At 41.3% G+C, this 288,358-nt stretch overlaps 2 protein-coding genes across 8 annotated transcripts in view; both read right to left on the reverse strand.

The window, feature by feature from the left end:
• Positions 1–26,603: 26,603 nt before the first annotated feature.
• On the reverse strand, positions 26,604–236,012 carry znf407 (zinc finger protein 407). Of its 7 annotated transcripts, none has more exons than XM_061776963.1 (11): positions 235,888–236,012; positions 235,670–235,763; positions 234,371–234,608; positions 231,599–233,731; positions 211,196–211,310; positions 145,031–145,105; positions 117,681–117,847; positions 101,192–101,275; positions 100,519–100,639; positions 95,331–95,509; positions 26,604–31,728 (listed from the first exon to the last, which is right to left on the reverse strand). In XM_061776963.1, the coding sequence occupies exons 4-11, from the start codon at positions 233,712–233,714 to the stop codon at positions 30,926–30,928; spliced, it is 3,660 nt and encodes a 1,219-aa protein (XP_061632947.1). In that variant the 5' UTR covers positions 233,715–233,731; positions 234,371–234,608; positions 235,670–235,763; positions 235,888–236,012; the 3' UTR covers positions 26,604–30,925. The 7 variants fall into 7 exon arrangements, with proteins under 7 accessions (XP_061632947.1, XP_061632940.1, XP_061632946.1 ...); XM_061776956.1 differs by having other exon boundaries at positions 233,929–234,608; XM_061776962.1 differs by lacking the exon at positions 145,031–145,105 and having other exon boundaries at positions 233,929–234,608.
• Positions 236,013–272,582: 36,570 nt separating this feature from the next.
• has2 (hyaluronan synthase 2) overlaps positions 272,583–288,358 on the reverse strand; it is a 19,219-nt gene continuing 3,443 nt past the window's right edge. The window contains exons 2-4 of the mRNA XM_061776769.1: positions 279,837–280,463; positions 276,182–276,283; positions 272,583–275,716 (exon numbers count right to left, since the gene is read on the reverse strand). Coding sequence (XP_061632753.1) covers positions 274,787–275,716; positions 276,182–276,283; positions 279,837–280,463 — 1,659 coding nt within the window. The 3' untranslated portion in view covers positions 272,583–274,786. The remainder of the gene's footprint in view (positions 275,717–276,181; positions 276,284–279,836; positions 280,464–288,358) is intronic.

Genomic DNA, 288,358 nt, shown 5'->3' on the forward strand with positions numbered 1-288,358 from the left:
ATTCCTGTGTTATTATGTACGTTAATTGTGGCACGCAAACCTGTTGGAGTGAGCCTGGAGATGGAAGTCGAAGTTGATAAGCAGTCAGTAAAATAAGACTGCACAAAAACAGGGCTCCTGCAGCGGAAATAAAACAGCTTTAATCCACCAAAGTGTTGTTTTGAAGCATTGTTAGAGCATCATCTCCATCAAGCGACAAACATAATTAGCCAGGTTGCTCGGCGATAACGCCTACTGTCACTCCTCATTTACAGGACCGGCTGGAACTCTACTCAATTAAGTAATAAAACATGTTCTTCGCTATTACCCCCTATCACACTGACGCCAACGGCTTCTAGTTAAATTACTAAGAAAGTTTTGCATGGAAGAAATTGACAGGCAAAAGTAACATCGTTTCCTCATTTATACTGTGAACTCATTTGAACTTCATCCCAATATAGTTCTGCAAAACTCACCTGTGAGTGAATATGCTATAGTTTATGGAAATACATGAATGGACTCCATGCTGTCTTAAAAATATGCCATTGGGGCTTCACCAATCTTTTGATAAAATACAGAATCTCACTTAAAAATGAATTCCTCTACAAAAAAAAAGATCCAAGAAAACAGACGGACTGGGAATAGATGTACTAATTAGAATAGCTGTAAAAACGATGGACGACAAAGTGTTATGGAACTTATTCTAATGTAAATATAAATATGAATACTTTCCATAAACTTCCCCAGCTGTCATTTTACTCCCTAAAATATGTTGGATTTGGAATCATATGAAAAGAGAGAACTGTGCAGCATTACGGGGAGTAATGAAAGTGTCCCCCCAGTATTTATGTGCTCACCTACTTGTCACGGTAATGTTCCTTCTCAGGAGTGTCAGCAAGCTGGGATGTCTGTTTGCGCCCTACACCACAGAAGGATAAAAACAGCTCTATTAGCACTGCGGATTTGTGCTCTCAAGCAAATATTGCCAGCTCCCCAAATGCAGGCCGGTTGTAGCGACCACTGGAGACCTTACTACTGGAAAAGAAATGTGGTCTGATGCAAATGTTGGCCTGCAGTCAGAGCCCTAAAGTCGACTCTGAGGCAGTTATCCCCGTCCTACACTGCCATGTACACTACTGTGGATGCATAGTCGTCATTCTAAAATTGCACTGTAGCGACTCACCTCACTGCTTTTTTTCACTAGGTGCTCTCCAGGGCCCCTCCTCAGCAACACCCACCCATCTCTGCACTGAAGTCTGAGACCCTCACCACGCCTCTCAAAAGGGATAAGGCTCCTCTGCAAACTGAGATATGTCAGTATTAAAAATGCCAGAGATAAAATATGTACATATACAGTTTGGTGGAAGGAAGTCAGCATAGGTGTCATAAAGAAACACAGTCTTATATGACTCCTGATCATCTGGGAAGAGTCATTTTCATAACCCAACAGTGTATAATATAGTGAACAATCCTCATCTATGACCACGGGCAAAGTTTTTTTTTTTTTTCAACTAAACCTTAGAATATCCTCACAAATTCTGGTGTGTTTGATGCAATTTATCTAACTTACAAAACAACTTCCCTTAACCCTTTTAAGATATTCAACTAGTGTAAATTCCAGATTTTATTTTCAGAAAGTTATTAGCATTACTCATACATTACAAGACTTTTTTTCCATTTTGCTTTAAACTAGTCATCCATCCATCCATCCATTTTCTGAGCCGCTTCTCCTCACTAGGGTCGCGGGCGTGCTGGAGCCTATCCCAGCTGTCATCGGGCAGGAGGCGGGGTACACCCTGAACTGGTTGCCAGCCAATCGCAGGTTAAACTAGTCAGAATATGTTTATTTTATTTAATTATTTTTCAAAATGATTACTGTTTAATTTCTTCACTGGTTGGCTTTCATTCCCTGGCCTGAATCAGTTGATGGTTCGTAAACTATGTTCCTCTTCCTACTGGTTCGATTTGTGTTCACACAAATTGCATCACCACCAGGGGCAGGTCGAGTAGCCAAAAATGGTCATCATATAAGAGTACTGTTAATTTAGAAAAATATGACTCAAGTAAAAGTAAAAAGTAGTCCTCCGAATAATTACTTCAGTAAGAGTAAATAAGTACTCAGTGAGTACTGAGTAACTGGTGAGTAACTTCTGATTTATTTTTTAGGTTTGTTAAATCGGAGCATGAATGTCAAATAAAAGAAATATGAAATAGGAATGTGCAACTTTTGCATCACCACCAGGGGCAGGTCGAGTAGCCAAAAATGGTCATCATATAAGAGTACTGTTAATTTAGAAAAATATGACTCAAGTAAAAGTAAAAAGTAGTCCTCCGAATAATTACTTCAGTAAGAGTAAATAAGTACTCAGTGAGTACTGAGTAACTGGTGAGTAACTTCTGATTTATTTTTTAGGTTTGTTAAATCGGAGCATGAATGTCAAATAAAAGAAATATGAAATAGGAATGTGCAACTTTAGGTGTTGCCCAGCATTCACTCTAAAACAATAATAAATTAACTTTATTAAATAACATAAATTAAGACAGATTTATCCACAGTAAATGGTCTTAAATTAACGTTCTTTGTTTACAGTGGTGAAATAGACTAGCCAGGCAGAGATGGCATGGCATACAGTAGTTGTTCTTTTTCATTGTGTGCAAAATAAACATAGATTGAATGTGGGGTCGGTGCCTCTTCTCACTGCAAGTTGCACACTATTGTTTCTGCCATGTTTCACATAAATCATTCTGATAAGTGGGGGTGGATCTTATGTCTCTTAATTTCAACATTTCTTGTCCCTCGCTCCTTGATGCGTCCACCTAGTAATTGTTCTCGTGCCTCCTTATTAAGGAGCATCTCAATTGTCTTAAATGTGCATCAAGGTGCGAGGATTGAGCATCGAGGAGTTTCCACCGACTAGCTAAACTCAAGGATCCACTTGGTGCGGTAAGGTCTTGCTGGCTGGGACCGCTACCCCATTTTTGTGGCAGCATTTTTGTGTAGCTAGCTAGCTGGCATACACTTCCCGTATATAAAACATCCATCCATCCATCCATTTTCTGTACCGCTTCTCCTCACTAGGGTCGTGGGCGTGCTGCTGGAGCCTATCCCAGCTATCTTCGGGCGAGAGGCGGGGTAAACCCTGCACTGGTCGCCAGCCAATCGCAACATATAAACAAACAACCATTTGCACTCACATTCACACCTACGGGCAATTTAGAGTCTTCAATCAACCTACCAGGTATGTTTTTGGGATGTGGGAGGAAACCGGAGTACCGGGAAAAAACCGACAGAGGCACTGGGAGAACATGCAAACTCCACACAGTCGAGGCAGGGACTTGAACCCCAGTACTCAGAACTGTGAGACAGATGCTCTAATACCTGGCATGAGGGTGCTTAAGTGACAGATTTTAATGGACGGGAAAATGCCCGAAGCCAAAAATGCATGCAGCTGTGCGCCTTTTCTGACTTAGCGCACGGGAGACTATAGCCCTACTGTATATGAATGTGAGTATTGTTAAATTGTCTGGTGAGGCCATGGAGAACGACTTCCGGACGGCTTTGAGGAAATTCTGGTCCACCATCCGGCGTCTCAGGAGGGGGAAGCAGTGCACCATCAACACCTTGTATAGTGGGGATGGGGCGCTGCTGACCTCGACTCGGGACGTTGTGAGTCGGTGGGGAGAATACTTCGAAGACCTCCTCATTTCCACCGACACGCCTCCCACGAGGAAGCAGTGTCTGGGGTCTCTGAGGTGGGCTCTCCTATCTCTGGGGTTGAGGTCACCGAGGTGGTTAAAAAGCTCCTCGGTGGTAAGGCCCCATGGGTGGATGAGATTCGCCTGGAGTTCCTAAAGGCTCTGGATGTTGTAGCCCTGTCCTGGTTGACACGCCTCTGCAACATTGCGTGGACATCGGGGACAGTGCCTCTGGATTGGCAGACTGGGGTGGTGGTTCCCCTTTTTAAGAACAACAACAAACAAAACAAAACAAAAATAATCAAGGAATGACAAAAGCAAAAGATTAACTATTTAAGTCCTGCTCCGTTTCACGATTGAGATGGCGCACGTCCATTTTTATAGGTTCACTGACGAGCTAAAAGATAGGTACATCGGTGAAAGCCTGCCTGGGTTCTCCCTTCGGCCATGGTACAACAATTAATATAATGTGACTGCCAACTGGTTGACCAACTACAAACAGAATATATTGATTTACAAGACTCACTGTCATTTCCCACGTGAGCATTGAAGTCCCCCAGCAGAACGATGGAGTCCCCAGCGGAAGCACTCTCCAGCACCCCTTCCAAGGACTCCAAAAAGGGTGGGTACTGGGTGCTTAAAAGGAGGTGTGCTGTCGAGGATGACACCACATCCCCGGCCCCGCCTCCTGCTCGATGATAGCTGGGATAGGCTCCAGCACGCCCGCGACCCTCGTGAGGAGAAGCGGCTCAGAAAATGGATGGATGGATGAAGGTCTCCTATAGTTTTCAAATGGATTCTGTGAGATTCACAAGTCTCAGGAATTTAGCCAGCCTCAGATTTCAATGAGTCACATCTCTGAGGTGGTTGCACGCAAATTTCCAGGTTATGCATGGTGGGTGTCGTAAGTCTGGATGAGAGAATGTGCATAGGTAAAAGGCGCAGAAGCTTACTGCTGTACTGAAAAACCAAGAGAGGAGCTGATTCTCCAGTACAGTATGTCTGTCTTATACTGTCCCAACTGTGGCCAAGGCGCACACACCAGAGTAAGCAGCATTGCAAAACTGTTGAATTCTATTTAATTATGTCATCACTTCATGTTTCTATTATGTATAAAATTATAGAGTGCGATTTTTCCTATTAAAAACCAGTAAAAATGTGTTTCTTTCAGGAGGCTGGAACGGATTAATGGCATTTTAATTCATTTCAATGGGAAAGGATGATTTGAGATATGTGTTTTGAGTTACGAGTGTGGTCATGGAATTAATTACAATCACAAAGCACCACTTTTTAGAAACAGACAAATATGATTTCACTTTAAAGGAACTTGATCAAAACAATACCTTTCACTCTTGGGCTTTGACTTCTGATTTGACTATGTTTATCACAATACGCTGTCAGTGGCAAGTCTCAAACTCTCCCTCGCTCATTAGTATTATTTTATGCATATTTCTAATATCATAAATGTTAGGATGACTTTCCTGAAAATAAGGGCACATTTTTAACTTGAAATTCCCCTCCCGAGTGTGTACCCACTGATGACTGAGGGTGGGTCTCCTCTGTGGGAACAAAGTGGAGGACTGGCTAAGCTCTCTGCCATGTCAGCAACATTTAGCAGAGACCAAAAAGCCTCACAGCTGTCGCTCACTGAGTTGCACTGTGACTGTTGTGTGTTTGTGTTAGCATCAGCTCACAACCCTTGATGCTGAGCAGAACTCAGAGCGGGGCCAACACAGACAAAGGAGGAACATGCAGAAGAACCACGGGTATTTTGAGTAAGGAGATCCAGCAAGATCATGGCAACCTGCCACAGTTTATGGATTTGAAGTTCAGAGACTGTTTATTTTTTTTAAAACATAATTGCAATGCTGTTTTTGTTCCATCCTGAAGTAGCAAAGACATATGGACAGATGAGAACTTTTACGTTTACCGCAGAAGGGCATGGTGTTTTTGATCATGGTTCTTATATTATAAGCGCTCTTGATAAATTCAATAACACTAATTCCATTAGTACACCTCAATAGTCCTCAAAATGTCTCTTTTTAATGCAAATATAAAACTGTCCCCATTCACTAATTTACTGCAGCCCTTCATGTGTTTTCAATCTACTAAGCTACTGTTAATGAAAGCATTCAGTTCCTCCAGAGATGTGAGCTGACATTTGAAAGGGCATACTTTTCCTCTTTCCTGCAAAGCACATTTTACATTGTACTTCTTACCTAAATGCATGCAGCGCTGGCTACAATGCATTTCTATCATTTCTATCAATGAAATGTTTTTAAACTACATTTTGAAATTAAATGTATTATTTGACATTTGAATGTAGTGAAAGGGTTCTATGATTAGCTTATTTTTCACTAAACAGCATGTCAACTAATGTCCATTTCCCACTATTAACTATTGAACTTGACACGGCTCTACTTACTTGTACTATTGGCACTTTTCCATTGTCAAAACCAGGTTTTTCGAGGTACTACAAGGCACTATTTCTAGTTCCTGGTGATTATATGGGTAGTGTAAACCATGTCTGATCATGTTTGTTGTACCTCCATAATCTACACTTTTACATCCTCGTTTTACATACTTGCTGCCCCGAATCTCCTCTCAAATGAATTATCTCCTTAGAGTCGCCAACAGCCTTATGTTGCGGTTTAATACTGGAGACCCATTTGTTGGAGCAAATCTCATTGCAACCGATGTGTTTAGTGCAGTGTGTTTCTGCAGTTTCTCACTGAACAGTTTTGAAGTGGGCCAAATTGAGGTGAGTTGAGTAGAGCTGATCTGAGCTGCAAAAGGACTGTGCAATGGAAAAGCCACACAAGAGTCCATTCATATAAAATAAATGTAATCAAAGAGTAAAAAATATATATACATATACTGTTTTGACATGACAGTGTTTTTTAACTTCCCCTCCTGGAAGCCGTCACCTTATTGTGGTGGAGGGGTTTGTGTGTCTCAATGATCCTTGGAGCTAAGTTGTCTGGGGCTTCACGCCCTGGTAGGTTCACCCATGGCAACTAGTTGAGGGACCAGACAAAGCATGGCTAAAATACCCCTATGATGAAAAACAATGGATTGAGGTTTCCCTTGCCCAGACGCGGGTCACCGGGGCCCTCCTCTGGAGCCAGGCCTGGAGGTGGGGCTCGAAGGCGAACACCTGGTGACCGGGCCTGCACCCATGGGGCCGAAAGGGTAACGTGGGTCTCCCTTCCCATGGGCTCACCACTTGTGGGAGGGGCCATAGGGGTCGGATGCAATGTGAGCTGGGCGGTGGCCGAAGGCAGGGACGTTGGCGACCAGATCCCAGGCTACAGAAGCTGGCTCAAGGGACGTGAAATGTCACCTCTCTGGCAGGGAAGGAGCCTGAGCTGGGGTGTGAGGTCGAGAGGTTCTGACAAGATATAGTCAGGCTCGCCTCCACACACGGTTTGGGCTCTGGTACCAGTCCTCTTGAGAGGGGTTGGACTCTCTTCCACTCTGGAGTTGCCCACGGTGAGAGGCGCGTAGCAGGTGCAGGTATACTTATTGCCCCCCAACTCGGCGCCTGTACGTTGGGGTTCACCCCAATGGACAAGAGGGTAGCCTCCCTCCGCCTTCGGGTGGGGGGATGGGTCCTGACTGTTGTTTGTGCCTCTGCACCAAACAGCAGTTCAGAGTACCCACTTTTTTGGAGTCCTTAGAGGGGTGCTGGAGAGCGCTCCTGCTGGGGATTCCATCGTTCTGCTGAGGGACTTCAATGCTCACGTGGGCGTGACAGTGAGACCTGGAAGAACGTGAACGGGAGGAACAGCCACCCCGATCAGAACCCGAGCGGTGTTCTGTGATTGGACTTCTGTGCTCATCACGGATTGTCCATAACAAACACCATGTTCAAGCATAAGGGTGTCCACACATGCACTTGGCACCAGGAACCCCTAGGTCGCAGTTCGATAATTGACTTTGTGGTCGTGTCATCGCCCGCATGTCTTGGACACTCGGGCGAAGAGAGGGGCGGAGCTGTCAATTGACCACCACCTGGTGGTGAGTTGGCTTCGATGGTGGGGGAAGATGCCGGTCCGACGTGGCAGACCCAAACGTATTGTGAGGGTCTGCTGGGAACTGGCAGACTCTCTGTCAGAAGAGTTTCAACTCCCACCGCCGACAGAACTTTGTTCATGTTCCAGGGGAGGCAGGGGACATTGAATCCGAGTGGACCATGTTCCACGCCTCCATTGCTAAGGTGGTCGGTACATTTTGTGGCGGAAATCCCCGAACCCGTTTGTGGACACCAATGGTGAGGGATGCCGTCAAGCTGAAGAAGGAGTCCTTTCGAGCCTTTTTGGCCTGTGGGACTCCTGAGGCAGCTGATGAGTACCAGCTGGCCAAGTGGAATGCAGCTTTGGTGGTCGCTGAAGCAAAGACTCGGGCGTAGGAGGAGTTCGGTGAGGCCATGGAGAAAGACTTCCGGACGGCTTCGAGGAACTTCTGGTCCACCATCCGGCGTCTCAGGAGGGGCAAGCAGTGCACCATCAACACTGTATAGTGGGGATGGGGCGCTGCTGAACTCGACTCGGGATGTTGTGAGTTGGTGGGGAGAATACTTCGAAGACCTCCTCAATTCCACCGACACGCCTTCCCATGAGGAAGTAGAGTCTGGGGTCTCTGAGGTGGGCTCTCCTATCTCTGGGGTTGAGGTCACCGAGGTGGTTAAAAAGCTCCTCGGTGGCAAGGCCCTGTAGGTGGATGAGATTCGCCTGGAGTTCCTAAAGGCTCTGGATGTTGTGGGGCTGTCCTGGTTGACACGCCTCTGCAAGATCCCGTGGACATCGGGGAGCTGGATTGGCAGACCGGAGGGTGTGTTCCAACTACAGGGGGATCACACTCCTCAGCCTCCCTGGTAAGGTCTATTCAGGGGTGCTGGAGAGGAGGGTTCGTCGGGAAGTTGAGTCTCAGATTCAGGAGGAGCAGTGTGGTTTTCGTCCTGGCCGTGGAACAATGGACCAGCTCTTCACCCTCGGCAGTGTCCTTGAGGGTACATGGGAGTTCACCCAACCAGACTACATGTGTTTTGTGGACTTGGAGAAGGCGTTCGACCATGTCTCTCGGGGAGTCCTGTGGGGGGTGCTTCGGGAGTATGGGGTACCGAACCCCCTGATACGGTTGCTGTTCGGTCCCTGTACGACCAGTGTCAGAGTTTGGTCCGCATTGCATGCAGTAAGTCTGACTCGTTTCCAATGATGGTTGGATTCCGCCAAGGCTGCCCTTTGTCACCGATTCTGTTCATAACTTTTATGGACAGAATTTCTTGGCGCAGCCGAGGCGTAAAGGGGGTCCCATTTGGTGGCCTCAGTATTGCATCTCTACTTTTTGCATATGATGTGGTTCTGTTGGATTCATCAAACCGTGATCTCCAACTCTCACTAAAGCGGTTCGCAGCCATGTGTGAAACAGCTTGGATGAAAATCAGCACCTCCAACCCTTTCCAGGTCGGGGATGAGATACTGCCCAAAGTGGAGGAGTTCAAGTATCTTGGGGTCTTGTTCACAAGTGAGGGAAAAATGGAATGGGAGATCCACAGGTGGATCGGTGCAGCGTCTGCAGAAGAAGGAGCTAAGCCAAAAGGCGAAGCTCTCAATTTACCGGTCGATCTACGTTCCTACCCTCACCTATGCTCACGAGCTGTGGGCCATGACCGAAAGAACAAGATCCCAGATACAAGCGGCTGAAATAAGTTTCCTCCACAGGGTGTCCGGGCTCTCCCTTAGAGATTGGGTGAGAAGCTCGGTCATCCGGGATGAGTGCAGAGCGGAGCCGCTGCTCCTCCACATTGAGAGGAGCCAGATGAGGTGGCTTGGGCATCTGATTTGGATGCCTCCTGGATGCCTCCCTGGTGAGTGTTCTGGGCATGTCTCACCGGGGGGAGACCCCGGGGACGACCCAGGACACGGTGGAGAGACTATGTCTCCCAGCTGGCCTCGGAGCGCCTTGGGATCCCCCCGGAAGAGCTGGATGAAGTGGCTGGGGAAAGGGAAGACTGGGCATCCCTGCTAAAGCTGCTGACCCCGCGACCTGACCTTGGATAAGCGGAAGAAAACGGATGGATAAATGGATGTTTTTTAACCTGAACATTTTTTCAAATTGCGTCCTTGGCTTGATTTTCACTGCATTTCCAAGTGATCAATTCTGATTCATTGTCAACAGACTTTCAATGCTGAGTTTGTGGATCTTCGTTCACACCCCCAGTACATTGAAGATTTTTAAATGAACGTTTATTTTGGGTTTTTTAAAGTATACAGGCAAGACCGAATTTAGAGTTGCACGCAGTCAATGTAGTACCACGTTGTACTCCAACATGCCTGGCAGAATTTTTTTTATAATATATATATGACGAGGCAACACGGTGGACTACTGCTTAGCATGGTGGCCGACTGCTTAGCACATTTGCCTCACAGTTCTGAGGACTGGGGTTCAAATCCTGGCCCCGCCTGTGTGGAGTTTGAATGTTCTCCCCGTGCCTCCGTGGGTTCTCTCCAGGCACTCCGGTTTCTTCCCACATCCCCAAAACATGCATGGTAGGTTGACTGAGAACTATAAATTGCCCATAGGTGTGAATGTGTGCGTGAATGGTTGTTTGTTTGTGTGTGCCCTGTGATTGGCTGGCGACCAGTTCGGGGTGTGCCTCGCCTCTCGACCGAAGATTGCTGGGATAGGCTCCAGCACGCCCACGACCCTTGTGAGGATGAAGCGGTACAGAAAATGGATGGTTGGATATATATGATGACCCGGGCTCAAATCCGGCCTCGCCTGTGTGGAGTTTGCCTGTTCTCCCCATGCCTGCGTGGGTTTTCTCCGGGTACTCCGGTTTCCTCCCACATCCCCCAAAAAACATGAATGGTAGGTTAATTGAAGACTCTAAATTGCCCGTAGGTGTGAATGTGAGTGTGAATGGTTGTTTGTATAAGTAAGCAAGTAAGGGTTATGCCACCAAATATTAAGTTATTCATCCATCCATCCATCCATTTTCACAGGGTGCTGGGGCCTATCCCAGCCGGCTTCAGGTGAAAGGCGGACTACACCCTGAATTGTTCGCCACTCAGTCGCAGGGTATAAATGCTATTCACTTTAAGTTAATTTAATAATGTCTGTTCCAATACTTTTCCTCACTTGAAAAGTGGGTGACTTCAAACAAAAGGTGCTCTGGCCTGAGTTTTTTAACAGATCTAGATGTAAATACCATGAAAGAAAAGCTGTAATTCTGAACTGCTGTCTCATATTATATCTTTTGATCTGAAACCGAAATGTCTTCAGTATATAACAAAAACAAAGGAATTGACCTTGCCGTTCCAATATTTTTGGAGGGATCTGTGTGTGTGTGTGTGTTTGTGTGTGTGTGTGTGTGTGTGTGTACAGTGGGTACAGAAAGTATTCAGATCCCCTTAAACCTTTCACTCTTTGTTATATTGCAACCATTTGCTAAAATCAATTAAGTTCTTTTTTTTTTCTCATGAATGTACACACAGCACCCCATATTGACAGGAAAAAACGAAATTGTTGAAATTGTTGTAGATTTGTTAAAAAAGAAACACAATAAGTACTCAGACCATTTGCTCAGTATTTAGTAGAATCGCCCTTTTGAGCTAATACAGCCATGAGTCTTTTTGAGAATGATGACCAGTGACAAGTTTTTCACCTGGATTTGGGGATCCTCTGCCATTCCTCCTTGCAGATCCTCTCCAGTTCTGTCAGGTTGGATGGTGAACGTTGGCGGATAGCCATTTTCAGGTCTCTCCAAAGCTGCTCAATTGGGTTTAAGTCAGGGCTCTGGCTGGGCCATTCAAGAACAGTCACAGAGTTGTTCTGAAGCCACTCCTTATTATTATTATTTTACCTGTGTGCATAGGGTCATTATCTTGTTGGAAGGTGAACCTTCGCCCCAGTGTGAGGTCCTGAGCACTCTGGAGAAGGTTTTTGTCCAAGATATCCCTGCACTTCGCATTCATCTTTTCCTTCAATTGCAAGCAGTCGTCCTGTCCCTGCAGCAGAAAAACACCCCCACAGCATGATGCTGCCAGCACCATGCTTCACTGTTGGGACTGTATTGGACAGGTGATGAGCAGTGCCTGGTTTTCTCCACACATAGCACTTACAATTAATTAAGTTCTATCTTGGTCTCATCAGACCAGAGAATCTTATTTCTCACCATCTTGGAGTCCTTCAGGTTTTTTTTTTTTTTTTTTTTTAGCAAACTCCATGTGGGCTTTCGTGTGTTTTACACTAAGGAGAGCTTTCCGTCGGGCCACTGTGCCATAAAGCCCTGACTGGTGGAGGGCTGCAGTGATGGTTGACTTTCTAGAACTTTCTCCGATTTCCCAACTGCATCTCCAGAGTTCAGCCACAGTCATCTTGGGTTCTTCTTTACCTCTCTCACCAAGTCTCTTCTCCCCCAATTGGTCAGTTTGGCCGGACGGCCAGCTCTAGGAAAGGTTCTGGTCGTCTTCCATTTAAGGATTATGGAGGCCACTGTGCTCTTAAGAACCTTAAGTGCAGCAGAAACCTTTTTGTAACCTTGGCCAGATCTGTGCCTTGCCACAATTCTATCTCTGAGCTCTTCAGGAAGTTCCTTTGACCTCATGATTTTCATAAATTTGCCTTGATCAGGTGCTCCTCGCATGATTTCTGGTAGAGGAGTGCAAAGAATTAGCAGAAGAGTTGTCCAAAAGCCAAGGATCACCTGTGGAGAGCTTCAAAAAGGCCTAGAATTAGCAGGTACTGTTGTCACAAGGAAAACACTGAGTAATGTAGGCAGTTCTTTTGACTTCATGATTCTCATTTGCTCTGATATGCACTGTGAGCTGAAAGGTCTTATATAGACAGGTGTGTGGCTTTCCTAATCAAGTACAATCACTATAATCAAACACAGCTGGACTACAATGAAGATGTAGAACCATATCAAGGATGATCAGAAGAAATGGACAGCACCCGAGTTAAATATAAGAGTGTCACAGCAAAGGGTCTGAATAATTACGGCTGTGTGATATTTCAGTTTTTCGTTTTTAATAAATCTGCAAAAACTTCAACAATTCCATTTTTTCTGTCAATATGGGGTGTTGTGTGTACATTAATGAAAAAAAAGAACTTAAATTATTTTAGCAAATGGCTGCAATATAACAAAGAGTAAAAAATGTAAGGATGTCTGAATACTTTTCGTACCCACTGTATATAATTAAATGTGAGTTTAAAGAATCTGCCACTCATCCATGAAAATGATGACTCCAGTTGACACAGTTCAGGTGATGAGATCATGTACATATACTGTATAGCATTTGTGTCGCACAAACACACACACATCTGCATGTACACATACTTGCATCAGGAGGCTAATTACTGGAGCTCATGCATTACTGATACAATCTCTTCTTTTGCTCCCCTCCCATGTCTAATGGCTGTGACAGTAAATGAAGAATGCCTGGGGGGGCATTTTCATTGTGACACATTTAAGAACGCTAGCAAACATGATGTGCATGTGTGCATCTGTGTGCGTGCTCGTGAGCCTCTTTACAACACTTCAAAGTGCTGTCACAAATCACAAACACACACACTGAAAGCTTGATACGATCTGTTCAAATTCTCCATCAAAGATCCGCCATTAGTTGTCATCTGTCACCGCTGTGATGAGGCTAGGATGAAGCGGTTACATTTCGATCTTGATGCATATTTAAAAAAACAAAAACAAAAGGGGGGAGGGGTGTGGCTGTATTGTTATGGGACCAAGGTAGTCCTGGCATCTCACAATAAAACCTTCATTGTTGATGAAGGAGCTCACAGGTGACCACAATTGTGTTCTCTGTATCATCTGCTCTAAGTGCTAGAGGACTCTGCATCTTTTTGCACAATTGTTTTTTGTCAATGTCTCTGTCTCCAAAGTGTTCTGTAAATTGACTGTCTGTTGTACTAGAGCGGCTCCAACTACCGGAGACAAATTCCTTGTGTGTTTTGGACATACTTGGCAAATAAAGATGATTCTGATTCTGATTCTGATCTGGTAGAGAATGTGTATAATATAAAATGCCTTTTACATGTTTCATTTATTCCTATTGCTTTGCTGTTAGAGAACAAGGGTGATAATTCTCTGTTGATCAATCAATAGACTGCAGTAGATCCACTGCGAAAAGTAGCTAAATAGATCGTCTTTTTGACAACCCATTCAAATGTCATGGGTGTGTGTTCCAGTTGTTGTTTCCCCCCTGTCTCATACACACCTGCTCCTGAGAGCATCTTCCCCACCTGTGCCTCGTTTCCCCTAATTACCCCATGCGTTTAACCTCCTGTCTCAGTCTTTCTGGTTGCCATTTTGTTGTACCTTGTTGTCGCGTTCCAGCATTCCTTGTTTCCACATCACAGACTCACAGTAAGGCTAGACCCTGTTCCGATTGTCAACCTCTCCTTTTTGCCTCACGTTTTTGGATACTGTTGCCCTTTTTGGATTGCCTGCCTGTGTACCGACCTCTACCCGTATATTAAACCTCTCTTTTTGAAACTGTCCATTTGTTTTGGAGTCGTGCATTTTTGGGTCCTATCCTCTGTTCCGTTCATGACATAAAATTGTTAAAAATTGAACCAAACTTTGTGGAAACATGGCTATATTTTCTACTTTTGTACTTCTATAATTACTATACTACTACTATAATAACTTTCTTCCCCCTGGAAGTAGCAATTGTAAAAGTAAATTGCTACTTTTGAGTAATAATAATGATGTCCATGGCATACGTTAGTGTAGCTTGTATATCTTTGAGTCAAGCATTCAGTGTCCTAATTCAAATTCATGCTGTACAAGTTAATTGCTTACGGCAATGAGTCAAATTTAACAATTTAGGCGCTTAACACTGTACCAACAGACTCAAATTAAAAAATTGACTGCTCACACTGTGCGTTCGGGTCAGTCATGCAAGTGTTGCCAACTGTGAAATAAAGAAGATAATTGTTGCTGGCAATCAAATTTCAAACATATCAGAAATCCATCTGATTGTCATAGGATCGAATAAGTGCTGCCAATGGCTCCCGGACTAACAAAAGTGGTTAGAATCGGACTTGATTGAACAAAGCGTTGTTTGGAAACCTAAACAAGATGGCGTTTATTTGTTTTATTAATTTATTATTTTTTTATTTCCTGAAAAGTTGTAATTTTGGAGATGCGATGATTCCACCCAACAGCGATGATATATAAAATATAAGAAAATGCTGCCACTTTATAGTATAGTACATTCCTTTGTCCACACCGGCTACACCACAAATTTGGTCTCCAGTTCTGTCCAAGACGTCAAATCAACAAATGGCAGCCAATTGACTTTTTGGTGATGTAAAAGGGGCCTTACAAGGGCAATTAGTTATTCATCAATTGCTCCAAAATAGATTGAGATGATTGAAAATGACTGCCAGTTTCATTTTCTTGAACAAAAAATACTTTAAAGGCCATCTAGACGCTCAAGGTTCTTTGACAAACGCACATATCTATTTCTCAACACCAGTTTTAGCAACAGCTTCTTCTTCTAGTTATTTACTTTTTATGCATATGTCCTTTTTGAATCCATCTTACCTTGTTTCTCTTTACTATGATTCCTTTACCCCCATTTCTCGCTATCCACTGTATCTACTGTATTGTCCGACAGATGCTGTCCCATTTGTACTCTCCCCCGTGACATTCTTACGAGGAAATGCTTGAGGATGCAGGAGGCTCAGAACACATGGATCACACTGACACTTCGTCAGCATCAGCACATTATGAACTATAGTTGCCTGACACCTCACCATTGTTCCTCCATCTAAATATGAACAATAAGGCTCATCTGACGGCCACGTTGACAGCACAATTGCTCTTATCACTCCTGTGGAGTCGCCCGGCTTGATATGGGCACTTCCGTCCTTTCTATCGGGCTCCCCAATTTTAACCCACTAAGATCCCCTAACAGCACCCAAGCCCGCATCCTTCCTGAATGTTTCAGCCGCTTGTTCGCCAGACCACAGGGAAAGGGTAGAAGAGCATAAGGCAAAGGGCAAGAGGAGCTACTGAGTGAACGATGATCTTATCTTGAAGGCGTCTTAGGGTTTTGTTGGAGGCACTTAGGGGCAGTTGTGTTTAGCCCCATAGTTTCAGTCCAAGTGTACATGGCTGGATGGTCCTATAATTGCAGGGCCATCAGGTTGATTCCAGCTCAAGACCTTTGTCTCGTAGTCATTACTGCCTCGGTCCTCAACTGCTTGTCACTGAAAACTGTGAGTTGAGTGCAACATTCTTTAGATCTAGAAGAGGTCAGAAACTGTTGAACTTCTGAGCGTTGTTAGAAACATGAGCTCAACTTTCCATTGACCTATAGATTACATACACGTGGCTTTTCGTCTACTGGAACACATCTGTTTGATTTGATTCGTTATGAAGAATAAAAATGTAGATGTAAGTTGCGGGTCAGTGATGGATGATGAACTCCTACGTGAATATCCAATTCACCTTCTGCCTTGCTATTTTTAGAACACATTACCTCCTGCTTTGGTGTTGAAGGTAGAAGTGAGTGCTTAGTACTGGGCAAGACAATAGAGCAGGGTTTGGTTAATGCACTGTTTCTCCAACCATGACACTGATCTGCACATTTACAGTATGTCACCGTTAAGATTTCACACCCTCCACCAGCTTCTAATGAGACTGCTGAGGTCCCCATTGACAGCATACCTTACATAAAGAGCAGGAAGAGAGGGACGACGATGGCTGGATGAAGTAGTGGAGGAGAGCAGAGTGGGGAAAAGGAGGAAGTGAAGAGAGGAGGAGCACTGAGGCTTTGTGAAAGGAGAAGAAATTAACAGGACCCCAGGGATGGTCAGATCACAGCTACAGTCCCTGGAGAACACTTACTGCAGGCCCCCCCCCCTTCCCCACCCTTGTTACGCAAGGCAGGGGCCACTTGGGGACTCCTAGGGTTACACTTCACAAATGCGGGGCTCAACTCAGTTCACCATGCAAGCTGGTTAAAAGTCAGGTTGTAGGGGAAGGAAGCTCACCACAATTATGGCCTGCTTTAAAGCACTCAGAAGCCGGGAAATTATAACAAGCTCAGATGTGTTTAAGATCAATTTGGGAATAAATCCTCACAATGACGTATTCTTATTCTCTGAGAACATTACACTCAAAAGGCTAACTCCCATGGAGGGAGTTTTAAGGGACTGAAATGTCAAGCAGATCAGTAGGAATGAGGGAATTGGCCAATAATATGCATTCAGCTCAATGACACTGACACCTCCCATTGGCAGCACCATAAATTTGGGACTGCACTTTTCCAAAGGACACCGTAACAATCACATTCAATAGGAGTGAAGAGAAAAACTCAATACAGCAAATGAGATCACGCTGAGAGTGGAGGCCTCACTTCCTCACTTTAGAAGGGAAAGTAGCAGAGAAAGAGCAAATTCACATTATTTTGTTTGTACTCATTTATACACATTACACACTGTGATGAGGGCGGACAGCGGCAGTGTAGTGCTATGAATGAAAACCAAGATATGTTTATTCATCTTCACTAAGCGTCTTTGTAGTGCTTGCATTACTGCCACTCGTTCAAGATTTGTGCACAACAGAAATGAATATGAAATCGATGAAATCAATCCTTGTGATAAATACTGGAATCTAACAGCAACACTGGTCACCAGGCAATCACAGGGCACATACAGTATAGACAAACAAACATTAGACACACATTCACACCTATGGACAATTTAAAGTCTTCAGTTAACCTAATATTCATCTATCTGGAATGTACAAGGAAGCCTATAGAATACCTGGAGAACTCCCATGCAATGCACTGAACTGGAGCTGAAATTCAAACCCTGGACTTCTTGACAGTGAGGCAGCTGTGCTGACCACTATAACACCATGCTGCCCTAGATCTTGAATAATAATTCATTCATTCATCTTGGGTTCTGCTTATCCTCACTAGGGTTACGGGCGTGCTGGAGCCTATCCCAGCTATCTTTGGGCGAGAGACGGGATATACCTCATCAGAACTGTGATAATAATAATAATAATAATAATAATAATAATAATTATTATTATTATTATTATTATTATTATTATTATTATTATACCTTTCTTCAAATGTGAGTGACTGGTGAGTGTAAATAAAATAAGCAAACTATATACAGCAAAATATATGCTGCGTTATCAACTTTCCACTGCATTTGACTGCATAACTGCACGCTGCACCGCTTGATCCATTTTTGCTATGGAAAATAACACCATGTCATTAAATATTATTCCAAGGTGTGATTAAAAAAAATCAACAACACAAATTCAAACATTTTCTTTGACTTCCTCTGTCACACTGTTTATTTTCCCAAGATGAAAACACGAACAGAATCAAGCCCTATGTGGCAGTGCTGACATGAAGCAGATGGTTGCAGCAGCCGTGTAGAAAGGTGTTATCGCAGGCTGACAGTGAAGATCTGCTATTGAAACAAGAGGGGCGGCGTGTTGGCATAAGGTAAAGTGCCACCTTCCCTCAGTCTATATGCAGTATTGCGACTGTGAGATAAAACCCAGGCTTGTCTCATGGCAGGAGTTAGATTTAAACTTGAAACTCCATCCATTCATTTTCTGTGTCGTTTATCCTGTTAAGGGTTGCAGGCAGCTAGAACCATTACACGATCAGTGATAGACTGAAACGGAAGTCTTTAGAGTGCCAAACAATGAGTGTCTGAATACAGAAGCGGAATTGCTTTTAGGGCATTCCCTTTCCAATTTACATTACACAATATACCATCATACGTTTGGGTGGCAGGTTTTTACCTTTTAGGTGTAAAAATAGTTTGCCAAACCTAAGTGTAAAGTTTGGCAATAATATGCATGGTTTTGAAGTACAGACCGTCCGCTAGTGATTTTGCTTTAGAGGCAAGCAAACAACTCTCCACCAGATCAACAACAGTAGATGCAAACATGATATTAACATAAAAAAAATCTGTTGATTTTCATCACTATGCTTACTTACATTTGTTTTATATTGAATCAAAGAGACTGTTTGTTATGTCCATTACTGGAAATTGGAAGTAAAGAATATCTGGCAGAGCCTACCTGAAGCGACTTTTCTCACAGGTCACTACTGTCTTTGTTCAGCTCAGCTCTATTGGCCTCGGTTTAAAGTGGTTGGTTTTCCATTTCTAAATAATATATTTCGGGAAACTGCAGAAAACATACCAAATTGAATGCATCAGTCAAAAGATTTTATTGAGAGCAACAAGAAATCGAAAGTGGAGACTTTGGGATACAAGACAGTGCAAGCTAAAAATGAAGTTAAATTATACAGGAAAGCAAAAGGAAAGGAAAAGGAGCAGGAAGACATAAAACTATATAGTACTATAATAGTATGATAATATAATAAATCGTAAATATTTATATACACGTCCTTATTCCTATATACGCTAATACATATATAATATATAGATAATAATAACTATTATTATGTATAGTATATAAAAATAAAAAATACATAATTATACATTTATTAATTGTCCCATATAATAATAATAATAATAATAATAATAATAATCCATCCATTTTCAGTACCGCTTCTCCTCACTAGGGACGGGGGCGAGCTGGAGCCTATCCCAGCTAACTCTGGGTGAGAGACGGGGTACACCCTGAACTGGTTGCCAGCCAATCGCAGAACACATATAGACAAACAACCATTCGCACTCACATTCACACCTACGGGCAACTTAAAGTCTTCAATTAACCTACAATGCGTGTTTTTGAGATGGGGGAGGAAAGCGGAGTATCCAGAGAAAACCCACGCAGGCACGGGGAGAACATGCAAACTCCACACAGGTGAGGTCGGATTTGAACCCGGGCCTTCAGAGCTGTGAGGCAGATGTGTAAAACCAGTTGTTCACTGTACCGAATAATAATACTACTAATAATAATAATAAATGACAACGCAGTGCTTTGCCATGTCTCTTCACTATTGTGTGTGAGAATGTGCACGGGGGTGTGTTCGTGTGGGTGTATTTTGCGTTTATGTGGGGATGCAATGGATGGGTTCTTGGATATCTTTTCTGATTTTAATTGTCAGTTTTTTTTAAAATCTCTGTAAATCACTGTGTGTTTTAATGTATGAAAAGTGCTATATAAATAAATTTGATTTGACATATATTTATATTGTTACTACTTCTGCCTCATATTTTGTAAAGGTCATTTGTTTGTACTTGTTTTTTAAAGTGGTTGATGCTTGGATATTGTTTCAGCTTCATACTCTATACTCTATTCCACAGTTTCACCCAATTATTTGATATGCATAATTTTTTTATTTGCATTTTTGGATCATATCATTTGCCAAATCTCTTAATTTTAATTTAGACTTCCGTTCTCTTTCCTGAAAAACTTTCAGCGAATTGCATGGTAATACATTATTCCTTGCTTTGTAAAGAAGTTGTGCTGTTCTAAATTCCACAATATTATTATTATTATGTATTATTATTATTTTAGACTTTACAAATAATTGATTAGTGTGTTCAAGATAGCCTACCTTATGGATTATTCTGATGGCTCTTTTTTGCAGTATGAAGAGTGAATGAAGTAAACGCTTACACGTATTGCCCCAAACCTCATCCTAGTGCAGTAATTTAGGTATATCTATTAGTGGTAATTTTTTACTGTGTGTGTGTTTTCTGTTTTTGTTGTTGTAATTTCTATATGTATATTATCAAATGCTGCAATGACAAGGTGATGACAAACATGCTTGACCAATGAGCAGTCAATAGTGGTTTATGCCATCAATAGAGTATCGACTCGGTTCAATAACTATTTATATACTGTAATTATTTTGAATACCCTGCCCCAACTTACAAGTTTTTCAATAGTCTTTACGTTCTCTTTTATTACAAACCCCAATTCCAATGAAGTTGGGACGTGGTGTAAAACATAAATATATAATACAATGATTTGCAAATTTGTTTTAAACTATATTCAATTGAATACACTACAAAAACAAGATATTTAATGTTCACAGCACACTTTTCTCCTTTGTGTCAGTCCACCTCAGATGAGCTCGGGCCCAAAGAAGCTGGTCGTGTTTCTGGGTGTTGTTGATATATTGCATTTGCTTTGCATGGGAAAGTTGTAACTTGCATTTTTAGATGTAGCAACGAACACTGTTACCTGTCATTGGTTTTCTGAAGTGTTCCTCGGCCCACGTGGCAATATCCTTTACACAAGGATTCCGTTTTTTAATGCAGGAATGAGAGAATAGTTGCAAAAAAAAACAATAACGGTCATTAAATATATTGTTTATGTAGTGTATTCAATTGAATATAGGTTGAAAAGGGTTTCCAAATTATTGTATTCTGTTTTCATCTACGTATTACAACAATGTCTCATCTTCAGTGGAATTGGAGATTGTACGTTTTTATATTTATATTTTACAATACAGCTCTATTTTTGTAACATGTAACAAAATAATTGTGTTATTTGGAGGGGCTGCAAATGATTAATGGCATTTCAATGTATTTGATATACACGTTAATTTAGTTACGGCATGGTCCACTAACAAATTAAAACTCCTAAAACGAGAAAAAAAGAAGAAGGAAATACTCGCTAAGCATAAGATCGGTGTTCCCGTTTGTGATGTCGCTACACAGATAGTTCATGGGAAAAATTGCTTCAGTTTGCGAACATTTCAGTTTGCGAACAGTCTCACAATGAATTAAGTTCATGAACGGAGTTTCCACTGTACTTGGTTTTGACAATGAAGATGTGTTAGTGATGAATTACTCTCTCTTTTCTTTATCATTTACGTTCCCTTCAGGTGACACTCAATGTTTCTTATTCATTTTTTTAAGCACTGTTCCACCTTATTGTGGGCCTAATTAAAACTTACATGTTTTTTAAAAATTCAAGTTTTAAACATGTTGAACTAATCAGGTCCCTTTTCAATCAGAGCTTGTCCTTCTATAGTGCTGCAGACTTTTTGGGAGACACAAGCAGCCTTCTCGGTGCGTTTGATTCTTTTTCGTGGGTTAGGGTAAGCTTCTCTATGAAGGAATGGAGAATGGCTGGCATTTTGGGAGGTGGTGGGTAGTGGCGGGTGGTAGAGTGGGCTGTCAATTTGTGTCAGTTGTTGAGGTGTGTGTGGCAGGGAGTGTATGCCGTGCAGACCAGCGAAGGGGGGTGGGCGTTAGGCAGGGATTAACGTGATCAAAGACACAAATGCAGAGCCACACGGAAAGGTAAGCGAGAGCAAGAACAGCCATGCAGGGCCCATACAACATCATTCCCTTCCTCCCTCCTTTCGTATAATAACTTCCAGGGAGGCGATGAACTAGAACTGAACCGTGGCTTCAAATGCCCTCCACCTCTCAAACAAATAAAGCATTTTTAAAAACCTTACTGTACCTAGCATTAGTTTGTACACATCACATTGAAGTGACGTGCTGGGATGTGCAGTATCAGACAGGAAATAAACAAGAAAATGGAGCTTAATAGAGTTGTACCTGTAGCCTCGAGGACACGCACACACACGCACGCACGCACGCACACACACCTAGAACACAAATGCACACACACACACACACAGCAGAGCATATCATAGCTGGCATGCTAATACTGCCAAAGGGAAGCCAAAAACTAATAGCGGAGACATTAAGGAAATGATCCCCAGGCTGATGTGTTTTTTATTGATGGCGACGAAACACAATTGCTATATTTATCATACTCAGAGAAACAGAGCGAAAGAGAACCCCCCCCCCCCCCATCCTCACTGCCGTCCCTCGCACTTGTCCCCGGGAGAGTGATGAGAGTTGCCTGCGGGAGGGAGAGCAACTTAGTGTTTCTTTGTGTGCATTCAAATGTATGTGTGTGTGTGTGTGTGTGTGTGTGTGTGTGTGTGAGAGAGACTGTCACCCATCCTTGTGCTGCATGCAATCTTGTCAGTTTCAAGGAATTCATATGGTCTCACGACACTAGTTGTACAGGGAATATGCATATTCCTAGTATTAATCTAATAAAAGTACACTCTTTTTGTACAATTCCATTGTACTGTATATTCAATCTTTCTATAATACATTTTAACTTTATTTAAAGTCATTAAAGGTCCCATATTTTGGATATTTTGACCTCTGTAGAGTGACTCTCTAACATGCACTTAGTATAAAAGTGTAAATTTCATTTAAAAAAAACCACCTTGGTTTTGCCATACAAGTGTCCAGAAAAGGCCCCTCTGACAGCTACTGTCTGATCCAGCTTTGTATCTGCTTTGGCTAAGACCTCCCCCTTTCCTCTGATTGGTTGCCTCAGTGTAGAAGGAACGCGTGGATGATTTTAATCCATATTTCACGTTTACTGAGGTGGCACCTGTGGCCACAACACGCGATCGCCGGCCAGGCCCCCCTCTCGGGCAACACTCCCCACCCCCCCCTACCCGTCGTAGGCCCAAATGGTTGGTCAGGGGTTATGTCACACTACAAGAGGTCTGTATGTCGGGCCCGATCCGGGAAATCGCCTGCGGTAGCGAATCGGGTCAATATTGGGGCTAAAATTCTGCAGTCATATCTAGGCATAAGGACAAGTATTCGAGGGGGCCATGATTGACAGGGGGGGCCCGCAGAGGCCCTTAATATAATTACAATACTGACAAATTAATATGACATCATTATGATATCACAGCGTAAATGATGTCAATCCTGTTCGCTACAAGTCAAGTTCAAATTAAACAAGCAACTTTAAGGTCTGTTTTTGAATAAGATACGGACAGAAATAATTCTCTAGTTTCATCAAGCTCCGCATCCCTCCTCAACTCCTCCGGGCCATTTCGCCGACACTCCTCGCTCAGCTCAGCTCCTCCCGCCATCCGTCCAGTTGTAGGGTCCCATCATGGGCAGTGACATTTCCTCAGCTGTCGCAAGAGTGCTGCGCAAAAGCAAAAAGCGGCGACAGTCAAACAGCGCCAACATTCCCCTCATCAGAAACAGCGCTGCTGCAAGCCTGCTGCCGACAGGGCGCAACTGTCAAGCACCGACATTCTCCTCCAATGAATGGCCTGCTGTCGCTGTAAACTGTCCACCACGAGTCCACACAAGGGACAACAAACACTAAATGACAACAAATATAAACAACAAACAAACAGCGAAGCTCTTAAAGACGGATGCCTATTTCATGGCACCATCTTGGAAAAAATGAAAGGCTTTAAGCAGCTCCAACATGTCGTTATAAGAAAGATGCTCGAAAAGTAGCATCCGTTTTCCAGGTCGTCGTCATGTTATTTGATTGACAGTTGACAGTCGAGCGGGGCATGGTTTCAGCACATTCAGCGAACCTTTAAGAGCTGAAAGAATGGCTTGACTTCACCCACAATTTTGAAGTTTAATTTCATATATTGGTGATATTATTAATCAGGGTCGTTAACAACACTCTTCTCTGCGGATTAAATTCAGACGACAACCCACAGAAAGAATGGGGAATAGAAGAAAATGCCACACAGGAGGGATTTAAACCCAGAATGTCTCGATTATTCGGCAGATGTGCTAAACACTGCTCCACCATGCTGCTCAGCTCAAAATCTTGGGGCTGAATTAGACCTGGAACTATGAATGAAAAATGTTCAATGCATTGCTTTGATGACACTGTGATGCTTTGTAAAATTGACTTAGTTGTGGTTCTGCTCCTCCTGAAGTCCACAACTAGCTCGTTGGTTTTCCTTGTGTTGAGGTGCAAATTCCTGCTCCATCAGTCCATCCAGTTGTCCATATGTACCAATCGCCTGTCCATCCTTAATACTAATGCAGGTGACACAAGACAGTGCCTTGAGATGCTCTGATGTTACTGATCACAAAATCATAGGTTAGAAAATATTAACGAACAATGTATATTGAGAAACCTCAGGTTCATAATTGCACTGCGTTTTATAGGTATATTTTTTTTTATAAGTATATGTTGTATTAGCCAAATTATAGCGTACAAAAGATTTCGAACAGTAGATTGACTGTGATACACAGCATAATGTGATTACTATGCACCACCAATAAGTTAATGATTTGTATTACTGTAATCATATTATGTACAAATGAGATTCAATGGGCCTAATTCACTAACTTCAACGGACGCACGTTTGATGCACAAATCTGTAATTCATCAATTTGTTCGTACTTGGTGTTGTTTGTACTCTGCGAATAAATTTAAAACCTCCTCAGACCATGTGTACAGACAAATAAGGCTCCAGTAGGCACCAATAGGGCATCCAGCTAGATGTTTGATGCTGTATATACAGTGTATTGTACTTGATCACATTTTCTCAATCCAAAAAAAGATAGAATTCAAGGAAGAAGCGGGTTGCTAAAGAGAAAGAAAGAACCTATGTGAGAATAAAAGCAAAAGTGTGGATATTTGAAAGGCATCTCACTGACGTACCCAGCGTGTACATACCATTCGCATACATTTTGGTCACAAGCTTTGCTTTTTCATCCACAGGCACATTATACATTATGAATATAGCTAAGTATTGATGACATCTGCCTCACAGTTCTGAGAACCCGGGTTGAAATCCGGGCTTGCCTGTGTGCATGTTCTTCCCGTGCCTGCATGGGTTTTATCCAAATATCCGGGTACTCCGGTTTGGTCCCACATCCCAAAAGAAATGATGTTAATTGTTGTTAAATGATGACTCTAAATTGGCCATAGGTGTGCATGTCAGTCTGAATGATGGTTTGTCAACATGTGCCCTGCAATTGCCTGGTGACCAGCTCAGGTTGTGCCATAAGATTCGGTGTGCATTACCGTAGCCTTCGTGCTGATTACTTGCATTCACCCAACCAAAACGCCGACCGGCTTCAAAAACGGAAGTTGTATGATGTCATATTAGCTTCATCATCTTTCCTGAAATAAGATCTAATCCCTTAACTTCCCAAAGACTTGTTTGTCACTGTTAAGACGTATTTGTGGTTGCAATGGGAAAACTCCAGTCATCCAGTATGGCGCCAATGGTGAGCCTTACCCAGATGTGGTCACGTGACAGTAAACATATATACGCATGTTTTGTGCACCATTCTCTAGTTTAACTTCAGAATTAATTAAAACTGATAATTATATGTTGTCAATTTCTGTGTTTAGCAAGCTTTCCAATGAGACCAACTTTTTGAAAATAGGATGAAGATTAAGAAAGTTTATTAAAGTTTTGAATCAGCCATCTCTTGTGACTTAAACCTCTGCGCATTGGCTGAGATGTATCAGACGGATGTTCTTTTTTCCCTTCCTAGGCGTGCGGTTTAGATTTTAGGTCACGGGCATGAGCCCGTCATTGAGAATGAATTATATTATTATCATTCATTAACATATGCACGGTGGTGTGAAGAAAATTGTCCGGCACGCACGTGTCATGAATCTGACGTGATTTTGTGTACATGCTCAACTTGTGTCCAGAGTGAGAACATTTCCATGCATTTATTAGTGAATGAGGCCCAGTGTTGTAGTTGTGACTTTCAGATTGTCCCATCAGGGGTTGCCACAGCGAGTTACTCGGGTGATTTGTTTGGTGCAGTTCTTTCACCAGATGGTTTTCCTGATGCAAATCACCCATTTTTTATCCGACTTTGACACCAAGAGTGTATTGGGGCATTGGCAGGGAATCGACCTTGCGCCCTCTGCATGAAAAGAAACAGAATGCACACCCACACCACCAGTTCAAATTAGATTCAATGTATGTGGTTCTGCTTTTACACACATTCACACTCAGCTTTATGACACTGTCAGAGATGTATTGATGACAATTCATCAGGTTTATGGAGAAACAACACAATTGATTTCTGTGAAACTCTTGAAGGAGTGGCCCATGTGTCGGGCAAGAATACAAACGCAACAATTTATTTTCTCTTGTTGCTGCCTGAGGACCCGATTACAAAACCATGTTTATATCAAAACAGACTTTTTTCAAAATGGTGTCATTTTGGGCCCTTGTATATACATGGTTATGAGTAAGAAGGCAAACGTTTAACAATGTGTCTCAAAGTGTACATTTTTACACGTTACATTTTACTTTTTTAAAAACATCAGTAATACTGTTTGTCCTGTGGGAACACGAAAAACCTCAAATTCTACAACGGAGGATGCGCGGATGCATGAACGTTCATGAATGGTGAAACATGGGTCTGTTGTGTTTGCGTTGCTCAAGATAAGATCAATAAATCTTCTCCAAAGAAATGTCCATCACATTCTCAACCCAAATATACACAGATGATTAAATATACAATTTTGGATAAGACCAAGTGGATCAAAGAGGTGACAGACAGGGTGTGACAGTGACAGTGTTTTTAGTAGGCTTTACACGATCAGGATTTTTGGGGCCGATCAGCGAGTTTAAAAAAACGATAACCGATCACGGATCCGATCACAAGATGGAGGAATGTGTTTATTTAAATGACTTGTTCATTTAGTGTATATACTTGTGTACTTAATTTCTCAAAAAATTACATTTACAATAAAAATGGTGTCTTTGTTCCTCTATTTATGCCAGTGAGGCATAGTGACAGACAACAAATGAATGGTCTTCTATTAGACGCCACAAAGTAAATACAGTAATTTATGTATCCACTTTTTGTGACATTTTACTTTGTTGGTGTGCCGTGAGAGATTTTTCAATTGTAAAATATGTGCCTTGGCTCCATAAAGGTTGGAAATCACTGCTCAAGTCAGATCGTGTATTCTAATCAGTCAGGTCAAACCAACATTACATGACAGAAATAACTTATTGTAATTCAATTACTTTATTTTTAATTAAATTACTTCACCCACACCAAAACTTTAGAGCATGATTCGACAGAACGGCGGAATGTTTACGTACAACCGTTCGTGGTACCACTAGCTTGCTAGGCTATTTTATTGCAGTAGTCTGACATAGGGCAATCGTGAAAGAGCAAATTTGTCTTGTTTTTTAATCCGGCCATTACGTGTTGTCTGTCTCAGACGTGTTGTCTGTTCCACACCGCCGACATGTTTTTAAAAAAAAAAAACTTTATTGGCCGTCAGCTATTTCCAATACTACGTCAAAAGACACGCGACAAGGCTAAAAATAAACTAGCTTTTGGATTCAAATATACTGTGCATGCGGCGACGCGGAGTAAATGTATTTTGCGGAGCATTGATCGGATCGGCGAATTATGACATTAAAGCCGATCAGCATGAAATGCTAAATATCGGCCGATACCGATCAGCCCGCTAAAATCGGTGTAAAGTCTAGTTTTTAAACATTGTTGCAACAGTGTAACTGGGTCTGATAATGTCATCTGGGTGTGGAACACAATGAGACAAAAACTTCTTACATTTTAACATTTTTACTCGATTGTTGTACAGACTGTCCAAATGAATGGGTTTCTTGTGCATACATTTACAGAGAACAGCAAAGATCATTCCAACAAAGCAGCCTCTTCCTGATTAGTCAACCATGAATATAATGTAATACTTTTACTGTGCATCATTTGCAGCCTGGTCTGTACTTTGTCCTCCTCGTGTCTCGCCTCTCAATCCCCGATTCCCCTTCTCCCCCACTGCCCTTTCCTGCTCTCCAATTAAACTTCAGCGGCAGGTTTCCATCAGCCGTCTGGTCATCTGCAGCAGAAAGCCTGTCAGGAAATTAACTCATCACTGGGTGACAGCTGCTAATTTCTCCCTCCTCCATGTCACACAAGTGGTCTGCTGCAGTTAATAACGAGACATCCTGCACTGATTAGGGAGATACACACAGTGAGGGAGGGTCGGAAACGCATACAATACAGCGCACGATCACTCAGTCAGAGGTGGAGAATAATAACTGTGCATATGAATTGACAGGCGTCCATATTTAGAACAGAGTCCTCAACAGTTTGTCGGTGATGCTAGTGGAGGTCACGGACCCTGTTTCACTCAATCTCACTTTGATTGACACACAGTAAAATGCTTCAGACAGACTAAACTGAAGTCAATGTCAAAAGAATGCTTGCATGCTATCAATATACACACAGAAGTTACAATATTAGGTACCTTTGCACAATGTAATGAGCAAAAGAGCTGTATCAGAAATTCTTCCCTTACAGACGATAATGTTGCTCAGACACTGTCAGAGGTACTTCATTCATAAATTATTTATTTGAATATGAATGAATTTCATTAATAATTTTTAAAAGTTTTTTCAAACCTGACATTACGGATTACAATGCAGTAATTTGATGGATACAATCATACTAAATGCATACTAAAAAAGGATTTTTGTGTGCGTGAATCAAATCCTTGTTACAATTTTATGTTTTTCAAACAGCACGGCGTAGTGGGTCTCACGTCTGCCTCACATTTCTGACAGGGTTCCAATCTGCAGCTGCAGAATTAAACAAAAGTTAACTGTATTCCGTTTACAGTTCCAGAAAAAAACAACAACAACAACATAGAATCAGATTACAGGTACATTACATTTATTTAAATTTGGGATTATTTCGCAGGATTACAATTGAGGCCGGTTGTTAATTTCAGCCCTAGGCGTCTTTCAAACTAGCGGCCGGAGCAACATTTTCCAGAGTTAGCAGCACAACGTGTATAAATTGTCATAATATAGCTCAATGCCTCCACCATGACTCCACTTGCACGGTCATAGCCGCGATATTGTGGGCAAAGGGGTAATCCTGACTGCCATTTGGGCCGTGGGAGTTTACGTTGGCGTTAAAGTTGTGCTGGCGAGGAAGAATTTGCTTGTCGCAAATGAAATAAGATGTACAGTACAAAGAAAAGTGTGAGCTCGTTAGTCATGCTGGTGAGAGCATATATAGATAGATTTTATTCATATTGATTTTCTTTTCTCATATTTGGTGTTGGATTCATCCAAAAGTAATTGAAAGTAAAAAGTTACATTACTTTAATATTGTGGTACTTTACATTACTGACGCCACGAAAAGGTTTATATACGCTCAGGCCTTTTCTGTAAAGGGAGAGGGAAAAAAGGATGAAAAGTTTGACTTTATAAATGCTGTATGAATGTGAGAAGAGGTGACCAAGACAGGTTTAAAAAGCAGACTGGTGTTTTGTGAAATTGCTGGCTCTGTATGTTTGTGGGCTTTACTGCTCTTCCACTTCTGTGGCCTCACCTCGCTCAACATCCATCTGCAATCCTCTCATTTCTGCTGCCCACTCGTCCAGCACTTTCTCTCTCAGCCCACCTTCTCGCTCGCTGAGTGTGTATGTGTGTGCGTATTTGTGTTCAAGGGATGATCTTTTGATGCCCTCGTAGTGTGTGAGTGCTTTCTCCCTCTACTTTTAGCGGTCAGCCATTGTGCTCACAGCCGTCATACTGCTCTCCCACTCACTCCATCAGAAACTACAGGCCTGTGTAGCGGCGTAAATGAATATTGATTCTCCCTCCAGTGCCAAATACTGCAGAGGGGGGGAAACGATGAGTGTGTTACATGCAATGAAGGGAATTGGCCTGATGGGGGAAAGGAAGAGAGGACGGCGATTAGGGTGATGGTGATCATTGTGGTGATAATGATAATGGTGATGATAATGACTGTGTTAGTGTTCAGAAAGCATGATGGGAGCTATCACTTAATGCATGTATGTGCATGGAGGTTTCTCACTGGACAGCACAGTGCTGTGAACGTAATTGCCGTATTGGTGCTGAAATTACATGACAATCACTGCAAACACGACAATAAAGTGTCAGGACAACAATGAAAACCTATGGATGCACTTGTTATAATTGGCTTCAATCTTTATTGTTAGAAATGAAAATGAATTTAGAATACACCGAGCTCACAAATAAGCAAATGGCCTTCAACCCGTATGCATAATGTAGCCATAATACAGCCTCAGCGATGCATAATCCAACTAACTATAAGATGTGCTTTCAAACTATGCAAAACAGTGTTTTGTAGCTAATCATATGCTAATAACTTCAAAGGACAGAAGACAAAAATTGGAGAGCTTCAAGTAATGTTAAACAAAGCCTTATGGCGGGGAAAAAAACAATACATCCACTGCAACACTTCAAAGCAGATTACATAGGGACACCTTATTGATGAGCATTTACAGTTTGTGATATTAAATGTAAAACAAGCTCCCAGGAACGTGGCTTGGCATTAATTTAGCTTCGTCTGGGTGGTCCCAAAATAGTCATCTGTTTATTTTTTAAAACAGTCCTCTTCCTTCATTGTATACTAGCTGTCTATGTGGAGTTACGTTGAGGGGTGAGGATGAAAAAAAAATTCCTGGCCAAGACAAACAGCACTCGTCGAATTAAGGGGCGTCATCGTGATGGCCCTCAGCCTCTTGCTCTCCGGCTGCGGCCACTTCATACACGCCTCCCTCTACCTGTAGGGTGCAGTTGTCCAGCTCGGTAACGATGTAGTGAGTGCCCTCGTCGTTGACGATGACCTGGGTGAGACCTTCCTTAATCATCCGAGAGGCTGCCAGCTGCAGCAGGTTCTGCATGTCCTCCTGACCGGTCTGGTTAATGACCTGCACCTCCTCCTCCTGTTTGACCAGCGGCCGCGCTTCACTCTGCACGGTCTCGGCCGTCTCGGGGGGCGCGACCTCGTCAGTGGCAGATGCCTCTCCGAGCATTTTCTCCTGGTGGTCCATCTTGCTCACAGCGCTGAGGAGGGCATCCAGAGCCGTGGACGACTCTGACACGATGTGACTTCTTCCCGTGGCTTCAGAGGCGCCTCGGGCTGTGGCCTGTAGCTCATTGGCAGCCTCCCCTGTTGACAGCACCACATACCGGGTGCTCCCTCTGGCGAGCTGGGCCCCTGCAGACGCCACCTCCCTACCTGAGGCGATAACTTGTCCGTCTTCTGTGATGTGGAGGACCTCTGCCATCTGGCCCGCCATGGCCAGAGTCTGCAGTGTGGCAGCGGCAGACTCCTCCAGGGTCTGGTCGACGGCCACCTCTTCATCACTGTAGCCTTGGATGATGATGACCTGCTGGACATCTCCTTCATTGCTGAGCTTCCTGTCCACAGAGGAGTCCACAACCTCTGTCTCCACAAAAGAAGCCCCCTGGCCTTTAAGACGGCACTCAAAAGACTTGGACACGATACCTGAGGAGAAAGGAGGAATAGCACATTAGCACACCTTTTAATACTTATTTTGACGCCAGGATCTAGCCCAAAAGCACTCACACAAGCAAACGCTCAATATCTTTGGATCTTCTAAGCCACAACTCTCCAACGCAAGGCCCGGGGGACAGATCCGGCCCGCCACATCATTTTATGTGGCCCGCAAAAGCAAATCATATGCGTCAACTTGATGTTATTGCTTAAAAGCCAATATTGCAAATTGTCTACACTTCTAGTGAAGTTACTGCAAGCATTTTTTTTGTCAACAATCCCTCTTTTCAAATAAATTGACTAAGAGTTGAGCAAATTTTTTTTAGCGGCTTCTGATTTCTGATAACTAGTTATTCATCAATTTTTTGTGTATATGTAATAATATGAGGTGATCATACATTTATAGGGTTCAAAGTCATAACAGCCTTCTGAGGGAAACCATAGCTATGGTGGGGCCCGTGACAAAAACGAGTTCGACACCCCATTTAAGCAGTTAACCCTCTGACTATGTCAGGTTTGACTACCATTTCAGCTAGTGTGTGGCCATTATTGGCCATGTACAGACAACTTTGTCACAAATTTTTAAGATGTCTGATGTTTTATTTTCTTCTTTTACTCCATTAAGTTTATTAAACAACATTAGTTATCATCAGTATGAAATATCCCTACATTTTCATATTTTAAGCCTTCAAGTTGCAGTTTGTTTGCACAATGTGCAGGTTGTAAAACAACCTCAAAAATGAGATTTTTATTTATTCCCTTATACCGTATTGCGAGTCATACAGTCTTTCTACTGTCTGCAGAGCGAGCTTCCTCTTCTTAAAATAAAAAGTAATTCTTTTCCATGGTTAAAAGAGGGTATCTCCAAATCTAAAATTCTAAATTGTATCATTTTCTCCACTGGAGTGCATTAAGTCATTAAACTAAGAGAATTACATGAAATTGCTCCCTTTTCCCAAACTTCATGACTAACCTGAACATCTTGAAGCGTTGATTCTTGAATTTAACTCCATTTTACCCAAGTTAATGATTCTTTGCTAAAAACAATAAAGTTTATCCATCCATCCATCCATTTCAACACCGCTTATCCTGGTTAGGGTCGCAGGACGCTGGAGCCTATCCCAGCTGACTTCAGGCGAAAGGCGGACTACACCCTGAACTGGTCGCCAGTCAGTCGCAGGGCACATATAGACACGGACAACCATTCGCACTCACATTCACACCGTCACTGAGTGGGAACTGAACCCACGCTGCCCGCACCAAAGTCAGGCGAGTGTACCACTACACCATAAGTGACTCACAATAAAGTTTATCAGTTTAAAAATTTTATATCTTGTCTTTGTAGTGTATTCAAATATAGGTTGAACATGATTTGCAAATCATTGTATTCTGTTTTTATTTATATTTAACACAATGTCCCAACGACGGCACGGTGGACGACTGGTTAGAGCGTCTGCCTCACAGTTCTGAGGACTGGTGTTCAATCCCCGGCCCCGCCTGTGTGGAGTTTGCATGTTCTCCCCGTGCCTGCGTGGGTTTTCTCTGGGCACTCCGGTTTCCTCCCACATCCCAAAAACATGCGTGGTAGGTTAATTGACAACTCTAAATTGCTCATAGGTGTGAATGTGAGTGTGAAGGGTTGTTTGTTTGTATGTGCCCTGCGATTGGCTGGCGACCAGTTCAGGGTGTACCCCGCCTCCTGCCTGGAGATAGCTGGGATGCTCCAGCACGCCCGCGCCCCAAGTGAGGAGAAGCGGAATGGAAGATGAATGAATTAATTTAAACTGTATATAAATTGGTATATTTCAAAAACTGAAGTCACAAATGACAAAATCATACAAAAATGCCCACCTTTAAGAAATATGACATTTGCATAAATGAATTTAAAAAATGTAGCAAGGTGGACACGGACGGCCAGCATCGAGCCCAGAGAGTTGTGTTTCAAAAAGCGAGATCATGCTTTATATAATTGTGTGACTTAATGCCTGATATGAGACAGTATAGCAAGATATAAGGCTGCCAAAAAAATGTAGCAAGACACAGCTGGGACTAATTGAGCCATGTGGCGCCCTCTTGGATCACAGGTTGCCATGGCGTTACCAAGGTGGTAGGAACAGTGCTAAGATGCCATTGTTTGAGCAGTGCCTGGCTCTAACATGAATAGACTCATCTATTCAGAAAAAAATGCAATATATAGTAGTAGCAATAGCCGTAGTAGTGAAGATGGGATGCTGTTCAAGGCTACTAAAGCTTTAGAGAATGCACAAACTTTTTAAAGGAAAAAGTTAAAAAGCTTTTATGTTTTTTATGTATGGCTCTGGTGACGTTGACATTTTAGAGGTCCAGGATTTAATGCTCAGACGACATCGAAAAGATCTTTGAGTGTATGGAGGGACAAAATCATCCATCACTGATATATTTATCTCTCCCAGACATTTCATGTCCAGCACCAAAGGTGACAATGTGATCAGAAAGTCAGATTTGTTTTTACAAATGTGCCTTTGCTTTGGAATGCAATGACTAAAATGCTGTATCATGACATAAAAACAAACAAAGAAACAAAACAAAAAAACTAATTTGGCGTAATCTTATTATAATGGACAGATAATCTAAATTCAATGAACACATAATACTGACTATGCAACAATGACTAAGTTAGCTGTTGGTGTTCTGTTTTCATGTTTGTTATCATCAAAACTTTTGTTTACATTGCATACATTACATTGAAGGCATTTTTGTCTGTATGAATAATACAACCATCTTGATGATAAAATTCAGCCATATGTAGTGCATTGGTAAAAATGTATTGAGTATTAATGTGCACATTTTCGTACTGATTTAAATTAGGACGGTTTGTCTATTGTGGAGGTATGTGCTGTGCTCTAGAGAATTGCATTCTATTTCAGTTGTATACCTTGTAGGCTAAGTACCTTCTTCTGTACTAAATATATGTTAAATACAATGCTGAATGTATACCTGTCACACACTATAGTTCAGGCCATCAAGAGAGTAAGCCAGTAACTACATACTTTAGAGACAGTAACTACATACTTTAGAGACTGAATGATTTGGTTGTCATTTCAATCATTATTTGTATTGTAAATATCACCTGAAATTACTATTTGTATCTCAAGTCATAAGAACAGATAGTGGTGTGTATCTGGAGGAGGTTAACGCTAACAGAGACAGCCTCGGATGTTGAAAGTTTTCACAGAAAAGCAAAGAGGGAGGATTCTTTTTTAAAACAACAGTGTTACCATTTATGTCTGACAACTACAAACCACAGTCTGTAAAAATGGATGACATGCTTGTAGTGTTTCTTTATCGCTAGCAACCAGCACGGCCTCGCGTTGCAGTGTTTTCTGTTGTTTTAACAGGTTAAATGTGATCAGGGATCATTTTAAGAACTTCATAGTATGTATGGTACGTAGGGTCAGATGGCGGCTGCACAGCGTGGACGTCAGGACTGAGCGGCAAAGACGGCCGTGCCAGTCCGAGTGCCCACCAGACTGGCCCCAATGGGCGGACCCTCGACCCACCTCCAGGCCCCCTTCCAAATCACCACATACCCTGACAGAAAGATCCGACACAAACTGAACAAACCCAGGGAACTAAATACAAATAAATTGATGAGACAACGAGGCACACTTGGATTAGACACGAGTGGCTGGAGGGAGCTGACTGCTTGACACAAGAAAACAGGCCTGATGAGAACAGGTGGAGATGAAAACCACGCAAGCTGACAAAAGATGAAACAAACTAAATACAATCAACAAAAACACAGACCATGGCACGTGAATCTTAATTCTTCAGCTTAGAAGAAGAAATTTTAGACAATTCCATGCTTTTCTACAGACTTTTTTTCTTTTCCAGCAGTGCACACAGCAAGGTCCATAGAGGCATAATTGAATGGTTTTATTTGGGGTGAACCAGAACACTCAGAAATATCGTACAAAGTTTTTGTTGTTATGAGTATAAAGGGTGGCCAAGGTATATACGGTGAGGCAAAGAAGTATTTAGTGAGCCATCGATTGTGTAAGTTCTCCCACTTAAAAAGATGAGAGAGGCCTGTCATTTTCATATTAGGTATACCTCACCTATGAGAGACAAAATGAAGAAAAAAAATCCAGAAAATCACATTGTCTGTTTTTTAAAGAATTTATTCGCAAATCATGGTAGAAAATAAGTATTTGGTCGGAATCAGAATCATCTTTATTTGCCAAGTATGTCCAAAAAAAAACACACAAGGAATTTGTCTCCGGTAGTTGGAGCCGCTCTAGTACGACAACAGACAGTCAATTGACAGAGAACATTTTGGAGACATAAAGACATTGACAAAAAAAACAGAAGTCGTGTAATGTCTCCAAAGACGAAAGAAAAACACAAAAACAGAACAATACTAGAGAGCGCGTAACCGAGGCGACCACACCTACAAACAAGCAAGATTTATGGCTCTCACAGACCTGTAACTTCTTCTTTAAGAGGCTCCTCTGTCCTCCACTCGTTACCTCTATTAATGCCACCTGTTTTAACTTATCATCAGTATAAAAGGCAACTGTCCACAACCTCAAACCGTCACACTCCTAACTCCACTATGGCCAAGACCAAAGATCTGTCTAAGGACACCAGAAACAAAATTGTAGACCTGCACCAGGCTGGGAAGGCTGAATCTGCAATAAGTAAGCAGCTTGGTGTCAACAAAATCAACTGTGGGAGCAATTATTAGAAAATGGAAGACATACAAGACCACTGATAATCTCCCTCGATCTGGGGCTCCACACAAGATCTCACCCCGTGGGGTCAAAATGATCACAGGAACGGTGAGCAAAAATCCCAGAACCACACGGGGGGACCTAGTGAATGACCTGCAGAGAGCTGGGACCAAAGTAACAAAGGCTATCAGTAACACACAAAGGCTATCAGTAACACACTATGCCGCCAGGGAGTCAAATCCTGCAGTGCCAGACATGCCCCCTGCAAACACGACTCAACTTGTCGTGTTTGGAGGAGAAAGAATGCTGAGTTGCATCCATAGAAGACCATATCTACTGTGAAGCATGGGGGTGGAAACATCATGATTTGGGGCTGTTTTTCTGCAAAGGGACCAGGACGACTGTAAAGGAAAGAATGAATGGGGCTATGTATCGTGAGTGAAAACCTCCTTCCATCAGCAAGGGCATTGAAGATGAAACGTGGCTGGGTCTTTCAGCATGACATGAAATCCAGGTGTAAAAAACTCAAAAAGACTCATGGCTCAAAAAGAATCATTCTCAAAAAGACTCATGGCTGTAGTAGCTCAAAAGGGTGCTTCTACTAAATACTGAGTAAAGGGTATGAGTACTTATTGCGGTGTGATATTTCAGTTTTTCCTTTTTAATAAATCTGCAAAAATTTAAACAATTCCATTTTTTTCTGTCAATATGGGGTGCTGTGTGTACATTAATGAGGAAAAAAATTAACTTAAATGATTTTAGCAAATGGCTGCAATATAACAGTGAAAAATTTAAGGGGGTCTGAATACTTTCCGTACCCACTGTGTGTGTGTGTGTGTGTGTGTATATATATATATATATATATATAGTGCGTCTGTGTAGTTTCAGCATCCGTATGTGTATACTTTGATCTATACAGTATATTGTATTGACTGAATGCCAATGCCAATATGCTAGAAGCTTGCAGAGGCTGCGCGATTACCATAGGACAAGGACCTCTCAATATATAGTCATGCTCAATAAATGGGTTTTTCTTCAGAACTTCATTTGTTTCTGAATATGAATCTCACATTAATCTATGTAGGCTAAATGTCTGTAAAATGGTCTGAGTCAGATGGATATTACTGTAGTTCATGTTTCTATTAGTACAAGAAATCCCTGTATGTGGTTGTGGGCGTACTTATGTTGTGCCTTGGGGGTGGTGAGGCTATGCATTGCTAGTGTGTGTCACATTAGCCATGGGGTGCTGTTGGCAGGTCCCAGTGGCGGCCCGCTGAGGTTTATGGAGTGTCACTCAGTCGCCGCAGCCGTGAATCAAGTTAATGTTGCACATCCCATCTCTCGTGCTGTCCTGTGCTCCCCGGTGGAAGAACAACATTTGAACAGCGTGATTTGGCCCTGGCAAGAGGTTGATGCCTGTTTAATATGTGTTCTGAGTGTTGTAAGCGACTGATTCCTTTAAAAGGAAGTACTAGAGAGGATGAGAGAGAAAGGGGAGAAGGCTTTTTCATTGACTGAAATGTGAAATAAGATGGAGGCTTGCTGAGAGGAGTGAATCAACAAAAGCAGAAAAGCAGAGGCAGAAACAGTTGGGTCTTGGGAAACTGTTACCGGGGCACTGGGAAAAAATAATCAGAATCATAATGACAACGTTAAGATTTCTGGCTCAGTGGCAATACACATTGAAGATGCAGTTTTGGTTTTTTTTTCTTTACAAAAGCGGCATCTATAGGGAAAATTAAGTGCTTGTGAAATGAATGCTGACTTTGTATATGATGCTTCTGGTACCCTTTAAGGAACTCCTTAAATGTTCAATGCATGGAATTATTCCCATGTGTGAGGTAGGACGCCTTGCCTAACAGCAGTTGGTATGTTAGCATCCTTGTTCAGTGTATGTTATAGATGCAATTATTGATCATCGGATCAATGGGTTGGCCAGAAGCAGGGGCCTGGGGCCTGTAACTGGCATTACTTAAGCTCGGAGAGACCACCAAGGGAGTGGTCAGACAGCACTTACCAACAGTAACAGAAATTAACCTTAACACTTAAGACACCAGTGCGCGTGCACACACACACTTGCTGTAACACACATCAGCTCAGAGCAACATTTAGGTTGACCTACACTTGGTCATGTGTAAACCACACACACACACCTACAGACACACACACACACACAAAGTAAGGTTGAATTGACACCACTGCTAGTCAACAATCAAACCATAACACAAGAGTGGGCAACAAAACATGCTCACAATCCGTTACAAGGTCAATGGTAGCACCATGAAAGGCCAGACTGGCATGGCACAGAGCCCTGCCCAATCCGTTTATCAAGCGATTACCTTCAATTATAGATATGAAGGCAGTGTGATTAAAAAGAGCTAGATGGAGACCTCTGAACCTGACACGAATAGGGCTGTTATTTGTGGGGGACTTTTACAGAGCATGGGTGTAAATCTGTGACACTGATCCAGGTCTTTTGAAGGTGACACTGTGTCAGTTCAGGGTGTGTCCAGGTCACTTAAGAACAACAGCAATCTTCAGTTATTATTAATTTCATTTATTTGTCTATATTGATTTATATTAGCCGGCACGGTGACCGACTTGTTAGCACATTTGCCTCACAGTTCTGGGGACCGGGGTTCACATCCCGGCCTCGCCTGTGTGGAGTTTGCATGTTCTCCCCATGCCTGGGTGGGTTTTCTCCAGGCACTGCGGTTTCCTCCCACATCCCAAAAACATGCGTGGTAGGTTGAATGAAGACTCTAAATTGACCGTAGGTGTGAGTGGGACTGGTTTGTTTGTTTCTATGTGCCCTGCGATTGGCTGGCGACCGTTTCAGGGTGTACCCCGCCACATAGCTGAAGATAGCTGGCATAGGCTCCAGCAGCCCGCGACCCTAGTGAGGATAAGAGGCAAAGAAAATGGATAGGTGATTTATTTTAGTAATTGTGTTACTTAGTTAAATATAGTATTTTTTTCTCCTTTATTTTCTTGTAACTTTTATTTGTTCATTGGAGGAAACTATGATTGCACTAGATTTAGCTATGGAAATAACCACTGCTATAAAGACATTTATTCATAAAACACGTGAATGTTTAGGCTAAAGCACCATGTGTAGGCAATAAATGTTTGCATCGAGGTTTGCATGCAAGCTTCTGTTAGAAAACAAAATATTACTAAAACGTTTATTTGCAAAGGGATTAATGCTGAATTTGGGCAGACACTGTCATGGAGGTATTATTTAACAATATGTTTATTGTTGTTGTCTATGTACAGTATTCATTCATCTCTGACGGTGCAAATCAAAATTTAATATTATTATCCTTATAAAGGTAGAATATTTGATACAACTTGTCTCTGTATACACTACTTAGTTTAGCGTGTGTGTTGACTGTATCTGCATACAGAGAACACATCACCCAATACATGCACTTATTATTCCTTTTAATAGAGTGCATTTGTGGTTGTTTGGTCAAGCTGTGTATTTGGTGACCTTAACTGACTTCTCTCTATACACTGATGAAGCCTCAGACAAACCTTCACGTGTTTCCTGTGTATGGGTTGTGTGCGCATGCATGTATGTGTGTAAAATATAGAGGGTCAGCTGAGGTTAAGCTAGTGATGGCTGTACTTTGTCTGGTAGGGACAACCGCTACTGTCACCTTTACAAACGCCATGAATCAACACGACGGAGGACAGTCGGTCGACCCAAAAACAACCAATTATACAGCAGCCAGATTGACACCAGGTGGACAGGGCAGAGAGCTAGAGACTCACTCAACCCACCCCAAGGACGAAGAAAGAAGAAGACAATGAGGGCACAGACTGACAGAAGGCCTTGTGTCATGCTACATCCACACAGTTAAAGTCAATATAGTGGTATCACCGAATTCGATCCAATCTTCTATATGCGGACTGTCATGTGACCAAACTCAGAAAACGGGATAGCTGACTTCCTGTGTATGCTACGCTAGCGTACATGACTACGGTTTGATTACATGACTGTTTGAAGCTGCTAAAATATGTCAATATAAAATCTTTATGGCTGGTGTCTTCGGCCAAAAGTTAAATACATGTATATCATTTATTTATACAACCCCAATTCCAATGAAGTTGGGACATTGTGTTAAAAAACAGAATACAATCATTTGCAAATCATGTTCAACCTATATTTAATTGAATACACTACAAAGACAAGATATTTAATGTTCAAACTGATAAACTTTATTGTTTTTAGCAAACAATCATTAACTTAGAATTTTATGGCTGCAACACGTTCCAAAAAAGCTGGGACAGGGTCATGTTTACCATGGTGTTACATCACCTTTTCTTTTAACAACATTCAATAAACGTTTGGGAACTGAGGACACTAATTGTTGAAGCTTTGTAAGTGGAATTCTCTCCCATTCTTGCTCGATGTACAGCTTCAGCTGTTCAATAGCTCTTTTGGAACGTGTTGCAGCCATACAATTCTAAGTTAATGATTATATGCTAAAAACAATCAAGTTTATCAGTTTGAACATTAAATATCTTGTCTTTGTAGTGTATTCAATTAAATATAGGTTGAACATGATTTGCAAATCCTTGTATTCTGTTTTTATTTATGTTTAACACAACGTCCCAACTTCATTGGAATTGGGGTTGTGCAAATATGATACGATATATGTAAAGACTAATGAAACCTAAAGATCAAATATTTTAATATTTGGTGACTCTGTGGTGACATCTTGTAAAAAAAAAGACTGTGGACATTTAAAGTTCCTATGGTTGCTTTGGTCCGGTCTTCTTTACCATTCACCGAACTGCGAGGAGGTGCTTAAACCCGTTTTGCCAAATGCAGAAGTAAGTTTTCTGGATCCAACGACTAGAACATGTTTAAAAAGTGCTTCATGGTTTCAATGTCTAAATATTGATTTGATTGCTATTGATGTTGCTTTAGTCACATGTGTATGAATTCAGGTATTTTCTTCAATGGTAAATTGCAAGACATTGATTAATTTTTGACAGTGTCTCACCAATAAATCCAAGGAATAAAATTGTCTATTTATGTCACATTTTCTACTGCTTTTGGTGCTCAGGGTCATGTGTGAGCGGGAGCATATCCTAGCTGACATTGGGCAGGAGGAGGGGTACAGCCTGGACCTGTCGCCAGTCAATCACAGGGCATACACTGTATAGACAAACAACCAAATCACATTTACATAGTAATCCCTAACTCAAATAGATAATATATGGTGGAAATATAAGTTAGATCAAGTTTACTCCCCCACCTCTACTGTGCTGAGCCAAACCCAACTTTAGTACATAGAAACCTATGGCAAAAAAAAAAAAAAAAAAAAGGTAAGGACAAATAAATATTACAGTCTACCGATTGAGGTGCAAAGGGGTTAGAAGCACACAAACACACAGTAAGAGTGGTCAGGGGGTCAGTGTCCTGCTCTCAGCTCTTTTTCTGCTGACAGTGGATGACCCAGTATAATCTAGTCCACAATAACTCTAACTCTATCCCCTCAGGGTCAGGTCAGCGGTGTAGAAGAAAGGAAACACAACTACAAATAAATACGACAACTTAGGATGAATTTTCTACATCAACCGAGTAATGTGGTATGAAATAGATCTGCAGAGTGGTACATTACCACCCTAGAAAGTCTTCATTTTTTTATCGGGTGAGTCACCTGGACAACTTATTTGAGCGCGTCATCAAAAATCCTCACCTAGGTATTTTTAAAAACATTAAATGAGAATGTAACATGGAATGGCAGGAGGGCTTGGAAAGGTAACTCAAGATACAGCTATGACCTTGAGCCATGGCAGGGTGTTAGGAGGAAGACGTTCTCACATTTAGTATGAAAGGTTGTAACAACACGATACAGTATGGCCAGTTTTGGAAGGACAATTCATTTTGATAAAGCATTATAAATATATTTAATATGTAACTCCCAAAATGTCTAATTTACTAATTACTAGTACTAAATTACCCTAAAAAGAGACTGCTGCATGATATGATATCTGTTCTGGATGATGAAAGGCGTTTGTGTTTGTCTCAGAGTAGTGAGAAAAACATTGTGTATTTCTTTGGCAGCAGATGAAGAGCAACCAACAGTGTTTCAGTGAGAGGACAAATGATGACTGGTGGTTATATCACTAATATTGGCCATTGATATTGGCCTTGATACCCATCAGAAGAAGCATCTTTTCAGCGAATCAGATATGAGTAATGTAATACTATTGGCTGACATGCTGGTTATTTCCTTGATGCTGTAAATCTTTGCGATTTGCTCTTTACAGAAGAAGGTCACAAATGATCAGTGTGATAGGCCAAATACAAGATCGGAAGAGAAAAAAAAACAGATTGAATATAAAAACCTCATCTAGGAAAGAATAAGACGTTTGACATATGAAATGATAACAAGGATCACTTTCTCTCTCTTCCCTAATAAGCATTATTTCTATTTCTCAGGCCTGTATCCTCCTTCTCTTTTTTTCCCTCAAAATCTCGGGAGGTGGACCTTTGATTGCTCCTTTAATTAGCCATGTCAGGCGGCTCAGTGGATTTACTAGGGATGTTGAACTTGTGCAGATAATTATGTCATTTCCCTTTCTCTCTATTGCTACATTCAACACTCCACCATCCATCCCTCCATCTTCCTTTCACTCGGCCCCCCTATCTAGCCCAGTCACTCACTCTCCCATGATTTAATGATTAATTATGGATGTGAGTTTGAGAATAAAAGGTTTTTCGCTAATCAAAATGAAATGTCCCTCATTCTTGTAATTACAGTGTGAACAGTCTCTTTGTTGCCAAGGCCTGGCCCTCACTGTGATCTGCAGTCCATCAAGGCAAATGAAATGAATAATCGTAACATAATGACTTCAGAATGCAAACGAATTTCAAAATAAAAAGGGGCCTGAGTTGTGAGAGAAAGAATAAACAAAGAGTAACTACAGACGAAAGAACGTCAAATGTAGAAAGAAGGCTTCAGTAAGCACAGAAGCCTGGAACGCCTAAACTAAGCTACCACAGTTGGTGATACTCTTTTGAAACCAAAGACTTATATCTCTTCATTTTTCAAAATCTTTAAAACATTGAATAACTTACTAATTGGATCCCGTAACTGAGAATATAGCGTGGCGACTCCAGCATTGCCATCCTATTAACAGTTTTTCAATTCTTTTTACACTTGTGACACAGTGTGACACATCTTTAAAAAGTCAGCTATGTAGGGTGCATCTTCAATGTGATTCACATGCATTACACTTTTGTCAGAGTTTTTAAAAGTGTAAGAGTTTTTACTTTTAAAAGTGGTGTTGGTCTCTGTACTAGATTGAATGTAGATATTGTTATGAGTAATACTTATTATAAAATGGCCTGCACCGTTTATAAAGGTTTGATGTTGTCATGCATTGGACTATATTTTTCTTCCTTTTCCTTAATTTCTCGTAAGAAAAAAAAATTCCAAATGGACTCGTGTCCGAGAACTGGTTGAAAAAGTTAAAAGCTTTAAGCCTAAAGGCTCCATTGTACTTCAGAGAAATATGTATCAAACCCAGAGAGCTGTAAGGTCATACTGATGTTGGAAAAACAATGTTTAACACAGTGTACTTTTATGAAATTAGAGCTGAAAGTAGTTCGTGGTCAATAAAATTTTGTTCAGGATAAGAAGAAATGGACAGCACCCGAGTTAAACATAAGTGTGTCACAGCAAAGGGTCTGAATACTTATGGCTGTGTGATATTTCAGTTTTTCTTTTTTAATAAATCTGAAAAATTCATCAATATAAAAATGAGTGAAAAATTTAAGGAGGTCTGAATACTTTCCATACTCACTGTACATTTTGAGAGTACCACTGTTACATAGCGGCTTTCCAGACATGCACTCCCACTTGAATTATTTCTGTAAATGTATGCATCGGCATATCTTCTTCAAGGCAGTCAAATTGATTGTTGTTGCATACAATATGTACAGAACAGCGGAAATCAGGGGCAAAGACAGCAAGAAACGTTGAACGCGAAAACAGAATGTTTCTGAAAGAACAGATGGACAAATGTGCATCCATTCAGAAGACAGCAAAGAGCCATTGAGTTTCATTAGCATTAAAACCATTGCACTAATAAAAAAAAAGTACATTTTGAATGGTACTGTGGAATTAGGCATCTGTATTTTTGGTACTTTGTTTGAAAAAAACTAAATAAATAAACAGTTCATTTTATTTAATAAACATTTTTATGGACATTGGTCACAGCAATTCTTTTTAATATGAACCCCACCGATCTACAGTGTATTGTATACACTCCCCACCAAAAGTTTTCCTTTTTTTTTTCTGTAGACTGAAAACATTTGGGTTTCACATAAACAGACGAATGAGACAAGCGATCAACATTTCAGCATTTATTTACAGCTATTCAAATCTGGATCTAATACACAACTAAAAATAGCACCTTTTTTTTTTTTTTTTAACCCAATCAGTTTTCATGTGAGCAAAAGCATTGGAACGTGTCATTGATAGGGGTGTTTTGTTGCCCAGGTGTGTCTTATTGATATTGATTATTGAAACAATAAAAATTCCTGAATGTCGGTCAGTTTCAGATTTGGCTTTTGTCAACAAAAACAAATGAAGCCCTGAGAGTTTTCTAAGGGTGAAAAACAATCAATTGTGAAGCTGAGAGAAGACAAAAAAACAATCGGCGCCATTGCACAAGTATTGGCTTTAGCCAATACAACTATTTTGAATATCCTGAAGAAGAAATAAACCACTGGTTTTAGCCGTTGAACAGGTAGATCAAGGAAAACACACAGAAACAAGCCCAAAAGCAACCGTTATTGACATCAGCAACAACCTCCAGAGAGCAGAAGTCAAACTACAAACTACAAACTACTGTTTGCAGAACACGCGAAGAACGAAAGTAAAGAGGTGACACCAGAAAATGACGACAACTCATTATCAAGATTACCGGTAATAGGAAGGTGACACTAGAATCTATCAAAACCTACCAACAAGTACAGGGACAAGGGAAAAAAACAAACAAAACAAAAAATTTCAAAAGAACAATGCAGAAATTTGGTGATGCTGGTGGGTCAATGACTTGAGGCATTTAATGCAAGCAAATGATTTTCAATTAAAAATGTGGTGCTTTGTCGTAAATAATGCTCTTCTACTGTAAGTTGGGTATCAATATAGATGCAAATATCTGGAAATGAAAGCCGATCTGTTGCCCTCGTCTTATATTCATCTTTCGATGTCACACCCAAATGTTTTCAGTCTATAGCAACAATAAAGGAACTCACTGTTCCCATAATTTTAAGAAGGACTGTCCAATGGCCAAGACATTTTTCTTCGATCCACCGTGCCATATTTACTATATACTTAGCAGAGACATATTCAAAATCTGTATCGTCCTGATGGCTCCATACTGTATATAGGGCCGAGGAGCTTGTGAGAGGAGAGGCAGGCGCGGTGGGAGGTTGCTCCTCTAATCTCCATCTCCAGGCTGACAGGCTTGAAAAGGCCCTAATGAATGGATCTTTTCATCTGCACGCCTCTGTGTATGTGACAGTATAAATATTTAGCAATATTGGAGTCAGCTCATGATTTTACACAGATGGAGTGATTGATGCCTCAACCCCTGACGCATGCCAATGAACATGCTGGAGATGTTATATAAACTACAGCCTATCTCTCTCTCCAACAGCATCACATCCACCACACTTTCTCTGAATGTTTCACACTGCATCCTCTGCTCTCCGCCTCCTTCCCAGCTTGGCTTCTCACTGTCAACCCGCCCACTGTGGCGCTGCCACTTTGCTTCATTGTTGAATTTCTATCATTTAGTGTGGTGAAGATATGGTTAAAACAGAGCAAACAACCTGACAAGGAAAGTCTGAGCAGACGAGTGTCCTAGTCATTACGGTAGAGTAAATTTTAAATTTAAAAATTGTATTCAGGATTAAGCGTTCCAATGCTCCATGTCACCCTAATAAGGACAAATGGTAGAAAATGAATCAATGAGTCAGTCACTGTTTTATAAGCTTGCATTATTTTTAACATGCTATGTCTATAGGATAGTGACTTTTGAAGTCTTTGAAGGTCAACTTTTCTCAGTAAACATTTACATTGACACAAGGTCAAGATTGTTATGAGGACATAAAACTCAGCATTTTCAGTTTGACTGTGGTTCGTATGCTTTTCCTCACTTAGTATATCAACACTGAACACTGGGTCAGTTCATGTACACACCACTCGTAGAAGATGACTACGCCCACACAGAAGGAGAAACCGATTCACACAGCACTCAGTTAAAGCAATATATTTACCTTCTCTTTTGCCAAAACAAAACCAGACTACTCTCTTCTTTCATATACTATAGCTGACTTGAGGGTCGCTACTTAAAATTTAGTCTATCAGAGACCCAGTGAGGAAAAATCCAAATACTGTAAGTGTGTGTTGATTCTGGGTAACGAAGCTGCTAACCTTTGAACAATGAATGTAAAGTAAATACATTATGCGCACACATTGTATTTTACTGGAGCTGTAACAGATATTTGTACAGCCAATTAAAATGAAGAATTATACAAGGATTTAAAGGAAAATGCTGAAGATGTATTAACAACATAATTATCCTCAGTATATTTTCCCGATAATGAACATTTGTCGCTTTATCTGGAATTATTTTTAAATTTTCACTTTGTTTTTGTTCTCATTTTCATTTGCTACATCAGTCTGAATGGAACTGTCCTTATTGGGAATATAATTCAAATGTGATCAGCCCCACTTAATTTTGCGACTGCTTGTAATTCCAACAAAATCTACTCTCATGCAATAACTACAGTGCACTTCAAGTGCACTGCTGCCACCCTCTTATGATTGGTATTTGTTCTGTAATGAGAACAATTAGTCTTTTGTCTGGCCTCCATCTATCACCTACATGTTATTGTGCCACCCAACCATAGTCCTTGTCTTTAAAACCCAGCTAGAGGTCCCTTCTCTTGGCAGAGAGCACAAGAGGAGACAAGCACAAAGATTATAAGATCGAAGAGCAGTAACATATAACAAAAAGTGTGATTCAAATATTTAAAAAAAACTAAACAAAACAAAAACAATGCAACAAGCATGTCAAATATCTTTTGTGTGCTTCTGGATTAGTTTGTTATGCTAATATTCAAACACAAATCTAAGCGATAGCTGTGCCACTTTTCAAAATAATTAGCAAAATCATTACAATTGAATCTTGTATCATACTCCCCAACCTTATCCTCTAATGCCCTAACTGCACTACAGCATTATACAACCCCAATTCCAATGAAGTTGGGACGTTGTGTTAAATGAAAACAGAATACAATGATTTGCAAATCTTGTTCAACCTATATTTAATTGAATACACTACAAAGGCAATATATTTAAAGTTCAAACTGATTAACTTTATTGTTTTTAGCAAATAATCATTAACTTAGAATTTTATGGCTGCAACACGTTCCAAAAAAGCTGGGACAGGGTCATGTTTACCACTGTGTTACATCACCTTTTCTTTTAACAACATTCAATAAACATTTGGGAACTGAGGACACTAATTGTTGAAGCTTTGTAGGTGGAATTCTTTGCCATTCTTGCTTGATGTACAGCTTCAGCTGTTCAAAAGTCCGGGGTCTCCATTGTCGTATTTTACGCTTCATAATGCGGCACAAGTGGAACAGTGGGAGACTGGTAAGCACATCTGCCTCACAGTTCTGAGGCCTGTGTAGAGTTTTCATGTTCTCCCTGTGCCTGCGTGGGTTTTCTCCGGGTATTCCGCCTTCCTCCCACATCCCAAAAACATGCATGGTAGTGTGAATGGTTGTTTGTTTATATATGCCCTGCGATTGGCTGGCGACCAGTTCAGGGTGTACCCCGCCTCTCGCCCGAAGATAGCTGGGATAGGCTCCAGCACGCCCGCGACCCTAGTGAGGATAAGCGGAACGGAAGATGAATAAATGAATGAATAATGCGCCACACATTTTCAATGGGAGACAGGTCTGGACTGCAGGCAGGCCAGTCTAGGACCCGCACTCTTACTACGAAGCCACACTGTTGTAACACGTGCAGAATGTGGTTTGGCATTGTCTTGCTGAAATAAGCAGGGGCGTCCATGAAAAAGATGTTGCTTGGATGGCAGCATATATTTCTCCAAAACCTGTATGTACCTTTCAGCATTAATGGTGCCTTCACTGATGTGTAAGTTACCCATGCCATTGGCACTAACACAGACTCATACCGTCACAGAGGCTGGGTTTTGAACTTTGCATCCATAACAGTCAGGATGGTTGTTTTCCTTTTTGGCCTGGAGGACGCGACGTCCACAATTTCCAAAAACAATTTGAAATGTGGACTCGTCGGACCACAGAACACTTTTTCACTTTGCATCAGTCTATTTTTGATGAGCTCGGGCCCAGAGAAGCCGGCGGCGTTTCTGGGTCTTGTTGATAAATGGCTTTTGCTTTGCATAGTTGAGTTTCAAGTTGCACTCACGGATGTAGCGCCAAACTGTATTTACTGTCATTGGTTTTCTGAAGTGTTCCTGAGCCCATGTGGTGATATCCTTTACACATTGATGTCGGTTTTTAATGCAGTGCCACCTGAGGGATCGAATTAAATATCTTGTCTTTGTAGTGTATTCAATTAAATATAGGTTGAACATGATTTGCAAATCATTGTACTCTGTTTTTATTTATATTTAACACAACGTCCCAACTTCATTGGAATTGGGGTTGTAATTAAGTGGACTTTTTTTCAAGATAGGTTCAGTGGCCTGTTGGTCAGCCACATGGGTTGGAGGTTCCGGGAGTGGGGGGGGGGGGGGGGCGTTGGTTGGTTGTTACTTGTGTTTGACTATCTAAACTGTGTCACTATTGTTCTGCTGTGGTTTTCACCCCTTGTCCCCTTGTCCACCCTGTCCCACTGTCTGTCCCGTAAGACCCTTTTCTGTCCGGCTGCATTTTCAATAAACATCAGAATGACTAAAAAATTTAAAAATAAGCAGAGGGAGTATACCAAACTCCGCTTTTGCACAGCAAAACTGTTCCAGCACAAAAGCATACAGATTCACCATTCTGCAAGGCCATGCAGCTGAACAGGACAGGTTTAAAAAAAAAAATCGACCACATGAAGGGAAATATAATTTAAGTATTATATTATCTTAGAAGATGTTGATCGCTGTGATCTTTATGAGCTGCATCATATAAATGTCTATATTTACGAACCTCTGCCAGTAGTAGCTCCTGCTCGTCCACCATGTTTTTCTGCACAAGACCGTCCGCGTGAGTCTAAATTTTTTAAGGTGCGCAGTGTGTAAAATTTGGGCTATATGGACGCCGCGCGGATGGGCGTGGTTGCTGAATTGACATAATTTCCCCGCTCGGAGGCGTGCGGACCTCACGTACGCTTCAAGTATAGACTAAGCTTTAGGTTATTGGGGAAAAACTCTCAGGGGTCAGTCAAGGGTTAAAAAAGGCAACCTACTACTTTACTGTAGTTGTGAATGTAGTTTTATAGTTTATATTTTCTTTTCTTCAAATAAAAGAAATATCAGTCCATTCGAAAGCTACACTGCTTATTCTGTTCAGGGTGAAACGGTGGTGGGGTTTATCCCGTCAGGCTGAGGGTAAGAATAGGGGCGGCACAACCTAGAATGATCACGAGTCCACCACAGGGCTACATAGAGACAAACAACCAATCACAAATATATGCCCACCCATCTTCAGTCTTCAGAACTTAAAATAGATGTTGTCGGATACTGGGATGTCCAAATGTATAAAGTCAACCTTCTCAGGTACATACAAAACACGTCCTTTTCACATAAAGGCTGTAGCCCATGTTTGAACTTTAAGTTCTACAGTCATTGCAACTATAAAACATATTTGTTTTTATATTGTGAATAATTTTAATGTTGTTATGTCAGTACCACATATTTTATTTTTGATCCATTACACTGGACCTGTCTTTTATATCCATAATTTGTACCATCCGGACTGTGTGCAAGCTTGCCTCTGATGAATATCATTAGAAACAGTGACCACTTTCTAAATGTCCGATGTTAACATGTTTCATAAAATGTGAAAACACAATAAAGTATTTATATCCAGACATTAGGAGCAATTTAATTTCTGCTATGGCAGAAGAGTGGCAGCTGGGGCTGACTAGCAGCGATCAGGAGACGTTAGCCCCAATAAACCACCTGACTGACACGATGATTTGTGACTGACTGACGTGATAAGTGGCTGGCTCCTTCAGTGGATCGGTTCGTGTGTGCAAGTGTGTGTAACGTAAGGCCTTCTTTCTGCCATGGCCAGTGAGGAATGAAGCATGTGAAGTAATTCATTTCTCTTAAGCCTTACTTACCCTAATGATGGATAATAGCCTGCAACAACATTTAACCTGACCATTACTGTAGTAAAGACAAAGCGAGACATACAGGCAACCACACATATACTCATAAAGAACCTGTTTTCTGGAGCCTGTTTACCAAAGGCTGTGAGGGCAGGAAATAACTTGGCATGTTGAGAAATGGTGGAGCCACAAACCACACCAACAAATCCAATCCGATTGTAAAATGTGTATTAACATCGACAGCTGTATCCTGGTTTTCTCTCTCAGCCGTCTCTCGCACTTCACTTTGTTGCAATAAGCTAAATGATACAAACAGTTTACATTTCATTCAGTTGTCTCATAATGAAAGTCTTCCTCAGTGTATGTTTAAACATGCAGTGTGTAATCTAGCTCTTTAACCCCCGATGCATTCATTAGTGTAAATGAGATGAAGCTCATCACTAACATGCATGCTCCTTATTTGGCGTGATGAATGTATGTGCATGCAAGACAGGTCAGAGACAGTGAAGAGACAGTAAATGACAGTGTCACGTGAGGCGGCTACTGTATGAAACCTCAGATCTAATCAATAGCAGTGAGGAGGACGCCAGGCGCCAGCCGGAGGGTCACCACTCATCACTCAGGTCAACAGTGAACACACTCACATGCGCACATACACACACATTCACGAGGAGGCCATTGTGTAGGGCATGTTAGTAGACAGGGCTATGAGGAAGTAGAGTATGGGTCAGAGAGAGGGTGAAGCGCAAAGCAATAGATGGGGTGCTGGATCGATAAGAGAGATTGAAGGACCTCTGATACCAGTCATGGTTGTGCAGAATACAGCTAAACAGAGTGAGGAGACAGTTTGCGGGAATTCATGAAAGAAAGAAGAATTCATGCAATGTTTCAAACGAGATGCAAAAATAAGCTATAACAGGTCAGCAAAAGTCCAATGGAATGTATGTATCTATGTATGTTTGTTTTGTTGTCATGTTTGCCATTGCTCACTTAAAGAGAGATGAACCACGCCTGGTGACATTTAGCCCTCTTCTATAACGACACTGAGCGCTGGGAAGAAAACACAACCACCATTATTGAATGATTGAAGGTGCACATCCATCCATCCATTTTCTTTACCGCTTATCCTCACTAGGGTCGCGGGCTGCTGGGGCCTATCTCAGCTATCTTCGGGTGGGAGGCGGGGTACACCCTGAACCGGTCGCCAGCCAATCGCAGGGCACATCGAAACAAACAACCATTCGCAGTCCCATTCACACCTACGGGCAATTTAGGGTCTTCAATCAACCTACCACGCATGTTTTCGGGATGTGGGAGGAAACCGGAGTGCCCGGAGAAAACCCACGCAGGCACGGGGAGAACATGAAAACTCCACACAGGCGAGGGCCGGGTTTTGAACCCCGGTCCCCAGAACTGTGAGGCATATGTGCTAACCGGTCGTCCACCGTGCCGGCTGAAGGTGCACAGTGAGTTATAAATCTGCCATCACTATGCACACACACACACACACACAGAATGTGCAAATACAAACTCACACACAGAGGCCACTGACAGGGCTAGCGTGACGACTGCAGGCGTCGAGTTGCTGACCTTGAGGATGTTAAAACAAGCTCTCCGTCAGCTTTTTTGCAAATGTTTACATCTTGAGAGAGACGCACATAGAGGAAGGATAACTGCAGGCACTCTGTGCCGACAGAACTCTGTGCTTGTCAAAACCAACAAGAGACAACAGTTTAACAGTTTACCGATAAACCGTGATGAAATTCCAGACAATTGATATGACCACTTGAAATTATAATTATGGTGACTACCATACTTCGTGTTTCTTAGCGTAGTTGTTGTTTTTGTACAGCGCCCATCCGTTGCGGACCACAAAAGCGAACAAACAGAGAAAGCACAGAGAAAGCAGAAGACGCGAACTATCAAATAACAGAGAAGATAGAAGACAACAGATGCAGATGTACAGTATGTTATGCTACCAAACATGGTCGTACTCTATGAGTTGCTGCGAGGCGGCAACACGAGAAATATTCGAGTTGTCTCCGTGATCAACACCCCAAAAAGTTTCTTGTTAGTTAACTATATCACTGTTGTCTTAGTTTTATGGGGTCAAATTCATTTTGGTTGTACAATTTGTGCAAATTATTCTTAGGGTTGCTGATTAGTTCGGTGCACGTTTACAATTGTTGTCACATAATTATGAAATAACATTTTCATATTGTTTCATTTTTACAGCAAATAAAGTGGAAAGAGAAATAAGGTAAACATCCCGTACAGCCAACCTAAACAAAAGTGGAACATTGGGACTGAGAGGCCAGATTAAGCATTTAGGCTGCTAACATACAGATTCCTGTGAAGCCAAAATGCTCAGATTAAACAGAATGGCCGCATATAGTGGTATATGGCAAGTACAATGTTTGCACCTGTACCAAAACTCATACATCAACCACCAATTACTGATTTTTATCTGTTAAATAAAAAGAGAGCGAATATTGCTACATGCACGAAGACCTTGCGATACCGCACGTGGTAATTCCCCCTTTCTCCCTTCCAGCAGATATATTTTCACTGCATGCACAATTGCATTTGTACTTCCATTATTATTTCTGTATCTTAGTACAGATCAGGATGTCCTTTCTCATTTCAGCTGCCTTCTCTTTTTTAACAAATGAAAAGGCTTAAGTGCAATACTGTCAGCAAACCATGTGATAACAAAATGTTGCAAAGCACTCATTTGTACACCTTCTTTTGTATGCATATTTGTGCGTGCACATCTGTGTATGAGGACAAGCGTGTATATGTCCTGTAGCCAATGGGAGGGGGGCTTATCTTATTAACATCAGTCTGCATCATTACTGGGCTGCTAGCAGGTACGTATAACAGTGCCTTGGCTACAATAGCCCGTAAAATCTTACTTGGAAAACACACACACACACACACACACGCACAACCACACGCACACACGCACGCACGCATGCACACGCAGACAAACGCACAAAGACAGACTCACACACACACGCACGCACGCACGCACACGCAGACAAACGCACAAAGACAGACTCAAAGCCACGTTTTTAAATCCCCAAAAGGGTATGCGGGGTGTCTGTATCTACTGTTACCCAGCGGGTTACCATTGGATGCCTGGCCATGTTTTCACTGGGTGGGACAGACTCCATCCATCCAGTTGACAACAAGACTGTGATACGCAGCAGAGGGTGGAATAAACTCTAGTCAGAACATGGGAGGGTCCCAAAGTCAACCATCCCCAAAGAAACAAACATGCGCTACATGGACAAACGATTTGGAAAACCTAGGTGTTACCCCTACAGATATATAATAGTAGAAAGTATGGAGTTGGCCCCCTTGTTGCATAAATTCTTCCACTCAAGGTTTTAGAGGGTGTCACTTGGACTTTTGGGCCATTAGTTCAGAAGTATACTGGTAAAGTCACAAGTCCCTGATGTTGGACAAGAAGGCCCGTTTTTGTTCATCATACTGGTGTTTGACGGTAAGGGTTTTAGAAACTCAACCAATACTTTATGGATCTGCAAGAGCCTTCCCAAACAACCATTCATTCTTCAAAGCAAACTTTAACCTGTATTGTTCACCTGTCAACTGAAGGTTACACAGAGAAAGAACCATTCACACTCAAACCATATCTATGGTCACAGGAGTGGGACTCAATCCCTAGCTAGCGTGAAGGTTTCGAAAACTTGTGACCCACTACACTATCAGTGTCCCAAACTGTTCCCAGAAAGTTCATTGCAAAGAGCTGTCCAAACTGTCTTCCCATGTTGGAGGACTAAGATTTAGTGAAAAAGGTCTAGCCTAACCCCTGACTGAAACCTGTGTCCGAATACTTTGGTCCATAGTGTGTATTAAATACTGTAACACTTAATACATGACCATTCCAACATACCATAATCAGAGTCATTAGACAGCATTTGCATATTGACAGATCGATATCTGCAGCAGTGAACTTAATGCTAATAAAATACACTGTATTATGGTACTGTATGTAACTGTAGAATCAGAATCAGAATCATCTTTATTCTGATTCTGATTCTACTGGGCTGCCAGCAAGTTTGAGATGGAGTTAAATATTGAGGATTGGTTTGGATTTGACGTGATTCTATGGTAATAAAAGCTCTGCTGTAGGAATGGCAACCAGCCTTATTCTAAGGCGCCTGTAGGGCACCACCCGTGACACCATAGATGTGTCAAAGGCATCAGACACTCAATATAGTCGTACTCCACCAACTGTTATGGATTATGTAGCTGGTAAGCGTTCATGTAAGATACACATTGATCTGGCATTGACAAACCTGTTCATATTAGCCAGGCTTTGCTCTTCATATCATCAAGGACAATCAGAGCCACAATACCAGATCAAGCTAAATTTAACCTCCTATCAATACAAATGTGATTTAAGTCATCCTACTTAAACTACTCACGGGTTTGGTAAATTCATCTTTACACACAACCTATGAAAAAAAATATTTAATGATTGACAATTGATGACTGCTATTTAATGAGAGCAAGAGAGAGAGAGAGAAAGAGAGGCAAGGCCATACAGAACACTAAATGAAGAGATGCAAATAATGTATTTGCTGTCATATACTAAAGCAGCAGAGATGAATGTTGCTGGTTAATTAGTGCTGTTAATTTGGCATATAAAATTAACGTTACACTCACAGCAGAAGGGCCCTCTAGATGTGTTTGACCTAACAGCGCGTGTTTCTTCTTATTCTGTTTCTCTCTGCTATGTGTCTCATAAACTAATAAAAAAAAGATGCACAAATCCCCCATGAAACTCTCCATATCAAGTGTCACATTAATAACACTGCACTCATATTCAAATTTTCTGTCGAAAAGCTAAAGAAAGATTGAATGCCCTGCCGTCGCACAGCCAAAGATTGAAGACATGTCTCATTGACATTGTTAAAAGTTTATGAAAATATATGAATTCTCAAATGTGGTGGGCCACCGTGCAGCTCCACTCTCAACACTTCTGTTATAGACCGCGGCTTTTAATCAAAATGATTGAATACCACAAGTTCAGATTCAGGGATTTTAATAGCGGACGGATAAAGTGTCACGGTCCAGAACCAGAAAACCCACAAAGGACACGCATGCATACAGAAAAACATTTCTACATTTTTCTTGTTTTCTAGACGTTACCTAGCAATGACAAATACATGTTTGTCCTGTTATAGAATGCTTGAGTAAATGACATTTAAGGTGACTGTCCTGACTTTGGGTGAGTCCTCAGATTTAGTTCAATTTTGTTTTGTTTAACATTAGTCACCCCTAAGTGGATCCAAGGAGATACTGTTGTGCAGCAGTTGGGGGTTTGATGACATGTTTAACACCATGCTCAAGAAATAAACTAGTTCTCATAAATGTATGTTTTTTGTCCACAATGCGTAAACAGATCCAAAGTCAAATGCTTTCACTGATATGAAATGCAGTCAGCGCCCTAGCACTGTTTCAAAATTCTGCTTTTACAAAGAAAATAATGGTGCCCTTGTTGAATTATGTCAGTGGTGTGTTCATTATATAATACGGTGATGACATTGTAATTTTCAGCGGGTTAGAACTGCCCTATAGTTTACTGAGAGGTATTTTAAATATTTCGGTTAACTTACTAACACGCACGGACACACACACACACACACACACACACGCACACACACACACACAGCCAGTCTCTTGTTGTCACCGCTCAAGTACCCTTTTCAATCCACAGTTAGGCCTGTACTATATTGAGAACATGACTGTACCAATAAGCAGACAAGTTTGAGATGGAGTTAAATATTGAGGATTGGTTTGGATTTGACGTGACTTGCCCTGTGCAAATTGCTAACAGTTGCCTGTGCCGGTTCAGTGGGTGACATGAGTGTGGTTGATACCATTTACATATACTGTATACTGTATGTGTGTCTTCTCATTTTGCTGTGGCAAGTAGGTGGTATTTTTCTCTCACTCCAGAAGGCTACCCAAACAAAGAGGCTTTTTCACCAACACGTTGTATCACTCTCTACTTTGACATCCAAAACTGTTGCGTGGGGGGACAGGCTGTGAGGTGAGAACAAGTACAGAAAACACACTTATGGAAGATGCTTTGGTACACAATGTATGTATGGGCTGCCTGCATGGTGCTGTGGGAGGTGACTCCTACCCGTTTACTCAAATTGGGCATAGTGTACTGTAGATGAAAAATGGTTCTACAGGCACGGCAACACTATTTGAGAAATCGTAAAAAGCTAATGGCACATAATTGATGATTTTAAATTCTCATATGTAGAGTCATACTACATCAAGATATTCTACGTAACAGTATACATACAGAGAGACAATTTCTTTCTTGTTAACTCACCTAAACTAAGGGATGAAAAAATACCACTAAATATACAGAAAAATCATCATTTTGTAGTCTAAACCCGACAGTTTTAAATAAATCTCACCAAAGTCGACGTTTAAGCCCACCCAGTGAATGTTGTGGTGAGTTGCAAGTCCTTCTACAAATAAGCGTAAAGGCCTCATCTTCCTCACAGTTTGGCTTTTCAAAAAAAGCTCAGGAGACACAGCTATCACTCTGTATCTTCTGCAGCTCCCACCTCCGCTCATCATCCACCTTCTTGATTCCCCTTTTCATTATCTCTACAGCAAGTGTGGGGGGCTCGAGGAAGAGTGGAGAGGTCTGAAGAGGTTTTCAAATCCACTGAAGCCTGTCACATTACAAAAACATGTCGCTTTAAACTAAATGTGAAATATCAGTAATTGAAGCCATAAATCCACTTTTGTGTTTCCCCCCTCACCTCCGCCTCACTCCCCATCCTATCTTTCTCTAAGCTCTTTCTCTCTCTTTTTTTGTACGAGTGCTTTTGATGAGCGGTAAATTGGAAATTATTTTGTGTTGTACTGCTGCTCTGAAACGTCTTCCCATTACCATGTGTCAATCAGCACTGACAGTGGAATTACTCATCTGTCAATCTGGCTATCAAAAGAGGTGGGTGGGGGTTGTTTGTGGAGGAAGGTGGGACAGCAGGGAGGGGTATAAAAGGAGGAAGAGAATGATCAATAAAGATAGGGTGACAGGGGAGGGGCTACAGAGGGAAGACGTGGGCGGGTTTGGGGGTGTTCAGTCCTTCATATTTCTTCTGTTTGTCTGTCTGATTGAATAAATTGAAGCTCTTGTGCCATTTATTGTCACCGTGCTGGAGAATGTCCTCATTATGGGGCGTGTGTTTGTACATGGTGTTGATGCCATAGGCTGGTAAACACACCATCTTGTGAGGGCATCGGCAAATTAAACATAATTGCAGAAAGGGGAAAAGGGAGAAATGTACACAGTTAAAGAAATAATGCCTTTGTATGGCAGTATTTACTGTTGGTGTGACCTGGACTAATTTCCCTTCCTGCTTCCTCTCAGACGGCACAGCTGTGTTTTTGTGTGTTACATTTTTTAATGTAAGAGGCTATACTGTATATACAGCTCCTCATGATCAGATGAAACCATACACTAGAATTTAATAGTAAAGCTGAGCAAAATCGCACTGTACCACTGAATCATGTTCAAGATGGATTATTATCATTTTTTTACTTTTGAAACTCCACCCGGGTGCACAAACCCTGCAGTGATACACACCACAAAAAAGTCTGTATTCTCCAATTCGTAGGTTAGGACAAAGGTATATTTCCATAAACGTGATCAATAAATGTAAAATCTGTTTTGTAAAATTAACAGTACATAACTTTCCATATAAAATCCCACTGCATTCTCAAGAAAAAAGACTTCCATTTGCATAAAAACCTTCACCTTCACCTGCTTGTTCAAGGATAGTTCATGATCATGTTCTTGTGACACCAATACAACACTGTGTTTTTGCCATGTGTCTGTAATGACTGCTGGGGTTGAGAGGTTTTCCATTAAATTTGGAGAGAGAAATAGAAAGACAGAGGAGAGTGAGAACTACTCTATTGCTCAATGCTAAATTAATTGCACCAATTATTCACAGAAAGAGTTGTTGAGTGGCGGCCTTTGGGGGGAAAGGCCCTGACCGCTCTCCCTCTTTTTTAATTGGATGTCCTGTTGAATAATTGATTGGAGCAAATGTGAAATGGATGGGAAGGTCCAAGTGTCTTTCATCAAAACTGGCTGGACGCTCTGACAGTCGGCCACAAACAAACTCTGCTGCTGCGCGCAATAAACAAAACACCCCCCGCACACATAAACAAATTCAGGCTGCGGGTGGGGTTAAAATAATAGATAGGACTCCTACAAAGGACCTCCAGAACCCCAAAAAACATCCTGGCAGGGAAGCTCACACCTATGTAATTAAGCACAGTGTTGATTTGCATCATTGAGGAAAAAAGGGATGTTAAACACAGCATATTGAACCATCAAGCATACCTTGTCAAATCAGAACCTGATGGAAAGAAAGAGTTTAAGAGTTTCATACAAGACGCTTACTCTCAGTCAGTATCGGCTCAACATATAGCCATCCATCCATTTTCTGTACTGCTTCTCCTCACTAGGGTCGCGGGCGTGCTGAAGCCTATCCCAGCTATCTTCAGGCAAGAGGCGGGGTACACCCTGAACTGGTCGCCAGCCACTCGCAGGGCACATATAAACAAACAACCATTTGCACTCACATTTACACCTGCAAGCAAGTCATTTAAAAATCTTGTGACCACATTATCATTATGATATATATGATAATATTGTAACAGGAATGTCTACACAGAAAAATTAAATGTCAGACTAATGCATTACACCATCTATAAATGGGAATGTTTAGAGACCATAGTGTTTTGTGGGGGATTCAGAGCTGAAACAGCAACTGAAATTAAGCTAAAACTGAGCAGACTATGTAACGGAAGTCTCTGCCAACAACCACTCAGGAGGCAACTACATGAAAGTAAAATTTGTCCAGTGAGTCTAATTCATTGTTTCATAAAATATTATATAAAGTACGTATGCACACATACACTCTCTCCCTCTCTCTCACACACACACACACACACACACACACACACACACACACACACACACACACACCTTGGTAATGAAAGGCTATTAACTCCTGATGCTTTCCCAACAAAACAGATGTAAGATTCATGACTTCCTGCCCATGACTGTTGTCTTTGTCACAGGCTAGTAAAGAAACAATTAGTGCAGTGCTAGCTTCACTGTCCACTCTAATCGATAGTCCCTGATGGTCTTCTAAGCCTATTGACTGAGAACCGTTCCTCTCGCTGACCCCCATCTGTAGCAGCCGACAGCAGTTTAAGTCCACCTTTCTAGATCATGAAAGGGGTTTACAAGGTTAACCAAGACCCAATCCATACAAAAAAAAATAAAGCATTTCTCAAGACCTCCTGCCTGAATCTGCATTGGTATGCTAACATGCAATACATTAAATCAAGAGTGAATACACTGTAAAACAGTCAGGGACATAGAGTACACACTGTTGACTGTTACTGTGTCAATAATGATGTGATTGTCTTGAAAACCTCCTCTCATATGTTTATCCTACCCTATAAGTGCTTTATTCAAAATCATTCCTTCCGAGCGACATGATTGAATGCAACTCAACTATTCAATCATGTCGCACAGCGTGCCTGGTTCTAAACTAGTTATTATTACTTGCTGACCGTCTCTGACTAGATTGGCTGCGAATCCACGTCGAATCGCAAGCAGTGTTCGCATGGTTCTACGACACACTGCACCAGCACTGATGTTGACGGCCAATTAAAATTCCAGGTTAGATTACATAACCTTTCACAACCAAAATGGTGAAATGGAGGGAAGAAAGAGAGGACGAGTCGATCGAATTATGACGTGCGGGGCCTTGTTTGTATTAGTGTAGGAGAAACGGTTACTCAAACAGAGTAATGAAAAGCCATTAATGTCAAATTTTTTTTTGCTGCAGTGAATTTGGGATCACTTGGTAGGTGTGAAAGGTTCAGTTGCCAACTATAATTTGTTTGCGATTGTCCAGTTCTGTGTAGTTCAGTCGTGCTGTTGGGTGTTTGGGTGGCTTAAGTTGTAGCTTTGCAGTATGATAGAGTGCCCTAATAAAACACTGTAAACTGCAATTACAAATATTAATTGATGAATAATGGGTCAGGTCAAACTGAGTTTTGAAAATAATCCTTTAAACAGCTCTTCTATTGTGCACATGTACAAACCCAATTCCAATGAAGTTGGGACATTGTGTTAAACATAAATAAAAACAGAATGCAATGATTTGCGAATCACGTTCAACCTATATTTAATTGAATACACTACAAAGACAAGATATTTAAGTTTAAAACTGATAAACTTTATTCTTTTTAGCAAATAATCATTAACTTAGAATTTAATGGATGCAACACCTTCCAAAAAAAGCTGGGACAGGGTCATGTTTACCACAGTGTTACATCACCTTTTCTTTTAACAACATTCAACAAATGTTTGGGAAATGGGGACACTAATTGTTGAAGCTTTGTAGGTGGAATTCTTTCCCATTCTTTCTTGATGTACAGCTTCATCTGTTCAACAGTCCAGGGTCTCCAATGTCATAGTTTACGCTTCATAATGCGCCACACATTTTCAATGGGAGATAGGTCTGGACTGCAGGCAGGCCAGTCTAGTACCCACACTCTTTTACTACAAAGCCACGCTGTTGTGACACGTGCAGAATGTGGTTTGGCATTGTCTTGCTGAAATAAGCAGGGGCGTCCATGAAAAAGACGTTGCTTGGATGGCAGCATATGTTTCTCAGAAACTTGTATGTACCTTTCAGCATTAATGGTGCCTTCACAGATGTGTAAGTTACCCATTCCATTGGCACTAACACAGCCCAATACCATCAGAGATGCTGGCTTTTGAACTTTGCGTCCACAGCAGTCCGGATGGTTCTTTTCCTCTTTGGCTCGGAGGACACGACACAATTTGAAATGTGGACTCGTCGGACCACAGAACACTTTTCCACTTTGCATCAGTCCATCTTAGATGAGCTCGGGCTCAGAGAAGCCGGCGGGTGTGGTTGATAAATGGCTTTTGCTTTGCATAGTAGAGTTTCAAGTTGCACTTACGGATGTAGCTCTGAACTGTACATTTACTGACATTGGTTTTCTGAAGTGTTCCTGAGCCCATGTGGTGATATCCTTTCCACATTGATGTCGGTTTTTGATGCAGTGCCACCTGAGGGATCAAAGGTCACGGGCATTCAATGTTGGTTTTCGGCCTTGCCGCTTACATGCAGTGATTTCTCCAGATTCTCTGAACCTTTTGATGATATTATGGACCGTAGATGATGACATCCCTAAATTCCTTGCAATTGTACATTGAGGAACATTGTCCTTAAACTGTTCGACTATCTTCTCACGCACTTGTTAACAAAGAGGTGAACCTCACCCCATCTTTGCTTGTGCATGACTGAGCAATTCAGGGAAGCTCCTTTTATACCCAATCATGGCACCCACCTGTTCCCAATTAGCCTGTTCACCTGTGGGATGTTCCAAATAGGTGTTTGATGAGCATTCCTCAACTTTCTGTCTTTTTTGCTACCTGTCCCAGCTTTTTTGGAACGCGTTGCAGCCATACAATTCAAAGTTAATGATTATTTGCTAAAAACAATAAAGTTGATCAGTTTGAACATTAAATATCTTGTCTTTGTAGTGTATTCAATTAAATATAGGTTGAACATGATTTGCAAATCATTGTATTCTGTTTTTATTTATGTTTAACACAACGTGCCAACTTCATTGGAATTGAATTACTGACTCTTTAACTCAATGTAATTTTAGTGTAAAACACTAGGTTTATTCTTACCTGCACCAATTTAAGATTGTGAGTGTGAATTGCTTATATGGGCTGTATTACACAAACCATCTTGTACCAGTCACCTCACCTAACAGCAGCCTTAGTGTCACAGAGGCAATTTGTTGATGTTAGTTTTAGTTTATCAGTTTATTTTTGAAAGGGGACAATGCAATTTCATAAAACACATGAAGTACACATGGTTAAAAAAGCCAGAATTAGCCAGAAGGCTAGTTTTCATCTGTAGTCCCCTGGCCATGATGTAAAAAAGCAGTAAAATACATCTACAAGACAATATAATACAGGATACATAATCAAACTATACTATTAAGAGAGAATAAAACCATAATTTTTTTGATCATAACAAAAAGACAACATAACATACTTGTCTTTTAGTGTTGGCAGCTATAGGTGTTAACTAGCCACATTTTCAGTTTTTTTGTGAAGGCCTTGTATGTTGTAAGCAGTTTAACCTCCTCAGGTACTGAGTTCCACTCACCAGCGCTCCTCACTGACCAGGCTGACTTACTGAAAGTGCTCCTGCGCAGAGGAATGAGACAGTCACCTCTGACAGAGCCTCGAGTGACACGCTCAGAGCTGTTTCTTTGGCTGATGAACTCAGCCAGAGGAGCTGGGGCCAAATCATGCAGTACTTTATAAATCAAATTTAAATCTGCAAATATGTGAAGACGGTCCCAGTTTAAAAGACTGTATTTTTTTTAAATTGCACAGTGATGATAGTGCCTTGGTTTTTTATCCATCACTTTAATTACTTGTTTGTACAAAACTTCCAATGGTTTTTTTGCATTCTGACCAGCCTGGGACCAACTGGTTATGCAATAGTTAAAGTGACTAAGAATCATCGAATGCAGGTAAATTTTTGCAGCTTCAGTTGACATTTCATTCCGAATTGCACGAAAATTTGTGAGGTTTAATTTGATATTTTTACACAATTTGTCAATATGGGCTTTAAAGGAAAGCTGTGAATCTATTATTAACCCAAGATATTTGTATTGGCTGACAATTTGCATTTTTTCTCCATTAACAAGTATGTCGGGGTCAGGTGATACTCTATTTGTTTTAGTGAAATACATGCCTACAGTTTTAGAAACGTTTAGCTGTAGACAGCACTCCTGCAACCAAGTTGTGACACAGGACATTGTATTAGTGAGTTTAGCAGCAACAGTATCTTTGGAGCGACCATGAGCAAAGAAAACTGTGTCGTCTGCATACATTACGCACTCTGCTTCAGAGCAAACAGTGGGCAAATCGTTGATATAAAGACTAAATAAAAGGGGGCCCAATATTGATCCCTGAGGGACTCCAGAGGTTAGCCTAAGAGACTCTGATCTGCAGTTGTTAACTGATACAGATTGTGTTCGGTCATGCAGATATGATTCAATCCAGCTCACAGCTTTGCGAGAGAAGTTAAATTTTGAGAGCTTGGTAAGAAGAACAGAGTGATTTACTGTATCGAAAGCTTTCCTGAGGTCCAAGAACACCGCCCCTACAACTCCACCCTTGTCGAGAGAAGATTTTATTTTCTCAATGAAGAGGCATGTAGCCATTTCAGTGGAATGCTTGGATCTGAAACCAAACTGCATGGCATGGAGAGAGGGGGAGCTGCTGATTAAATAATGGACAATCTGCTCTGACACCCATTTTTCTGCAACTTTGGAAATGGCCGGAAGAATGCTTATAGGTCGGTAGTTATTCAGAGAAGTTGAGTCACCGGATTTAAAGACAGGGGTAACAATAGCAGATTTCCAGGCCTTTGGAAAGTGACCAGATGAAATTGAAAGATTAATGATTGAGGCAATAGGAGGAGCAAGAGTTGAACCTAGATCTTTGAGCATGCTCGTGTCCATTCCAAAAACATCCTTTGCCTTAGATGGTTTGAGTGAATGAATTAAATCGATAACTTTGGTCTCAGTAATATTTGTAATAGTAAAGAACTGCGTTGCAGACAATGCAGGGTATTCCTTCCTTTGTTTTACTGCAAACTTAGAAGAGATTTCTGACACAGATTCAATGAAGTAGTTGTTAAAAGCATCAGCCATCACTTGAGGTTCCGTCAGGATGTTTCCATTTAATTGAATTTGCATTAGTTTTGTTTTGTTATTTTGTGTATCACCCAATAGTTTTTTAATATAATTCCAGGTTATTTTTGAATTTCCCTTCGCACTATTCAGAGCAGTAATGAAAAAGTCAGCTTTAGATTTTCTTATTTCTTTCACTACCCTATTTCTCAGTGAGATAAAGTGCTGTCTATTGTATCCTGATTTGACCGACAACTTCAAGGAATGATCGCGTTCTTTCATCAGTTTCAGAATAAATGTGTTTAACCAAGGCAGGCCATTCTTTCTAGCTTTTAGTTTAATTATCCGTGTAAATTGTATAATAATTTCTTGTATTTTGTTGGCAAATTTAGAACAATCCTCATCTAAATTTTTACCAGCGAGTAATACATCCCAGTTTACTTCTTGGTTAGTTGTCAGTGTTTGTGTCTTGACAAGAATCCTCCTTCTTTCTCGCATGAAATAACATCTGGACCGCTAACACACCTGACGAGCTTCGCCTCTGCATTGCATTAGTGGGAGGAGGGGGAGGAGTGCAGTGAACAAGGAAGAGAGAAAAAGGCTGAGGCGGCGGGACGAGAGCAGCTGTAAAGATAAAGTGGTGAGCATTGGTGAACAGGTGTCACTCCCACTGACGGGCTGCTACTGTGGCCCCATCATGACCCAGGCTGCCGCTTGCACACCCACACAGGGTAGGTGTGTAGCAGTTACTAGAGAACATATTCCTTACCCAACGCCTACCCTTCCTTATCCTCAGATGGCACCCTAGGCCCCTCAATCTGGCTGTTTAGCTCACAGATTGACACACAAACATGCACATATGCCCTAATTAGCAAACATAAATGCCTGTAAATATTTATAAATATGTGCACAGGCATAAACCTATGAATGCATGCAAACTAAATTGAGACCATTGTTCTGATTTAGTTCTCTACATGGAAACTATCCTCACAAAGTGATAGTTCCAGTCAATCATCACAGCTTTCCTTTTGACATGAACCAAATGGTTGCATAAAAGTGGAGGTGGCTGGTGTTGTTGGCAAATCGGGAACAATTAATTTAGAAAAAAATGGGCACCATATAAGTCACTATGATGGTCCTCTTGAATGAACATTTGATACTGTTGACACTGCCCCTGGGTTGTGTGTAACATTTGTATACAAGTTGACCAAAGTACCTTTCCAAAGGTACTGGAAGAGTGACAACAATCATCGTTATTTTTGCTGTAGACTGAAAACATTTGAGCTTGACATCAAATGATAAATATGAGACAAGAGATTAACATTTTAGTTCAGTAAAATTATTTTTAAAGATTGCTAATCCTTCGCATCAAACCAGTGACCTATTGTCGCTACCATCCAATTGTTGCTTCCAATCAACTTTTTTGTTTTAGGAATGTGTATCTTGCTGCAGTTTGGTTAGAACTTTCTTTAAATTGGCAGATAAAGGGCCTAATTTACTTAAAGTTTGCAGGTGCAAGAACTAGTGCAAACTTGATTGCTCACGCAAGCTGAGCGACTAACCGGCACACCCAGGATTGCTTCTGCCAAATACACAAAATTGCAATGGAGTTCACTTTGCGTGTTATGGGGAGGAGGAGATTAAATTAGCACGCAGAATGTGACTAATCAAAACTGAGACGAATTGCAATGGCTGATTTTGTGTCTTTAAATACATTGTTTGAAAGGCAGGTGCAAACCAGGATTGACGAGGCAAATGAGAGGTGCATTTTTGATATCCAAGAAACACAAATTATTGTGACATATCATCTATTCACCGGCACGGTGAGCGACTGGTTAGCACATCTGCCTCACAGTTCTGGGGACCGGGGTTCAAATCCCGGCCCCGCCTGTGTGGAGTTTGCATGTTCTCCCCGTGCCTGGGTGGGTTTTCTCCGGGTACTCCGGTTTCCTCCCATATCTCAAAAACATGCATGGTAGGTTAATTGAAGACTCTAAATTGCCCGTATGTGTGAATGTGAGTGCGAATAGTTGTTTGTTGCTATGTGCTCGGCGATTGGCTGGCGACCGGTTCAAATAGTCTCCCCTAACTTTTTTCCTTTGTTCGTCTCTACGGTGGCCCTCAAGTGCAAAACACAACAGCAAATAACGAAACACAACGGCAAGTTAAAAAACACAACAGCAAATAACTAAACACAATGGCAAATTAAAAACACAACAGAAAATAACTACACACAACGGCAAGTTAAAAAACACAACTATACACAACAGCAAGTTAAAAAACACAGCAAATAACTAAACACAAAGTCATATTAAAAAAAACAACAGTGAATAACTGCTAAATGCTTTGACCAGGAAGTTATTCTGCATCTGGCATGGTTTTTTAAATGAGCGTTACCGGTGATTCAAACATAGTTAGCTATGAAATAATATTTTGACTAGGGACATATGTAACCCCTCTGATTTTGTGGCTCTGCAGTACATAAATACCACAACGCTTCACCAGAAGTGTTACTGAGCTACTCTGTCAATATCCAAATTTGACTCTGTCTTTCTCTCTGTCGATTTCTCTCTCTCTATTTCTATCTCTCTCTTTCATCATTGGAGTGAGTGGAACATTTTACATCCCCCCCCCACCCCCCTCCCGAAGTCTGGGGGTTAAATGCCTTGCTCAAGGACAACTCACTGGATCCGCACCATGGCTGGAGAGTCAGATTAAGAAATGGGGATATTAATTATGTTAAGTCTGATGTTTTAAATGATGCAAAATCAAAATATTGTTTATGGCCACCCATTGCAATTGGTACATAGTGTAACTGCCTTTGTAGCCTTGGCTTCATGCATGGGCTGTTGCAGGAAATTGAGGAGTGGTAGAGGTGGGTGCGTAGTTAGAGAAGGTGTTTGAGGTGTTTGTATAAAACTGTTATCCCGCCCAATAAATGCACCTAAACACAGACCACGATACCCTCAGCCCTCTTCGACTCCCTCCTCTTAGTGTTGCGGTGGTGAGGAGGTAAGTAATTACTCTGGTGTCAGTGTTGCTAGGTACAACTCCTCCCCCAGTAAGGGGCGGCGGGCATCCATAACCCATCGTCCTGCCACAGGGTAAACGCGGGGCCATCCATCACGCACACACTTGACAAATACCTTCCATAATAGAAGTTTATTTTTATGGGAGGCTGAATCAAGGACTTTCCCATGCATACAAAAACGTGTCAGAATTATTTATGGCTTGTGCTGAGACGCACAATATGTCATATCAAAGCCCCATCCCGCTTGCTGGCATTGCTAGAAGCTGCCGGTGCATGGCCTGTCGATATCTTTGCTCGCTATCAATAATGTGGAACACTGCCACGATAAGCCTCGGGATTCAGAGGTCATACACACACAATCGCTTAGACATGGGAGCTGATAGACATAAACAAGCAATACACGGATACACAGGAAAGGACGTTTCAAAAACCACACACAATATGACACACAGATTTGTTTTGAAATGCATATCAAATAAAGGTGCAAACATTGACGTTTGACTCACTTAGGAAGGAAAAAGCTACACAGATAAAATGAGAATATACAGTGGGGCTAAAATGTATTCAGTCAGCCACCAATTGTGCAGGATAAAAATATGAGAGAGGCCTGTAATTTTTATCATAGGTATACTTATGAGAGACAAAATGAGAAAAGAAAAATCCAGAAAATCACATTGTCTGATTTTTAAAGAATTTATTAGCAAATTATGGTGGAAAATAAGTATTTGGTCACCTACAAACAAGCAAGATTTCTGGCTCTCACAGACCTGTAACTTCTTTAAGAGGCTCCTCTGTCCTCCACTCGTTACCTGTATTAATGGCACCTGTTTGAAGTCGTTATCAGTATAAAAGACACCTTTCCACAACCTCAAACAGTCACACTCCAAACTCCACTATGACCAAGACCAAAGAGCTGCCAAAGGACAACAGAAACAAAATTGTAGACCTGCACCATGCTGGAAAGACTGAATCTGCAATAGGTAAGCAGCTTGCTGTGAAGAAATCAACTGTGGGAGCAATTATTAGAAAATGGAAGACATACAAGACCACTGATAATCGCCCTCGATCTTGGGCTCCACACAAGATCTCAGTCTGTGGGGTCAAAATGATCACAAGAACGGTGAGAAAAAAATCCCAGAACTACACGGGGGGACCTAGTGAATGACCTGCAGAGAGCTGGGACCAAAGAAACAAAGGCTAACATCAGTAATACACTACGCCGCCAGGGACTCATATCCTGCAGTGCCAGACGTGTCCCCCTGCTTAAGCCAGTACATGTCCAGGCCCGTCTGAAGTTTGCTAGAGAGCATGTGGATGATCCAGAAGAGGATTGGGAGAATTTCATATGGTCAAATGAAACCAAAATAGAACTTTTTGGTAAAAACTCAACTTGTGTTTGGAGGAGAAAGAATGCTGAATTGCATCCAAAGAACACCATACTTACTGTGAAGCGTGGGGGTGGAAACATGCTTTGGGGCTGTTTTTCTGCAAAGAGACCAGGACGACTGATCCGTGTAAAGGAAAGAATGAATGGGTCCATGTATCGTGAGATTTTGAGTGAAAATCTCCTTCCATCAGCAAGGGCATTGAAAATAAAATGTGGCTGGGTCTTTCAGCATGACAATGATCCCAAACACACCGCCCGGGCAACGAAGAAGTGGCTTCGGAAGAAGCATTTCTCTTCTCCCCCAATTGCTCAGTTTGGCCCGACGGCCAGCTCTAGGAAGGGTTCTGGTTGTCCCAAACGTCTTCCAATTAAGGATTATGGAGGCCACTGTGCACTTAGGCACCTTAAGTGCAGCAGAATTTTTTTGTAACCTTGGCCAGATCTGTGCCTTGCCACAATTCTGTCTCTGATTTCTTCAGGCAGTTCCTTTGAGCTCATGATTCTCATTTGCTCTGACATGCACTGTGAGGTGTAAGGTCTTATATAGAATGGCCAGCACCCGAGTTAAATGATTGTCACAGCAAAGGGTCTGAATACTTATGGCTGTGTGATATCCTCATATATCTTTATCTTTTTTTAATAAATCTGCAAAAATGTCAACAATAAAAAAAAATTGTCAATATGGGGTGCTGTGTGTACATTAATGAAGAAAAAAATGAACTTAAATGATTTTAGCAAATGGCTGCACTATAACAAAGAGTGAAATATTTAAGGGGGTCTGTATACTTTCAGTACCCACTGTATGTGGAAAGCCAATCATACCACTATAAATTTGCCTCAATCAGGTGCTCCTCGCACGATTTCTGACAGAGGAGTGCAAAGAATAATCAGAAGAGTTGTCCAAGCTTCAAAAAGACCTGGAATTAGCAGGTACTGTTGTCACAAGGAAAACACAGAGTAATGTACTCCGCCGCCATGGTCTGTATGCACGCTCACCACACAAAACTGAAATTGCTGGAAAAAAAAAAGGATGTCAAAGCTCGTTTAAAGTTTGCTGAACAACATTTGGACAAGCCAGTTAAATACTGGGATATCTGGTCTGATGAGAGCAAAATGTAATTATTTGTAGGCCATAATGCACACCATGTTTGGAGGAGAAATGGCACTGCACATCACCCTAAAAACACCATACCAACAGTGAAGTTCAGAGGTGGGAACATGATGGTGTGGGGCTGCTTTTCAGCAAATGCTACTTGTAAACTTCACATTATTGAAGGAAGGATGAATGGGCAAATGTACCGAGACATTCTTGACAAAAATCTGCTGCCATCTACGAGGATGATAAAAATGAAATGTGGGTGGAAATTTCCATCCATCCATTTTCTGAGCCGCTTCTCCTAACTACGGTCGCGGGCGTGCTGGAGCCTATCCCAGCTGTCATCGGGCATGAGGCAGGGTACACCCTGAACTGGTTGCCAGCCAATCGCAGGGCACATACAAACAAATAACCATCCGCACTCACAGTCACACCTACGGGCAATTTAGAGTCTCCAATTAATGCATGTTTTTGGGATGTGGGAGGAAACCGGAGTGCCGGGAGAAAACCCACACAGGCACGGGGAGAACATGCAAACTCCACACTGGCGGGGCCGGGGATTGAACCTGGATCCTCAGAACTGTGAGGCTGATGCTCTAACCAGTCGGCCACCGTGCCGCCGGGTGGAAATTTCAGCAAGATAATAATCCAAAAAATACTGCCAAGGATACTCTCAATTGGTTTCAAAGGGGAAAAAAAATAACCTGCTAAAATGGCCTAGCCAATCACTTGACTTGAATCCAATCGAAAATCTATGGACAGAACTGAAACTCAAGGTCCATAAAAGAAGCCCATGGAACCTTTAAAGACTGAGATTTAAAAGATTTAAAGACTGTTTGTGTGGAGGAATGGGCCAAAATCACACCAGAGCAATGCATGTGACTAGTTTCTCCATACACGAAGCGTCTTGAAACTGTCATTGAAACAAAGGCTTTTGTACAAAGTAATAAATAAATTACTTTTGGCGTGTTCAATACTTTTTCCCTGTGTCATTTCACATTATTACTTAACTTCTGAGCTAATTTGTTCTCCTTTCTTTGTATGTATGGATTACTTGGGTTGTCCCAAACATCTGGTGAAATTTTCAGGTCAATTGCACCTTTGGAAATATATGCAGTGAGAAAAATGGTGACATGTTAAATACTTATTTCAGCCGCTAAATATCCTTGTGAGCCCACACCAAATTTAATACATTCCTATACCACTGATTCTAAAGATAAAAATGCATGCCCAAACAAAGATCTTTACAAGGCTAATTTTAACCTGGTACGTGCTGAGAAGACTAGATTGCCATCTGTCAGTTGAAATCACCGCCAAGGTCACTGTGTATTTTCAGTTTGTGTGTGTGACATAGGATGCTTAATAATAAAAGCACACATGCAACTTAAATAAAATAAAATATCAACAAAGCAACTTCAAGGAAATCCCAGCGCTACAGGCTGCAAATCTGAGATCTGTCAATCATTTTGAGTGGCAGGCAGCTTTTTCTCGAAGAAAAAAAAATAGTAATAATAATTTGGGTTTCCTGATAAGACTCCAGTACAGCGTCTGCCCAAGAAGACAAAATGAAGAAAAAATGAGACACGTTACTGGGGGGCGGGGGGGGGGGGGGCACTTGAGTGCTGTCAATCAACATGACTGGCAGTGGAGAGAGCAATGGTGGGAAATAAATTGATAAATGTACAGAAGAAGGATCTGAGAGAGAGAGAGCAAATGTGAGAGACACCATAAAGTAGGACAGAATGAATAAATATGATAAATATGATAATTGAAATTGGGGCCTGGTTTTGAATTCTGCTATACGCCCAAAGGGATTAGCCCTTCATTCACTGTCATTTTTAGCCCTTATGTCCAACAGACACACACACACACACACACACACACACAGGCACACACGTGTACACACCCGCACACAAGTGCATACACCCGCACACACACACACACGTCTACACACACACACACACACACGTGTACACGCCCGCAAACAAGTGCATACACCCTCACGCACACATGGACACACACAGTGTGATCATGTATAGATACAAAAACATGAATCTACTAAGAAGCTTCAGTTATTGGTGCTTGCTATGAGGATAAAGCAGTAGGTGAAAACTCATAAAGTACAGGTGTTATTTTGTAAATGTACTGCCAAGTAAAACACAGTTTAAGAAAAGTGAGAAGAAGCGGGAGAACTTTGTCCTGTGACGACAGAAGATGTATGGCTTAGGGTAGATAGTAGCAACAGTAAATGATTACCTTTTTACAAACTTGGCCTTTGTAATAAAATGCATACGGGTGAGTATTATCAATTCAGCAGCCTGGTGAAGATTACATTTCTGAAGCCACAGAAAGGCTGATCACTATCTACAGAGGGACCTGAATCTGTATTCCTCACTGTGAGTCCAGGAGGGTGAGTCTCAGACTTGCTTGTATGTGTGTGGGTAAGGGAAAGGGTGTGCTTGTGTGTTTCACTGAGAGAGACATCCGTTAAGGCCTCTTATGCCTGCAGGCCCAGGATTGGCAGAACTAAGATCTATTTTCCAGGAACCAATGCAATAGAGTGACATGTGAGACTCAATGTGCACATAAAATCTCCAATATGCACAAACACACTTAGTCCTTGGGCAATATCCTGTAAGATTGGAAATGAAATCCTGTGCGTGCTTTTGTATCGCTACAATATATTTGTATTGCAGACCAAGAATCTCTATTAGGTGTCTCACTCTGGGGAAACACACAGACATCTTCGCACATTCCAACATCACACTTCATAGCAGTCAAACAGAGCAGATAAAACACAGAGGCAACAGAGACATTGGAGGACATAAGACAGACATAAGGATGTACCGGCAAGTTAGCTGCCACTGCCCAATAGATAAACAGGAAATTATGAAGCTGTAGTATATACCATGAAACCTTTAAGGTCTTTTAGGACGCCATTGTACCACAGATATTTTTTTGTATTTCAAACCATGAAATAACAAGGAATATCAGATATAATCATCAAAACACCTTTAAGTATATGTTTAAGTAAACTTTTGAAATATTCTCAGTGGGCCATACATCTGGAAAAAAAAGTTAGCCACTGTAACATGTACAGTATTTCTCAAAGTGCGGTATTCAGGCTCCCTCTAGGGGTATGTGAAAGAATCACTAAATTAAATGTTCTAATATTTTTATCCATCCATCCATTTTCTGTACCGCTTATCCTAGGTCGCGGGCGTGCCTATCCCAGCTATCTCTGGGCGAGAGGCGGCGTACACCCTGAACTGGTCTCCAGCCAATCGCAGGGCAATTATAAACAAACATTCACACTCACATTCACACCTACAGGCAATTTAGAGTCTTCAATTTTATTATTATATTAATTGCTCTGTTGGCCAATTCGCTGCACATTTCTTCTGATCATTTTTATCATTTTTTGATTGCCTCGGAGTCACTGATGGTGTAGTGGTACACTCGCCTGACTTTGGTGCAGGCAGCGTGGGTTCAGTTCCCAGTCATTGACGTTGTGAATGTGAGTGCAAATGGTTGTCCGTGTCTATATGTGCCCTGCAACTGACTGGCGACCAGTTCAGGGTGTAGTCCGCCTTTCGCCCGAAGTCAGCTGGGATAGGCTCCAGCGTCCCGCGACCCTAACTAGGATAAGCGGTGTTGAAAATGGATGGATGGATGGATGGATGATTGCCTCGCTCAAGCTATCACCAGAGAGCACTTTCTTATTTTTTTGGTTAGTCTAATAAAGAGCAAAAAACCCAACAACAACAACAAAGCCTACGTTCGCACTTTAGCTAAATTTTTTGTCATTTTTTTTTCTCTTGATGTGATGATGAATATAGATAGTGATTTCCGACTATCATGGGCATTGTGCGGGGTTAGTTCACTTCTGGGCTACACCCAGGATAGATTCCTCGTCACACATCCACATGGGCTCACTATGTAGACCTAGCAAACTGTGGGGTGTCATTTTATACGAGCCTATTCATCCCATATCACAGAAAAAATAAATAAAAAATACGCACTGAGGTCTCATTAAGATGTTACCCGTTTCTTCATCCTCCTTGTTCATCCCCCCCCGCCCTTTTTTATTTTTTTTTCCCAAAGGTGTCAAAAGAGATTTCATGGCCTGTGTGAAAATGTGAATTTGCCACACCCCTTTTGAGTGCTAATTTACCCTTTTAGATTTAAACTCTGTGAGTGGCTTCCCTTGCCCTTTAATTAGGCTGTGGGGAGTCGACACGAACACTAAACACACAGACTTGGAGATGTGCACACTTTCTCTTTGTAACACATGGACACACTAATACATGCGGATGCTCGCTCTCTCTCTCTCACACACACACACACACATACATACAAACACTTTGTACAGTATTAATTCACATACAAATTCAAAAGCTGATCTCTGCGGGCCTCTTTCACACTCTGGCTCCCCTCAACTTCAGCTGTCATCATGACACGACCAAGAGAACTGTAGCAAAAAATTATATAACCCAGAGAGGACAGAAACAGGTCCTGTTGGTCAAGGCATTCAGTTCTGAACTTTTTTTCTTCTCAAATTTAAAATCTGCAATAAGACGCATCCAATTTTGCCAGAGAGGCCCAAGAGGCAGCAGGAGATAGATGTTTGCATTTGTAGTTTAGGAACTTCGGTGCCTATCTATTTGCTAATGAGAGGTTTGCGATATGTGCCCTCATAAAACCTAAATAAAAGTGGTTGAAAAAACATTTGCAATAGATTAGGTTGAGCGCTCCCTGATGTTACAGAGGCACTTGAATTACATCCATCAGTTTCATCATGAAATCAATGTTTCAGGCACAGCACAGATTTATGTTGACATTAAACTTACTCTACAGATGGAAGCAGACCATAAAATCTAATCTCTAAAGAAATTGACTAAACTCTTTTGATACCGCTTATACTGTAAAAGACTATTTTCTGTATAAAACAGGAATAAACAAACCAGAGAGCCACATCAATTAGACAATTGAATTTTATATCTAGATCACCGCTCATTTCAGTAATTCCTCATCACATATATGTATATATGTTAAAGAAAACACGCAACACTGTTAACACTGAAATTAACCTTTGCCCTTTTATTTTTCACTCCAAACAGAAACTGGCCACTAAAAAGGGAACTACAATAACAGCAGTGGCAGTAGCGACTTGTTATGTTGGAAATAAGAGGGCACTTAATTGGGATCTGATAGTCTAATAGGCAGGACCTCTGATTACAAACTGCACATTGCCTTAAAATAGCCCACTGATGAGCAGCCAGGGGATTCAATTATGGTGGGGGAGAAAAAAGGGTCCTTAATAGCCCACTGTATCAGAAAACATGGGACTCGGCTTTAGCAAAAACGCTGATAATTGGTTGTTTAGTTGGGAAAGTAGAGCCTTTTGGTAATTAGTGAGGCTTCCGCTGTGTCTGGAGAGTCACCAAACAAACAACGAAAGGCAAATGAAGAAGACAAGGGTGCTTGGTACAGTAAAAGGGGGCAAAGGTCAAATCAGAGTTCACAAAAAGAGCACTCGAGCCAAAGACGCTGTAGATAAGGGAAGACATTGATATAAGGGGTTGTGTTGGCTCAGTATTGATCAAGATTTGGCAAAGGAGGCTGAAACTGAATAGCAGCAGTCTTGACTTGTTTCAATCGTCTGCTCCCCAATAGTTTTAAGTCAATTTTTTTCTTATTTGCTCAATATCCCCCCGCCAACCCGTCTGCACATCCCTCTTGTCTTAGAAAACTTAGCTGTACCTGTGTAAGTAGTGTGTGTCTGAATTGAGGGAGAAGGTGGGTTGAATAATGGATTAGGAGTCACAGGAGAAGGCGGCCTGTCTGTCTGGTCCTATTCACGATCCCATACCGGAGGAACAGTGCTGCCTTCAAGTATTCCCTCCATACATCACTCACAGGAGAGGACCCGCTGTATGTGTTTGACTGTTTCAGCTTATGTACAATAGACAAATATTAAATCGCACACACTGGTCCTTATAGTATTCCTTCAGGCAAAAAAGTGACACAGTCAGTGGGCTGAAAAAGCTGTGATGCTGTATGTTGCCAAATCCAAGTATGGAGGCCAGATAATATTAAGTTTGGTTTCGTTCATTAGATAGATGTGGGTATTACATGCACATGAATGATTTAAGCATGAGGACTCTCTAGAGCGGTCTGAAAAAGTATGTGAACCCTTTGTCTTGATGTTCATCAGTGCACGGTTAGACAAATTCTAAAAAATATCTAGAAAGTTTAGCACTGTTGCTTCTTTTCCATAGGAGTGGCCGTCCTGTAAAGATGACTGCAAGAACACTGCAAAATGCTCAAAAAGGTAAAAAAAAAGAACCCAAGAGTGTCATCTGAAGACTAACAGAAATCACTGTCACGTCAACATCTCTGTTGACAAATCTAACATTTGTAAAACATAAAATATGGGGTAGGCACGGTGGACGACTGGTTAGCGCCTCTGCCTCACAGTTCTGAGGACCGGGGTTCAATCCCCCGGCCCCGCCTGTGTGGAGTTTGCATATTCTCCCCGTGCCTGCGTGGGTTTTCTCCGGGTACTCCAGTTTCCTCCCACATCCCAAAAACATGCATGGTAGGTTAATTGAAGACTCTAAATTGCCCATAGGTGTGAATGTGAGTGCAAATGGTTGTTTGTTTATATGTGCCCTGCGATTGGCTGGCAACCAGCTCAGGGTGTACCCCGCCTCCTGCCTGTTGATAGCTGGGATAGGGTCCAGCACTTCCGCGACCCTTGTGAGGATAAGGAGTTCAGAAAATGGATGGATGGATAAATATGGGGTTCATGGGAGAACACCAAGGAGGAAGCTTTGCTGCACGTTAGAAGTTTGCTAATATATATATATATAAAAATATTCGTTGGACAGATGAAAACAACGTTGAATTGTTTAGGAGGAAGACATAACGCCATGTGTAGAGGAAAAATGGCAGAGCACACCAATATCAAAACCTTATTCCAACTGTGAAGCATGAAGAGCATGAACATTACGGTATGAGCATGCTTTGCTTCCTCAGAGCCTGGACAGTTTGCTGTCATCAATGGAAAAATTAATACACAAGTTTATAAAGATATTTTGCAGAAGAACTTGATGACATCTGTCCAACAGTTGAAGCTCAAAAGAGGATGGGTGTTCCGACTGGACAATGATCCAAATCACAGAAGCAAATCAACAAACAGAATGGCTTCATAAGAAGAAAATAGGTTTTCTGGAGTGGCCCAGGTCAAGTCCTGACCTCAACCCAATTGAGATGCTGTAGCATGACCTGAAGAGAGCTATTCACATCAGATAGCCAAGGAATCTTGCTCAACTACAACAGTTTTGTGAAGAGGAATGGTCCCAAATTCTTCCTGATCGTTGTGCACATCTTATCTGAAACTACAGGAAACGTGTGGTTGAGGTTATTGCAGCAGAAGGAGGGTCAACCAGTTATTAAATCCAAGGGTTCACTTACTTTTTCCTCCCTGTCACGTTAATGTTTGCATGTTATGTTCTATAGAAGTATGAAAACATATAATTGTTTGTGTAGTATTAGTTTAAGCAGAATCTGTTTATTTTTGTGATTTAGATTCGTGCTGCAGCTATCGAATATTCTAGTGTACGAGTATCCTAATCAAACTTATCGAATAATCGAGTATTCGGATAAATTAGATTTTTGCTTGGTTAAAGGCCAATTAAGAATACACAAGAAAAAATAAGCCATTTCACATAAAAATGAACGACTAATTGTTTTTCTTTTTTCGATTATCGACTCTTTTATTTCTTAAATTCAGATTGAGCAACAAACTGTATTTTCATGTCTAGAAATATTTTCAGTGAAGCAAGAAAACAAATAAATTTCAGTTTAAACGATATTTTTTCTTCTTAGCATTTCTTGTAAGTATAAAAAAAACATATGGCATTCATTAAAAAAGGCATAAGGAGCCTGTTGTGCAACTTCACTTGAGCAGCTAGCACATTTTAGGATGTGACATCATAATGCAATAGATTCGTGATTGTGTGTTCATTAGCTCAGATCAGACGAACTAAACAAAAATGAAGATGAAATGAAGACGCCACGATAGCAAACACAAATATTACCTTAATAAATTTTTTCACAAACATACCACTTTTTTCACCTACATTATTTGACTCATAATGTAGCCACTTGCAGATATGGTGTAAGTACACTGGCCATAATATACAACTAGTGTCCACGACTATAACATGACCTACACGCCCTAGTTCAAAGTTCAATTCACCGTTCCAGAAATGAACTACTTTAGTCCATACTTCAAAAATTTTAACTAAATTCACTACTCCAAAAATGAACTAGTTCATAATTCTTTTTTTTTCTTTTTTTCCCCTCAATATGTTCTCATATGCATGTTCTCCCCGTGCCTGCGTGGGTTTTCTCCGGGCACTCTGGTTTCCTTCCACATCCCAAAAACATGCATGGTAGGTTGACTCTAAATTGCCCGTAGGTGTGAATGTGAGTGCGAATTGTTGTTTGTTTCTATGTGCCCTGCGAGTGACTGGCAACCAGTTCAGGGTGTACCCTGCCTCCTGCCTGAAGTTAGCTGGGATAGGCTCCAGCATTTGAGGAAAAGTGGTTCAGAAAATGGATCATGGATGTTGCTGACAGGCTATTCCCCTTAAAATACTGGCATTTCCTTTTCTCGTTGGCACCCATTCAGTGTACACTAGTAGCCAGTTGCAGCTTTCATCCTACAATCTCAAACACATGCGCATAAGCGTGTTGGTTGAATGGTCTTTTTTAATAGGAGGAATTACAACAAAAACAGGACTTTTGTCCTTAATGTGCAAAAATTTAAAACATGAAACACAGTATGACAGGAACGATGGTGAAAGGACATTGATACCTTTGCAATCCTTGCAGCTGTGGCTGACTATATTGACAAAATATTTTATCTATTCTTATATTACAAAACAAAATAAATTCAATATCCTGACAGTGTGTACACACTTTTAACCAAAGCATTCCGATAATAAATAATAATTTTCTTAGTAGGCCAAACTATTTTTACAATTATGACCACCAAAGCACATATTCACTCCCATTTACACAGTGTCCCTGAACGCACCTCGCATTCACACACAGCTGTGACGTGTTATTAGTATTTCCACATAGTTTCCAGGCAGGACACGCCCCGCTGTGCCATGACTGGCTACTGGCGATTAGGGCAGGCTACGCAGATGTAACGAGATGACCATCCCAAACGTATCACATTTGTATGAAATAAAAACAAATAAGTTTGTTGTGGCTAGGTTTAGGGCTACGGTTGGGGTTTAAGGCAGTTTAGGAAGGGTTAAGGTTGGGATTAGGGAGAGTTAGGAAAACATATTAAACGGCGCCACACTTAAGTCACATACTTCTATTTCCCGTCTGGAAGCAGTGGCAGCAGATGTACTTATGTTTCATCAGTATATACGAGTGTTAATACTTTCATACTTTAATACTAATTGTACAAATATTGCTGGTGTCTATTTATTATTTACCAACATCTTAAATATATTTTACTGTGTTAAGATAGAAATCTTCTTTTAATCCTTCCTAAGTGCATACATTATCTTTATTATCATTCCACGTGTGTATATGTGTGAATACTGATGCTGTGACAATTACAAAAATATATTTCCCTATGAACCTCCTTCCACTACCTCTTTTGGCTGCACAGAATGCTAGTCTTTATAATAGGTTAGGTTAGATTAAGTAACTTTACTTGTGCCTCATGATAGATTTGGTTGAGGGAGTTCTTGTTTTCAAGCATTAGGTTGCTCAACCCAGTAATCAGGCTGTAAGATGAAACAGACTCAATGAAAAAGCGGTAGAACATGTTAGCAGTTTGTCGAAGCAAAATCATCAGACTTTTGAGTATACTGTAATTAAAACACGACCCTACAAGACTATGGTATTATGTGACCTTGTTTACCATCTTAATTGACACATGAATAAATGACTTTTGGAATTCGTTAGTAATTACATCCCTTCGCTTGTATGTTTTTGTATGTTCGTTTCATTGTTTTTATGAGTGCGGGGGAAACATAATACATGATATTCTATCTGTTCACTTTTTCAAATATGTGCTATGGTTCCAATTGTTTCCTGCCTTGTAGAGGAATCCACTCTTTTTGTTTTTGTGATCAGATGATCTTAATCACACGGTGGCCGATTGGTTAGAGCGTCAGCCTCACAGTTCTGAGGACCCGGGTTCAATCCCCGGCCCCGCCTGTGTGGAGTTTGCATGTTCTCCCCGTGCCTGTGTGGGTTTTCTCCGGGAACTCCGGTTTCCTCCCACATCCCAAAAACATGCATGAATTGGAGACTCTAAATTGCCCGTAGGCATGACTGTGAGTGCGAATGGTTGTTTGTTCCTATGTGCCCTGCGATTGGCTGGCAACCATTTCAGGGTGTACCCCGCCTCCTGCCCGATGACAGCTGGGATAGGCTCCCGCACGCCCGCGACCCTAGTGAGGAGAAGCGGCTCAGAAAATGGATGGATGGATGATCTTAATCAACGATTAGTTCTGTATTCTACCCGTATCTGTCTAAGGGGGTCTGTAATATACAAAACATTAACATTTTGGTCAATAAGAACAATGAAAAAAAAACACTTAATCAAAGCAAAAAACAATGTTTAATCTGGAACACTGAAGCAATGGACTCGACAAAGCTTGTGTCATGAGACATGTTGGGGGCTACTGAAATCAACAGGTGACCTAATAAAAGGGCGGTTTTCCCCTGTGGTGTAGTGTTTCACCGTGTCCATTGATTGAAGTCATTGGCGGCATGTATAATCAAAGACTAAAAGCTCAGTTTTGATTTTTTTTTTAACTTTTTTTTTTTTTTTACAATAAAAGACCACTTTGAATAAGTTGCTTGATTACAATTACAACACATAGACATTCAGCGTAAAGTTCAACTACAGTATGTACAATGTTTGTGATTTTATGGCCCAATAGCATACCATGGGGAGAGGAGGCATGACGAGAGGAGTATGTACTATTACTTTAGAATAATATGACCCTAGTAAAAGTACAAAGTAGACCTCCAAATAAATACCTAAAAAAAAAACTACTCGAGTATGAGTAACTGCACTATTACTTTTATTCCATTATTTCTTAATCAGTGCGTGAACTTTAAATAGAAGTAAAAAGTAGTCTTCCTAATAAATACTTTAAAAACTACTTGAGTACCGAGTAACTGCACTGTAACTTCTATTTCATTATATCTTAATCAGTGCATGAACATGCAAATTTGAATATTACTTAAGGGTTAAAAATATGGTCAGTGGTCAGAGGTCCTCAATAGGCAAATAGAAGCTTCTAATTTAACCTGCATAACTTTTTGGGGATTTGTGGTATCTGGCTTTCTGGAAGCTTCTTTGGTCATTATGGTGATAAACACTTTACGGTTTGTAACTCCTCAAACGTGAAAAACATACCGAGAAAATTGTTTATTAACCAGCAGAATTGCATTTTTTATAAATTTTTTTGCTTAAAAAAAATAATTCTGCTGCTTTGAAACTGGAGTGTCAACAACATTACTTTAACTAATACAATAAATAATAAATGTTGTGGTCAGAGGTGTATTCAATTTAATATGAGTACATATTCTCTGCGTATTGTTATAATATTTATTCAATGAGAAGGTTGCACTGAATATTACGCATAAATTGATTTTAGTTATGGGTCATTAAATAACAGTAAACGAGGAATTTTAATCTAAACTGGTTTGACAATACTGGTGGGATAATGACTCATATTTGCTCTAACATTCAAATCAACATCAATGATAAATAACCAACAATAATTACTAACTCAACTCAAACCCAGGTGGACTTGATATTCTTCGATAAAGTAGACCATATAATTTCAAAATTATATTGTTGGATTAGCAAATTGGGGGAAGATGGAATAGGATGGGTTTTTGCAGCGGCTATGCCTTCCTTGGATATTATTTTTGTTTTTAACTTATTACTACCAATGATTAGTATATACTACTATGTACTACTCGAGTACTGAGTCACTGCTGTGTCACTTCATTTCATTATACAGTATCTTAATTACTGCGTGAACGTCAAATACATAAAGGCATATCGTGGTAATGTGAAAATTTTAAATATTCCTCCATTAATATAATTTTTGCTAAAGCAATACAAAATGTTGTGGACAGAAGTGCAGTCATTTTAATAAGAGTACACTGTGTGTGTTCATATTGTAATATTTATTTCATGAGAATGTTGCACTGTATATTACACATAAGTTGATTTTAGTTTCGGCTTTATTATTGTAATTTCTCGGGTATAATGCGCACCCATGTTTAATACGCACCCCCAAAGTTGACCTCAAAATTCTGGAAAACCCTTCTACCTATGTATAATGCATTTTTACAATGCATAATTTTGCTTCCACCCATATGATCAAAACAAGTATTATCTGTATTTTATTAGTTTTTTCAAATAATTATTCTGAAGTTAAGCACTTTCTTTTTATTTACTTGTTCTTATTTTGAAATTCACAGCCCTATTTTATTTAGTAAATGAGAAAACACACAGTTGTGCTCATATGTTTGATTTGAGGCAGAATTTGTAAGATGGGTACATTTTTTTGAAAGAAAAAATTAAGGGCCAGGCGAAACACATTTAATTTTATTTTAATGGGATTCAAATTAAACTGTCAAACGTTTCAGAAAAGCAAAGCAAAGCTAATGTATTTATATAGCGCATTTCATACACAAGGTAACTCAATGTGCTTTCCATGATTAAAAGCATTTAAAAACAAAGAAAAAAACAGCTTGTAAACATTTAAAACAAAGAGAAAAAAAAATAAAATAAATAAAAATACAATTAAAACAGCATACAGTGTAGGAAATATAATTTAAAAGTGGAAATGCTCTAAAAAGCATGGGAAAAAGAAGAGTTTTTAACCTGGGCTTAAAAACATGCACACTTGGGGCTGATGTCACTTCTGTTGGCAACTTATTCCATTTGTGTGCAGCATAATAGCTAAATGCTGCTTCACCATGTTTGCTTTGGACTATTTGACCTGAGTCTGTCGATCTCAGAGCCCTACTGGGTTTATATTCAATTAGCACTTAACCCGTTTAGTGATTTATAGACCAGTAGCAGAACTTTAAAATCTGTTATAAAGCTGACTGGAAGCCAGTGTAAAGACTTTAGAATTGGAGTAATATGCTCTGACCTCTTTGTTCTGGTCAGAACCCGAGCCGCAGCATTCTGAATGAGCTGTAGCTGTTTATTGCTCTTTTTAGGTTGTCCAGTCAGAAGACCATTACAATAGTCAAGTCTACTTCAGATAAAAGCATGGATGAGCTTCTCCTGGTCTGCTTGACACATGGAAGCCGTCACTCTGGATATGTTCTTCAGATGGTAGAAGGCAGTTTTAGTAATTGATTTGATATGACTGTTGAAAATCAGGTCGGAATCTATCAGAACATGAAGGTTTTGGACTTGGTCTTTGTTTTTTAAAGAGAGTCACTCCAAGTATTTACTAACAGAAATTCTCTTTGCTTTATTGCCAAAAACAATTATCTCAGTTTTGTTGTGGTTTGATTGAAGACAATTTTGGCTCATCCAGATATTTATCTGTTTTAGACAGTGACACAACACCTCAATTGGACTGTAGTCATCTGGAGAGGAGACACTGCTAGATATAACTGTGTGTCATCTGCATAGCTAGGAAAGTCAAGATTAAAGTTCTGAAGAATTTGACCCAAGGGTAGCATATACAGGCTGAACAGGAGGGGTCCAAGAACTGACCCTTAAGGGACCTCATAGGTCATTGCCATTCGTTGAGATTGAGCACCTCCAATGGTTACAAAATAACTCCTTTTCTCCAAGTAGGACCTGAATCATTTCAGGACTGTTCCTTAAAAGCATTATCATTAAACAAAACATAAACATAAAGAAATTAATGATGGCTGTTGTTCAGTATTTCCATCCATGCATCTATTTTCTTTACCGCTCATCCTCACTCGGGTGGCGGGCGTGCTGGAGCCTACATCAGTCGTATTCAAAAAACAATATTTCACAAATTCTGCCAGGGTATGTAAACTTATGAGCACAACTATACACCTTTTTCATAACCTCTGGGTGGCGGTGGGATGTTAGAATGAAAGTGTACACCTTTCTCATAACCTCTCGGTGGCGGTGGCAAATTGGAATGAAAGTGCAGAGCTTTTTCATATCCTCTCGATGGCGGCATACATTTATAAAATGTGAAAGTTTCTAATTTTCCCCTATACCTATGTATAATGCACACTATTGACTTGCATGACCCCCAACCCCTCCTCCCACCAATACCTCTCCCAAACATCTGCCCGGGCATGTTCTAGGGGTGATCTCGCATGACCCTTGCCCTAATTATACCACGTGACCTCATGTCAACCTGTCTGACCTCGCATGAAACTTTGAAGCACCAGACTTAATACCGCGTGACACTTTTATAACCCTTCAGAATCAGAATCATCTTTATTTGCCAAGTATGTCCAAAACACACAAGGAATTTGTCTCCGGTAGTTGGAGCCGCTCTAGTACAACAGACAGTCAATTTACAGAACACTTTGGAGACATAAAGACATTGACAAAAAACAACAACAAACAACAATTGTGCAAAAAGATGCAGAGTCCTCAGTTCGAATGGCTAATATCGCAATAGTCCGGTGCAATGACCATTGTGCAAAGGGCACTGAGACTTCAAGGAGTGTATGCGGTTTAAAGTGACGAGTACTGCGATAATCTGGGACAATGGTTGTGCAAATGTTACAGATACTCCTCAATCAGTGTGCAAATGGAGCAGATGCTACTCTGGCATGAGTGGCCACTATATGCAAATAGTGCAGCACGGCGAGACAACTACAGTGAGTGCACGAGTAATACATAATACAGAAATGTGACAACGAACTCAAGTCAAAAAATTGCCAGCTTGTTGTAATGGAATTGTAAGTTAGCTGTTCAAGAAGTTGATTGCAAGAGGGAAGAAGCTGTTGGAATGTCTACTAGTTCTAGTTTGCATTGATCGGTAGCGCCTACCTGAGGGAAGGAGCTGGAAGAGCTGGTGACCAGGGTGGGGAGGGTCCGAGAGGATTTTGCACGCCCTTGTCTTAGTTCTGGCAGCGTGCAAGTCCTCAAGGGTGGGTAGGGGGGTACCGACAATCCTTTCAGCAGTTTTGATTGTCCGTTGCAGTCGGAGTTTGTCCTTTTTTGTGGCAGCACCAAACCAGACTGTGATGGAAGAACACAGGACTGATTCGATGACCGCTGTGTAGAACTGTCTCAGCAGCTCCGGTGGCAGGCCATGCTTTCTCAGAAGCCACAGGAAGTACATCCTCTGCTGGGCCTTTTTGAGGACGGAGTTGATGTTGGTCGCCCACTTCAGGTCCTGGGAGATTGTAATTCCCAGGAACTTGAAGGTCTCGACGGTTGACACAAGGCAGCTGGACAGCGTGAGGGGCAGCTGTGGCGAAGGATGCCTCCTGAAGTCCACGATCATCTCTACAGTCTTGAGCGTGTTCAGCTCCAGGTTGTGTCGGCCGCACCACAGCTCCAGCCGCTCCGCTTCCTGTCGATATGCAGACTCGTCACCGTCCTTGATGAGGCCGATGACAGTGGTGTCATCTGCAAACTTCAGGAGTTTGACAGTCGGGTTCGCTGAGGTGCAGTCGTTCGTGTAGAGAGAAAGAGCAGCGGAGAGAGGACACAACCTTGGGGCGCCCCAGTGCTGATGCTGCGTGTGGATGATGTGGCCTCCCCCAGCCTGACCTGCTGTGTCCTGCCCGTCAGAAAGCTGTAAATCCACTGGCAGATGGCAGGTGAGACGCTGAGCTGGAGAAGCTTGGATGAAAGGAGTTCAGGGATGATGGTGTTGAACGCTGAGCTGAAGTCCACGAACAGGATCCTCGCGTAGGTCCCTGCACTGGCGAGGTGTTCTAGGATGAAGTGCAGTCCCATGTTGACTGCATCATCCGCAGATCTGTTCGCTTGGTAGGCAAACTGCAGGGGGTCCAGCAGGGGACCTGTGACACTCTTGAGGTGGTCCAGCACAAGACGTTCAAAGGACTTCATGACCACAGATGTCAAAGCGACAGGCCTGTAGTCATTCAGACCCGAGATTGCAGGTTTCTTGGGGACTGGGATGATGGTGGAGCGTTTGAAGCAGGATGGAACTTCGCACATTTCCAGTGATCTGTTGAAGATCTGAGTGAAGACTGGCGCGAGCTGGTCCGCGCAGACTTTGAGGCAGGATGGAGACACGTGGTCCGGGCCTGCCGCTTTGTTAATCTTTTGTTGTTTGAAGATGCGTCTCACATCCTGTTCATGGATGGTTAACGCAGAGGTCAGAGGTGTGATTGTGGTCGCGGGTGCGGCCGGGTTGGTGTGTGGTGTGAAACTGTCCTTTTCAAATCTGCAGTAGAAGGTATTCAAGTCGTTGGCTAGTGTGCTATTGTTCTCAGCTTGGGGGGATCGTCGCTTGTAATTAGTCAGCGACTGGAATGCATGCCAGACTGATTTAGAGTCGTTTGCGCTAAACTGTTTTTCCAACTTTGCTGTATAGATCCTCTTTGCAATGTTAATTTCTTTGGTCAGCTGGTTTCTAGCTCGATTATACAGGGCCCTGTCCCCGCTCTGATATGCGTCCTCCTTAGCTTGGCGAAGCTGCTTAAGTTTAGCAGTGAACCACGGCTTATTGTTGTTGAATGTGCGAAATGATTTTGTTGGAACACAGACCTCTTCACAGAAACTGATATAGGATGTGACAGTGTCCGTATATTCATCCAGGCTGCCAGCTGAATTTTCAAAGACACTCCAGTCTGTGCAGTCTAAGCAGCTTTGAAGTTCCAGCTTGGCTTCATTTGTCCACTTTTTGACTGTTTTCACTGTAGGCTTCGCACATTTAAGTTCTTGCCTGTACGTCGGTATTAAGTGAATTAAGCAGTGATCAGACGAGCCCAAGGCTGCACGAGGTGTAGCACGGTATGCGTTTTTTACCGTGGTGTAGCAGTGGTCTAAAGTATTATTTTCCCTGGTAGGACAGTCGATGTGCTGCTTGTATTTAGGGAGTTCGTGGTTGAGTTTAAAGTCCCCGAGAATAATGAGGGGTGAGTCGGGGTGTTTTTTTTCAATTTCGTTGACTTGATCGGCGAGCGTTAGCAATGCGGCGTTCGTGTTAGCTTGAGGCGGAATATAGACGCCAGCGAGAATGAATGATGCGAACTCACGTGGGGAGTAGAATGGTTTACAGTTTAAGAATAGCGACTCCAAATGCGGGCTGCAGTGTGTGCTGAGCACCGTGACGTCCGTACACCATTTTTCGTTGATATAGAGGCATATCCCACCGCCCTTTGTTTTGAAGTACCAATTTTATAGCGTGTGTTACTTTTATTTTTATAACTCTTTGAAGTACCACTTTTATTGTTTTATAACCCTCTGAAGTGCCGGGTGACCGTGCATGACCCTTTTAGGTACTGGTTTTACCAGTTTTATGACCACTAGAGGGAGCCATAATAAACCAAAAAACCTCTTAAAGGTCAAAGCCATAAACCTGTCAAACAAGGCCATAAATCATATGACGTCAGGGTCATGAATCACATGGTCATGAATCACATGTTTGACATAAGCTCTATTGTATTATTTTTTAGTCGCACAAAATATGAACTAGTTCATGTTATGTGCGAATATGCCAGTTTACAGACCACTGGTTAAAGTCTCCTAACCAGTTAGGAAACAGGTACGAGTGTGGCCAGAAGAGTTTGTCTTGAGGCACTTAAAGACTGTTTTACCATAGAGGGCATCTTGACCAACTCCATCACTGTGTGGTACGGAGCCTACATCGCATCCTGCCGCAAGACTCTCCATCGCATAGTGAGGGCAGCTGAGAAGAACATCGGAACCTCTCTTCCCTCCCTGCAGGACATTTACAGCACCCGCTTCACCCACAAAGGCCACCGCATAGCAGGGGATGTCACCCATCCGTCACACAGCCTCTTCAGTCTGCTGACATCAGGCAGGAGACTGCGGAGTCTGCGGGCCAGGACTAGCCGACTCAAAGACAGTTTTATTCATCAGGCTGTCAGGAATCTGAACTCTCTGCCCCTCTACCTCTTCTGTCCTCTGCCTACCTGAACTCTGAACTCTTGACACCCCACAAATATGTAGATGCACACACACTCACGCAAACAATACACACAATACATGCACACAAACACACACACGCAGACACTCACACTAGACTCAAGGTCGCATCAGTCGCTTTAGCGGCATTGGGCTTTTTTCCTTGGTTCTCTGACCTCGACTATGTTGCACACGTCACTTGACCTTGGATATTTCACACACATTCAATTAATGCTTTTTATTCTGTATATACAATAGTTGATTTAGCTTTTATATTGTAATTATTTGTACTGTCTTTTGTAGCACCGCGGCCCTTGTGTACTGTAATTTCAGTCCTCAATGTCAGAATTGACAATAAAAGTACCCTGTACCTTGTGTTCAGACGGGGTTTTCCTGGAAGTCCCTAACAAAACCTTCCTGGAAGTCCCTAACAAAACCTGTCACTCTTGAATGAAAATGAACTTTTATTTGAAAGCCTTTGACACTATCTCTGCCACTATAATGAGCACATTCTCAATTAAACTCATTAGGCAGAAATTAAGTAAGTTCAGTTCACATTCGCACAAAATATGAACAAGTTCATGAACTTTTATTCATTGAACTCGGTCAGGTACAACACTTTTAATAGCACTGTGATGCCCTCAGAAGAGGTCAAGAAAGAAGGGACTCGCCAATGCACTTTCATGTCATGTTGCTTCATTGAACTCGCAGCAACACAAGAACATCACAAACATACGAGCTGCTGTCGGCTACAACGCATGCCAACAGCGTCTTAGAGTGACCTTTCCTTATGCTTACGTTACACTACTCACCCCCAGATGCCCTCTTAAAGGCCTACATACATACAGTGGGGCAAAAAAGGTATTTAGTCAGTCACCAATTGTGCAAGTTCTCCCACTTAAAAAGATGAGAGCATCCTGTAATTTTCATCATAGGTATACCACATCTATGAGATACAAAAATCCAGAAAATCACATTGTCTGATTTTTAAAGAATTTATTTGCAAATTATAGTGGAAGATAAGTATTTGTTCACAACTTAAAACAGTCACACTCCAAACTCCACTATGGCCAAGACCAAAGAGCTGTCAAAGGACACCAGAAACAAATTTTTAGACCTGCACCAGGCTGGGAAGACTGAATCTGCAATAAGTAAGCATCTTAGTGTGAAGAACTCAAGTGTGGGAGTAAATATTAGAAAATGGAAGAGATAAAAGACCACTGATAATCGCCCTCGATCTGGGGTTCCACGCAAGATCTCACCCTGTGGGGTCAAAATGATCACAAGAATGGTGAGCAAAAATCCCAGAACCACACGGGGGACCTAGTGAATGACCTGCAGAGAGCTGGGACCAAAATAACAAAGGCTACCATTAGTAACACACTACGCCGCCAGGGACTCAAATTCTGCAGTCCCAGACGTGTGCCCCTGCTTAAGCCAGTACATGTCCAGGCCCGTCTGAAGTTTGCTAGAGAGCATTTGGATGATCCAGAAGAGGATTGGGAGAATGTCATATGGTCAGATGAAACCAAAATAGAACTTTTTGGTAAAAACTGTGTTTGGAGGAGAAAGAATGCTGAGTTGCATCCAAAGAACACCATACCTACTGTGAAGCATGCGGGTGGAGACATCATGCTTTGGGGCTGTTTTTCTGCAATTCTAATTCCCTCCTTTCTTTAGGTTTGGAAAAGACCTTTGCTTTTATCCCTGAGAAGGGCTTTAATTCAAGTTGCGACTGAATAAAGAAAGGAAGATGGAGCGAGACGTGGTGGAAGAAAGCGTTATATGGGAAGACGGAGCATCAGCCAAGACATTTGTGTGCCAATCAATCCGATGCGATAAGGCTGAAAGGGCCTGTGAGTAGGGTGTGTTTGATCTGTGTCTTTCAAAGGGGAAAAAGCAGGAAGGGCTATCACAGATGATTTGCCTCTTGCTGCTGGCCCTGCTGCCACTCTGACAGAGAGCAATCACATGCAGGTTAATTCAACAGCCACCTTCTTAATCTTTTTTTCCTGTCTCTATATTTTGGTCTTGTTCTGTCTCGTTAGATGAAACACATTTTTTTAGGGTTACCACCTCACTTTTTCTTCAAAGCCGGAAAGATCACAAGTGCAATTTCAATAATCCCCCCACCCCCGGTAGCGTATATTAGTCGAATAAAAATGTAATTAATTTAGGAGGAAAGAATAAGCTGGACATGATGCCTGAGTTACTTCCGGTTTAGCGTAATTTTAAATTACAGCGTTATAAATCAAACTATTTTATCTAGGAAGGGGGCACCACGTCACTTTTTAGAAGTTTAAAACTTCAGGACAAAGTGACGACAAACATTACATCCTCCATGAGCATTCCACCTCGCACGCCTTCGTCACCCCCCATTGCACCAGATGAACCCGTGCAACTCGGCAACACCAGGCTAGACCCCCAAGAACGTCAGCGCCGTGTCACCCAGCGACTGTGCATTTATTGCGCAAAATCAGGCCATTTCATCTCCACATGCTCCTTGAGACAAAAAGACCAGGCTCACCACGGCTCGAGAGAGCCGTGGTGAGCCAATCCACCACTTCCCCAAGCTCTACCTCCCATATGACCATGTATTCTTAGTTCCGCTCGCAACACAGCCGTTATTACCCTCCTTGACTCCGGCGCAGATCATAACTTTATTCATGAGGAATTGCCACATCAGCTCGAACTCCCTCTCAAACCAGTCCAGTCACCCAAAATAGTCACTGCCCTGGATGGGCGACTCATCTCCTGTGTCACCCACCAAACAGCTCCGTTTACATTACTCATCTCAGGAAATCACCGTGAGGACATTTTATTATTCATTATATCTTCGCCGGAGACCCCGCTAGTCCTCGGAATTCCCTGCCTCAAGAAGCACAACCCCGCCATAGAATGGACCCACCCTGCTATCACCGGATGGAGTCCTGACTGCCACTCAGACTGTCTGCTTTCCGCCATGCCACCCTCCAGTAAACCTCAACCACCTGCCACACCAGTCGACCTCTCCCGGGTCCTGGAAGAATATCATGACCTTTCCATAGTTTTCATGCTGACATGCTGAACTGGTTTGTTTTCGTCTACTTAGACGACATTCTCATTTTCTCCCACTCCCCCGAAGAACACCGCTGTCATGTCCGCCAAGTCCTCCAACGACTCCTTGAGAAATGCCTGTATGTCAAACCAGAAAAGCGTAAATTCCACCTCTCATACGTACATTTCCTGGGCTATATCATTGCCAGAGGCCAATTACAACCAGAGCCAGCCAAGATCCAAGCAGTCGTCAACTGGCCCACTCCCACACCCCGGAAAGAACTACAATGCTTCCTGGGACTCGCCAACTTCTATCGCCGCTTCATCCGCAATTACACTCAAATTGCGACTCCTCTCACCAGCCGCACCTCCACCAGCTCCCCTTTCCAGTGGACTCTGGCTGCATCCCAAGCCTTCGACCAGCTAAAGAGCTTGTTCACCAGTTCTCTCATTTTACGCCACCCTGACCCCTCCCTCCAGTTCGTGGTGGAAGATAATGCCTCGGACACTGGAGCGGGGGCCGTCTTCTTGCAGCGGGACCCCACGTCCCATAAACATCATCCCTGTGCCTTTTTTTTTTTTGTCGACTGTCCCCTGCCGAGAGAAACTAAGGTGTTGGCAACCGTGAGCTGCTGGCTATCATCTGGACCTTGGAGGAGTGGAGGCATTGGCAGGAGGGGGCTGAGTCTCCATTTATCATTTGGACCGATTACAAAAACCTTGCATACCTCCGTTCCGAACGTCTCAATCCCCGACAAGCTCGCTGGGCACTCTTCTTGAGCCGGTTTAATTTCAGTCTCTCCTTCCGTCCTGGTTCCCGCACCAGCAAGCCTGACGCCCTTTCCTGCATGTACTCACCCCCCTCCAGCCCTGATGAACATGAAACCATAAAAGCATCCTCCCCTCTTCCTGCTTCGTCGGGGCTGCTACCTGGAGGATTGAACAAGTGGTCAAAGTGGCTCAGAGGACCCAACCGGATCCCAAATCTGGACCTCCAGACAGGCTGTTCGCGCCCAATTCCGCACGCTCCGACATCCTTCACTGGGCCCAAAACTCCAAGCTCACCTGTCATCCCGCAATCACCCATACCACCCACTTCATCCAACAACACTTCTGGTGGCCCAGTCTGGCGAAAGACACGTGAGAGTTCGTCCTAACTCCGTGTGTGCCCGAGGAAAAGCTTCGCATCAACCAGCCAACTGGTCTGCTGCGTCCCTTACCCATCCCTAGCCGCCCTTGGTCCCACATTGCCTTGGACTTCGTCACCGATTCCATGTGGGCTTTCATGAGTCTTGCACTGAGGAGAGGCTTCCGTCAGGCCACTCTGCCATAAAGCTCCGACTGGTGGAGGTCTGCAGTGATGGTTGACTTTCTAGAACTTTCTCCCATCTCCCAACTGCATCTCTGGAGCTCAGCCACAGTGATCTTTGGGTTCTTCTTTACCTCTCTCACCAAGGCTATTCTCCTCCGATTGCTCAGTTTGGCCGGAAAGCCAGCTCTCGGAAGGGTTCTGGTCGTCCCAAACATCTTCCATTTATGGATTATGGAGGCCACTGTGCTCTTAGGAACCTTAAATGGAGCAGATTATTTTTTGTAATCTTGGCCAGATCAGTGCCTTGCCACAATTCTGTCTCTGAGCTCTTGAGGCAGTTCCTTTGACCTCATGATTCTCATTTGCTCTGACATGAACTGTGACCTGTAAGGTCTTATATAGACAGGTGTGTGGATTTCCTAATCAAGTCCAATCAGTATAATCAAACACAGCTGGACTCCAATGAAGGTGTAGAAACATCTCAAGGGTGATCAGAAGAAATGGACAGCACCGGGTTAAACATATGAGTGCCACAGTAAAGGGTCTGAATACTTATGGCTGTGTGATATTTCAGTTTTTCTTTTTTAATGAATCTGCAAAAATTTCAACAATTCCGTTTTTTTTTCTGTCAATATGGGGTTCTGTGTTAATGAGGAAATTTTTTTTTTAAATTATTTTAGCAAATGTCTGCAATATATCAAAGAGCGAAACATTTAAGGGGGTCTGAATACTTTCCGTACCCAATGTAGCTTCACGCATTAGTATGGGAAAGGAGTTATCGTTTTTCCACTTTATTTCCATACCATTTGAGAGAGGCAAGATCATCTCATCAATTAAGATGAACATCATTTCCATCCATCCATTTTCAACACCGCTCATCTTGGTTAGGGTCACGGGGCGCTGGAGCCTATCCCAGCTGACTTCGGGTGAAACACCCTGAACTGGTCACCAGTCAGTCGCAGGGCACATATAGACATGGACAACCATTCGCACCGTCACTGAGTGGGAACTGAACCCACGCTGCCTGCACCAAGGTCAGGCGAGTGTACCACTACATCATCAGTGACGTGATGATCATCATAAATAAAAAAAATTGAAGTAAAAGGCAATTATTTACTTATTTAATGTGTTATATTTCACATTTATCATGAAAAACTGAATTAAAAAAGGAGACTACTGTTGTTTATCAACAGGATGCAGATTCCATACAATTCCTGACCTTCAATAAACAACTCTCTCCATGAACTATACATTTAAAGTGCTTGATATGGTTACGATGAATTGTGGTAATATCATGACCCCTTTAAATGTAGCTTTGAAATTTCCTCAAAATAATTTTGGACTAGTGCGGCACGGTGGACGACTGGTTAGAGCGTCTACCTCACAGATCTGAGGACCGGGGTACAATTCCTGGCCCCGCCTGTGTGGAGTTTGCATGTTCTCCCCGTGCCTGCGTGTTTTTTTTCCAGGCACTCTGGTTTCCCCCCACATCCCAAAAACATGTGTGGTGGGTTGATTGAAGACTCCAAGTTGCCCATAGGTGTCAATGTGAGTGCGAATGGTTGTTTGTTTATATGTGCCCTGCGATTGAGTGGCAACCAGTTTAGGGTGTAGCCTGCCTCCTGCCTGATGATAGCTGGGATAGGCTGCGCGACACTTGTGAGGATCAGCGGCTCAGAGAATGGATGGATAATTTTGGAATAACTATTGTGTTTTCTTCTCAGTGACATTAAAAATGGAAGGGACCTAAAATCAAATAAAAACCAAGAGTCTTTGCTAGCAAAGTCATCCATGTATGCAGTGAAACCGAGGTGAGGGAAACTATGGGGTGAAAGGTTTTGACGAAGCACTGGGTTAGAGGTGAGCGGGTACAGTTTAGGTTCAGCTGTAGTTTTAGGATAAAAGACAACCCTGTCTGAAAAAATATAACTATACGCAGACCATTCTGTTTAAGATAAAAATAAAGTTGTCAGAACACGAGGGCAACATAAGACTAATTTGGTTTCAACAGGAAATGAACCACAATGCTAGAAAAATGCATTGTGTTCTACAGTTTTAAGAGGTCAGAAGTATAACAGGATAAAGGCTACGTCCTCTGTCCTCAAGCACTCTGTCAATTGGATTTGGTGGCTCTCCAAGGACAAATGAAGACCACTGGGATACAAAGAAACCAATAGAGGAAGAAGATGATTTCATATGTCTCTGTGGCCTGAGTGACTGACAGGTAAGACTAGACCAGCAATCTTAGAGAGCCGCCTCTTTGTGGCTATGAATAGCAAGAAATGATCGCCAGACAAAAAGGACATTCAAGGAAATGAGAAGATCTGACCTCGAGGGATATTATGGTGCTTGGGTTGGTTGACCTTAACTAGCGCAGGCGTCTTTAGATGGATGTTAACCAAAACCTATAAGGTTCTTTTGTTAAAATAGATACATATTCATTGAAAGTTAAAACAACGATTACAGAGTGAAAAAAACAACAACAACAAAATATATCAAGACATGACATTTAACAACAGCAGGTACAGCACAGCCAGCGTGTAACGATCAAACCTTAATGATGTAGTATGAAGATGACATGAAAATGTGTATTATTGTATTAAATGTGTTGTGTTTGGCTAGACAATAACATGAAATACTTAAAAATTATATACCTGCATGTAGGTAAGCAAGGTCTGGATTCTCAATATCACAGTGGATGTCCTTTAGGTGGTTGCGGAACTCTATGGGAGAGTTGGTGCCATAGTCACATTTTGGACAGTTATACATCTTCACTCCCTCATGTTTTCCTGTGTGGAGGATGTGCTTCCGAATGTTCTCAGCACAGTTGGATCTGGCAGAGAAAAGAAGAAATACATTTCAATTAAATATATATATATATATATATATACTGCTTCTATCTATCTATCTATCTATCTATCTATCTATCTATCTAAATGAGTTATAAGGGACCTAAATCATGTTCCCCCAATAAAAAAGGTGTGCTGTACTAAACTTTTATTTAAATTGTTTTTTTTATTGTTAAGTATTTTAAAGTGAACGTATTGCATACACTTAAGGATATATTTGAGCTGCGCTTAGGAACTGGGAGAGTCGCCATATTTGGACACAATCTCAATGTATCAATTTGCAAAATAAATTCGTTTGGACAAAATGACTAATCTTGCAAGTCCTTCCTTCATTCATTTCCCTTGGCTGAATAAGTAGTGTGCAGAGCAACTGGACTCTACAATGCATAGCACTGGCTTCAAGCCAATTAAAAATCTTGGAATGAACAAGACCAGGTTTTATGATTGTTGTCTAATATTAGTGACCTCATGAATCTGCGAAGGGTGGTTGATGTACTGTATGGTCCTGGATGTACAGTAACAATGTCAGTGTAGAGTCACACACAACTAGGGTTGGGCATCGAGAATCGAGAACCAATTGGAACCGGGACTAGGGTTGCGGTTCTGCAGGGAATCGTTCAAATTTTAAAATGCCGGTTCCCAGTTTCAATGCCTTCAGTCTGCCCACCCCTAAGAAGAAGTATCGAAAACCAACAAAGAAGCTGTGAAAACCAACAAAGAAGCGGTGAAAACCAACGGAGAAGAACGCGCATGAAGATGTGCTTGTGCCCAACGACGGCGGTGGCGAACAAAAGTGTGGCTTAACTTTGTTAAAATTAATGACCAGACGCCTCAGTGCAACACTTGGAATAAGATTATATTGTGCAAAGGAGGCTTTCACGATGCGTGGAATAGTCTGACGCACTCCGAACCTCAGCCTACACTGTGCGGAGCTTCAGTGAAGTCAAGTCTCAGTCAATTGGGTGAGTGGAAGAAAACAATACGTCTCTGCCAACATTGAGACAGATAACAAGGTAAACGGTTGGTTGCACTTTTGCACTAATGGTTTTTAGTGTTTATTTTAGTCTTCAAACCAATGTAAGAGCCGATGACAGAAAAAAAAAAACTTCACTGTAGCAACTTCTCATTACAATGAATTGGGACAAAATTAACATAACGTCTCACAGTATCACAAACACTAACTTTGTGCCTCATCGTTATCATTATTTTTTTCCCTTCTCGAAAAGAATATTATTATTTTATTTACTGAGTTGTACAGGTCGAAGGTCACACTAATGGTGAAAAAGAGTTTTGAAATTATTTGTCTATTTTTTTCATGTCACAAAAACGTGGCATTTGAATAATGGCGTGCAGACGTTTTTTAATATCCACTGTAGGACCAACACAGACGAGCATACACATACTGTATGTTTGCACAAGACATCATGTAAGCAAGAATGTATAGCATAGAAACTTTTTTTTCCACAAACTGCAACACACACCATCATGTGTTAATGGATGGGATACTCATGCTCAGTTTGGACCTGACATTCTTGGACAGTATAATATGCAATTACTCTCCCTTATCACCTTTGCCGGTACAATAAAGCCTTACTGTGCCATAGTTCACACTAGCTGAATAGAAAATTTGTTTTCACTTTTGAAGACACCAATCTCCATCACGGGCCATAGTCCACTGGAGCTAAAAAAAATAACAAAATAAATAATAATACAAAAACAACTGTGTTCTGCCCATGCTGTATAAAATCCATGAACAGTAGCCATTGATCAACCTTGAGGGCAGGTCACAAAGATAAACGCCAGTGTATAATCCTGTGTTAACCCAAATATAGACTGCTCATAAATGTAGTAATCAGATGTATTCCATTTGGCACTGGACCCCTGAGGGGTACAATGCATATACAGTAAAACACCCCTGTTAAAATACCAAGTTTTCAGCTATGAAAGACCATTAAAAAACACTGCACATCTCAAAAAAGCACCATGCCCACAAGGAAGCACAGCAGTTGCAGCATCACGCTTTGGGATAGTTTTTCTTCAACTGTACTGGGGATTTAGTCAAGGTGAACCATACACTATACGTATGTCACAAAATAAAATAAAACAAAAACTATTAAATAACTTTTTGGGTCTCATTTTTAATACCAGAAAAAAATTAGTTTGTTCACTTTCTGTGCCCTCAGTATGTCACTGTCTAATGCATATTGTTTTGGTATAGAGAGGTCACAAAACCTTTAAGTGGTAACATGTAATTTAAAGACCCCAGGAGTGAAAAAAGCTAGGGCCAGCACCTAATCAGTTTGTTTAGACAACTGATTTTACTAATTGACATCAGGAATTGCAGTCCTTATCATGAATCATCTTGTGCATGGCCTCGTTTATGAACCTAAGGGATCAGTAATTAAAATATGTTCATATGAACACATACAGCATAAACATAAGATTCCCAATACATCTGTGGTCGTAATTATATTAAACTGTGGCTGTATTTATTCACAGCATGAAACTAACAGACCAATGAATACTGTAACATAGACATTGTACTGAAATCTGCATATATTACAAAAAGTGACTTATTTTGCAAAAGTGGAAGCAAAATATGTATTTAAGGCAACGCTTGAAAACTTCTGAAGCGAGCTTAGGTGGATTCCTAGGGGGTGTACTATCTCTCAGATATGGTAATGGTATAATTGTCATATTAAAACAACACAGTGAGCATTTAGAAGTCAGCAGGTGCCACAGTTAGTGAAAGCCCACACCAGCCCTCCTACTATACACTGTATTAATTAGCCCAACACTGTTTCAACTTCCTCCCTCATCAATGTACTCACCATGGGAATCAGCCATACTGATGCTGAGTGCCTACATCACCTCTTCTAATTCTGTCTCTCTCGCTCTCCTGTCCTCCTTTATTTTAACAATTTTCATATTTCTCCTCACAGAAAGCGTATGGTAATTGGAAAGTGTAATTGAGAGGCACTTGTGTAGAGGACAGTCAAATATGTTTGAGTCTGTTAAGAGGGGCATGAGGAGCTTATTTAGATCAGTGGTGTTTTTTGGACCTTTTACTGCCAAGAAAACCCACTAATAATCATTAACAGCCTCCACATACCTCCCTTCACTTTACAAAGTTGCAAACATTTTTGCCGCTGTCAGGAGGCGTGTCATCCTCAAAGCTACCACACAATCATACTGAGGCAGTATTTTCAAGCAAAGTGAAACATCGTTCCATAAACAGTCATTAGTTGGTGGCAGGAGTCAGAGGCTATGTAACAATTAGACAATTCAATTTGCCACTTTGACTTGAAGAATATAAATCAACAAACAAACAAATAAATAAATCAATATCAAATAGAATATGTTTAGCAATTTACGTAAAAATCTGATAAATAGTGCCGTAGATATAATTAATCAGCAGCCCAGGACTACAACTGCAATGAAAATGTCTTTTAATCCCTGCAAAGAACTCTACATATAATTATTGCCTCTAGTATCTATCTGTATCTGAATCTGAATAGATGCATATGAAGTGACATAATGTACTTTTCTACATGCTTATTTTACACAGTATGTATTTAAGAGCGGCACGGTGGCTGACTGGTTAGAGCGTCAGCCTCACAGTTCTGAGGACCCGGGTTCAATCCCCGGCCTCGCCTGTGTGGAGTTTGCATGTTCTCCCCGTGCCTGCGTGGGTTTTCTCCGGGCACTCCGGTTTCCTCCCACATCCCAAAAACATGCATTAATTGGAGACTCTAAATTGCCCGTAGGCATGACTGTGAGTGCGAATGGTTGTTTGTTATCTGTGCCCTGCGATTGGCTGGCAACCAGTTCAGGGTGTTCCCCGCCTCCTACCCGATGACAGCTGGGATAGGCTCCAGCACGCCCGCGACCCTAGTGAGGAGAAGCGGCTCAGAAAATGGATGGATGGATGGATGTATTTAAGAATCAAGCCTTGGTGGATATGATCTTCCCTGGGTGTCTGACAAAAAGATACATTAGTCACATATTGCATGTTTAGAACACAATAATTTGATGTACTGTAATTTTGCTCCTTTTACCTATGAAAACTTCTTCTATAATTTATATTATTTAAATGATAAATAAAACATAGTGCTTGATAAAATGTCTTCTGTTTAACAAAAACAAAATGTTTGAGTTTTGATAATGAACAAGTCTTAAAGAGCAGGTGTAAAACTCAAGGCCCGGGGATCAGATGCGACTCACCACATCATTTTATGTGGCCCGTGAAAAATAAATCATGTGCATCTACTTCATGGTTCTTGCTAAAATCTATTGACATTGAGACTGCAAACATTTTTTGTGATCAAACCACTTTTTAAAATAACTTAGTTATAATATGATGAGGTAGTTACACATTTCTATGGTTTCACAGTCCTAACGGCTCTCCAAAAGAAACCATGACTACAGTGTGGACCCTGTCTTTTTAAATTAATGGCATTCATGTATAACTACACTGAGAAATGTGTTTCCATATACATATAAATGTAAATGCATTTGCGATTCTTTTCAGAACCAGGCCAAAAAAAATTCAATTTCACTGACAATTTCCTGTTTAATTAATGATGTGGTATGATGGTGTTTTAATGACATAGACCTGCCAGTGTCTGTTACATTACGTCTGAGTGCATGCTAGGGAGATGTGAATGGGATTGTTGAAAATGAGATGGAGCAGTGTTGGAGATTAGTCCAGCCTCCATTTCACCTCCTACATCCAGCTTTTCCATCAACACACACTCACTCACGCACGCACACACACACACACACACACACACACACACACACACACACACACACACACACACACACACACACACACACACACACACACACACACACACACACACAAAGAAACTGTTCGACAATGCCACCTGCTTGCCACATTATGTATTCTACCAAGCACCGCACACCACCAATTATCATCACTGGCCATCAGCACCACCAAGCACAGGCAGGTCAATGAGCTGGCACCAACCTGTAGTCGCACCAGGGGCAACGGTATGGTTTCTCCCCAGTGTGAACACGATTATGTCTTGACAGGTGGGACTGCGTGGTCGAAGCGAAGTTGCAAAGTTTACATTTGAAGGGTCTCTCTCCTGTGGGGTAGAGGGATTTAAAATAAAAGGAGCAGTGACTATAGATTGCTAAATCTGTAACTGCTCGAATTCACACATGCTAATGGCCACCATGCACAGAAAGGAGGTAACATTAAAGTTTGCAGTAGGAATGGAAGACCATATAAGGATCACACAAACTGAATTATAAAAACTTAAATTCATACTCATATCCTATTATTGATCCATGGGCAGCTGCCTGACAGCAGTTAAGAGCAGTATGTTCTTTCAATTTTTCATTTCCCCCCCAAAAAACTATTATTGACAGCCCATTAAAAAAAGAACTGCAATTTCTCTAAGCGACAGACTGACATGGTGGAATGATAACTAAAATTAAAAATCTCAACCATGCCGGTACACATGCCTATCACTGACAGCAACATGTCACACTGATGGAGCCTTGTTTGTATCACAGTTGCTAAAATTATGTATGGGGTAAAAAATAATATCTTTTTTTTTTTTTTTTTATCTTGAAGTGTCACTCCCAGTCCAAGATATTGCATTCACACATTGGTGCCTGTGTGGATTTCTTACCTGTGTGCTGGCGTCTGTGCTTAGTGAGAGCATGCCGTGTGCCTCCAGCAAAACCACACAGGTCACACAGGAAACTCTTTTCACCTGTACAAGTAGAAGACAGTCAATTACACAGCTTAATATCTACTTTACAAAAATATATACTGTATAAATACAATTCCACATTATGTAGGCAGATTACAGTATACAATTGGCACAGAAAACTGTTAAATGTGAATTTCAACAGCTTGTGGGGTATGGTTATTTTGACACTGAAAATAATTTCCCTTTGTTTTGAAAATTAAAAACTAAGGGAAAAAAGTTACTGCTTAAGCGCCACTAAGGGGAGAAAAAAAAAAGTCGATGACCCAAAGGAAAGTGTTAGAAGGGTTTGAAGTAGTAGAAAAAATAAAATAGAACGAGTAAATATACTCTATGAGCAGCAAGTCGAGTTGGCATCACAGATGAGCCTTGCAAAAGTCACAGATCAGTAGTGTATATTCATCAGAGCTTTCACAGCTAACTAATTCCTCCAATCAGATGGATCCATGTAAATATGTCAAATGGGGGACGGGAAATTGCCAGTGTGGTTTATTGACTGTGATAAAATCTGAAAAGCACCGCTGAACATAATTACATACTTGTCAGAGCCATAAAAATTAGCTTTATTATCAATGGGTTGGTTTTCTACAACTTCATTTGGGGGCGATGCCTTCCAGATGGGGAGCGTGGAGAGATTTTTCACACTCCTCCTCCCTTCTCTGCATCTGGCCTTGTCATTAACAGCATGATGAGCTCCCGTTTTCATTCTCTCTGCCATTTGTGCAGAAGTAGTCACACAAACACACACACACGCACGCACACAAACACACACACACACACACACACACACACACAGCAACACTTATTATAAGACACAAAAAGTATAAGACACATTTTTGGACAATAATGAATAAAGACATTTACAGAATTGACACAGATGCATGCAAAACAATGTGTACAATGGCCAACACACAACATACTTTATGTAGTGTGGTACACATTGCCATGCATAACCATCATATGTCATACATTGTTTTCATATACAGTACAGTAATCACTGAATTCACACACACTTGCACATTGTGTTTTAGCAAGACAAATATTCATGTGAATTCAAATGTTGAACTCCATTGTCTGATCATGTACATTATGTGGGTGAGTCTTGCAGTTGGACCTCAGTAGTACTCCACATGCATATCTGCTGCACAGACAGCAACTTTCTGAGGGTCCAAAGAGACAAACTTTCATCACGTTTCCTATATCCTACCCATTTAAAGCCCCTCAACTGTGAAAAGAGCTCTAATGCAGTCCCATTTAAAGGGAAGACAAACAAACTTAAAAAGCAACATTTGTCAAGCTATATATAAAGGTTAACTTTTTAAACTACAATAAAAATAATTTGTCTTTCCAAGAAACAAAATCTGTTCTCAAACTATGTCAAAAGTTTTATATTAGCGGTACACGGTTAGATTGATTAGACAAATAAAATACGAGCAACATTGGAAAATAAAGGCGCAATTCAAAGAGAGATAACGCCCCTAATTCCAATGAAGTTGGGATGTTGTGTTAAACATAAATAAAAACAGAATACAATGATTTGCAAGTCATGTTCAACCTATATTTAATTGAATACACTACAAAGACAAGATATTTAATGTTCAAACTGATAAACTTTATTGTTTTTAGCAAATAATCATTAACTTAGAATTTTATGGTTCCAAAAAAGATGGGACAGGTGGCAAAAAAGACTGAGAAAGTTGAGGAATGCTCATCAAACACCTGTTGGGAACATCCCACAGGTGAACAGGCTCATTGGGAATAAAAGAAGTTTCCCTGAATTGCTCAGTCATTCACAAGCAAAGATGGGGCGAGGTTCACGAGGGCGTGAGAAAATAGTCGAACAGTTTAAGGACAATGTTCCTCAACGTACAATTGCAAGGAATTTAGGGATTTCATCATCTACGGTCCATAATATCATCAAAAGGTTCAGAGAATCTGGAGAAATCACTGCATGTAAGCGGCAAGGCCGAAAACCAACATTGAATGCCCGTGACCTTCGACCCTGAGGTGGCACTGCATCAAAAACCGACAATGTGTAAAGGATATCACCACATGGGCTCAGGAACTTCAGAAAACCACATAGAGTTCGGCACTACATCCGTAAGTGCAACTTGAAACTCTACTATGCAAAGCAAAAGCCATTTATCAACAACACCCAGAAGCGCCGCCGGCTTCTCTGGGCCTGAGCTCATGTAAGATGGACTAATGCAAAGTGGAAAAGTGTTCTGTGGACCGACGAATCCACATTTCAAATTGTTTTTGGAAATTGTGGATGTCGTGTCCTCTGGGCCAAAGAGGAAAAGAACCATCCGGACTGTTATGGACGCAAAGTTTAAAAGCCAGCATCTGTGATGGTATGCGGCTGTGTTAGTGCCATTGGCATGGGTAACTTACACATCTGTGGAGGCACCATTAATGCTGAAAGGTACATACAGGTTTTGGAGAAACATATGCTGCCATCCAAGCAACGTCTTTTTCATGGACGCCCCTGCTTATTTCAGCATGACAAAGCCAAACCACATTATGCACGTGTTACAACAGTGTGGCTTCGTAGTAAAAGAGTGCCTGCAGTCTAGACCTGTCTCCCATTGAAAATGTGTGGCGCATTATGATGCATTAAATACGACAACGGAGACCCCGAACTGTTGAACAGCTGAAGCTATACATCAAGCAAGAATGTGAAAGATTTCCACCTACAAAGCTTCGACAATTAGTGTCCTCAGTTTCCAAACATTTATTGAAAGTTGTTAAAAGAAAAGGTGATGTAACACAGTGGTAAACATGACTCAGTCCCAGCTTTTTGGGAACGTGTTGGAGCCATAAAATTCTCAGTTAATGATTATTTGCTAAAAACAATAAAGTTAATCAGTTTGAACATTAAATATTTTGTCTTTGTATTGTATTCAATTAAATATAGGTTGAACATGATTTGCAAATCATTATATTCTGTTTTTATTTACGTTTAACACAACGTCCCAACTTCATTGGAATTATGTAGTTTGTATAGTACTAAAAAAAACTAGAAAGGGTATACAGAATACACGTTTTGTGCATTGAAATTGCAAAGGAGTCAAATATGTAATTTTGTATTAAAATAAGAGATATTCCTCTTATAATTCTGACTGAACAAATCATAACAATTATGGTGCTGACCATACAGTTAAACAAATCTAGTATGGGCGTTAACCCTCTATTAATTTGAAATGTATTTTCCCCTTGAATTTACACATTTGCCATGTAGTTACTGTATAATAGTCCAGTATACAGCTTATATACTTCAATTGTCATGGTCATCATTAAAAGTGCACCTACAGTATTTTGTGGTTTCTTGTCTGCAATGTGACAACGATCAGACTAGTATTTTGTATAGAACCCGAGGAAAAATGAGGTTCTACCTACTAGTATCTCTAGCCTATAAACCCTATCTGCTTAAACCTTGACTTCATATGAGAAAATAAGGTGCCGGTCACTCCTCTACCCCTTTTCCTCTCTCCATCTCTCATTACACCCAGCGCCCCAAGAACTCACCACAGAAAAATCCATAACCATCGATCCTGATGCCTAGCTGCGGTCGCCACAATTATTCTTTAGGATTCTTGAGGAGAAAACATTTGCAATAAATTACTTGTGTGCTTTTCATCTCCTGATCTGTGGTGGAACACTCTCTGGTGACTGAGGAGGCAAGGTGGTGAAGCAGAAGAGTGATACTCTGTTGTCAGATTCAGGGTTTGTACAGACTAGTCGAATAGTCTTTTCGACAATGACATTTGGAGCGTGACATTGACTAGTCACTAATCGAGCTACTTGCAACAACAGATGAGTACACTGAATACAATAAATTCATCACCTTAATTGACTTAAATTGCAGCATTGGTAAGTTAGAGGGAGAACAAGTTAAGGACAAAAAAGCCATGCCTATCAAAGTGGAAGGAGTGTGGAGGAAGGAAGACAAAGAGGTCACCCATTTTTTGCAAATACCGCAATAGCCTACCATGAAGAACCTGCTGCTGTGGTGGGCCCAGAACGAGAACATGTTTTTACCATTTGTCCAGGTTGTGCAAACGTCACCTGGATGTTCCAGAGGCATACCGAGCGAGAGGATTTTTTTCACTGTTTGGAAATTACATCACACGAGAGCCGGCGAGCCTGGCTTCACCCAGCCAAAGTCCTTGCACTTGTGCTGAAACGTGTATGTTATGCGTACATTTGGTGTATAAGATCCTTGTTGTCTGTGAATTTATCAAAACATTAGTGTCGGGAAAAAAGAAGAAAAAAAAGCTGGAAGCTCTTACAGCTCTCACTTACTGTATAGCCCACATACCCACAACTAAACACAATCTTCTCTTAGTGACATGATTAACCTGAGAATTTTGGTATGTAACAAGTATTACCAATTACTTCTTAAAGCGAAATCATCTTTCGTTTTGCTAGCATGATGCACCATTTTCTTGAAGGAATTAAAAGTACCGTAATTTCTCGTGTATAATGTGCATTTTTTACCCCCAAAAAATGTCAAGTCAATAGTGCGCATTATACATAGGTATAGGAGAAAATGAAAAAGACTTTCACATTTTATCAATGTATGCCGCCATCTAGATGTTATGAAAAAGCTGTACACTTTCATTCCACGATGCCACCACCCCCTAGAGGTTATCAAAAGTTGTACACTCATTCTAGTATGCCACCTAGAGATTATGAAATAGGTGTAGACTACACTTTCATTCCAATATGACAGGGGTACATATGACTACATATATGTAAAATTGTGCTCATAAGTTTACATACCCAGGGAGAATTTGTGAAATATTTTTATTTATTTATTTATTTATTTAATTTTTTTATGTGACTGAACAACAACCATCATTAATTTCTTTATGCTTATGTTTTGTTTAATGATAATGCTTTTCTGAAATGCTTGACAGTTTAATTTTAATCCCATTAAAATAAAATTAAATGTGTTTCGCCTGGTCCTTCATGTTTTCTTAAAAAAATTGTACACATCTTACAAATTCTGCCTGGGTAATCAAACATATGAGTACAACTGTGTGTTTTCTCATTTACTAAATAAAAGTAGGGATGTGAATTTCAAAATAAGAGCAAGTAAATAAAAAGTATTGTGTGTTCAAATAAGGTATTCAACTTCAGAATACCCCTCCTTGAGCCGTCACATTGTCGTGGTGGAGGGGTTTGTGTGTCCCAGTGATCCAAGGAGCTAAGATGTCTGGGGCTTTATGCCCCTGGAAGGGTCACCCATGACAAACAGGTCCTAGGTGAGGGACCAGACAAAGCACGCCTCAAAGACCACTAATGATGACGACAAACAATGGACTTCGTTTTCGCTTGCCCGGACGCGGGTCACCGGGGCCCCCCACTGGAGCCAGGCCTGGTGGTGGGGCTCGAAGGTGAGCGCTGGGTGGCCTGCACCCATGGGGCCCGGCCGGGCACAGCACGAAAAGCCCTTCCCATGGGCTCACCACCTGTGGGAGGGGCCATAGGGGTCGGGTGCAGTGTAAGCTGGGCAGTGGCCGAAGGCGGGGACCTTAGCGATCCGATCCCCGGCTAGAGAAGTTAGCTCTAGGGACGTGGAATGTCACTTCTCTGGCAGGGAAGGAGTCCGAGCTGGTGTGTGAGGTCGAGAAGTTCCGACTAGATATAGTCGGACTCGCCTCCCCACACAGCTTGGGCTCTGGTACCAGTCCTCTCGAGAGGGGTAGGACTCTCTTACACTCTGGAGTTGCCCACGGTGAGAGGCGCCGAGCAGGTGTGGGTATTGACCCTCCGGCTTGGCGCCTGTACGTTGGGGTTCACCCCGGTGGACGAGAGGGTAGCCTCCCTCCCCCTTCGGGTGGGGGGACGGGTCCTGACTGTTGTTTGTGCCTATGCACCAAACAGCAGTTCAGAGTACCCACCCTTTTTGGAGTCCTTGGAGGGGGTGCTGGAGAGCGCTCCCACTGGGGACTCCATCGTTCTGCTGGGGGACAATGCTCACGTGGGCAATGACAGTGAGACCTGGAAGGGCGTGATTGGGAGGAACGGCCCCCCCGATCGCAACCTGAGCTTCTGTGCTCGTCACGGATTGTCCATAACGAACACCATGTTCAAGCATAAGGGTGTCCACACGTGCACTTGGTACCAGGACACCCTAGGTCGCAGTTCGATGATCGACTTTGTGGTCGTGTCATCGGACTTGCGGCCGCATGTCTTGGACACTCGGGTGAAGAGAGGGGCGGAGCTGTCAACTGATCACCACCTGGTGGTGAGTTGGCTCCCGTGGTGGGGGAAGATGCCGGTCCGACGTGGCAGGCCCAAATGTATTGTGAGGGTCTGCTGCGAACGTCTGGCAGAATCCCCTGTCAGAAAGAGTTTCATCTCCCACCTTTGACAGAACTTTGCTCATGTTCCGGGGGAGGCGGGGGACATCAAGCTTTTTTTATGCCCCTGGCAGGGTCACCCATGACAAACAGGTCCTAGGTGAGGGACCAGACAAAGCACAGCTCAAAGACCCTTAATGATGACGACAAACAATGGACTTCGTTTTCCGTTGCCCGGACGCAGGTCGCCGGGGCCCCCCACTGGAGCCAGGCCTGGTTGCCTCCATTGCTGAGGCGGCCAACCGGAGCTGTGGCCGTGAGGTGGTTGGTGCCTGTCGTGGCGGCAATCCCCGAACCCGTTGGTGGACACCAACGCTGAGGGATGCCATCAAGCTGAAGAAGGAGTCCTATCGGGCCTTTTTGGCCTGTGGGACTCCTGAGGCAGCTGATGGGTACCGGCTGGCCAAGCGGAATGCAGCTCTGGTGGTCGCTGAAGCAAAAATTCGGGTATGGGAGGAGTTCGGTGAGGCCATGAAGAAAGACTTCCGGACGGCTTCGAGGAAATTCTGGCGTCTCAGGAGAGGAAAGCAGTGCACCACCAACACTGGGTATAGTGGGGATGGGGCGCTGCTGACCTCGACTCGGGACGTTGTGAGTGGGTGGGGAGAATACTTCGAAGACCTCCTCAATTCCACCGAAACGCCTTCCCATGAGGAAGCAGAGTGTGGGTTCTCTGAGGCGGGCTCGCCTATCTCTGGGTTTGAGGTCACCGAGGTAAAAAAGCTCCACGGTGGCAGGGCCCCGGGGTGGATGAGATTCTCCCGGAGTTCCTAAAGGCTCTGGATGTTGTGGGGCTGGTTGACATGCCTCTGCAAGATTGCGTGGACATCGGGGACAGTGCCTCTGGATTGGCAGACTGGGGTGGTGGTCCCCATTTTTAAGAAGGGGGACCACCACCAAGGAGGGTGTGTTCCAACTACAGGGGGATCACACTCCTCAGCCTCTCTGGTAAGGTCTATTCAGGGGTGCTGGAGAGGAGGGTCCGTCGGGAAGTCGAATCTCAGATTCAGGAGGAGCAGTGTGGTTTTCGTCCTGGCCGTGGAACAGTGGACCAGCTCTACACCCTCGGCAGGGTCCTCGAGGGTGCATGGGAGTTCGCCCAACCAGTCTACATGTGTTTTGTGGACTTGGAGAAGGCGTTCGACCGTGTACCTCGGGGAGTCCTGTGGAGGGTGCTTCGGGAGTATGGGGTACCGAACCTGGGCTGTTCGGTCCCTGTACGACCGGAGTCAGAGTTTAGTCCGCATATCCGGCAGTAAGTCGGATTCGTTCCTTGTGAGGGTTGGACTCCGCCAAGGCTAACTTTTATGGACAGAATTTCTAGGCGCAGCCTAGGTGTAGACGGGGTCCGGTTTGGTGGCCTCAGTATTGCATCTCTGCTTTTTGGAGATGATGTGGTTCTGTTGGCTTCATCAAGCCGTGACCTCCAACTCTCACTGGAGCAGTTCACAGCCTATGATCACGAGCTGTGGGTCGTGACTGAAAGAACAAGATCCCGGATACAAGCGGCCGAAATGAGTTTCCTCCACAGGGTGCCCGGGCTTTCCCATAGAGATAGGGTGAGAAGCTCGGTCATCCGGGAGGATCTCAAGAGTAGAGTCGCTGCTCGTCCACATCGAGAGGAGCCAGATGAGGTGGCTGGGGCATCTGATTCGGTTGCCTCCCGGATGCCTCCCTGGTGAGGTGTTTCGGGCACATCCCACCGGGAGGAGACCCCAGGGACGACCCAGGACACGCTGGAGAGACTACGTCCTTCGGCTGGACTGGGAACGCCTCGGGGTCCCCCCGGAAGAGCTGGATGAAGTGGCTGGGGAGAGGGAAGTCTGGGCGTCCCTGCTAAAGCTACTTTCCCGCGACCCGACCCGGATAAGCGGTAGAAAATGGATGGATGGATGGACTTCAGAATAATTATTTGAAAAAACTAACAACATACAGATAATACTGTAATAATGTTTTGGGTAGAAGCAAAATCATGCATTGTAAAAATGCATTATACATAGATAGAAGGGTTTTCCAGAATTTTGAGGTCAACTTTGGGGGTGCGCATTATACACGAGAAATTACGGTACCTTATTGCAAAACACTACAGTGTCTTTTACTCCAAATGATACAACATTTCCTTATGTGTATGTGTTTATAGGGATATATATTCCATTATATGTGCATATGTTTCAACCCTCGAGGAGTCTGCATGCTATAATTGCCTCCCTCATTAGTTATGTTTTAAAAGGAGAGGACGGGAGGGCAATTAATTTTACCGCTTAATTTTTGACACGGAATCCGCTGCTGTATTGATGTGCTCGCCATTTTGGCGCTCATTTTTCAGAGAAATTAATTGACAAAGTAGGAAGATTTATCAGCATATTGCCAGATTAAGCAACAAACTGAGGCAATGAGGAAATCAATTGAGGCCCTGTCGCTGTGCTCAGCCCCCAACACATCCCTTCTCCTCACCGCAGACCCCCCTTCCCTCCAAAGCCCAAAAGCCTGGGGAAAAAAGCTGGGTGGGTAAGATGCAGCACACTTATTTATTTATTTCTGTCGCTCATTCATCAACGGTTACAAATGACCCTGGCGGCTGAAGACCACAGAACTCCCCTCTCTGCCACCCTCCCAATCTCTCAGACACGACTGGTGTGTGAGGAACAGTGATTAATAACAAAAGCACACAAATCAGAAAGGAACAATGCATACAGCCCAGGTGAGTAAAGGAGAGGTTAACGTTTTCCTCTTTAAAAAACAACAACAAGGCGATCACAGATTACACCACTAACTGTAAATGTTTTTTTTTCCCACAAGGCAAAACCCAAATCTCAAAATGATCGACGACATTCAGCACTATGGATTGTTTGAATAATCAGTGTAATAGGACACACCTGGGCAAAACATACACCTGCCAGTTGTTGCAATTCTTTCCAAATGTGACTTCATTATTATTATTATTATTACTTTTGCTTACGTGCAAAATTGCCGCTGTCTTCTAAATTGTGTATCAGACCCATATAAATGTAGCCTAAATAAGGGAATTGGCCCCAGTGTTCCAGACCTTTAAAAGGAAATGCAATTATTGTAAACCTTAATTATAAACCTGATTGAAGAAATACTGTTATGCTAACAAACATACAGACCCTTTCCCAAAAATTAGAATATCATGGAAACGTTTATTTATTTCCATAATTCCATTCAAAAAGTTAAACTTTCATAGATTATAGATTCAGGGCCCACAATTTAAACAATTTCAAGTATTTGTAAATTTTTACCTAATTTGGCCTTCCAGCTCATAAAACCCACAAAATCTGGAATTCAAAAAATTTGAATACTGTGAAGAAATCAGCCCAAATTTTGCAGGCCGTAAATGTTTGAAACTGAGTGTCACACACTAATCATCTACGAAACTCAAAGCAGCTGCACCGGTTTCCCCAGGTGTCATAAAATTGCTTCAGTTTGGTTCAATTATTTCAGTTGGGTTCAATACGGGGAAGACTGTAGACTTGACAAGTGGCCAGAAGACCATCATTGATACCCTCCATAGGAAAGCCACAAAGGTTCATAGCTAAGGAGGCTGGCTGTTCACAGAGTGCTATGTCCAAGCATATCCATGGAAAGTCTAGTACAGGGGTGGGCAAACGTTTTGGCTCAGGGGCCACATTGACTTTTAAAATCTGACAGGGGGGGGGGGGGGGGTAAGCCAGAACCAGATGCTTACATATAAAAAATAAACAAACACACACACAAAAAAAGGCATTTTAGTCTTAATACTTAGATTTACTTTTAATGGGAACAGTGTTGTTTTGTTGATCACCTTTTTTTTTTTTTGCCAGTGCATCAGTCTGGTGTTAGATTTGTTGTGCCAATTCTCAGAACACATCTGAGGTGTTCATCAGTCAGCTGGGATCTGTAGGATGTTTTGTTGGTGTTCATCACACTAAAACTCTGTTCACACACACATGTAGAGACAAACACCACCAGCATCCTCTGTGCCACCTTCCGGATTTTTGGAAATTTGTCTGCGCTTAATGAAGCATAAAACTCATCCAGTTTGAGAGTTCAACTTCTCTTTTAAGACAGTATCATATTGGAGATCAATCAGTTCCATGTGCAGCTCACGTGGTGCTGTTTCAGGGTCTTGTGTGACTGAATCTTGGATGCCAGTTGGTCAGATAAAGGTGTTTCGCTGAGCCTGGAAGCTTGGGTTTAACCACCATCGGTTCCTGCATTGTTTGGCTGTTAGCATAATCAGCATGCTTGGTAGAAAAGTGACGGCTGATGTTATATTCCTCTAAAACTGCAATGGTTTCTTACCAAATTAGACATACAGCTTTTGACCAGACTTCAGTGAAAAATTATTTAGTAGTCCATTCTATATTGAACACTCAGCACTCACTGTCGACATTTCTTTTCTTTGGCCCACTCATGATTGAAGAAGGGTTCAGAGCAGTAGCAGAGTAAAAACAGAACAGCAAAAGTCAAGTCAATGTATCACTGTATCTACTGCACTACCTGGTGGAACCACTGGGCATTATTGGACGACCTGGTGGAACCACTGGGCATTACAGCACAACCTGGTGGAACCACTCAGCATTACAGGACAAGGTCAAATGAATGTAGTCATGATTTTGATATGATTCGGGCGATTCTGTACCAATCTTTGGCGGGCCGGATTGAAATGATCAACGGGCCGGATGTGGCCCGCGGGCTGTAGTTTGCCCACCACAGATCTAGTGGAATGACAAAATGTGGCAGGAGAAAAGGAACCAGCAAAAGCAATGACCGTGGGCTTCTGCGGATTATCAAACAGAGAAGATTCAAGAATCCAGCAGCGATCCAGAAAGAGTGGAATGCGGCGGGAATCACAGCTTCAAAAACCACCACATTCAGACGCATCCGGGAGATGGGCTCCAACTGTCTGCTTCCTCGGGTGAAGCCACTTCTGAGCCTCAGCCAACGTAGGAAGTGTCTCAACTGGACCAAGGAGAAGAAGGACTTGGACTGTTGGGCAGTGGCCCAAGGTCCTCCTTGGAATCAAGATCCAAGGGTTTGGAGGAAGGCGGGTGAAGAACAGAACCCAAGCTGCTTGAAGTCCAGTGTAAAATATCCACAGTCAGTCATGACTTGGGGTGCAATGTCCAATGCAGGTGTTGGTAAACTCTGCTTTCTTAAATCCAAGGTCAGCGCAACAGTCTACCAGAATGTTTTAGAGGACTTCATGATTCCTTCTGCTGAGGATCTGTATGGAGATGCAGATTTCATCTTCCAGCAGGACGTTGTCCCTGCCCATACTGCCAGAAGCACCAAAACCTGGTTTGATGCCCACGCCATCACAGTGCTTGACTGCCCAGCCAACTTTCTGGATCTAAACTCCATTGAGAATCTATGGGGTATTTTCACGAGGAACATGAGGGGCACCAGATCCAAAAACAAAGAAGAACTGACAGCAAGCATTAAGTAAATATGGGCTTCCATAACTCCCAGGCAATGCCACAGGTTGATTGCAATGCCACAGTGCATCCAGGCAGTGATTAAAGCAAAGGGATTCCCAACCAGGCGGCACGGTGTTAGACTAGTTAGCACATCTGCCTCACAGTTCTGAGGACCGGGGTTCTGTCTGTGTGGAGTTTGCATGTTCTCCCCGTGCCTGCGTGGGTTTTCTCCAGGCACTCCGTTTTCCTCCCATATCCCAAAAACATGCATGGTGTCATGGGTGTGTGTTCCGGTTTTTGTCTTCCCCGTTTCATCCATACCTGCTCCTGAGAGCATTTTCACCACCTGTGCCTTGTTCACCCTAATTACACCTTGCATTTAACCTCGTGTCTCATTCTTTCTCGTCGCCAGTTCATTGTACCTTGTCGTCGCGTTCCAGCATTCCTTGTTTCCACGTCTAGAACCTGTTCCGGTTATCGACCTTGCCTTTTTGCCTCACGTTTTTGAATACTGTTGCCTTTTTTGAATTGCCTGCCTGTGACCGACCTCTGCCAGTATATTAAACCTCTCTTTTTGAAACTGTCCATTTGTTTTGGAGTCGTGCATTTTTGGGTCCTATCCTCTGTTCCGTTCATGACAGCATGGTAGGTTGATTGAAGACTCTAAATTGCCCTTAGGTATGAATTTTTGCGCAAATGGTTCTTTGTTTATATGTGCCCTGCGATGGCTGGCGACCGGTTGAGGGTGTAGCCCGCCTCTTGCCCGAAGATAGCTGGGATAGGCTCCAGCACGCCCGCGACCCTTGTGAGGATAACGCGGTACAGAAAATGGATTGATGGATGGATGGATTCCCAACCAAGTATTGAAGATTAACACTAGTAGAAGTAAAATGTGATTTCTTCATAGTATTCTAATTTTTAATTCCTCATTTTGTGGGTTTTATGACCTGGAAGCCCAAATTATGTAAAAATAAACATATAAATACTTGAAATTGTTTAAATTGTGGGCCCTGAATCTATAATCTATGAAAGTTTAACTTTTTGAATAGAATTATGGAAATAAATAAACTTTTCCATGATATTAAATTTTTTTAGAAAGTGTCTATATGTATACGTAATCTGTTTTTTGAAGAGAAAAGTGAAAAAAGCTTTCTCACCAACATGTTATTAATAAAGAAGGAATCTGCCAACATTGAAAAGTGTATTCATCTTTATTTAGTATTTTTAGATGTCATTATTTCCTTTAAATTTTCAATAGAAAAGGCTGAGTGAAGCAGAATGTCATATATTTTTAGTAAGGTAAGGAGTTTCATTTTGTCAAGACAAGTTACCCTACATTGTGATTATTATAGTAATTAATGACTTTTAGAACTAGCTTCCAAATTGTGCAATAATTCTGGTTTCTGTTTTTTCTTTTTTTTTTATTCAAATTTGCCTGTAATGTTGAAATGCTTGTGCAATGTGCATTTATTTTTTATTTTTTTAACTTTTTGTCTGTGTAGTAATTACTTTCTATAGTGTTGTATGGCATTACATAGATTTGTAGGCCATGAAACAAAACTTGTCGAAGGGGCTGTTCTTGGTGAATGGGCAACATCAAATAACTTTGGACCCCTAACAGTACCCACTTAGTCAGTCATTGTCCTGTTAGTGTATTATTCTAATATTTATTTTCTTTACAAAATTTTGCCTTTTTCATTTCACTTAATTCAGTCTTTTTTTATATTGGCCTTTCTCTCCTGTCAAAGACATACATACACACATGACAACGACAACACGCCTCTCCTGGTGACAACTGGGTGAACAGAGATGATGGGGAATGATGAGCGCTAGAAACAAATGAAAATTAAATGTCTAATTATGTCAGAGCTGCCTTGACGTTACATCACTGTTAAAGCACATTTAAAATAACATCCAGCAAGTCTCTCTCTCTCACAGCAGGCACCCATGAGGGATGGAGGGCTCTCCTGCAAGCATTCAGTCAGGCTGTCGGGCCACTGGATGCTGCTGCGTCTGTCACTGACTTAAACGGCCATGTATGGGACATAATTAAAGCAGAGGGGAGACTGCTTGACTGCAACAATGAGACATTTGGGTTGACCTGGAGTATTATTGAGGTATCATTTAAAAGGGACTTGGAAAATTGACTTTTTAATTGCTTGCATACAAATAGTTAGGTCTTTGGAGTGCATGCCCAACTTACAAGTATAAAATAAACAACCCAGTAAATCTTTTGTGAGTTGCCTATTTCCGAAAACTTGACAATGAGCAAACTGTTCTGAATGCCCCACTGTGGCGTAACAGTCTACATAAAACCACCCACAGTGAAATTCTCAATACGTCCTAACTTGGCTGCTAAGATGGTCAAAGATATGCAATTTTCATAGACCACAGATCTCTGAGCATCACTAATATGTAGGGTTGGGTTTGAATTTGAGCGATTCCAGTTCTGATTCCGGTTCCTTAGATCGATTCCAGTTCCAAATGATTCTCGATTCCGATTCTTTTAGGGGGCTAGGTCAAAAACGTTTGCATGGTTTAAATAAAGGGTGTCCAAATTATGAACATCCATTTTCTTAGCAGCCCGCTGCATAGACTAAAATGAACATTTGACTCAAGGTTTTTTATAACCAGTATCAATATCAAACCTATGAACTAAAAGGCAATGTGTGTCAAACTAACCCAATTGACTTAATATTCATTAATTGTTTCAGCTAAAAGTTAAATATAGCCGCACCGACCACCTTACGGCCACAGCTCCAGTCAGCCGCCTCAGCAATGGAGGCGCGGAACATGGTCCACTCGGACTCAATGTCCCCTGCCTCCCCCGGGACGTGGGTAGGTTTCTGCTGGAGGTGGGAGTTGAAAATCCAGACGTTGCCAGACGTTGCCAGACGTTCCCAGCAAACCCTCACAATACGTTTGGGCATGCCATTTTGGACCAGCATCTTCCCCCACCACCGCAGCCAATTCACCACCAGGGCCGTTCTTCCCAACCACGCCCATCCAGGTCTCACTGTCATTGCCCACGTGAGCACTGAAGTTCCCCAGAAGAACGATGGAGTTCCCAAAAGGAGCGCTCTCCAGAACCCCCTCCAAAGAAATAAGTATACCCACACCTGCTCGGCGCCTCTCACCGTGGGCAACTCCAGAGTGGAAGAGAGTCCAACCCGTCTCAAGAGGACTGGTACCAGAGCCCAAGCCGTGTCTGGAGGCGAGCCCGACTATATCTAGTTGGAACTTCTCGACCTCACACACCAGCTTGGGCTCCTTCCTTGCCAGAGAGGTGGCACTCCACGTCCCTATAGCCAGCTTCTGTAGCCGGGGATCGGATTGCCAAAGTCCCTGCCTTTGGCCACCGCCAAGCTCACACTGCACCAGACCCCTATGGCCCCTCCCACAGGTGGTAAGCCCATGGGAAGGGGGACCTCCGTTACCATTTCGGGCTGTGCCTGGCTGGGATCCATGGGTGCAGGCCTGGCCACCAGGCGCTCGCCTACGAGCCCCAGCTCCAGGCCTGTCTCCAGAAGGGGGCCCCATTGACCGCCGTCTAGGCGAGAGAAAACTCGGTCCAATATTTTTTAAATGCAGCTATAAAGAATTTATTTTTGTCATATTTTCTCCTTCAATTGTGCTGCTTATTCTGGTGTGCATGCCTTGGCCACCTGGGGCAGTATCAGACAGACAGACAGATTTCCTGTACTTAAGACTCAGCTTCTCAGTACGGGAGTAATATAAATCGTTCTTCTCAGATGATAAAGAATATATGCCAGTGAGTATTGTTAAATCATCCGAGCCAATCATCCAGATTTGTTTACTATCTGTGAACTGCTGCTTGTTGTGAAGTGAGTTGAGTCACCTGCTACCATATAGTGCTTGTAACTCAAGTTTGCACTCCCAAATCAAACCAAAAAAAAAAAACGTCCGCTCGACAGCTAGTATCTTGAAAAACTCGTGAGTCGGATCACTCGTATCTCAAGGCACCACTGTACTGATTTGGTTCAGTCTTTTCCAAGGTGGGTTTATGTATATATCGTATGGAATTGACCTTTATCAAATTATGGTTAGTGTTTTGATTAAATTCTAATTATTTATAGGTGGTGAAAAAAAGCTTTGAATATGCTAAATGTGAACTGGATAGAAATAAGAAACACACACACTAACCGGTTGGACTTGGCCCAACAACAACAAAAAAATAATGCAGAGAACTTCTCAGCCCTTTCGATATAAATTGTTGATTACATTATATGCGTTTGATGGCAGTGACAGAATCAGGTTTAAGCCTCTCTGGGATGATTAAGTACTGCTCAACTGTCTCTGGGTGTTGAGAATTAATACAGATGGTCAATAATCAGGCATATAATCAGCCAAAAATGTGTTTTTTCCAAACAAAGCTGTGAAGATTTTTTATGAATGTGAGATGAGATTTTCACAGCTAACACATAAACTGTATTTCTTGTTTGCCCATCTATAGAGGAATCAGAAACTTTCTTATTTATTTTTTTTAAATCCAAGAATGATGTTTCATAAAGAAACTAACTTTGGGGGGTGTATTCATGTGTGCATATCGAAGCAAATCAGTGCTGGATTTCAAGTAAAAGTTACTAGCTTTCTTACCAGTGTGTGTGCGATAATGGTCCTTCATGGCTGACAGGTTGAGGAAGGCATAGTGACAGGATGGCCAGGAACACTTATATGGTTTCTCCCCACTGTGCAGTTTCAGGTGGTTGTTCAGGGCCCATTTTTCACTAAAGGAGCGCTCGCACAATTTGCACTCGAACTTCCTGTAGAATATAGGAGATAGAGAAGAAGGAAGGAAAGCAAGGACAGAAGGTCGGCAGGGGGGAAACACAGTTATTTACTGATCCCAGCACTGACATAAAATACTATAAAGTCTATGGCATACAGTAAGAAAGGAAATGGGGGTTTCTGGGTAGTCACACTCGTATTTACAGAGCAGATTGTACGCTGTATGTCTGTACTGACACACAGACACACACACTCACACGCACAAATACACACATGCACGCACACCTACACACACAAACACACACACAGGAGTGCAGTTGGCTACTGGTATGTCATGTCTGTATAAGCAGGCATTGATTTTTCTGTCCTGGCCTGCCACCTCCACCATTTATTCTCTGCTTTGCACCAGGGCCCAGAGGACTACAGAAATTCTGTTACAGTCCACACACAAATACAGACATGCACGTACACACGGGGGGCTGTAGGGAGAATAAAGTTCACCTGTCCACCGTCCCTAACCACTTAGCCAGGGTTAAATGAACAGTTATCAACATTTTACCCACCGCCTCTCTTGAGGCTTCTGTATCAAAGCTTCTCTCTCTATCACAAACTCCATTCAAACACTTTCTCATATCTATGTTCTCACCATTACCATTAAGGGCCCCTCTGCATTCAATAGACAGTATCAATCCTATTAGTACAAAAGTGTACTTACGATCCACTGTTGTTTTCTGTGCCAAAAGGTTTTTGGGGGGAATCAGGACATGCACAAACTCAACAATTGACATGCATGCACAAATCAATACAATAATAATAACTGAAAAGAATGAGCGAGACCATAAATTCAAGTGTTCAGAGTTCAAATACATGAATACCACTATGTTTATAATGGATGCCAGCATACAGTATATTACATAAGGAGGACAAAATATGAGGAACACCTCCAGTACAATGCAGTGCAGTTATACAGCTGTGTAAAAAAAAAAACACTTTGCAAATAAACATCATTATTTAAAAATATAAAATATCTGTTAAATTGTCAACTATGCTGTTTTAGTTGACAGCAAAAGCTAGTTACAGCTAGTTGACAGTCAAACAAAAACGAGTCCTTTTTTCATTGTAAAGGCTGTTTTTTATTCTGTCTTGTAATGCATCAGTTTGAGTTTGTGTGTAGTAGGTTTCAGAAATGTGAAAATGCATCTTGTTTTTATGATAACTCGACATGTGTCTGTTCCTCATGCTGACGCCTAACTTATTTGACACACACTGAGCTTTTTTCTGTGGGATGTTTGCACCTATTTTCATCTGCTGTGTTATTAGGCTTCAAGAAACACACAAGTAAACACAATAGAAAGTCTTGGGCTCAAATTAATCTTTACCCGACTCTATAATTTAGATGTAGAATGACTAATGTGCGAGTCATAAACAAATGATGTCAGGTTTTGAGGAGCATTTGTCTTGCAGCGAAGCCCATGTTATTTTAGGGAGGGTGGCCGTCTTTAAGTCCTGATTGTGTCGTTTAATCCCCGTGGTATCAGTTTCATAGCGAGCCGCATGACACTCACCTGAACAAATAATGACTCCGCGCAGCATGTAGCATGTGTCTGAATCAATAATTCAAACTCATACATCTTCCTTACTGGAAGCAGGGGGCCTACGGAGTAATAGGGGAGGGACATAAAAGAAAGGGCCGGGAATTAAATGTGGTGGGGGTCGGGGTAGGGTAAAGAGCGAAATTTGTCCTGGCTACAATAACAATCTATATGTTCCATACAGATGACTTTGGATTGGATATAGAGATTGTGGTATGGACATTTTAAGTAGACTTACGAGAAAGGAATGAGAAGCTGGAAAATGCAGCTAGTAACCTCAAAACGCTTATTAAAGGCCACGGCCTTATTTCTTTCAACACATGACTTAGGATAAACATAATTTGACCAGTAGATGTACATTTTCATCTGTATTTCCTCACTCCCTGTGATATTTATAGAACGGCTCATTGCTCGTGCCACCCTGGGAGTGGTAAATAATATGAGTGAAGAGATGCTGTCTTTTATTTTAAGCATCATGTACAACATTCCTGCTTTATGAGCTAAACTGGCCATTGTTTATCATGCGGCCTAATCGCAAAGTCAGGCAGGCAGGCCCTGACAATGCTGGGATGGAGGAAGAACCAGAGCCAATGCAGAGCTGAGGAGAGAATGGAGGCACCAGTGTTGACTATCAGTAGCAGGTTTGTAAGAATGAGAGGAGGGCTTGGGTCTGTTTTTTATGCCTTTGACCTTGTCCCCGTCTGGTATCCCCGCGTGCCATCACAATTAACTGTCTCCCCCATACTTATGCATGTTGCCTCTAAACAGCCAGGCACCATACAAAACCTATCAAAGTTAGAAGAGAGAGCGCAAGAGAGAGTGTGTGAGAGAGAGAGAGAGAGAGAGAGAGAGAGAGAGAGAGAGAGAGAGAGAGAGAGAGAGAGAGAGAGGCGTTTGGCAAATGGCCTTATGTTAACGTGCATAGCAAAAACAAAGAAGTAAGGGTCTGACAATTTGAAAATGTATATGTTTTGTATAACAAGTACATTTTAATCTTTTGGAATCTTGCTTTGTAATTTTGTATAGTTTGTATTATTACCCAATCTCCATTCATCTTCCGTACCGTTTATCCTCACTAAGATCCCAGCTATCTTTGGGAGAGTGGCAGGGCACACCCTGAACTGGTCACCAGCCAATCACAGGGCACATATAAACAAACAACTATTCACACTCACATTCACACCTACGGGCAATTTAGAGTCTTCAATTAACTTACCACACATGTTTTTGGCATGAGGGAGGTAGCCAATGTATTCAGAGAAAACCCAGGCAGGGACGGAGAGAACATTTAAACTCCACATAGGGGAGGCCAGATCTGAACCCAGGTCCTCAGAACTGTGAGGCAGATGTGCTAACTCGTCGTCCACCGTGCCGCCCTGACCCAATCTCTCCATTTTTTTCCCCTGCTGGTTTCTGAACATCAAACATGCATTGAATGTGTCTTCGCATGTTTCAATTACACCAATGTGATCAGAAAATACAAATATGAATAAAAGAATAAATAATTGTATATAATGTATGCATGTAACAATTCAATTTATAATATAATTGAATTGTTTCAAGACATTTAATATTGTTGAGGGACATAATACGGTCAAAGAAATATCCTGTTTTGCATTCAACTCTATGTGCATAAAATTAAACCAAATTTAGCACAAAAAGGTAAAAAAAAAATGTAGCATCACTCAAGACTAATGACAACACTGACTACCGTATTTTCACAACCATAAGCCGCACTTAAAAGTCATTTTCTCCAAAATGGACGGGGCGCCTTATAATGCGGCACGCCTTATGTGTGACTTTGATGAGCGCTCCGCTTGACTGACTGGGAGCATTTCCTGCCGACACGCTGCTTATATAGAGGAAAAGCGGACGTGACTGAGTGTGAAGGGTGCGAGTGAAGGAGGACGCTAAAGGCACGCCCCCAGTAGGTATACAGCGCCGGTATGTGCATTGTGCAAAACAACATCGGTTTGGCTAAGGACCCCCGAAAATGGCACCTACGAGGACACACGCTTACGAAACACAGTTTAAACTGCAAGCTGTCAGTTACGCGGAGGAACATGGGAATCAAGCAGCCGCGAGAGAATTCAAGATGAACGAATCCATGGTTCGCAAGTGGAGGAAGCAGAAAAACGAGCTTCACCAAGTCAAGAAGACGAAGCTGAGTTTCCGCGATAACAAGGCGAGGTGGCCTGATTTGGAAGACGAACTTGAGCAATGGATTAATGAGCAAAGAACAGCCGGGAGAAGCGTCTCTACAGTCACCATTTGACTGAGGGCAATAACGCTTGCAGAAGAAATGAAAATCGAACATTTTCAAGGAGGTCCGTCTTGGTGCTTTCGTTTTATGAAACTGCGCCATCTATCCATCCGGGCAAGGACTACCGTGGCACAGCAATCTCCGGCGGATTACAAGGAAAAGCTGGCCATCTTTCGCTCCTACTGCAGTAAAAAGATTGCCGACAAACACATCCAGCCCAACCACATCAACATGGACGAAGTGCCACTCACTTTCGCTCACTTTCGACATCCCAGTGAACCACACTGTAGAGAAGAAGGGAACCACCACGGTAGCGATACACACAACGGGGCACGAGAAGTCGGCTTTTACTGTTGTGCTTGGTTGCCATGATAATGGACAGAAACTGCCACCTATGGTGATTTTTAAGAGGAAGACGCTGCCAAAAGAAAAGTTTCCAGCCGAAGTCATCATTAAGACCAATCAAAAGGGCTGGATGGACGAGGAGAAAATGAGAGCGTGGTTGAGTGAGGTGTACATAAAGAGACCGGATGTTTTTTTCCACGCGTCACCGTCCCTGTTGATCTGTGACTCCATGCGCGCCCATCTCACAGCCGCTGTGAAAAGCCAAGTGCAACTAAGACTGGGAGGCAACGCCGGGCGAATTACGCCACCATATGTGAATGGATTGTGGATGCTTGGGCTAAGGTATCTGCTTTGACTGTTGTCCGAGCTTTTGCGAAAGCCGGCATCATTGCTGAACAGCCCCCCGGCAACGAGACTGACTCTGACAATGACGAGAGGGAACCAGGCGTGTTTGTTGGAGAACTTGCCCAGCTGTTCATTTCGGATACAGAAGATGAGGACTTTGATGGATTTGTGGATGAGGATTGATAAAAAAATAACGTGAGTACATTGTTAAATACTTCAATAAAGTACAACCGAACTCAGTTTTGCTCCCGCTGCCTTTTAAAAAAATTTTTTTAGCATACATGCATGCTACCGTATGTTTTACCATGCCTGCGCCCAATAATACGGTGTGCCTTATGTATGTGTTAAATACAGAAATAGACCTCACAACTGAGACTGCACCTTTTAATACGCACGGTGCGCCCTATGGTCGTGAAAATACGGTACTAATTGTCATGTTTTTTTTTCATTTAAACTAAGGAAACAAAGTTTGGAATATGATGTGTGAAAGTACTTAATAAAAATGATGAAAGGGTGGGATGGTACAGAACTTCAACATGTATACAGAAATAAGTTCTTTAAGTTACCTGCATGGATTTGGTCAGATATAATGGGGGAGAGGTCGCCCCGCCCACAAAAATGCAGCCTAAGCAGAATACACTGGCAAACCCAATCAGTGCCCACAGCTCCTGTATGCTTTATTAGTAATATATTGTTGACCAAGCATAGGCCCAACAAATTAGCACCACATTTCAGGTATTTGGGCTAATTTAAGACTATGAAGGCCACACAATAAAAATATTTTGGTAACTTGGCACTAGACCCTTTCCAGTCTTTATAACTCAGTTTTTCTTCTTCCATCTTTTGCCTCTGTTCCCCCCAGGTCACGCAGTGACATGACATGATTGACAGACGGTGAAGATTTATTCAGAGACCCAGCTGGGCTTGTTGCCTGTGCATTCTGAAAGCTGCATGTTTCCATATGTATACCGTCACTCATTACCATATACTGTAGTGTGATCTTGTCATCAGTTCATGAATGAGCTACTGGCTGAACATCAGAGGCCGTACTGGTCCGGACTGTGACATACATCTCCTAGGAGGTGTAACAGTGCCCCTTTATCAGTGGTTGGAAAAAAAAGATTAAAAAAAGACCCAGTTCTTCACCACAGACTAAGTGCTGCCTCTGAGTGGTGAGGTGTAAAAATGCGTGTTCAAGGGACAATTGCTGGCAATCAAAGTAAGTGTTTATCCAAATTTATATTGAGTGCAGAGTTAATATACATATTCTTTAGATTCATTGAAATGGACGCGCCTCCCACCACAAAAAAAAAACTAAAGCTGTACACCATAAATGTCTGTTAAGGGTGGAAATGACTGATTAATGCTGTTCCCCTGGACATGACATGACGATCATCACATCAGTCAGTGAGGGTAGAACATTTTTTTTTCCAATGAGAGAAAGTTTTAATGGATCTTTCAACGTTTTTTATTTGTCTCGGGTGTTGGCCAGTTGGTAAGCGGAACTAATCCACCAATCTCATGGCAACACAAAGACAGAAAAAGAGAGGGGCCGACTCTCGCCTGAAGCCAAACTGACACAAACAGACAACTTCAAAGTGAAGATTGTTGTTTATTTGGCAAAGGGAAAGGGGGGAGAAAATTTATCTGATATGCAACTGTCAGGAGAGCATTTTCACATGCAAAATAGAGAGTGAGTGAGAGAGATTACCTAGAGGGAGGAACATGACAGCATTCACTAGGGTCAGGATGGATCATCATCTTCAGCCCCCTACTGCCGCATCTCTCTCTTTCTCCCTCCATTGCTCTATCTTTATTTCTCTGCTTGCCTTAGTTCTTCCGTTTTCCCCTCCCCAGTATTTTCGCTCTCGTCCTGTTTTCAGACTTCATCACACTGTACTTCGACAAGCCGGCAGCTGAGATCCAGACTAAATTAGTTGAATGAAGATTAAATCATTGGCCCTGAGCTCTCCAATATATTGGGAGAAAGACTGAGTAAGCCTTAAATGGTAGCTGACTGTATTTGGACCTAAATATGTGTCTAAAGAGATGATCTTCTTTTAATTGGAATCAATGGAAACCCAATTTGACTGTGGTATAGGGTAAAAAAAATGCAGACCAAATTACAATTATCTTTCCTAAATGTGGATGCTGGCTTTGTTATTTGTCATGGGCAGAGCCAATCTGTACTAAGATATCAAACATTGCTCAGGGTGATTAGGATAATCCAATGATATTTGTAGTTATTAAAATAGGTTTTCTGCTTGGTGTGAGTCAAAACATTCAAATAAACAAAGAAACCTCTCTATTGCTTGCTCTAGCAGTAACTTGAGACAAATGTATTCTCCCGGGAAGGCCAAGAATTATCCTAACAGAGGGTCATTTTAAAGTATACAGCCAGCATACTCATCACAAGAAAAACAAATAAATGAATAAAACCACCATAAAGGGGCCACAGTATTGTAGATGACGCTCCTATAGAGGACTGCTGCATATGACCGCAATATAAACAACGGCACACAACAGAGATGGTATGGCTGATTTATGTTTACCTTCTATCCCAAGAGGAGAAGGCGGTGGAGTGGAAAGAAAAAAGATAATGAAATAAATAATAAAAGACCGAGCCCATCAGATAAGCTCCTGTTTATCCTGCTGTAGGCCAAATACAAATTGTCAATTTAATGAACACGTATATGTGATGAAAGCGGGGTGAAGGAGCCTCCTGTCTGACAAACAATCAGGAAATGTTATCTTAATATTGTTGTGCTGTTATTCAGCCCATAACTTAGGGGATAGAGAGAGGAAAATGAGGTGGCATGAAGGCAGAGGGGAATGAGGGGATGGGCAGCGGGGTACAAAGGCCATGTCCCTCTGTGGTAGCCCAGTTATTGCCTGTTTTTATTATTAGCCATAGCTCAGGAGTCCCAAACAGACTTTGAAACATATAGACCTAAATCTTAACCACACACTATATCCAGCTACACAAACACACACACATACAAACTCTACAATTATAATAGAACAATTATAAAACACATCCTAGGTGTTTTTTTTTTTTTATGTATTAATTCATGCACAAGCAAGTTAGATGTGAAGTTTCACCACGACCGTACAAAATGCAGAGCAAAAATATACCACAGAGCATTCTCTTCACATGCAACGCTACCAAAACATATTGATTTGTGGGATACGCTTTGGCCCACACTCACATATTCCTCCACCCATCTTTTACGGACCGCTTTAAAATGGGTTGAAATGGATCGTTCATTGCTTCTTTATAATTCTTTAATTTAAGACTTTGCAATCTGTGCAGCCACCTAAATTAACCATTATCTCCATATTTATGTATTGCAAGCACTAAATTGTGTCAGGAAGAATTACTATCAATATGAGTATCTCCAATAATAACTCAGCCCTGCAGCTGAGGACAGGATGCTCTTTATCAGGCTCCTGATAGGCCTTAAATACAGCACAAGGCAGCCATAACAGAGCTTTTTCTCTCTAATATCAGGCTGCATTAGCACGTCGTAAATCAAATTACACTCCTAGAATTTCATTAGGGTCACCTGCCAGTGCTGCGGTGCAATAGAAATATTTATGTTTCTGTGCTGCAAATCTGAGCTTTCAGGTATACAAAGGATAGGGCAGGGCTGGGGCTAAGCGGGAAAATAGGGTATAAACCTAATTAAAAATACAGAGAAAACATGTTATAAATTGTTTAACTCGTGAAGTGAGCTGGTGTTTTCGAAGCCTGCGCGGATGAGAGTTGCTTCACTGTTTACCATCTTTAACTGGGCCTCGTGTCTCCTCTCATCCAATTAGCATTGTCCCTAAATTTGCTCAGAATAGAACAGGATGATGCATGATGTTGACTGACCGGGCCCTCAACGACAGGCTAATTTGATAAGGCAAAAACAAGACTGCTAATAGGGAAAATACTTACTCAAACAGGATCTAAACGTTATGAGAGGAGTCTGTCATTATTATCTAATCATCACCAAAAAATTCACTTTCACATTTGTTTATTGGATCATATTAGCTGGACAATTGGTATCTTCCTGTGGGATAATGCTTCATGGGTCTGGATCATCATCACAAAGGGGAGTTTGATTAGACACTGAGTCAATGACCGGAATGACTGTCATTTCATAGAAAGTGCAGTAAATATGTCAAACAACATGGAGCAATAAATCATGAGGCCTGGAATTATGCTCATAGCCAAGCCTCAAACGAGCCACTCATATTTACTCCCAAAAATGATTTTAAATCGCCCCTGATCTAATTCACATCGGGCTAGTTACATTTATATTTTGTTTTTCTTTTCTCCTCCCTCTTCTTCCTTTTCAGAAATTAGGTAAATTCTTCAGTTTACAGATAGCAGTAACAGTAAATTTGCTCTTTGGCCTGACCAGTAAAAGATATACCACCGAGGTTTGGCTGTAGCTCTATCTTGTATGTAACTGTGATATGTTGCAACAATAGGCCGTTTATACAGAATTACTGTATGTGTGTGTTCGTTTGTGTTATGTGTGGGTCTGTATGTGCTTCAGTGGGCACAAGTGAAAGAGCTGGTCCATTCGCTCTCTTATTACTGGAATTGTAATTCAATGATCACCTTAGATCACATGTGTGCCATAAATCAGATAGGCATGACAGAGGATGAAAAATTGTATTAATAATGTGAAACTTATTATACGGTCCCAAATGCTCCCTTGATAAATGACATTGTTTGGGTTTGACAATGATTACATTTAAAACATTATTTCTGTTTGCGTGTGTGTGGGTGTGTGCGCGTGTGTGTGTAAATGTGTGTCTGCGTGCGTGTGTGCATGCGTGTGTCTTGTGTGTGCGTGTGTGTGTACTGGACATTGCAGCAGTGTCAGATTGTTGGCTGGGAAAGACAGAGGTGGGGTCCCCAAGCTTTATAAAATATTCAAGATGTTTCTCCCACTTCTTTCGAGTCAATGGGCATATACGTGCTGTGGCAGTAAGGGTATACATGTTTGTATGTACGTGTGTGTGCGTGTGTGTGTGTGTGTGTGTGTGTGTGTGTGTGTCTGAGCACGGCAGGAGTTAATTGATGAATGACTGAAACATGCACATCTTTTCAAGTTATGAAGTAATAATACATCTCAGTCAGATAAGCATGTTTTGTTAAAAAAGTACAAAGAAAAGCTAAGCAAACTACACTTTTCAAAGCTCAATTATATACATTTTGTTCTTGTTGTTGTTGGATTTATTGTTTCCCTTTCCTTAATCTATCTATCTTAGTGTGTGACAGAAGAGGATCCAGCAGTGGTTGTCATTATATTACACATTCACAAAAACATTGTTGCACTAATGGTTGTTTATGCTTGTTTCAACACCCATCTATATGGATTAAGTGTCTTTGCTTAGTGCATTAGCTGTATTGAAGGACGTGACGTCGAACATTGAGCCAGAAACCCAAACCTGCCTGCCAACTTGGACTGTAAACTGCTAGACGGCAATGTCAGCCATAAAATAAAAAATAAATAAATAAAAAATAGATTTTACCTCAGACAGACAAATGTGTGACAAATGTAGTGTCACGAGTTAAGTGCAAAGGAGTTGTCTTCCAGCAAAAGATGAGCCAGTTTGTGTGTTGAATGATCTTCCTGTTCATTTTCCTGATTATTTGATCAAGCAAATTAAGTCAAATCCCAAGCACACCACACTTGTTTTTTGTGTATCATTTTGTGCAAAGTTTACAGAATGGGAGTTTTTTTTATAAGACGTTTCTAGGGCAGCAGAAGTGCCTCCTGAACTACTTTTAATGTAACATTTATATTTTAATGACTGCTGTCTCATAAATACTTCTAAATATTGAGCTGGTTCTTTTTTTTTTCCTGCCCCATACAACTTTATTTTGGCTTTTTGTTTGGTCGAGGTCAAGCTGTGACAGCTGCAATCAAGTAGTTGAGTACTACACTAACCATTTGCCACTCATTTTCTCTTCCCTGCAAACAACAACGATGGGAGCCTATTCATCACACTCCATCGGCGACCATAATGAAATAAATCAAGATATTTTCCCACAAATATAATAATATTTGTATTTGGGGTGGGGCAGACATAATTGATGACTGTGGCCATGCTAATTAAAAATGGCAGAGGTTTCATTAATCTTGGTCATTGGGTTGGGGGATTGTAGGATAGGAGCTGCAGAGCTGGCTGGACAGAGGACACAGTGTCGCCTCCATCATCCTCTAAGCTTTTGGTGATTCGGGCCATTTTTTTTTTTAGTTTATTACTGGAATTGAGTTAATGTAACATTTAACATTCATAATTATAAAAATCAACCAATATTAAACACATTTAGCTTGGTGTCTGGCTTACCTCTTCAATGTGAATGTAGTCAATACGGTGGCTACCACGTTTACAGCTGGCTGAAGTACATTTATTTTTAGGGGGGGATCTGCTTTGTAGTCAGTGTCCCATTATTCCACTCATACAGCTCCACACAAACTAATCTAGTGTCTAAAGGTTTGCCTGGTTTTCACAAAATATGTCATTCTACCCACTGCGTGTACTTTAATGTCCACATTTGATCAGTTGATGCTTTTTTAACAGGATTTTTATACTTCATATATTCGCATTTAATTGGTTAGCTACACATGTACAGTATATCCATAAGGTGATTTGTTTTATTTGAATTTGTTTAATTATATTATTATCTTCTGTTAGCTCTACTATCTACATATGTCATAATTAATGCATAACATAACACATTAAATAATGTAAAACACAGGCCATACATTAACTCTTCACAACCCCAAATAAACACTGTCATATCAATGTAACCATTTAGACACATACATACACAAATATAGAAATACACACAAAGTGTCTCTGGGTCAGGGGGACAGCGGTAGCTCAGAGCCAGCTGTGACCTGGCGTCCAGGTGCTCAGGAAAACCACTGTTAACAACAACGATTGATGATCTAATCAAACTGTCACCAGAGCAATCTGCTTCAGGGGAGAGGCGTTTGGGTGGGGGCAGTGGAAGGTGAGTAGGAGTGGGGGGAATATCCAGGAGCCCTAGTGCATGCTTACTGTTAGTCCAAATTGAGAGTGACAATGTCAAAAGTAAAAAGGCCTCTTTCCCCCTGAAAAGTAATGAAGGAAACTACTATAACTTTCTTCCGGAGGATGTCTCATAATCAAGGGAGCCCCAAAACACCCTCCCCAACCTCTGACCATTATGCCTTGATTCAAGCATGGTGGAGGACATTCAAATAATGTATAACATCTCGACCTGCCCCATTCAAAACCAGGCCCGCGGGCCATGTCAAGACTGTAGCTTGTTATGTAATGGCCCACATCATATACTAATATGCGTCAAATTTGTGTATGCCTTTTGACACTTGGTGGCGCTGCTGTTATAAAGCAGGAAAAGAGTAGAAGAAAGGGTAGTTCACATGGTGACACAGTTGTGAAACGTAGAACAAAAAGCAAGTAATGATTAAAAATATAATACATTACAAAAAAAAAATCAAGAGGAGACATAAGTAAGTTATTGCAGTAATTAAAGACAAATCATACTCTAAAAGTCTGTCTTCCATCCATCCATTTCCTGTACCGCTTATCCTCAATAGGGACGTGGGCATGCTGGAGCCTATCCCAGTTATCTTCGAGCGAGAGGCGCCGTACACCCGGAACTGGTCGCCAGCCAATCGCAGGGCACATATACACAAACAACCATTCACACTCAAATTCATAACTACGGACAATTTAGAGTCTTCAATCAACCTACCATGCATGTTTTTGGGATCTGGGAGGAAACCGGAGTACCTGGAGAAAACCCACACAGGCATGGGGAGAACATGCACACTCCACACAGGCGAGGCCAGATTTTAACCCGGGTCCTCAGAACTGTGAGGCAGATGTGCTAACCAGTCGACCACCATGCCGGCCATTCATTAATAAATTATACTAGTTATTCTACAGTATGTTATTTTATCTTGTATACTATAGTGTGTATAATTATCTACTATGCATTGAGATCAATGTCTAGATACTGTACATAGCGAGCAAGACAGGAGCCTTCAAACTTAATAGTGACTTGTTAATCGTGATTCTTATGCGCGTGTTAATCACCTTCCCCAGGATATATACACGAATGCCACTTGCCTGTCCAGTTCACATTAATTTAATCACTGCTCAGCTAATTAATTGATTAATTGGTTCATTAGTGATGCCTGGCAACATCCATTTCTACCATGACAGTCTAATGTTTCAATCGAGAAGAAAAACAGGCTGGCAACAGGCCAATTTTTGCTCAGTCCCACTGTGCATAATGTTTGACCGCTACCACCAGTTAGCCTCACAAGTATAACTCTCTGGGTTTGCGCCACAGGATGTGACATTAATATGAAGGTGAACTGTGTACATTTACTTTTCCTGTCTGGTTGAGTAATGTAACTTGCATTATACTGTAGCAAGGTATGACATAATTATTTTGGAAAGAATAACTTCAAAAGCTAAAGTGACTGATACTTCTTACCTTAGCCACCAAGATGAGGTAGACACTGTTGGGAGAAGATAAACTACTGCAGTGGGGTTATTCTACAAGTCAAGGTCATGTCACTTTGACATGAGAAGTGGCTTCCAATTCTGGCACAAGCTGTCCACTCCTAACTAATATTATTGTTGGTAATAAGATCCACTAGGGCTGTGCTGCACCTTGTAACAAGGTGCTGGATTGTACAGACTTATATCAACACACAGGCTGACACAGACAATGTATGTGAACACATTGGGCAAATGATATGATACATACAGTGATCTCTGACCGCTCTATTTCAAGCTACACAGGCTAATTTTTATAATTTTCTCACTGTCGTTGTTCTAAAAAACTGATAGCACTGTGCTTTATTTAACTAATGATGGGTTTAACCACAGGGGTGGGAATTTATGTATTACAGAGTGTCAGCAGTATGCTTCCCCTCACACACTGTACTCACAAAAACACACATATCTTGCACAATTCTGCACCATATTCCCATGACAAGTGCATAAAAATCGTTCCCAAGTGATGGCACAGGCCAACCCATAAAAACTTAATGCATCTAATTTTCTAGTAATCAAACTTTTATAGACTGCGATGGCTTTTAAACTAACAAATTGTAATTATCGCTTAATTTTAACAGCAATATTAGCGCGATCCTTCATTCAGTGAGTGCTCATTCTCCATGAAATATTGAGTAGGGTAAACAGTGTGTCGCTGTCCGTGTAGCCCACAATACTAAAGGTGTGGTAGGGTCGCTGAGACCTGGCCAGTGCCACAGTGGGGCAACTGCAAGAAACCCGGGAAACTGATCTTCATGAATTTCAACACACAAACTATGTCATACTGCAGGAAAATAGTAATTAGTGCTGTTAGCTATGGTGTTTTCTTGTTATTGCTCTCCAGTTTATGTTTTACACATTTTTTTTTCATACGTTTCACATTCTGTGGCTGAGACAAACAAGGACAGACTTAAAGATGCTAAATATCCCATAGTGAGTTACTTTGAAGTTAACATTTTCTTGCTGCCTTGCCAGTGTTTCGTTATACTAATCACTTGCTTACAGTACCAGCACCATGGGATGTTACTGACTGCTGCCCTTGGGTGGCTACAAACTACGCCTTACCACCCAACATCAAGACAGAGAGACAAAGTGCTGACACAGGCAGATAAGGGAAGGAAGAAAGAGCAAGATGAAAGAGCAGATTCATTATCAATAATTAAGGCAAAGGCTTTATTATAATGAATTAGAGTCTGTTTTATCAACTCTTATCTCCCTACCACACAACTAACACACTTACTTAGCCAGCACAAATAGAAGTGCTGCAAACACTTATGGTTTTGTGTATTTTTTGTTGTGTGACCGACTCTGGCCAGCTCTATGCGGCCTATACTGTCACCATACTGACTCCTGCTCAGTGTGCTCATCCGTCCTGCATAGTCGATATGGCTGCACTGTGAAGCACGCTGGGATGCGGCTGCAAGCCCAAAACCAGACTGTGACCCTGGCACAATCACTTGACCACAAGCAGGAATGTTTGCATACGTCAATACAGCCATGTGCAAATTACAAACTAGATGGGAAAAAGCGTTGAGTGCAACTTCATTAAAAAAATCAGAGGTCGGGTTTGCCTCTTCGTCACTCTGAGACTGAATTCTTACATGCATCAGACATGTTGGACAATGTGTCGTTTTCATTGAATTCTCAAACTCAAATTAGGATTATAGTTGTATTAAGCCATTTTCTTTTTATTTTAACCAAGCTGTTCCATTAACATATTTTTTTCATCCTGTTAATGGCCGTGAAGATAACTGTAAACTACAACAGCATCAAATGCTACCCAAACTGTGCAGGCTGTAGCAATTAGACATCTCTAAAACAGTGAAATCATTCTCAGTCAAGAATAAAAAAAAAAAAAGAAAGAAAGAAAGAAAAGTTAAATAAATATTTCCTTCTTTAGGGCTGTCACCAGTCCTGTTTTTTGAATGATGAGTCTATTAGTTTAAGGAGTTTATTATAACAAGAATGAAAATGACCGGCATTTTAACAATTACCTATGAAAACAAGTGTGCGATACAGGTCAGTTGTCTTTAGGCACTGTTTTGAAAGAACTAATTACAAGCAATTGAGTCAAGGTTGCTGTTGTCAGTCACTCTCCCTTGAGCCACTCCCCTTGTTTTTGAAGTGAGGACTTTTCACACACACATAAACGCATGCACGCACCCAAGCACTCGCGTGCGGGGACACACACACACACTCACACAAACACCCACACACACACACACACACACAAATTAAGCGTTGTTTTTCAGACCTAATGAAACGAGACACTAATATTTGATCAAAATAAATATAAGGCGCTTGATTTATTTTAGGTTTGAGTGTGCAAAAACCACCACAAACTTAATTGCTCACGCAAACAGATGTGGAATATGATCTACTAGCCGAGCGCACCCAGAACTGCATCTAGCAAATGCGCAAAATTGCTGAGCAGTTCATTTTGCAAATTCTGGGAGGAGTCTATGCAAATAGATGATTTTTGCAAGGGAAATAAGATTCATCAAACCTTCAACAAATTGCGGTGGTTGACTTTGCGTCTTTAATTAGCGGATCTGAAAGGCAAGTTCAAACCAACACACAAATTGGTCCCAGCATAGCACAGTCAAAATGAAAGGGACTGGGGTGAACATTTGCGCTCCTGTAAACATTTATCAAATGCCACAAGCAAAAATTATCACAACATATCATCTATTCAGCAAAGCAATTTTGGGGCTTCAAAATGATGTAAGGGCTTGACTTGGAGCCAGTCACAAGAAGGAGTCATGCCATATACAAGGATCTCGTTTAATGTGCGTCTTGCATCTGAGATGCACAAAAATTAGCAGGGACGCATAAAGATTAATCTGCGTCTGAGGAACCAATGCTATAGATTAGTATTCCGCCGTGCGTCTTGAAATCCGGAGTATGATTTGGCGGCACGGTGAACGACTGGTTAGCACATCTGCCTCACAGTTCTGAGGACCGGGGTTCAAATCCCAGCCCCGCCTGTGTGCAGTTTGCATGTTCTCCCCGTGCCTGTGTGGGTTTTCTCTGGGTACTCCAGTGTCCTCCCACATCCCAAAAACATGCATGGTAGGTTGATTGAAGACTCTAAATTGCCCTTAGGTGTGAATGTGAGTGTGAATGTTTGTTTGTTTATATGTGCCCTGCGATTGGCTGGCGACCAGTTCAGGGTGTACACCACTTCTCGCTCAAAGATAACTGGGATAGGCTCCAGCACGCCTGCGTCCCTAGTGGGGATAAGCGGTACATGAAATGGATGGATGGAAGACAGAGCTCTAGAAAAAAAATCTAAAGAACTCTCTGCTATACTGGAAACATTTGACCTCTCTCAACATATTAAGAGTCCAACCCACACTCATGCTTTTATCTCAAGTACACTGGACTACTGTAATGGTCTTCTGACTGGACTCCCCCAAAAGAGCATTAAACAGCTGCAGCTCATTCAGAATGCTGCAACTCGGGTTCTGACCAGGACAAAGAAGTCAGAGCATATTACCCCAGTTCTAAAGTCTTTAAACTGGCTCCCAGTCAGCTTTAGAATAGATTTTAAAGTTCTGCTACTGGTCTATAAATCACTAAATGGTTTAGGTCCTGAATACATGAAAGAAATGCTAATGAAATATAAACCAGAAGGGCTCTGAGATTGACAGACTCAGGTCAAATAGTGGAGCACAGACTCCAAAGCAAACATGGTGAAGCAGCATTTAGCTATTATGCTGCACACAAATGGAATAAGTTGCCAACAGTAATAACGTCAGCCCCAAGTCTGAGTGTTTTTAAGTCCACGTTAAAAAAACTTTTTTTCTCATGCTTTTTAGAGCATTTCCACTTTTAAAGGATATTTCTTGCAGTGTACACTGTTTTAATTGGACTCTTATTTTTTTCTCGCTGTTTTAAATGTTTATAAGCTGTTTTTTTTGTTTTGTTTGTTTTTAAATGCTTTTAATTATGTAAAGCAGATTGAGTTACCTTGTGTATGAAATGAGCTATCTAAATAAATTTGCTTTGCTTTGCTTAGAGTGGGACTAATTTGGTCGCATATGTGCCCTAATTTCTGAATGGTGTGGCTAAAAAAAAGAGAGAGTGTTCACCTGCATGCCCAGCCAAAAAAAAATTACGCGACTTGAAAGCAGACACATGAAACCAATCTGGTTTCTAACCCAACTAGAGAGTAAAGGGCGGAGCGACCCTCCAACCCTTCCTCTGATTGGCCGTGTGAGTACCTGTGTGGGTGCGTGCTTTTCAATGTGGGCACTAGTATACACTAAGCTAAGGTTTCTGACAGCGAGCCAGTAGCTGCACAGTTGCAGAAAGTTTAGGGTCATAAATGGGATTAGTTCAAAGCCTAACGCCACCGCAACGATGTGGGAACATTTTGGATACCAGCCAGAGTAACGTGGCCATGCCGCTAACCTAATGAGCTGGTATGACAAATTTGTATGAAGTTGCAACAAAGACAACACAACTGAAAACCACAAAGTGACAAAATCCATTTTAAACACAACCATTCCACCCAATTTCTTCAGATGGCAACAAAAAACACAGTGGGACAATTCCTATTTCCTGTCATCTGCAATTATGTAGACACAAAGGAACCCTTTGCCAAACAATGCAAATACCAACATGACAGTGTATATGGTGCACATATGCTCACATTATATACAGTATAGTGTACTCACTCACTCACTTGTAAGAGATGTAGCCATTTAACATGTTGACAAAACACCATTTAAAGAAAGGCTGCAGACTTTTAAAAACTAGTACAAATCTTGAATCATAAAAGGTTGCTTTGATCTACTTATAGTGTTGTTATTAATGCTGCTATACTTTGCACTTTTTCCAAAACCAACTTGAAATTTTATTGGCAGTATATCGCCTGTTAAGGCATTAATGTGTCTAATCTGTTAATCTGTGCCAAATGTTTGTTTTTCAAGTAGAATTTTTGCGAACTGAGCCTGAGCCTTATTTATATGTTTTATTTATCTAAGATATATTTATTGTTCTACATTAAAATGCCAATGTTGAATATAATCTTTCAGTTATCTGTTCTTAAAAAGGATGTAATTGAATTATTATGCTCTAATATCACTATTACAGTGGGATAAAACTATCGTTTGTCATGATAGTTTTTGGGAATACTGTATATCGTCCTAAAAATGTTTATTAAAAAACTAAACACATAATATATTACAAGAAAGAGCAATGTATAACACAAAAATATTGTACTAACAGTATAAAAAATAAACAAGTGTAAAAAAAAAAAACTGCAATATAGCGGGACAGCGAAGCAAGAACCGTGATATAGCAGAGGATTAATGTATCTGTATTCCGTGATCATACGTTGCAGGGACTCATTGTTCTAGGGCTGGGACTCATTTTTTTCCAGACATGTGCATCTTGGGACTCGCATAATCTCAAGTGTAAAATGATCGGCGCATATCGCCTACGACAAAACTCTTTTCAACCCTGGATTTCCATGTGTCTGGGTCATTTTAGCACACTGTTTTGCATCGGTGCCATGCCCTCCCAAATGTTCCATGGTGAAAACCATCAGTGCTACTGAAAGCACAAAACCTTCTTATAAACGTGTCGGTCTTGACCACATTTACACCTGTTGCCAACAGCACACACAATCTGTTATATTGCGTGCACATGCAATTTAGCGCCCCCTATTTGGGATCTTAGTAAATCAGGACCCTGGTCTTATTGTTGTTTTTTTTTGTGGGGCAGCTGAGGGCATGTAACAAGAAATGCATCATCTCCAACATGAAAAAGGTGCTAAATGGGGGAGTCACCCAACTCATGGATCTTAGCAGTAACATGCAATATCAACAATAATAATAATTCCCTCTTGAAGTGGAAATCTAATTACATCCTGTCACAAGTTGACAAAAACAGTCTTTGTCACTTATGTGGACACAATGTATACTTCCCATGAGGATACATGTAGAAGAGCGCACATACAATTTATACAGACAAAAGGACAAAAAGCTCTTATCTTGGCTCAGTGCCTGCAGTAAGGAGTGGTGGTGTGACAGAAAATAAGACCCAGTTGTGTCACTTTACAACAGTTCAGCCATCTCTTTCTCTCGCTCACGCACCCAAACAGCCAGTCCATTCAAACTCTCATCCGGTTCCTCCTATTCCTTTCTCCCAACAGGGGAAGGAAGTATACATGTGACTAATATTTAAATTATCTTGGACTCTAAATCCATCCATCCATTTGATGTACTGCTTATCCTCTTTAGGGTTGCGGTGAGCTGGAGCATATCCAAGCTGACTTTGGGCAAGAGGTCGCCAGCTAATCGCAGGGCACATACTGTATAGACAACAAGCCGTTCACACTCACATTCACACCTACAGACAATTTAAAGTCTTCAGTTAAATTAACAAGTATGCTTTTGAAATGTGGTAGGAAGCCGGAGAACCCAGAGAAAAACCACACAAGCACGGGGAGAAAATGCAAATTCCACAAAACCCAAGGCCATATTGGAAACTCAAAACTCAAAATTGTGAGATAATCTAGCAGATTTGCAAACAAATTTCTGACCGTGCCACCTGGATGCTAAACCATTAAACAATAATTCTGTGCAAAATTTGTCAGGTTCTTTCTTTTGCGCGCTTACCCAGTCAGTCATTCCATTCACCTCCTATGCGGTTCCTCTTGTTCATTTCCTCCTGTTCCTTTCTCCCAACACGGGATGGAAGTGTATACTGTACATGTAACTATACTTAAATTATCTCAGACTCTAAACCATTAAACACAATCCATTTGAATGAAAAATTTGAATGGTATTGGTATGTAGCAAAGGAAATTTTGTGAGCAAAGTGGTGAATTTGTCTCTCCTGGGTTATGACAGTAAACAAATGTCAAATAGTGAGTTCCTCTATGGGTATCAGTATATTGCTTAGGCCATCAAGAAAAAAAAGAAAAATTCTACACTCAATTTTAGCACTTTCATATTTTAGCACTTTCATTTTCCATTAATTTAATAATTCATCCATTTCATTTAATATCCAGTTAAAGTGTAAACAGTATGTGTGCTATTGGCTTCCCCCTACAACCATCCTCATTGCCTCTCAACTCACCCCTTCACTGGTCCCCAGTTACTTGTTCAGATACCACCCTACACACATACAACAATACTTTCCCTCACACCATCTCAGTATCCAGGTCCGTAAACTAGTACAGTCATCAATCATTAAGCTAGCCGTCACAATGAAACACTCATACACACACACTTGCACAAATGCACATATGCATGCACGCACGCAAGCACGCACGCACGCACGCACACACACACGCACACACACACACACACACACTTTCTGTCCTCTTGTGTCATTGACATTTTTTTCTATTTGTAATTTTTATTACAAATACAGCTACATCTATTCTCTTACATTTACCCAAATTTGCTCCACTTAATAAGGCCTCCCCAGTGAACTTGTTCTAATTAAGATGTGTCGTGTTGGAAATATGATTACATAATGATGACATAAAAACCCGTCTGCAGGACTGTTGGAAAAATGACATCCTGTCATTTACAGGTTTTTAAAAAGATGAAACTGGTGACTGTTCTTCATTTCCACATGAAAGGGATCCATGCCTCTGCATGCATATACTGTGCACCTGTGCATGAAAGAGTGAAAAGAAACAAGATGCCAATAAGGTGAAATATTTCTGTATTTATGATTGTGTGGTGTGTTTGCTGTGCATGTGTGCATAAACATACAGTACAAATAAGTGCAAGTTTGTGTTTAAGTATGCAGTGAGCTTGTGTCTTGCCTCAGTTTGCTAACACTTTTAAAGGAGACATATTATGCCTTAATTTTAATAATTTAAAAGAGTTACCAAGTGTCTTTAATGTCATGTCTGTGACATTATTCCCTCAAAATACCCTAAAGATCAAGAATTACAGCACACACATTATATACACTACGCTATTTTTGCCTTGATGAAATTAGGCTGTTTTGAGGGTGTGGTCCTGTGTCGAACAAATAAGCCACTGCTTACTCCGCCCCGTTGTACTGCTGGGAGAATGCTGAGTACCGCTTTCGTTCCAATGACAACTGGGTGCGAAGCGTTGTGATGAGGCAAGCAGCAAAATTGTATTATCATAATTCACCATAATTCAGAAAGGCTGGTCTTACAAATTTTCAGAAATAGTCAGCTCACAAAATATTTACTTAGATGTGTAAATTCACACTTGATAAGTGGCCAGACATTTCAAAGAACAATATAAAGATCTGAATATTAATAACATCTGAACAATTTCAATTAAAATAAAAAAATAAAAAAATATGTCCCTTTACTTGCAAGCTACGAAATGACTGTTTGAAACTTAAATGTAGTTTCGTGTATGAGATGGGCAGGTGACTTTATCATTTATGTTTGTAATAATAATTTCATTTATATGTTCCTGTTAATATAGTTAATGATTACTGAAGCCAATCTGATTCATTCTGTGAAGCCAACGCATATGCATTAACTTACTCAAACAAATAAGAATCAAAATAATTCATCCATCCATCCATTGTTTGTACCGCTTTATCCTCACAAGGGTCGCGGGCGTGCTCAGGCCTATCCCAGCTACCTTCGGGTGAGAGGCGGGGTACAGCCTGAACTGGTTGCCAGCCAATCGCAGGGCACATATAAACAAACAACCATTCGCGCACACATTCACACCTACGGGGAATTTAGAGTCTTCAATCAACCTACCATGCATGTTTTTCGGATGTGGGAGGAAACCGGAGTGCACAGAGAAAACACACGCAGGCACGGGGAGAACATGCAAACTCCACATAGGCAAGGCCGGGATTTGAATCCCGGTCCTCAGAAATGTGAGGCAGATGTGCTAACCAATCATCCACCGTGCCGCCCAAAATAATTCACCATAAAATAATTAAATATGGATGATGTTAATTAATTAAGCTCTTTTTGGTCATCAAATCCAGATGTAAAGTATTCTAGCTGTGGATGAGCTGTCAATAAAAAGGTCAATAATATTGGAACATCCCACAAGTGAGCAGGCAAAATGAAGAACAGGTGGGTGCCATGATTGGGTAAAAAAGGAGCTTCCCTGAATTGCTCAGTCATTCACAAGCAAAGATGGGGCGAGGTTCACTTCTTTCTTAACAAGTGCGTGAGAAAATAGTCGAACGGTTTAAGGACAATGTTCCTCAACGTACAATTGCAAGGAATTTAGGCATGTCATCTACGGTCCATAATATCATCAAAAGGTTCAGAGAATCTGGAGAAATCACTGCATGTAAGCGGCAAGGCCGAAAACTAACATTGAATGCCGGTGAACTTCGATCCCTCAGGAGGCACTGCATCAAAAACCGACATCAATGTGTAAAGCATATCACCGCATGGGATCAGGAACACTTCAGAAAACCAATGTCAGTGAATACAGTACGGCGCTACATCCGTAAGTGCAACTTGCAACTCTACTATGCAAAGCAAAAGGGCCCGAATTCATCTAAGATGGACTGATGAAAAGTGGAAAAGTGTTCTGTGGTCCGACGAGTCCACATTTCAAATTGTTTTTGGAAATAGTGGATGTTGTGTCCTCCGGGCCAAAAAGGAAAAGAACCATCCAGTCTGTTATGGACGCAAAGTTCAAAAGCCAGCATCTGTGATTGTATGGGGGTGTGTTAGTGCCAATGGCATGGGTAACTTACACATCTGTGAAGGCACCATTAATGCTGAAAGGTACGTACAGGTTTTGGACAAACATATGCTGCCATCCAAGCAACGTCTTTTTCATGGATGCCCCTGCTTATTTCACCAAGACAATGCTAAACCACATTCTGCACGTGTTACAACAGCGTGGCTTTGTAGTAAAAGAGTGCGGGTACTAGACTGGCCTGCCTGCAGTCCAGACCTGTCTCCCATTGAAAATGTGTGGCGCATTATGAAGCGTAAAATACGACAACGGAGACCCCGGACTCTTGAACAGCTGAAGCTGTACATCGAGCAAGAATGGGAAATAATTCCACCTACAAAGCTTCAACGATTAGTGTCCTCAGTTCCCAAACGTTTATTGAATGTTTTTAAAAGAAAAGGTGATGTAAACAGTGGTAAACATGACCCTGTCACAGCTTTTTTGGAACGTGTTGCAGCCATAAAATTCGAAGTTAATGATTATTTGCTAAAAACAATAAAGTTTATCAGTTTGAACATTAAATATCTTGTCTTTGTAGTGTATTCAATTAAATATAGGTTGAACATGATTTGAAAATCATTGTATTCTGTTTTTAGTTATGTTTAACACAACGTCCCAACTTCATTGGAATTGGGGTTGTAGTTGGTCAGGTGTTGCCTTTTACATTGATTGCTTAAACATTAGATAGTGATTGTTTTTGGCTTTGGCTTTCACGTGTGAAAACTGCATTTGCTGTTAAGCAAACATGAAGACCAGACTATGTCTATGGGAGAAATGCAAACCATTTTGAAGCTGAGAGAAGAAGGACAATAGATCAGAGCTATTGCACAAACATTGGGCATAGCCAATACAAAAATTTGGAATGTCCTGAAAAAGAAATAAACTACTGGTGTACTGAGCAACAGACATCGAACAAGTCTACCCGGGGTATTAACAGCAGTTGATGACAGAAACATTGTGAGAGCTGTGAAGAAACACCCAAAGACAACAGTCAGGGACATCACTGCCAACCTCCACAGGACAGGGGTGAAGGTATCACAATCCACTGTTCGAAGAAGACTTTGAGAGAAGAAATATACAGGCCATATCACAAGATGCAAACCACTCATCAGCAAAATTAATCAGAAGCCCAGATTGGATTTTGCAAAGAAGTACAGAGATGAGCCACAAAAATTTTGGAACAAAGTTTTATGAACTGATGAGACCAAGATTAACCTCTACCAAAGTGATGGGAAGGCCAAAGTATGGAGAAAGAAATGATCTGCTTATGATCCAAAACACAAAAAAGCTCATCTGTGAAGCACGGTGGAGGTAATGTCATGGCTTGGGCTTGCATGGCTGCTTCTGGAACAGGCTCACTTGTCTTTATTGATGATGTAACTCATGATGGGAGCAGCAGAATGAATTCTGAAGTCTACACAACCATTTTGTCTGACAATTTACAGAATGGATCCAAACTGCGGCACGGTGGCCGACTGGTTAGAGCGTCAGCCTCACAGTTCGGAGGACCCGGGTTCAATCCCCGGCCCCGCCTGTGTGGAGTTTGCATGTTCTCCCCGTGCCTGCGTGGGTTTTCTCCGGGCACTCCGGTTTCCTCCCACATCCCAAAAACATGCATTAATTGGAGACTCTAAATTGCCCATAGGCATGACTGTGAGTGTGAATGGTTGTTTGTTTCGATGTGCCCTGCGATTGGCTGGCAACCAGTTCAGGGTGTACCCCGCCTCCTGCCCGATGACAGCTGGGATAGGCTCCAGCACCCCCGCGACCCGAGTGAGGAGAAGCGGCTCAGAAAATGGATGGATGGATGGATCCAAACTAATCGGGAGAAGCTTCATCATGCAACAAGACAATTACCCAAAACACACTGCCAACACAGCAAAGGACTTCGTCAGGGGGGAACAGTGGAAGGTCTTAGACTGGCCAAGTCAATTACCGGACCTTCACCCAGAGCATGCATTTTACCTCCTAAAGAGGAGACCGAAGGGATAAACCCCCTGAAACAAAGAACTGAAAGAGGCTGCAGCAAAGGCCTGGAAAATCATTTTAAATGAAGAATGCAACCGTCTGGTGAAGTCAATGGGCTGCAGGCTTGATGCAGTTGTTGCAAGTAAGGGTTATCCACCAAATATTAAATGTTATTCACGTTAATTTAATTTAAAAGTCTGATCCATTACTTTTGCTCACTTGAAAAGTGGGTGGCTCCAAACAAAAGGTGCTCTGTCCTGAGTTGTTTAACACATCTCAATGTAAATACCATGAAATAAAATCTGGAATTCTGAGCTTTTAGGGTTAGGTCATATTCATCTTTTGAGCTGAAACCCAAATGTCTTCTGTATACAAAAAAAACAAAGGAATTGACCTTGCCGTTCTAATATTTTTGGAGGGGACTGTATATCCCACCGGGTCATTACGAGGCTTTGCTTTCCACCCTGTGACGAGAGGCACTAGCCACCGGTTAGCTCGTGAGCTTCTCGGACATGACACCATGGACAGTAGCATATGTCATTAAGCCTGTGGCTCAAACCACAACTATACCAACCCCAATTCCAATGATGTTGGGACATTGTGTTAAACAATAAAAACAGAATACAATGATTTGAAAATCATTTTCAACCAATCTTGAATTGAATACACTACAAAGAAAAAATATTTGATGTTCAAGTTGATGAACGTTACTATTTTGGCAAATATTGTCTCATTTTGAATTTGATTCCCTCAATATGTTCCAAAAAAAGCTGTGACGGGCAACAAAAGACTGGTAAAGTTGAGGAATGCGTAAAAACACCTGTTTGGAACATTCCACAGGTGAACAGGTAAATTGGAAACAGGTGTGTGTCATGATTGGGTATAAAAGGAACATACCCGAAAGGCTCAGTTGTTCACAAGAAAGAATGGGGCCAGGTTCACCACTTGGTGAACAACTGCGTGAGCAAATTGTTCAACAGTTTAAGAACGTTTGTCAATGTATGGTTGTCAGGAATTTAGGGATTTCATCATCTACGGTCCATAATATCATCAAAAGATCCAGAGAATGTTGAGAAATCTCTGCACGTCAGCAGCAAGGCCGAAAACCAGATGGTGACCCCATCCCCCCAACCCCCCAGGCGGCACTACATTAAAAAACAGCATCATTGTGTCAAGGATATTGCTAGATGGGTTCAGGAGAGCTTCATAAAATTATTGTCAGTTAATACAATTCATCGCTACATCTACAAATGCAAGTTAAAACCCAACCATGCAAAGTGAAAGCCATGTTACAACAATACTCAGAAATGGCTTCTCTGGGCCTGACCTCATTTGAGATGGACTGACACAAAGTGGAAAAGTGTACTGTGGTCTGACGAGTCCACATTTCAAATTATTTTAGGAAATCATGGAGGTTGTGCCCTCCTGGCCAAAGAGGAAAAGGACCATTCGGATTGATATCAGCGCAAAGTTCAAAAGCCAGCATCTGTGCTGCTCTTGGAGTGTGTTAGTGCCCATGGCATGGGTAACTTCCATATCTGTGAAGGTAAAATTAACCCTGAAAGGTACATAACATGTTTTGGAGCAACATATGCTGCCATGAAAGCAACATATTTTTCAGGGAAGTCCCTGCTTATCTCAGTAATACAATGCCAAGCCACATTCTGCGTGTGTTACAGCAGCCTGGCTTCGTAGTAAAAGAGTGCGAGCGCGAGACTAGGTGACCAGCAGTCCAGACTTGTCTCCCATTGAAAATGTGTGGTGTATTATGAAGCGCAAAATACGATAACGGAGACCCCAGAATGTTGAGCAACTGACGATATACAGTACATCAAGCAATAATGCAAAATAATTCCACCTACAAAGCTTCAACAATTAGTGTCCTTTGTTCTCAAACAGTGAGTGTTGTTAAAAAGGTGCGGTAAAATGTCCCTGTCCCAGCTTTTTTGGAGGCATCAACAAAAAAAACAAAGTTTTTTAGTTTGACCATTACATAGCTTGTCTTTGTAGTGCAGTCAATTGAAAATAGGTTGAAATGGATTTTCACATCATTGGGATTTAGATTTACGGAAGCCTGAATAATGCAAAATACATAACACTTTGAAATTTTAACAACACCACCAAGCTGTTCTGTAAATAGCTGGTCACCCAAGTGCATCACTGGGTGCCGTTTTAGCTACTCTGAATGGTGAAAAACAGTTTAACGCTATATATCCACAAATGAATACTACAGAGTTCTCAGTCTTTGGCACATTTTCAACAATTACCTTCAAACATTTATGTATTTAGAAACAAATCTCGGAATTCAATATACAGGGGCTATAATTTAAGAAGGGGAGCAAACGGTACGATGATGGGGGAACCAGATTATCTCTGACAGGCAAAAGAGAGTAAGAAGGAGACCAGAACGACTGTGGAAATAAAATAGATTGCTAACTTTACCTCTCCTTACGTTGGCCAATTCCATGTTTTCCAAGTAGGTGGGTGCTGAGGTGTTTCTTCATCACAAAGGCCCATCTATATGAACAAACAATCAAACAAACAAAGAGGGCAGGAGTCAACGACACAGCAATCTCAATGCACTGTTTGACACATGAACACAGAACATACAGTAAGTATTTATCATGTTCAGTCTTTGCCTCGGTCAGGTTTCTCTTTAAACCTTTTTTTTTTTTACCACATCTTGTGTATTAACGTGAAAGAATTGTGCGCAAATGCATGTACCCAAAATGCTCGGGTCTGGAGTACATCGAGCAGCATGCACACAAAGTAAAATACATAACTAAACTAATCTAAACCAAAACATGGAGTAGCAATAGGTCCAAAACAACCACCTTGTTCTGACTTTTCCTGATTTTTTTTTGTGTGTGTCTCCTAAACAGCACAGGAAAACATAATGAATGGATGTCAGGACTAAATACTCAGACATTTGAGCTGCTTCCACAGTGTTTTCATCCCCTGGCCTTTTCATTTAGCACCATCACTTCCAATTATTGTGGAACAGAGAGACAATGACCACATCTAAGAAATGAGGATGGAGCTACTGTACATGAAAGAGACCAAGGGACAGTCATGTGGTTGACACTGTCACTGCGGAAACTTAGGTCCTCCTTTACAATGCTCTTTCCAATTCTTTTCACTTTCCCCTATTCTGACTTGATCATTATTCTATTTTTTCCCCAGCGGGTCAGTGTGTTTTGCTACCAGGAGTCAGTCTAAAAAGCATAATTATTTCACCATTTATGTTGCCATGTCAGATTGAACCGACTAACATTTGGACAGACGCGCACGTGCACTCTCATACACACACGCACACACAAACACAAACACAGCTGTGTCCCCCCCCAACATGGGCCATCATCAATGCCCTTGAGGCAAATGCTACCTAACACCACCATATAAATATTCAAACATGTTCCAATGTCTTGCCTCATTATAATCACGCTACATTTTCTCAAGCCTTTTCTAACTCAATCCATCTAGAATGTTGCCTCAAAGTCAATCTGGGAGAGAGACTTTGACTAAATCTTGCAGACTCCCTAAAGGAACGCTGATAAACTAAAAAATACTGCAAATTTATGGCCAGCTAAAAGAGCCTTTGATTAATGGTCTCATAACAGTGGCTATAAAAAGTCTACACACCCCTGTTGAAATGTCAGGTTTTTGTGATATAAAAAATTACTGTAATTTATCGTGTATAATGTGCACCCATGTATAATACGCAACCCCAAAGTTGACTTAAAAATTCTGGAAAGCCCTTCTACTATGTATCTATGTATAATAGATTTTTACAATGCATGATTTTGCTTCTACGCATTTGATTAAAACATGAAGTATATCTGTATTTTGTTAGTTTTTTCAAAGAATTATTCTGGTTAAGCACTTTATTTGAACACATAATACTTTCTTTTAATTTACTCGCTTTTATTTTGAAATTCATAGCCCTACTTTTATTTAGTAAATTAGAAAACACACAGTTGTGCTCATATGTTTGATTACCCATGCAGAATTTGTAAGATGTGTACAATTCTTTCATAAAATAGTTCATTTGTATTTAATTTACTATTATTTTAACCTTTAACTATCCTGGTAATGCTATTGACAACAGATTCTCATTTGCAATATCGACCTAGCTGCAGACACCAAAGTGATATAGTTACATATTTACATGTTAATTTACAATGGCAATGGTTCGAGGAATGTCAGGCCGAATGGTCGGCCCCCATACATTTTCATCTGACCAAATCTGGCCCTCTTTGCAAAATGTTTGGACACCACTGGGCTACACCTTTTGCATAACCTATAGGTGGCGGTGGCATATTAGAATGAAACTGTACACCTTTTTCATAACCTCGAGGAGGCGGTGGCATATTGGAATTCAATTGTACAGCTTTTTTATATCGTCTCGATGGCGGCATACATTTAGAAAATGTGAAAGTATTTTTCCATTTTCCCCTATACCTATGTATAATGTGCACTATTGACTTTTGACAATTTTTTGAGGAAAAAAATTTTGCATCATACACGAGAAATTACGGTAAAGCAAGATAAATAATTTCACATCTTTTTCGACAATGAATTTGACCTATAACCTGTACAACTGACATAATATGGTTGTAGAAGTGTGCGCGCCCTCTTATTACTCGGGATGTGGCTGCATTCACCATTAACAAATCACATTAAAATTCAGCTGAACTTTATTTGGGGTTCATCAGTGGCACTCTAAATGGCAGTTGTGTGCTGACGCCCATTTAACATGAGTTTGAAAGTGATTGGTTAATTCTGAACATTCACATCCTCAGTTATCAGAGGGTGTGAATACATTGTCAGTTATTTTTACTTAGCCCTTCTAAAATATTCTTTTTCCATTTGAATTGTACAGGTTTTGTTTTTTATATATATACAAAACAACTGGTATTTGAACAGTGGTGTGCAGACATTTTATAATCCACTTTGTATAATGAAACAAACAGCATAATTCATATATTTTAGAGCAGGTGCTGTTGATGGATCCAAAAAAAAGCAACGCCTTGAGAACATTAATGCTGTGTGTGTTTGTGTGTAATGTGCTTGTTTAAGTTGTTGTGTTTAGAAGAGAAGAGAAAAAAGAGCTTGCAAACCTCTGTGAATTATGTATTACAGCTGTCCTTCATAAACCTAATTACAGAGCGCTGAAAGGCAAGAGGGGCAATTTACATATGTGCATGAAAGACAAGTCATATGCAAAATATCATTTTAATTAGCAGTCCTTGATAGCGAGGGGTACAAATCAAAATAGCATGTTGTGGCATTCTCATCTTTGCCATTTTTTTCTACTAAATTTATCTCAGAATACTGCAAGTAAGATGGGTAATGCCCTGAGGATGCTCCTCGCACAAACTACACAAAGACAGATGCTGTTTGAAAACAGAAATGCATAATAAGACTATGCACAAGAACCACACAGAAAAGCAACAACTTAATTCTCAGCAAATGGTTGAATCACATACAAATGGTCACAATTGTCACTACATGCGTTTATCTAATATACACTAACTGCTTTTTCGATACTGTTGATATGCAGTGCAGGGTGCATCTAAATAAACACCGATCAAGATGCAAATAAATTTATATCTTAAGTATCCAATTAAGCATACTGTACATACATATATGCATAACCGTATAAAAGACCCCATATCCAAATGTTAAAAGGGAAATTCATTTGTTAGTCAGTCCACTGCTTTTTTGTGCGTGTGGATTCTCTGCCATTCAGGTCAAGGCCTTAGCTTGTTGTCCTGCTGCCTTGGGCTGCATCATCAACCTGAACCATCAGCCGTGATGGTTATTGTAACAAAAGGATACTTTAAACATGCCAGTCATTCTTATCAATTATTTCCCCCCCGTGAAATTAGCTAATAAGGCTGTGCCAATGCCCTCCAGGGAGTCTCATAATATCCATAGAAGATATGGAAAAAAGAAAAGAAAAAGAAAGACAGAGGCCGTGGTGTTTCACGTTCGACTTTCCCTTCAGACTAATCGCCGCGCCACAGCTCGTTAGTTCCGTGACGTGCCGGAGCTTTACCGATAAGCATGGGAGACACGGCTCAATTACCCACACTTACAATCTTTCTCTCTCTTTTCCCTCCCACCGGCTGACGATGAAGAGATAACGTGTCAATATTTGATACAAACAACTTCATTTGACTAATGGTGTTCCTCGATAGGCCCATCTACAGGTCTAGAAGCAATGTAAGATCTAAGAAAAGGCCCCAAGAAGCACTTGGCTTAGACATATTCTTGTCTAACCCCCAATCTGCACAAACTTACTCTTGAGTGCACTGCACAAGGCATGCCGCAATAGAGGTAACAGAGGTGACATAGATTAATATACCAACTTATTTTTAGGAACTGCACACCTGTTCTGCATTTCATGACTTCAAGCAAAATTTCAGAATTACAGTATATCAGAAAAAAACAACATCTCTCCAGTGATGGACATATGGCTCAACTTTTTTACTTTAATTCGTACATACTTGGACAGGAACGGTTTTTCAAAACGGTCCAAACCGTTCGGTTCAACTGTTTCGTTTTGGTTCGCATATGTCCCGTTCGGTTCGGCACGTGCAAATAATTTTTTTACTCATTTACCAATGATGCAAAGTCGAGATAATGCCCCTAAAACTCGATGTCAATCGCTGAATGCAGATGACGAAGGGAAGCAGCATAGCAAGTGGTCAGTTGTGAAGAGAAAAAAAAGTTTTTGAGCTGTCTTTATCATCAAGTTGTATGTAACTTCTATGTGACAGATATACTGTAGATAGTGAGGTTAGGGATCAACTGAGATAAACTGTACTGTAGATAGTAAGGTTAGGGATCAACTGCGTTACCGTAATTTCTGTATAATGCGCATCCCCCTCCCCACCAAATTGTCAAAAGTCAACAGTGCGCATTATATATAGGTATAGGGGCAAATGGAAAAAAATTATCATATTTTATAAATGTATGCCGCCATCTAGTGGTTATGAAAAACCTGTACACTTTCATTCCAAAATGCCACCGCCACCTAGTGGTTATAAAAAAGGTGTAGCCTACACTTTCATTCCAATATGACGTACATATGACTGCATATGTGTACAGTTGTGCTCATAAGTTTACATACCAGAATTTGTGAAATATATATATATATATTTTAATATGACTGATGACTGAACAACAACCATCATTCATTTCTTTATGGTTATGTTTTGTTTAAAGATAATGCTTTTCTGAAATGCTTGACCGTTTAATTTGAATCCCATTTAAATTAAATGTTTCACCTGGTCCTTCATGTTTTCTTTAAAGAATTGTACCCATCTTACAAATTCTGCCTGGGTAATCAAACAAATGAGCACAACTGTGTGTTTTCTAATTTACTAAATACAAATAGGGCTGTGAATTTCAAAATAAGAGCAAGTAAATTAAAAAAAGGATTGTGTTCAAACCAAGTGCTTAACTTCAAAATAATTCTTTGGAAAAAAAAAAAAAAAATATACAGATAATACTTCATGTTTTGATCATAGGGGTAGAAGCAAAATCATGCATTGTAAAAATGCATTTTACAGAGATAGAAGGGTTTTCCAGAATTTTGAGGTCAACTTTGGGTGTGCGTATTATACATGGGTGCGCATTATACACAAGAAATTACGGTAATTTAATTTGATCATCTCTCTTTCTGCATGCTTTAATATACTATTTTCTAAGAACATTGCTCTAAACTTGTATTGATATTAATGTTAAGTGAACTAGAATGGCTGCTAACTAATGGCACAGATCTGTTCTGTGTGGACTGATTGCTGATTGATCAATCAAAGACGAGCAGCAAAACAACTGTCAGTTGCGTGTTCCAAAGCTTTTGTTCACGTTAAATTTGGGTGGGTTCAAACATTAGGTGCTGTTTCTTCTAAGTTGTGTATGAGATCCAGATGTAAAAACCTGGAAATAAAAGCTTGTCTCATATCCAATGTTTTCCATGTACAGCAAAAATAAAGGACTTGACCCTACTGTTTCGATACTTTTAGAGGAGCATGTACACTAAATACTACCTAGATCATTCCTGAGCCACTCTGCCCGTAATAAGCACATTTGTAGTTGATATACTTATGGACAATAGGCTTTGTTTTGGTATGCCAGACTTATTCTATTAAATGATTTAGTGTAAAGACATTGGAAAATGTATGTGAGAGCAGCCAGATAAAGGAACCACTCATTCCTCTCCCAGTGAAGATGCCAAACCTTGGCTTGAAAGCACAGACCTGCCATGATGGGGAGAATAACATAGGAGGCTAGAATGAGATCCAGCACTTGGCTGCAGACCTTTTTGAGGTGAGGCACCAAACCCACAGACAAATTGTGAAATGGTCTGCTAGGCCTCCACCTGCTGCTTTAATGTCACAGCTGGATCGCCCTCCATCCCTCACTGACTCAGACTGCCATCAGCACCCCTTTGTACACTCCTCCCTCACTCTCGTTTTCCTTCACGTGGATCTTTTTCTGACACGACAAACTTTATCTGTAACACATTGTATTACTACTCCACATGGCTTTTTCTCTCTCTTTGACAGACTTGATCATCAATTCTAGGTGCAGCTTTTTTTCCCACTTACCTTACCCTCTTCAGCTATCCTGTCACTAGTTGTTTATAAAAGCCAGGCTCTTTAAGAATGAAACATGATTTAGGTGCTCTTAATTTGAAACAAGGAACTAAAATAACATCTGGCAGATAATGTAATAACTGACAAGATTTAAAAAATATATGTGGACAGGCATTCGGGCATACCTCTTCATGAACTAATTCACCAATTTAGAGAAAAGGTACACTTCTGGAGCTCTTTTCTAAAATGCTATACATTCATTTTACAAACAATATTTTCCTGATGAAAGAATTAATAGTTTTTATTTAAAAAAGAGAACATGCTGTGGATTTCTTTATAACTTAACTATATAACTTAACTAACTTATTCAGTTTGGCAAAGAGTATGACCAAACACAAGACATCATCAGTATAGTTAAGTAAATTTTGTTTGTATAACACAACAGAGCTTATCTCAAGGGAATTTACATATGGAGAAGCGTGGCTCTTCGAGAAGCATGCTCCACACACATTAACATAAACCAACAAGGGTTACGTGTAACCAGCTTCCACATTCGGAAAAACAGGACGAAGCACTTCCTTCTGGTTCAGGTCACTGGCGGAGCGGTATCGCAAGAGACCGGGACAAAGTGATGATATAATATAAAAATTATATACATGCATTTAAGTTTTGTCTGAAGACACCAGCGATAAAGAAAATAATATTCTAGCAAGTTCAAGTTCAAACTATCATATCATGAGTGATCAGCCTGTAGTTATCGCTGTGTACACACGAGTCCACCAACCTGTTTTCCGGTTTGGTCACATGACATTCTGCATAAGGCCTACTGTACCCCACATGAGCAAGCACTTGGTTTAGTCTTAAACAAAACAAAACAAAACAAAAAAACACCGCTGGAATCCAAGTGCCACTTGAATGCCAGATTTTCCTTGTTTTCTGACGTTAATAGTTGTATTTACTCAAGCTAAATTGTCTGCTCCATAGAACTGTCAAACGTACCCATGAATGAAAAATACGTGATATAATTTAATTAGATAAAATTTGGCTCCGTGATTCAGAGCGCTGCCATTTTGGATTGTTTATAACACTGCTTCAATGCCTATTGGACGAAACGGAGATAGCACGGCAATTAATACACTATGTACACGTTAGAATGGCATGACAAGATTGTATTTTAATTTTTTAATTTTTACTTAATCGTGTTTTAGCTCTTTACTTACATTACTTTTTAGTTTAACTTCCCATCTTGTGTAAAAGTTGCCAAAGTAATATTTCAGAGCAAAAACAAAGCTAATATCCTTAGTAAAGGGAAAGAAATGATTTCTTCCTTTCTTTTTAACCCATCCTCGAAGAGTGAAAACATTGGAGGTAAGTAAACATGTCTCATCTGAGAAGCTATGACAGGCAAGTGAATTGACAGAAGAAGAGAAACTGACACTTGGCTGACAGCAAGCCTGCAGCGCTGAGATGTCAGACAAACATAGAAACAGACAGGAACAAGAAGACAGAAGCTAAGACATTTACTGATCGACAGTCACTGCCTCATGACAGTAGAACTCAATAATAAGGACTGAGAAGTCTGGATTCTACCAAATCTGAAAGAGTTAAATGTTTTACAGTGATTTGAATCATGTCCTGCAATTGATATGAGAATAAAGGCTTTCTTTTCATACCTGAACAATCTTTAAATCTGTACCAAAATGTCATGTTTGGACTATGCTCCACCCCACAATTAAGTTAATCAATTAAACGCCAGGATGACAGATAAACTGCATCAAATATAAACTGATGAGTGGAGCAATGGCAAAACCAGTTTACAATGCTGTCGCTTTGCTTGACGGAACCAAGAGGTGACTTTGCATCAATATCGCTCAGGCCCTTAAGAGATCCACTAAGAGAGATATCCCAATCACGTAACAGATATAGGGGAGGAAATAAATAAATAAAACATCCAAATTGATGTTGTTTTCCTTCCTGCGCTGAAGCAAAGCAAGCACTTGATCTACTCTAACATGATCTTCATAAAAAAAATAAAAGGGAGTGTTTCCTTGACGACTGATCAATGTAAAGCATCTGAATGAAACCGACACCATTTCTTGATGCTCCATTTTTGAGTGTATACCTATGTGCATGTGCATGTGCGTGTGTCCTCTACTCTAAGAGGAAGTACATTAAAAGCTCACTTTGCTTCACCAAAGGGGTGTTTGGATCATCTGCTGAGGCAGGTGATGGAGCTTGACGGAGTGATTGAGGCAAAGTTGTCATCGGTGGTGGCGACGCCCCATCGGGTTTCCAGCTCCAGCGCACAGTTCCATTAAAGGATCATTTAGAGGCAGACCAAGTTCCACCTGCATGTGTGCACTGCAAACCATAATGTGAGATGAAACAAGACATTTCCAAGCTATGGGAGTGGAAGGAGAAAAAAAAATATCTCTCTCACTCTCTTTCTGTGTGTGTCTGTCTGTGTCTGTGTGTGTATATATATATATATATATATATATATATATATATATATATATATATATATATATATATATATATAAAATACCATGTTCCTTCCCAACAGCATATTCCAATTTTGACGAGAATAGAAATTGATTAAGTAATCTATTATTGAAGACATCGTTGTGATGTGCCGATGGCAGTTTTAGTGTTAGGAAGCCTAAAGCTCAAAGAGTCATAGTAATGTTGAATATTAGGCCACTCAGCTTCATTATATTTTCTAATTAACTGCTTTGATTTGGTATTCAAATCTTAACTTGAAAAATGCTGAAAAGAGAATAGCAGTGTCCTTTGTTTGAGATGAAAGGAGAGGTGTATAATAATGAACAAGGTAGAGACATTTTTTTCATTGTTAATTATTATGATTTTCATTAGGGCAGCATTGAGGCTAGCACGTCTGCCTCACAGTGGAGAGGTTCTGAGTTTGAATCTCGACTCAGGTAAAAGGGCCTCTCAACAGTATGCACAGCATCTATCTAACAATTAGTTGATTTTTATTTTGGCACAGTGGGACTCTGGAACCATAACCTTACAGTTATTTGTGTTACTGTAATGTGAAAATCACTTCTTTCTTTCTTTTAAGGAAAATGGTTTGAAAATGTTGGTTGTTAAGGGTGGTTAGCTGCTCTTGCAAATGTATACCTCCAGCTTTCCTTTCCAAACTCTCTGCAGAGCAGTTAAAGGTATGAAAAATACATGTGCTTTTCCCCCTCTCCTTTCCACTGTGCTGTGTTAAATCATTAAAAGAGAAGTCCTGCTCATTATCTCTCTAAACAAAACTCCTCTTATCCCGAATAAATCACAGTTGTGCAGCGCAACTAACAGCCGTGAAGGCATAAATTACAAAGCGCCGCTCTGGCAGCATTGGTATTTTAAAAAGCTTGCTGCACAATTTCTATGATGTGCAGTAATTTGTAATTCAGGTTTCCTTGTGTTTAAAGCATTTTCTCCAGATTTGTATATTCTGGAATAGTGTGTTGTGTCCAGTCAATACTTAATGCAATCGCAGCAATAAATCAATTGCAAGATAAAATTATTCAACAATGCAATCATTTTCAGCCCTGAAACAAATGCAACATTTGATAATAAAGTGAGATAATTAAGGTATTAGACTACTTAAATTAGAACATTTTTGCAGACTTTAACAGCCGAACTGGTTCAACTAATATTAGTTTAAACTGATTCAAGGAAACACAGACTTCTTCTTCATGCAGTTATGTTTTACACATTTCAAGGACTGGGTGCTCGGTGAGGCCCCAATCACCCCAAACCCCACACCCAACCTCTCCTTGGCCCCCACTGGGCAGATTAAACTGCACTTGGGTCCTTTTAAAACAGTAAGCCTTCCCTTCTTATTCCTCCTGGGGATAAAAATCAACACAAGCCCTAAGACACCCCCACTTAAAAAAAGAGGAGAAAAAAAAAAATCAGACCCATGATTTATTCAGTGTTTACTGTACACACGCTGTCTATCCTCTGAGAACAAATTAAATGAAAGAGTGTGAAAAAGAGGGAGAGCATGATGGATGAGAGAAAAGAAAAGAAAAATATCAAAATAAAACTTTACATGAAACATGAAAATAAAATTCCTTTAATCCAGAGTTTTATACATGGCACAAGTTATTTGGAAGCTTGGTGTTCTAAAAATAGAACTGTACGGTCATAGACAACTACATTTTTCTATTTGTTATGCAGTTGAGTCTTATTCCATTGATTATTCAAAAATAAATAGTTCTGAATGTCTAAGCTCAGTTTTAGATAAGCATTTTGCCTCTGAAGACTACATTTAGACAAATTAGATGTGTAATGAAAACCACAGAGGTGTCTATGGGTGAAAAACAAGCAATTGTTAGACTGAGAGAAGATGGAGTCATTGCATAGAGCAAGTACAAGTAACTGACATCAAACAGACTAAGGAAAACAACAGTAAATGATGAGCTCTTTAAAGACCCTAAGCTATTAGTGCCATTAGCAACAACCTCTAAAGAGCAGGAGTAAAGGTCCTATTATTTCAAATATTTTGAATTTTCTTATGCAGATAAATGAAGGAACCAAAACATTAGAGGCACCTCTCACTATTATGCAGTGCACCCTCAACATCACTGCAAACTCCAACCTTAGGAATATATTGTCAGACAAATAACTTGCTAATAATGTCAATAAAAACTGAACATTATTATTTTTGTAAAGGCATTTTTAATAAAGTTCATGCAATAATAGAAAATAAGTAAATCCATCCATCCATCCATTTTCAACACAGCTTATCCTGGTTTGGGTCGTGGGGCGCTGGAGCCTATCCCAGCTGACTTGTGGCGAAAGGCGGACTACAACCTTAACTGGTCGCCAGTCAGTCGCGGGGCACATATAGACACGGACAACCATTCGCACTCACATTCACACCGTCACTGAGTGGGAACTCCACCCACACTGCCCACACCAAAGTCAGGCGAGTGTACCACTACACCATCAGTGATTAAATAAGTAAATATAAAATAATATTGTTAGCCGACAGGGAAAGCTTCTGAAATGGGTCTGTAAAGTGTTTTTCCATTTAGTTTTTGCAATACAGTTTATGAGTGCTGTGTTTGATTAGTGTACACTATATTAACCAAAGATATTGACTGTGTTAAAATTACAGAAGAAAGCCCGAGTTCTAAATGTTTGAAACCGCCAAAAAAAAACATTACTAAACTAAATTTGAATGGGGGCCAAAAAACTTTGACCTGTGTTATGTGCACACATACACACATACACACAAACACACGCACACAAAAACATCTCTGCTGCAGCTGGCGTGCTGGTGGAGTCTGAGGCTGATGGACAACTATGAATCCATATCATACCGCAGTGGGGTATAACCCTTATGCCTCTTTGAAAGGCAACTAAGGCACACTCCAGTGCTTTAACACTGTGGTACTAATCTATCCATCCATCCATCCATTTTCTGAGCCGTTTCTCCTCACGTGGGTCGTGGGCGTGCTGGAGCCTATCCCAGCTATCATCGGGCAGGAGGCGGGGTACACCCTGAACCGGTTGCCAGGCAATCGCAGGGCACGTACAAACAAACAACCATTCGCACTCAGATTCACACCTATGGGCAATTTAGAGTCGTCAATTAACCTAGCATGCATGTTTTTGGGATGTGGGAGGAAACAGGTGCCTGGAGAAAACCCACGCAGGCACGGGGAGAACATGCAAACTCCACACAGGCGGTCCGCAGAACTGTGAGGCAGACGCTCTAACTAGTTCTCCATCGTGCCGCTGGTACTAATCTAATATTTTGTTATTACCTGAAATTATGGTGTTTTACGACTCTCAGACCAAAAACTAGAAGTGTAGATGTACAATGTGGATGTTTATTGAGCACATATGAGATCAGTCATTTTCACTGGCTGGTATAAATTAAAAGTACTTTCTTTAAATCCTAGTGTGTTTCCTGAGAGGTTTGGTGAGGTCTTCGGCATTAGAAAACAATGGACTTTTGGGACATTAAGCAATAGTACAACCTAGGAATACACAATACATTGTTAAAGTGCTATTATAACTGCTGTTGCCTCCCACTCAAATTGAACATACTGTACTCCTATCTCTTTGAAAAGATGCGTGCATACTCACTCACACACTCACAAAGGATGTCTTTGTTTAGCTATCGCTGCTGTTGTCTTGACACCCACCATCTGCCACCCCAGTAACAGAGAAGAGTGAAGAGGGGTTTTAACAGGAAACTGTCCCCTTTATGCCCCCTTCCCCCACATGCACACTTTGGAAGGTTTTAGTCAAACAAGTGCAGGACTCCCTCCCACTCCTGCTTGTCTCAAATGCTTATACAAGTTGAAGCACTTCTCTCTAAAACATTTTTTATGTTCCCTAATCAATTTTAAAAGTCACATATTAAACATGCGTACGTGTGCATTTGTGTGTGTACGATGGCAGGGTTGAGAGGAGTTCTCCTCAGTCATCATCTACAGACACATGAATCACTGCGAACAACCACTCAAAAGTAAACGAATAAATAAATAAATAAATAAGCAAATAAAGTATGTTATGCAGATGGGGGTGACAAAGCCTCCATCTCGCCCTGTTCTACAATGCACCCACCATTTATCACCTGCATATGCAAAGCGCCGTCTATGGTCCTTAGCATATTCACATGTTATAATGAAGGCTTGCATGCAAATCAGGACGACCTTTTCCTTTTGGCTTTTTTTTTTTTCAACTCACATTTTTACAACCTTACATTAAGAGGAAGGGAGTGGAGAATAGTGGCTGTAATGGCTATTAGAGCAGAGGCTGAGTACTGTATGTGACGTTGTGATCTAAACTCAGGGATTCCGTAATTACGCTTATCTATTACCAGACGGTAGCTGTCAGAGCTCTTTATGGCATAGGACAGACTTTCACAGAGACTTTATTCATTAAAAGTGTCTGTGGTGAGTTAAATTCAGAGAAGAATGTACCAACATAGTGACATGGACTCAGACATGGACATTAGTATTGGACATTACAAAGGCATCAAGACCACCGAGGTATTGTACAGGCAGAAACATAGAATTAAAGTTAAGACGAGTCTCATATTTAAACATATGTATATCTTAAAATTGAAAAGACATATGTTTAGTCAGCACTGCACCTTGTTTTAACAGCTAATCAATTACTGTATACACCAACTGTAACTGATAATTAAACCCAACTCAACAAACACCCAAAATATATGACATTAAATATTTTATACAAGCCGTTATTTTTGCTTTAAAAAAAAAAAGCAAAAATTAAAAAAACCTTCACCTCTTCTTTCCCATTGTGTCCCTAGTGACTAACAGACGGGGGAGACAAGCCGTTATTTTTCTTCTCCCCTCGTGTCCAACAGGCGGGGTCCTGCAGTGGTCCAAAGTTAGCCTTCTTTACTATGACTTTGAACTTCATCGACTGAGGCATAAATATTGAAATATTGAAATGAAAGATGTGGCAGACACAGAGGGGGTGAAATGATTGTGTGTGTGTGTGTGTGTGTGTTTGGGGTACGTGGAGGGAGAAAAGGATAAGATAGAGACAGGAAGAAACGATAGATGGGGGTGGGGGGTGGTAAGATGAGACAGGAGACCCACTGAGAGAAGCGACAAGGCCCTCACCCCTCTGCCAGGCTGCATTCTAGCAGGCCGACAGTTATGGATAGCAAACATTACTGCTGCTGGTAATTAAAGCAAAAACTAATACTGTCTCTTGGATGAGGGGGCTTCATAGTGAGTATCCATTTGTCACTGCTGAACACTTGCCAAGACCAGATTAAATCGCTCACACAACCCTGCTGCATATAGAGGATCTATCTAGCAATCTATCAATCCATTCACTTTCCTATCTATCCAATATCACAACTAACAAGACTGAACAGTCTCAAGACAAAAAATGTCTCAGCATTCAAAAGTAAATATATATGTGAGCTCGAGAAGACTCCTGTACATGTTAGTGACTGACTGAGTGACTGACTCCAGAGAGGCAGTGAAAAGGCCACTGGCTGGGTGGGGGTAGGAATGGGAGACAAGAACATGGAGGAGGGGATGCCATGTCACCAGACAGAGGGGATCGGTGACACTGAGCGTGTCACAGGGTGACGGCTGCACTCTGCTAGGACCAGCAGCCCCTCTAGCACTGTCAGAGGAACCGGCAGCTCCAGATAGTGACACTACCAGCCATACTGACAGGCCAAACATGACTCGTCTCCAAACTAGCTACAGACGAGGCCTGACGGCGCACAGACACACAGGGATGGAGCAAGTGAATCGGTGGGGGATGGCGGGGGGGCAAATAGATGCCTCTCATAAAAGGACAAACATAGCAAGGTTACGAATAATGTCTAAAATACAACTACAGTATATGAAATAAGTAGAATTACTTTAGCTTCAACAGTTGTGACTCAAAGGGCTTTAAAATAGGGCTACACAATTAATCCTATTTTTAATCATGGTCGCATTTTTTTCTACATTTACATTTAAAATAGTTTGACATAGTGCAATCATGAAAGAGCAAATTTGTCTTGTAGTCTGATCGGCATTACGTGTGGTCTGTCTCAGACGTGTTGTCTGTCCCACACCGCCGACATGTTTTTGTTTTTGTTTTGTTTTAATAACTTTATTGGCCTTCAGATATTTACAGTACTACGTCAAAAGACATGCGAAAAGGCTAAAAATAAATTAGCTTTTGGATTCAAATATACTGTGCAAGATGGCGACGCAGCGTAAATTTCTTTTGCAGAGCCGATCAATGTCGGCGAATTATGACATTAAAGCCGATGAGCCGATCAGCATAAAATGATAATTATCGGCCGATACCGATCAGGCCGCTAAAATCGGTGTAAAGTCTACTTTTTAGACTGTTCGGATACATCAAGAAAGCAGATTGTGGGGTTTAGGTAGGAGACAAGAAAGCTGACAATAATAACATATAGATGGAAATATGTTCTGAACAGAAAAAAAACAAGGATTGGGGAGTTTGCCCTTGGGGGAAAATGAAGAAGACAGAAAGGAGAGAGAAAGAGGGCAGAGATGTAGAAGACTGTGAGAGAGTGCAGTGGTGAGACTGATCGCTGTTGATCTTCACGATAAGCGCTCTCGACAACTTGTGACCAAAGTGGCGCTTCGACACTAATCGGCCGTGAAGGCTGACCTGCAGCGAGGCAGTGCAGTTCAGTTCGCATAGGGCTACCACTGCCGCGCAGACAAGATGAACCCGGACAGGAGACATTCAGGCATCAAAACTCCCTGAGAAATTGCAACATAGCTTCAGTGCACTGTGAAAGGAGCTTAAGAGGGAAACACACAAGCAATGATACTCTGCTCTTGGCAGTCAAGGCGGACGGAGCTGGCTGAAGATGCGGAGAGAATGACAGAGGCAAAAGAGAGAGCGAGAGAAACAAGTGAGGAGGGATAAATATGATTAAAACAGACAATCAACTCTCAATATATTGGACACCAACCTTGAACTGTGTGTGTGTCAAGAAGATATAATAACTTAGATTAATACACACACTCTGTCTAGGTATTTCAGCACACTGGGAGAGTGGGAAGGAAGGACTTGGTTTTTCCCTGGCTTGTCCAAATGCGTTCTTAGTAATCTAGCACAAATTTTCCTTTTTGTGTGTATCTTATACATTAATCACAAAATCCATGTACATACAATGAATTAATGTTTTGGTTTTTTTGGGTCATTATGCACATGGTAAAAAGGCGGCACAGTTGTTAGCGCATCTTCATCACAGTCAAGAGGCCCTGGGTTTGAATCTTAGCTTAGGTCCTCCTATGTGGAGTTTGCATGTTCTCTCTTAGCTTTGCATGTGTTTTCTCTGGGTTCTCCGGTTTCCTCCTACATTCCCTCCAAAAAATGGTAGGTTAATTGAAGACGCTAAATCATAGGTGTCAAACTCAAGGCCCGGGGGCCAGCTGCCACATCATTTTATGTGGCCTGCGAAAGCAAGTCATGCTCCTCAACTTCGGTGATTTTTGCTAAAATCTGTACCCAAATTCCAAATTGTCATAATAATAAACAATAATGTTGATATATTGAAGGGTTTTACCAAACCCTTCTTCTACAGTAACTTAAACAATATTTGAACAATCTATTATCATTGTCTGCTGATTTCAAAACTAGTTATCCCTCAATTTTTGTGTAATGGCAATAATATGATTTGGTGATTAAACATTTATATGGTTTCACTGTTATGATGACCCTCTGAGGGAAATCATAACTACAATCCGGCCCGAGACATAAATGAGTTTGACACCCCTGCTCTAAATTGTCCATATGGGTTGATGTGAGTGTGATTGTTTGTTTCTCACACCACATGCCCTGCAATTGATTGCCGACCAGTCCAAGGTGTGCCCTGCCTCTCACCCAAAGTCAGCTGGGATAGACTCCAGCTCACCCATGGACCTAATGAGCACAAGTGGTATCGAAAGTGGATGGATGGAAAAGGTCCACTGTGGAAGGGCCCCTGGGATGGATGAGAACCACCCGAGGCCATCCACTCCGTAACTGTGAGCTCAGTTATCGACAGCAATGAGCAGAGTGAGTGATGATGAAACCAATGAGACCAGACTTGCTAGGGAGAGTCATAACTGTTGATGCGTCATGGATCTTCGAGTACGACATGGAGACTAAATGGCAGAGCCTTCAGTGGAAGTAGAGTCCAACACAGCCAAGGCCTGAGAAAGCAAGACAGTCAAAAGTCCAAAGTCAAATTCATGTTAATTGCATGCTTTAATGTGAGGGGGATCGTCCACAGACAGTCAACCAGCAAATCTACAAAGAGATCATGCGGCGTTGGCATCACTCAGCGCACAAGAAGAGGCAAGCGTTGTGGCAGGGCAACTTGTCGGTGCTTCACCATGACAAAGCAACTGCTCACAATGACCTCAGCATCTTACAGTTCCTGATCGGGAAGAGCATCGCCATGCTCGAGCAACCTCTTCACTCGACCTGGCTCTGTGTGATTTTTTTTTTCTCTTTCCCAAGCTCAAGAGAGTCATCAAGGGGACCCGTTTTGACCACATGGATGAACTCAAGATGGCCATGATCACAAAGCTGTGGAGGATACGAGAAGGATCCTTCCAGGAGTGCATGAAGGCATGGCTGCGAAGGCTGGGAAAGCACGTTAAGACTCCAGAGGGATTACTTCGAAGGACAAAACTTGTCGTTTGAAGTTTGGAATTGAAATGTATCTTTTGAGACACCAGTCCTGGAACTTCTCAAGATACACATCGTACAGTACATACCTTTTGTAATGCATTTCAGTCTAAGTCTAAGTCTGATCAAGTGATCAAATTAAACCAAACCACGAGGACATCCATGTGGTTGTAGCTCTAGGTTATCATGACATGCATGCATGCACACATCTTGTATGGTTGAATCTGAGAAAGGCACAAGGATTCTAGAAATATTATGCTATTGAACTGTTGTGGGAAGATGCTATCTCTTTACATAGGGTGCAGACCACTGGAGCCAGTCCACAAAAACACACACATGCACACGCACGCACACACAATTTGACTACTAACACACGACACACTGAGTATATACTATCATCTACAAAAAGACACGTGTCAAATATTTACAAACCCACAAGCAAAACCCAAAGGGAACTTAACACGCAGCAAAAATGTCTGCAGAAATAAAGCTTGACAATATAAAAATAGCAAGATTAGTCAACTCCCAATCCAATAGATTAGAAAGTGTGACAAAATACTGTTTATTAAGTTAATACCTTGATAAAAATGTTCATGAATTATTTTGCATGTACTGCAAAAACATCAGGAAAAGCAATAGCTTTATACATAAATAATGAATAAATAAATAAATAATCCATTTTCTGTACTGTTTATCCTCACTAGATAGACAGATAGATAGATAGATAGACAGATAGACAGACAGACAGACAGACAGATAGATAGATAGAATAATAAAATATAACCCCTTTCCTTAGCATGCCTCCATATATTGAATTTTTCAGCCAAAATAGATTGCCTATATTTAGAGTGGAATGCTGAAATGTGTTTTTCAGAGAGGGCAAGAAGTGGACTTTGTTAAACTAACACAGTAAAATGCTTGTTCAAGGAGACAAACACCAGTGTCCGCTATGAAATGGGACTGCTCAAGCTTCGTCTTCTTGTGCTTACTATATACCGCTAATAAGACATCACTTTTCATTACCTGCTGCTTCCAGCCGAGCTTCACTCTATCTTTGCCACGGCTTGCTAATATAACACAGGCTGCTGTGATGTAAATTAAACTGTTTTTCTTGCCTTCCCTTTTCAGCTGATTGTCACAGCACCTTGCCAGGAGCAGCAGGTTGTTTGTTTCCATGTGTAGGAGTGTTCTGGGTTGAATGTTTGCACGTTTTATATGCACATGCAGCAGAGCAACAAGTAAGCCAGTGAAAGTGCTAGAGTTATGGTACCTGTGACACACACACACACAAGCACACAGGCACAGACACCCACACTTACACACACACACACACACACACACCTCCCAGTCAACCAGATGTGCTCCTGACCCTGAGCTCAGCCACTGATATGCAAAGTCGGATGCCTACTTGGGCACTCTTCATTTCAGCGCCCGAACAACCAACTGTCACAAACAATGGGGGGGACTACGAATAACGTGGGCTTGGGTTTGCAACAACATGTTCTCAATGTAAATCATATTTCACAGGTTTCACAGAGACAAGCGAGTGTGCTTCCCAGCCATTCACCCAGTCAATGAGCAACAAGGTACTTTGTTGTCTTTCCTGGCTACTGTTTCTGGGTAATTGACAGCACATGCAATAAAAAAGCAATCAACCACATTCAAACATCTGCCTTCCAATATGGAAACTAGGACCCCTTGGTTCAATTGTAGATTGTACATTGAAATATAAAAAAACAAAAAACAAAGAATTCAGCAAACTTCATTGTTCCTCCTTATGAGACAGATGACGATGTCTTCATTTGGACTGAAGTTATTTATTTTCTCTCTTTTCTTTCGAGCATCTTCTGACACACTGTAAAAAAAGATTTTGGAGAGTGGTAAATATAATCCATGAAAATCGTCTAAAATATACATTATTATTTTAGATGGGTAAGGTATCGGGTACATTTTACCTATACTACCTATTTGACAACAGTAAAAAGTGTTACTAAGAAAGATTGAGTAAAATCTACCTAAAAGCAATTGGTACATCACGTGACATGTGCATGCCGCACTGATTGGCTGATGTTTCATCGGCTCATCAGCGCATGCAGTAGTTGCGTGGTTGTCTCCCGAATTCCAACCCGGAAGTTGTGGGATCGCTTAATGTGTAATTAGTTGTTTATGCCGCCTCTCACCTGAACTCAGCTGAGATTGACTTCAGCACACCTGCGACCCTAGTGAGGATAAGCGGTTCAGAAAATGGATTAATGAGTCTTCGTCGGAGGGCAGTTTTCATGCGTGGCCCGCACATTCCGTCCAATGCATTTTCACCAGATTCAAATTGCAAAATTACATCGCCCATCGGTGACAATTGATCACTCCAATTGGTTGTTAGCTAGCGAACCAGCACAAAAGCAAACAAATGACAAAGAAAAAGGCACTATATGGTAAAACAAACTTAGCTAAACGACCATAACTTAGATTTGTTTCTGCTTGTATTATGATTGTGTCGGGTAAGGTTAGCAGGCTATATGTGCATTTCATTTCATAAAACTATGCCTGTGGATTACATGTACAACAATGATTTCTCGGTCATGCTCACTATAATGTAGGGGAAATTGTGGAAGGTGTCTCTGTAGGCTTCCCACTAGTTGGCCGGTTGAGTCTTTCGCTAAGTCTTTTGACACCGCACTTGCTTTGAAAGGCTTGACACTGACAAAATAGGAGACTTACATCAGCGAAGAGAATATACTATGAGAGAACAGGGATGTTGAGGAACACAAAGTATACGAGCTATATTGTGTGTGTGTGTGTGTGGGGGGGGGGGGATGATCACATGCTCCCCCCGCATGACCCTCCTCAACTCATGGAATGTAATCACAAATGTCTGGTAAAGTTTATCTAAGTTTTATAAGTATTTTATAGCTTTTGAATTAAGGTATTCTTCAGCCAAAATGGGTGGTTTAAATTTACCCAATTAAACTGGCTGCAAATTATTACACTAAATTTATTGGGTAAATTCTATAGGTTTTTTTTTTACAGTGCAGACGCTAACAAGATTGGCAATTGTTCAACCTCTGCAAAGATTGTCTGAGAAGACAAGCTCACTTGAAACACCACTAACAATGTATATGAATGTCACCCAATTGTTGTGCTCATTTGGAAGATGTTTCAACTACTGAAATTATTCATTATTATGATTGGTCATATGACCACCGTTTGAGGGAAAAAAACAAGCTCAAAACACTCATTCCTTTTGCTTTCTCAACCAATTATTTACGTTTTATATGAAAACTGTGGATAATCAAGATCAACGTTTCACAAGTTTTTCAGATGAAGACCCAGACAGATATAGCATTTGGTTCATGGCCAGAACCCAAACTTACATATTTGGCCACCCAATAAAACCTGAACTGCAGCCTATGTTGTGTTTCAACCCTAAGTTTGGGAATCCTTGCTCACATTTAGTGGATGGCTATGCAGTTAGTATGTCAACGTAAATGTGAACGTATTTTGCTGTAGTTACACAAAATTTTAAAACAGTATGTTTATGTGTGTTCCAGTTTTAACTGTAAACAATGTATTATATATTACACACAGCTGCCAGCATTGTCTATCAGCAAGAGGGAAACAAAAATCATAATCTGGTGTAGCTTACTTATAATTGGCAATATTAACCCTGAAACAAAACAAACAGCATGCTATAGCAACAACTTCATAACGTAACATAGATGTCAGATAAAAAGTGTAATGTAAATTAGCTCTGCATGATGACTCGACCACATTGGTCAGTGTGAATCGCTCAGCTCTCCTCTGAAGCAAAGCAGATGCCATCACTCTTCTTACCGCAATGATAAAAACAACAGATGTTATGAAATTAGAAGTGAAAGAATGGGTTTGTCTATGTTTTGAAGAAAATCAGTGTAAATTGTTGTCAAACAGATTCTAAACTAAAAACAGTTGTGAGACCAAAATGGCCTTCTTAACTTGTAGTATCATAATGTCATGGAATGTAACAATTGGGGCCAACAATAAGATGTATAAAAACTTGTAAAATATATTGTAGAAGTTATCATTTATTTGCTTAGCTTGCATTAGTATTATGGACAATTTTGAGAAAGGGAGATGTCTCGCCTTCAAGAAGATGACTCAGCAGGAATCATCAAAGAGAAAGACGTGGCCGGGACGTGGCAGGTGTTGGTCCCATGTTTTCACCTTGAAACCCTACCCTTAGTGTGTTGTGTCTTGTAGCTTAGTACGTTATGTCTTGTAAACTTAGAAACCTCCCTATTTCAAATAAATACAGGAGCGACGGGAGAGATTGTTTAGAGCGTACTGAGAGGCTGTAATCTGAACAATCTCCCATACGCCCTCCTCATGAGAAAAAGAAACCAGCGTCTTCATTCCTTTTGTGTCTATTTTTTATAATGTTGGGTAAGATAAATCCAACAAAACTACTGAGTCATACTTCTGATTTTCATTAATTTACTCCTGTTTTAAATATATATAAAAAAACAAATTTTTCGCCCACCTGGGCGGTATCTCCTTCAGGCTGGGGTCCTCTACCAGAGGCCTGGGAGCTTGTGGGTTTGTCGCTGGATCTTAGCTGATCCCAATATTGCGCTCCTCTGGACGGAGATGTCAGATGTTGTTCCTGGTATCTGCTGGAGCCATCCTCCCAGCTTGGGGGTTACTGCTCCCAGTGCCTCGATCACTACGGGAACCACTATTGCCTTCATCATTCACATTTTCTCTTGTTCTTTCTTCAGTTCTTGGTATTTCTCCAGCTTTTCGTCATCCTTTTTCCGGATGTTCCTGTTACTCGGGGTTGTTACATTTATCATGACTGCTGTCTGAGGGCAATAACGCTTGCAGAAGAAATGAAAATCGAACATTTTCAAGGAGGTCCGTCTTGGTGCTTTTGTTTTATGAAAACGGCGCCATCTATCCATCCGGGAAAGAACTACCGTGGCGCAGCAACTTCCGGCAGATTACAAGGAAAAGCTGGCCCTCTTCCGCTCCTACTGCAGTGAAAAGATTGCCGACAAACACATCCAGCCCAACCACATCACCAACATGGACAAGGTGCTGCTCACTTTTGCTCACTTTCGAGATCCCGGTGAACCACACTGTAGAGAAGAAGGGGACCAGTACGGTAGCGATACGCACAACGGGGCACGAGAAGTCTGCTTTTACTGTTGTGCTTGGTTGCCATGGTAATGGACATGAGGTGGACGTAAAGACCGGATGTTTAAGTCAGCCAGCCATTGGGCATTGATATTGTGTGATGCCTCCTCCTCCCAGTATTGCTCTGTCTCAGCCTTGGACGGGACTGTTTCAGTCTTGCTACCTTGTCACTGAGAGTATACCTTAGAGGCTGGGTTGTTGGGGAACATCATGTTTATTCTCCTGTCAATATCATGTTTATTCTCCTGGCCTCTACCTCTCTCGTACCTTTTCAGGTGGGTAGCTGAGGCTTTACGTCTTTGCTTGGCAGTCTCAAGTGCCTCGCCTGTTATGTGTTATGTTATATGTTATTGTTGTATTTCTTGGGCAGTTCTTTCTTAGGTTTTGTTGTATTTCTTGGGCAGTTCTTTCTTAAGTTTCACATATTTGCTTTGCTCTATTAGGACGAAACCTCTCTCCGGGTCACCCTTATTTTTACCACGAGCCTTCTCTTCCATCGAGATTGCCCTTGCTCCTTCCGGTTGTTTATCTTCTAACCAAGCATCTCTAGGATAACTGATACCGCTGCATAGATCAGCCAATTGGTCTCGGTAATGTTCTTGGTAAGGATGCTTAGCAGTGCTGTGTTCCTGTCGTCCAGTAGGGATTCTGATAGGAGTTCCTTCTTCAGCCTTGGCAAGCAGGAGGTAGCTGAGTTCCACCAGGACTTTATGATCCTCTCTCTCAGGTCAATTGCTCTTGTATTGAGCTGTTCTGTTTGTGGGGCTTGGAACTCAATCTCTATGTTTGGGGGTGATAGTGAAATCACCCCTACAGTGACCTTGTGTACTGTTTCCCCCTTGCCGTAGCATCTTTGTACCGCAGATTGTACATTGTACCTCATTTACCTCATTTACTGCAATAGCAAGTTCCTCTTGCTGATATTATAACACTGAGCCAATAGTTACTTCTCACTCAATGTGGATGTGCATGTATCCCCTTTCACTGGGGTTACGATAGTAGAACTCCATCAGTACCTTGTTTTTCACCCTAATCCATGAAAAAAAAAATGTATGTGTGTGTCTGTCTCAGACGTGTTGTCTGTCCCACACCACTGACATTAAAAAAAAAAAAAAAACTTTATTGGTGGTCAGATATTTACAGTGCTACGTCAAAAGACATGCAACAAGGCTAAAAATAAACCAGCTTTTGGATTCAAATATACTGTACACGATGGTAACGCGGAGTAAATGTCTTTTGCGGAGCTGATCAATGACATCATTGATCGGATCCGCGAATTATGACATTAAAGCCGATCAGCCAATCAGACGATGAGAATAAAATGCTAATTATCGGCCGATACCGATCAAGCCGATCAGATCGGTGTGAAGTCTACAATGCATTGACGTGACGACCATGATGGCAGGAGTCTACCTATTGTCGCATAGAGCATCATGACGTGAGCGACATGTTTCTTTAAGAGATGTCTCTGTTGACGTACTGCAGTCTGGAACATACTATTTTTGGTACAGTAATAGTTTTTCTTTTGTCAAGTCGTTCATCTATGACATCTAATTAACGGATTTGGAAATAGGAAGCACACTAATTCCCCGTGGCTCATGAAAGCGACACGCTGCGACAACAACGGTCACCATAACAGAGCACATCTGCATGGTTTGGATAAAACTTTTCAAACCTTTTCAAGCTTTTTCATTTTTATTCATATTAATTTTGTACTTTTTGAGGCCATGAAAAAAGTACAAAACAATAATTTTGTACCCCACAGTAATATAGATGCATATGGCCATTAAAAAAAAAAGTGCTTCAATATAACAGACAATCAGCTTTAACAGATGACACCACCGCCCCTATTAGTCCATCAAATCAAGACTCCAATGTACATATAAAATAATAATATTGCTTCCAGGTATATTATTTTCAAGTTTAAAATTAAAGATGAAAATGACACATCAGATATCTTCATGACAATAGGGGAAAACAACCAGTTTAGTTTGTGAGGGGGAAAAAAGAAATATCTAATTTCAATCTTGCATGCCAGTACATCACTTTTCATGGAAAAAAGAGGAGGGAAAACACCAATTCTAACTTTAATGTTTAAGTAGACTTAGTTTTTAAATTATATCTTTAGAAATCAACACTTGAGTTTCACAGTAGCTCAGTAGCTCATGTTTTCTCCTTGGTGTCGTTTGTCTTGCGCTACAAAAAGTTGACATATTGATGAAAAATAAAATAGAGAAAAGGAGCACGACAACAAAAGACACTGAGAAAAATGTCAGGAGAAAATTGTAATTCATATAATGATATCTAAAAAAACGTAATATATGTTAATGTTAGTTTAGGGCTGGTAAGAAATCCCCAGGATGACTGGTTGTTGCTGGCGTGAACCACAGCTGGAGTCTGGCAGTAACTTGGAGCATTTGATCTAGAAGTTTCCACACACCCTGGTCTCCTTCTGTCGCTCAAGCTGGCAAGGCGAACACTCAGTTGTGCCTCCCTCACCACGGGCTATCCTTAATGACTCTCAGGATGAGGCAGTGCTGCGAAAACCTCATTAGAAGCTATCGTGTATATAAAACAGACAGGACCACTGAGGCAATGTATTGGGCAGCTTCTGATCAAACTGAGAATTGCAGCAGGAAAGTCAAGAAAAACAACATCAACACATAAATAACAGCAAGAGCCTCTGCAATTGCACAATGTGATCCAGACAATGGAACAATGCAAAAACAATGGTGCCAATATCAAAAAGACCAATGGGTTTTCAAAGACATGGAAATTGTATTATTTTTTTGACAAAAAAGTAAGCACTTGTGTGGAGAGCACATATAGAAAGGTGTGAGTATGTTCAATTAATGTCCAGCCTCTCCTGACTTAGAGGGGGGTTGAAAACAAAACAGTGGAATTGTGTACAATCATTATTCTTCTCGATCGCACACACAGACACACACACACACTGACCCGCACTCTGCAAACACATAGACATACACTGAAAGACTGTTGTGACCCCCTCTTTCTCCGTACTCCATCTCTCTTATTCTAATCTCAAAATAATCTTTTCTCATTCTTACCTCCACAAACCAACTCATATTTCACTGCCCATATCTTTACATTTTCTATTATCCTCCACTGAAAAATGTGACCAATGGAGGTGCTGTTTTGAAATAAAATATGAATCACCTAGATGAAGATATGTTGTGGCTATTATTTATTTATTTATTTATTTTTAATTCATAGTTAAGCATCACTAGCCTCTGTGTGTGTGCTATGGCTACCATCCCCTTACTTCAATACTGCAATGTGAGTTATTCTTCTACAACTCAGTGACATTTTTTATAAGCAGCAACTATATTTCTTTACTTTCCCCCCTTTAATACAAGGTTTATTTTTGAAAAGACAAAGTAGGTTCTGCTGACCACCAGATAGTGGTGTCTGATCAGATGGGTACATCAAGAAAGCGTTCTCACACACACACACACGCACACACACGCACACACTACAACTTTGCCAGATATATAATAGTGGGAGAAATAGGATATACTTTATGAAGCTTTCAGCTGGAGTGCAGGATCATTATATGTGGGGAGATGCCATCAGCCCACATCTGTATTTAGAATTTATCATGAGTAATTGTGTTTCATTTTATCACAAGAAATGAAATAATGGCGCAATTGTCTTAATGAAAAATGAGGCAGTTGCTGTGACACACCCATGATGAATAGGGAACAAAGAAGCTTTGCAATTTAAGACTTTTGAGCTCAGGAAACACCTCAGTCATTCATGAAATTCCAAAATTAAATGTTTAAGTTAAAAAAAGAAAATGAGATATTAAGGGCGGAGTTTGCAATTTTATAAAAAATGTTTTGATAGGTTTTGCTAAACCTGTCAGTATGACCTGATGGTATTACAGTACCTTAGTAAAATGGCCCTCTCTGGCCCCATCTTGTACCTCTAATTTGATTTTTAAGAAGCCACGGCGCCAGAGAAAAAACTACCAATCAGACACAGAAGGCCTGACTGAGGAGGTATCAGTTTTTCTCGTGAACTAACGCACTTCACTAATCAGGCCTTTATGGTAGGCACGGGGAGAACATGCAAACTCCACACAGGCGGGGCCGGGGATTGAACCCCGGTCCTCAGAACTGTGAGGCAGACGCTCTAACCAGTCGTCCAGCGTGCCGCCTGAGATGAAATCAGACAAAACTTTTTTTTTTTTGGACATTTTTTCGTTAATTTCGTCAAAGTCAGAAGTTTACATATATTTCATGAGTATTTGGTACCACTACCTTTAAACTAGCCCTGCGATTGGCTGACGACCAGTTAGGGAGGGGTCTACCCCACTTCTGGATGCCTTTAAACTGCATGACTTGAGTCAAACGTTTTGGATATCCTTTCACAAGCTTCTCACAATAGTTGGCAGGAATTTTGTTTGGCTCATTCCTCCTGACAGCACTGGTGTAACTGAGCCAAATTTGTATGCTGCCTTGCTCACACATACATTTTCAGGTTTACCATAAATAATCAACAGGGTTGAGATCAGGGCTTTGAGATGGCCACTCCAAAACATTGACTTTGTTATCCTTAAGTTTGGCAGTATGCTTCGGGTCATTGTCCATTTTGAAGACCCATCTGCGCCCAAGATTTTATTTCCTGGCTGATGTCTTGAGATTCTGCTTAAGTATTTCCACATAATGTTCTTTCTTCATGATGCCATCTATTTTGTGAAGTGCACCATTGCATCCTCTGGTAAAACAACCCCACAACATGCTGCGACGCCCGTATTTCACAGTTGAGATGGAGTGGTTAGGCTTGCAACCTTCCCTCTTTTTCCTCCAAATGTAACAATGCTCATTCAGCCCAAACAGTTAAATTTTAGTTCCGTCAGACCACATGACATGTCTCCAAAAATTAAGGTCTTTGTCCCTGTGTGGATTTTCAAACTGTAATCTGGCTATTTTATGTTTATTTTGGAGTAATGGCTTCTTCCTGGCAGAGAGATCTTTCATACCATGATGTTGGTACATTACTTGTTCCTCTGTGGATAATGACACACTCTAACCAGCTTCCGCCATCATCTTCACAAGGTCTTTGCTTTTGTTCTTGGATTGATACGCACATTTCTTACCAACGTACATTCATATTTGGGACACAGAACCCCTCTTTATTGAGCACTATGTTGGCTGGACATCCCCATGGTGTTTATACTTGCATATAATTGTTTGAACAGATGAATGTGGCACCTTCAGGCATCTGGAAATTGCACCCAAGGATGAACCAGATGTCTGCAAGCCCACAATTTTCTTCCTATCTTGGCTTTCTTTTGACTTTCCCATGACGTTACTCAAATAAGCAATGTTTTAAGTGTCTTCAAATACATCCATGTTTGTCTCTAATTAACTCAAATGTTGTCAATAAACCTATGAGAAGCTTCCAAAGACATGACATAATCATCTATGTTTTCCCAAATTGTTTAAAGGCATCATAATCGTCTTTGTCTAAAAAATCATTCTCTTATTCTGACGTAGCAAATAGAACTAATGCTGGTAACCCTAACTGACCAAAAACAGGAAAGATTTTGTCAGATTTTTTTTTCAGACAGTGAGAAAAAAAAGCATATGTGCCTTTTTATATAGTGTATGGAAACTTGTGATTTCAAATGTACAAATATATTTTGGGGTATTTTTATTTTATTTTGCACTTGACTGGCCACATATAAGACACTATAGTACATAACCCCATAATATATTACAGAAACTGGACTCTGGAATTTAATTTTTTAAGGGTTTTCTGATGTTATGTGGTAATTCTATTATCAAAGCCTTGCCACTGATAAACACTTACTCTCCTTTGTATACTGCAAATGGATTACATCAATCAAATCCTGTGGCAGAGGAGATCAACTCATGTCAAGCAAGACACATCAGGTTAATGAACAAAGGAAATTGAAGTTGAATAAAGTGTAAAAAGAGGGGAATACACAATATGGAATTGAGAAAACAGAATGGAAGGAAAAAAAACAAGTATGAAAAAATATATTTTCGTGCAGAGCAATGTGTGTGTGTGTGTGTGTGTGCGTGGGTGTTTATGAAACTACGCCTGTATGCATTTGTGCAGCTGCTGTTAAGGCTGTGTGTAATGGTGTCTTCTTCCATGCATCTGTGTTTAATTAAAGCAGTGTTTTGGCTTCCCAAGCCACCGCGGCACACACACCACACACATCGCAACTCGGCAAGCAAGGGAGGGTGGCTGGCCCTAATGTGCATAATTAACTTAACCCCCATCACTTGACTTTAAAAGGGCTGTTTGGAGGACTGAGCTAGGCAAATGGAGGCTAGGAGAGTGATCCTTTATCCATCCATTTTCTGTACCACTTTATCCTCACAAGGGTCACGGGCGTGCTGGAGCCTATCCCAGCTATCTTCGGGCAAGAGGCGGGGTACACCCTGAACTGGTCGCCAGCCACTCGCAAGGCACATATAAACAAACAACCATTCGTGCACACATTCAAACCTACGGGCAATTTAGAGTCTTCAATCAACCTACCATGCATGTTTTGGGGCTGTGGGAGGAAACCAGAATCCCCGGAGAAAACCTACGCAGACACGGGGAGAACATGCAAACTCCACACAGGTGGGGCCGGATTTGAACCCCGGTCCTCAGAACTGTAAGGCAGATGTGCTAACCAGTCGCTCACCATGCCGCGGTGATCCTTTATGTCTAAAATATTCACTAGTACATTTCAGAGAATTTTCAAGCGTCCGCTGATTTTCGTTTTCTCGTTCAGGAGGACAGATTGTTGTTAAGTACTTATGAGATGACCGCAGAAGCTCATGGGAATGTTGATACTAGCTATCACAAAGAAAGAACACACACAAAATCACATACTGTATGATACAAAGTTACTCACACAGCAAAGAGCATAACTGGAGTAGCACATGTAGTTACACTCCACTATCTGTACTTTACTACTCTATGAAAAGACAAGACAGAAAGTATTTGCTAGATTTTACACCAGTCTGATTGGCTTTATCAGTATTGGACGATAATTATCATTTTATGCTGATCGGCTTTAATGTCATAATTCGCCGATTGATCGGTTCCGCAAAATAGATTTACTCCGCGTCACCATCGTGTACAGTATATTTGAATCCAAAAGCTAGTTTATTTTTAGCCTTATCACGTCTTTTGTGGTAGTACTGTAAATATCTGACAGCCAATAAAGTTTTTTTTTTTTTAAAAAAACGTCAGCGGTTTGGGACAGACAACACGTCTGAGACAGACAACACGTAATGCCTGGATCAGACTACAAGACAAACTTGGTCTTTCATGATGGCACTATGTCAGACTACTGCAATAAAATATTATATTCCAATACCACCGCATCCCATCTTTTACGATCACTGGGCTTTATCTTGTTAACTCAAGCACGACCGGATACACTTGTTACCATGGCGGCGACGACAACAACAATGGATCGCGCAAAGTGTATTTTAAGAACAGAATGGGGAAAAATTTGTAGTGGTGGTTACCGGTGTTCGGGAGAGGACTTTCATTCAAGGATTACTTGAGGTATGTTTACGCACTTTTAATACGATATGGCTCGCAAGCAGGCAACAAAACGTTATGCAGCCTAGCAAGCTAGTGCTAGCACTAACGGTTCTACGTAAACATGCCAGCGTTCTGTCGAATCATGCTCTAAGGTTTTGGTGTGTGAGAAGTAATTTATTTACAATAAAGTAATTTAATTACAGTAAGTTAGCACCCCTTATTTCTGTCATACTGTAATGTTGGTTTGACCTGATTGATTAGAATACATGACCTGACAAGAGAATACTTTTGAAGATACTCAGTATACAGTACACAAGTATATACAGTAAATGAACAAGTCATTTAAATAGACACACTGCTCCATCTTGTGATCGGATCGGTGATCGGTTATAGTTTTTTTAAACTTGCTGATCGGTGATCGTTATTGGCCCCCAAAATCCTGATTGTGTACAGCCTAGTATTTGCATGAGAAACAACAGTTGGGGTAAAGAAAGAAGAACAACAATAGAAAAGAATGGCCAATACAATCTCTAAGCCCAAGCCCTCCAGCCCCGTCCTTTTTATTTCTTCTCCTCTTCACCCTGCTGTGCCAGAACGGACTGCTACCAGCCACACACTTCACTTCCAATCAGGGTCAGGGTGCTGAAAAGGTCAGCAAGCCAAAACCTGATTGGCTGGGATGGCTCCGGTCAGCATCGGGTAGCCAATGGGTATCCTGACACACCTGATAGGACATACACCAGTCGTCCCCAACCACCGGTCCACAGACCGGTACCGGGCCGTGAGGCATTTGTTACCGGGCCACAAAGAAAGAATGACCAGCTTATATAATTGCTGTTGTATTGCAATTCGCGTGCCAATGTGTTTTATTTTGAAAATTGACCGGATCTTCTCCGCCGCACCAGCTGCGCGTCTCAATTGACACGTCAACACTCAAACGCTTCTGTTTCCGGTCCGAGCGGGTTGGCTAATGGGGGGAGAGCTCAAAGAACAAAATCATTTCATAAACTAATTCAGTTCATTACGTTTACTGAAAAGATTTGTTCTTTTGAACAAAACGTTCGTGAACGAAACAACACTATATCAGGAGTCCTACTTAAAATACAGGTGTGTGTGTGTGTGTAATATATATATATATATATATATATATATATATATAATTATCAATAATCAATTAAATCTAAATATATAAAAAAATAATATATATATATATATTATAGATATATATATAAAACATCAATTAAATCTGTCAGCTTAATAACCTGATTTCGAAAGACGCTGGGGTTCTTTGTGAAAATGAACCATAGACATTTACTCAGTTTCATGAAAAGCATGGTAAGTCAATTGAGGGAATTAAAATGGATATATTCATATTTGTGTGTAGTAAGTCGCGGAAATGCATATTCATAATTGGCTGGTAGTTAATTATACAGTAATATGAATGTGTGAATTTATGTATGTGTGTAGTATGCATGTGGTTATTTAATGGGTAATTAGCCGAGATAAGAAACTAATAAGCATCATTGCGCCTCAAAGACTGGCTTCTATTAAAGTGATTCTGAAAATGAATTTGCAAAGAAAAAAAACAGATTGATTCAGGATTTAGTCACACCCACCCACGCAGAAATCCAGGCACACGCACAAGCATACGTGCACATACACATACACAGGTTAGGCTAAAATACAGTACATGTAAAAAGGTCAAAACACAAATCTAATGATCTAATGTAGTCACTTACAATAAGGCAACTATGTGTACGGGTGTTCAGCAGCAGACAAAAAGTAGGAAGTAGATTTGGAAACAATCAGCGTTCTTTTGTACTGTTTTTCAGCATATTCTTTTTTTCTGAGCGTTCCTTCTGTCACTCTCACTCACCAGTAGTTGACTTACACAGGAAACTTTTTTTGGGTGGAGATAATTGTTGATGTTGTGCCCTTGAGCATACATGCCAACCTGCACAAGTTAATGTATGACATGTTTTGGTGTACTGGGTGGTATGGTGGTTAGCTGTGTGTGTGTTTGTGTGCATGTGTGTCACTCATATATTGACAGCTAAACTTACATTTTCCACCATCCTTAGCCAAATTCCTGTTAATGACTGGATAAATATTTTAAGCTAATAAGCATCCAGCCACATTAATGGTTAGCTTTGCAAATGTGATTTGCTGCTTCTGGAAATTAAATCTATGAGGTTTGGAGTGCATTGGAAAATATAATACACGATTTTCGATATGACGATGGACATTTCTAACAAGCAGCATTTTCAGATCTTTTCCTATAAATATCTTCCTTCTTGGGGGCTAATAAAGGCTTTTCTTCTGCTCAATGTTATGGGAGCCAACACAAGAATTGTACAGTATATAAAATTCCGCATTCACAAAGAAAACATAAGACAAATAATTAAGCCCTTTTCATGTGACTTTTAGGTAATCAACATACAGTTTTAGAAGCACCTCTTTCAGTATTATATAGTGGAGTCCTGCTCTACTGTAACTTAAAATAATAAATATAATCAACAGTTACTACAACCATCTATACATAACGGTAGTCTTTACTGTCATTAAATTAGCACCTCACTGACAGTGTATAGTTCTTGTAGTAGATCACATTAGATAGCACAGATGACAATTGTTGTTTTTTTAAAAAATGTTTTGTATGGATTAAAACTGGCGGCATGGTGCCCAACTGGTTAGCACATCTGCCTCACAGTTCTGAGGACCGGGGTTCAAATCCCGGCCCCACCTGTGTGGAGTTTGCATGTTCTCCCCGTGCCTGTGTGGACTTTCTCTGGGTACTGCGGTTTCCTCCCACATCCCCAAAAACATGCATGGTGGGTTTATTGAAGACTCTAAATTGCCCATAGGTGTGAATGTGAGTGTGAATGGTTGTTTGTTTATATGTGCCCTGTGATTGGCTGGCGACCAGTTCAGGGTGTACCCCGCCTCTCGCCCGAAGATAGCTGGGATAGGCTCCAGCACGCCCGCGACCCTAGTGAGGATAAGCGGTACAGAAAATGGATGGATGGATTAAAACTATCCATCCATCCATATTCTGCACCACTTATCATCAGTACTGCTGCAACGATTTGAATAACTTGAAGCAAAATCTCTGCCTCAGAGCTTTTTCCACACAGACTAATGTTACTGCAGTCACACACACACACACCGCACGGTGCAGAAATAAGTTTGCACAATGCCGCCAAGACAGGAAGAGAGAGTATGTAAGAGGCAGAAAATATCCAGGGTTTGGGATAGTTTCAGTTAATAAGGAAGATAAAAATGCAATGTGTTCTACAACAGCATGCCTACAATCACCAACACAGAAGGTAACACTAATGTTAGCTAATTTAATATCACCTACTATAGTTAGTTAGAAAACATTGTAACGCCTCCGGCAAGTGGTCAAAAATAGACACAGCCGCCGGTGCACCAGCAATGGCTTTACTGAACAAACAGTAAGAAAACAAACACAAAATGAACACTTCTCCTTACCAATGGCCACAATTCATGCAGAATAATTCAATAACGCAGACTGGCTGACGGGTTAGGCAGTTAAAAGTCAATACTACACCCTCATTCAATGACGCCCATGTCACTCACCAGTCCAGGCACTGTCTTTTAAAGCCATACACACTCAAAAGTCACAAATACTACAGTACAACGTGAGCATGTCATCCCCAAGTGGACAAAAAAATCTCTGCACCTCACATGTACTTTATAGTGTTTTGTAATCATTATCCGATTACTCGAATAATCGATTGGAGGAATGATAGAATACTTGATTCTAAAAATATTCGATAGCTGCAGCCCTAATTCCTCGCAATTAATAGATGAAAGAAAAGTGTGATATACAGTGAACCTCTGCCTATTCACCGTTTGCTATTCATGAATTTGCTTTTTTTTACCCTAACCATTTGGAGTTTTTGTGCTCTTTCTATAACGCTCATCTTTGAAGGTTGGGAATGTGTCTTTATTGGGTTGTTTGTGGAAGTTTGGAACACATCCATGTTCACACACACACACACACACACACACACACACACACACACACATTCCATTGCTTGTTCTCTAAATCAAATCATTTATAAGGTATTTAATTTTAAGGGTAATGTAAGCTGCATTTGAATTGATAAAAAAGGGTTTGGGGATCATAAATTGTGGTATGGTTAAGGATTAAAAGGTCAATTTAGGCAATTCTAACGATTTTGGCGGGTGTGCTGTGTTCGCTATTCATGGCAGACTTGGTCCCTTTTGCCTGCGAGTAATGTTGGGTTTAGTATAAACTGAAAAGGTATTTTGCTACTAAATTATTCAAATCTATCATAAGCGCAAATTATGTTAAGGCTGTTAATTTAGCAATGCATCAAATACATTGCTTTCATCATGAACCCTTACCAACACCATTTACCAACACCTCCACGCCACCACACTACCACTGTAAGGCAATGTTAATATTTACCCAGTTCACTTCTAATACACATCAACATTAGGAGTGTGTTTTCACTGTGCTTTTGCACGCCAGAGAAAATATTTGCTTGGGCCAATGGCCTCCCTCCTCCTCTGAAAACCAGTGCTCCCCCCAGCAGCTGCACATCCCAACTGTATCCCCACATCCACACAAGAACACACACACGGTATACATGTATATATAAACACATTATGGTATCCCTCTGTGGGCCAATATGACTAGGAAACCATGTAAATTTTAAATGTTATATTAATCACAAAAAAATGATAGATACTCTAATATTGACTAATGGAATCATGTCCTCCCATTTTAGCCTGTTTTGGTGCACAAGCCAGGGATGCCCCCTTTCACCGTTTCTCTTTGCGTTGGCTATAGAGCCCCTCGCTGAATCCTTTCAAAAAAAAAATTATATCATGGAAAAGTTTATTTATTTCCATAATTCCATTCAAAAAATTAATCTTTCCTAGATTATAGATTCAGGCCCCTCAATTTCAATAATTTCAAGTATGTATTTGTTTATTAGAATACTGTGAAGAAATCAGCCCAAATTTTGCAGGGAATAAATGTTTCTAACTGACTGTCACACACTAATCATCTACTAAACTCAAAGCACCTGCACAGGTTTCCCCAGGTGTCATTAAATTGCTTCAGTTTGGTTTAATATGGGGAAGACTACAGACTTGACAACTGACCAGAAGACGATCATTGATACCCTCCATAGGATGGGTAAGCCACAAAGGTTCATAGCTAAGGAGGCTGGCTGTTCACAGAGTGTTGTGTCCAAGCATACCCATGGAAATCTAGAGGAAAGACAAAATGTGGGAGGAGAAGATGCACCGGCAAAAGAGATGACCGTGGGCTTCTGCGGCTTATCAAACAGAGAAGATTCAAGAATCTAGCAGAGATCCAGAAAGAGTGGAATGAGGCGGGAGTCACAGCTTCAAAAACCACCACATTCAGATGTATCCGGGAGATGGGCTACAACTGTCGGGTTCCTCGGGTAAAGCCACTTCTGAGCCTGAGCCAAATTAAGAAGCGTCTCAACTGGGCCATGGAGAAGAAGGACTGGACCGTTGGCCATGGTCCAAGGTCCTCTTTTCTGATGAAAGTGTGCCTTTCATTCCGGAATCAAAGTCCAAGGGTTTGGAGGAAGACGGGTGAACAACAGAACCCAAGCTGCTTGAGGTCCAGTGTGAAATATCCAGTCAGTCAGGATTTGGGGTGCAATGTTCAGTGCAGGTGTTGGTAAACTCTCCTTTCTTAAATCCAAGGTCACCGGAACATTCTAGCACAATGTTTTAGAGGAATTGATGATTCCTTCTGCTAAGTATCTGTATGGAGATGCAGATTTCATCTTCCAGCAGGACCTGGCCCTTGCCCATACCGCCAGAAGTAGCAAAACCTGGTTTGATGCCCATGCCATCACAGTGCTTGACTGGCCAGCCAACTCGCTGGATCTAAACCCAATTGAGAATTGAAAGGGCATTATCAAGAGGAAAATGAAGGGCACCAGACCCAAAAACAAAGAAGAACTGACAGCAAGCATCAAGGAAATCTGGGCCTCCATAACTCCCACGGAATGCCACAGGCTGATTGCTTCAATGCCACAGTGCATGATGAAAGCAAAGGGATTCCCAACCAAGTATTGAAGATTAACATTGCTTTGAAAGTACCATATTTTGATAGATTTAATGTGATCCTAATTTCTTTCTATTTTTTCTATGAAAACTGAGAAGTAAATTGTGATTTCTCAGCATTATAATTTTTCTAATTCCTGATTTCGTGGGTTTTATGAGATGGAAGCCCAAATTATGTAAAAATAAACAAATAAATACTTGAAATTGTTTAAATTATGGGCCCTGAATCTATAATCTATGAAAGTTTAACTTTTTCAATGGAATTATTGAAATAAATAAACTTTTCCATGATATAACATTTTTTTGGAAAGGGTCTATATATTGTACAGCTCTACACCTAAGTGAATTTAGCGTGGAATATTTACTCTGCGCAACCTTTTTTACTTATCTGAGACAGCGGAACATATGGCAACTGCCCATAACACAATACAGAGAAATTGGAACACTGCATCACTGAGTACTACTTACAGTAGTTTTCAACCTTTGTACGCGTTTGCAGCAAATATCTTGACACAAATCACTGAATTCACTTTAAGGTGTTTTTAAATGGTAGCAGGTGTGTTCTAACTCCCATTTAACATGAGTTTGAATGTGATTGCTTAATTCTGAACACAGCCACTTTCCCAGTTATAAGAGGTTGTGCACGCTTGTGCAACCATTATCTCCGGTGTTTGTTGATCATTTATCTTGGTGTCACTTTTTATACAGCACAAAAACCTGGCATTTCACCAGGCGTGCATATGTACACACCTTGTCACTACCAGTTGAAGCCTCCATTGTACAAATTTGGTCAATTTCATTAGTTTTTCACAAATCGATACTACTGGTCAGTGCTCACGTGGGTCTGTTGTTATTATTATTTTTTTTAAATGGCTTGCTCTCTTTGACGATGCTTTGTAAATGGCTCAACAAACATGACTTTTTTTTGTTGCCTGAAAAGTGATGGTTTTGGCCCGACAGCAGGGATATACAGAATATTGCTTAGGTTGCTAAAAGTGACAGAACATGTATGGTAAAAATACATGTAAATACTTGAATGGAGGAAACTCATTCAATCAAGCCATTTGACTAGCTTTCTCCACTGAGGAGGGGTGTAATTGGAGAACTCTTACACCGCTTTATAGACACTCTACTGGTGCAATGAGGTGGATGGTCCACTCAGGTTTCAACATGTGGGAGCTCAGACACAAACATGTAAGCCTCCTCCCCACTAATGGTGTATATTGTGTCTCATTTTCCTCAAGCTTATGAAACATCATGTGTCTGCTCCATTAAGGTATGGCTTTAAAGCAAACATTAGTGTCTTCATAGAATTTAGACCTCCCTTCTAGTGGAATATCAAAGCCAGATGAGATGTCAACAGCCTGTATTAATCAGTTTCAAACTGAACAGAAAATTGTTTCCTACTCTACACGCTAACAGCTCTTATTTGGACCAATCTCGAAACCTCTGGAAAAGGATTTCACCTTTTAAGTGAGAAAAGAGGAGGCATGAGATGGAGTTGAGCAGAAAGAGAAGAAAAAAATGTCAGTCTAATTAGGAGTAATTACAGCCTTTTCATTTCAAACATGATGAAATGATTTGATACTTTTTAAAGATGTGGTCTGGTTTGCCTCAACACAGACAAAGCACCGCTACGTCGAAAGTTGAGAACTGTAGCAGGACAATGGTGGTCCTTCTGAGAGCTGTGTGTCACACCAGCCCATAAATCATACTTGTAGGCGTCAGACACAGTCATTTGACTGTGCCTCGCTGATGGTTGCCATACAAAGGTGACCCACATTACCAACAAAATAAATATGGCCAATGGATCGGTTGAGCGAGAATTAGGACTAGTGGCACCACAAAATACTTTAAAGAGACATCCATAGTGCATCTGTAAAGGACCATATTGTTTCAATTCAGTTTGTGATAATAAAGAAAGAAAATTGATTATTGTTCATTTATGACTATATGGAAATAAATAACCGGCACAGTGAGTGACTGGTTAGCACATCTGCCTCACAGTTCTGAGGACCCAGGTTCAAATCCGGCCTCGCCTGTGTGGAGTCTGCATGTTCTCCCCTCGCCTGCGTGGGTTTTCTCCAGGAACTCCGGTTTCCTCCAACATCCCAAAAACATGCATGGTCGGTTAATTGAAGATTAAATTGCCCGTTGCTGTGAATGTGAGTGCGAATGGTTGTTTGTTTATAGGTGCCCTGCGATTGGCTGGCGACCACTTCAGGATGTACCCCGCCTCACGCCCAAAATCAGCTGGGATAGGCTCCAACATCATAGTGAGGATAAGCGGTACGGAAAATGAATGGATGGATGGAAATAAATATGTTCATGTAAGAAGACGCTTTAAATAAGTTTGTGCTTTAAGGTGAGCAGGTACATGTTTAATCAGAAATAAAATAAAGAAGGAGATGACAGATGTAGCAAAGAAGGGTGAAATGTGATTCTGGCACAACTACTGAAGAAGTAAATGGAGAAACATTAAAGACCCCATAAAGTGATTTCAGTGATTTTTTTTTTCTTCTAAATATATTAAATATGTTTGAAGCTAAGTGCTGAAAATATGTTCAAAGACCGAGAACAACTTAGTACTAAATTGTTAAGATATAGTGTTCATCTATTTTTCACCAACTTTCATAAATTATAGATTCAGCAAGCACTCGGGCTTTCTGGCATGAGTCAGACCTCCCCCACTATATATTGTAATTTCTTGTGAATAATGCGCAATTTTTTCCCCAAAAAATCAAAAGTCTTCAAAAGTCATTAGTGCTCATTATATATCGGTATAGTAGAAGTTAGAAAATTCCTTCACAATGAAAGGAAGTACATTATTAGATTCATATTTTAGATACACATTAGTTTTAATATTATGTAATGTTATAGTTTGCCTTCTATTGAGTATTGCATGTAAAATGTTCAAATATATTTACTCCTAAATAATGTGTTTAATATTGTGGCTGTGAGGCACCCTCGTGTTTAGTTTTGACACAGCAGCTTTAAGAAGATACCTCCCATCTCTACATTGACACGTGAGCAGACTTGCACACATACATGGCAGATTCACTCCTGGTGCAACATAATAAAAAAATAGTTAAGACACAACAACAAGCAGAGGGGGGATAGAAACACAAGGTTTATTTACATTTACATTATTACCACTATTTAGGGGATTAGGGAACTAACTGAAAAAAGACAGCATTTTAACAACTATACAATGGCACTAGGCATGCTGGGAAATCCTTTGATAGCAAGCTGGCATGTTTTAACGATGACGTCACCGTGAAATGTTTACAGAATACAGTGAAGCCTGCATATATGTGGTTCGGGATTCATGATTTCAAATATTAGCAGATTTCTTTTGGGTAGCTATCCTCCTTTATTTGCTGAAAAAATGACATATTTGCTTCTATTGTGGCCAGGCCATAGCAATTAAAATATTGCTTTGTTGCCATTCTGTGGCATTTGGTGCCAAGGAACTATGTTGAAGTCAGTAGAGGAACTACACTGCGACAAAAGTAGTGCTCTGCCGCATCTTGTGGCATCTATAGGCATTTATAGTGGCTGAAATAAGTATTTAACACGTCACCATTTTTCTCACTAAATATAATTCCAAAGGTGCTATTGACCTAAAAATCTCACCAGATGTTGGGAACAACCTAAGTAATCCATACATTCAAAGAATGTAGAACTAATAAACTCAGAAATGAAGTTGTGTCTAAAAATGTGAAATGACACAGGGAAAAAGTATCAAACACATGAAGAAAGGGAGGTGCATGGAAAGCCAAGACAACACCTAAAATCTATCAATAATCAAATAGCAATCCAGCCCCCAGTGCAGATTAATATCAGGTGGTTCAGTCCTAATTGATGGCCTACAAAAAGGTCTCTCTGCCAAGGTGTGAGTCAAGACACATCTCATGATGGGTAAGAGCAGAGAGCTGTCTCAGGACCATCCATCCATCCATTTTCAACACCGCTTATCCTGGTTAGGGTCGCGGGACACTGGAGCCTATCCCAGCTGACTTCGGGTGAAAGGCGGACTACACCCTGAACTGGTCGCCTATCAGTCACAGGGCACATTCGCACGTCTCAAGACAAACTAACTGCAAACTAATTGTTTCAAAACATAACAATGGCATTGGTTAAAGGCGCATATCTAAGCTTCTGAACGTTCCAGTGAGCATGGTTGGGGCCATAATACGTAAGTGGAAAGCCAATGAGACCACCATGAATTTGCCTCGATCAGGTGCTCCACGCAAGATTTCTGGAGTGCAAAGAATAATTATAAGAGCTGTCCAAGAGCCAAGGACCACCTGTAGAGAGCTTCAAAAAGACCTAGAATTTGCAGGTACTGTTGTCACAAGAAAAACAGTGAGTAATGTACACCGCCGCCATGGCCTGTATGCACACTCACCACGCAAGACCCCATTGCTGAAAAAAAAGCATATCAGAGCTCATTTAAAAATTTGGATGCACACCACGTTTGCAGGAGAAATGGCACTGCACATCAACCTAAAAAAACACCATACCAACAGTGAAGTTTGGAGGTGGGAACATGATGGTGCTTTCAGCAAATGGTACTGGTAAACTTCACATTATTGAAGGAAGGATGAATGGGCAAATGTACAGAGACGTTCTTGAAAAACTATTGCCATCTACGAGGATGATGAAAATGAAACAAGGCTGGACATTTTATTTGGATAATGATCCAAAACATACTGCCAAGGAAACTCTCAATTGGTTTCAAAGGAAAATAATAAAGCTGCTAGAATGGCCCAGCCAATCACCTGACTTTAATCCAATCGAAAATCTATGGTAAGAGCTGAAACTCAAGGTCCATAAAAGAAGCCCACGGAACCTTCAAGATTTGAAGACTGCTTGTGTGGAGGAATGTTACAAAATCACACCAGAGCAATGCGTGCGACTAGTTTCTCCATACAGGAGGCGTCCTGAAGCTGTCATTGCAAACAAAGGCTTTTGTACAAAGTATTAAATAAATACCAGTTGGCGTGTTCAATACTTTTACCCTGTGTCCATCCATCCATCCATTTTCTGAGCCGCTTCTCCTCACTCGGGTCGCGGGCGTGCTGGAGCCTATCCCAGCTGTCATCGGGCAGGAGGCGGGGTACACCCTGAACTGGTTGCCAGCCAATCGCAGGGCACATAGAAACTAACAACCATTCGCACTCACAGTCATGCCTACGGGCAATTTAGAGTCTCCAATTAATGCATGTTTTGGGGATGTGGGAGGAAACCGGAGTGCCCGGAGAAAACCCACGCAGGCACGGGGAGAACATGCAAACTCCACACAGGCGGGGACGGGGATTGAACCCCGCACCTCAGAACTGTGAGGCTGACGCTCCAACCAGTCGGCCACCGTGCCGCCTTTACCCTGTGTCATTTCACATTATTACACACAACTTAATTTCTGATCTTATTCTACTTTTTTTTTGTATGTATGAATTACTTGGGTTGTTCCCAAGATCTGGTGAAATTTTCATGTCAATAGCACCTTTGGAAATATATTTAATGAGAAAAACGGTGATGTGTTAAATACTTGTTTTAGGGCAGGGTGTTGATTACTCCTAGATTTTCGCTATTCACAGCAGGGCTTGCTCCCTATCCCCCACGAATAGCGGACAAGTTTGTGAGAGGACTACCCATGAAACGCAAAGCAGATTACGAATCAACAAGTAAGCTGACCACAGCAAAGACGCCTATCTTGCCCACGGCTTCACCTGTACAACAATGGGTAATGAGGAGAGACCACAGTGTGTACTGTGTCTCAAAATACTGGCCGCTGACAGCATGAAGCCGAACAAGTTGAGACGTCATTTGGAGATTTCACATCCCAAACACAAAGGTAAACCCACTGATTTCTTCAGAAAAAAATTAAGTGACTGTCGTGCACAACAGAGTTTCTTTACTAAAGCAGCATCAGTGTCATCTAACGCCCAACTTGCCTCCTACAAAGTGGCATACAGAATTGCTAGGTCACACCATCGCTGACGAGTTAATACTTACGTCTGCTATTGATATGGTTTCCACCATGATCGATGAAGTTACAGCAAGTAAGTTAAAGGCTCTGTCAGAACACTATTGCGAGGCGCATTCATGACATGACAAAAGACATAGAGGAGCAGCTTAACGACAAAATACGAGATGCACCTTTTGCTCTGCAGATGGATGAAGGGACTGACAGTAACAAAGATTGTTTGCTGATAACATACGTCAGAGTCATTGATAATGACGACCTGAAGGAGGATTGCTTTTTTGCAAACGTGTAACCGACATGGCAACTGCGGATGAGTTGTTTAAAATTGCAGATACTTACCTGAAAAAGGCTGATCTGAACTGGAAGGACTGTGTCGGGATCTGCACAAATGGGGCTCAGGCAATGGCTGGGAAACGAGGAGGCCTGCAAGCGCTTGTCAAGCACGTTGCTCCTGATGCGCAGTGGACTCACTGCGTTATCCACAGAGAAGCGCTCGCGTCCATACAGCTGAGCGCTGAACTGAGCGATGTAATGACGGACATCATTGCCACAGTGAACTACATTAAAACAAGACCCGTCAAAGCCCGGATTCTTGCCGCACTTTGTGAAGAAATGGGCTCTGATCACACAGCAGTTTTGTTCCACAGTGAGTCTCGGTGGCTGTCACGGGGTAAAGTTTTATCCGGGGTTTTTTAACTGAGGGATGAGATCAGAGTATTTTTGGAGGAGGAGGGTAATGATAGAGACAACAAGTTTGTCATGAAACTCGCATACCTCAGAGACATCTTTCAAAAACTCAATGAACTAAATCTACAGATCCAGGGTACCAACACAGACCTTCCACACCTGGCAGATAAAATCACATAATTTACTAGAAAACTAGAGATGTGGGAGCAGCACGTGAAAGATGGGAATATAGATTCCTTTGAGAATCTGAAATCCTTCATCAGTGCCAACAAGCTACAAAACACAGTGACCACATGCATCAAAAATGATATCACTGCTCTGCAAAAACAATTCCGGAGATACTTCCCAGAGCAGGATCCTGCAAAATATGGCTGGATCCGAGACCCCTTCATTCCCAGACCAGTTGCTGACTTCAGTGCTGCAGAAGAGGAGCAGTTTATTGATGTCACTTCTGATTCAGCTTTGAGGCTGCAGTTTTAGTCCAAGACACTGGCTGCCTTTTGGATTGGAGTGGAAAATGACTACTCACTGCTAGGCAGGAGAGCCATGGTCACACTGCTGCCTTTCGCCACATCCTATTTGTGCAAGATAGGGTTTTCTGCAGTTGCCTCAAACAAGACCAAATACAGGTCAAAGCTGGACATTGAAAATTAACTTCGAGTGGCTGTCTCAGAGTCGTGTCCACGATTAGAAAAAAATCTGCAGCACAAAGCAAGCCCACACCAGCTACTGAAATGATTGCAGGAATTCAAGATGTTAAATTTTAGCAGAATTCTTTTTGAAGTTTTTGTTTATTCTTGGTGGCTTGGTAAACTCGCCAGTGTAAGTTTTCCATTGTAAAAGTGACCACTGCAGTGATTTTTGGAGTTATGTTTGTTGTTCAAGTTTTTGTTGATTCCCAAGGAATAATGTTTGCAAGCTAAGCATATGCGTATTTATTGAAAAACTGTGTGTGTGTGTGTGGGGGGGGATGAAAATAATTTCATCTCCAAAAGGGGGGCGCTGCAAAAAAAGTTTGGGAACCACTGCACTATCCATCCATCCATCCTTTTTCTGAGCCGCTTATCCTCACTAGGGTCGCGGGCGTGCTGGAGCCTATCCCAGCTGTCATCGGGCAGGAGGTGGGGTACACCCTGAACTGGTTGCCAGCCAATCGCAGGGCACATAGAAACAAACAACCATCCGCACTCACATTCACACCTACGGGCAATTTAGAGTCTCCAATTAATGCATGTTTTTAGGATGGAGGAAACCGGAGTGCCCGGAGAAAACCCATGCAGGCACGGGGAGAAAACTCCACACAGACGGGGCCAGGGATTGAACCCGGTTCTTCAGAACTGTGAGGCTGACGCTCTAACCAGTCGTCCACCGTGCCGCCTAGATAGATAGATAGATGGATGGATGGATGGATGGATGGATGGATGGATAAGCTCCCCTGAGTTCCTACAGGTTGTGGATGCTGTGGGGCTGGTTAACCTGCCTTTGCAACATCAAGTAATATCAGGGACAGTGCCTCTAGATTGGCAGACTGTGGCGGTAGCCCGCTTTTTTTAAGAATGGGGACCGAAGGGTGTGTTCTAGTGAATCAAACGAATCAGTGTTGATTTGAAACGACTCGTGAGTTTGTTTAAAAAAAACAAAAAAAACAATCCTGAATCATAATTTTGCATTCGAATCAAAACAAATAAAAGAATAACGTAGTATATACTTTATTCTGACTTGGGATTGCAGGATGTTGCTATCCGGTTCCCTCCACATCCATCATCATACTGTCAGTGTGCACACTGTTTAGAATTTTTTTTAAATCAATTTGTATCAAAATGTAATGGAAACGTCTAAAAACTGTATGTAAAATCTCAGAAAAAGATCTGCCCGACATGTTCTTTCCAACAAATTAGTGTTTGTCAGGACAATAAAGCCCTTTCTACGTATGTTCACAGTTATCGACATGGTACGCATGCGTTTCCATGTCAGATTCCAAGAAAGTCGGAATATAAAAGCAACAGAGATGACGGAGGTCGGAGCCCTCTTTAATGCTTACAATCATAGCAGAGGCCCCACTGGCCGTGTAAATCTGGATGAGGCATCTGTCTGTCTTTTTGTCACACACACACACACACACACACACACACACACACACACACGCACACGCGCACACACAAGCTGAGATATAGACGTAACGACTCAGGCAGACCTCTCTACTTTGCCTCTCGTCCACCTGGCCCTTTGATGAAGCCTCACTTGCTCATGACAACACATCGATTTTACTTCTAGCTGCCATGTAAACCGTCCGCCTGGAGGAATCCATTAGGGCCAAACACTTCTCATCCTCCCATTGAATGACAGCCATGACAGCCCCCACCCCCAATTGCCTCATTGCAGACTGACAGCTCTGCACTCAAACAGGCCTTTTTCACAGCAGCTCTAATAGTTTGAAACGCTTAGCAATACCAGGCACAGACACATGGGGGCCGAACTAAGGACATGCAGAGAGATAAGCTTGCTGGTTGTAAGTTGGCAGATGGGTGACCAGTCAAAGCTACACCTACTACTCCCTCCGCTTACATGCTTACTTGTAATACATCCATCCCCTGTCATTTCCTAAAGTAACATATGTCGAAGATCGCTTGAGACTAAATCCTTCATCTTCCAATGTGAGCCTTCTGTTCAACAACTGGCATGTATGTTACTTTTTCAACTGGTGACAGAAAACCACAGAGAACTAAGACATTTATTCACTATTTGTAATCATGACCCAGAGTATTGGATTTCACATTTGGCAAATGTGCTTCTCAAGGCCTGGGCTAGAATGTTTGAATGCATTCTATTTTGTGCGAATGTGAACTGAACTTAGTTCATTTCTGCCTGATGAATGTGACTAAGAATGCGCTCAATCTGGGGTCAAAGAACAGTTTTCGAACAAAAATTCATTTTCATTCAAGAGTTTTGATCCAGGTTTTGTTCGGGACTTCCAGGAAAAAAAATAACTGAACATATTATCTACGAGCCTTCATATGTTGGCGGATAAGCACTGTATTTGGCAAACAATTCCACGGCCGCCATCCATGGCAGGCACGTCACAACTGCATGAGAACGCAAGGTGCGTTTTGTAATACAGTACATGATTGTAAAAACTGATTACGCCTACTCGGAAAATGATTATTTGTATCAGAATGCTATAGTTTAAACTCTGTATGATCACACTGTCATGATATGGAATTTTTTTTTTTTATATATATAAGAACAGAACAAATAAAATATTTTGCCGATATAGTCCGCCAGAAATGCAAGGAATGCAACCATATCTATCAATGTCCTTTCGCCATCGTTCCTGTCATACTGTGTTGCATGTTTTTATTTGGACATTAAGGATACAAGTCCTGTTTTTGTTTTAATTCCTCATTAAAAAATAAAATAAAAATACTACTCAAGCAACAAGTTTTTCCCCATGTTTTTGAGATTGTAGGGTGAAAGCTACACCTGGCTATAAGTGTGGACTGAATGGGTGGCAACAATGGGAAAATGAAAGGCCAGTACCTTAAGGGGAATAGCCCGTCAGCAACATTGAGGATAAACAAAAAAGTACTATGAACCCGTACATTTTTTGAACTTAATGTTGACTTATGAACTGAACTCGTTCATTTTTGGAACGGTGAACTGAACTTTGAAATAGTTCACATAGAAAATTAACTTTCCCAACACTGCTCATCGGATCTGCATCTCTTCTAGCATTAGGGAACGCCTTTACAGTACATGTTCCTCATCTCAACAGCCACTCAAGGAAAAAAATGACCTCATATAAAAACGACCCTGGGAGGAAATTCCAGTGACAGACATACATAGAAATATGCCAAGAAATGACTGAACGACTGAACAAGTACCCAGTGATTAATTCGCTAATAATTAAGTCACAGGGTAATATGCATTTTCCAATTAATTAAACCTTGCCATGCACCATGAATCAAGCGAAACTGTCATTGTTTTACTAATTAAATATATACATTTCCAAGCAATAAAAATGTTGATTGTGTAACTGCAGGGCTTGTCAAGAAGAGAAAGCATGACGTGTGGCAGGCATCGACTCCACTCCAACGCCCCCAAACCTTCAACAAGCTCACAATTTTGAAGGCAGCCAGCATGCTCAAGACCTCCACTGTTACTACAGATCAAGTTACAGCCCTCCCAATTGATGGTACATTATCAATGGCTCGAAAGAACAACAAAAATCTAAAGGAACACATCCATCCATCCATCCATCCATTTTCTGAGCCGCTTCTCCTCACTAGGGTCGCGGGCATGCTGAAGCCTATCCCAGCTGTCATCGGGCAGGAGGCGGGGTACACCCTGAACTGGTCGCCAGCCAATCGCAGGGCACATACAAACAAACAACCATTCGCACTCACATTCACACCTACGGGCAATTTAGAGTCATGCAAACTCTACACAGGCGGGGCCGGGGATTGAACCCGGGTCCTCAGAACTGTGAGGCTGACGCTCTTACCAGTTGTTCACCGTGCCGCCTAAAGTAACACATATGCATTACATTTAAATAGGAAAGTACTCCTAATAAAATGAAAGTATTGGGTTTTTTTTTTTGTTTTTTTTTTTATCTTACAGCTTTATCATGCATTTGGAATCAATCATGCAACTGGAAGGTCTATTCAAGCATAGTGACAGTATGTTTTCTTTCACTGCACAAAAAGAGCAATTCATTACCTACCATTTACAAACACACAAGCCAATAGATGCAATCGTTATTCCGAATATATTGTTTGTCACTGTTGGCAAATAGCGGTATATTTTTCTTCCCAATAGTTTACGCATTAAATTTGCTGAAACAAGATGTTGTAAAATTATATAAACACAGGCACACAGATTTCAAGTGCCTCGTGACACCCGCATGTATAATGAACAATATGAACCACTGCCATCATTATACGACACATTGTGTTATCACTGCATCCATAATGAAGTGCCGATTTGATGTCTTGATACAAACTATCATCGCTCAATTGCTTTTCATAAAATGGCATTGATTCATGTGGACACACACGTAAGACATTCTGTAGAAACACACTTCAGTGGAAATTAATCAGAAATGTTTGAGTGGAGCAAAGCATTGCTTTGTGCTGCAATTATTTTAGCTGCTCTAAAACTTCAATTCTAATAACTATCAACTGTATGATTTTTCAAAATACAAATTGTGCTGACGTAAATACAGCGTGATAACTAGATCATGATCCACTGGTAGCTAAGAACAACATATTTTCAGGAAAAGTCTACAAGTTGCAGCCTGATATATTTGTTTTGTTTGTATGTCTATCCTCTTAAGTTTTTGAGTGAACTTGGTCTTGTTACAACCATTGTGCCCTGGGCTGGCATACTAATATGGCCTTGGGTTTGAATAAATTACTGCTCAGATTAGCAGGAAGGATGAATAGATTTTATTTTTAGAGATTTGAATATTTGTTACATTATTAAAAGGGGGTACATCCTTTGATTCTTCTCATGTCTTCTTCTTTTTTGCCTTCTTCCTCAGTGAGATAGTCCCCAAACTGCCTACCTGTGTAAAAACAAAAGTCTTCGGTGGACGTGAATATGGCTTAGGGACATGAAGGCAGCACGTCGCTCCCTTCTGTAGCCTGGCGATGTGCACGGCACGCCACACAAACTCTGTATTTACTACCACAGCACATTTCTTCCTGCCCCCAGCCTTTCTTCATTATTCCCTCAAATCTTTTGTTACAGGGATTACCATATGTTGGAATAAAGTGGATTGATAAATAAAAGTACAAAAGAAAAGATGGGCTTCTTTTTCTAACTCCCCCAAAAAGAAAGCCACTGATCTGATAAAGATCTTTTTGTAATCCCTATTGTATTTCTGATTTTCATTGCTTTTTGTGTTATAACTACTTGTTTCTATAAACTATATGTTAAAATAAATTAATTGAGAAAGTTGTTCTTGAAAAAACAGCTCCCTTAATCTGTTTTTTCAAATGGTTTTATGACTAAGGATAAACAGAATTACAGCAGCATCTGAATTTACTATTCTAAAAATTGAGCATGAACTGACTTTAATCACAACAGGCCCTTTCAATTAGTAAAATATATGTGCCTTCACCCCATATTGATTTACATTGTCTGTACAGCTAGTGATGCAGCAGACTATTGACTTACAACAGACCACCCCCCCTCCCCCAAATAGAAACATTCTTTTAACAACCCCCATGGCCACCCTGTCACACCTAGAGGGCATTGATACTGTATCTGTTTCTCTAACTCTCTTTTCCTCTTTATTCTGCCTGCGGGCGAGTGCATGGGTTGGTGGGTATTTCAGGCATTTTAGACGTGTACATGAGGTTATGTGAGTCGGTGTGCGTGTGTGTTTAGGTGGGCGTGTATGTGTGTGTGTGTGTGCACACGCACGTATGATGGGCTGATTAGGCTGATGGCCCGAAAGAGGACAGATGACCAACAGAGCAGAAGAATCTGCAAAGCCAGATAATTCTTCCATCCCTCCGTCACGTCAGGAGGAATTCTGCATCGAGTGAGACACACTGTGAAAGTGTTATGATGCCTAATTACCAGCAGCAGCAGTACCAGCAGCACCCGCAGCAGATCGGCTTTTGTGGACGGATGGCCTGTTGCAGATTCATAAGCGGAAGAAAGAGGGGGGAAAAAGAAGAAACAGATATGTCTATTCGGGCTGAAGGCCTGTATGTGTGTGAATGTGGAGGTTTGTTCAAGAATTTGCACCATTTGCACAAGTGACACTGTTCCAGAATATTGCACTACTAATCACTTTAAAATCGCCACAATGGTCACTGTGCAAGACTATTGCTCTTTTAGTAATTTCAAACTGCTCTAAATTGCCAGAGGACTCTGCATCATTTGCACAATTGTCCAAAAAAAATAATTTATCGCCATTACAACATTACTGGTAACCTTTCAATGCTCAGTGACTCTCCGTACAGTGTTTTTATATTTTTATGTCTCAAAAGTATTTTCTGTCAAATGCCTGTCTGTTGTAGTACTAAAGTGGCTCCAACTACCGGAAACAAATTCCTTGTGTGTTTTTGACATGCTTGGCAAATAAAGATGATTCTGATTCTGATTCAGAAAAAAAAAGGATGTGAAATCTTTTAAGCATGGAAGGTTAAGCTTCGGCGGCAAGATGCCATCTGCCTCAAAGTTCTGAGGCCCGGGGTTCAAATCCGGGGCCCCCCTGTGTGGAGTTTGCATGTTCTCTCTGTGCCTGCGTGGGTTTTTTCCAGGTACTCCGGTTTCTTCCCACATCCAAAAAACATGCGTGGTCGGTTGATTGAAGACTCTAAATTGCCCGCAGGTGTGAATGTGAGTGCGAATGGTTGTTTGTTTATATGTGCCCTGCGATTGGCTGGCGACCAGTTCAGGGTGTACCCCGCCTTTCGCCCAAAGATAGCTGGGATAAGCTCCAGCACACCCGCAACCCCAGTGAGGATATGCGGTACAGAAAATGGATGGATGGAAGTTTAAGCTTATTGTGTCTTGTGTATGCTATACTTTGTTTTCCTTATTTTTTTATTTCTTGCACTACGCATGATACTTATATTCCATATTATTTAGATTTAATAATATAACTTATATTTAATATTATATTTTTATATTATTATAATATTATTTAAATGTAGTAATATGGAATATTTAACAGCGCCTCCCGCCAAAGACTCACTATGTATCAATTGATTTGTTAGTACAGTATTTATTCCACCTAATTTGGTAAGAAAAAAATAAAAGGGAGTATGTTCATAATTTGAGTATAATATTAGGCAGAATTGAATCATATATTCGCTATCAAAACTCCCAAAAACAGAATTTTTAGTCAAGCAGTGCAGCACAACCTCCTAAATAAATCAGAAATGGTCAGTGCATCATAGTCCAGTGATGTATTTTCTTTCCCTGAGGAACATCCTAGCAGAACCAGTCCTATGCCATTAGCTGAACAGCGAATACGATTTCATGGCATCCACAGAGGGCTTCAACAAGGATTTGTGTTGAGGCGTTCATGTGGGCTTGAACACGAGGAGCAGCAGGGACATCTCACTTTGGTCCATCTCATTCTGAACTGGCAGGCTGTATACAGTTTTCCCGCTCAGACAAACATATCAGTGGGCTGGAATGCAACGTTGTGTGTAAAAAGCGGGTGTTCACTGGCACAGTATTTGTCATGACAGAAATAAAATAAAGAGAGTTGGACTCCGTCAAAACATGTATGGCCTCTTAAACAGAGAGCCAATAAAAGAGCTAAAGCTGCTTGTCCTCTCAGCTGAGGCTGCTCAATCACACACAAACAGTCACATTATCTTAATTCAGTGGATTCTGTGAAGGATCTTCTTAAACAATACAGAGAACACTTGTTGGGATGGACAAATGAGTCTAAGCCCTCTTTAGCAGGGCTAAGTGTCAGAATTCAGCCCCATAGATCCCTATCTGGATGATTACATGACTGGTAGTTGTCATTGGAACTTTGCTGATCCTTAAAAATACAGTAAATAAATACAGCATATTACAAACTGGACAGGATTTATGTGAAGCAAAGCACGTCATCCTTAGTGCTGTATGGTCAATACCTGCAGGCGCCACAGCAAGGGCATTCACACATGCAAATACTCCAGCCACCCTCATATTGCCCACACGCACATATATTGGTAAAAGGATGCTTTCACAATGATGGCCAGCCCTCTGACTCTCCAGGAATAATTGATTTTTTTTTCCGCTCATCTTTTTTTTGCCTTGGGAGGCACTAGGCAGCTTTTTAACCTAACACTAACCTGAGCGTTAATGCATAAAGAGACATCACGTCCCATTGATCCATTGGTGCCGCCAGAGTATTTTCATATGTCTGAGAGGGGGAAACGACATGAGAGGATTGTGATAGAAGGATCATATAATCATGAAATGAGTGACCCCGTTTTGTTTTTGGACCAGCAATAATTTATACCAACAAATATTTTTCAAAATAGTTGATCATTTGTGCTACCTAACCGAGGTCAGAGTATAGAAAAAAAATAATAATAATAAATCAGTGCTTCTACTCGGCACATTCTGTCTGATAATTACTATTAAAAATAACAATGATTAATAATACATTAAAGAAAACTTGTAAAAGAAATCCAAGCCATAAAACATATGTATTTTTAATAAGAATTTCAGTGAATCAAGAGCCTCAATTAGTAACAGCAAGCAAATTGCCAGGCGGACCATAATTACTGGAAGGTCAGTAGGTATTATTCACAGTCACTTTAGTTTACCACATTAGTACAAGACAGGATGCTGGGCTAAAATTATGAATTCCATTCCCATATCTGTCCTATTCTGATTTAGATGGATGAAGAATAATTAACTGCTAATTATTCAGATCACTTAAGGCATTTTCTGGATCCATAAAAGAGATGCGGCCATGTCTCTTAGCTCACTTCAGCCGCTATCATAAAAAGCGATCCAATAACTTGACCAATGACACCTTGGTGAAACGGAAAAGAAAACTCCATTTTGGTTTCTTTTCCGTCCCCCCATTACCCATCCATCATCTTAGCGCCATCCTATACTACCTCTGAGGGTCTTAAGGAAGCAAGCTCCCTTTAAATTTACACATGCAAATTTCAAGATGTGATTTGCATTTTAAAGTATTTAACTCCCCATATTTATTGGGCTTTGAGGCCTTGCTGATCATTGATTTATGAGCTTCCAGCAATCGTATTTCCATATTTTGTGTGTTTTTTAACGACAGTAATAATTCAAATATGCAAAAAGTTGCTCTTTGAACGATAACTTTAATTATATCCTCAAAGCATCATTCCTTTTAGCTTCTTTTTTTTCTGACAATGGCTGTAGAACAATAAATTATAATATGTCATGCAACTTTGAGGGGCAAAACTGGAGTCTGCTACCTTATCTACAGAGAGACATCTTAAGAGTCTTTGCTCATCTTTAACGCCACAAACAGACTTGCAGCACTCTGCTGAACGGGCACTTGTGCGACCTTGTCCCCAAACCCTTTATTCATAGTGACATTCTTTCACCTCAAATCCAGTCTCACATAGTGAAATTTGTCTCTTATGTGCAACCAAAAACAAAACAAAAAAGCAACACGTGCATAAAAAAGAAGACCTTGCCCCTCTGTTTTGCCGCTAACACAGAAAGTTTCTCTGTCACCTCTCCTTATTAGAGTTGTCTGAATCGCCGCATGCTCTTATGAAAGCAGTCACCCTCAACATGATTAAACGTGGCGGGTTCCCAGCACCGTTTGGCCTATCAGCACAAGTGAGCAGCCATCAAATGTGTCTGGAGTCCTCTTTGCCCATATTCACACTGTCACCTCGGCACAGCATGGAAACGTTTTAGAATTGCTCACCCATACATTAGTATGGTTGAATAATAGATTAGATTAGTGGTGTTTGGTTGCAAAGGGGAAAGAGGACATTTCATTAGCTTGTTGACTTGGTAGACTATGCAATATGAACATCTAAAACAGATTAATTTACTGGAAAGCCTTCACATTAGGCCTTGGCCCCAATGAGCTGCACAATCGCATACTGCATTACAAATTATGGTACTAATCATTCGGTATGTCAGATATGTCAACATGACAGTTGAAATAGCTAAATTACCAATAGATTATTACAAAAAATATTACTGCCTGTGTACAATTACAACCTTATACATTCTATACATTGTACCATACCATACTGGCATACAATATGAGCAGCAAAGTTTTTATAAAAATCTGCTTAAGTGCAAGTCTGTGTAGTAGACAAGTGCAGGCGCACACACATGCGAACACACACACATTCGCACACACACAAATGTATATACTGAACATGAAAACTGTTGACAAATAGTCATGGTTTAAATGAATGCACATAAATAGAATAAAATAAAATAACAATACTAATAATTAATATTCATTTGTTAATGTGTAAAAACAGTGCAGTGATTAAAAACTATAATCTGTGAATAAGAGTCTGGTTATTTCCCCAAAAATCTTCATCCACAACTTGTATTATTTAAAAAATAAATAAATAAAAGACTTGGGCTACAAGTACATGGAAGGGACGCAACATTAACACAAGCCAAAAATATTAACACAAAGGCCCTTGAAATATGAAATTGGAATGGTTCAACAATCACTGATGAGACTTGCACGTATGGAACACATCTTTCATAACCCCACCTTACCAGGAGACTTCTGGCATGCTTCCTTTCACCATCAAAAATCCATTCTGATGTTTTGTGTGTGTGTGTAAAAATCTGGTGAAAGTCAATCTACTGACTGTACAGTAAATCATTCAAGTGGTGAAGCGGAGGGTAAACTATTCTCTCAACCGCTCCAAAAAGGTTATCACGTTCTATCTTATTGCCTTTACCTGCTCTGATTTTCTGTGTGAACATAGAATTGAATTTAATTGAATTTGAATAAGCGGTGCTCAAAAGGCTTTATCAGATCCTATAGATGGGTATGTCAACATAGCAGTATTAGTTACAAACCATCGTTACCGCCACCCTATCCCACATGAATTACAACAATAAGCAAAGGAAAAAATGAAGAGTGTTTGTGCATTTGTCCAAGTTCTTAAAGCAGATTATGGTTTGTTTAGTCTTTCCAGAATACAGTATAGCTTCAATTACCTTGCCTGTAAAGTCATCTATTTATTTGATATAAAATGCAGGCTGTTATGTGCTGAATTTTTAAGTGGGATATTAAAGAAGAAAGAAATATTAAAAACAAAATATTGATCCGCTAACGTGCAGCATTCAGCGACCAGGATACGTTAAAAGATTTCATTGGCTATTTTTTCCTCACACAGGCAGCAGTATGACTCTCTAAAGATTATGGAGTTCATGGGTGTTTGCATTTTGTTCCATGAAGGGAAAATACCAGCATGTGAAGGCGTCATTAAAGGAGTTTGTAAGCACGGTACAGCAACTATATGACCTCCAATAATGTATCATCCTCGGGAAGGTTAAACAGAGCAAAACACACACAAATATAAACAAATGCACACTAAGGCCATGCTCATCACTGGTCCTCTTAAGAGGCTAACCTGCTCTCTTCATTAGGGGGCTGTGGGGACACTGCAGTCTTTGTCCTTGCTGTAATTGCCCTCTCAGCACGTCAGCCCACACCACCACGATGATCATCATTGTAGCCGCCCCACACCCTACAAGCCAGCCAAGCCAGCATCAACCCCCTCGTGACAGGCCCAGTGAGACAGCAGAGTGGGGAGCCTCTCCTGAGACCTGCTGATCGGCCCCTGAGGTGCACCGTTATAGAGAGGCTTGTCCTAGTTAAAGCAGCACCAGCAGGGCCGCCTCTCCGAACATTACATCTGCCCTGCCAGCCTCCACGTATTGTTGTTTTTAACTGCACTTACACCTTCTATGGTTGTCTAACATCTCACAGTAAAGTTTTATTTTTAGGTGTATTCTATTTATTATTATTAATATTATTATTATTATTATTATTAATAATCAAAGATGTTCTTGCTTTAGGGCTTCCATTCAATTCATCAGTTTTTCCATCTTATCTGAAAGTTTCACATTATCTGTCACACACCAGTTTTGATCATGAGTAACATGCATATACATATATATATATATATATATATATATATATATATATATATATATATATGCACATATACACACACACACGCACATACACACACACACACAAGAGGGTGTCACTGAAATATATATATATAAAGCTTTTAATTGGAAAAACAAATAAACAAATGTTTTAAAAATTAAAAAAATGTGAGCACAACTTAAATAATTAGTTGTCATTGAGCAAGGCACCCAACTCTCTAAACAGTCCTCAGGCACTGGAAAAGTTGCCCACTGCAGTGTGTCGTTACTGTGGCGTGCTTGCTGTGTTCACTACCTTGATATATTAAATGCAGCAGATACATTTTGTGTAATACATGTAAAATGTATGCATGGCAATGAATAAGTCTTAATCTTTAATAGCTTAACTGCATATCACTCAAGCAGGGCGTCTACATAATCACAATCGCATACAGTATTGCAATTGAAATCCTTGCAGGTTTCTAGCAAGTTGAATGGCGCCATCTAAAGTTCAATGAAGACACCACAAGTCATCAGTATGGATGTTTGTCTCAAAACTTGATTTCATGGGAGAAATTTGTTTTTGGTATTCTTGAAGCTTATGTAGCCTGTAAACGTTTCAGTAATCACATTTTGCTGGGGGGCTTGAAAGGCCAGGCAGCCTTTGAAACAACCATAAAAGTGATGAAAGTGAACCGCCTAATTTGAAATTTAACTGTAATAGACACCCAGCTATCAGTGTTTCAGCATAACCCTGACCTCTGTTTGTTTTGCTGAACTAACAGAATAAATGAATAAATGCTTCCTCTTCACACAGCGTGCTACTCCTCATCACACACAATGTTTTTTTTTGTTATTTCCCCCCCTGCAGGGATAAGTGATGTGTTAGTGTTTTTACGGTTGGACGCAGGGTTGCAAACCTACGGCGCCTTATTTAGGGAGCCAGTGTTGCAGGGGTTAACATGGTGTAATGTGAAGGGATCGCACAACCGCATGGTTGACAATAAGGTCCACATTTTTGCCCATGTGTCCACTTCTCTTTCCTGCCGGCAAGATCCAAATTGTAATTGCAAGAGACCCAAATGATCACATTATCATTATCACAATTTTGCTAAATGCACCTGAAGTATGCCAATCAACTTTTATTTTGAATTTAAAATAAATACTAATCCAGCTACCTTCTGCAAATTAAAGATTATGAACAGCAATAAGCAAAATGTTTTTTTTAATGCAGGCAAGACGCCACGAAATGTACTTAAAATTACTAATATCACATTGAGTGATCACAAAATGAGATGTAAAGTGATGTGTTGGGACACCACAGTATTTGTTTTTCCTGCATTGTTTGCATGCAGCGCAATAATGATAAATTAATCTGCAGTCTGATAAAAACTAAAATACTCCATTGTTGGATTGTTGATTGGATTGGCACCCTTCTGCCATGTTTGGTAGGACTGTAACATGCACCTGACATCATTTATTTCTTTGCTGTCTTCTTCTTTCTCCATTTGTTTGCTATTATGGCAAGCACCAGCGTAGCCAAAAAACAACTACTACTCAGAAACATTATCATAGGATAGTAATAATTATTCAAATGTAAAACAGTAATACTAACAGTTTTTAAATCATTTCATCCCTAATTGCAAGCATGCCCCCAACTGCCTCATTTCGCCAATCCCTATTCTTTCACCTCCTCATCTAATTCTTCCCAAGTGACCCTGTCATGGGTTTTGGCCTAATTTGGTGGCAAGTGTGATATATTGGCTCAACTATGAGGAGCATCGTGGATGCAGGCAAACAAAGAAATAAAGGAGGTGTGATATGCAGCACAACACTTTAACACTTTAGTGCACCGCATCTGAAATGTGCACACGTTAAAAAAGGACACGGTTTTATTTCATTAAACACATACAAATGTATTTACATCAACAGCCACTTCACACTTACATGTATTCAAAAAGACCACATAGCCTTTCTGTAATTCTGCATCCATCCATGGATGCCACCAACAAGCCTTGAGAGTTTTCAGTGTGGTTTATGCCTCCCACGAGACTCAAGACAGTGAAATGTTGCTATAGCACACAGAGGATTCTCGCCAAGGACACAAGCAGCATCCCTCACCGCACCATTATTTGCTCATATTTAAAGCTGGGTGGTGCAGGGGCTACCTGAGGGGCTGTAGCAACATATACAAAGAAGGATTGGTGATCTTAAAGTCCGACAGGTGTGCTGAGCAACTGGGAACTAAAGGCGATGCAACTCTGGCACGCAGACAGAGGATGGAAGGACGAGCTTTATGTCAGCCCAGTAATATGGGCACTTTTATGGCCAAGTATTTTTCCTGATTTTAGAGTTGGAGAAGAATTGACCATAACGTTGGGGACTATGACTACTGCCCTTGAGGCCCCACTGTGGCTCCTCCTGTTTATGGTTGACGAGCAATCAGCCACTGATACAAGACCCACAACCTTACATCCATCCACATAAAAAATTAATCAATTACAAAGACACCAGGAATGAGTGAGATCGTCGAGATGTGTTAATACAATAGCCTGGTAAGGTTGATGTAATTTCATCCCACCCATTTATCACAGCTTATTATCTGTTTTACAAAGACAATTGTCAATATCGCTTCATGAATATGAGAATCATAGAGAATTAGAACCATAGCCACATGATGGTCTGCAGAGCTTGAGGGGCAAAGTTAACAAGTAAGAGGGAAACACTGTGGGACAATTTAATACCTGTAGTTCAAACAGCGCTGTTTTAAAAACATAAATACAGAGCTGCCAACCTACAGAAATTCACTTCCAGAACAATTTGTCCAAATTTGTCTGAATTTCCACATTTTCTAAATTTTGTCAAGAACATTACCGTGGGACAGTCATTGCAGTATATTTTGTAATAGGATAAAAATAATTCTGCATGCTGATCAATTGCACAACATAATTATTACGCTAATCGTAATCATTAATAAATTATGGCTTCAATATTTGTTATTTTAATGTTTTAATTTAATTTTGCATCCACCCTGTAATGACGGATGCATGTGCAGCCTGAATCAAAGTATATGAGATTTTGACATACCATCGTCAAAAATATCTGTGTCTCTGGATTAATTTGCCATAACCAATTCTGTTTTCAACGGTTAAAATAAAATAAAATTAAATTAAATAAAAAATAAAAAATCAGATCTCGTCGAAGCTCAGCACTCTATTTTGAAAACAAATAAATAACATTGCTGATAGATTGAATCCGCCTCACAGTTCTGAGTTCTCTTCAAAGACCCTCGCCTGTGTGGAGTTTGCATGTTCTCACCATGCCTGCGTGGGTTTTCTCCGGGTACTCCAGTTTCCTCCCACATCCCAAAAACACGCACGGTAGGTTAACTGAAGACTCTAAATTGTCCGTAGGTGGGAATGTGAATGCAAATGTTTGTTTGTTTATATGTGCACTGCGATTGGGTGGCAACCAGTTCAAGGTGTACCCTGCATCCTGCCCGCAGTTAGCTGGGATAGGCTCCAGCATACCTGCGACCCTAGTGAGGATAAGCGGTGTAGAAAATGGATGGATGGATGGATTTCCTATGTCACTATTGCTACTGAAATGATGGAAATTTCCCCATTGTGGGACTAAAACGTTATCTTTTAAATATTTTATATTAATAATAATATACTTCATAATATACTTGTAATTTCTCCAGTGACGTACAGTATTAATTCACTTCCGGTTCAAAGGGAGTCTTGTGAGGCTGTGAATTATTTTACTGTCCATTTATATCTCCAGAAGCGTATTAGTTGAGTTGTTATTTTGTTGTTCAAACTTGGTTCCTCTCTGCTATAACGTGGTTCCAGCAAGACCTATGAGACAACTGCACTGTATAACCCCGTTATTTCCGTGTTTTGCAACTTCATGACATGATAGCTTAGTAATTAGCATCAGGAATGGGGGGCACTAAGCAGCTTTCGCTCTCTCTCTCTTTTTTTTTTGAATATATAGAGTTTATTTCAGTGAATTCATTTATGACATTTTCGTCACGGTGGCCGGAAATGTCAGAAGTTGGATTTATTTCGCCCCAATATCCGGAACAATCGGTGTTACGGCCGTAACGAGTCAGCATTCAGTGATTTCCACAAGAAAATATGGACGTTCCGTAACATTTGGCAATTATGTAAATATAAAATAGTTTAGAAAATTTGCTTAGCATCCTTACTAAGTAGTTGCAAAAAGAGGATCCAACATGTTTCATTTACATTGCAATACAGATACATTAGTATGACTTCAAAATAACGATACAATGAAATCCCACTTTTCATGTACTCCAAAGACCCCGCTTCAGTACCATACAACAATGAATGGGTGCTGATAGCAAGTCATCGTTATGTGTGTGTGGCGAAACTGTACGTTCAAGCATGTGAATTGAAAGGTGTAGGAGAAGGGTCTGTGTGTTGGCCACCAGACTAAATGTGATCCACAAGTCAGAAAGCTTTTTGAGTTTTACCACAGAATATCTTTGGAATGTCAGTCATCGACTGATTGATTGTTCCAGTCTTTGATCAACTTAAACGTTGTGAACTTCAGGCGAGAGTAACAAGATCCTCCCTTTCACCCAAACTAACATTTCCTGCAGGGCTCCCACCAGCTACATAAACTCAATTATGATGATGGCAATGACTGATTACATTTTACGTCTCCCCTGCTCTGATAAAACAGATCATCACCCAGACACGGGTAGACAAAAGAGCCAGGGACAAAAATTGGAGGTAGACATTTTTTTTCCCAGATGTCAGTCTCCATGATGGTGTCAAATATCTTGGTGACAGAGTCTCCGTGAAAATAATGTATACCTATAGCAAGTCAATCATCAAAATGTGGCAGGGGGGATTAAGTTTTAGGTGACTTTCGGCAGGCCATGAGTTTGTCTGGGAAAACAAGCATGTCGTGTGTCTGCCGTGTTAGTGTAAGTGATTAAAAGTTTCTGCGTTCACAGTAAAGACCTGCTTTAAAACGGATGGTGGTAGAGGGACAAGACTGCTATTGCAAAACCTATTAAAGACTCCACCCACATGAATATTAAAAGAGGCCCTGGCAGGAGTCTACCTCAGGTTTGCAAACCAGGGTAACATTTCGGTTTGCTGAGGGAGAGGCTCTGTCTGGATATCAATTAACTCAAACGTTGTCAGTCTGATGTCCTCTCAATAGAGAAGCAACCCATTCCCCTTTACCCATCAACTCAACGTTGTGTCAACCATCCATCTCTCATTGTCCCCATTGCTATTTCTTCGCTCTTAGTTGCCATCTTTATCCTCTCTCTCGATCTGTCTTTCAAGCAGCCTCCACCTTTAACTCACACTAAATCTTTTCCCTTTCTTCACTTTGCTAAACCGGGATATTTTATTCCTCCATCAAATATGCATCCCATTAATTAAGTAAAATTACTCCTCACTGCCAAATACTCCCTGCCTCTATGAGCATCAACAGAGAAATACATGACTGAACCTCCAATGACACGGCCCCAACACTTAAACATGAGTTACAGGCTTTTCAGCGCTATCCATGGGCAGATTACCAGGCACTTTGGGCTGCTGGAATTAACCACTGTTCGTTTCTTCCCCTCTCCCCAGCTTTTTAATAAGTGCACGATGGATGACTCTCACACTTCTGACGAGAGGACTGATATTTTAATTACATACCTTTTTTTCCATCTGCCTTCCTCATCATGGTTTAATTGCTGTTGTTAATCACTCATTAACTTCCCTCTTTCTTTTTCTCCCACAACATACGATGAAACAATTGGCTCCAAGAATACATTGTTACTAAAACAATTATGCGGCTTGATGTGATAAGTTTATCCTTTGTACTGTATGTGCTGAGTGTCTTTGTTTTGTTTTAATTTTTTATGTTATGTTCAACATCAGCTCCAATTTCTATTATTATTAAATTGAAAGGCGTTGATTATAAAGTCCCACGATTCTGTGTGCACTACATGAGTTTGCTATAAAAACAGGACGAGTACTGAAGAATATTTCTCTCTTTGTCTGTCGCACTCAGTAAATGCCGATTTGAGACAACTTGGAAAACTTCCTTTAAACAACAACAGACGGACCAAGCAATCTTCCTTACGTTCCCTTGGCACATAATTTAAAACAAATAATATATGTATTATTGCCACAGAACATGAATTGCCTTTCTCTTATAGTATTAAGAACCGCAGTCAAAACATACAGTATACAATCATTTCATAACCATTACTCTATACAATGAATGCCACATTCAGGGAAATTATTTCATGATCTTGTTCAAAAATCAAGAATATACTGAAATATTGATATACATTTCTTACTGAAAAATATATTTTTCTCCTCTCCTTTTCCTCTTGAATTTTTATAAAGGCACATGTATGAGTGTCTTTCTTTTGCAAAAAACAAAAACAAAACAAAAAAACATTAATTTTACAAACATCAGCCCAAGGCAACTAAACACATCTAATCCATTATGCCACACTTTATCGTGTTATGGAGGGTAACGGGCTGTAAAGCTGTCTCAGTCATAAAGAGCGATCACAGAGTATCGAGTCAAACCAGAACACCAAGCTCTCCTAGCCATACACAGCCCTTGTTATCATCAAAACTGCTCATTCACATACTTAACCTTTCAAGACCAGCCGTCCGGCATTATTTTCTAAATAACCTTTAGTGTTATTCATTTCATCTCCAATAATGGTGTACTAAATTCAGTTAAATGCATCAAAGCATAATGTGTTTGTTTTGGTGACGGGGACACTAGAAAAAAACGTTCCCAGACACACATTCAATTCAAACCTCTTCGTGATGGGAATGATGTGGCCTAACATTTGAGAAGCAGATATGACCTAAATAGGTCAAATTGAGTGGGAAATGAAAGAACTGAACAGATCAACACTGCAAGTTAGTGACTTTAGTAATTGTATATATAACAAAAGATGTTTGAGCTCGATATCAGGATTACCTTCAAAGAACGGCTGTATTTTTTTCTTTGTGGCCAAATCCCATCACTTGCTTCTTTTACTTGCGCGTAGATGTATCCACACATACAGTATTATGTGCTCCACTTTCTTTTCCCCTAAGAGATTGGTCTTGCTTGATACACAAAGCCCTCAAAAGGTCCAACAGTAAGATACATTGATCATAAAGCTGTTCTACTACCAACACAATCGCTAAGCTTACAAGGAGTAGAATTTAATGCCCTTGCTATGTATGAGGAGGGGTAATGTGGGATCTTAGTAAACTCGCTAATGTACGCAATGATTAAGTGTAACTCAAACATTGCATGTTGTTCGTAGGCCTGACAGGCCGTAATTGTGTATTGTATTCTGCTGTTTAAATTGCACCCCACCAACGTGTCCGTCTGACACGTTATGAAGCGATGATGTACAATTATTATGGGGTGGAGGGAGATCAGTCGAGTGACATTATAATCATCCTCACAGGGATCCTTCTCTTCATCTGCAACAACTATTAGTGTTTAAGTGGGAGGGAAGAAGAGGGAAAAAATAAAAATAGTTCTCAGGGAGGTCTAACCAAAATCTGTTCGAGGATTACAGAGAATCACGTCAAAGGAGAAGGAGGGGGCTGTGAATAGACAATAGAGGGTCTGTATTAAGTGACGGTTTCTCTGGATAAGCAGTTAGCTAAGATGCTCCTCTACTGTCAGTGCCAGGCCTCACAGTACTCATACAGGCCCGGGCATTAATGCACATTACAGCGGATGAGCCGTGCAGGGCGGAACTGATAGGCTATTCTGGGAACAGACCAGACAATCTCACGAGACAGGAGGACATAAAAACCCTGACATGAGCCAGCCCCATCCTTTTAACAGTCAAATCACACACCCAACATGAAATCATGACTATATATATTCTCTCCAACAAGTCAAGAAAACTGCGACCAGGGATGGAGGATGGTTGAGCTGCAGGAAAAAGAGACTGTTGCAAACTCTGCAAACTTTTGAGTTCTAAGCAACAGTTTTTTAAAGTTTTGCTTAAATTCCTGACGTGACATGGAGTTTATGACTCATAATAATAAAAAAGCAGTCCACAAGAGTACAATTCATGCCTTTGATAGTGTTAATAGTAGAAAGGCCAAGGCTGAGGGCTGATATTAAACCAATGCCTCAAAGCATTTAGATTGTTTATGCATAATTTAACACCTACAACAACACTGGATGTCCGTCTGGACCAGAGAGCAGGAGGGCGAAAATGCTGAATGCAGGGCCTTTCTGGTAGATGATGGAGTAGAGGAAGAGGAGGCTCATTAAATGACCAAGCCCCACTGTGGACAAAACACGCTGGGAGGAATACACAAGAACCTACCATCTCACATGCTGGTGGATTTTTTTAAACCAATTAAATATGAGAAATCTTATCGCGCATGCTAACAGCCAATTTGTGTTTTCTGCTGTTGTTGCACCTTAGGAGTTCTTTACAGGCAAATTAAAAACGGATCTCTTTGTTGTAAGACGAAGACACACATATGCAGATAAGTAAGATCACTGTCAAGCATGCGAGTGAAGGAAGTGAGCAAGATGGCGAGGCACGTGTTTAATGTGATGAGCAAGACACAGACCAGACTTCTCTGGTTTGAATGGCAGCATGGTCAAGAGTTCTAAATCTGTCCTGGCCTCGCATTTGCATTTGTTAATTAAATGCCACAACAATATGATCTTTAACCATCAACAACTACCCCCACTCCTGAAAAGACATCCACAGCAGTGGACAGGTGGGGCCCAGCACAACCATTCACTGAATATTAGGCCAGAGGTAATATTTTGGTCTGAAGGTTGAACAAAGGAAACAAAGAAATCGCTGCCGATGTTATGAAAAGGGTTCAGTTAAGAAAAGCGAAGAAATTAACCACAACAGAGTAGGGTTTGTACAGACTAGTCGATTTGTCGCCTTTACAACTCCACAATGACGTTTAGATAATGATGTCGACGTGTCGCTAATCACTTGTTTTTGGCTTAAGGACCAGGCAGAGCCGCTTGCAGCAACAGATGAGTGTGCTGAATGAAATTAGTTTGTCACCTTAATTGATTTAAATTGGCTACTATTTCTGAACGTGCAGCTTTGGTGAGGGAGATCCAGTCAAGTGAAAACAAAAAGCCAGGCTCAAGCAGGATTTTGAAGAACTTTTCAGCCTGCATTATCAAAGTGAAAGGAGAACAGGGAATTTTTCCACCACACACAAAGCGGTCCGCTCTCATTTGCAACACCGCAAATGCCCAACATGCAGGCACAGCTTCTGCTGTGGTAGGCGAAGAAACCCATTTGGACAAGTTGTGCAAACATGAACTTGGCTGTCCCAGCTATAAGCACACCAACAGAGAGGATATTTTTTTCTAGAAATACCATCACGTGACAGAGCCCACGACAATGCTTTTGTGTTCTGACGTCTATGTCTGGCGTAAATTCAATGTATAAACTTCCCATTGTCAGTGAAGATAGACTATTGCAAAGTATTCCCTCCTCCTGTGATTTTTAGTAATTACAGTACTCAAAATAATATCAATGACTTGATCAGTGACTAGACAACTTCAATTCGACTTTTCATTACATTGGTGTCGATTTAAAGAAATCTGAAGTCAAGCAACTCCTACAAAAGACTACTAAACACAAAAATATATGCAACAATGAAACATATTTCTTCAATTGTTACTCTTAATTAATTCAAAACAACAAATGCTCCATTTTTTGGTTAAGCCAAACGTCTCATCATTAGCAACATTGGAAAATGCAGATTTTGAATACAACATTCTCACTTTTGTAGGTGAACCAAAACAAATGTCCCACCACATCATACATTATACCTGCTATGTGACCATCCGTTTAGTGATGTACTTAAATTTAGAATTAAGAAGAAATCATCAAATGGCAAAAGTTGAGGCTGTGTGCATGTGGGGTTCTGTCCTTAATGAGGGTGTTTCTGGGGGGTTTCTTTGTGCTTGCCCCTATTTATTCAAGATGAGGGACGGCCTGGTAATCAGTCAGTAATGAAAGCGCACACAGAGCCGATTTATCACCAATCGCTAGCTCTGGAAGCGCTCGGCTCCTCCGCCTGCATGATTTGTGAAACCAAGGACTGTATTTAGTAGTGCCATTTAAAGACATATTGGAGAACTGTTCCATATGTATATGTGTGTATGTAAAGTGTCACATTTGCAACACTTGGGAGAAAGGGTTTTTTCGCTGGAGAGCCTGTGAAACATGACTTCTAACTTCTAATTAAAAGAAAAGCAATGTTTAAACCAAAGCTTGCTTGCGCCTGCTGTAATATCGTTGAAGCAAATAAACATTCACTCAGTCGGCTTTGGTGGAACAAACTTGGCCTGCAAATGAACTAAGTGGAGCCATTTAAAGAAAAATACACAGAGGGAAAACTTAATATCTTTACATAGTTCTTCATCTTTGTGAGTCTACAGAGCCAAAGAAGCTTGAAAGCTCAAAACTTCAAATTCATCAATAAATTATCTTCTCTAACTGCATGTACAAGAACACAACCTGATTATTTACAGACTCCCGGTTCTAGTCATTACCAGGTACTTGGTGAAATGTACTTTATTGCAAACCTCAGACCACAGTTTGTGACTTTCAGCTTCTAAACTCAGATCACTTGATTACGCCATAGGACAAGCCAAGTAGATTGTAAAATAGCGAAGTTGCTAAACCTTAAAACTCACCCACAGACGTCACATCTGTACTCTCTCATGCCAAGGTGCCTTTTCACGTGGTTTCTGGCATCTCCCAGCTGAGCCGTTGCAAAGTGGCAGATCTTACAAAGAAAGGGTTTGGATCCTGGAATAAAAGATGGGGAGTTTATGCACAGTACTATTAAAACCTGCAAACATTTCAGAAGATTTCATCAAAGTAGTTATATTTTTCTAAATCATGCATGTAGTACTATCATTACTTACTACTTCTATTTGAGTTTAGAATCATAAAACCAGTTGTCCTCAGTCTCATTCAAATAAAACTAGTCACAACCCAGGTGTCATGTATCTCTTCTTTTACTTTTTGGGTCATCCTTGTCAGTCCTCATCTTTTAACTTTATGTATGCATGTATTGGATCTATATATGTACGTAGGTACATACAGTATGTACCTGCGTATGCATGTACAGTGGGGCAAAAAGTATTTAGTCAGCCAACAATTGTGCAAATTCTCCCACTTAAAAAGATGAGAGACCTGTAATTTTCATCATAGGTAAACCTCACCTACGAGAAACAAAATGAGAAAGAAAAATCCAGAAAATCACATTGTCTGATTTTTAATGAATTAATCTGTAAATTCCTCAGTAAAATAAGTATTTGGTTACCGACAAACAAGCAACATTTCTGGTTCTCGCAGACCTGTAACTTCTTTAAGAGGCTCCTCTGTCCTCCACTTGTAACCTGTATTAATAGCACCTATTTGAACTTGGTATCAGTATAAAAGACACCTGTCCAGAACCTCAAACAGTCACACGCCAAACTCCAGTATGCCCAAGACCAAAGAGCTGTCAAAGGACACCAGAAACAAAATTGTAGACCTGCATCAGGCTGGGAAGAGGGAATCTGAAATAGGTAAGCAGCATAGTGTGAAGAAATCAACTGTGGGAGCAATTCTTAGAAAAGGGGCACCATGTCTCTTTTTAGATGTATAAAACATCAGGACAAAGTGACAAAAAACTCGTCTCGTAATCTGAAGCTTGCGACAGAAATTAGATAAGAGTTATTGATAGCCAGAGGTCTTTTGTCGAACCCAAACACACACAAATGATACAGGTAGTGACTTTTTATAGAACATTTAATGAGATCTAACGGGGGAATCTACAGGGGAACAATGCAAGGAAAAGCAAAACAAAAGACAGACGAACATTGGCAAAGGAGACTGACTTGTGATGTGAGGGTGGAAATGAGCATGGGATGACAATGCATATAGCTGGGGATTCCTGTTCTCGTTAATGTAAACCCAAATATGCACTAATCTGTACTTTAGTAGACTGCAAGTTGGACCTACATGTGTGGAACACAATTTAGGCAGGCTGGTCAATCTCCTGAATGTTTGTCCGGTCCACTCCGCACGGGGAACAGGTGGATTTGGTGTAGGAAAAAGAGTTCCAAGGCAGGGCGGCCAGAGCCCGGATGTCGCTGTTCGCAAGACACTCAGAGCAGACATGCGCTGCCCACTTCCTTCCCAACGGAGCTTGCCCGTGAGCTGCCCAGGCACCCGCAAGGGTAGCTCGGGCGCTGGCGGGCCGAAAAGGGGGTGTGGTCAGTGGGTTTCTCACCTTCTTGGTCATCAAGCCAGAGTCCCAAAAAAATAAGTCTTTGTTGGTGAGACTCTTCAAACTGGCTCGGGGTGAAAGTTAATTAATTTAGCGTCAGCGTGAGAAACCAATGTCCGTGTCTCCGCTTTGATGAGCTCCTTCGGACTGGCTGGTAATTCATTTAGTGTCCGTATGAGAAGTTAAGTCTGGTAAAATCCAGAAAATCACATCTGATTTTTAAAGAATTTATTAGCAAATTATGGTGGAAAATAGGTATTTGGGCACCTACAAACAAGCAAGATTTCTGGCTCTCACAGACCTGTCACTTCTTCTTTAAGAGGCTCCTCTGTCCTCCACTTGTAACCTGTATTAATGGCACCTGTTTGAACTCGTTATCAGTATGAAAGACAGCTGTCCACAACCTCAAAAAGTCACACTCCAAACTCCACTATGGCCAAGACCAAAGAGCTGTCAAAGGACACCAGAAACAAAATTGTAGACCTGCACCTGGCTGGGAAGACTGAATCTGAATCAAAATAGAACTTTTTTGTAAAAACTCAACTTGTCGTTTGGAGGAGAAAAAAAATGCTGAGTTGCATCCAAATAACACCATACCTACTGTGAAGCATGGGGGTAGAGTCATCATGCTTTGAGGCTGTTTTTCTGCAAAGGGACCAGGATGACTGATCCATGGAAAGGAAAAAATGAATGGGGCCATGTACCGTGAAATTTTGAGTGAAAACCTCCTTCGATCAAAAAGAGTATTGAAGATGAAATGTGGCTGGGTCTTTCAGCATGACAATGATCCCCAAAACACTGCCGGGGCAACGAAGGCGTGGCTTTGTAGGAAGCATTTCAAGGACCTGGAGTGGCCGAGCCAGTCTCCAGATCTCAACCCCAGTCGGTGTTGCCCAGCGACAGCCCCAAAACATCACTGCTCTAGAGGAGCTCTGCATGGAGGAATGAGCCAAAATAACAGCAACATTGTGTGAAAACCTTGTGAAGACTTACAGAAAACGTTTGGCCTGTGTCATTGCTAACAAAGGGTATATAACAAAGTATTGAGAGGAACTTTTGTTATTGACCAAATACTTATTTTCCACCATAATTTGCTAATAACTTCTTTAAAAATCAGACAATGTGATTTTCTGGAATTTTTTTTCTCATTTTGTCTCTCATAGGTGAGGTATACCTATGATGAAAATTACAGGCCTCTCTCATCTTTTTAAATGAGAGAACTTACACAATTGGTGTCTGACTAAATACTTTTCTGCCCCACTGTATGTATGTATGTCTGTATGTATGTAATTTATGTACTATATGTATGTATGTCTGTATTAGGGCTGCACAATATATTGAAAACATATCATCATCACGATAATGGCACGTGCAATATGTGTGTCGCAAAGACGTGCAATAAAAATAATACGCATTTGGTACTATATGCTTTGTTGCACGCTAGTGGCATTTATCTGAGTTTGACCGATCAGATGCGAGTTTAAATGGGCATCGCCATCCACCCCCCTAGATAATGGACTTCTATTGGCTCGAGCAGACCCATACATACAGTGAGAATCTTGGCAGAATCAGACAAATAAAGAATGGCAGCTGCAAGAGAAGAGGAATTCAACGAGGACGAAAACAACAAACAACTTGTGCCTAAAATGAATAACACATCTAAAATATGGGACAATACATATAGTCTTCTTATTTTTGCTAATATCTCAAATTAAATCCAGAAAAATCACATTTAAAAAAACTAATGTAAGTATATGATCCCCTACCAATAATAAAGAATTCTGGCTCCCACAGACTCGTCCTCACTTTAAGAATGTACTCCTAATCTAAACTCGATAGCTGTATGAAAGACACCGTATCTCAACTTGTTACCTGTTTAAAGACACCTGTCCACAGAATCAATCAATCAGACACCAACCTCTCCATCATGGGCAAGAGACCAAAGAACTTTCTAAGCACATCAGGGATAAGATTGTAGACCTGCACAAGGCTGGAATGGGCTACAAACCATCGGTAAGAGGCTGAGTGAGAAGGAGACAACTGTTGGTGCAATAACCACGAAATGGAATAAACATAAATGACTGTCAATCTCCCTCGGTCTGGGGCTCCTCGCAAGATTTCACCTCGTGGAGTATCAATGATCATAAGAGAGGTTAGGCATCAGCCCAGAACTACACGGGAGGAGCTCATTAATGAGCTCAAAGAAACCACCTTGAACCACAGTCGCCAGGAAAAACGTTGGTAACACACTATGTCATCATGGATTCAAATCCTGCAGCGCCTGTAAGGTCCCCCTGCTCAAGAAGGCACATGTACAGGGCAGTCCAAAGTTCCCCAATGAACACCTGAATGATTGGGAGAAGGTGATGTGGTCAGATGAGACCAAAATTGAGCTGTTTGGAATCAATTTGACTCGCCGTGTTTGGAGGAAGAGGAATTCAGACTATGACCACATGAACACCATCCCCACAGTCAAGCATGGAGGTGAAAGCATTATGCTTAGGGGGTGTTTCTCTGCATTGGGGTCAGGTCAACTTCACTGCATGGAGGGAAATATGGATGGAGTCTTGTACCATGAAATACTAGGTGAGAACCTCCTTCTCTCAGCCAGAAAACTTAAAATGGGTTGTGGATGGGGCTTCCAGCACGATGATGACCCAAAGCACACAGCCAAGGAAATGAAAGAGTGGCTAAAGAAGAAGCACATTAACATCATGGACTGGTCTAGCCAGTCCCCAGACCTAAATCCCATAGAAAATCTGTGGCGGGAGGTGAAGCTACGAGTTGCCAAGGCACAGCCTCAAAACTTTAAGGATTTGGAGAGGATCTGCAAAGAGTCGTCGTCCAAAATTCCTCCAAGATGTGTGCAAACCTGGTGATCAACTACAAGAAACATCTGACCTCTGTACTGGCCAACAAGGGGTTCTCAACCAAGTAATGTTCTGATAGGGGATCAATGGCAAAATAATTTGAATCATTGGTTTTATAAGATTTCCTAGATTTTCCTTTTGATATTCTCTCCCTGTTAAAATACACCTAGCATTAAAATTATATATATATATATATATATATATATATATATATATATATATATATATATATATATATATATATATATATGTCTTTGTCAGTGAGTAAACTTACAAAATCAATCATGATTACTAATTACTAATCACGAATAGTCCTCATGTTAGGGAAAAACCCTTAATTTTACTGCACTACCTTTCAACAAACAAATGCAGCCCTTTGGGGGGCACAAGCCAGTGCAAACTGTAGAGGCCGGTCCCAAGCCTGGATAAATGCAGAGGGTTAGTAGAAAGGTTGACATATTGTGTGTCCAGGAGACCAGGTGGAAAGGCAGTAAGGCTAGAATTTCAGGGGCACGATTTAAAGTATTTTACCATGGTGTAGATGGTAAGAGATATGGAGTAGGGGTTATTTTAAAAGAAGAGTTAGCTATGAATGTATTGGAGGTGAAAAGAGTATCAGATCGAGTAATGAGGCTGAAACTTGAAATTGTTATTTATCATGTGATTAGCAGCTATGCCCCACAGATAGGATGTGCCATAGAGGTGAAAAAGAAAGCCTGGAATGAGCTAGATGAAGTTGTTCTGAGCATCCCAGACAGAGAGAGAGTCGTGATTGGTGCAGATTGTAATTGCTATGTTGGTGAAGGAAAAGGGGTGATGAAGAAGTACGGAATCCAGGAAAGGAACTTGGAGGGACAGATGGTGGTAGACTTTGCAAAAAGGATGGAAATGGCTGTAGTGAACACTTTTTTCCAGAAGAGGTAGGAAGATGGGGGGCCCTACAAGAGCGGAGGTAAAAGCACACAGGTGGATTACATTTTGTGCAGACGATGTAATCTGAAGGAGGTTACTGACTGTAAGGTAGTGGTAGGGGAGAGTGTGGCTGGACAGCATAGGATGGTGGTGTGTAAGATGACTCTGGTGGTAGGGAGGAAGATTAAGAAGACAAAGGCAGAGCAGAGAACCATGTGGTGAAAGCTGAGAAAGGAAGAGTGTTGTGCGGCTTTTCGAGAAGAGCTAAAACAATCTCTCGGTGGATAGGAGGAGCTTCCAGAAGGCTGGACCACAACAGCAAAGGTGATCAGAGAGATGGGCAGGAGAGTACTTGGTGTATCTTCTGGTAGGAAAGAAGAGAAGAAGATGGATGGTGGAACCTCAAAGTACAGGAAATCATACAAGGAAAGAGGTTAGCTAAGAAGAAGTGTGACACAGAGGACCGATGAGAGGAGAAAGGAATACATTGAGATGTGACATAGGCAAAGGTAGAGGTGGCAAAGGCCAAACAAGAGTCATATGATGACATGTATGCCAGGTTGGACACTAAATAAGGAGAAGAGGATCTATACAGGTTGGCCAGACAGAAAGGTAGAGATTGGAAGGATGTGCAGCAGGTTAGGGAGATTAAGGATAGAGATGGAAATGTGTTGACTGGTGCCAGTAGTGTGCTGGATAGATGGAAAGAATACTTTGAGGAGTTGATGAATGAGGAAAATGAGAGAGAAGGAAGAGTAGAGGAGCCAAGTGTGGTGGACTAGGAAGTGGCAATGATTAGTAAAGGGAAGTTAGAAAGGCATTAAAGAGGATGAAACATGGAAAGGCAGTTGGTCCTGATGACATTCCTGTGGAAGTATGGAAGCATCATGGAAAGGTGGCTGTGGAGTTTTTGACCAGCTTGTTCAACAGAATTCTAGTGGGTGAGAAGATGCCTGAGGAATGGAGGAAAAGTGTGCTGGTGCCCATTTTTAAGAACAAGGGTGATGTGCAGAGCTGTGGGAACTGTAGAGGAATAAAGTTTATGAGCCACATGAAGTTATGGGAAAGAGTAGTGGAGGCTAGACTCAGGTGAGTATTTGCGAGCAACAGTATGGTTTAATGCCTAGAAGGAGTACCACAGATGCATTATTTGCCTTGAGGATGTTGATGGAAAAGTACAGAGAAGGTCAGAAGGAGCTACATTGTGTCTTTGTGGATATAGAGAAAGCGTATGACAGAGTACCCAGAGTAGAACTGGTATTGCATGTGGAAGCCTGAAGTAACAGGGAAGTATGTTACAGGACATACTGAGGGCAGCAGAACAGTGGTGAGGTGTGCTGTAGGTGTGACAGAGAAGTTTAAGGTGGAGGTGGGACTGCATCAGGGATCGGCCATGAGCCCCTTCCTGTTTGCAGTGGTGATGGATAGGCTGATAGATGAGGTTAGACTGGAATCCCCGTGGACCATGATGTTTTCAGATGACATTGTGATCTGCAGTGAAAGCTGGGAGCAGGTGGAAGAACAATTAGAAAGATGGTGGCATGCACTGGAAAGGAGACGAATGAAAATTAGCCTAAGTAAGACAGAATATGGAAATTAAGATGTTTAGTTTCACTCTAGGAGTGACCAGGTTGGATAAAATTAGAAATGTGCTCATCAGAGGGACAGCCAAGGTTAGATGTTTTGCAGACAAAGTTATAGAGAGCAGACTTCACTGGTTTGGACACGTCCAGAGGAGAGATAGTGAGAATATTGTTAGAAGGGTGATGAGGATGTAGCTGCCAGGCAAGAGAGCGAGAGGAAGACCAAAGAGAAGGTGGATAAATGTAGTGAGGGAAGACATGAGGGCAGTTGGTGTTAGAGAGGAGGATGCAGGAGATAGGCTTACATGGAAAAGGATGACACACTGTGGCAACCCCTAACTGGACAAGCCGAAAGGAAAAGAAGAAGACTTTCCAATAAACAATATGTAAAGAGCTTTCAGTGCAAAATGAATCTTTAAATAAGAATAATTGTTCAATAATAATTTTTTAAAAACGTACCCCAAAACTTCTACTTTACCAAGGGCTAACTGAATAAAGATGCTGTTACAAAGTCCAACCATGAATTGCAACTCAATGGAAGCAAATGCAGTTCATGCATAAAATGCAATAACATTAGGCTGTAGGCACCGGCTTTTCATTTGCCATCAATATAGTGAATTGTCAAGGACAGTACATGTCCGTTGTTCTGCTTGATGATTGGTCAGTCGTTCACAGTCACAAACTGCAAAGAAGGCGACAGTTATGATTTTGCTCTATTTACTTTGCTATTTCGCTGCTACTTTACTACGTTTATTTTTACTACGGTCAGGCCAGCCGAAATCTTAAAGTCAAGGCAGCCGCTACAACGATTGTTAAAAGTGTCTTGCCATGACATGCCGCCTCTGCACAAACGTGCTGAGGGGGACAACTTCAAAATAAAACCTTCATATGACTACATTGGACATCAATGTCATATTAGGATTTTATTTTGAAGTTGGCCACGGAGCGCCGTGCTGGCCCATACGTTCGCCCCCTGGTTGCTGGTTGACTAGGATGCGGGCACTGACGCAAATGAAGCACTTCTCATATCCAGCAGTGCCTGCATTTTAAATGTTTAACAAAAAAAAAACACCATATGTATGTATGTACGTATCTACTGTATGCATGCATGTATGCATGTACTGCGTACGTACATATGAACCATCTTCCGTCTCTTATCTAATCCTATATGGGACTCCAAATGTCCAGGCAAAAATGTAAATCAATTATACTTGTGTTGACTACCAACCATTCCATCACTAACGTGCTAATCACTCAGGGAGGCTTTGAAGCGTGGTGTCTCCCTAATTATTCCCATTAATACTGTAAGTGGTGGTGGTGCGAGAGTTAAACAACCTCTGCTTGCCATCCATTGTCTAAGAGCAGTGAGGGCCAATGGTCACTATCTACAGTCAATAGCGTGTGACAAACACATACTTGAAACTTTAAAAGAATCTTAACTCACTTGTTAGCAAATGTGAAACATGCTCTGTAAGGGACAAAATTCATTTAAGACCTCCTCATTAAACCTGCAGTTTACACAAATACTGGAGCGTATCCAGTTGTCAACATATTATTCATTCATTTCTCAGTGAGCACAAATGACGATGATTAGACTCACCCGTGGTTGAAATGTTGTGAATTCTAATTTTGTAATCTAAAATGTAGCGTTGCTCGATTTAATGTGTGTATTCATCCATCCATTTTCTGTACTGCTTATCCTCACTAGGGTCGTGGGTATGCTGGAGCCTATCCCAGCTATCTTCGGGTGAGAGGCAGGGTTCACTCTGAACTGGTCACAGGCCAATCGCAGGGCACATATAAACAAACAACCACACTCCACGCAGGCGGTGCCGGGATTTGAACTCCGGTCCTCAGAACTGAGAGGCAGATGTGCTAACCAGTCGTCCACCACAACACCTGTGTGTATTCAGTTTTTCAAAATTATATTAATTTGTTTATTTGTTATTAATTTGTCAAAGTATCAATTTTTGTGTGAAATATCCATCTATCCATTTTCCATACCACTTACCCTCACTAGGTTCCCAGGTGTGCTGGAGCCTATCAGAGCCATCTTCAGGCAAGAGGCGGGGTACACCCTGAACTGGTCACCAGCCAATGGCAGGGCACATATAAACAAACAACCATTCGCACTCACATTCACACCTACGGGCAATTTTGAGTCTTCGGTTAACTTACCACGCATGTTTTAGGGATGTGGGAGGAAACCGGAGTACACGGAGAAAACTAGACTTTACACCGATCTGATCGGTATCGGCCGATAATTAGCATTTTATGCTGATCGGCTTTAATGTCATAGTTCGCCAGTCATTGATTGGCTCCGCAAAAGACATTTACTACGTGTCGCCCTCGTGTACAGGATATTTGAATCCAAAAGACGTTCTTTTTTTTTTAGACTTGTCACGTGTCTTTTGACATAGTACTGTAAATATAAACAGCCAATAAAGTTATTTGAGAAAAAAAAAAACACACAGACAACACGTAATGCCCGATCAGACGACAAGACAAAATTGATCTTTCACGATTGCACTATGTCAGACTACTGCAATAAAATCTTGTATTCCGATACCACCGCATCCCGTCTTTTACGATTACTGGGCTTTATCTTGTCAACACAAACACGACCGGATACACTCAACAGGACACGACAAAAACAATCGATCGCGTGGTGTGTATTATAAGAACAAAATGAGGGAAAATCTGTGCTGGTGGTCACCGGTGCTCGCGAGAGGACTTTAATTCAAGGCTTGCTTGAGGTATGTTCACATACTTTTAATACAATACGGCTCGCAATCAGGCAACAAAACCTAATGTAGCCTAGCAAGCTAGTGCTAGCACTAATGGTTGTACCAGTATTCTGTTGAATCATGCGCTAAAGTTTCGGTGTGTCTGAAGTAATTTAACTACAATTACGTAATTTAATTAAAGTAAGTTAGCACCCATTATTTCTGTCATGTTGTAATGCTGGTTTGACCTGACTGATTACAATACATGACCTGACAAGATATTTTTAAATAAACTCAGTATACAGTACATAAGTATATTCAGTAAATAAACAAGTCATTTAAATAGACACATAGCTCCATCTTCTGATCGGATTGGTTGTTTTTTTTTTTTTAACTCGCTGATCGGCCCCATATACTGCCCTGCAGTTCAATTATTGGAGCCGGAAGGGCGCTTTGCGTCCTCTCTCTCTCCCCTCTTTGTTTTCAGCACCTGTCTCCAATCAGTCTCATCAGCACCAGTATATAAGCCTGCCTGTTCCAGGAAATCCTCGCCAAAGTATTGCAGTTACTTCCAGCGGTACCACGGCCCATTTACCTCAAGTAAGTCACTCTATTCATCGTGCCCTTTTTTTTCACTCCTGTGTCCTGTGTTTGTTCTCAGTGTTTTCCCCCCGTGTTCCTGATCCATGTCATTCCTGCCACCAAGCCAGCCGCCTGTCCTCACCACTGCCTGCTCTGAGCTATACTTCCCTTTGGTAAACCGCCACCCTCTTCCACGCCCGTTGACCTTTCCAGAGTCCCTGAAGAATATCATGATCTCTCTCCTGTGTTTCGTAAAGACCTGGCCATTTCTTTACCCCCCGCCAGCCCCCACCGCCCGTATGACTGTGCAATTAATCTGCTGCCGGGGGCCCCTCTTCCCTCCAGTCGTCTCTACAACCTTGTCCGACCTGAGAAAATGGAGCAATAGAGGACTATATCCATGACTCTCTGGCTTCCGGACTCATTCGACCTTCTTCTTCTCCAGTTGGGGCCGGCTTCTTTTTTGTTGAAAAGAAAGACACCACTCTCTGTCCATGTATCGACAACCGTGCTCTCAATATCACCGTGAAGAATAAATCTCCGCTTCACCTCACCGACCCCTCGTTTCAACCCCTCTGTGACGCCCAGGTATTCACCAAACTGGATCTATGAAACGGCTACCACCTCATCCGTATCCGAGAGGGGGACGAATGGAAGACCGCCTTCAATACCCCTCTCGGACACTTCGAGTATCTGGTCATGCCATTCGGTTTAACCAACGCCCCTGCAGTTTTCCAAACATTTATTACTGACAGAAGAGTAGAGTAGAGGCACTGGCTGGAGGGGACTGAACTACCATTCATCATTTGGACAGACCACAAGAATCTCTCTTACCTCCGTTCCGCCAAACGCCTTAACCCTCGACAAGTTCACTGGGCTCTCTTCTTGAGCAGGTTTAATTTCAATCTCTCCTTCAGCCCTGGCTCCAAAAACAGCAAACCAGATGCCCTGTCTAGACTTTACTCACCCCCCTCCAGCCCTGACGAACCGGAACCCATTCTTCCTTCCTCGTGCTTCGTTGGTGCAGCCACTTGGCAGATCGAACAGGTGGTTAAGGAGGCCCAAAAGACTCACCAGGAACCCAAGACTGGGCCTCCAAACCGCCTGTTTGTACCAGATTCTGCACGCTCTGACGTTCTTCAGTGGGCTCACAACTCCAAACTCACCTGGCATCACCCGCACCATTCAGTTCATCCGGTAGCATTTCTGGTGGCCCAGCCTTGTTCAAGACACCCGGGAGTTCCTCCAAGCCTGCTCCGCCTGTGCCCGAGGGAAGTCTTCACATCTGCCCCCAGCTGCGCTGCTTCGTCCATAGCCTATCTCTATCCCCCCTTGGTCCCATATCGCTCTGGACTTCGTTACCGGTCTACCCACTTCTGAAGGTAACTATCATTCTCCCTATTGTCGATTGCTTTTCTAAATCTGTCAATTACGTACCCCTCCCCAAACTACCATCCGCCTTCGAAACTGCTAACCTCCTTGTCCAGCATGTCTTTAGAGTCCAAGGTATTCCCATAGATATTGTCTCTGACAGAGGTCCTCAGTTCTCATCCCTGGTATGGAAGGAATTCTGTAAAGTGGTGTGCGCAGCAGCCAGCTTGTCATCAGGATATCATCCGCAGACCAACGGCCAGACGGAGCAGGCAAACCAATCCCTAGAATCAGCCCTCTGTTGTGTTGCCGCACGCAACCCCTCCTCCTGGATCTCATTCCTCCCGTGGATTGAGTACGCCAAAAACTCCCTCACCAGTTCCACTACCGGTACGTCCCCATTCATGGTTTGTTATGGTTACCAACCGCCATTATTCAACTAACAGGAGCAGGCAGTGGCAGTCCCCGCAGTCAAGGATCATCTCCAGAGAATCCAGGCAGTGTGGAAAGACATCCGTGCAGCGTTGACGTGGTCCGCCGCATGCAATAAACAGCTCGCGGACCGTCATCGCTCCCCAACGCCCGAATACAAGGTGGGCCAATCTGTCTGGCTTTCTTCTCACGACCTCCCGCTTTAAACTGAATCCCGTAAGCTCACTCCCCAATTCTTTGGCCCTTTCCCAATTACCAAAATCATCATTCCCACTTCTGTCCAGTTGAAGCTTCCACAGTCCTTAAAGATTCACCCAACCTTCCACGTCTCATTGCTCAAGCCTGTCTCCACCTGCGCCTTAAGCCGTCCGCCCGAACCCCACCCACCCCCCCGCTTCCCCGGATTATTGACGACCATCCGGCCTTGACGGTGTTGCGCATCCTTGACGTGAGGCCTAGGGGGAGGGGGTTCCAGTACCTGGTCGACTGGGAAGGGTATTGGTCAGAGGAGCGGTCTTGGATATCCCGGAAGCTTATACTCGATCATACCCTTTTGGACGACTTCTACGCGGCTCACCCGAAGAAAAATGGCACGACGCCGGGAGGCGTCCGTTGAGACGGGGGTACTGTCATATACTGCACTGCAGTTCAATTATTGGAGCCGGGAGGGTGCTTTGCGTCCTCTCTCTCTCCCCCCCTCCCCTCTCTGTTTTCAGCACCTGTCTCCAATCAGCCTCATCACCAATGGTATATAAGCCTGCCTGTTCCAGGAAATCCTTGCCAAATTGTTGCAGTTAATTCCAGCGGTACCAGGGCCCATTTACCTCACGTAAGTCACTCTAGTCATCGTTCCCTTTTTTTACTCCTGTGTCTCCTTGTTCTCAGTGTTTTCTCCCATGTTCCTGATCCACGTCATTCCTGCCGCCAAGCCAGCCGCCTGTCCTCACCACGCCCTTCCACCTGTCTGCCAACCCAGCTAGGACCACCGCCATTACCTTTCCTCAATAAACTGTTCATCATTTTACATCTGACTCCGCCTGCTCTTGGATCCAGCTACTGCCCATACGTGACAACATAGCTCCATATTGTGATCGGATCGGTGATCGGTTAGTTTTTTTTTTTAACTCTCTGATCGGCCCCAAAAATCCGGATCTTGTACAGCCTAGAGAAAACCCACACAGGCACGGGGAGAATATACAAACGCCACACAGGCGAGGCCGGGTTTAAACCCGGGTCCTCAGAATTGTGAGGCAGATGTGCTAACCAGTCGTCCACTGTCCCATATGTGTGAAATATCATTTGCACAAAATGATTCACATAAGTGGGGGTATTTTTAAAGTTGGATTTACCTCGTCATAAAATGTGATCTGAGCTTCATCTAAGTCCCAACAATAGACAGTTTTCTTAAAATGATACCGCACAAATAATTGATAACTAGGTTTCCATGTTTTTACTGAACAAAACATAAATATGTCACAGTGCAGGGTCGAAAATGTATGTGGACTTTTGGATTTAATAACTGGCTGACCCTCCTTTGCCAGCAATAACTGCAAACATTTCCTGTAGTTGCATATCAGACCTGCACAACGGTCAGGAGGTATTTTGAACATTCCTCTTGACAAAAGAGGAATGCTTTCAGTAAAGCAATATTCTTGGAATGTATGGTTCAAATCGCTCTCTTGAGGTCATGCCACAGGATCTTCACTTGAGTTGAAGTCAGGAGTCTGACTGGGCCACTCCAGAAGGCGTGTTTTCTTCTGTTGATTATGTTGATGTGATGTTGATGTGCTAATATTCTTTGGGTCGTTGCCCTGCTCCATCACCCATCTTCTGTTAAGCTTTAATTGGCAGACAGGTGGTCTTAACTTTTCCTTTCCATTGATGATGGCAATGTGCCTCGGCCCTGAGGTAGCTGCTAGCCCTCAGTGTGAGGTTTTGATAGTTTTGTGCTGTGCCTTTTTTTCTCCACACACAGCATTGTGTATTGCTTCTAAACAATTCAACTTTGGTTTCATCTGTTCACATAATACTTTGCCAGTAGCAGTGTGAAACATCCAGGTGCTTTTTTTTTCCAACTTCAAACCTGTAGCAATGTTTTTTTTGTTGTTGTTTTTTTAGACGTGTGGCTTCCTCTGTGGTCTGCTGCTATGACAGCCATCTGTGTTTAATGTTTTACTTTTCATATATTTCTCAACAGGGATGTTGTCAGGTGCCAAAGATTTCTCAAAGTCTTAAATCTACACTCCAGGGTTTTTCTTCATCTCAATTAGCATTCTGCGCTGTCTTCTTGCAGTAATCTTTCCAGGACAGCCATGCACTCCTGTAGGTAGAGTGGCAACAGTGCTAGGGTTTCTCCATTAATAGGAACAATTGTCTGTCTTATCGTGGATTGGTGAACATTAAGGATTTTAAATATACTTTTTCCATCTTAATGTATGTTAACAATTCTTAATTTTAGGTATTATGAGAGTTATTTAATGCAAGACGTTCACATTTGAAAGCGCTTCTTGAGGAGAAAAAAATTAAAACTGGTAACAAAATTAAAACTGTTTTTTTTGTTTTTTTAAATAGGGCAGTTGGTCACATTGATTGGAAATGATTTGAGCTTGGTGACTCCGATTAGATTTTGCAGAAGTCCTTAGCTGAGGTGTTTACATACTTTTTCCACCGTGCAATGTGAATGTTTAAATGATATGTCTAATAAATACAATAAATATAATTGTGTGGCATTACTTTAAGCAGACTCTGTCTGTCTGTTGTGAGTTAAATGGTGTGTACTTACAATAAGTTGAGTACTACAACACTACAATGGCATACTTGTATGACAGGTATATTGGCATCTCAAAACTACTGTCACTGTGGGTGAATATCTAAAGGCATTTGACAATGTTCAATCTCGGGATAGCTGGTGATTTGATTAAGCACTTTGTGTAGATCACTAATTTGTTCACAGTTCACTTGCTGTGAGCAGGAAGTACGACACATTGAATCTTCAGCCAGTAATGAAGATTGAAAGGCAAGTCTGTACTAACAAGGCTCAAAAGCACAGCGGCTGTGGGAAAGCAAGACACATCATTTCACATGGCCTTATACAGTACGCCGTGTATGCACAGATACATCACAACACAGTCACCAAGCCACAAAGTGGGAGGAAAAAGTATGTGGACCCTTTCGAGTTTAATTGTCTGCATAAATTGGTCATCAAATGCTGTCTGATTTTAATCTAAATCACAAAAATAGAGTCTGCGTAAACTAATACCACACATATAATTTTGTGTTTTCATATTTTTATTGAAAATAACCTGTATACATTCACAGGACAGGGAGGAAAACGTAGATGAACCCTTGGATCTAAGTGGTTTACCTCCTTTGGCAGCAATAACTTCAACCAAATGTTTACTGTAGTTGCATATCATACATCCACAATGATCAGGATGAATTTTGGTTCAACATTCACCATCCAACCCGGCAGAACTGGAGAGGATCTGCAAGGAGGAATGGCAGAGGATCCCCAAATCCAGGTGAGAAAAACTCCCTGCATCATTCCCCAAAAAGACTCATGGCTATATTAGCTCAAAAGGGTGCTTCTACTAAATACTGAGCAAAGGGTCTGAATACTTATGGCTGTGTGATATTTCAGTTTTTCTTCCTTAATAAATCTGCAAAAATTTCAAAAATTCCGGTTTTTTTCTGTCAATAATGGGTGCTGTGTGTACACTAATGAGGAAAACATGAACTTAAATGATTTTAGCAAATGGCTGCAATATAACAAAAAGCGAAAAATTTAAGGGGGTCTGAATACTTTCCATACCCACTGTAACTACTGCAAGTTTTTGTCACGTGAAAAATCATGCCAATGAAGTTACAGTTTTAATCACATCACATCAATTGTGTGAATGTGCATCTTGGGCATGTAGACCCATTTGAGGCTTAAGTCAGACAAATCACTCAAGTGAAAAAGTGACCAATTTAAGTCTAAAGATGCAAATTCCAGTAGTACCCTGATTGGGGAAAATGGAAATGTGCACAAGTTTTCTTTAAGGGACAACTGGACAAATATGTGTGCAGCCTCCCACTACCTTCAGTGATTAATCAAGAGGATAAAAAATAGGTCGTAATTAAAAGGATCTGGACATGCTCCCAGCCTCAAAACTGGCAAAACTCAATTGAGCTGCTACACAGCCCCTTAAACAAATTCCAAGATTAAATGGTTTCCTCCCACATCCCAAAAACATGCATTAATTGGATACTCTAAATTGCCCGTAGGCATGATTGTGAGTGCAAATGGTTGTTTGTTTCTATGTGCCCTGCGATTGGCTGCCAACCAGTTCAGGGTGTACCCCGCCTCCTGCCCGATGATAGCTGGGATAGGCTCCAGCACGCCCGCGACCCTAGTGAGGAGAAGCGGCTCAGAAAATGGATGGATGAAATGTATGCCATATAAAAAGGAAATAATTCACTGTAATGAGGGAACTTAAGTAATAATACTAAATGGCATATGTTGTCAAAATGAAGACAAATTGGTGTTTTCCATGAGGGGCTAAAATTTAAGTGGAAGTGCAATTTCTTGAACAAAAATGTAAATCATTAGCATAAGAAAGGTAAAGCTAAATAAAAGAATTCAGAATGTGCCCTTGACTTGTTGACATCGCTTAGCCCGACATGTCATAGACTTTATATTCTTAAAGTTGAAGAACATACAGTAGGAATAGACACTCCGTCATTAAGAACATAACTGTGCTCACAATCTTGTATTTAACCTCCAATTCTCACAGCTTCGAGAAATAAAATATTGGCAATTATAGATCAGATTTGGCATGAAAAATACTGACAAATTGGGGGTTTTACTGCTGATTTGTTGGAATGCATTACAATATCTACATACACCATCCACAGACAGGGAAAATGGATTGTGGATTGCAAGGCTCATTAATGCGTGAGCAGTAGAGGGGGAATGAAACATTCAAGGCAGAAAAGGGCATTTATTGATGGTTCTCTCACATCTCATTCATGCATTAAGTTGATTTTAAAAGCAATTAATATACATGGTCAGGGAAATGTAACAGAACACCGCATGTTCTTAACCTGTCGAACATTTCCCACTCAAAGCCCTGAGCAATGTTCTGCTTTGCATTATAAATGACAAGATAAATCTTAATGGATTGGGGATAATCAACTGGCCATGAAGGTTGACATACACACACATTCACTAGACATGCTACCATTTACACACATACACACAACTGTGGACGTCCAGACACAAGGGAAATTAAAGGCTTTGAATACGTCTGCATTGATTATTTTAAATTATTAGCCCACCTCTCTTTGGACCTCCAATGCTTTTAGCCTCAGCTTTAACACATTTACAGAGACTTATTGACTATAATTACAACTGAGTCTTGGTAATGGACACATCAATTATGAGTCGCACATGTCTCTGACCATGCAACCGTTGCTCAGGGAATCCCAATCTAGAGTCCATTAGCGTTTCTCTGGCTGGTCCGAAGCCTAATCAGTCTTTACCGTCACCTCTGCTGAAACAGCTTTTACCTGGCTACAGTAGACAGTGGCTTTAACATTAGGACTGTGTGCCAAAAGGAGGTTGAATCTCTCTCTTTATGCTAGGGTTCATTCGAATTACTGTATATCCAAATTCTTTAAAATGCTGCTTACAAATATTATGCAGCGTAACACAAGTTAAGTCAACTTAATGTGAGGTCAGGAAAAGAAAATACATTCCTCAAACTTTGTCACATTTACAAGGATCAATACTGTAACTTACACTTCATTGATAAAGGATCACATCTCATCTGAATGTATTGTACATCTGTTTTATAAAAGGCGTTTCTTCTCAAATAAATAAATAAATAAATAAGCTTATTGACTGTAAGCTAGTTAAAGAATCAGAAGATTTTTGGACCAAAGTTAAGGTTTAAGGTTTTCTCTCAGTCTATACAACATCAACTACATAAGACACAAGGTTTCACTACACCAGCATTTTTATGGCCCAATCTACACTATCTTGCCATGGCACTTTCAGCTCATTTTATGGCCCAATCTAGCCTGCTGTGCCCTGGGACTGAGAGTTCATCCCATCTGTATAATTGTCAAGTTTTTACTTACATGAAACAACTTGACAGTTTCAGAATCAGAGCACCTTGTGATCATGCATTTTAATGAGGAGTAAGAGCTGTGACCTGCTTTGAAAACCACAATGTGCACCAAAGGCATGGAACCATATACAGTAGAAATAGAAAATGAAAACATTATGATCCGATGTAAATAATAATAATTAATAATAATAAAGCAAATATACAAATCAACAATATGATGGTTTTAACATAATTAACCAGAGTGGACAATAATACTCTAAGACGGGCCATGCTGATAAGACTACTACCCAAAAAGAGTGAACGCTGTAATTCAAACATGCAAACACCAAAGGCATAAAAAGGGTGATACCCCAGGCCCCCACAGAGATTTTTTAAAATTATTATTTTAACATAAATTAAGCAAATCTGGAAGACTGTGAAGAGTACAATAAGGCAAAATAAACAAATTTTCTTCACGCAGAAAAACATGTATTCACACCGCTCAAGTACATGTTGATGTACAAATTTAAGATTAAAATTAAATTTGCCTCATTTCTTTGCTTTTTAGTTTTGGCCTCAAACTTGAGCCAGGCCCATCTCCACCTGCACCTGATACCTGCTTCAAGCTGTGCCACATGAATAGCATCCTCCTCTTTAAGCACTCTCATTTTGGAAAAGAAGTGACTAAAATCATTGTCTGTTTCACTTCATTTTTCACCATTACCAACTTCAAAGGCTAATCCCAAATGCATCATCCAGGAAAATATTAAGTACAATATTTTTCTGTTTTTATTGGCCATTTCTGAATTTTAAGTTAGTTCATTCTGTGTTGTGACATAATCCTGAACATCGCTCTGTCGCTTAATACATTTAACATTAACATCCGTAAACTAATTACATAATTGTAGGCACGTTTCCTAATTAATAAAAGATGTACTAGCAGACCAGCTCGTCTCTGATGTTATGTGTGCTTCACGGTTCCGCTGGGACCACAACCAGGGCCACGACCCGCAGCATCTCAACGCGAAAATACAAAAGACCAGTGCAACAAATATGACACTGGCTGATCTGATGAGCAAAAATGTTTCTTAAACTTAAGAGTAGCAATCGAGGATGTCTGCTCCTAAGGTGGGTAAAGTAGCCAAATATTGTAATCAAGTAGGAGGACTGTTACTTGACAATAATGTGACTCAAGTAAAAGTAAAAAAGTACCTAGTCCTCAACTTGAGTAAGAGTAAAAAGTACACAGTGAAATAATTACTCAAGTACTGAGTAAATAGTGAGTAACTTAACCACAGCATTAACGTCAATAAAACAAATTACAAAATAAAAAATGTGCAAATTCTGATGTTGCTGTGTGTGTGTGTGTGTGTGTGTGTGTGTGTGTGCGTGTATATGCACAGTCAAAACTACAAAAACAAAACTGCAATTTACTGTTTTCTCAAGTTATAAGTGAGCTGAAATATCCACGTTTGGGCAGACAGTGCTAGACAAATACTAAAATACATGAAAGCTGTTGTTTTTGTTTCTCTAAATGTAAACACGAGTAGCGCGCCGTTGCCTTTATGATAACGCCGACTTTCCCAACATGGCCGCCACGCAGGCACGACAATCAGCAGGGCTGGCTTATCGAGTGTTAATACCTATGCCCGGGAAGCCCAATAGAAGATGTTGTGTGAGGTCATGTGGCTTTTTTGTGTCGCTTGATTGGTGAACTAGACTTAAACGATTGTCGCAAACAGCGCCGATGCAGAAGTCGAAGTCGTAGTAGTAATAGTTGATAAATAAAAGTAGCGAGCGACATTTAAATCATTGTAACGGAGTAAAAGTACCATTACTTCTTAACATCAGAAGCGGCGGAAGTGTTTTGTCTGGTCTAATCAACTCCTGTGACTTATCCAAAGCAGGTCCCGAGCACACAGGCAGAACCTCACGCCAATGCACTCGCATATTAGTTCGCCGCGGATTAATATTCACAATTACATCTGTGTGTGGATGTGTGGAATGGATCTGGCTGCCAGCATTCAAGGAGTGGGGAACAGCCTATGACGTCAGAACAGCGACCCCCGTTTGCGAAAAACGTTTGCCCACCTGTCCCCCCGTGTTGTGTTACGGCCATCCCGTTTTGTCCACAATAGCCTAAACCATGATTGCCTAGCTGCCACGAACATCATGTAAACGATAGTATTAGGGTTGGCACACTGAGCCTATTGTATATTTCAAGGGAGGGATAAAACAAGCATACATACCAGTGTGTGTGCGAATGTGTGCCAGGAAGGCCATGGAGTTGCTGCTCTTGCACACCTTGCCACAGTACTTGCACTTGTTGCCTTGGTGCTCCTCCCGCTCACGATTAATCTGTTCTGTGTCCTCGATCACATACTTGTTGACTTGTTTCAGCAGCTCATCATGTTTCTCCTTGATGTGAATGAACAGATCTTGCTCCGTTTCAAAGCGATCTGTGCATTTTGTGCACTTGAAGCATGCTCTGCCGTCATCACGTTCATCAAGGCTGTTCTGCTCATTTCGGAGGTGGGAAGAGCTGGCCAGGTGTTGATGAAGGTTGCTCTCAGTGTAGAATGACTTGCCACACACCATACAGTGGAATTGCTTATCCTTTGTTGGGTGCTTCATTGACATGTGGACATTCAGGCCGCTTAGGCCATCTGCCAAAAAGCCACAGTCAGCACAGCGAATTCGGGTGCTTCTCACTTTGGTTTCAACGCTCACTTCCTTCTGTTTAAGCTTTTTGACATAATGGGACAAGAGCCCAGACGGTACTGGTGCTTCTCCTGTCAAGCCTTTAACAACAACCTCACCCTCGAGTGCAACGCCCTCCAGCAATGCCTGCTCCTGCTTAGGGAGGGCCTTTACGGACACAATGCAGGTATCAAAAGGTCGGGCAGTAGACATTCTTGGAACTGAATCTGAACTTTTTTCTGCACTTGTCCCTTCAATGAATTTGTCATCTTTTTCTTGAATTTCTTGCTGTGAAGACTGTACCACTTCAAGTTCTGCTTGGGGCATATTCGCAGCCTCTGCTGTTTGCTCTACTGTAAAGTGAGTCAAATCTTGAGCATCACCAGAGGAAGATGCAATGCTCTCTGGTTTCTTCTCCTTTGCTTTGTCAGCTAACATCCCCACAGCATCAACAGGCTCAACAGGAACAGAAGGTGCCACCGTGTACTGATTTTTTTCTTTTTGGCTTTCTTCTGAACTTAGCTCTAGCTCATCTGAAAGGCTTAAAGGTTCAGACTCAACATGAACTGTTGCACCGCTAAGATCAATAACCTCACCGAGTCCTGCCGGGGACTGCAAAGATTTTTGGCCACCATTCCCTTGTAGTGCCTGGAATTTCTGGCTTTTCTGCTTGTGTCTCTCTGTACTGGCATGGCGAGACATTTCCCCGGTTGTTACAGCATAGTATCTGCATGCCAAACAGACATATTCGAAGTCTCTTGTGTGCTTTCGTTTCACATGAAGATCGAGGGAGGGGACTGAGTGAGCTATAAAATTGCAGTGACTGCAAGCAACAGAGTCATATTCACCTTGTACTGAGCATGTGTATGACAGTGTTTGCTCTTCATCACTGTGTTTTTTGGAGCCTTGTGATTCCTGCTCCATGTTTCTGGTAAAAGAAGCTTCTTTTGGTTCCTGGGATTGTGTATCTGTGGGTTCCTGGGGTAAAGGGCCTCCAAGATTTTTGACAGGGCTGCTATTTTCACATTGTTGCACACGTTTCCTGTGTTTCTTAGTGATACAATGGCGATCAATGTCTCCTTTGGTAACACAGCTATAGCAGCACAGAGTACACCTGTATACATACTCTTTGCTGTGTTTACGGCGGACATGGACACCGAGGTTGGTAGCATTAGATACCACCAAGCCGCAATAACCACATTTGGTTGAAGATGCTTGTTTTGGTCTCACTCTTTTAGGTTTTGGAGGCTCTGATTCCAAGTCTTCCTCATCCACTACAACTTTAGCAGCCTCCATTGACTCTTTAATTTCCTGAGCCACACCAGCTATGCCGTCTTCACCCCCATCTCCTTTGGCTACTCTCTCAACATAGGAGGAATGAGAAGCACTATTATGCCTGCTCATATGTTGCTTGTGAGTATCTGAGCACAGGTGTTTGTCCATCCATTCAGATGTAGCGGAAAAGAAGTTACACAATTTGCAGCGGTACCAATCCAGGCCCGGGTGCTTGACACGAGCGTGGCTCTCTAGCAACGAAACTGTGAAAACCTTGAAATCGCAGTTTGCACAATTCAGCTTCAATCTGCTCCCTGTACGTTTTGGCTCCCCTTGTGCAGGGGTTATCTTGAAAGCACTTTCAGTGGTCTCAGAGTCCTCTTCATCCATGTACACGTCTGCATCAACTGAAAGAGATTTCAAAGACACAGCTACTTCAGGTAATTCAATTCTACACGTAGATTAATAATGATGAACGCTGCTGACCCCTAATCTTGGTGGTATTCAGTATATATTCACCAGAAACGAAATTCAAAACATAAATGCGTAATTATTTTGGAAGGTATATTATATCAATGACAGAATGCACAGAGGAAATACTCACCAGTGCGTGGGCTGTCTTTACTGTGGTATCGCTGTATATGTACATCGAGAGGAGATTTGTCCCGAAACTCAAGGCCACAGAAGTTACATGAGTAGATTATCTTGGGTTTGGGGGTTCGTTTGCTCACTCTTCGCTCTTGACTGGATATTCCCTGCTCTTGTTTTGCCTGCTTGTCTGATATTGCAACGTTACCACCATCATTGTCGAGAGAAGCAGATCTTGGATCATCTGACCCTAACCCTGGATTTGACTCAGCAGGACATTCTGTCTCCATGTCAATTTCTTTTTGAACTTCACGTGTACTATCATCAGAAATGGTTTGCCTGTCCTCAGGAGGTTCAGCAGCTTTATTTGTGCTCTTTTTATGTTTCCGTGCATAATGAATCTTCAGCGATCTTGGGCATTTTGCTGAGAAGTCACAAACTGAGCAACGAGTACTCACATCTTCAGTCATAGTGTCTGCCTGCAGCCGTTGAGTAGGTCCCCCATCCTCTTTTTCAGGTGTCATAGCCCTACTGGGTGACTCCGCTTGTACATCATCCATGTGCACGACAACTGGGCATCCCCTTTTTGGCATTCTGTCCAAAGGAGACCGCTGTTCGAAAGTTGTTTCTGATCTATGTATTATCTTGCTTCATTTACATAAAATTGAAAACTTGAGTTGACGATGGATGAATAACCTACGCAAAATGAGACACAGCACATAACTTTATTTGCCATCTTGTATTACCTTAATTCACCAGTCAGACATACAAAATGAATTCAGGTAAACCACAACCGTAAATGCATTGTAGACAAACCTCCAAGTAGCAGAAATGACAAACACGTGCAAATGTCGCCATCTAGTGTTTTCAGAAGCACATAGTTTAAAAAATATTGTAGGCAGGCTCATTTATAGCGTAAACGTTTTCTTTATCTGCACACTAATTTTGTTTCAATCAAATGTGTATGTTATCCATTGAAGGCTCTTGACCATGGTCATCATAGTCATCTGGCACTTTGAGGCCAATTAAAAAGTATTTTATAAGGCCCAGGGGATAACTGGGTGAGCCGAATAGGCTCACGCAACTCAAAGAGCTACTTATAATTATGGAATAACTGTACTATCTGTAAATGCATCACCCCATTAACAATAATATTTAGATGACATCAATGATTCCTGCAGCTGTTTTTGTAGAATCGATGCAAAGCAAATAGTCCATTTTGGCAGACGTCGTCTAGAATTTAGCAGCCAGCTGTTAAAAACAGACAGCGAAACCTTAATACCTTTGATGTCTTTTGTAAAACGTGCGAAAGGAGATTCCTTTGCGGCGGTTACAAACTTGGAAGGAAGGGGGAGAGCGCAACACATATAAACCATTGAAGCAAAGTTCAAGAAATTGTGACGGTCGCTGAATAACGCCCAAAGGGTATTCGGTTGGATAGTTTCTGGTTTAAGGTTTGCTATGAATTCCCAGTAGTTGAGCTACTCTGCAGTCAATTGTATTAGTTTACAAAGTAACGCTGAGTTGATCAATCGAAGCCCCACTATTTAAAGTACCACGAGTCATGATAATACATTACAAACAACACTGCTTGAAAACATGTAGTGGTGTAAATGCTGCCTTCTTTTTGGATATTAAGTACACTGTTAAAAAAATGTGATTGTCGTGGAGCATTGGCGAGCTAACAAATTACAACATGGCTCCTCAACAGTTATGGAAAGATTAACCAATAGAATTTCGACGTTAGCCGTACACACCAATCACAGCGAAGTGAAAGGTGGGTCTTAATCGTCAAAAATCCAGAAAACGACGGCAGCACAGAGGCCCAAAAAGGAGGCTAGCATCGACCGCCTGAAACAGTACACAAATAATGCATATACAGCAGTTAGCACACACATGCGTAGGCCTCAGCCACCTCGCGATGTAGAACAGGACCAATACTGCTACAGGAACGCGTTCAGTAACACAAACTCACCTTTGATTATCCAAATATCGCCACTGTCCGCGCTTTTTGTTGCTAGACACAAATGGCGTACCGTAGCATGAGCGCGAGACGTCACATGAGGGCGTAATTCCTGCCCGCCTTTTTCCGACCTCAGCTGTTTAGGCCAATGCTGCTTTCACGCGTCGTCGGAGAAACAAGCGTCATAAAGTGTCATAACCATCAAATCCATTTAAGGTCACAGGTTGTGATGCAATTTATTGCCGTGTTTGGTTTTAATATGAGCAGCTATATGCAGATTTTAGTCGAGCCAACAACATGTAGGTGTAATCATTCATGAATATAACTTAATATTTCGTGTACTGTTTTAATTCAAAGCACCAAAACATATACAGCTGACTCTTAAAACGTGTACTGTGTAATATTGAAAAGCGGCATTTCAGATATATTAGCTATGATTTTAAACAAACATGAATCACAATTAAAAGAGAAAGTTACCAAGAAATACAAGCTCACGTGTTCTTATAATCATTACAATTCTGAAAGTAATAAAACTAGTCATATAGTTTTCCAAGAGATACATTGTTTAGAATACTAACGTGTAGTGTGATGGTATATTTAAAAGGGTGGAAACACCACACAAGCAGACACCCTATGAAAAGATTAGATGTATTAAAGCATGGGCATTAATTGATTAGGCTGTCCGAAAGGTCATAAGGTAATAAATAATACAAGATAGGCTGCAATGAATATACAGTTTACTTTTGCAATTATTTTGTTAAATTCATCACAATCAAAATTAGATGGCATGGATGGTTGTGCACACCGCCCAAGCACCCATTTTACATTGAGATTAATCAGTTTTGCTACATTAGCTGTCCATTTTACAGTAGTCGTGATTGGAATGGAATTTTCCTAACATTGGTCAGAATGGTTCAGTCTCAAGTACATGGCTTGTTACAGAATTGAGGAGATGATATAATACACCATTTAAAAAAAAAAAAAAAAACATAACTCCTGGCTGTACAACATAATTCAACAGGGACTGCAATTCATGATTCAATTCATGACTGAAAAAATAAAATAAAATAAAAAATTCAAAAGCGAGAGCTATTGCGTGGTATTGCACGCAGTCAAAGAAAGCCGTGTTAGCTGACTTTCCTCCACCAGAGGGCAATATCTACACATTTATTCCACATTGGCCACAACTTCGAATGACACAAACAGTGTGAGTATGGTAACCGCCTAGCATTCATCTTGCAAAAAGGCGTTCAGAAAAAAACAAGAGCAGAGTGATGATGGGAACTCTTTGCCCTAATCATTAATAAGACCATCCATCCTAGGGTCGCGGGCCTGCTGGAGCCTATCCCAGCTGACTCTGCATGGGCGAGTGGCAGGGTACACCCTGAACTGGTCGCCACATATAGACAAACAACCATTTACATTCACATCTACGTGCAACAATTTATCATCTTCAATTCAATTCAATAGTTTTCTGTTGTTAAAGGAAACCAGAGTGTTATAATTGAAGTATAATTAAACCCACACAAACAAGAGAAAGTGCAAACTCCACACAAAGGTTTGACCTCACATTGTAGCCTTGATAAGTTCACTTTCAAATGGAACACATCTACTGTAATCACATGTAGCATCTAACTTGTTTTTAAGTCTGGGAAGTAATTTCATCTTGTATGACCAAATAGAAATATTGGAACAATTTTTCCTTTAAAGGTTTTTGTCTTGGGTGACAGATATCGCTGAAAACCTTTGCCTACTACTTAATTGTAGAGGTACAAATTGTACATGTCTGGTGCAACATGTAGAAGTGCCTTAGCATATTGGAAAATAAACATAGGTCTTACATTTCTTGGTTTCTAAAGTGGTAGGAAGGTCCTTTTTTGATTTTGTAAAAAAGGATAGCTCCCAAATTCGCAGTCAGTTGAAATCCAGTCTTTGGCATACCGAACAGCTAGAATATTGGAACATACTCCCAAATTCAAATTCAATATCAATACACAAATGCAATGTAACACAGTATAAAAAATATGAATATGACAAATGTTTCGCATGACCAGGATTGTGGTAGTTTCTTCTTGTATTTAAGCTCTTTGATACTTTTAGGCAAAAGCAGCTCCAAAATGCATCATCCCACTATATAAACACATGGCCATGTTTAAAAGGCAAGCCACCTAATGGGGCGCTGTAATGTTTGGGTTTAGAGTACACTTCAAGAGAATACAGTATACGTGTTTAGAAATGTAATCCTCAATTTCACTTAGGACATTTTTGTTAGAGATTATCAGTAAGTAAATCTGAAGGTTTACATGAAGTTGTTGAACCTTTTAATTTCGTTTGCCATTCTCTACTTTGATATGATTCTAATGTATTGCACTGTTGTGCTTGTAAAACTCAGCTATGGCTTCTTTATTCTACTCCGCTATTATCCCATCTGTAGTAAATGCCAAACTGTAAAGCAAATGGATTACACATGCAGGATCACTCCCTTGGAGTAGTACCCTTAATCCCTTTCACTTGAGGTTTGATTTATTTATTTTTTTTCCACTACAGATCAGGGTCAAGCTAGGGCTCAGTTTCAGCCACTTCTAACTAAACCTGCATTCTGGGACCTGAAATTGAAATAAATACAGTATGTCAAGGTAAGAAGACAAAGAAAAAGAGGTGACTACTTCCTCTATATAAAAGATGGAAATAAAATGCAAAAGTAGTGACTAGATTTTAAAGTATTGCTTTGGGTTGTAAACTGGCTGGGAGTATCCAAATTGAAGCAATGTGTTGATGGACACGAGGGAGAAGCGCCTTACTTTTTTGGAATCAAAAACAACAGCACACTACACAGCTGTGAGATAGTCTTATAAAAGGGTCACTCGCTGTCTCAACCCCGCCTGCCAGCCCTCTCAATCCTTTGTCACCCTCATCCCTTCCGTTTCATCCATTCCTAGAAGCATTACCTCACACCACATTAGGCAGAGCCAGAAGTGTTACCTGGGGAGTTTACAAGTATATATTTGCGAATGCGAGGGTGAATTATAGAGAACAAAATCCTCTTTGAATATTCCTACTGAAATTTGACATTTTTAGAGCAATGGGTGGAGCACGCCAAACTTAATGATTCCCTCTTTTGTTTCTTGTATCCAAATTACTTCACAAGCATGTGAAGTAATTTGGCATGTGTATATGAAGGGAAACTGAAAAAAAAACAGAAGACAATATTTTTCACTGATAAATCTTACTCAGATGTTTTATCTCACTCCTTACGGTCAGAAGTTAAATGTATTCATCATGGGCATATGGATATCATTTTCATTTTAGGCTTTTAATGATTAATGATTATGTTTCCAGGGCGGAATGCTTATACAACATACGTCTTCAGGGAATGGACGTTTGAAATTATATAGAATTTTTTAAAATCCACACAGGCTCAAAATTATACAAACTCAGGCTCTATATATGTAAATACAGTCACCTAATTATTTAAATGAGTGGTGATTGAAGTTCCAGAATATATTTCAAGTTGACAAGGCAAAGCTCTATTAACTTCTCTTTTGACGTCATGATTGACTGCACATGGTAGTTTCTCTTTGCAAGCATAAATAATACTTCATCACTCATTCGGTTGACCAATAAAAAGATATTCTATGGGAGCCATTTGTAAAATACTGCAGATTTGAAACAATTGTGCATAAGTACAAGTTATTTGAATGTGTCTCCACTTTGTCTGCTCCGACATCAACACTTTCAACCTCGACTGAAATTTGCAGCTCCCCAAGAAATATGTTTGGAGAAGTCAGGTGGCTCTTAAAAACCTATAATCACTGTACAAACTGTAAATCATGGTGGTGATAGCATCATGATCTGGGGCGGTTTTTCTGCCAGTGGATCTGGTGTACTGCACAAAGTGTTTGGAATTAGGAAGCTGTAGTATCACCTCAAAGGAACTGCAAGATGCTTTAAATTTGGACACAACTGAGTGTTCCAACAAGACAATCATCCCAAACACACATCAAAAGTGGTTATGGGATGGCTAAAGCAGCTTCTAGAAACCCCAACCCTACTGAACATTGTGGACTATGTTCTAAGGCCAGGGGTCTACTATGCAGCTTGAATATTGCCAGAAGCTTTTTGATGGCTGCAAAAAGCATCTAGTTGAGTTGTTAACCAATTTTGAGTATGGGTTTGTGTATATATTTGAATTTATGTATATCATTTTTACCTTGTGTGGATTAGAGAAAATCCAAAATAACTTCAAATTTGTTCTGTATACACCCAATACTTGATTCTAAAACTTTTATTGACGTATGTTATACAACCATTCCACCTTAGAAAATAAATCTAATGACTGAATATGCTACAATCACACCAAATAACAAGGGGAAGTCATGTCTTTTGTCAATAGTAACCAAGCTAAATGGAAGGCGAAAACAGTTGTTTGCGCTTACAGGCGAGGTTGTTGTACACCCATCAAATGATGCTGCCGGTCAGCTAAACATCCTCAAGGTTTATGAACGTGGCTGTGTATAACATCAGTCAAACAGCTGTAAATGTAATCTCAGGGACTCCTCAGGCCCACCCAAAGAGACAATTGAAATGAATGGAGAGTGGATTACATCTGTTGCTTGCTTTTCCTTATGCTCTCCTCACAAGTTTGACCTAATCTTATAGTATGACTCTCAAGCTTTTCAGCCCTGCGGTTTGTTTTTTGTTTTTACACACCGCTACTCTGTTGCTCTGAACTCTATCCAATAATTACTGTATGGATGATTTCAAACGTGATAAAGACATTGAGAAAAACAGTCACTGAGCAATAAAGGGTTGCTAGTTATCTGGTAATGCCGGTACAAATTATTTTTTTTATTTTTGACAATTGTGCAAAAAGATGCAGAGTCCTCTCGCACTTAGAGCTGCTGCAGGGGTTCCAGCAGGGGACCTGTGACGCTCTTGAGGTGGTCCAGCATGAGGCGTTCAAAGGACTTCATGACCACAGATGTCAAGGCGACAGGCCTGTAGTCATTCAGACCCGATATTGTAGGTTTCTTGGGGACTGGAATGATGGTGGAGCGTTTGAAACAGGATGGTACTTCACACAGTTCCAGAGATCTATTGAAGATCTGTGTGAAGACAGGAGCAAGCTGGTCCGTGCAGACTTTGCAGCAGGATGGGGACACATGGTCTGGGCCTGCCGCTTTTGTTAATCTGTTGTTGTTTGAAGATGCGTGTCACATCCTGTTCGTGGATGGTTAACGCAGAAGTCAGAGGTGTGATTGTGGTCGGTGGTGCGGTTGGGTGGGTGTGAGGTGTGAAAGTGTCCTTTTCAAATCTGCAGTAGAAGATATACAAGTCGTTGGCTAGTGTTCTCAACTTGGGGTGATCGTCGCTTGTAATTTGTCAGCGATTGTAATGCATGCCAGACTGATTTTGAGTCGTTGGCGTTAAACCTTTTTTCCAACTTTGCTGCATAGTTTCTCTTTGCAATGTTAATTTCTTCAGTCAGCTGATTTCTAGTGCGGTTATTCAGGGCCCTGTCCCCGCTTAGAGATGCGTCCTCTTTAGCTTGGCGATGTTGCTTAAGTTTGGCATTGAACCACGGCTTGTTGTTATTGAATGTGCTAAATGACTTTGTTGGTACACACACATCTTCACAGAAACTAATATAGGATGTGACAGTGTCCATATATTCATCCACGCTGCCAGCTGAATTTTCAAAGACACTCCAGTCTGTGCAGTCTAAACAGCTTTGAAGTTCTGTATTTGCTTCATTGGTCCACTTTTTCACTGTTTTCACTGTAGGCTTTGCACATTTAAGTTCTTGCCTGTTATATTGGTATTAAGTGAATTAAGCAGTGATCAGACGAGCCCAGGGCTGCACGAGTTATGGCACGATATGCGTTATTTCGCGTAGTATAGCAGTGGTCTAAAATGTTATTTTCCCTGGTAGGACAGTCGATGTGCTGCTTGTATTTAGGGAGTTCGTGGTTGAGTTTAGCTTTGTTAAAGTCCCTGAGAATAATGAGGGGTGAGTCCGGGTGATTTTTTTTTCAATTTCGTTTACTTGTTCGGCGAGCGTTAGCAGTGCGGCGTTCGTGTTAGCTTGAGGCGGAATGTAGACACCGGCGAGAATGAATGATGTGAACTCACGAAGCGAGTAGAATGGCTTACAGTTCAAAAACAGCGACTCTAAATGCGGGCTGCAGTGTGTGCTGAGCTCCATCTCGTCCGTACACCATTTTTCATTGATATAGAAGCATATACCACCGCCTTTTGTTTTCCCCGATGATTCCATGTCGCGGTCTGTCCGGTGAAGATGGAAGCCGGGAAGCATGACGGCGCCATCGGGTACAGCCTCACAAAGCCAAGTCTCCGTAAAGCACATGGCGGCGAAACGTCCGAAGTCTTTACTGGTCTTCATTAGAAGATGAAGCTCGTCCATTTTGTTGGGTAGGGAGCGTAGATTCGCGAGGTGGATCGACGGGAACGCCAATCTGTATCCTCTCTTGCAGAGCTTCACTTGGATGCCGGCTCGCTTTCCTCTGTGGTGCCGCCTTCGCCTCCATGCGCTAAGCACCGCGGTCGCTGCTCCACTAAGTAACTCAAGGAAAAAGCTGAGCGGATTTGCGAAAGTTGGTGAAAGAAAGTCCGGAGTTGACTCCTTGATGTTTAGCAAGTCTCCCCTTGTGTAAGTGAGTCGCGTGATGTCTCCAAAGACGAACGAAAAACACGAAAACAAAAACAATACTTGAGAGAGCGTATCCAAGGCGTCCACGTGGGTTGGTGCCATCTTGTATCCAGCTATAAGCTTTTTTCACTTCTCAGGTGGTATTTTCTCCCACTCTTCCCTTGCAGTTTGTTAAAGCTCTTGAACATTTACAGGATTATTTTCCCCAGTGGCAGATTTCAGCTCCCCTCAAAGATTTTCAAGTGGATTGAGATCAGGACTCATTGCCAGCCATTTTAAAACAGTCCATTTTTTCCTCTTCAAACATTCCTGTGTGTTTTTGGACGTGTGCTTTGGGTCTTTGTCTTGCTGGAGGACCCATAATCTTCACCTCAAACCAAGTTTTCTTACACTGGGTAAGATATTTTGCTCAAAAATGTCTAGATAATTTTCTTATTCATGATACCTATGGTACACTCAAGGCCTCCAGTACAAGATTAAGTAAAGCAGCCCACAGCATTATGGATCCTCCACCATGCTCGACTGTTGGGTGGGTGTTCTTTTACTTAAAGGCTTCATTGCGCCATCTGTAAACATACCGTTTGTGTGCTTTGCTAAAAAGCTCTATTTTTGTTTCATCAGTCCCTAAAATATTGTTTTTCATTTGTATCAAACAAAGTTCTCGATAGAAAAATGTTGTTTCACTTGATTCATTTTCTTCAGGAGATATTCCACATTGAGTACTTAAACTTCAATAAAGACGAGCATGACTGTACAGTAGTTTAGTCACCACACTCATTTGAAGTGTCATATCCTCTGATCTCATCGATAAACTCTCTAATCCATTTGGAATAACATGAAGTTTCAGGTGGTGCTATTTTTTTTTTTACTTCGGTGATAGGGTCCCTTGAAAGGAGCTATATACTGCAAATAATTATATTATATAATTATCCATCCATCCATTTTCTGAGCCGCTTCTCCTCACTAGGGTCGCGGGCGTGCTGGAGCCTACCCCAGCTGTCATCGGGCTGGAGGCGGGGTACACCCTGAACTGGTTGCCAGCCAATCGCAGGGCACATAGGAACAAACAACCATTCGCACTCACAGTCATGCCTACGGGCAATTTAGAGTCTCCAATTCATGCATGTTTTTGGGATGTGGGAGGAAACCGGAGTGCCCGGAGAAAACCCATGCAGGCACGGGGAGAACATGCAAACTCCACACAGGCGGGGCCGGGGATTGAACCCAGGTCCTCAGAACTGTGAGGCTGACGCTCTAACCAGTCGGCCACCGTGCCGCTATTATATAATTATATATATATATATATATATATATATATATATATATATATATATATATATATATATAATTATTATTATTATAGCTGTAATAATAATAATAATGATGAAGATAATATTATAGCTGTAATAATAATAATAATAATATAATAATAATAATAATAATAATAATAATAATAATAATAATAATCTTATACACTCATTATCAGAATGATCTTTATTTGCCAAGTATGTCCAAAACACACAAGGAATTTGTCTCCGGTAGTTGGAGCCGCTCTAGTACAACAGACAGTCAATTTACAGAACACTTTGGAGACATAAAGACATTGACAAAAAACAATTGTGCAAAAAGATGCAGATGATGTCATACATCATACAATCATGACATGACATGAGCAATCTTCTTCTTATTATTATTATTGTTGTTATTATTATTCCATTTTCTTCATCTTACGTGAGGTCGGGTCGGGGGGCAGCAGCTTAAGCAGGGAAGCCCAGACTTCCCTCTCCCCAGCCACTTTGTCCAGCTCTTCTGGGGGAATCCCAAGGCGTACCAAGGCTAGCCGAGAGACTCTCCGATGTGTCCTGGGTCGTCCCTGGGGCCTCCTCCCAGTGGGAGTTGCCCGGAACACCACACCAGGAAGGCTTCCAGGGGGTATCCTAGCCTGACCCACCTCATCTGGCTCCTCTCAAATCTCTAAGGGAGAGCCCGGACACAATGCGAAGGAAACTCATTTTGGCCTCTTGTCTCCTTGATCTTGTTGTTTCGGTCACGACACACAGCTTGTGACCATAGGTGAGGGTAGGAAAGTAGATCGATCGGTAGATTAAGAGCTTCGCCTTTCGGCTCAGCTACTTCTTTACCCCGACAGACCGATACAGAGTCCGCATCACTGTAGACGCTGCACCGATCCTCCTGTCTATCTCCTGTTCCATTCTTCCCTCACGCGTGAACAAGATTCCAAGAAACTTGAACTCCTCCACTTGGGGCAGGATCTCCTCCTCGACCGGAGAGAGCACTCCACTTTTTCTAACTGAGGATCATGGTTTCAAATTTGAAGGTGCTGATTTTCATCCCAGCCACTTCACACTTGGCTGCGTACCGCTCCAGCGAGAGCTGAAGATCACGGCTTGTTGAAACCATCAGAACCACATAATCTGCAAAATGTAGAGCTGTAATACTGACGTCACCAAACCGGACCCCCTCAACGCCTTGGATGTGCCTAGAAATTCTGTCCATGAAGGTAATGAACAGAACCGGTAACAAAGGGCAGCCTTGGCGGAGTCCAAGCCTCACCGGAAACGAGACCAACTTACTGCCGGCACTGCAGACCAAACTCTGACATTGGACAGCCCTTATCAGGGTGTCCGGTACCCCATACTTATGGAGGACCCTCCACAGTACCCCTCAACGGACATGGTTGAATGCCTTTCCAAATTCACCAAAATACATGTAAACTGGTTGGGCAAATTCCCATGCAACCTCCAGAACCCTGCTGAGGGTGTCGAGCTGGTCCAGTTCCACGGCCAGGACGGAAACCACATTACTACTCCTGAATTTGCGATTTTACTTCCAGACGGTGGCGGCACGGTGGACGACTGGTTACCACATCTGCCTCACAGTTCTGAGGACCCGGGTTCAAATCCGGCCTGGGCCTGTGTAGAGTTTGCATGTTCTCCCCGTGCCTGCGTGGGTTTTCTCCAGGCACTCCGGTTTCCTCCCACATCCAAAAAACATGCGTGGTAGGTCAATTGAAGACTCTAAATTGCCCGTAGGTGTGAATGTGAGTGTTGATGGTTGTTTGTTTATATATGCCTTGCGATTGACTGGCGACCAGTTCAGGGTGTACCCCGCCTCCTGCCCGAAGATAGCTGGGATGGCTCCAGCACGCCCGCGACCCTTCAGAGGATAAGCGGTACAGAAAATGGATGGATTGATTATTATTATTATCATTATTAGAGGGGGCGCAAAGATTCTCTCACTGCTGCTGGCAATGCATTATATTAATGTTAAAACAGCACACAGAACCACATGCATCCAGCTAATATATAACACTTAAAAGGACCATTAATATGATGGAATTTTTACAAGTTAACATCTGTTTACTGCAAAAAGTCATCAAACATTTTACTCAGGAAGAGGCTCAGGTCAGAATCAGTCCCATCCATGATCTATTAATTAAACAAACATCCAAAGCATGAATACATACTGCACATATACTCTTGACTCATTAGTCTTTCCGCAAGTTGACCTTTGATGCAAGGCTTTCCTACAGACATCTCCCTAAAGATCAGCTGTTGTGGGTCAATGTTCACATCTAAACTTACTCTCTGAAGACCTATTTACTGAGAATCATGTGTGTGGACATGCATGTTATGTGTGAATCTCCATATATGTGCATGTATGTGAGGGACGCGGGCGAGTTTATGTTTAGTTAGTTAGGTTGGTGTGTCGAAATGTTTTCCCAGGTTCAGCCCCTTACACCAACAGACGCTATGACACCATAATCACCTGAAGGCACTTGTACCCCTCACCCCCACCCCACCAACACACACAGTTCTGTAACATGAGACCATAAAGGAAAATGAACCTAAAACGATACGCCAGTAGACATGGGGCTTTCCTCATTTCTTAAATGATTGCATTTTCTTTTGTGATGTTTTTTGACAAGTATATACATAGAGCACAGTATGCCATTATGAAAAGGTCTCCTTTCAGACCATACTAGAGCATAGCCACTGCTGTTGGTAAGTCCAAAGTGCATTAGTATGGGCCTTTCAAGTTCTCCAAAGGATAAACTTCAAATGTGACAGGGTATATGGCAATATGCTTAAGACACATACCGGTAGGTTTGAAGTCATCCATCCATTTCAACACCGCTTTATCCTGGTCAGGGTCGTCTCAAAAGTGTTCTCTGTCAATTGACTCTCTGTTGTCGTACAAGAGCGGCTCCAACTACCGGAGACAAATTCCTTGTGTGTTTTTTGGACGTACTTGGCAAAATAATGATGATTCTGATTCTGATTCTTTTTCTGATTCTGACAAGAAACATTTGGAGGCTATCATTGCTGCAAAAAGGGTGTGCAACCACATATTAAGGAGAGGTGCCAATATTGCTACACATGCTGTTTTCCATTTTTTTCCCCCTTTGAAATTACAATATCTAAGTTGACAAAAAACTCAACAAAGAATGCTGAGCTACTTTGGACCTCCAATTAAAATATCCTGATTATATAAGTTTCATATATTTCTATTTATTTCTGAAAATATTATGCAAAAATTATTATTATGCAAAAAATTAACGAGTGACAAGAGTGGTGAGCACGACTGTATGATTTGAGCTATTTAACTCTCAGTTGTGTCACTATGATCTTGGCTCTGTAGGACTCTCCTGCTCAATGCCAATGATATAATATGTAATACAATGTCATACTTTAAAAATTTATTCATCACTTTTGCAGGCCTTAATGGCCTCGTTGCGTATGCGTGTCCTTCGGCATGCCTGAAACGCTTCATGAGTAAGGCGTCTAGGAGGCATGGATTTAAAGCATACTACAAATCTGTACCTTCCCATCACACCCATATTGTCGAAGAAAAAACACAGTCCTTGTTTTGACAGTGAATTTCCACTTCCTTGTTTACATCAGGAATGGAGAGTATGTAGGAAATTGGCAATGTAATAATACTGTGGATTATGCCACAGAGATGATTCAAAGATATTTGTGTTTCTTGACTCTTCTTAACCATTAAACATTCCCACTTTTTGGTTGAATTATTCAAAAAGTCCCACTGTGCTGTGCTGCCACAATCTTTGCGTTTTTACCTGAGTAAAAGTAAAGTACTGAGAAAACTATCGCAATCCCACCTTCTCACTTCATGGGTGTACAGGCAAGCCAGATTGTGGTTGGATCATATTCCAATCCAAACCTATTCAGGGGTGTCAGACTCATTTTTGTCGCAGAACACATTGTAGTTATGGTTTCCCTCATAGGGCCATTATGACTGTAAACCCATATAAATGTATGATTGTCTCATATTATTACATACAATATACACATCAAATTAATAAATAACTACTTTTGAAATCCATCCATCCATTTTCTGAGCCGCTTCTCCTCACAAGGGTCATGGGCATGCTGGAGCCTATCGCAGCTATCATCGGGCAGGAGGCGGGGGACACCCTGAACTGGTTGCCAGCCAATCGCAGGGCAACTTTTGAAATCAGAGGCCAGTAACCAAAAATAATTTTTTTTCAGCTATTAGTCAATTCATTTTAAAAGGGGCTGTTGGTTAAAAAAAATGCAATATCTCAACATTAATAACATGAAAAAAAATTTGTAGTTTTGGTATTCTAATAACAAACATGAAGTCGACGCACATGAGTTGCTTTTGCAGGCCACATAAAACGGTGTAGCGGGCCAGATCTGGAGCCTGGGCCTTGAGTTTGACACCTTTGTACTAGAGGAATGCCTACTCCAAACCTATCGGCTTCTATCCAACCTTTTCTGATATGAAAGTGCCAAAGTCTGACAATCCAGAGCTGGAGCACTCTGAGTTTTATTTGTTGAAGAGATGTGTGAACCAATCCCACTACTTCCAGAAGCTCGATCTATTCTGACCTTATTTCATCTACAAAACCATTTATTGATCTGGAACCTATGCTATCTTCTTCTTCTTCTTCTTCTTCTGTGGTGGTGTGTTTCAGAGAAGTGTGAGGGAGAGTTGGAAGGAAAAATTTGTATATTTATGTAAATACATGTTTTCTCACAGTGTGATTATTGTATCTTCACGGTGTAGGCTTTTGTGTATTAATAGAGGTTAGGTTTTTTTTCGTAAGGTTTTGTCCGTGCCTCGTGGCGAGGATGGCGCCGCCTGAGACGCTACCGTCTCTGAGGCACGGCGTGCGGATTGTGCCACAGCCTAGCTTCACGGTGGAGCAAGTGCTGTTGGCTGTTGGCGAACAGGTGGGATATATGCATATCTCACATGAATAAAGCGGTGGTCGTGTTTTTTAAGCAAAAAAAATATGTAACGGAATTTATAGAGAATGGATTAATTCTAAATGACGAGTTTATCCCAGTTTCCCCGCTGGCCGTACCGTCAACACGGATCACTGTTTCGGGCGTCCCTCCGTTTATTTCGAACGAGGCGCTGGAACGGGAGCGGAAGCGTTTTGGTAAGTTTGCTAGCGGATTTCGTAATGTTGGGTTAGGATGCAAGAATGAAAAACTGAAGCATGTTCAGTCATTTAGACGACAGGTTTTCATGTTTTTAGACTCTCAGACGCAGACGTTGGATGTTTCTTTCCGTGTTCGCCATGAGGAAGGAATGTATATGGTGTATGCAAGCTCGGGAAGCATTAAATGTTTTGAGTGTGGAGATGTCAGAATCAGAATCAGAATCATCTTTATTTGCCAAGTATGTCCAAAACACACAAGGAATTTGTCTCCGGTAGTTGGAGCCGCTCTAGTACAACAGACAGTCAATTTACAGAACACTTTGGAGACATAAAGACATTGACAAAAAACAATTGTGCAAAAAGATGCAGAATCCTCTAGCACTTAGAGCAGTTCGAATGACTAATATCGCAATAGTCCGGTGCAATGACCATTGTGCAAAGGGCGCTGAGACTTCAAGGAGTGTATGCGGTTTAAAGTGACGAGTAGTGCGATAATCTGGGACAATGGTTGTGCAAATGTTACGGATACTCCTCAATCAGTGTGCAAATGGAGCAGATGCTACTCTGGCATGAGTGGCCAGTATATGCAAATAGTGCAGCACGGCGAGACAACTAGAGTGAGTGCAGGAGTAATACATAATTGGCCCCACAGAAATGTGACAACGAACTCAAGTCAAAAAATTGCCAGCTTGTTGTAATGGAATTATAGGTTAGCTGTTTAAGAAGTTGATTGCAAGAGGGAAGAAGCTGTTGGAATATCTACTAGTTCTAGTTTGCATTGATCGGTAGCGCCTACTTGAGGGAAGGAGCTGGAAGAGCTGGTGACCGGGGTGGGGAGGGTCCGAGAGGATTTTGCACGCCCTTGTCTTAGTTCTGGCAGCGTGCAAGTCCTCAAGGGTGGGTAGGGGGGTACCGACAATCCTTTCAGCAGTTTTGATTGTTCGTTGCAGTCGGAGTTTGTCCTTTTTTGTAGCAGCACCAAACCAGACTGTGATGGAAGAACACAGGACTGATTCGATGACCGCTGTGTAGAACTGTCTCAGCAGCTCCGGTGGCAGGCCGTGCTTTCTCAGAAGCCGCAGGAAGTACATCCTCTGCTGGGCCTTTTTGAGGACGGAGTTGATGTTGGTCGCCCACTTCAGGTCCTGGGAGATTGTAATTCCCAGGAACTTGAAGGTCTCGACGGTTGACACAAGGCAGCTGGACAACGTGAGGGGCAGCTGTGGCGAAGGATGCCTCCTGAAGTCCACGATCATCTCTACAGTCTTGAGCGTGTTCAGCTCCAGGTTGTGTCGGCCGCACCACAGCTCCAGCCGCTCCGCTTCCTGTCGATATGCAGACTCGTCACCGTCCTTGATGAGGCCGATGACAGTGGTGTCATCTGCAAACTTCAGGAGTTTGACAGTCGGGTTCGCTGAGGTGCAGTCGTTCGTGTAGAGAGAGAAGAGCAGCGGAGAGAGGACACAACCTTGGGGCATCCCAGTGCTGATGCTGCGTGTGGATGAGGTGGCCTCCCCCAGCCTGACCTGCTGTGTCCTGCCTGTCAGAAAGCTGTAAATCCACTGGCAGATGGCAGGTGAGACGCTGAGCTGGAGAAGCTTGGATGAAAGGAGTTCAGGGATGATGGTGTTGAACGCTGAGCTGAAGTCCACGAACAGGATCCTCACGTAGGTCCCTGCACTGGCGAGGTGTTCTAGGATGAAGTGCAGTCCCATGTAGACTGCATCATCCGCAGATCTGTTCGCTTGGTAGGCAAACTGCAGGGGGTCCAGCAGGGGACCTGTGACACTCTTGAGGTGGTCCAGCACGAGACGTTCAAAGGACTTCATGACCACAGATGTCAAAGCGACAGGCCTGTAGTCATTCAGACCCGAGATTGCAGGTTTCTTGGGGACTGGAATGATGGTGGAGCGTTTGAAACAGGATGGAACTTCGCACATTTCCAGAGATCTGTTGAAGATCTGAGTGAAGACTGGAGCGAGCTGGTCTGCGCAGACTTTGAGGCGGGATGGGGACACGTGGTCCGGGCCTGCCGCTTTGTTAATCTTTTGTTGTTTGAAGATGCGTCTCACATCCTGTTCATGGATGGTTAACGCAGAGGTCAGAGGTGTGATTGTGGTCACGGGTGCGGCCGGGTGGGTGTGCGGTGTGAAACTGTCCTTTTCAAATCTGCAGCAGAAGGTATTCAAGTCGTTGGCTAGTGTGCTATTGTTCTCAGCTTGGGGGGATCGTCGCTTGTAATTAGTCAGCGATTGGAATGCATGCCAGACTGATCCAGAGTCGTTCGCGCTAAACTTATTTTCCAACTTTGCTGCATAGTTTCTCCTCGCAATGTTAATTTCTTTAGTCAGCTGGTTTCTAGCTCGACCATACAGGGCCCTGTCCCCGCTCTGATATGCGTCCTCCCTAGCCTGGCGAAGCTGCCCAAGTCCAGCAGTGAACCACGGCTTATTGTTGTTGAATGTGCGAAATGACTTTGTTGGTACACAAACCTCCCCACAGAAACTGACATAGGATGTGACAGTGTCCGTACACTCATCCAGGCTGCCAGCCGAACCTTCAAAGACACTCCAGTCTGTGCAGTCCAAACAGCCCCGAAGTTCCATCCTGGCTTCATCTGTCCACTTCCTGACCGTTTTTACTGCAGGCTTCGCACATTCAAGTTCCTACCTGTACGTCGGTACCAAGTGAACCAAGCAGTGATCAGACGAGCCCAGGGCTGCACGAGGTATAGCACGGTATGCGTTTTTTACCGTAGTGTAGCAGTGGTCTAAAGTATTATTTTCCCTGGTAGGACAGTCGATGTGCTGCTTGTATTTAGGGAGTTCGTGGTTGAGTTTAGCTTTGTTAAAGTCCCCAAGAATAATGAGGGGTGAGTCGGGGTGTTTTTTTTTTATTTCGTTGACTTGATCGGCGAGCGTTAGCAATGCGGCGTTCGTGTTAGCTTGAGGCGTTATATAGACTCCAGCCAGTATGAATGATGCGAACTCACGTGGCGAGTAGAATGGTTGACAGTTTAAGAATAGCGACTCCAAATGCGGGCTGCAGTGTGTGCTGAGCACCGTGACGTCCGTACACCATTTTTCGTTGATATAGAGGCATATCCCGCCGCCCTTTGTTTTCCCCGATGATTCCATGTCGCGGTCCGCTCGATGAATGTGGAAGCCGGGGAGCATGACGCCGCCATCGGGTACAGCGTCGCAAAGCCAGGTCTCCGTGAAGCACATGGCCGTGGAACGTCCGAAGTCTTTCCTGGTCTTTAACAGAAGATGAAGCTCGTCCATTTTGTTGGGTAAGGAGCGTACATTCGAGAGGTGGATCAACGGGAACGCCAATCTGTGTCCTCTCTTGCGGAGTTTCACCTGAATGCCGGCTCGCTTCCCTCTGTGGCGCCGCTTCCGTCTCCATGCGCCGAAAACCGCGGATGCCGCTCTGGTGAGTAACTCGGGGAAAAAACTGAGCGGATATTCGAAAGTTGGTGACAGAAAGTCCGGAGTAGACTCCTTGATGGTTAGCAGGTCTCCCCTTGTGTAAGTGAGTCGTGTAAGGTCTCCAAAGACGGAGGAAAAACACAAAAACAAAGACAATACTAGAGAGCGCGTTACCGAGGCGACCACACTGGTAGGCGCCATCCTATGATATCTTATGTTGGTCATAAACGGGTGGCGTGCCCGCATAACAATGCTACAGTGAGACCTGCTGCTGTTGATAGCCCCGAGGATCACGCCCAGGCAGGCGGTTGTGGACGGGGTCGTTGACGTTGAGGGGCGGACGGCTGAGCCTGACTCCGTTGGAGTGGGCCCTATGAGTGTGAATGCCGTCTCGACGGCGGAGGTAGCCCTTGCTGAAAGCCGTGGATCGGTGGTGGCGAAGGTAGAGGGACAACGGGCTATTATTGAGAATGATGAAAGTAAGAATGACATGCAAATTATAGAACAGAATAGTATTGTTGATCGGATGAAAATGGCACAGGGTAGTGATGTGAGACAGCAGCTGAAGGCTGCTGACAGGGTAAACACTGATGATGATATAGTAGACTAGGTTCAGCATGGTGATGGTAGCCAGGCTATGGGGCTGGAGACTGATGGTGACTCTGATGGTGCTTCAATTGCTGACAGCGTTTCCCAGAGTAAGGATTTATACCCTTTGAAAGAGTTAGATGAGTTTTTGGAGGATACGTTCGGTAAAACGGTTGATGTACAAGAATATTTTCCAGATGTTAGAAAGTTCGTGAAGACTGTGAGTACCCTACAAAAGGTGGTAGGAACAGACTTGCTTGATGACAAGAAGAGATATCGCCTGAGGAAGCATGTGACTGCTGCTAGGAAAATTTTAAGTGGTAAAAGACAGAAAAAATTTAAAGTTGATTATTAAATTAGAAATGGAACTACAACACTGGGTGTTTTCTCTGCTGTTGTCTCTTGGCTGGTTGTTTTTCTCTCTCTTTTATTAATATGAATTCTTTACGTGTTGGATCCTTAAATATTAACGGGGGTAGAAATGCACAAAAGAGGGCGCTAGTGTTAGAAATCCTAAAACAAAAAAGAATAGATATCGCTATGTTGCAAGAAACACACAGTGATAATTTAAATGAAACGGACTGGGGGCTATGTTGGGGCGGTCAGTACGTTCTCAGTCATGGCTCTAATCTTAGTGCGGGGGTCGGTATATTATTTAGTCCCACTCTTAGTGTTAATGTTTTAGCGATCACAGAAATAGTTGCAGGGAGGATTGTAATGGTTAAAGCAGAAATCCAAAACATTATGTTTAAATTTGTGAATGTATATGCACCAAATTGCGGGCGTGACCGTTTGAGTTTATTCAAAGTACTAAAGGAAAATTTGGACAACTGTGATAAAGTAGAATGTGTTTTAGTTGGGGGGGACTGGAACTGTTGCACCGATCCCGCTTTAGATAGAATAGGACAGGAGCTCCATACCCAGTCATCCTGTTTCTTGTCAAAGATGACTAAGGAGTTGGATTTAGATGATGTGTGGAGGACAAAGCATTCGACCGACAGACAATATACCCGAATGAAAGTTTTTGATGGCGTAGTTACTGCAGCCAGATTAGACAGATTTTATATGTCTGTGGCTTTTAACACCAGGGCAATTAATTGTCAAATGTCCCCAGTTGGGTTTACAGATCATCATTTGGTATTATTGGAACAAATTTTGTCCCACATGGACAAGCCGAAATCATTCTGGCATTTTAATGTCAAATTTTTACATGATTTTGTTTTTTGTGAAAATTTTAAATTGTTTTGGAGTAATTGGAGAGCCAAGAAAGAGTTTTTTCCCTCCTTAATTCAGTTGTGGGAGGTAGGAAAAAGTCAAGTGAAAGTGTTTTGCCAACAGTACGCATCCTTCTCTAGTATTAATACTAGGAAGGCTATAGAGAAACTAGAAGAGGACATTGAGGTTTTGGAGAGTGTGGCTGCTGAAAATACTGAGCAGTTAAATAAAAAAAGACAGCAGTTGACTTGTTTTCTTCAAGAGAAGGCTAAAGGAGCTCTGGTCCGGTCACGTTTTACCACACTGAGGGACATCGATGCACCCACCTCCTTCTTTTTTAACCTGGAGAGATCTTTTGGACAGAGGAAACAAATGGTGTGCCTACAGCGGCCTGATGGGACGCTGACTTCAGATTCTGCAGAAATGAGAAGGCTAGCGGTGGATTTCTACTCCAACCTGTTTGAGGCAGAAAGGTGCGATGGAAAGGCTACAGAGACACTACTTCAGGGTGTCCCTCAGCTGGGATCTGATGTACAAGATGTCCTGGGTTCTGACATGACTCTGAAGGAATTGACGACTGCGGTGACCCAATTGACCTCTGGTAAGGCCCCAGGTTTGGATGGAATACCAGCAGATTTCTATAAACACTTTCTCTAATATAATTGGGATTGACTTGTTGGAGGTTTTCAAGGACTCCTTTGGGAGAGGAACTCTTCCAGCTTCCTGTCGGCGTGCGGTGATCTCTCTTCTGCCAAAAAAGGGGGATTTAACTTTGCTCAAGAATTGGAGACCTGTTGCCTTACTATGTACGGACTATAAAGTTTTATCCAAAGTTTTGGCAAATAGACTAAAAGTTTATATGGACACTGTAATTGGTGAAGACCAGTCATACTTGCATCCCTGGCAGATCTTTGTTGGACAATTTATTTTTAATGAGAGATATTTTTTATGTGTGCAAGGCATACGGTGTTGATGTAGGCATTATTTCTATTGATCAGGAAAAAGCATTTGATCGGGTGGATCTTTCTTTCTTATTTTCCACATTGCGCGCATTTGGAGTTGGGGAGCATTTTGTATCATGGGTGAGACTCCTGTATGAGAGTGCATGTTGTGTAGTTAAGGTTGGAGGAGGACTGAGCAGACCAGTTGTGGTCGGGAGAGGGATTAGACAAGGCTGTCCTATTTCGGGACTATTGTATAGTTTTGCTATCGAGTCTCTCCTATTGAGACTTAGGAAAACTTTGAAAGGTCTATGTCTGCCAGAGATTACTTATAGCCTTCCCATAGTCGTGTCAGCCTATGCTGATTACATTACTGTAATGGTCCAGGGACATGGGGACATAGAGGCACTGAGAGAAAGTCTAACGCTGTATGAAAAGGCTTCCTCAGCTAAGGTAAATTGGGAAAAGAGTGAGGCATGCTGGGTTGGTAATCCAACACAGGCGACTGCGTATGGTCTCCCTGGTGGCCTTACATGGGGAAATAGTGGGTTGAGAATTCTGGGGATTTATTTGGGTGACGACAAAATGGTTGCTAAAAATTTGGAGGGAGTGCTGGGAAAAGTGCAAGCTAAGTTGTCTAGATGGAAATGGTTACTACCTCAGCTGTCCTACAGGGGAAGAACTCTGATTGTAAACAATCTCGTCGCCTCTCTTTTGTGGCACAGACTTCAGGTGTTAGCACCCCCACCAGGACTGATTAAACAGCTACAGAAGATGCTGGTGGACTTTTTCTGGTCTGGTCATCACTGGATGAGAGCGTCAGTCCTGTATCTCCCTGTGCCGGAAGGGGGGCAGGGCCTTATAGACATTGCCTCCAGGATGGCTGGTTTCAGACGGCACAGACGCTGTTGTACAAAGACTCAATCTGCTGCTCCGGAGGGCCGGACGGCTAGATTATGACAAACATCTGTTTCTGCTGTCCTCTAGCTCCGGTTTGGATGGACTGTCACCTTTTTACAGCTCTGTCCTTGATGCTTGGCAGACTTTGGACTTTACTTGAGCCTCTGCAGAGCCTGGATTGTGGTTGTTTGAAGAGCCACTATTCAATAACAGTTTTCTACCTTTGAGTGCCTTTTTGTCTGACACAATGAGAAGCGCTTTCAGGGAGGCAGGGATTGTGAAGATGGGACACCTAATGAGGACATCCCCAGAGACACTGGCTGAGAAGACTGGTGTCCACTCCAACCGGGTTCTACAGGGTCTAGTGAAGGAGGTGTGGCAGTCGCTGTCAGAAAAACACCAGGACTTCATACGGAACAGTGATTTAGCTCACCAGTGGAGTGAGGGGGCTGAGTACGTTTTTCCTCCTCTTGGCGTGATTCCTGCTGGTGGGGAATGGAGGGAGCAATGTGGAATCGTACTGTCCCTAAAAACTCCAAAACTTGGGAACTTCAGCTCTTGCAGTGGAAAGCGGCTGTATGAGAGTTGTGTAAAGGTGCTGAACAATGGATCGCTCACTGGAGTCAGAGAGTCGAGGTGGACAGAGGTGTTTGGTTCGGAATTTTCCCCAAAAGGAAGCTGGTGGGTCCTGTATAAACCTCCTGTTGAAAAACGGATGGGTGACATCCAATGGAGGATTATACATGGAATAATAGCTACGAACACATACAGAGCTCACTTTGACCCTAGCAGAGGACTCTGCATCTTTTTGCACAATTGTTTTTTGTCAATGTCTTTATGTCTCCAAAGTGTTCTGTAAATTGACTGTCTGTTGTACTAGAGCGGCTCCAACTACCGGAGACAAATTCCTTGTGTGTTTTGGACATACTTGGCAAATAAAGATGATTCTGATTCTGATTCTGATTCGGATCTTTTTATTTTTGGACCAACTTATTCCAGAAAAAGAAAGAAAACTGTGGTGTTAATGAATTTTATGTTTGCAAGTGCTAAATTGGCCATATGGAAAAGTAGGAAAAACAAGATTGTTGGACCTAGTTGGACTGATCCGCTTTACTGTATGAGAGGGTTGGTGGCAGCCCGTTTAAGGGTGGAGCACACCTTTTATACGGTTTCCAATAATCTGGAGGATTTTGTGGATCGGTGGGCTATTGGGAATGTTTTGTGTTCAGTAGATGAATATGGATCACTGGTGTTGAATTTTTAATTTTTCTTTTATTTATTTTGTGTAAATTTTCATTTGTTTTGTTTTAATTATGTTTCTGGTGATATCCTTTTCATGTTTTTAAAGTAAATGCATATTGGGATCTTTTTTTGTCAAAAGGTGTGCTAAATAAAGGTTCTTGAAAAAGTCAAGAAAGTCTTCCTCTGCTTCCTCTTCTTCCTCTTCTTCCTCTTCTTGTCCTTGTATCTTGCACACAAGTCCAATATGAACATGCTTAAATCAACTGAACTTACACATGCCGCCATTCAGTTTCATTGCATTTTCCATTGCTTTTTAATAGACCTATGAATGAATGAGTGGCGATTTTAAATGATTTGTGAATACCTGTGATAAAAACAAATCTCAAATCAGAATTTTCACATTTGAATCAAAACAAATCAAAGAATATAATTATTACTTTGTTCTGACAAGAGCTTTAGTGGTTCCACTTCCATTGTTTACAGCCGGCACCACTTTGACTTAGCGGGCATTGCTTCTGCGAGTGTACGTATTGTAGCTTCACTAAGATCTCCGTAAAGTTTGAAAAAAATAAATACATAAACAAGCTCCTCACTAAAGGAGGCTTGCATTAGATCTATGTTTTGGGGCTGCCGCTGGGCAACACAGACTTTCAACTCCCTCCAAAGATTTTTTTTATGGGGTTGAGATCTGGAGACTGACTAGGCCACTCTAGGACCTTGAAATGCTTCTTACGAAGCCACCCCTTCGGTGTGATCCTAGATCCACCGGGCTGCACGGATAACACTGAAGCAGCACAACGAAAGCCGAAAACGAGCCATCGTTGGAGGGTGCATCTGTGGCAGATTGAATGGAGGAAAGTTTATCGAACACAGCAGCGTGAAAGATGATGAGAGCGGCGAGGCAGGATATCTGGAAAGGTAGCAGCTTTGTCCAGTCCACGATGATTTATGGCTCAGACGAGTGCAAAACAGACCTGGGATTTTACCTGTGGCCAAGGTACAGCGAGGGATCCTGGTTAAAGTAAGCCATTTAAAACTAAAAAGAAAAACCTTTCTGGCAGCTAAACCGTGTCAGTCAAAATGTACCAGAGTACTCTCTTACCGGTTTAATAGCGTTTTCAAATAATCAAATTGGAGTTTTCCTATGTTGGACCATTATTTTGGAATAGTACGAGTAATGATTCGATACTCATTCGTTACTGTCAATATGAACAGTGAATGGGATTTTTGGGGGCGAGTCCAAGCACTATCTAATAAAGATATGTAGATTGTAATGATGGTGATTGCATTTGAATGCTTTCAACTCATAGACTTAGGAGGGATGTCATGTTGTGTGGCAGTGTTGTGATTATGTTTGTGTGTGTGTGTGTGACTGTGTGTGTGTGTGTGTGTGTGTGTGTGTGTGTGTGTGTAAGCCCACTGTGGGTGTGTTTTAATAAAATGTCTGGGCCTGCTGGGAGGGAAGGGTCTGAATAAGGTCTCTTCTGGTGTCACACACATGCTGATGGAGTAACAGCTGACAACCTGAGATTCTCAGTAACATATGTATACCAGCACATGCAAATGCCTGATGTGCACTTCCAGTCCTTTAGTAACCAGGAAGTCCCCTTGTTGTTTGTGAAACATCTGGAGCACAGAATCCCTGAATCCCTTGTTCCCCTGGCAACACTAAATCAGCCAGCCCACTGCCTGTCTTCAGTGTAGAGTGCGTGTGTGTGCGTCTGTGTGCGTGTGTGTGTGTGTGTGTGCATGCGTGTGTGTGCGTGTGTGTGGGCGTGTGTGTGTGTAATGTGTATACACTCGTGGGTGTGGGTGTGTTAACTCTTTGCAACTGTATGAACATTTTATCAGGAAAATTAGTGCAGTGGTTATGTGAGGCAGTCTCACAGAGCTAATTTGAGGTACATTTAAACTTTGTTGAGATAGAGTCTCCACACTAAGTCAGAGACCTTCTGATATGAACGAAAAATATTACATTACAGCTTGTCTGCAGTTAAATTATTTTAAACACACCTTTTTAGGAATGAGTTCCTGTGAACCTCCTGTGAGCAATAGTAAGGCAAATAAAGCATACTTGAACTTGAGAAGATGTGGTCAATCCTGTTGCCTGCCCCAGTCGCCTCTTAACCTCCCAGTCAGGTAAATGTCTTGTTGTCTTATTTCTCTTTACCACCCACAGAGACAGTGTTAAATAGTTATTGTCCCTCCAGCCGTGTTTTTGTTTTATTTGGAATTTAAATATTCCATATCATAGCCCTAAATCAAGACTGCTCTGACTGAAATTTTACATATGCCTTCCATCCTAATTGAAGTGCCATCAACTGGTGATGTTTTTCTAGCATTTTCGGGTCAACTTCCCTCCAAAACATACGCATGGTTTAAAATGGGTAAAAGTCCACCCAGAGAGGGTTGTTTAGCCATTTTTTTAGATTAAACTGCATCAAAGTTCTATTGATACATTCTTGCTTTTTGAGTCACTGTTTCATCTGACCTCATCATAGGGATTTTAATTTCTCAGGGATTTAAAATCCGGTGTCTCTGGACTGAGACCAAAGTGTGGGTTTGCCATTGTATGAGAGTTTTCACATGTCAGCCTTTGTGTGATTAATGTGCTTGTTTATGTTGATTTAAAATTCATCTATTTTTTTATCTAGAGGACAGATTAGATTACAAATGTCAAAGACAAATTCTAAAATAACAAAAAATTGTGTAATATATATCTGTTTATTATTCTTATATTTTTGTAAATGTCAATCAAAAACACAATCTACATTAAAAAAAAATTCCTAACACATCAAATTAGAGGTCACAGACAGACTTCCCATCTTTTGGTGCCAGAACACTGGTAAGCAGAGCTGCATTGAATTTTGCTGGATGCACACTGTATCATCTCAACAGTTTTTTTTGTTTTTTTTAACCTTTATTTAACCAGGTTGGTCTCATTGACCGGCACGGTGGTCGACTGGTTAGCACATCTGTCTCACAGTTCTAAGGACCCTGTGTGGAGTTTGCATGTTCTCCCCGTGCCTGCGTGGGTTTTGTCTGGGTACTCCGTTTTCCTCTCACATCCCAAAAACATGCGCAGTTGGTTAATTGAAGACTCTAAATTGCCCGTAGGTGTGAATATAAGTGCAAATGGTTGTTTGGTTATACAGTATGTGCCCTTCGATTGGGTGGCGACCAGTTCAGGGTGTACCCCGCCTCTCGCCCAAAATCAGCTGGGATAGGCTCCAGCACGCCCGCGACCCTAGTGAGGATAGGCGGTATGGAAAATGAATGAATGAATAAATGGTCTCATTGAGATTTAAAACCTCTTTTTCAAGAGAAACAAATGGCCAAGACAGGCAGCAGCAAAAACACAAAGAATTTAAAGACATACAAGAAAAGACAAAGTATTGGAATAGTGAGGCCATTTCCCTTATTTCAGCTGTGGACCTATTCCATTTGGGTTTGATTACATGAGATAAGAGGATCAACGTTTCTGCTTTTATTTCCAGGTATTTACATCTAATGCACTACTTAGATACTACTACTTACTATGATAGATAGTATTACTTGGAACGAAACACCACATTTTGTTAGCTCGTGGAATACATTGATTTAAAATAGAAGTGAATAAGACGAGATTAGGTAGGCAACAAACCCTTTTCATGCAATGACTGCATCAAATCTGGGACCCACTAACGTCACCAAACTTTTATCCATCCATCCATCCATTTTCTGAGCCGCTTCTCCTCACTGGGGTTGCGGGCGTGCTGGAGCCTATCCCAGCTATCATCGGGCAGGAGGCGGGGTACACCCTGAACTGGTTGCCAGCCAATCGCAGGGCACATACAAACAAACAACCATTCGCACTCACATTCACACCTACGGGCAATTTAGAGAGATTGAACCCCGGTCCTCAGAACTGTGAGGCTGACGCTCTAACCAGTCGTCCACCGTGCCGCCCAAACTATTATTATTATTTTTTTTTTTTGTGACACTTTTCCAGGCTTTTATCAGAGCTTCTTTCAATGGGCCCTTTGCACGTAATGCTCTGACGTCATATCCATTGCAGATAATACGGTTAACCTGTTTCCGGTTTTACACAATATGAAAGTTGTGTATTTATAGTCTCTAGTAAACAGATGAATATGAGTCTTGAAAAAGAAGCAATATAAACAATACCATGAACAGTGTTACGTTCCATCGTGCACATTATCCTCCAAAATCAATGGCATGTTAAGCTACCATGCTTTCATTGCAATGTTGAACTTTACTCATGATTACTGTATTGCCCTGTCCCAGAACCTACTTTCCTTTACACTGCAGTGCAAGAAAACATGAAATTAAAAGGAGAAATTGGCTTGTTTTCGAAAGAGATACAGCAACTAAAGATTAACTCTACATTTGGAGAACAAAGATTTGCTGGATCCGATGACAACATGATATTCTATACAGTACAACGTAAGATGCAGCATTTACATTTACAATGTGAGGTTTTTCGTGGTTTTTCATGGATCTGAAACAGATCAGCCCAGCCACTTCCCTGTCTGTATGTCTGTCTTTATTTGACTAATTTAATCATGCAAAACGCATTTTGAAAAATCAGAACTTGAAGACCCATAGGACACAATGTTGGATATTCTTTGCTTAAATAACTGGAATTGTTCATACTAACATGAACACATTACCACACGCATATTATATCACTAACCAGAATTGTTTATTTAAATATTGATAACCTTATCTAACGAAACCACAAGTTTAGGAAAAATACTTATTTACAACGTCATATTCATGGTTGTAAAAAGAGGCATTTATAAACATCCTTCTCTATTTTGTCGCTCGGTGCTTTGGATGAGGATTTACAAAGACGATGTATTTATGGATGTATATGTCCTGTAAAATTGCATTTAGAATAACGCAAGCTTTTTTTAAAAATTGGAACAGATCATGCCGTATTTAGGCAAGGTGGGAGATTATGTTGAAATCCGGAGACTGACTCTAAAAATGCCTCCCTTTGTGATTTTGGCAGTGTGTTTTGGGTCATTATCTTTCTACATGATAGAGACTGTTCTGATCCCTTCAGTTGTATCTTTCTTTAAATTGGCAGACAAATTGTTTCTCTAGACTTCTGAGTTCTTTTTGCTGCTGCCAACATGTTGCACATAATCAATGAAGATTACTGAATCTGTACCAGAAGAAGCATGCAAGACCAAGCCATAACCAACCCTCCACTGTGTTTCAGGCGTGAACTTGTTTGTACGGGATCATGAGTAGATCTTTCCTTTTCCCAAGCTTTAGTCCACCCCTTTGGTAAAGGTTAAGTTTTGACTAATCAGTCCGTAAAACTTTCTCCCAGAATTGTTGTGGTTTGTGAGTAAACATTTTAGCAAATTTCAATCTGGCTTTGCTATTCTTCTGCTAATGACTGGTTTGCATGGTAGGTGTAGGTTCAGACTCTGTACTTTTATAATTAACGTATTCAGCAAATAATAGATTGTTTTGGTCCAAACCCTTGACAATCCAAGTCAAGTCCTCTAATCCTTTACTTTGAAGTTCTCAAACATAGCTTTCATAGTTAAATTGTCTAAATCTGTTTAGAATTAGGCGACACGGTGCATGACTGGTTAGAGCATCAGCCTCACAGTTCTGAGGACCGGGGTTCGATCGCCGGCCCCGCATCTGTGGAGTTTGCATGTTCTCCCATTGCCTGCGTGGGTTTTCTCTGGATACTCTGGTTTCCTCCCACATCCCAAAAACATGCATTCATTGGAGACTCTAAATTGCCTGTAGGTGTGACTGTGAGTGCGAATGGTTGTTTGTTTGTATGTGCCCTGCGATTGGCTGGCAACCAGTTCAGGGTGTACCCCGCCTCGTGCCCGATGATAGGTGGGATAGGCTCCAGCACGCCCGTGACCCTAGTGAGGAGAAGCGGTTCAGAAAATGGATGGATGGATGGATGGATGTTTAGAATTAACATATACAGTACTTCACAATGGATGAACAGGATGAATTTAGCTTGGCCTTATCTAAACTTTTGAATGTACATCTAATTGTTCAATTTTCAGTACTTTTTTCACGCTTACTATTCTCTAGCGAGGAGGTTTTAATCCACGAATCAACCAGTAAATTTCCTGGTTCAAATACAATTGGTATTTATACAGTCACCTTCAAATGCTGTTCCATTTTTTACATCTTAAGACCATATATAGACTACCGTGGACTAAATGACATCACCATGAAGAATAAATCATCACTACCCCTCATCGACCCCTCTTTTGAACCCCTCTGTGACGCCCAGATATTCACTAAATTGTACCTATGAAATGCCTACCACCTGATCCGTATCCGAGAGGGGGATGAATGGGAAGCTGCTTTCAATACCCCTCTCGGACACTTCAAATACTTGGTCACGCCGTTCGGATTAACCAACGCCCCCGCAGTCTTCCAATCCTTCATCAATGACGTTCTTCGCTATATGTTAAACCGGTTTGTTTTTGTTTACTTGGACGACATCCTCAAATTCTCCCGCTCCCCCGAAGAACACCCAGTCATGTACGCCAAGTCCTCCAACACCTCCTTGAAAACTGCCTGTATGTCAAACTGGAAAAATGTGAATTCCACCTTCTCCTCTGTACACCTCCTAGGCTACATCATTGCCAAAGATGAATTGCAACCACACCCTGCCAAAATCCAAGCAGTCGTTAACTGGCCCACTCCCACCACCCGTAAAGAACTACGTTTCCTTGGTTTCGTCAATTTCTACCGCCGCTTCATCCGCAATTATAGTAGAGTCGTAATTCCTCTCACCAGTCTTATCTCCACTAGCTCCCCGTTCCAATGGACTTTCCATCAGACCACCCGCAGACCAACGGCCAGACGAAGCGGGTGAATCAGTCTCTGGAATCAGCTCTTCGCTGCATTGCCACACGCAACCCCACCTCCCGGAACTCATTCCTCCCTTGGATTGAATACGCCCACAACTCGCTCACCAGCTCCGCCACCGGTATGTCTCCATTCATGGCCTGCTACGTTTTCCAACCTCTGTTATTTAAGTAACAGTAGCATGCGATGGCAGTTCCCGCGGTGAGGGATCACCTTATAAGGGTCCAGTCCGTGTGGAAGGACGTCAGGGCAGCCTTGGTCCGGTCCGTGGAGAAGAATAAACGGCTCGCAGACCTTCGTCGTTCCCTTACACCCGAGAACAAGTTGGGTCAGACCGTTTGGCTTTCCTCCCGCAACCTACCACTCCAGACTTAAGCCTGCAAACTCACTTTATTGGTCCATTCCCCATCACTAAAATCGTCAATCCCACGTCAGTTCAATTTAAACTTCCGCAATCTCTGAAGATTCATCCAACTTTCTATGTGTCCCTACTCAACCCTGTCACCACCCACGCTCTTAGCCCTCCGGCCGTGCCCCCCCCCCCCCCCCCCCCCCCCCCCGCATTATTGACAACCATCTGGCCTTCGCGGTTTTGTGCATCCTCAATGTGAGGCCCAGGGGGAGGCGTTACCAGTACCACGTAGACTGGGAGGGGTATGGTCCAGAGGAGCACTCTTGGATTTACTGGAAGCTTATCGTTGATGACTCACTTCTTTCTGATTTTTACGCGGCTCACCCGGGGCGTCCGTTAAGAGGGGGGTACTGTCATGAGCTGTGCCCTGCAGTACCTCTGTTGGAGCTTAGGTGGAGCTTTGCACCTCTCTCTTCCTTCCCCTTTCTCTTCGCAGTAATCAACATCTCCTCGGCCACGCACCTGCCACCAATCAGCCTTCATTAGAACCTGGATTTAAGCCTGCCAGATCCCGGAAATCCTCGCCAGTGTATTAGCGTTTCTCCTCCAGTACAATAGCTCTCAACTTGCACGTAAGATATGCCAGTCGCCGATTCCCTTCTGACCCCCATGTTCTTCCTTCTCCTCAGTGTTCCCTTCGTGTTCCCCGCCGTGCTGACCTCCTCCGCCACGTCGCCAAGCCATCCACCTGCTCACGGCACCGCCCATCCCACGTTCCCCGCCTCGACGACCTGCAAACACCCCCGAAGGATCCATCCTCATATCCGCCTCAATAAGCCTTTCACCGCAACCCTTTCAGCCTCCGCTTGCTTCTGGGTCCCTTTAACATGACAATTAATTCAATATGGGGAGAGAGATTAATTCAACATAATTTTTCATGAAAATAACTCCACTTTATATCAGGGTGGTCTATTTATGTTGCCATAGTTCAATTTTTGTTTTGATTGTTAGTCAGATTGCTCCTGCCAAATTTTCAGCATATGGATTTCAATATTCATGTGTCAGCCAAAGCCACCACAATGCCATGTTCCAGTTTCCAACAAGGATTTATTTCATTTATATTTTTGACATGCATGTAAACAATACAGCTTGTTAAGAAAAAAAATTGGTACATTGTTTTCATGCTGGATTTTAGATTCTGCACAGGCGACATTGTGGTGCTTCTCACTTTAAAATAAACAAAGGAGACTTGGAACAACAAAACATAGATATTGTGTTTGATTTCATGAGTCATGCATTTTTCCTCTCGAAGCTTCCTCCCTTCTCCATTGTTTTCTCCAGTCTTATTTGTTTCACTTCTTTTTCCCACTGGTATTTTGAATATTGAAAGCCACAAAATTTCACCATCATTTACAATGATCAGCAGCATTAACGTCAGAATTACTATGGGAGTGTTCGCAAAATGTCATTGAGTGGCAAGAGCGCCATCTGTTCCCATGTAGTATTGGCCAGCTGAAGCCAAGCAAAGATATACAGCAAAGCTACTGTACAACAGCAGCACCGAGGATATGCCTTATGCGAAGTTATATGGACAAATGTGTCCCAAATCCATCCTGCCTGACTGAGGGGATCTATTTGATCAACAACTTTTAATTTCGGCCTACACAAAAGATTTAATGACATTTACTGAAAGTCAAGTCAATAAGTCACGTGAGGTATATATGTAATTGTTAATTATTTACAGTGTTGTACCCAGCATTGCCACAGTTACCTTGAAAAAGTAACATAGTTACTTTACTGATTACTTTAACTTAAAAGTAACTTAGGTACTTTACTGATTACTTGATTTCAAAAGTTAGATTGCAAGTAACTTTTTAGTTACTTTCAGAAACTGCCAAGTGGCAGGAATATCACTTTTCCACAGTACAAAAGAGTATTAGCTTAACCGTAACCATTACTCAATATATTCTACGTCATACAGGTTACAGAATTACGTCATCAACATGAACCGATAACTTAAATGTTAGTGTAGTTGAAGCCATATTAAATGTCAAATACTGTAAGTACCCAAACAAGCACACCATTCCCAAGTACACTTCTCGAAAGACAGACTCTTCACTGATGATAGATAGATAGATAGATAGATAGATAGATAGATAGATAGATAGATAGATAGATAGATAGATAGATAGATAGATAGATAGATAGATAGAGTGATAGAGTTCACTTAAGTCCCTCCCCTCAATGAATCACTCTTCAGTTCTTCAGTACACCAGTACAGCAGTTCAATGAACGAATCACTCAGTTTACTTTAGTCCCTCCCCTCAACGAATCACTCTTCAGTTCTTCAATACACCAGTTCACTGAATGAATCACTGAGTTCACTTAAGTCCCTCCCCCGCCTGCAGGGCGCTGCCTGACGCTGGTTGCTCATTGGTCATTTGCCAAAATGAATGACAACGCTGGCGAATCGCAAATCACATGGCAGTACATTTAATGAAGTCCCGCCCCCGCCTGCACGCTGGCTGCTCATTGGTCATTCGCGGAAGATTTAGAAGTGAGTGACAGAAAACTTCAGCAGTTCCGTTTCACTCTCAGTCGCCTCGCTCGCCTCGCGGCGGTGGGCAGCGGCCAAGCTTAAAGAACAAATCATTTCATAAACTGATTCAGTTCAGTACGTTCACTAAATGGTGCAGGCAGCGTGGGTTCAGTTCTCACTCAGTGACGGTGTGAATGTGGGTGAGAATGGTTGTCCGTGTCTATATGTGCCCTGCAACTGACTGGCGACCAGTTCAGGGTGTAGTCCGCCTTTCGCCCGAAGTCAGCTGGGATAGGCTCCAGCGCCCCGCGACCCTAACCAGGTGAGAATGCGAGGTGCAGTCAGGGACATTGCGTAAATGGGAGTGAATGTGTTCTTCGGTGGTTCTTTTGTAATACAGTACAAAATTGAAAACAATTTGATTCCTAGGAAAATTATTATTTGTATCAGAATGCTTTAGTTAAAATTGCACATTCACACTGTCATGATATGGAATTTATAATATTTAAATATTTTGTTAATATAGTCAACTGGTTATCACATCTGCCTCACAATCCTGAGGATCCAAGTTCGAATCCGGCCTTGCCTGTGTGTAGTTTGCCTGTTCTCCCCATGCCTGTGTGGGTTTTCTCCGGGTACTCGGATTTCCTCCCACATCCCCAAAACATGCATGGTAGGTTAAATGGAAACTCTAAATTGCCTGTCGGTGTGCAGGTGAGTGCAAATGTTTGTTTGTTTGTTTGTTTTGTGCCCTGCGATTGGCTGGCAACGAGTTCAGGATGGACCACGTCTCTTGCCCAAAATCAGCTAGGATAGGCTCCAACTCACCCACGACCCGAGTGAGGATAAGCGGTACGGAAAATGGATGGATAAATATAGTCAGCCAGAGCTGCAAGGAATGCAACATTATCAATGTCCTTTCATCATTGTTCCTGTAATACTGTGTTGCGTGTTTTTGTTTGCATATTAAGGATGAAAGTCCTGTTTTTGTTTTAAGTCCTCATTTTAGGAAAACCCCATTCAAACAACACGTTTTTCTCATGTTTTTGAGATTTTCGGGTGAAAGCTACAGCTGGCTACTAATGTGGACTGAGTGGGTGGCAACAATGGGAAAATGAAAGGCCAGTACTTTAAGGGTAATAGCCCATCAGCAACATATTGAGAAAAAAACAACAACAAAAAACCTATGAACTAGTTCATTTTTGGAATGTGAACTGAGTTTAAAATGTTGAATTATGAACTATGAACTTTCTGGAGCGGTGAACTGAAATTGGAGTGGTGAACTGAACTTGGAACTAGTTTGCGTAGAAAATGAATTTTCCCAATATTGATTATTTAGTTGTTGATTGGAAAATGTTCAGACGGCAAAACCTCTTCATATGTGACTTATATTTGCATATTTGATAAAGTATAAGGCTCATATCCATTTGGAAATTTTTATACAACCCCAATTCCAATGAAGTTGTGACATTGTGTTAAACATAAATAAAAACAGAATACAATGATTTGCAAATCATGTTCCACCTGTATTTAATTAATACACTACAAAGAGAAGATATTTAATGTTCAAACTGATCAACTTTATTGTTTTGAGTAAATAATAATAAATAATAACTTTTTATGGCTGCAACACGGTCCAAAAAAGCTGGGACAGGTGAAAACAAAACCTGAAAGTTGAGGAATGCTCATCAAACATCCCACAGGTAAACAGGCTAATTGGGAACAGATGGGTGCCATGATTGGGTATAAAAGGAGCTTCCTTGAATTGCTCAGTCATTCACAAGCAAGGATGGGGCGAGGTTCACCTCTTTGTGAACAAGTGTGTGAGACTTGGGGTCGTGGGGCACTGGAGCCTATCCCAGTGGATTTCGGGTGAAAGGCGGACTACACCCTGAACTGGTTGTCAGTCAGTTGCAGGGCACATGTATAGACACGAACAACCATTCGCAATCACATTCACACCGTCACTGAGTGGGAACTGAACCCACGCTGCCCGGGCCAAAGTCAGGCGAGTGTACCAGGACACCATCAGTGACCTCACTTCAAACATATTTAATGTATTTAGAAACAAAACAGGAAAATTACTTTACAGCACTTAAAAAAACAAATCAATGCAATTATAATGTCCATCATTTATCCACAGATTTTCGCTATTCATGGACCCGGCCCGGTCCCGTGAATAGAGGGGATTTACTCTATAGCCTAAAATATGAAAGCATTCAGTATGTGCCTAAAAGGCACTGCAATGGCAAGTTAGTGTACTGCATACTAAGATAAAAGCTTCACTATCAACGGCTCTTGGAGGCAAAGGAAAACACATGGGAGTTTTTAAAAGAATTAGCGTTGGTGAAAGAGCCTCATTATGTTGTTAGGGGGGTCAGGCATGAGGAAAAGAAAGACGAGAAAGGTAATTTGGCCGGAGACATTATTTTGGGGATGGGGGTTGGGGCCAGCATTTAACTTATGTTACCTAAATGGAAGTAGCTTTGGCCCAATGTGAGAAAGCACTCAGGGAGGGTGTATGGAATGCGTCTCAATGTTTAAAAAACTCTACTTTGACATCTCAATTAGGAGAGTCAAAAGTTAAACCAGGATCTAAGAGCAAGCCACTGTCACAGGTCCAATCATTTCTGAGACTCTTTGTACATGGAAAAATAGAAATAAAAAGTAGGTAGCCCAGGTATATGGAAGGGGTCATTTATGACTACAGAATAGGATAAGTCTTGGCCTCGCTGCATTTCCCTGGATCTTTGAAACGACTCCAAACACGGAAAAATGTCTATTAATTCTCTATTGGAAGCCAAATAATAAATGAGGATCCAAATTATGCTATTAGTCTCACTTCAAATTAATATGAAAGAGGATCATTATTTTATTACCGTAACTTCAGTGAGTGGTCTTTTTCAAATGTATCACTGACAGTGACGTTTTCAAAAGGTGGAAAACCTGAGACCAGTAAGTGCAAACAGGATTAGACAGTGAGTGTACTGCAATCTTCACAATGTTAATTCTAGGCTTTCTTTGAGTAAATTAGGGCGTACAGTGTTCAACATAAACACATCCCCTTTTTTTAGGGAACATAAGAACAATTTCCAGAGTTTTAATATTGACACTCATGCCTGGTTTATCTAGAAAGAATTAGATTTTTTAAAATTAGTGTCACATCCTCTCTTTCTCTTTCTCGCACTCTCTCTCTCTATCTCTTTCATTCTCTCTCTCTCTCACACACACACACACACACATACACACGCACACACACACGTGCGTTTTGTCAGTTCACTGTTATATTGATTGCACCGTTCACCTTTGAAAGAGTTTGGGAGGCTGATGTGACACAGACGTTTGCATTTAGAGGTTTTTGTATGGTGGTGGCGTTGCGTGACGGCAGTGGACTTTGATGTGCATGGCTGGCTGGCATTGTGTTTGTACCATTTTAATCAATGACACCGTAATAAATTTGTGATTTTTTTTTAGGGTATTAAATGTCCAACTTGAACACAGCAGTGTTTGAAACTCCAGCTAGATGTTGTTTTTTAAATTTCCTGAAAAGTTGTCATTGTGGAGACGGGCATTCCACCCGACAGCGACGATATATAAAATAGGAGTAAATACTGCCGGTGGCACGGCTGGTTAGCACATCTGCCTCACAATTCTGACGACCCGGGTTCAAATCCAACCTCGCTTGTGTGGAGTTTTAATGTTCTCTCCGTGCCTGCGCGGGTTTACTACGGCTACTACAGTTTCCTCCCACATCTCAAAAACATGCATGCTAGGTTAATTGAAGACTCTAAATTGTCCGTAGATGAGAATGTGAGTGCGAATGGTTGTTTGTTTCTATGTGCCCTGCGACTGGCTGGCGACCATTTCAGGGAGTACCCCGCCTCTCGCCCAGAGTCGGGTGGCATAGGACCCCCCGCGACCGTAGTGAGGATAAGCGGTATAAAAAATGGATGGCTGGATAAATACTGCCACTTTATAGTGTAGTACATTCCTTTGTCCACACCGGCTAGACAGCGAATTTGGTCTCCACATGGTGGTGTTCCCAGCGTAATTAGTTATTTACCGATTGCTCCGAACCAGATTGAAATGACTGCCCGTTTCATTTTCTTGAGCAAAAAAAATATATAAAGAGAACTTGCTAGTGAAATACAGGCCATCTGGACACCATAGGTCCTTTAAATAAACAAAACTCCTCCAACAACACATTGAAACATAATGTTTTATTTGGCACAACACAAAAGTTCTTCATAAAAACACTGCCCATGACTCGCTGGACATAAAAATAATCTCACGTTTAGTTGAAATAAAACCGAACCTTATAATTGAATGCAAAAATAACTTTTATTTCATCATTGCTCAGGAAACAACCTTACAAGTTAAAGCATTATTTGCATACTGAAATATGTGCAAATGCTTTTAAATAACTTTGTTATTACATGTTTCTGTCTGCACTGGCTTTACTGTCAGATCATTCATCATATTTATCACTGACTACAGGAAGCATGAACTAAATTGCTCTGTATTAATTACAACACTGCAAACAAATAGGACATCCAATCTAGTTTTGTCTCTTTGAAGCATTGAAGCCTCCACCGTCAAAACATTTAATAATGAATGTTATGAAATTAGTGTAATTATTCGACATATAGTGTACAATGTAAAATGATTTTCTTGTTTTGTTTTGTAACCTTAGTACCAGGTACATACTAACATGTACAGCAACATAATGCTATAATATAAATATGCAGATTTTCTACAAAGTCACAGGTTCATCATCACTCTGGAATTCAATAATTTACCCCTACAAATTGCATTTGTATTGCCGTTATTGCAGACAAATTCTGCAGCTCCTAATTTCACATTGTTTGGTCAGATAAACAAGTCAATGTCAAAATCACAAAATACATATTCTTTTACAAAACATGAATGAAATGCAAAATACAATAAAAAGAATGTAGATATACACTACCAGTCCAAAAGGTTTGAACACTGTTTCTCATTCTATAGCACTAGACAGTGTGTCCAAATCTTTGACTGGTATTGTATGTATATAAAATGCACAGAAATACAGGAAATAAGAAGTAAACGGCTACAGCAAAAGGTCGACAAGGCAGAGTAATCCAGCTTTAAACTGCGTATAAAAAGGACACTTTTATAGCTAACAAACATCATAAATTACATGAGCCCTTTAGAATGCATTAATCTTTGGATGGCATCCTGCATGGAGAACCACTGAGGTATTTCATCTTGATTATGCCATGCATTACAAAGGACAATGGGAGAGACATACTGTAAAAGTGCATAAGAGTTAAACTCAAACTTCATCGTGCTTTGCTATAGTGACCCATTCCAGAATTCTGTTTCCCTTCATTCAAGTGCCCTTATTCAATTTCATTTGATCAGTTATTCTCTTAGGTACTTTGGTTACTCTTGTCACATTGTCTTTACCACTGAAATATAGACCCCCACCCACCCCACACCCTTCACAGACTCACCCACCATTCCATAACAAATGAAACATTTCTCACTAAATCTGTCATTAGGTGCTGAAGCAGATACATGTAGTGAAAGGTCATATGATAAAAGGAAGTGAGCAAGGGCATGAAGAAAGCATGATTCACAACATCATTAGAATAGAAAATATCAATTATGTCTTCTGGTGAATTGCATTAAACTTGGAAAAAGGCATAGATTCACAATATAGTGTTAAACCCATTTTCAACATATAATCATCTTAAACACAATTCATTGTTTCTGGAAAAAGATAAAATTGTCACAGCAGCAATGATACACAGTCTCTCTTCTGGTCACATTTTCACCTGATCTGGTGGAATGTACATCTACCAATCAGTGATCAGTTTGAGATTCTTCACTTTGTAAACATACAGAAAAATACTGAGTTCAAGTCATATGGGGGTCACTTCTAAGTAGGGATGGGAATCAAATCGATTATATTATTATGTAATTTCTGGAAACGGGTTCTTTTTGAGAACTCCAATCCCGATAAACTGTTTTCTAGGAATCTTTTGTTAACTTGCCTGATGATTCTGTTTATTGAATTCCTTTTAGCGTCTGAGACGGTAACACAACAACGTCATACTTGTGCTTTACTCTCCAGGCATGACCAGTCAACCCACGCTTACATTAGTGTAACAGTTGGATTGAACGTAACGTGATTAGTCATGCCTGGAGAGTGGGGCACTGGAATGACATGCTCAAGAGGTGACTATTATTGTTACACGGGTCACTTGTGAGCTGAGTGTGGATGCGTAACAAATGCCTAGCTCGTACTGTGTAAAAGTGCAATAGTGAAAATTTCCATAATTTCATGTAAGGAAAAATACCATATCAGTAATTACCTATAAACCGTCCAGTATATGTATAATCTCCCTATCCCTATATATTACCTATCTCAGCATATAAAGTCACACAACACTGCGCAGAAAAATCTTTAATATTATCGTATCAGTAATGATAATGACATCAATAATATCATCTATCATTTGTATTGTTTTATTCTCAAGAGAATCGATAAGGAATCATATCCATAAGCCATATTACATAACAGAATCGCTAAATTCTTATAAGTTCCCATCCCTACTTCTATGTGGGACATTAAAAAAATCTGAGATGGATTTGGAGAGAAAATTTCCTATGGTTTCATTCAACAGCAATTCTACACTGTATACTCAAGCACAACCTACAACAGACAAATGTTAATTGGCCTAGTATTTTTTTTTAAATTATTTTTAGATTTTTTTAAATGTTTAAACAAAGGTATTAGTAGATCAATATATCATACTTTAAACTCAACAATTGGTGTCTTATCAGAATGAAGATCATCTGTTTCATTTACATGAAACTCCTCAAGAAAAAAAGGTAAAATATTACAGGATTGTCCCCATATGACTTGAAAACAATAAAAGAAAGAAAGCAGCTTTCCATTTTATAGTCGTTGCAACCTTTTGTATTAAAAATGCTGTCAAGGTACAACAATGTATAGCCTCTGGACCGACTACGCAGAATGGAATGACAAATACGGTTCCACACACCAAACTAAGTATCGTATACAGTATATTGGCATAACTGCACACAATTGACAGCAATATGTGCCGTTTGCATCGACATTGTAGAAAGCAACGTGGCAGAGGCTGAGACTTTGGAAATTCCGTTTTTTAGTTAAGGCAAACAAATATTTGCACAGCTTTGCTCTGGAGTTCCCAATGGTTAAGAAAAACCTTAATGAGTAATAGCTAGTTTCTTTAGGTGAGATGTGCTAACGTAATACTGAAACCCAGTGAAGATGACAAGTAAGAGGTAGCTATCCATGCAAAGCCACACATGCTTCCTGCCAACTAAAAATGCTTCCTCTTGCCATACTGATTCATCATGTTTGCCAATAGCAATGCTATAGAAGTTGTTCTTCCGATGAACAAAATCATTTTACTTAAATATAGGCAAGCTAACTAAAAATATTTTCCTATGATGGTGATGGTGCTCCTGAATGAATACGAAGCACCCACTGTCATTTTTGTATTCTTGTCATTCAAGTTTGAATATTTTGGTTTCGCCCATCGCAGTTTAACTTAACATAAAACTCCAGAGATGCTCATTTTATCAGATTATCTCCAAGAAGTGTGTCATTAAGAATGGAAAAAAAACAAGGCATTTCAGTGGTACAAAATAAGTTTTGTAGCCTAAGTAAGTCAAACGTCCAGCACCATATCGTAGTGTGTTTCCTTCTTCCTTTTACCACACTTGTTTATGAGCACTGCATACAAAGTCAACAGTATCACCCAATAACTGGCATAGACAACTGCCCCAATAATCAGAATGAGCATTTCTGATTCAGGAAAGGGTTTTTTAGTCTGCAGTATTGTAGTGTAGATGATCCCAATGAAGAGGATAGTGAACCAAACTGAAATTGGAATGAGACCAATGAAGTTCACCACTATTGTTTTCCTCCCAGATGTTCCCCATCCAGATTTGTTGATTGTTGCTATTGCAAACATTTTGGCTGGCAACAGGCTTGACATGTACAGTACGGAATAAAAGGACATAAACACCATGACAATGTTGCCTCTGAGGCAGCTGGCAAATGTCGACTTGATCAATGCCACTGCTTGCACAATCAGGAGAAACAACAAAATATTCCAAAGTCTTCCTTGGTAGAAGAGTTGTATCGCAGTGGCAATGAGAAAAAATGGGAAGAACCCAGTAATCACAGCCTCATAGGTCATCCAAAGATGATGCTTGTGGAACCACATGGAGTTGTAGAGCCATTCTCGGAAATAGGATTTACTCCATCTAGTCTGCTGATTGAGCCACCTCAAGTATGTAATTGGTGTCTCTGTTAGGCACTTGGAACGTGCCGTGTACTTGGTTGCATACCCAAGACTCAGAACTCTGTTCGTAAGATGGCGGTCATCCCCAAAACTGCAGTGGGATCCCATGAAGGTCTGATTGTACCAGTCCTCAAGGAACTCATGCAGGAGTGAGTTTCGGTACATTCCTAAGGGTCCACTGATACACTGGACACAGCCAAAGTAAGACTGGCATGCCCGCTCAATGTTGAAGGCCATCCAGTATCGTACACTACTCAGGAAGGAGATCCACGACTCATATTTGTTTAGAATCTAGGTAGAGATGTATGGAAAAACAGAGCAAACAAGAGGTATGAGGGTATCATCACAATATTCATTCATTTTCTGTACCGCTTATTCTCACTTGGGTCGCGGGTGTGCTGGAGCCTATCCCAGCTGACTCTGGGTGAGAGGCAGGGTACACCCTGAACTGGTCGTCAGCCAATCACAGGCACATATAAACCAAAAACCATTCGCACACACATTCACACCGACGGGCAATTTAGAGTCCTCATTTAAACTACTATGCATGTTTTTGGGACGTGGGAGGAAACCGGAATATGCGGAGAAAGCCCATGCAGGCACGGGAAGAACATGCAAACTCCACACAGGCGAGGCCGGATTTGAACCCAGGTCCTCAGAACTGTGGGGCGGATGTGCTAACCAGTCGCCCACCATGCCACTCATCCAAATATCACTTGTAGAACCAAATAATGTCTAAAATCGTTGTTTGGTTACCTGCACATCTCCTCCAACACCACCCACCATAGAGTCTTCTTCAAGAACCTTTACCATCTCCACAGATGATGCTGGATCCAGCATGGTGTCAGAGTCACACACCTGTTAAAAACCAAGTACAGTATGTCAGCAATGCAAAATGCTTGACCTGCTTGATTTAGATGAACAGCTTTTGCACGTTGTTTGTCTTTCTGTATTGTCTTTGGTCCAGTGGTGGTCCAAAAGTCCAACAGTGAATCAAACAAGGACATGATAATCCTGCATTGTACTGAAAGTTAACCATGCACCAGGGAGTGAATGCCGGTTATGGTCAATCTCTATTTTTTGATTACAGTGATACATTGACTAATTAATTCAAATGTTCAGTGAGCAAGCTTTTAACTCAGTTTACTTATGTATACAATCAATATTCCCCAATGAACTGAGATGGCATTAATCCATTCCAGCCCCCCCAAAAAAAATTTTTTGTTACGTGTTTTTAATAGAAAAGAAATAGCACTATGTTGTATAAAAATATATCATGATAAAAGAGCATGTAAAGAAATAAAATCGATTTATGAAGTTTAATTACTGTAAATTTAATCAAGCCGAATCATTAGTGTGTAGTGTGTGCCTTTACAATGGCATGGCCTAATGAGTGACGTCAGGAACAATACCAGGTTAATCTTCGTGTTAGCACAGAGAGTTGTGGTTTACTGTAGCTCCTTGTGAGTATTTGTGCTTTGGGTCTGTGCGGTGGAGTGAAAAATGATGAGAGACAGAAAACCACATCCACTTGTGCTGATCTCAAAAATGCCCCTCATTTAGTCAAGCTGCAATTTATTAAGCTCTGTTGTGAAGAAACTATTTGCTATACAAATAGGGTGCCTGATGATGACTGTTACAGCTTGTTTGACTGATTTTACTGCTTGACAAACGGCTGAAAGTGCTTCAGAGACTTGCTCTCCTTTTATTCCCACTTTACTCGAGCAGTGATCTGAGGTCAAATTTTTGTTCGAAACACAAAGCAAAGAATCAACCAAACGATGGCTGATATTGTAACAAAAAAAAAAATGAAGCAAACTTTTTAATTTTACTTGAGTATTTATGTTAAGAAGAAATTATACTTTTACTCCGTTACAATAATGTACATGCTGTTCAATACTTTCATTTAGCAATAATTGCCTCCGCGATCTATTTTTAGACTTTCACCTTCGACTTCCACATCGGGCACCGTTGCTCCAATCCACCGTGATTGCCACAGTGATGTTTGACTCAAGTTCACCACTCAAACGACAAGAAAGTCACATGTCCACACAAAAAGTCTTCTATTGGGCTTCGCAGGCAAATACAAATGAGTCATGCTAGCTGCGCGCTACTTGTGTTTACATTACAGACTATGAAACACTTGTACATCAACATGCAGCGTAGTTTCTCCCTGCCCAAACTTGGAAATTTCAGCCCACTTCTAACTTCAGAAAACACCTTGTAGGAAGTTGATGTTTTATTGTTGTTTTGGCTGTGCACGTGTCAGCACTATTTTAAGGTCACAAGTAACTGTAAAACATGCATCTCTCTCTCTCTCATTCTCTCTCTCTCTCTCGCTCTCTCAATCACTTTTTCATTCAGTCATTTTAGTGGATAAAGCAAATAATGTTTCTGTAAGGCTCTATGCATGTGTTGCTGTTTTTTTCACTTAAAAATTGAAATGGTGGCAGGTGCGTGTGGACTCTCAGTTTCAAAATTATCTGTTACTTCTGAACACAGCCATATACCAGTTATAAGAGGGAGTGCATCCTTGTGGAACCACATTTATTTTTATTTATTTTATTTAAACTTTATTTCACCAGGTAAAAGACCAGTTAAAACAGAACATCTCTTTTGCACTGGTGACCAGGCCAAGATGGCAGCAAGTTAAACGTCAAGTCAATCACATACAAGTTTATTTCAGTTGTTCATTTTTACCTCCGCTCTTAAAAAGATACAAAAATAAATCAGTTGCGTGCACACATTTTATTTTATTCAACGTTAATGCCCTGATTAAAAAAAATAAATAAAAAAAATCAGTACAACTTAAGTACTCACCAGTACTTAAGTAGTTCTTTTGACTGAGTACTTACGCTTACTCAAGTAATTATTTGGAGGACTACTTTTTCTTTTATTTGCGTCATCCATCCATCTATCCATTTTCTGAGCCGCTTCTCCTCACTAGGGCCGCGGGCGTGCTTGAGCCTATCCCAGCTATCATCGGGCAGGTGGCGGGGTACACCCTGAACTGCTTGCCAGCCAATCGCAGGGCACATACAAACAAACAACCATTCACACTCACCTTCACACCTACGGGCAATTTAGAGTCTTCAATTAACCTACCATGCATGTTTTGGGGATGTGGGAGGAAACCGGAGTGCCCGGAGAAAACCCACGCAGGCACGGGGAGAACATGCAAACTCCACACAGGTGGGGCCAGGGATTGAACCCCGGTCCTCAGAACTGTGTGGCAGACACTTTAACCAGTCGTCCAACGTGCCGCCTACTTGATTCATATTATTTATTCTAAAACAAAAGTACTCTTGTCTAATTGCAATATTTGTCTACTGTACTTACCTCTGCTCCTAAATCAAGGCATTTGTTAATTTTCTTCTATAAATGGTCATTGTACTACCTGAACCCGTTTTAAAATGCATATCTTGTACATGTGATTCCTTAGTAAGAGTACGCATTAGTAGGTATCTTATTGAAAAACATTTGCAAGGAGGCATGTAACTGAGGTGTAATTTTGACCTCTGTTCGACTTCCAGGTAACCAAAGTGATTCAGCCATACTTTACACAACTCGGGCAGATTACCAAAACCAAACCGTTTCTCCTTCTGTCAAACCTAGAAATGGTTATCCAAGCCTTCATTTAATCTAGGTTAGATGAAAATAAAATTATAACAATACATCATAATGCTCCCGCCTTCAAGCAGTCCTTGCTGCCCTTTTCCGACTATCTGTGAGTTTTAGAACGGATTTTAAAATACTTGTGATTGTTTTTAAAGCACTAAACGATCAGAGCAACTAACTCCAAGAGCCTGACATCGTCGGGTGTGGCTTTACTGGCTGAATCCTGTCTGCAGGTCTCCATGGAATAAATAGATGGTGCATCAGCGGTTCAAGCTCTTTGTCTGTGAAAGGCTCTTCCTCGCGGTATCAGACAGGCTTCATTATTGTCTTCTTTTGCATCTCTTCTAAAAGCTCACTTTTAGTTAATTGTTAATTTAATGTCTTTATTATTTTCAATTTATTTTAAAAAGTTCCCCAGAAATAAAGGTAATATTATTTGAAGCATTTAAAGACTTGCAGACCTTTAACATCATAACTAAAGGTTTTTCTTTGGAGCATCTCATAAGGTTATTCATTAAATATTGGAGAAAACATAAATATAAAATGTGTCTTCTCTGTCCACCTGAATCCTCAAGTGACATTTGTTCACTTTACCTCCGTTCTCAATATACTGTAACCTACATTCCGTCGTTGCCTTCTGTTGCTAACTGTACATGTCTTTTCTGTACTTATAATTCCGGATTATGGACACTGACAAAGATAATGGAGATTGTACCTGTTATACAATTGTGTATTATGTACCATTTACATTTTTCATTTCATTTTCCATTTCAGTGTAGTTTTACATTCTCACCTGGACATAGTCAACACTCCTTCCAAGCGCTTTAAAGGCTGTGTACATGACTTCTCTCTTGCCGCCCCACTTCTGCATGACACACACACACTTGTTGTTTAGGACCAGTCTCGAGACTTGCTGAAGGCTCTCAGCGTAGCTCTCATCTGTCTCCTCTGGCCCCCTGCTGTGAAAGTTACTCCTCCACACATATGTGGCGACCTTGTCCCATCCCATGATTTCTTTGAAAATTTCCATCATATACAGGTCGTCATCTGAGTTACCATCGACCACCAAGATGACTTTGATTCCAGGGTATGTCAGCCTTTTTACTGACACCAGGCATTTCCTCAGGTAGTTTGGGTCCTCTTGAAATGCTGCAATGCATAGTGCTAAAGTTTTATTCAGTTTGATTGGCGTCTCTAAAGACCGCTTCATATTTCGATGTTCTAAGAGTGCAAAGAGGCTCTGGATGATGAGATGGACAACCAAGATAGCTCCATACAGTCCAAAGGACAGATGATTGTGGGCTGTGGTGAAGAACTGGTAGCCCATGATGTAAGCAGTGGAGATGCCCACCAGGAGTGAAACACCAAACATTGTGGTCCCAAATATCCGCAGATAGGTGAGGACTTGTTGACAACTCATCTGGGTTGGGAGAGAAATGCAAAGGATTAATGACTGTCATAGAACAATTCACAGGTTTTACTGCAATTTGAGTCCAATGGGATTCAGACATATTATTATGCTCAACCAATTAAACACCATTGGGAACTCAACTCAACTTAAATTTATTTGTAGATCCCTTTAACAACAATCACATTTGTAACATCGTGATGTACATGAAATTTCAAAGAAAATATTAAATATAATAATAGTATACTAATATATAACTAAAACAATTTTTATTTTCTGATTAAAATATACAAAAGACTCCTTTACATTGGCATCTAGCATAAAGGGGGTTGCAGAATTTTATTCCCTCTTGTTGCACATGTTGTGCGAAGCTGTTAGTAGATGAGAGAGAGGAGAAAGACTGAAGTCTCCAATGACCAGTAGGAGAGCGCTGGGATCATAGATGTCTATGGTCAGGATACTGAAATTATAATATCGCAATCATATTGTGCATGACATCACTCACATTTGCTACAAGCTGAGTTCTAATGTAAACAACTGCAGTTTTCTAACAGCTGAAAGTTTGTCCGTTGGTGAGTATGCATACACAAAGATTGATTCAATTGTCCTGTCCCATTTAGTCCTCACTCTCCCTTCACTTTACTTAATTTCAGCACCAGCTCTCATCCATTTCCATAAACCCTCCGGGATGTATTATTTGCTGAATGGCTTCACTATGGGCCAAAGCTCCTCGTGGTTGTAGCACTGTATAGTCCAAAATGGGTTAGCATGATGTAAAATGAACATTAAATGACAAAAAAGGTGGAAAACTCCAAATTAAAGAGAAAATCAGGTTATTGTAGCAGGCTGCCAAATCACAAGCACTTCTTTCATCTCAATCATCTTATCGTCCCATTATTGGGAAGCTTATATTTATTAAGATTTACCTATATGCACACATGGAGGGTCTCCTGGCTGACTTTGGATTTGAGGGGGATAGAGTACACCTTACACTGGTCGGCAGTAAATTGGAAGACACATATGACGAACATCGATTCACACTCACATTTTACTCCGATAGACAAGATCAAGTTTTCAATTAAACTAAGAAGCAAGAATGTTTTTGGAATGTGGGAAAAAAGTAAGTACTGAAGCAAAGTAATGCCTGAGATGAGATTTGAGCCCAAAACCTTTCGACTACCATGCAATATATATTGTAAATGCAAAAGACTTCATTTAGTGCGAACCCAGGTAAAGAATAATAATTTTAAAAACGTCCTCTCTATTGACGCTGACTAAATTGTCTGTTTAATGGTCGGAGAGTTGAGTGTAGCCAATTGTTTCAACTCTCTTGTTGTGTGTATGTTGGAACACATTACAGGACTTTTTGAACTAATTAAAAACCAATGCAAAACATTTAGGTTCCAAGTCTTTTTTTTTTATCCACTTTTTTTCTAATGAAACACCCAATACAGAAATATCTGACTTGAGGGCTGTTTGCCAATCAAAGTAATTGCTTTTTATGTAGGGAACAATAAAGACAAGCCTCTATGCATTTGTCTCAACAATAAATGACAGATTTCTATGAAATTGCTCCGCTCGCAGACCTCTTTCCAGCAGTCATTATATTGCTACCGCCATCTGTTTGGCAGCTCACCAGAGACCCACTCAGCGTGGCTCAGTGCAAAGCGGACCACCCTGTGATGTCATCTGTTTATATCTCCGTGGGAAGAAAAAGACAAGAGCTTTTGAGTTTTCTCGTACTGTGTATGTGCGATGTGTGTTCTCTTACTTGCAAAGAAAGTGTGATTAAATCTACTGTGTAATATATAAAAAAAAGATATATACTGGAGCATGAAAAGTATGTCACAAAAGTGGGTAAACGCAAATCGATTTTTAACATGTAAACCAATTTTTGAAATGTGAGGGACCCCATGACAAGGGAAAAAAAATAACCACGTGTGTGGTCTATAGTTTGTTGTGACATTTGGTGACAGACCCTTCATTGCCGCAAACGCTCTACCTGTGGAACTCTCTCTCTTCAAAGATCTATGCTGCTACTTTCCTGGATATTTAAAAAAAAAAAAAAACTCCCCCAAGCAACTGTTCGCCATTTATACACACCCACACACATGCAAACACGCATACACAAACCTCCACAACATCAAACACCATTTGGATGAACTGGGATGGAGATTGTGAGCCAGGCCCTCGTATTTTACATTTGTGACCGTCGACTTTCTTCCTCAAAATCTTGCAGAACCTTCTAGGAGATTGGATATTGAAACAAGTGCACCATATTTTCCTCTTTTTTCCAGTCCCTATAGTTATAATAGCCAATGTCCAAATATTAATGACAGCATAATATAATGTGTATCTCACAAAATATATAATTACCTGGATCAACAATAATTGTATTCAGATGAGGGGTACGACTATCAAAATATACAAGAAAGTTGTAGTGAGGGGGGAAATGATGGAGACAGACTAGAACAATCAAATGCTTATTGACAGGAAAAGAACAATATAGCAACCCCTGAGACTTCAGTGCGCTGTGAGACTGGAAGAGGAGTGAAAAGGCAATTAACAAGGAAGGAGAAGTCCAGAAAGTTCTTGGTTCTCAAATAATGCCTTGTTCTTTTCATTATTGGATGAAAAGACCCCAAGTAGTGTAGCAGGCCTCTTCTGGCACGTGCCGAGGCTATTAATGTTAGACACTCCTATTACAAGACCCCTTATTCACACTCTATTCATGCACGCTGAAGACAAATGCACACATAAAAGCTCATTAGACCAGAGCAAATTATGTTTATGTAAATATACACACATCAACCTAGACCCCCTTCAGCTGTTCAGCGGTCTGTTAGCTTCTATTGTATGTGTACAATGTTTTACAAGACAGTTGGAGTAGAATAAACCCCTTTAACCTTTCTTTTTGGATCAACTTTCAATGAACCCAGCCCCAGCTTGGAACAAGTACACCAATCAAAATCATTATACGTAATTTAGACATAATAAGATAAATGTTAGCCGTTGCCACTAGAAGTCAGGAAACAAATTTAATCTTCTGATACCACCATGACAGCTCACCATACGCCTGACAAAGACACATCGACACCTTAAGAGGGTTTGGTCTTTCTAGTTCACCTCTTAAGTTTGTTTTTTAACAGCGGGAGCGCCCGATACAAACTGCCACAAATGCATGGATGACATGAAACATACATGGTCAGCACTTTACACACATGAAATGCTTGTCGAAGTGGTTTTCATGAGAAAATAGGGTGTGAAATTCCATTTCTTTACCACAGACATTCACAATTTGCTGCAGTGTCACTGCTCTAAACAGGGTGGCAAAATGTAAGGTGTCAAACTTTTAGGATATGTGTGAATTCAGTAATCTGGCGGGGATGACACTCTTCGAACTTTCAACTTGTAAGAAGACTTTGTTCTTAGCATGTCATAAGCCCTTTTGAGTCTAAGATCTAAACCAAAGGTCAGATCACCAGTTGGCAAAGTGTGGAAGTTAACGCAAACACCAGATAAAAAGTCAGTCGTAATAGTTCCTCTAAAGTTGACCCAATTTCCTGTGACATAAAATGAGGAGGATCTGACAGTGAAAGCGTGCGTCAATGCATGAAGAGAATGTCTCTCCATCAAGAATGTTGATGATATCACAGTTCATTGTTTGGTTTTGAAATTTGCCACTTGCGAATGTTGTCACTTGCTGTGCATGCATGTGTTGGACGTTTTAGCCGTGTCATTCTGATGTCACTATTAGTTTATTGAGTAAAACTCCCTTTGGCTCCATTTCACACAAGGTCAGAAGTTACAAATCTTGTATGGGTGGAGAGTGGGGTTTGTGTTTGAGATGAATGAAAAGCATGAATTACTGAATGTATGTTAACAGTGGTCTGGAGAAGGCTGCGTTGGCTGTTTAAAATAATAACAATGTCTGTTCTCCTGAAGTTTCCCAGCCAAGCAACATAACGACAGATGGACGTGTTTGGAGAGTCAGCAGCCTTGACGTTTGCATTGCATGTTGGTCACTGGGGGAATGGTGAGGCTTTGAATATCTGCTAAACTGGAGAAAATATCAAGCAGTGAATTCCAACATAATAGAAAATTAGAGTTTTTACATTATAGCATCAGCATGATGGTACTCCCACCCTCATCTGAGTTACTTTGAACTTTTTAAAGCATTTAGAAATGTCACTTCAGTGTTTTTATATGACATTCTATTGATTGTCTTTTCCCTTTTTCTCTATTTACACAAATACCATTATGGGTTGGGATCACATCTAGTGCAGTTTACAAAAGAGAATTTATCAGTGCAACAACTACGCCTCAATGAGAGCTTCAATACTGCTTATCGTCATTAGGGTCACGGGTGTGCTACAGTCTATCCCAGCTGGCTCCAGGCGGGGTACACCCTGGACTGGACGCCAGCCAAACAACAGTTCACGCTCACATTCACATCTATGGAGAATTTAGTCTTTAACTAATCCTAAAAGTGCACGTTTTTTTGAATGTTGAAGGACACCGGAGTATCCAGAAAAAATCCACACAAGCAAAGGGAGAACATGCAAATTCCACACAAGAAGGATGGAACCCAGGTACGAACCCATGACCTCTGAACTGTGAGACGGACATGCTAACTTGTCGCCCACCATGTATATATATATATATATATATATATATATATATATATATTGTTCCGATATTTTCAGAGGTGGAAAGGGGCATCAGTAGAGATGTACACATCAGTGTTTGGTGATGATTGATGATAGTTTTTCTGACATTAAGCGACGGTGAGCGTTTTCATTATCGCGTAGCATCTGTGCACCTTTTCTGACTTACGCGCACAGGAGAATTTGGCCCTGTGTATATAAAAAATGGATGGACGGCCAAACGTAGTAAAAGTGGTACAGCGAATGAATGAAATTGATGGATTATTAGACAAACACCAATAATAAGTGTGATTAATTCCTTCCAGTCAGAGTACTTAACACACACCGACAGAGGAACACGTCAGCTTTTATTAGTGTGGGGTTTTGTAAAGAAAATGTTGATTACACAATGTAACAGAGTTTTTTGTCCTTGGGTTCGATTAAATATATTTAATTATAATTATAAAATAATTTGTGACGCCCACTGGCGCCCCCTTCACGTTTCTGTCTTGAAAATAATACAATTACAAAATAAACTAATGTAACTATGTTTGTCACATGGATGTGACATGTGGAAGAGCATGTATGCATGTGCACTGCATACAGGAAGACATGGTGGAATCCCTGTTGGCAGAGGACTACTTTCAAGGCCCAGTGGAACTTAATACAACAGTGGAGTGTGTTTCCATGGTGTGTGTCATTAGTGCTCAGTATAATTTGTTTTGATCGATGATCAAGTTTATTTTCTGATGCATGCCTGACTCAGCCATCAGCTGTCAGGACTTTAAAGTAATGGACATAAAACACCGACTCCCCCATGGCTGCTTATTGCACATCCAACTCAAATGTTAGTCTGGGAAAAAAAAAGAGACAGGTGCCAGGATTTGAGTGTGTGCATGTTTGTGTACATGTATGCACGCGCACTGGGGTGGAGGAAGTATTTTAAAGCCATTACATTTAGAAATGGGCCTCCTGACGGATGGAGGATGCAGGAGAATCTACCATGACCCTCATCAGAAAATGATGCAGAAAAGCAACTAGGAGTCATTATCAACTGTAATTTTTGTGCTTCTTTTTGCTGCACTGTAGGATAAATCAATACATTTTTGTATCCTGCTGAAAATGTGTCTTCTGAGGGATTTGAATGAGACATGACACACAACCTGTTCTTTGTGTACTGTAAAACACTCAGTGAAACACACACCTCTTCCAAGCAAGGTTATTAAGGTCTACAAAATACTTGATCTTTTTTATCTTGCACTTGACACCCCGGATAAAAAAACTAAAACTAATACTGAAACTAATAAAAGCTAAACTAAAACTAAGCATTTTTGAAAAAATAAAACCTGATAAAAACTAACAAACCTGCTCTAAAAACTAAAAATTAACTGAATTTGAAAAAGAAAAGTCAAAACTAAATATAATGGGAAAACCAAAACTATTATAACTCTGCTGCCAAGAACAGTCTTAATATGGAACAGAACCAAGCTGTACACATTTATAGCTACCAACCTCTTGCATATACTTGAATTTTGACGTGGATTATTCTGTGAAAAATTTAGGGAAATATCTGGAATGCCTGATCTCGCAATGATCCAACAAAAGTGGGAAAAAAATCCACCTTTATTCCGCTCTCCACCTAAGACTCGATTTACACTACATGGTTCACATACAATTTTCCCCTCCAATGTAGCCCAGTCTGGTTAGGATATGCAAGTGAAAATAAGGCATGGAATTGGATATCTTCCAACACAAGCCTTGTTCATATTTAGATAAAAATCAAGATTTTAATCTGATAGCTGCCAATGTGATAAATCATGGATAAACACTAACTGTGGGGTGTATATGGATCATTTAATGCAGATGTATATAGTAAATACCGGTAGTCAAAACCTAGATACGGGCATAAAAGTCGGACTTTGGCATTGACGACCGACAGGGTAAATTCAGCCATAATGTAGTTGTTTATGTCAGTTAATTTTTTATTCCAAAATCTTGTTCACAAACATAAAAATGGGGATGAAACTTAGCCTTCTAATATGATACAATAGAGCAGGTATGTCAAACTCATTTTTGTCGCGGGCCACATTGTAGTCATGGTTTCCCTCAGAGGGCCGTTGACTGTGAAACCATATAAATGTTTAGTCGCCTCATAATATTATTACATACACACAACAAATTGATGGATACCTAGTTTTGAAATCCGAAGTCAATGATAATAGTTTGTTCAACTATTGTTCAAGTTACTGTAAACAGAAAATGTAAAATATATTTTTTTTTTTAATGAGAATTTGAGCCAGAATCATGAAAGTTGACACAGATGATTTGCTTTCACGTGACCACATGACATGACTTGGCGGGCCAGATTTGGCCCCCGGGCCTTGAGTTTGACACCAGTGCAATAGAGTGTTGAAATTGGATCATTCAGTGCTCTCAGGGCTTATGTTTTATAGAAAGAGAAGTGGATTTTCAAAGTTGGCACTTGCAAGCTACTTGTCATAAACAACCATTGGGTCAGTGTGCTGTTGTGAGCAACACAGACCTGCTCCCTCACATGATTGGAATCAGGCTGACTGGACCGCAACTGGCAGACATACAATGCAATGTTTACATGCACAAATTAATTGGGTCAATGAAAGTTCGGTCTCTCCATGTTTTCACACTCATCTCTGAAGTCTCAGTTCATATGCATTGGATTAAAATACATTTTAGAGCTGGCCTAATTATGTCTGTATCCAAATGCTGGGTGGAGAAAGTGCTACTTTCAGCTCATTTAACGTTGGGGGTTCACCAAGGAAGAATGGCTTGTTGCTACCTGGAAAAAGTTGAATGTTTCAACATGACACTTTTTCCTACTTTTACAGTAAAGGTCCTCATGGAATTATTGTTATTCGATAAATAAAGTACAGTATAAAAATATTCTTGAAGTTTGATTAAACCAATATTTAGTACTATTGTACTTCTTGAGGATGGTCTTTACACTCATGTTTACTGTGTGTTACTAGGGTAATGAAAGGCATAACGGGAGTCCTCGGTTTACAACAGTCCCATCCAAAGTGGAATTGATGATAGAAAGGGTAATTTTTATTTTTCTGAATATATGAATGAAGAAAAAAAAGGGCTGCAGCAAAGAGAGCACTTTTTTCATTCAGGCCAAAAGGGCAAGTGCTTGAGCACCATTTTGTGTTTATGTGTGCACATGCCCGCATATTAAAGGTCCCATATTTAGGCTATTTAGACCTCTGTAGAGTGACTCTCTAA

This window comes from Phyllopteryx taeniolatus, chromosome 6 (genome assembly GCF_024500385.1).
Source record: "Phyllopteryx taeniolatus isolate TA_2022b chromosome 6, UOR_Ptae_1.2, whole genome shotgun sequence".
Classification (NCBI taxonomy): Eukaryota; Metazoa; Chordata; class Actinopteri; order Syngnathiformes; family Syngnathidae; genus Phyllopteryx; species Phyllopteryx taeniolatus.

Coding starts and splice junctions, on each gene's coding strand:
- znf407 (XM_061776956.1), bottom strand. CDS start 234,505: ATGCCAAAAAGGGGATGCCCAGTTGTCGTGCACATGGATGATGTACAA. Junction 233,732..233,928: donor TAAAGACAGCCCACGCACTG/GTGAGTATTTCC, acceptor AATCTCTTTCAG/TTGATGCAGACGTGTACATG. Junction 101,276..117,680: donor CCATTATCGCACACACACTG/GTAAGAAAGCTA, acceptor CTACTTGTACAG/GTGAAAAGAGTTTCCTGTGT.